Source organism: Xylaria bambusicola (assembly GCF_022495145.1).
Source record: "Xylaria bambusicola strain CBS 139988 unplaced genomic scaffold F5B22scaffold_36, whole genome shotgun sequence".
NCBI classification, from domain to species: Eukaryota; Fungi; Ascomycota; class Sordariomycetes; order Xylariales; family Xylariaceae; genus Xylaria; species Xylaria bambusicola.
Window position 1 is genome coordinate 17,392 of NW_025953589.1, and position 260,754 is coordinate 278,145.

Consider the following 260,754-nt stretch of genomic DNA (forward strand, 5'->3'; position numbering starts at 1 on the left):
CTTGTTGACATTAGACATTTATCGATAACCGCCCGAAGTAGGGACGACAGCCTGATAACCTGACCACTCGGCTACGGAACGCCTGTTGAGCGAAGGGGTGTATGTCTCCTGTGCCAGCTTCCTGATTAAACGAAATACCCTGTTCTACGCATAAATCTAATATGTATCGCTATTAGGTTGTAAATAAGCGACGTGCTAATCTCAATGGTTGTCAGGTACACAGATTTATCAGTAGGTAACCCACCTGGTCAGACGGCCATACCTCCCATGTATGGTATGAGGTCGCTTTCACTCAAAGTCACAAGTCACGAACACATACGACAAACTCTACCTCCAAGACTGCCACCTCGGCTCTGTGCGACAAGAGGATGTCGGCGTAACGATAGCTGGTGACACCTGCGCCAGCCACGTGCTTTTCAATTGAGACATAAGTCCTCACCAAGGCCCCTCAGGAATTAGTATTTTTGATGTCTCTCTATCTCGATGATTTCGGCATCCGGTTAGCTGAAGGATTGTATCGCCTCAGTGCGACGCTCCTGTTCCTTTATGCGGTCATCTGCCTGAAACATGCGGCGTGAACGGGAATGTGAGAAGGAAAGGGCGCAGACTCCGGTACTCAAAGAACCTTGACAACAGAAACCCCGTGCCGCCCAATTCGCGATTAAGGTAACGTTTCATTTGTCACGAGGGAGACCAAGCCAGCATGACACTCGCTACGCGCGGCCGGCGGCGCAGCTGACTTGCCTATGTACGAGCGTGTACTACGCATGTCTACGCCAACTGCTAACTATGAGTTTCGGCCGAGGTTAGGCATCGAAGAACGAGTCACTAAAGTCTTCGTTCGACAAACCATCTGGCGAGGATGTTCTACAAGGAGTGTTCCATTTCTATCAGACACTATCTGTGAGATACTCTAGGCTCAAGGAGACTGTCCCATGGACTCTTGTTTCCCCTCGAGTGTGGAAGTCCGATACTAGCTCGGTGATTCTTTGCGCGTTCTTAACAATGTAAAGCAGTATCTGCTTCACATTGTACTTTCTGTGATATTAGAGTATCTACAGTAGTACGTAAGAAGGTATGGTGTTGTGCAGGTGGTGATGTTCTAAACAATACCGTTTAGCAAACAGTGACAGCTAGACAACTTACAACAGAAGCCCTTTGCTACATAGTTCCTATCAAAAAAACTTCTATTGCAATCCTTTGGCGCCTAGCATGTTGTTATAGTAGGAATTTTTTTTTAAGTTGTAGCACATTTCTGTAAGGTAGTCAACGTGTAAGGTTAGGCAGTTGATGTCATCTCCGAGTGCTATCTTCGGATGTCATCCTAGGATAACGTCCCCAGATACTGTCCGGAGGACAATGTATGATATAGTATGTATACAGCCCTAGGACAGTATTCCAAGATAGCGTCTCCAGACAGTGTCTCTAGACAGCCTCCCGATTTTCGCTATATGCTATGCCCTAATCTCAGCCCCCAAAAGAGTATCTGCATTAATGAATACTGTTCACGAGGCGCAATAGATGTCAATAAATGCTTATACATACTTAGTTAAACAATTAGCCTTCATTTTCATAATATATATAGGGTTATAGAAGCAATGTAGCTATAGGGTATGTTGTTATATTAATCAGTGGGGTAAAGGTTAAAGGAATGGTGTATTAATAATGCAATGGGTATTATATATCTTTAATCATCAAGCCTCTATATCCTTTAAGGTCATCTATTTAACATTATATATAGTTATCAGTTTCACCACCCTGTTACCTCTGTACCTGATGCTTCCTTATATTAAATTTACATCATTGAATAATGGCATTCCTTCAAGCACGCCATCGTACCCCGACCACCAGACCAATGAAGGCGATTATACGATAGATGGTTCCTATGAGAAGCAGCACTAATATGTTTGTCCAGAGCTCGTGAAGGCGGAATCCCGCGATCCTCGCGGCTAGGTCGACATTATAGAGGTATCTGAAGGGCTCAATCATCTGCCCAAAGTAAACCTCGGCAAGCCAGGTGCCGGGTGACGCGCGCCAGAGCCATTCTAAATGCCATTCCTTGACCTTAGAGAGGGGGGGCGCTGCACCAGAGAGGATACCGACGACTAAACTAATCATGGTCGCAAAGAGCGGCGCATCCTCTCTTTTCACGATCACTGCGATAATGTGATGTTAGTCATCTTTGCCATTGAACCTACGCGTTGAAAGGAAGAGGACGGGTTATCAGACTTACTGGACATGACACTCGCTAACCCATATATGCAGTAGAAGTACACGAAGTTCGTAATGAAAGCGTTACCCCACGGCATGATCGGCACAGAGAGCACAAGAATAAGGGTCGTAAAGTGTAGGCACGCGAATGCCATTCGGGGAAAGACAGACAAGTTCTTAGCGAGGAAATAGGCGACTCGCGAGTGGCCGGCCTCGGCCTCCCGACGGTACAGGAGCATCTCCTCCGAGAAGACCTTGACGCCGGGGGCGCCCGAGACGAGACCGATCGCGATGACGGTGAGCAGTGCGAGTTCTGGGACAGACTGGATATCTGTCGCCACAGATAGAATCTCGAACGGCGCGTTATAGATGCCCTTGAAGAGAATGCCTTGCTTGCTATTCTCCGCGAGACCGAGCAGAATCCCCGAAAGTGACGCGAGACCCATTTCGAACCAGAAGGTTGACTTCGCGCGCCACTGCTGGAGCATAGCCCGCTGCAAGCACAGCCAGCCCTGCTTCCACCGCGGCGCACCTCGCGATTTCAGCATGGATCGCTGTATTGTCTGTGTCTGTTTGATGGAAGCACGGTCTGACTGCAGAGACTCGTGGCGGCTCTTAATGGCAGCGTTTTGGCGAGAATTGGCCCAGTTGCTTATCAAGGCTTCTTTGGAGATGTCGCCCGCCTTTTTGTACGGTCGACCGTTGCCGGTGATGATGTCTGTTATGACGTCTGCCGTGTTGGCGTGCTCAGGGAATCGAAACCCGACGTTCTCGAAAAATTGCTGTACGCCATCCTCTCTACCTTCGTAGATGATCTGGCCGTTACCCAAGAGTATCAATTCGTCGAGCATCTCGAATATTTCCACTCTCGGCTGGTGAACTAGATCATATAGGTTAGTTACCATCATTCTCGGTAAGCTACTATGTGCGAGGTTCCAGGGGTCGTTGAAGGGTTACTAACTAATTACGATGACGGAAATTCCAAGACGCGCAATTGCTTTCAACGTGCGCATAATTGATGACGCCGATGTGGCGTCCAGACCACTCGTGGGCTCGTCGAGGAAGATGGCCATAGGTGCAGCAGCCAGTTCCATACCAATGCTTACACGCTTCCGCTGTCCACCGCTGATTACAGGTTTTCCGACGCTTCCGACGCGGGAATTGCGCACATGGGACAGCTCGAGACAGTCTATGACAGAGTCGACGTGAGCCTTGATGTCGACGCTGGACCACGTCCGCGGCAGGCGGATCCTCGCGGAGTGCAGGATGTTCTCGTAAACCGTAAGCTCAGGAAGGACAATGTCGTCCTGCGGCACGTAGCCGATCAGCTTCTTATACCGCTTGATCTTCCCTGGGATGTTGTTCACGGTGACTAATCCGCCTGTGTTGGTCGTCTTGCCCATCAAAACATTGACGAAGGTGGATTTGCCCGCGCCGGAGCCGCCCATGACGGCCGTGAGCGAGCCTCGTTCTATAGACCCTGTCACGTTCTGCAGAATAGGCTTGGGCGAGCCTTTGGGATGGAAGCCCAAGTTGTTGTAGGTAAAAGAAAGGCCGAACTGCGAGGCGTCCGTTGCCTTGCGCATCGAATCAACGAACGCTCGGAGCTCAGGCGTGAGGCCCGAGTCATACACCTCCATGTCTGAGGTCACAGGTATCGGAATATCGAGCGCAGCTTGAAATCCAGCCCAAGTATCTGCTCTGGGCGGCATATACGTGGCTTGCATCGGTAACATCTCGTGATCCTGATCCGTTTCGTCACGAAGTTCCTTATACCCAGTCATGGATGCTGAGAAAGCACCAAGGCCCCTCGGTTTAGTGATTGTATGCCCTTCCCTACTTCTTCGGAATCGTTTGTTGACAGCATACCAGACCAACGCCACGGCAATGAACACGTCTAGAGCCAATAGAAGAATTAGCGGTATGAAGAACACTTGGTAAGTGGACCTCTCGGGACAGTAACTTCCTACGGCGCAGGGAGTTGGCGTCGGGGCGCCGGGTTGGCAATACGTTCCAGCTGGACAAGGGAGCGTCTTGCGTCCGCCGAACTCTTCTGGACAATAATAGCCTTCCTGGCAGATAACAGGTTCGAACGGACCCATAGGAAAATTCTTGCCTTGGAATTGGCATTGTTCACCAGAGAGCCTGACACTTTGGCATTGGGTAAAGGGTATGCAGTACTGTGGAAGCGAGTTGACTGTGTTGTTTGTGCCTGTACGACGATATTAGCGTTGCTAGCAAGAGCCAATTCTAGGGTATACAAACACAGGAAGCCGGAAGGACAACCATTAGAGTCCCAGTTTGTCACATTCTGAATCTCAACAGGTATTGTACCTCGCCAGCAAGAGGCGGCAGAAGTGGGAGTATCGCCAGCTTCCTTCTCAGCAAGCGCTCTATAGAAGGACGTGCTAAAGGTTGTTTGGTTGATGGCCGTACATGTCCTATCGTAGGGTGTCAACCCATCTAGATCGGCGTCGACGAAGGCCTTCTTTTTCGTATCCCATGTTAAGGCTTTACTCGTATCCGGGCCATTAGATGCATCGTAGATCGGGAGGTTAACTTTGCTACCGCCGTGCAAGCTCTCGAACCATTTGCCCGTGGTCACCTCGTAAACGCCCTGTGTTTGGTTCCCGATACATTGCCATGCCGCATCGTTACTATCCGCCCTTTTCCTATCGTCCTCTTCCTCCCCCTCGGCTTGCTCGACCTGGCGCAAAGAGCAGAGACAAGCTGAGCTGTCAAGGAAACTCGGTCCATAACTTGACTCTCGCGGCAAGTATGGGTTTTGCGGCGCGCTTTTCAGCAGCGTACGATATAGGGCCAGATCGCCATCCATCACTGCGTAGACTGAGGGATACTTATCAAACAGAAACTGGCCCAGTCACTTCCAGCGTCTCCTCTTCCGCGTCGCTGTAAGGACCGCTGACAAAGTTATATACTAGGACAAAACCATGAATGAACGTCACTAACACGTCGTGGTACCACCCACAGCCACGCGTGGGTGCTACTGCTATCTACATCCATGGCGCACAATCTCCGGGTTAATGAGGGAACGATGAGCCACGCGCAGGACTTTGTTCGCCGTATTCGCCGTGAAATCCTGTCCACCAGGTAAGCCCTAGGCCTTTCTCATACGCTAATCAGAGAATCGTACCAATTCGTCTCGTCTCACTGCCCTCATCTAACGCAAAGCATCAGACGGTAGGATCCAGGAGGTGGGGCAGGGACAAAGTAGCTTTGGACGGATTAGAAAAACCAAGGGCCAGCAAGCGTAGAGACACCTATATTTAACAACTCCCCACCGCGCCGTTGTAAGGGCGGTGCAGACCGTCGGTACTACGAAGTAAGCACTGCGGTGAGAAAATGAGTTCGGCCAGGGAGCCACCGAAATAGTCCTAGTTTCATGCAGCCCTATGACGAGACAATGAAAGCAACGGTTGAAAATAGTATATTTCATCCTCTATATACCCGTCTGTGCTAGATACGCCGTATATTGCCTGTAATCATGATTTCATATATGGCAAGGGAAGAAAGCCATTGTTGCCTCGTTGCCCAAGTACGATTCCAGATACCTAGTCCGACCATATAACAGCACTACAGTAGCTAGTTACACGCTAGATCTCTTCCATCAATCAGAGGCCCGCCTCGATGGCGATCGTCAGCTCAAAACCCACCCGACTACACACCGGCTTTGCATCGGCGAACGTCCGGCAGTCTGGCGACAACGCCGGGGTGGCTGATCACTTGTCTCAGCCTTTTTTTCTCCCTCCAGGGGCATCATCGCCGACGTGGAGGATGGCTGGATCTGCACCATGTTTCATGAGAAGCTTCGCGGATTCGAGGTGTGCCCCATAAGCACATATGTTGAACATGTAGACAAACTGATATCAGCAGAAAACAATCCTATGTCAGCCCGAGAATGCGAACAGGCTAAACAGCATTACAGGAAGAAGAAAAACAGACGCCGGGGCTACACCCATGGCCTCATTACCTAATCATCTAGTTCTAGCTTAACCTATTCAGAGATCACCAGCATCTGGTGCCCGCCTTTTGCGATCGATCCAAAAGGTAGCTTGGTTATATACAACATTTAAGGGACTGGCTAGCACATACGACCATAGGATCTGGAGAACGCGGGGTCCCGTCCGCTCCCCCATAGCTAAGCCAGATACCGCCGGATTAGTAGTTGGGTCGGTGACGACCAGCGAATCCCCGGTGTTGTATGTTTTTGCATTTTGTCCAATTTCCCTTTTTATTTATTTATTATTTTATTTTTATTTTTTCCCTTTTCCTACCTGTCCTCTGCCAGGAAACATTGATTGATCTCACATTCTCTAACTAACCAATCTTCAACCCTGCCACCAATAAAGGGATAGCAGTGATGATGCATGACAAACGAAGAACATTACAAAGACTAATGATATGGCCTGATCGTGACCCTGTGTCTTGCGGTTGTCATCAGATTGGATGAGATCCCAAAGTTCTTAAACTACCTAGGTATACCGTGACAGTTATCCGTTCGGGGTTGAAAACAGCTGCCGCCAGAAGTCTTGAGACCATGAAGCTCGCCTAATTAGTCCGCCGACTCCTTGAGCAAAGTACGCAGTGATTTGATCCCGTCAGCCCACCGGTTTGAGATTAAAGTTTGGTAATCGTAGCCTAATCAATGTTACAATGGGTTTTCACATGATAGAAAACCTCCGCTCGGTTCCCCTCATCAGTTTTCCACTGTGCTGCAGCTTGGGCAAATTGTCGGCCCAAGAGATAATTAGCAGCATCCAGATCCCCGTGAATGAAAGCAATACCAGCACTACTATAACTATAACCCCCCGGGATATTGAATCAGAAGGACCCTACGGGAAATTTATTAGAACAGAGACTGATTGAGATACGATACGCCTGTTAGCTAATAATCTGGTAAGCTTGGGACGATTCATCCCTGACTGTTCACTGCTCTCCAAATGAAGAGTTGGATTGTCTCAATTGGCTGTATATCATCCAAGGCCGTCTTACTTGAGCAGAGTAGATGACAATTAGTCTCGCAGAACAGTAGAGCTCGAAGCGAATACGCATGTGTGAGCCTCATCTAGGAACCCTGGATAGGTATATACACACACGGGTCTGTCTTTTGATTCTATGTTGAACTAACACCCCTAACCTAACTCTCTTGAAGGGACAAAGGTATGCTACCAATATCTTTGCCCTCTTTGCTAACACGGTACATCACTGCAATACTGCTAGTGTATATCAATTAGCACAGATAGAAACACAAGCAGGGTTGAATCTCCTCCTAGGACCCTGTCGTTACACTCGCTGTGGACGACTGTGAAAGAACATTGCATACTATGTAGGTCTGTCTTCGGAATGAGAGCAAGCGATCGCCGCTTTGCTGATCTCCTACTTACTTAGTAAGGTGGGAGAGTGGTCATATGATCTCTGCTGATCAAGCGGTTTGGCAGGGTTGAAATGCGGCCTTTGTGAACGCGTAGGTAGCATTCATAAGATTCGTCTTGGCAGTTCGGTTTAGGTACGCACCTACCGTAGCCTCACATCTTACCGAAGCCACACCCATTGGTGTCCACAAGGGGCTCCCTATAATCTCTGCTGCAACAAAATATGAATGAACTCACCATTGTCTGCCAGCAGTCATCTAGTGCATTTACTTCCCCTAAAACGGATAGATCTAATAAGTAGGATACACACCAACGTCGAGACTCTGACACAAGATGTACATCATGATTGAACTGAGATTTTACATTTTGTATTTACACAACTATCGCACAGCCTTGCGTGTTAGGTTTGAATGTACAATATTTATACACCAAGCTTTCGCTACCTAGGCATGGTTGCCAGCTTCTTCTGGATCAGTCTAAGTGTGGACTTAGGAACCCTCAGCCGTTGACCAAGCACAAGAGTTCCTGTCAATAAAGCAAGGGCGCCGGCCTGGTGTGCTGCAGCCAGCGGGATAGGTACCATGTAGATGAGGGTACTGATTCCTAGCGCAACCTGGATACAGACTAGATGGACCACACCGGTGACCCCTTTACGAGCATCTTTCGGCAAAACGGTGGCAACCCGCCCTCTCCTGGCGTAGGCAAATAGAGCGAGGATCGAGCAAAATGTGGTTGTAGCGAGGATACGATGGTCAAGCTGCACCAAACTCGGGTTTTCTAACACGTTTCGCCACCACAAGTCAGAACCGTCTTCTTTGCGTGAGTAGAACTTGTCCCATAATTCCGAGGCTGGCGGTGCCAATCCAAGTCCCATCTTGGGAAATTCATTGTAAATCAAACCAGCATCGAGGCCAGCAACCAGAGCGCCAGAAAGCACGGTTGTGAAAACGAGAGCTGTAAGGGCAGCCACCGATCTTCGAAAGGGAACCATAGCGGGGTGCTTTAAGGCTTCAACCAGCTTCATAGAATTAGCGGGATTAGCGAGGAGCCGGCGTGTCCTGAGTATGCTGAGTCCAGCAAGCAACATCCACGAATAACACACAAAAGCTGTGGCGAGATGGGCAGTAAGTCGATACTGGCTCACTCTTGGGTGTGAGCCGGGCGCGAACAAGTCATCCTTAAGACCTGATTTTACCATCCACCAACCAATGAAACCCTGGAAACCGATGAGACCAGAGATTCCGACAAGATTCCAAGCCATCGGAACGGAAACACGACGCCGCGCGATGAAGTAGGCCGTAGGAAGGACGAATGAGAGACCTATAAGCCTTCCCCAGAGACGGTGGGTCCACTCCATGAAATAGATCTTCTTGAACTCGGCCAGATCCATATGAGAGTTTAGCATCTTGAATTCGGGCGATGCTCGGTATTTTTCGAATTCCGACTCCCAGTCTTGTTGAGTCAGGGGGGGGAGAGAGCCAGTGACGGGCTTCCATTCTGTTATACTGAGACTGTTTAAGGGGAGGGGGGGAAACGGAGTTAGCAGAATTCACGAATTCTTGCAAAAAAAGGCTCTATTTCATCTCGTTTCAGGTGTGGGAATAGCATGCGTACCCCGATTCGGTCAGACGGGTCAGGCCGCCAAAGACCACAATACCAAAGACGCTGGCAGCGCTACCGAGGAGCCAGTAGGCGACCGACTTGGAGCTCGTTGCCTCCGGGAATGCGCGCCTCGATAGCTGCTGGGCGGCAGCGTGTGTTGGGGTGCCCATGGCGGCATTAGATTGGACAGCGGCGCTTGTGCTAAAGAAAGTGGCCGAGAGCGGTGGCCTCTTCATTGGCATGGGCGTCGTTGAGGTGGTGGAAGCATGGCGGCGGAATGGTCGCAAAGACTGGAGGATACGCGATGGGGCTTTTGGGGACTGTTGACGGAGACATTGGCGGCAGATGAACTGCACCCTCGACAGCCCGGGTGGCGCTAAGCGCATACCGGGTACTAGCAGAGGCATTGCGGCATGAGTTAATGGAGCATGGAGAGGCTCGCCGAGGGTCGTGAGAAAGGGAGATCGAGGGGCCGGAAAAGAAGCCGTTGCATGTTCTGAAATCGTACGAGCTTGGGAGGATGAGGTATGTACCGCGAGGTGCATGTGGGTAGTGGTTACCAGGGCAGGCTTAATTACTCAGGTACCTACCAGATACCTACCTACAATGTACCTACTTCGTAGGTGGGCCAATTACCTAAGCATGACCAATCAACTTCAAAACTGCAAAGTATTAACGATCAGATTAGATTTGATTAGATTAAGTAGATTAGATAGAACTCCTAGCCACGTGTTTGAGCCACATGGTCGAGGCTGAACCTCATCACAAGCCCATCACTGGTCACTGATCATAGATAGGGGCGTGGGAGCTGTTCATATTGATAATAATAATACTCATCGTCGTCGTCGTCGTCATCATCATCATCATCATCATCATCACTGCCGTAACCTCATTCATGCTGTCGTCCTTTTCCTGTTCATAGCACCCTGCATCTTGCTCTATTGTGCCCGAAACTTCCTTGGGAGCTTCGCCAACACCAATCCATCCCACCCGCTCCTACAACCGCTGCACTGTTGTCCAGCCTATTGCAAACTTCTTCTCCTTGGACTTCTCCGAGACTCATTGAGGTCTCCGCCAGAATAGTAGTCTATCTTTCAGGCTTCGGCTTTCAGTGTCTACTTTATAGAGCTTTTTGTGCTCTTCGTAGGGATCGTGGTCGCACTCATAGTCAACATGTACAAACGCTCGCTCGACATCGCTCAAGCCTTTTGTCCCTCTTAGTCACCCACTATCCACGGGGGAGACCAAGCAATGCAACAGCAAAGAAAAACCACGCACCTTCGAACTTCCTTTGGAGTGATTGGCTAACGTCATGCGAGATCCTGAGCGGCGTATCCGTGTGCATGATGATATCAACCTCCACATAGTACCGCTGGCCAGCGTGGTACGCTCGGCACTACATTTCCATTAGCTCATCTTCTGACAGATATTCACAAGAGGGTATGTGGTATACTCCAGGGTTGACTTACTGTGTCGACCTTGAGTATCCGGGAGTCATGTGTCATAGCAAGGTAGATAAGTTTGGAGACGAAATCTGCTGGTGCCGATCTCCCTACGAGAAGCCATACCTGCTCAAAGGCATTGGAGACCCATGAGAAGAGTATAATCAAGGCAATAATGATAGCGCCCGTGGGATCTGCAAACCAAGCGTCACGGTTCTTTCCGACGATGGATAAAGTCAAACCGAAGCTATTGACGAGGATGTCGTTCCGGTGATCAATCTAATGCAAGCTAAGTCTACGCAACACTTTACCACACGATGAACATCCACTCACGAAGAAGACATGGACAGATGGATACCTGCGGTAGAAGAAGCAGTATACCATCAGGGTGCTTTTGGCAAAGACTACACATCGACATTAGCGCCCTCGTCGAGGTCTTCCCCTCATAGGTGCACGCACTCGCCACGCCCACAAATACCAATGGTATGATCTGGAGCTGCTCTGACCCCCTACCCCCCGCTGCTAGTGTTCTTATGGACTCGATCTATACCGTCGGCTGGTTAGAGTTGCCGACTATCAGGGGCGGGCCGTTCCTCGAGGTTTAGGTGCAACTTACAAGAAGCTCAACCGCTACGGTAGTCAGCAGCGAGCAGAAGAGAATGATGCCGATCGTTTCGATTCTTGTGCGGCCCTGTCACGTTCTTGAGTAATGGCCCCCGACGAACAGGCTATTGCAGATGGACACCCACCACTGGGTACTTGTATACATTGGGCTGGGCAGCTACACGGGATGTTATCCATATGATAAAGGACGACACGAGGTCCACCTAAGTGCATATTAGAGATTTTCTCTCAGTGCGGGGGGTGTGTGATCACGGACAAAGGCATCGGCAGCAGTGGCAAAGAGCTTATTTCAGTCAAAATTAGTGAGAACGACGGAGAGGGGGCCGCCGAACTAGTGGGTCACTTTACAGATAGGGAGCCGGTTGATGCAGCAGCATAGACCTGGATGATGAAGAGCCCGAAGTTAACTAGGAAGGAGGCGTTGACGGCCAATTTTATCCTAGGGCCCATACGGGCATCCTCCTCGACCTGAAGACGTTCTTCATCCTCGGCGCCGAGAAACTGGTCGATGAGTTTGTTTTGTTGCACATAAAACTTTTGGAGTTTCCCCCCGTCGCTGTTGGGGTAGTCGCTTTTTAACTGGCTTTTCGTAACGTTGCTGCGTCGATGACGGCCAAGATCCAAGGGATCTGAAGGATCTGCGTCGGCACCAGTGGTGGACAAGGCTGGAGAACCGCAGACGCATGCCGTCTCTCCGGGCTGATGCGATGCCGCTGCAGCTTTGCCGACTTGAGACGCTGTCGCTTGACTGGTGCAGTCTTTACATATACTAGCATCAGCTGATTTGACCATACATCATGATACGAAGGGTGCAGACACTACTGGGATGATATGCACCTTGCAGCGCATCCTGCAAACTGTTGGAGGGGCATTCCAAAATCGGATGCAGAACCGGAGTTACTATACGCACCTATATCCTGGCATGGATTGTGCATTGAGGCCATGGCTAAGACACAATTACTGTATACCTGCACTGATTGAATTGATAAAGAATAAAAACAGTGCATGGACACATGAAGGTGAGAGCGAAGCCAAGTACACAATGCTACTCATAATATACCCGTCGGTGCTTGCGATGACATCAATTCGACCGCCTCATGGTCATGACGTATACTATGCCACGAAAACCAGTCAGCTTACGGCATTGCCTTGGAATGGCTATAGCACTATATTTCACGGAGTGTGAGTGGTGACTGAGGGCAGCAACCATTCAGAGAGAGCATGGGCTTCCCTACTCTCCCTACCCTGCGTACACGTACAGGATGCGGGCACAGGCGGATGTAACGGTACACCAGCCGTAGCTCCCGCCTTTTTGTCCTAAGTATGCAGCGTTTGCATGTACGTCGTGGCACACCGCAAATGCACGCGATGACTATACAACATGGTGGCACAACATGGCAGCAGGAGTTACGGCGAGGGGAGCCCAGCTCGAGAGAACTGTACACTACAGTCTCAGTCTCAGTCCGCCAGCTATGAAGAAGATTGTCTTTGTTGTGTTGTTCCTTTGCTCCATTTGACGTGGCTGTGAGGCGAGATCAGCAGTGTTTCTCCAACACTAGGTATCGCATTGTGCGGATGCAAGCGGATGCTGTTTACAAATCCCTTGTCGCTCGTTTTAAGCCTAGCATTCTTTGGTCTCGGAGCCTCTGACTGGCCCAAAAATGGGCGGGTTATCTGATTACCGAGAGGTCCACGGGTCGCGCTGTATCATACAGTACGCTGTGTATGTAATGCACTCACTCACATTACCCCGGCCAGAGCCCGGCCCCGTAACAGCCGGAGGTCCAAGCACAGGCGCTCACATACTAGCTAAGGCAAGGTATGGTCTTCTGCCAAGCCTTACATGCGGCACGATGCGGCTCGGCATCCAGACTTTGCTCACTACCGGTCACGTTTGACTAAAAGGAGCCTCTAGTTCTACCTCGACATAGCAGGTGTTTGGTAGGTCTGGGGTCGCCGAGGCTGGGTATCTGTGCCACGCCGTATAGGCCGCGAACAACGACATATATGAATTCTGACACTACTTGTGTGTGCATTGGGAGATCCTCATGACTTCGCTATATGCGCTTCGCAAACAAACCTCCCTTTGTGTGACATGCTCTTCACTTGGCATGTCAATCTGTGCACAGTAGACAAATTCTCTCCCGGTATGATATGTCTCCTAGTATTCTTGGCTCGGGGCACACATGTTGGATATGTCACGATCAGCCTCATATCCATGCTACGGTGTGAATTCGAAAGCCCTCTTGAGCGGCCGACCTACATGGCCAAGTACTACACCCTTGTAACATGGCTAAACTCTGATTGACTGGCGCGACTGCGGACGAACTTGTGTCTCAGCGTCCAAGAGCTGCGAGATAACATTGCATGACCTGTGAGGCTGGCATCTTCGCAATTACCTCCTCTTTCGACGTCGACTCCACCAAGATACAGTCGATAGTGTCTCAGCGCTTACTTTCTGCGTCTCGGTCGTTATCCCCAAGGAGGTCAAGCGGAGATCACTTAATACTGTTCTATATTTGCAAATGGCGGGGATGTTGTCAACCCTGACGATCAACAGATGGTTACGGGGTGGTATTGATCTATGTATTAAAACAGGTGGTCTGCTACTCTTACCGAGCCTTGAGACGACAAGCACATAACATCAAGGAGATCGTTCCACTAGATAGCCCTTCTCCGATCCACAAGTCGCAGGACGACAAGAGTTGTTCTTCATCGCCGGTTCTCGATTCGCAAGACACTCTCCAATCTACCCATATCTGCTTTTCATCTCAGAACCCGGCAGGAAAATAACCGGAAAGTCCCATCTTTTGCAACATGTCAGGCAACATGGAAAAGCCCGTCTGTGGTAGTGGTAGCTCCGTTGGAGAATACGATGTTGGATTACATACAGCTGGTCTTTGTTAGTATTTGGACCAAAAGACGCTATCATGATATCGTTGCTTAGTTGCTAACACATCATGTACAGTTCTGGTATTAGCCGCCTCGGCTTTCGGTACGAGGATAGCCGTCAACCTACCAATACACAACTCGCTAACATACTGACCTCTATTCAGGAGCTGGTTTCCCGGTAGCGGCTAAGAAAATCAAGTGGCTCAAAGTGCCCACGAAGGTATTTTTCGCCTGTAAACATTTCGGTACTGGAGTACTCATAGCAACGGCATTTGTCCATGTAAGTCATTCGCGTTTACACGCCGTACTCCATTGCTCATATGCTAATTAACTATACAGCTTCTTCCTACGGCATGGCTCAGCCTATCCAATCCATGCCTCCCGGATTTTTTCGTTGTCCAATATCCGCCCTTGCCTGGAATTATCAGTGAGTTACTCCTCACTATTCACCTGGCAGGGGATAATTGCTGACTTGACCAAAATAGTGATGGCATCGCTGTTCAGCTTGTTTGTTATCGAGATGTGGATGAACAACAAGATGGGCGGCCATTCCCATGGTGGGGCCAGAGGCTTTGAAGAGACCCATGATCATGCTAGTACTGCTAGTATCACTGACCCATCTCCCTTACCGTCAAGGCCGACTCGATCCTCCACCCTGAGCAGTTTCGAAGTAGATGTTTCCAGTCCCGTGAAGGAAGGGGAACTAGCGAGTGAATCTAAAGAAGAGATTGTGGTAAGAGAAACGCAGGTACAGGATGTTGAAAGCCAGGTGGATCCTCTGGTTTACAGGAGGATGAACAGTAAGTTATTCTATAATCTCGCGGGAATTCTCATGTATTGATCATGGCTTGTGTAGTGAACATCACATTGCTTGAGGGAGGAATCTTGTTCCACTCGGTCTTCGTGGGAATTACTGTCTCTATTACGATTGATGGCTTCGTGGTGCTACTCATTGCCATTATATTCCACCAAGTGTTCGAAGGCCTCGGACTAGGCTCACGAATCGCAGCTGTGCCATACCCCAAAGGAAGCAGTGAGTATACGCACAAAATAAGCCCAATGGAAAATAAGACAACAGTTCGCTTACCATTTTCTTCGTTTTGCAGTCCGACCATGGCTTTTAGTATTCGCATTTGGCACCACAGCACCAATCGGCCAAGCCATTGGTTTGGCTACGCGCGGCGCCTACGACCCCAACAGCGCTTTTGGGCTCATCATCGTTGGCATCTTTAATGCAATGTAGGTCCGGCCCTCAAAATATAGAGCCGGATATTGTCGCTCACAAATCACAGCTCATCCGGTTTATTGATCTACGCTGCCCTGGTGGATCTACTTGCCGAGGATTTCCTATCTGAAGAATCCAACCACACCCTGACAACGAAAGAGAAGAAAATCGCTTTCATGTGGGTGATATTTGGCGGTACGGCTAGCTCCTTCCCTCTCGCTCTGGACGCTCAAACTAACATTCAATAGCCATCGGCATGTCCATTATTGGCGCTTTCGCTTAGATGCTATATCAAGATATATATCGAAGTTTTGAAGCAGGACGCTGGTGGGTAACGGCCTCCAAGTACATAACATGAGTTTGCTATTTATCAAACTATTATCGAGGGCTATCACGAAGACAACGCATGACGATAAAGATCAACAAAAGTAATGCTACCTAGTCTTGGGGGTGTAAGATAGATTCTTAGACCTAGCTACAACAAGATGGGTGGCTGCTGCATACTCGGAGTTATTGGTTGGGTTTAGACACTCGGATACTACAAAACAGTCATTACCGCTCGCGCGCGCACAAAATAAAAATATTCAAACAACCACCAAGTGACGAACTGGCTCTTTCCCCCAGCCCTCTCCTCAACCCTCTCTAGCCAAGCAGCTTACTGTTGAAAGATTTGTTACTTGTCAACGAAATAAGCGCATCTGCATCCAAGAAATGGGCGAGACGAACCAACGAATGGGATGCCATAATTGTCTATAATCCCATGCAACCTCGTATAGCGCGAAAAACCGCAAGAGGAAAACCACCTTGCCCAACCTTGCCCATTGTGTCCTATCCCGCACAGCAGTCTTTACCCCAGTACTGCCCTAGGTAGACCCAGGACCCTTGTTCCACTTTTTTTCGGTTGGAGTTGCGATCATCGGAAACAAGGGTGGTTACTAATGATCTCTTAGAATCCCTTATGTAGTCTAGCATTTTCGAACGCGGAAGCGGCGCGGAAGCCTTGGCGTTGTCGCGGGGTTCCATTTACCGTGAGGATCAAACTGACATGGGAATGTTTAGCCCAATTTTCGTTTTCCTTGGCCCTCCTCCTCCTCCCCCGGCCGGCACTTACGTGTAACTAGTATTCTGTTGCTGCTTGTTTGAGACGCTTGGTATTTTGTTTTTGTTATGTAAATTCATGGTAAATATAGCTCATGGTTTCCGGATAAATCGGATCACCGGGATATGCGAATTGTTGTTGTTATGGCTTGGCTGAGACGTCTCGTGCGTCGCTTGGGGGGGGAAAGCTGAGGCTGTGAAGTTGATTCAGAAGGTAATTAACTTACGCGTCTATGTTTCAAGGCATTTTCCGTGTTCACATCGACCTTATGGGAGTGCTTATAGCTGGCTTCATGTCTATATATTCGCCTCACTCCCGCGTCGTGAAAAGATTCTCGGGAATACTAGTCATTTAGTCTTTTGGACTCCGATTACATCTTGCCCATCTACTCCAGGACCCTGATACTCCATACTATAGCCCTCCGAGCGTCTAACATGTTGGTCATAATCGGTATCGTAGTAGTACTGTGTGATACATGTTGTTGGGCAAGGTTTGTCGAGGTCTATAACCAGGACTGATAATCTGCCATGGCTGAGTCGGTATATGTGGTCTTCTCAAAATACTTCCGACCAAGAGGGTTGACCTTGACCCTGTGAGAATTGCGACTATGGAGTACTATGGTGAGACTTGTTGCTGCACGAAGGTCTATGAAGCCTTCGTGGCTAGGCTAAGGCTATATACATCAAGTCTCTTTGTCTGTAGTAACCGTAGGATCGTGACAGATCCTATATATGGAACTGGCCGGCTTTTGCCAACCTCAGAACTCTGCCATTACGTCACAATCAAGGGAGGGCTGAATAGCCTTACTTTATGTTACACGCGCGTAGAGCTGAAGATGCAGCTCGCCTAATATGGCTATGGGCATAATACAGGTTAATCATGATCTTCGAGAGATATGCAGGCAGTATTGAAAATGAGATTATACAGACTTCGCTTCTTGTAACAGATCAGTGAGACCTAGGCGGTCAGGACTAGTAGTTCAATTGTATATACTGTAGAATCAAAGTCAGCCACGAAGACCAAGGAATTGATTGGCCGATGACTTTCGCAGCCCTAGTGGTTCATTATATGGTACATAACATCAATATCAAGCCCATATCTGCACCTTTGTCATATTTTCGAACACGAAGGGATGTCTCATGTCTATTGACAACACGACCAGACTTTGCAAGCAGCAGAAGTATAGGATGTCCAGCCCGGCTAGTACGTGTATTAAGATATTTGTAGTCATGCCGAAAATACGCTGAAGAAATATATTATGAGAACCCGTTGCCCCGCTTCCGCTGAGGCACACCGAAAAGGTCTAAGGGCATCGTGGAAATATATAGTGTGTGTCACCGATAGTGCCGGATGATAGACATTGATGTGGGCGTCTATATTGCCTTGATCCTCACAGTACAGAGCAGCTGCTGGTCCTCGGTAGAACGGGCGCAGCTACATAATTATTATCTTGAAGTGTATTAATTCAGCCCAACTCGTGTGAATTCTTTTTTCTACCTCCCACTAAACTCCGTGTATTTCAGAATGCGAAATCACTGTCGATAAAGCACACACCTAATTTGTATGTATATATAATTCCAGTAAAGGCTGCGGTCAATGGATAATTGAAGCTATATATCTAATAAGTTGTTATGGCGGTTAAGGTTGGTCTATCTAGATCCCTCGCTAACTTTGGCGGCTGGACTTCACTTTATATCCGACTGGAATGTATTCCTAACCTCCGACATCCGTCAATGTCTCATACAAGCGAGAGCTGAATAGCCTCACTTCTTCACACGGTGTTGTGCCTTGTTTCTCTTGGGCATACATCCAGACTCTGCAAGAAACACAAGTACAACGTATACACCGTAGTCTGTATGTGTGACAACCACCCACCAAACAAGTAGCACAATGGCCACGTGGACTGTCAAGCAGGGCTAGAACATCATTAAGGACGGACGGGTGATCTCTCTCTCTGTCTCGCTCTCTCTCTCTACAATATGCGGGGAGATTTGTACTCGTGCAATTCTACATATCATAAGAACACAGAAGACACGAGACGATGATGTTTGAAACGAGTTTTTGAGAGTTCCAAAGCTCTCGAGATTCATTAATCGATACCGAAGATATGAAGCCATACGCCGACAATGCCGCATCATAAATATCCAATAACGCCGTTAATGTAAACCGCCAATTATTTCAAACATCTCAATCGCTGGGGATCATGGAGGAGGAGACCGACGCATCCAAATCTAACCTCTTGTAAGAAGTCATGCACTCATATAACCAATGCCTCTACAACTTGGCCACCGAGTGTATCACGCCTTCACAACCGAGCTGGTTACTTCATTGATGCTTCTCAAGATATTCAAGATGTTTTTTTTAGAACACCTTACCCTTGTAGTCCTTGGGGGCCAGGATGACGTTGTACTCGAGCTCCAGCTCAGCCTTGTTGTCACCCTGGAGGGGTTTAAAGTCGACAATCAGGTCGTCTTTGACGGCAAAAACGGTGTCAGTCTCCAGCCAAGGGTCATCCTTAGGGTACAGCTGTGTTGTGCAGCCCTTGTAGTCGGCATGAGTGACCTGGCACGCGAGCGTCATTAGTCTCGGGAGTTTTGCTGTCAAAGCAAGTGAATAACAACTTACCATGATATGAATGTGGGCGGGACGCATAGGGTGGCGATCCATCATCTGTAGAAGTTGCCACGAGGGTCCATCCTGGGGTAGCGAGTACGCCGTAGGGTGGTAACAGTAGAACCAGTATTTGCCGTTCTCGTCGGCGCGGAATTTGCCGCGAAGGTTGTTGGGGGATTGGTTCTCGGGGTCCTGGAAGTCGTACTTGCCATTGGACGAGGCCTGCCAGATGTCAAAAACAGCGTTGGGGATGGGCTTGCCGGTGACCAGGTCGCTGATAACGCCATGCATGAGACACACGCGACCAGTGGGGTTCGGGTTCTGGATGATAGAACCTCCGTTCTCACGGAACGGGGCATTGGGTGACCAGAAGGGTCCGAGAATGGCGGACGATGTGGGGTCGGTGCCTGTGTCGGATACAATCTTGTGGGCGATTTCATCCACGACCCTGAGATATGTTTAGCTTGAATCGACCCATTTCCTTGCTGTTGTTCACCACGTGCTCGTGGGAAAAAATAAAAAATAAATAAATGAATAAAATAGATGGCTGTCAAGTAAATACTACAACGTACGATTCAAGACCAAGGATGTCGCATATACGGTGGGTTTCATTTCGAGTCTTATTCGATTCGGCGTAGATACGGCCTAGCTCGTTGACGAACTTGACGCCGGCCATCCACTCGTCAATGGTCAGTTCGACCTCACGAGAGAAGTCGTGGATGTGGCGTATGAGCGCGCCCAGGACTTGTCGATTGCGAGGTGTGGTGTTTGGGCCCATAGTGTCGAGGCAGTGCTGTGTAAAGGTGGGATCGAACCTTGAGGACTGAGGCGGCACTGCGGCGTTGGATACGCCGGTGTTTTGTGGGAGAGACATGTTGAGATACTTCTAGGACAGTCTGCTCGGTGGGAAGAATGTAGGAGCGCAGGTAGGATGGCAGGGCAGGGCAGGGCAGGGCAGGGCAGGAAGATGATGAGTTGAGGGAAGTGAGCAGAGAAGCAGAAGCAGAAGCAGAAACACGGCGGACAAGCAACTTCTTTATGTATCGGTTTGCTTCATTCTGGCAGGCAGTCATCCGCAACATAATCGGCCATGATGGTGAACCCCGCCAATGATCCATGCCCGCCGGTGGTGGATCGGCTGGATGTCGCGGAGTGCGGTCGGTTCATTGCGGGTCAAATATCACCCTTAGCAGGAAACTCTGTTCCATGGGGTCCGCGTGAGACGTCAAAGCATCCCAAGCATCCCGCCGCTCAGTGGTGGTGCCTGTTTCGGGTTGATGAGACCTGCACCGACGAGTATGACCCCAGTCTAGGTGATTCACCGCCATCGTGGCAATCAATTGTCACACAACCAAGTCAAGACGTGGCTGCAAGTCTCGTACTTGGTGCTGGAGCCAGCTCAACTGCACTCCTTCAATGATGCTGAGCCTGCTTACCTCACCTCACCCGGATACTCTACAGGCTGGCATCACCCGTCCAGATACCCCGACGTTCTAAACCGTCCCCCGGAAAGTCGACATGAAAAGCGTTTACCCGGCAAGACAGCCGGGAGAATGAGTCGACATACCAGAACCGCCTGTCGCCATCTGGACAGCGTTCCACTCTCTCCCATAGTCGCCATAGTCTGCCGTCCCCCCCTGGATATTGACCCGCAGCGCGCACTCTAGGCGTGATCATCTACCGCCACTGGTGCCGATCTGAGTTTGTGGCAGCATTGTGCTTGCGCAGACTTGTGGCTCTCCAAAGACTTCTTTTCCGTAGGGCAGAACCCCAGCCAGACCCAGCACAGGGCTCTACTTATGTGGGTGCTGATCATGACGGCGCTAGGGTAGTTGGGACGGCTCCAAATCTCCCCCGCAACCAATGGCAGACGCCGTAATTCGTCCAACGCCTCGTCGTTCGTCAGTCTAGTGCGGGGACGTTTTGAGAACAGTACGTCTCGATGCCGTTGGAGAAGCCGTCTTGCTTTTATTTCCCCGAACCGTTTGAACCGGTGGTGCTGAGCCTGGCTGCGAGCACATGAATCCACGCGCTGGGTGGTTCGCTGGCTGGTTCGTCTCTTCTGGGGTGCTGTGATTGTTGCCAGCAGTCGCACAGAGTGTCAAGCCACTCATCAATCAGTCAATCAATCCATTATCGAAAGCCGCTTGCATTATCTTGTGCTTCCGTCGTACGAGACCACGCGGCCTGATTGAATGCATGCTGCGAGTATCTTCTCCACTTAGAAAGGTCTCACACAGCCTCTATACGCAGTCCAAGATGCCGCTTCATCACTTGATGATAGGAACATGGACGCCGCCAGGCGCTATCTTCACCGTGGCCTTCGACGACGAGAAATTGACGTTGGAGCTGGTCAAGCGAACTGAAATTCCTAATGACGAGCCCATCTCATGGATGACCTTCGATGTGAGTTCTAGGGCGCGTCCCTCACCATGCCCATCCCATTGCTTACCCCATCGCCGCCTCACAGCACGCCAAGAAGAACATCTATGGAGCGGCCATGAAGAAATGGTCTAGCTTCGCCGTCAAGAGCCCGACGGAAATCATACATGAGGCCTCGCACCCGATGAACCACGACCGTAAGCCGACATGATGTCGTTCAGTAGTCCCAACACCTTCGCATGTGCAGCGATTCTCTAACGTGGAAACGGCTGGGTCAAAGCCCAAGCGAGCCTAGCTACGACTAATACACGCGCCATCTTCCTCCTCGCGGCGAAACAGCCCCCTTATGCCGTCTACTGCAACCCCTTCTACTCCCACGCCGGTCATGGGAGCGTCTTCTCGATCTCATCGTCAGGTAAACTCGCCGACAACATTCAGAACTTCCCTTACCAGCCGAATACGGGAATTCACGGCATGGTGTTTGATCCGACGGAAACGTACCTGTACTCGGCGGACCTCAAGGCGAACAAGCTCTGGGTTCACAAGAAGGCGGGTTCAGGTTCGGTGGAGCTCGTGGGCAGCGTGGATGCACCAGATGCCAAGGACCATCCACGATGGGTGGCGATGCATCCTTCAGGTCAATACCTGTACGCGCTCATGGAGGCGGGCAACAGGCTCTGCGAATACGTGATCGATCCGGCGACGCACATGCCTGTATATACGCATCACTCGTACCCGCTGATCCCGCCCGGCATCCCCAACTCGAACACGATGTACCGTAGCGATGTCTGTACTCTGACCAAGTCGGGGCGGTACCTGTTCGCGACGAGCCGGGCCAACAGCTTCGACCTGCAAGGGTATATTGCGGCGTTCCGGCTGCGAGACTGCGGGTCGATCGAGAAGCAGATATGTCTCAACCCAACGCCGACGAGCGGCGGCCACAGCAATGCGGTGGCACCGTGCGACTGGAGCGAGGAGTGGCTCGCCATCACGGACGACCAGGAAGGGTGGGTCGAGATATACCGATGGAAGGACGAATTCCTCGGGCGTGTCGCGCGGTGTCGCATCCCAGAGCCTGGCTTTGGCATGAACGCTATCTGGTACGACTAGAGAAAACGCTCGGCGCGGCGGGCCAAGAGATTGGCACTCAGACAGAGGCAGATAGGTGACAGATAGGTAATAGAAGTCGGGATTCTGATTCGACCTGGGCGCTGCTGGTTCGCATCTCGGCCGACCAAGCCGATCTCGGGCCCGCTTGTGGTCATATGACCGGTGTAGAAAAACTGCGCATCGTGAAGATGGGAGACGGAGGCAGATGGAATTGGCAATGCAACGGTACCTATGCATGCATCCTCGGTGCTATCCTGTCTACCACATGATGTTAGCTGGTAGGTTTATCAGATAGATGCCCGAGAGAGAGAGAGAGAGAGAGAGAGAGAGGCCTTGTCTGGCTACGGAGTAACATACGAGTAGAGTACATACCTACCTACCTAATTGATCAAATCAATCAATGAATGCATTGATCAATGATCTGTAGCGAGGTCCAGGTGAGTCGAGAGGTGAGAGGCGAGCTCGGTTCTGCTCGATAATGCATGGCCGACACCGTATACGGAGAGACATGCGCTTCCGAGATGTGCTTGTTGGAGGTCTAGACTACCTACCTATGTCTGAGGCAGGTATCTGGTCTCTAATCTGGTCTCTACAGATCTCTCTCCTGCTGAAAGTCCTATTCTGGGGGGCTTGCAGACCTACTTTGCACAAAATGGCGGATGCAGGCTTGGCGACGTCATTTCATATGTCCAACCACTGTGAACCCTGGCAACGTCGTTGCTTTTATCTGCAGACTGCAGAGCTTCTCATGCACCTCACTGGAAGCTACCCTGCCTGCAGATGCCTATATGATGCTACCTAGCCTACCCGGGCCAAGTATGTACTACCTAGGTATGTAATTGTCCAACCTTGGAAGGGTTGCAATGTGTTCTGGTCATCAATGTTAGCTCAGTAGGTACCTCTCTCCTTTTCTATCAAGGATAGTTACTTTATTCGCCTTTATTATTATCGCCTGGTCATCTACTGTGTAGTGGTTTACTTCGTAGGTACCTATAGGTATATAGGTATATAGGTAGGTGGTGAGCTACAGTACATAGGTACATAGGTACATGCATACATCCAATCAAAGCCTCCCAGCCCCACTCACTTCATCTCCACTCCTCTACTCCATCTTCCGTCATTTATTATTTCACGAGTCGACCATTCGACCATCAACTCGAGAGTCGAAATTCGAGAGGCAAGACGCCATCGTCCGAGTCCTGATCCCGCGATTGTTCGGCCAACCCGTCCGCGCTCGACCGGCTTCCCACCTTGCCCAGCTTCATCACTTTGTGTCAGCGAGATACGCTTGGAGCATCGTACTCACTGCCTAGCGTTACTAACAATAACTGAATCCGTGGCGCAGGGTTTTTACTCCGTGCTAGGTTAGCTGCGTACCTTTCTTTGCCTTTCCAACTACCGCATACCCAACGCTATTGTCGCAGCCCTTCCCACCGAGGTTGGCCTAGCTGCTTGCCGCTCGATACCGATGCATCATCGCCCGAATGGCCACCTTCTCCATGCCCGCACAGCTGTCCTAGGCTTGGCCAGGGCTCTGTTCGCAGGCCTTGCCGGCCTCGCCGTCGCCGCCCCGACTCGCCACGAATCCCTCGTGCCCCGCGACCACCATGACAACCTCCCCGAGGCCGAGGGTAGCGCCCTATGGGTGCTCTACGTCGTATCCATGGTCCTCGTCCTCCTCGGCGGCGCCTTTGCCGGCCTAACAATCGCGCTCATGGGCCAGGATGAGATCTACCTGCGCGTCATCTCTCTCGATCAAGAAGAACCTCAACACAAGAATGCAAGCCGCGTACATCACTTGCTGAAGCGTGGCAAACATTGGGTGCTCGTCACACTGCTCTTGTCCAACGTCATCGTGAATGAGACTCTTCCTGTCGTCTTAGATCGATGCTTTGGTGGTGGCATTGCTGCCGTTGTCGGGAGTACTGTGTTAATTGGTACGCATATTTCTTTCTTGTCTCTTTCTTTTCTTCTAATTGTGCTGTCTTGGTCATACTGATTATGTTTCGCGCCCACCCAGTCATCTTCGGCGAGATTATCCCACAATCCCTCTGTGTTCGCTATGGCCTCCAGATTGGTGGTTACATGTCGAAACCCGTCTTGCTCCTAATGTACATCATGGCTCCCGTGGCATGGCCAACTGCAAAGCTTCTCGACTGGCTTCTTGGCGAGGACCATGGTACTATATACAAGAAAAGTGGTCTCAAGACGCTCGTCACTTTGCACAAAACTCTTGGTGAGGTGGACGAAAGGTTGAACCAGGATGAGGTCACAATCATAAGTGCGGTCTTGGATTTAAAACGAAAGCCTGTGGAGGAGGTCATGACACCCATGAACGACGTGTTTGTTATGTCTGAGGACACCGTACTAGACGAGGAGACGATTGACCAGATCCTTGATGCCGGGTATTCTCGCATCCCCATCCACCAGAGTGGCAACCCCACCAATTTTGTCGGCATGCTTCTAGTAAAAATTCTGATAACTTACGATCCTGAGGATGGCAAGCGTGTAAAGGACTTTGCTCTTGCCACCCTACCCGAGACGCGCCCTGAGACTAGCTGTCTCGACATCATTAATTTCTTCCAGGAAGGAAAATCCCACATGGTGCTGATATCAGAGTATCCCGGTGATGATCATGGTGCGCTCGGAGTCGTGACCCTAGAAGATGTTATAGAAGAACTCATTGGAGAGTAAGTCATTGCGAAATCCATGATTGTATTCCAGTTGCTAATGTAGCCCCCGACAGAGAGATCATTGACGAATCCGATGTCTACGTTGATGTGCATAAAGCAATTCGCCGAGCCCATCCAGGACCTCATGCTCGAGCTCACCGGAAAGACTTGCTAGCCAAGGACATGCTTATTGATTTAGCTGAGGAAGGGGTGACAAAAGGGGCTGAAGACCAAGTTAGCCATTCAAAGCGTACCTCTTCTGTCAATGGAAGGTCTGAGGCTTCAGTCTTATCACAGAGTCCGATGAAGACGACTTTACTTCTAAGGAAATCTTCTGCCGATCAGAATGGTAAAACGATGCATACAACGGTTCCTTTCAAAACAAACCTCGAGGATATGAGGGATCACTTCAAAAATCTTGGCCCATCGAACCCTGCATCGAACCCAAAAAGTACTCGAGTGTCCGCGGTTAAGATCAAACCAGGACCAACCACGAACTCGACGGCCCAGCCGACGTCCGGTTCGGTAGACGTTATCCAGGAGGACCCGCACAGCAGCAATGTAGACGAGCGCACAAGCTTACTACGACCTCAAATAACCGTCAAGGATGGCGTCCAAGCTTTACACCATAGTCACTATGGGCCGGGATCTCCTGGCTCTGTGAGAGGGGAGTTACAAAAGCCTTCTATCATCACGACAGGTGGTAGTCAGACACCCGGCAAAGAGAATAATACTTCGAAACAATCGACGTCGAGCGAAGGCACTGCATCACCCACTGATGGTGAAACAGGACTGATCGTCCGCCGAAGGGGGCATGTCCGAAGTGGCAGTATTACAGAAAACATCGTGGAAGCTGGCGGCGTACGGAAAGTTGTTCTCGAGGCGAACAACTCTTCAGAATCCGAAGAAGACGTGAGTCCAGGAACTTCATCTGATGGTGATAAATCTTCCACAAACAACAAGAAAAAGCGTGATAGGCGTAAGGCCAGGAGGGGTCGTTCGTAAATGCTTGTAAACCGGGACGACTTATTCGTTGAACCACCGTAATATGGGTATGTCAAGCGGGGTTCCCAACTTAGGATAGAGCTTGTCATGATTTCCCTATTGTACCACAGCAATGTATTAGTAAGGGCTATAATCAAGCAATGAAAGAAAAAACATGTTCTTTTGGCCCTATATTTCTCCTCGAGCCATATCTACTAGCCGTTCAGCATCTCATTTAGGAAAAGATGTTCGAAGCACGTACATGGTATAACAAGGGCAGGTGACTAGGCTTGGAATTGAAGCTATTCGGACTGCAATGATCAACTGGGGCTGCAAGAGTCCTTGACTAACCAATTCCTTCTTGGCCTTAGTGGCTTGACTCGATTCTATATACAACTGGTCTGCCAGCCCTTATCGCCTAGGCTTCATTGGCTTGTTTCATAAAGCGAAGTCTGTACAACTTCATTTTCAATATTGTCCCATGTCTTTGAAGATCATGAACAGCCTGCGATGGCCTTTGGTACGGCCGAAGCGCTAGGCGTACTGGATGTTCAGCTTTTACGCGTGTAACACATGGTGACTGCTGACGAAACCTCTCATGAGATGATGCCTATCTTTGTTTGGAATAAAACAACTTCTTTGATCCACAATGCTGTTCATCGTACTAGTCCTCTGTCATGGAACAGAACGAGCGCTCGGACAACACTTGGTTCTATTGATATGACACTCTCCCGGAATATAAAAGCCTGGAATCTATATGTCCTTGGGCTGATCCCAAGGCACCAGACAGCCGTCGTTTGACGCAACAAAGCTCAACAACAAACCCTTTAGCATATCTTTAGCGCCCTCCTTACAATCGAACCACTTGAAAGAAAGTATTTGTTTTCATTATCCTCAATCTACCGACAGAATGCCTACTTACGGCCCGTCTGCACAAAGCACTGAAGTGGAGTACATCCCTGATCTACTACTGCCAAAAAATGAGAGCATTGAATACCTAAGGTATATCGTCTACCTCCTTGAACGCAAGACAACAATAACACGCAGAATTTTAGAGAATCATACAACGACGGATGATCAAGGTGATGTAGAGATGATTGACGTCGACGGGAACTCTGACCCAACCACGCCGGCTTTAAAGCGAATCATCTTTAAACCGGAGGCGATTCGATTCGTCTTCGAGTCGGACTCGCCTTCTTCGTCAGAGACTCCTTCACTTCCCTCATCTTCTACCCCTAGAGCCTGACGTGGATGAAAGGCAGAGGAGAGAGAGAAAGAAAGAAAGAAAGAAGATAGAAAACGGCATACAGTCAGTATGAACATAACTTCCATGGGCGCACGTTTTTTTGTTTAGCTGTTTTTAACAAGAAGTTACGGGCCTTTTAGAAATGTGAGGATCTAGAATATGAAACAAAAACTAATAAAATTGAAGACCTTAAATTCAGGGGAGGAAGGGAGACAAGTGAACATGGTGTATAATGGAAATGCTCGAGCATGGAATCTACAGCGAGGAGTAGCAGTTCTCTACAACGATTCTAGTGTATCAAAATAGCATTTATATCTTCACCCTGCAGACATATCTCTTAAGGTATTTAATGTTACCAAGGCGGATAGCAGAGGTGCTGGTGTCTAAGGTGAATACAATTCCCTTAGTTTTGGCTGTGAGTATAGTGCCGAACGTGGCAGGATGAACTTATATTCTAGAAAGACTCGTCGGTTCTCCATGGGACTATATCAATACGGATCTTGGTGTATCTGGTGCAGTACCATAATATGGGTAACTAAAATTATGTACGACGGATAGAACCTCACCGTTCGAAAAAGACACAACCTCCCCCATTTTACAACTTTTCTCATACGATTGAAGTGTCTGCAAGTAATGAGCGCGATCTCGGTTGCAACGTACATAATCAGTGGCGACGAAAAGTTATAAAAATAGGTAATTTATGCATTGCAATGGGTGAATAGGATTATGAATAGGATTGCCTATGTTATCATAGACATTGTTAGAGAAAGTTTATTGTCTCATTTACTTAAGACAGAGAGAGAGCGAGTGAATCATGGTGTATTAGACTCTAGTGGCGCTATTGCAAATGCCAAGTATACGGCTAGCCCAGGGTTTAAACAATCAAATCCATTGTCCCTCGGAGCTCATATTCTCGTCGTTGTATACTGCTAGTATAGTAGTTACTTAAGATGAACAACTAGGATAGAAATTGGGTAAAGACACAGCAAAAGAAAAGCAAATTAGTCATTTGGCACTTTACAATGACCATTCAAGCAATCAATAGCTCTGTTTTCATCTCTAGTTCCTATGCATTCTCCTCACATACTAGAGGCATATCAATATAGAAACGACCTATAGCCGACTACCTATCACAGCCAAGAAGAGCTTGTCAACTGTTTGAAACGCCAAATCTTGGCTTTTCGCCCCATGCCGCGCAATGAAGCAATCCAAGCCGTTTCAGGTACCCTCGAGTGGCTGTAGATCTCCCTCGCCCTGACGACCGCAAAACTCGGATCTGGCGAGCAGCTCGTCATGTTAAGCTTTATGGCTATTCTAGGCGTCTGCCGCGGCCCGCTGCCGTGCTGTCTCGGCACCGACAACCAAAGCTGTGCGAAACGCTTGGCTCGCAGATGTAAACAGTACATTACACGTAACGTGCTATCCCGGGTGTAAAAAGGCTACCTAGACGCCGTTTCCCTAGTAATTAATCAGCTCTTCTTAAGCGCCAAGCTTCGAGAAGAGAAAACAGCCGATGAATGAAAAATGTACAGACGCACAGGCTTCATGATCCACGAAACACCCAGCGGCTTCATAGTGAGACAGATTTCATGTGGTTACCTTTCTAATGAACATTGAATGCTTAGCCAAGTGAATATAGATCCAGACAATTAACCATCTTTCCCAACCAAATTATTCCACCGCTATTCTATACCATCAGACTAATTTCGCCTATCAATTACTACACGGGGAACGCAAAGGCGTCAGTTTGTGCCAATGTCCGTCGGGCCCCCCTTTTCGGAGAGCGTATTACGGTCTTGGCTTTCGCTGACGGGATCACGTCACGATGCCTGGCAGTACTTGGCAGTCATGGTTTCCAATTTGATTTTATCTACTTATAACATCATGTCAGATAATTTAACCTTCATTTATACGGCCATGAAACGACCATTGCAGCTGCACCTTGCCCTGTAATCCGTCTATACGGTTGTTGCTCGCCGTATATGCTAGGGCTTGCATTGGATTGTCCTGCGTCTCATCGTCGTCGTCGGCAGCTACATGTTAACGTTGCGTCTCTGCCTGGATAAGCAGCATGGGCACTCTTGGCTTGCATGAGGGACTCGGGGGGCTCTCCATGTGTCCTGTGTAATGTATACTTTATACAGCAGAAAGAGATACTTCAACGTGGCAAAATGTAGGTGTTTCCTTAATGTTTGTATGCGTCTATGTACGGACGTACGTTCCTCTCAGCCAAAAGCTGCCTGAGCTCTCCGGTGGCAGACGCCGCCCACTATACCTACGGACTCCGGCCGTCGTAATTGCGGCAGGCAAGTAGACAGGAGGTTGCTCATTTCTGCAACCAGCCGCATTTCGGGGGTTTACATCGGGGCCTCGGAACATCGGAGGCTGGTGTGGTAGCGAGTAAGCCACTCGGAGATCTTCGAGGTCGGTTGACGATAATTCCGAAGCTAACAACTAACCTCAAGGGCATCGGGAGTCGCGGGGAGTTGGTGATGGCTACTGCGGACGAGGCCTGCGTCGACATCTGTTGTTGGACGTGGTATGTAATTGTTATATGTAGGCCTCGTTAACGAGGCGGTGCGGCCAGTGTACATCGCTGCTCTGCTCTGCTCGCTCGCTCGCTGTGCCCGGCGGGGCCCGTGTCGGGATATGACCCTTTCCACCACATCATCCCGTTACAGGCATACACAGCTCGCCGGCTAGGTACCCTTATCACGATGGGCCGACGCACGAACATAACGAGCCGTGTGTGAGCGTTGTTATCCTTCCTGCTGCATGGTTGTCCAGTAGGAAGTGGCACGTCGGCGACTAGTGGGAGATGAGATGAGCGAAGGAGCCGCCACCCTTTCACATCAGATGTATGGGTGAGTGGGTAAGAAATGCCTGGCTTTTGTGCCACCATCTACTCGCCCCCGCATGAACGAGCTGAACAGAGATGCATACGCTATCCATGTCTATCAAATCGATCCACGATCGTCAGTTCAAGGGCGGCGTATCGCAACACAAGCCTTTTCGCGACCGTCTTACCTGCATCTGTCTCCTCTCGCATATCAGTCAAGCAGGCCAGTCACGACAAGGCCTGGGCTACCCCGCAGATGACTGCGCTGCTTATCAAGGGAAGCGATGTTGTTCCCTTCGCCTTGTAAGGGCTTAGCGAGTCCAGACGTTTGGGATATGACAGTGTTTGTGCATGAAACTGGAATGACCCGATCCTCGTCTCGGGGCCGGGGGGTTCGCAAAACATCGCGACTCGAGCTCTAAGTCTCTTGTCGTGTCAATACATCCTGGCCCCGGCCCCCCTCTTTCCCCGGTTGGTCATCCGAGGAGCGAGCTCACTCGCCTTACTGCATGAGACTTTCACTTAGGAAGACATCTGAATTTGATCTTTGGTCTGTAGGATTCTAGGCTCCTTGACTGACACCGCCATTATCAGATAAAGCCGCAGCACCGCTTATACAGCCAACAACCCAACCGGCTATGAGCGTGTCAATCGCTAACGAAGTGAGTCTACATACTAGTAGGCAGTTGTCTCACATACAGTAGACCTCGGGGAATGGTTAGATTGAGAAGGGTCGCGTCCGGCATCTATCCCCCGGAGTCTTGGAAAAAGCTTGATTCCGCGTTAATCTCGTATACTGGCACTTGGATGTGGGGATGTAGGGTTGGCATGCAGGGAATGAGTGAGGCACAGAAATGGAAGTCATCCCCGGGTTTGTTGCGCCGTTATGCCGGGAGGAGTACGCTTGTACACGGTCTCTTATTGAAGGCAGATATCTGATGTGAGATTGAAATCAAAGATTTCGGGATCGCTTGTCTCGTGCTGACCTTTGTTTGTTACGACCTTGTACCAGATACTTCATGAACACGCAAGCAAACAGGAGAGAGGTGCTGAGACAAGGCCCCCACGTTCTTCCAAGATGACCGCAATTTTTTACCAATTTCTTCAGTGGCAGAGAGTGTTGACAATCGAACGGACTCGTACCAGACGGCGATGGTTTTCTGATTAAACCAGGTATGAGGTCTAGGCATGCCGGCTTCGGCTACACATAACAACCACAGCATTGCAATAAATCGTACGATGAACGTTATGTTATAACTGTTTTGAATGACAAATCGTTATCTCTAGCTAAACATATCCCCGGACAATCTCAGGGCATCATCAGAATTCTCTATACTCGGTTGAAAGGATACGACGATGGTCATGTGTCAGCAATGATATGTAACCTCTACTGATTCCCGAATTGTCCATGAAGTACAAAACGACCTCTCAAATTCGGGCGCCCAGCAACGGGTCAATGATTTCATCTCTGCCAGGAGCGAAAACGCTTGGATCAATAGATTATGACACCAAACGCCGATATACGCAAAAAGCGTATTTGCTGGCATGTTTCTAATAATCGAGAGTAATCAGTCTCTACAATACGAGGACTGACCAAAGAAATTTGCCTTCCGAGTAATGCGACGGGAAACAACCCTGTCCATATTGTGAACACATATACCAACCAGATTTGACCGCGAAAAACCGTTCATCTAACTGGCAATGTCAAGTTTAGGCGTGAGTTGAATAACTCGTGGAACTGGTTGTGTGGAACCCTGGCGACGGACTAGTCTGCTAAGGCACTGCAGATAACATGCAGAAATTGGGGAAGCCCATGAGGAATAATGGCATCACAATTCCAGTGCAATGGAATGAATAGCCAATTATCTGACAGCCGGTACTCGCGACACGACTCAAGTTATTGTGCAGCCGGCCGACGTATGATATGGCTGCCAGGCCAATTGCGAGAGCTGAGCTTCCTAGTTCTTCTGTGTACCTCACGTATGTGCCTATCAAGGCACATGTCTTTTTCATAATACCGCATTGGGTGAGTCAAGTTTCCAAAAAGGGTGAAGATGAGATTGAACCCAGAAGCTGCCCAACATATGACACAAACAGATTGGGCCAGTGTATCTCCGGCTTACCTCCAGAAAAAACCGAAACTGGGGGACAGTGCATAGCATGTGATTACCTTACCTAAATATATAGGAACTGTGATCATCATTCGCTGATGGATGACAAGAGTGCAAGCCTCTAGAAGTAGGGTGTGATACACAAAAACCCGGGGATCCGGCACCTCGTCTGGCAATTCGAAGTCCCCAGACCTAACTTGCCTGAAGCGCGTGTGATTGGGCTCGGACATGGTACATCTGCACTGAACATGCATGAGTGGCCAATACTGCTACCGTATTCGCACGGGAACAACACAATGTTGAGGTTTGCTTTCCCCGTCTAACTTTGCGTCAAGATCAACCGGGGTCAGAATGTTTGGTGATCTGGCTGACCATGGAGAGATAAGATCATCTCGCTAAGTAAGAAAGGAAAGTATAAGCGTTAGTAGAAACAACCCAACTTTACCAAGTGAAATCTTGAAAGAGGACATGTGCGCGTGTAGACGATGATAGTGAGGCAAGGGTTAAAACGAGGAACAGGACGTTCTGCCCCGACATACATGACATGGCGTCAACGATGCATGTGGGTATATGATAATCCCTACTAGCTCCCCTGCCGAGAAAAGCCAAGGGAAGGAGTACGAAGGTATATGGGAGTAGGGTTGAATAATAAGAAACTCAACCAGGCATCGCATACAATGTTCACTACTACCGACGGTGGCTGGTGATGCGCTAAGCGCGGACGTACCAGCTGAGAGCTGCTGACTATTGTTGTGCCACTGGGAAGCAAGTTTTCTGATTAAGCAACCCCCCCACGTCGAAGATTGTGCTTGATAGTCTGCAGCAAGAGGATCTGCAGTTTTTGGTAGGGTGACTGCGAGAACGGTGACTTTGCAGGATGCCGGGGGGAGACAACCACGACTGCTCGCTTGGGGTTATGGAGGGCACGACCTAACAGCACCAGAATTTTGACCCGAGTATAGAGACGTGGGCATGGTCACCTCACAGCGAGCATGGGCTGTCCAGAGTGAAATACTCGTATCAGGTTTAGAGGATCAAAACTGCGTAGCTCGAAAAAGCACAAGAGTTGTGCAGTTGAGCCGGTTCTCCGAGACGGAACAGTGGACAAATACAACTGGCAAGTGCGAAGGGATAGCGAGATAATGAGACGAAAAGAATTTTAGCAGCGAGGTGTCAAAGTATCAAGCGGCGAAAGTGGACAATGGACGGGCGGCGCGCCTTGCTGCGGCCACACGAATTCTTTCCCAGATCATTCCCCTCTTTGCACTGCCACGGTTGCAGCAGAGATCCAGTCTGACGGGAATGACGTTACAGAGCATTGAGCTAGCACGGCGCCAGCGGTGCAGGTACAAGGCTGACACTGAAGAGCTAGGCGCAAGTGCAGTACTTGTGTAGGCGGATGAAGTCTACAAGGCACGGGAAAAGTTGGAGAAGCTGTGAAGTAGACGTAGCTGTCGGGAAAAGTCGGATGCGTCAAGGACCAACCCGCCGAGACTGCAGTCGCAACTGCCATCGCAGCCCGAAAACCCGATTGTCTGATTGACGGGCTGTCGATGAAAGGATGGATGGGTGAATAAATGAAGTATTGAATGGATGGATGGATGGATGGATGGATGTGTGGATGGGTTGGGTTACTCGTCGAGTCATGCATCCAGCCAAATAAACCAACAGACTGAAATAGAGCGGAGGACAAGTCCACCTATGATGAAGGCAATTAGTAAGTGCAAGGTAGGCGACCTAGTCGCGAGTGGAAGGCATTTCAGATGCTGTGTGGTAGATCCCTACAAAGTAGATAGAGAGATTCGATAGCGAAACCCGGGGACACGGGGTTGACGCGATCAGCGAATGCCGTGTTCTTGCATCTCTCCCTCTTGCCCGGGTACCAACACTAGCGGCGGTGGTGGTGAAGGAAGAGAGAGAGAGAGAGAGAAAGAAGAATATTTGTTAGATTGAGAAGAAAAGTAGGTAGATAATAAGATGAATCCAATTACCTGGATGAAGAAATTTTCTGTATGTGCTTTTTGTTGATCAACGAGCGGTCAGGAGAGGAGAAAAAAAAAAAAAAAAGGGTTTCTGATGGGTACCTACAAACAGTGCTAACCTAAGTATCTAAGGTAGTTACATACCTATAGGTAGCTTGGCCCACTATCCATCTAGGTACTATGTAGGTACCTACCGACCTCCACCAAACACGCAGTGTGGCTTGGGCGTCTTCAGTAGGTGAGGCCCCAGGTGAGGCGGACAGAGGTAGGGAGGTCCCTTGGTACATTTGGAAATGTACTCGATTTGGGACTTGGGAAACATGTGCATCTACCAGGTTCCCCTACATAGATATTACTTGTATGCCGGATTTGCCAAACACGAATCGAAACATATTGCTATACGTAAATAGACCCCTAGGTTCCAACAGGGTTTGTGATATGTTCATATTTGCAGACCACTGGGAGACTGGGAGACACCTTACACCAACTGCACCGGTGACCTCTTCTTCGGCCCGGCTCATCTCGTGCTCGGTGTATCTAATTGCTGGGAACACGTCTGGAAACATGGCCTTCTGGAACAAGTCTACGATCCATGGAGAAAGTAGGTTGCATCTGTCATATATACATCAGCCAACCTGCTTTGCGTACTTCCCTACGTGTGTAGGCACCTACACGATAGTCAGGTATTTCCTTCCGCCGCGTTTGGCTAAGCTCGTTCGTTCGGCATAGCACTTGATCCAGTCGGTTGGAACTGGCCTCCACCACATCAACATGTGATAGACAGACAGGGTGTGCGCGCGGGGAAGGGCCGACAACGAGCGAGTGAGCGAGAAGAACTCGAAGTGAGAGAGGGCCGGTGAAATCGACCCAATTTGGATACCGTAACACGGAACGGAGCGAGAATACTATGATGCAATTCTCCGTACAGCTATCGTTAAGAGAACCCTGCGAGACGTCTCTAATTGTAAGCATCATTTGCTCGCTACGTAGTGTGTGTCCGCCCATGTATACGAAGACAGCACCAGTAAGATGACATGACCATTTAGCATATATTACGTAGGTAAGAGGGCAGAGTGAAGTTCACTACTACCATGCAGTTGCTACCCAACAAGCAGGGTACATGTCAGTATGTAAATGCGGCAAGAAACATCATGAACCTGATACCTATCATGACACGAGGATAATTCCGGTTGCCGAATTGGCACAGGAAGCGCATCGACGCCACGGGGCCCTACCCAATCACCAGAGCCTTCTCCAACTCCCAGGTTGCGAATGGCCGACTATTTGGCCGTGCTACTTCAACAGAGGCGACGAGGCGACGACGAGAAACCTGATCATTCTTACCCGTCGATCAGCCACCACAACGTAACGCTTACCGCCAGGAGGTGAGGTGAGACCCGGGCACTTGGAAAATGAGGGCGGCTATTCGCCGAGCTGTAGAGATATGTCAATACAGTATAAGGCTATATAACTCGGGCCTCGCCCCCTTAAGTAGTTGCCGATCTCAGGCTCATATGGGTTGCCCGTTTTCAAATTTGCAATGGGTTGCTAGTGTAGACTTCTTTTCACCCTCGACTGCCCCGACATACAACTCGACAAGTCCCGGCTTAGCTGCCAAGGCCGGTGGCATACATGCTGTGCCAAGAGAAGGATCGATTGCTGTTTGCACGTTTCACAACACTGGCGGTGACGAAGAGAGTCATGAAGCCTACTCACACAGAGCGCTTGGCACTCGGCCTTGCTCATTCCAAGTTGGACGAAAACGCGTCTTACGCTGCCCGTATGACGGCTTAAGGTAGTCTCTACTTTCCATTTCGAGGCACCGAAGGACGCCGGTACACTGCTGGACAATGAGCACGGAGCACACAAGCCTCGGCATTCGAGACACGATTGTGAGGCCAAGGAAGCGCTTATCGTCACCTCTGTCCCACAGGATCATCTGGATTGCCAAGGACTGGTTGTGACTTGGTTGTCCAGAGGGTCAGTCGAGCCGAGATTGGTGGTTCACCGAGGTCGTATACACATGAGGTGACTGTATTGCCAACAGCTTCCCATTCAATTGTCAGGGTGCGGTGGGCGGCCGCATATCATGGTCGAGGGATTGAATTGGAGTATAGAGTTATCAAGTGCTTCGGCCACGCCCCGGAGAGTTTCCCCGCCCTGAATATGGGATACAGGTGACAAGAATCCTTGTATCTTGTCGATATCTGAGAGTATATCTATCTCATCTCATGCGGGCCTCGCCCATTCAGATCGTCCTGGCTTAGCGGTTAGCGCAAATCAGTCCAAGTAAAACGAATTTGCTTACGGCCTCATGATATTATCTGTAAAGACAATGCCCCCCCCCCCCCCTTCGAGAAGTAGGGTATTTCGAATACACCAACCTGGGCATTCGATGCAAGCAGTAAGACGGATTGTAAGTCCCGAAGGCTTGGCTGCACAAGCAAATAGGCCAAGACGTTGGCAGATCAGTTGAAGACGCACTCAGTGGCTCGGCGCGAATATTGGCTGGTCAAGATCATCATAGCCCTGGTGCTTGAAGCGCCGCACGACGTCGGTGGACGTAACGGAACGGCCTGCCCCTGCCGCATTGCATTCATGAAGATGAATGAATCTCCAAGTGTTGTTTGGGCGCATGACTGGGGCTACTGTAGACCTGGGGAACTTTATGATCTGATGCTTTTCTTGAACGATTTTTCAACATGTCCTGTAAGGACTGGCTAACTCAGCTTGTAGGAGGAAGTATTTATGCCTGCTGAATGTATGAATGAATGAATGTAGAGTAGGCGATCTTTGATCATCTAATCATGCATACGTCTACCAATCTTACTTCCAAATCATACATATCACTTCTCCAGTACCGGCTAGATTTTCGAGCATCGGTGGCCTACACAGAGTAGCAACGTACACATCTATTTGACACGGAATGAAACTTGTGTCAGATCATGTAACCTCTGAGCTTCCGCTTTTTGGCCACCAATGCCGCTTCTCTTGACTAGTTTCACTAAAACCATAAAAGTGAGGCTATGCACGAACGGATAAAGGGCCGGAGACGAATGTACATAGACACAGAAACGAGAGAAATAAGCGTTGGCGATCATACAGGATAAGCCCAAGAAGATTCCCAATGTCGGTTGGTGATCATGATACTACGTACTCCCTACCTAGGTACATACAGCACCCCAACTCTTACGAAGTACACCTTCAACTGCCTTGCCACGATGGGTGCGATTCCCACCCACGCTTTGTACATACATAGTTGGGCATTTCCATGCTCTAATGAGCTGTAGTAATGGGTTGCACTGGGTTGGTCACAACTGACCACAGAGAAGCCTGTCGCCCAGGGATCTCAGCGTGGGATGGTCAGCCGAGCCTACGACGCAGGTATGGCGGCACGATGCGTGAAGATGGAGGTAAATGGAGGATGAACTTCAGCCAGTTTAGTATGGGTACACAAGCACATAACTTGCTACATACGTATGTAAGTAGTATGTATTGCCTCTTGGCCATGGCGCATTCGGTATATTTATTTGTAGCATAGGCGCCTTGGCCCTTTATTTAGCACGGCTCGTACCGAAAAACCAGCGGTTGCTGACTGCCTTGTCGGGCAATTCTTCGTAGTGTTGAATAGCGCGCATGGCCAAGGATGCTCTAGCGGACGTGGAATTTGAAAATATACCTACCGAGCCTACCTAGCGACCTTGGTACCCATACCAAAGGCATGTCAGTAATGGATGTAAGTAGTACAGCGGCGCTGTACTTGATGTACATCATCCACGCGCGCGTCGCCTTCCCTCTTTCAGCATCGCCCGGTATGATGACGAGCATTGTTCCTCTCACCCCCGCCAGAGCCACCAGGACCAGGACGATGGAGAGCCACAAGGTGGGAGAGATGAGGAGGGGAAGTTGACTGGGCAGTGACTGGACAGTGACTGGACAGTGACTGGGCCACCGCGTACCGACGGCGAGGTCTGGTTCTTGGTTCGAGCACTGGTTCAAGCACAGAAATAGATAGCCTACGCGAGGTTGAATGTTTGCGCGTGCAGATCGTGAGTATAGGTAGTACTTGCCATGCCGTCTGTACCACTGATGTACAAGGGACATCGCGTTCATGAGTTGGTTCATCGGTTGGTTTGTGCTCCATGGGATGGGCCTGCGAATCCGTGACCCGTCCACCCCGTCCACCCCTACCATCCCTACCATCTCTCAAATCTGTGATCCATCTATCCGCGGAGAACATAATCAGGTCGCCTCATTGTTACAGGAACTTTGCAAAAAATAAGTCTGTTAATACCAGGCCGGGCCGGGGCCCTTGCTTGCTTGGTGATAGGCAACGTGGTAGGTATAGACCGTTAAGGACACGATGCCGCCAATAGGCCCGTGCTGCCAGCATAGCGGAGGTATTGGGAACTTTGAGGTTGCTGCTATGCTCGCCATGATCGACGAGCCAAGAAGTACCAAGAACTTCCACCCTCCGGCGAGGACCATCGCGACGACAAAGTTACAGCAAGCGGCAGCAAGCGGCGACAACGGCGGCGGCGACAGCCCAAATCGAAGAAGCTGCACAACCCCCGGCCACAAGTTCCCAGCAAGTCGTCCCACCCATCACACCCCATCCCACTCACTCATATCGCTCGTTTCTCCGGTTTGACGGCAATCGCATGGCAGACTGAGCGGGTGAGAAGAATGAGAGAAGGTGTCTTTGGTTTGACCGAGCTATTAAACACCTCGAGTCTCCCCGTAGAGGAGCAGATGGGAAATACATGCATGCCATGAATGACTGCTTCGCAGGATTCACCACGCCTTCATCACAAATCTTAATCTTCCGCATTGCACTAGCTTTGCACCCTTACTTACAAACAAGCGCCCCGTCTCTATACGCTACTACTGACTTGACCGAACTTATACACACGCTTCTCATGGTGTAAGTCGTCGCCCTCTCCTCCTCCTCCTCCTCCTCCTCCTCCCAACTGTTCATCCCAGCATTATCACCACCCACCCTCACCGCGTAAGGAGACCAATTCCCATGGCCTTCTTCGTCCTTACCTTCTTCTCCTTTTCATTCTTATTCTCCCCGGAGCTCTCTCTAACCCTCCCGTTACCCTCCTGTTATTGATTCAACCCGGACCTCTGTATTCCCTGCACTTTCCGCAGCTGTTTTCTGATACACTACATGTGTCGGACATCAAGTGACCGTCGGCTCCATATTACCTACTGCGCTGGATCCAATCTGGAGTCTTGGCTAGATGTAGGTACTTACCTGTTTGTTCGCTGTCGAGGGACCTCTGGATGCCTGCCAATTACTTAAATCCAACTGGCGTTCCTGGTGTCCGTCTAACGACCTCCACTATGGCACTGACGCCACACTGTCTGTCAGATGTGTAGGTGGTGTATCTCAGATGCCTGTGGTATCACGGCCTAGGCATCGCACTACCTGCCTCTAGGTACCGGTAGGATGATGTCAGTGCCCATGCTTCATTCAGCCCATGCTTCTGCCCATGTTTCTGCCCATGTCTCTGCTAATGTCAATGCCGAGATGCCAATGTCGGTGTCCATATCAAATGCTGGTATTATTAGCACCGCCGCCAATTCCCAAAGCGCCAATGCTCAATTCCCAAGTCGCAAGTGCCAATTCCCGAGTCTCCATATTGCGCATTTCCATTCCGTGCCCACCGTCAAAGTCTCCTTTCCGTCTTTTCGTGCTTGTGCGGTGTATGAGTAGCGTGCACTAGATCTCCCTTCCCGATGGATGTGCTATACTTGTCTCTTCATCGTGTGTGGATGCGCGGTACCCATACAGTATACCTAGTATGGTGCCGCTTAGAGGCTCGGCCATTCTTACTAAAAGAGACTCGCGGGCAGCACAAAGGGCATTTTTTCTGAAACTCAGAATAGATAGCTCTCCCCGGCCTGAGAACGGCAGCAACCCAAGCCGCAACCCAAGCTGCAACCACCATCGCAAGCAAAACGAAACACAGCGCCGAGTCAAACGACATAGCACAGCAATAGCAAACGTAGTATTACCGACCGGCTTCTAGGAGCAGTTAGCAAAGTGGTGGAATTAACCGTCTGCCTACATACTTCCATACGGCCCCTCTAACAAGGTAATCCACCAGGAGGCTACCTAGTAGGTAGTATCTACCTTGGGTACTGTGTAACTTGGTGCTGACTGACTGGCTGACTGGCCTGGTTGAGTGATAGATTGACGTAAACCATCTAAGCATACCCTGGATCTAACCCTGGATCTACCCTGGACTCGTCGTGGACAACGGTTGCAATCAGTACCGACGCCCAGGACCGGGCCCTCCAGGTGCATACACGTACCTGGTATTGCTTACTTGTTCAGCTACCGCATCTGCTCACCTGCCTCACCTCCCTGCTTCGTTCATTGGTGTAGGTAGTGTACTTACACGACACTGCGGTCCTAGAGTAGTGTAGTGTACGCTACGTCGATACCTATACGATCCCCATACCTTGCCTTGCCTTGCCTCGCCTTGCCTCGCCATATCCACCTGTTTAGCTACAGTACATGGCTACCTTTCGTAGCCGACCTACCTAATCCTCCCAGCTCCCAAGAACAGCATTCGGTCCGCCTCTGGCTGTTAGGCCATCCCGTAGATGGGCCCGTCACGTTACCTGTTCTGGGAAACTCAGGGGGAAAAAGACCCAAAGGCCCCAAGCCGGAGAGTTACAGGAGCACCACAGAAAAGAAGGTGAAGAGAGGAGAAGAGAGAAGTTAGCTTACACAAACAAGCAAGCAAGCAAGCAAGCAATCGAGTGAGCAAAGCAAGCGAAACCGAGTCAACATCAATAAGAAGAGCTCGATCGCGACAATCGAACTCGATCAGGTCGGACAGCTGGTACCTAAAGTCAAAGCAGCCAGCCAGCCAGTGTGCGCGCGCGGACGGCCGGACGGACGGACTAGACTACATACCTACCTACATTTACCTACCACGTACCCTACAACTGCACACCACTTTCTGCTAACCGGAGCCCACTGTCGACTTACTACATACTGCCAAATAAAGCTCGTCTTCCACTGCTTCGGTACACAGTCCAGTCAGAGCTCGTCAATCTCAGCCGGCGGTCCTGATTATTCCTGCAGGCGCCGCTTGGCCGCACTTGTCCCTCCCGCGCCTAGCCTTTTTTTTTTCTTCTTCTTCATATTACCTATCTTGCAGTAGTAGGCCTCGCCTAGCCTTGGGGGATCTTGGTTGATGGGGAGCCTCTTTACTCTTGTCCACACTACATTAAACACTACATTACACACTGCACTATTCCGGTCTTTGTCTCTCCGGACAAGAGCGACAGGCAGGACTGCGAGGTACCAGTAAGAAACCAAGCCAAGCCAGGGACAAGGGACAAGGGAACAGGAACTACTACATCCATACTACGTCCATACTACCACGCCCATACTACCACGTCCATACTACATACATACCTACCGAACAAAACCACCACGCTGTCGCCCCGGTAGGCAGAGTACCTATACACTGCACATGACCCCCCGTCCGGCCTTGTTGTTGTTGTTGTCCATCTGCCATCTCGACCGTCACTCAAGTACATCAATGGGAGTGTAAGTCAATACACGCCTTGTGTAGCGTAGTGTACCTACATACCCCTTGTTGTACACGACGTTACCTGCTACATACAGACCGTACAGACCGTACAGACCATACAACCATACAGCTATACAGCTATACAACCAGACCAGACGCAAACATACCAACGTACATACTTATATACCTACATACCTTGGTATTACATATCTACACACTCACTCACTCTCTCACACTTATTTACTTACTTACTTTTACTTACTTACATCGTACATTGTACATTGTACGAGTATCTCGATACCCTGGTACGGGACTAGTCGAGGGTCTCCCCCATCCCATCTCATCTCCTTCCCCCCAAACTCGATCCCCGTCCCCGTCTATCCGCCCCCATCCCCGTCATCCTACGATATTATAGCTACACATACTACTAATGTGGTAGTCGCTATACTTTGTTCACCCTCCGCCCACGCTAACTGCTAACTAACACCCTTACCACCGCCGAAACTAACCCAAGTGCGTACTCCGTCACACGCTCCTACTTACCTAGGTACTTACACCACTCGACCACCTCCTCCAGTCTGTCCAGTACATAGTACCTAGGCCTACCTAGGTACCTCTTGCATCCCGCCCGCCCACTGCGCTGTCTGGGCAGCGTTCCCGGCCGAGAGAGCTGCTATAAGACGGAGGACCCCTATGATTCTCTGACGGATCGTAGTAATTGCCTAGCATCGCGAGCCAGGCTATGAGAGAACTGCTCCAGCTGCAGCGGCGCATAGCTCGGCTGGTCTCCATCGCTCGGTTCCCACCACCACCACCAACCATCGCTCACTTACACCACTTACACCACTTGCACCACTTACTTCCTGCGGCCGCCGTGTCCCCTTTTTACCCACCCTCGTCCTAATAGCTATTAGTCTTGTTGGTCCCAGAGCAACCCAGCTTGAGGCTAAGGTAACAACGGGGAAATCATCTGGTTTTCTAGAGCCGTTTTCCCCGTTCTACAGCCGTTTCGACTGCGTTACTCGGCCCTTTGTTCCCTGTTCCCTCGCTCGTCTCGTCTCGCTCTTGTCTCGCGCGCGTGCGCCTGACTGCAGCAGCGATACGGCGTCCCCATCCGCCTCGACTCTCTTAGCGCAACCCAACACATCACATCTCAGCTATCCTCGGGCTATTGGCCATCCCACACTAACTCTTATACCGGACTTATACACTACCAAGTCTATCATTGTATACATTACACTACACATTACGAACCGCTTGTCATTGACCACCGAGCTTAACTACTTACTCTCTTCTGCCCTCTCCCTAAAATCCTAGCGTCACCACCGTCATTTTATTTCTATCTTTATTTTTCTGCTCTGTTCTCCCACTACGACGCTTGTTGCTCTGCGCATCGGACTCGACACGGCCTGGTCGGACCTCACATTGTGTATGCTTTTGGCAACAGCAGGTGTTACGGATATCTTTGCAAGCGGGTTTAAGCAGCGGGAGTATTAGGGAAAGAGGAAAAGGAAAAGAGCAAAAGAGACACCATGTTAATCAACGGGGAGAAATGGGCCTGCGAAGCCTGTGTTCGGGGACACAGGGTGAGCAATTGTCAACACGCAGGTGAGCGATTATCGCCTTCTTGTCCTTTATTTCTTTTCTTGTATATCTCCCAACAACTCCCTCCTTCTCGCCTCGTCGTATTCCGAGGTTGCAGACCACCACTCAACGTCCGGAAACATTCTGTTGCTGGCTGTTGTCGAAAATGGCCGTTATCAGCAGCGCATCCTGGGGCTAGCTAGCTACCCAAGTAGCTTTCGCGGTTCAGCGCCAATGCAAAATCTTATTTTCTTCGTAACGGAGCATAAATTGGCTCGAGACACTGTTACGTCAACTTACACGCCCGCCGCAACACGACTGCACCCCCATCCCCATCTCCGACCCAATTCTTCAAATCTTGTCCTTCTTCACCAAAAATTCAATGCGAGGTTACGAATGAAGTGCAATGGGCTAACGCAAACGCCAAATTGGCACGCCTTACCTAGATCGACCATTACAACATATCAACAAAAAGGGTCGGCCGGTATCACAATGCCACCACTGTCGCGCCATGCGCAAGTCGCGGTCTTCGCATGTCAAATGCGACTGTGGCGAGAAGACGCACAAATGTGCGCATCTGCAGCCCACCATAGAAGGCCACAAGGGTGAGCGCATTCGTCCTACCCTCATTCCCACCTCTCCCGTGTCCCCGTCCACCTCTAACCGGCCTAGAAACCTGCTGTTGTAATCATGGCGGGCGCTGTACATGCTGCGCAAAGAAAGAGTCCTCGCTCGATCCCGTTCCCGAGTCCGAGTCCGAGACAGAGCCGTTGGCCATCAAGCCTAAGACAACCAGTAGCAGCCGTCGCCGTCGAACCAATACATCTAAATCTGAGCCTCTGCTCAGCTTCGACGAGAATGGCCACCATAAACCTACACACAAACATTCGAGGCCTTCACATGGCTCCGGACCCTATACGTTAAATCGTGGCGTCACTATACATGGCACAGGAACTAGTTCTGGCACGAGATCTGTGGACAATCTTGTCCACTATGGGAAGGCGGGTGGTCGCTCGCGAACCGCCACAACCTCTTCGTCCGATTTAGAGGCTCGCATGATTAAATCCGAGCAAGCCTCCCCTCTGATGGGGAGTACCTCGTCTTTTCAACAGCTAAATGGTCAGTTGCCGCCTCTAGATCTATCTAACATCCGCTACCCGGAATACACACCTGCGTTCGACATGTTTGGTAGCAGCGGTCTCTCGGATCACGAAGCACCAATTTTTAGCGCAGGGTTGAGCGCTGTCTCTGTTGATTGGGCACAATATGATGGCCTCGAGGTCAATGGCACCGACAGTCTCGCCTCATCGAGCTTTGACCCCATGCAGGCGTATGCGGGATTCGATTTAGCCAGCTCCGTGGAGCCTACATTGACGTCAAATTCCGGCGACGTTTCCGAGGCCGAGGACTTCGCATCCGCATTCAACGATGGTCCATTGGACGGCTTTCGCAGCGGCGCGTCGGGTAGCTATCTTAGTATGCCCGACAATCTGGTGACGAGCAATGACCTCAGCAACCTTGACTTTGACCAATTTAAGGGAACCGCAGTCGCAAGCAAATTCATGTCTCTCCCTACGCCCCTCGACGACACGGGCTACATCGAGGACGACGCCTATTGGGGTATGAGTAATTTCAACGACGGCATCTCACATTCGCCCGACCCTATCACCACCGCACTGTGGGACAGTAATATGTAAACACGGCTGGTCGTGTATATCTCACTCACCCACATGCTTCATCAAGCATCGTGGAATATCATGACGTATTAAGCTTATGATACACGAGGTCTCTCGGGGAGTACGGTCTTTATGCGACATCGCGGCAATGATCATCTGGGAAGCTTTACGTAGCTCCTATGCTTCTTATACCCCATTGCTAAATCCAGTCACCAAATTTCTGGTCCTTTTTTTTTCTCCTTTTTTTTTTCAACCCGTTTCTGTCACGATCATGTTCTTGTCACGAATCCCTGGCGCTGGACGGCGAAAAAAAGAAATCAGACAAAATCGTTAAGAAAATGGGTACGAGCGATAAGCGCTGTTCCCCTCTTCTGCAGCGCGGGGTCATTCTATTTGCTTCAGATATTTTTTTGTTCTTACACTACAAAGCGGCGCTGGTTTGGCTGGTCTTGGGGACTTTTCATACCTGGGGTCAGGGGTTCCTTTCGCATGATGAGCTGTACTTGCCTCATTCTTGTTTACACCATCGATTATGTTGTTCCTGGTTCTTTTCTCATTTTCTTCACCACTGCACATAGTTGAGCATTTACGAGAGCCGTCATGGGCATTTAGACTACTATACGCGACACATGCGACAAACAACTTTAGCAGTAGGAGTTGCTTTTTGGGCAGGAATTGCAGCATTACAAGATTTAGAAGGTAGACATGAAACGGCTCCGGAAGGGCGTTGGTTGCTATATAGAACAGCAGAGCATGGCAGAAGCGGGAGAAATATCTTATCTAGCAGAATACAATTGTGTTCATAACGTGCGACTTCTCTCGTCCTTGTTATTCAGGTAGGTAGGTGACCACAGCAGAAGCAGAAGCAGAGGTCGAGTTGCAGCTTGATCGATGCCTGCCGGCAGGCTAAAAGAGCGTTCGCCTCCGCCAAGATGAGCGCAACTCTTTCTACCAATCAACACATCGACGACAAACACTGGCGAAGCCGATACCAAGGCTTTCGAGTCTACTCTGACAGACACGGTAGCTCTCCCTTCTCTACGTGCGTCGGGGTTTGTTCGGAGACTATCATGATCACCTAACCTACTGAGTCTCCGGGCCACTTATTATTACGTTGTTGCTTGGCTAGTTTGGGGAGGAGGGGGGGCACCTCCATCCTTTTTTTTTTTTTTTTTTTTTTTTTTTTTTTTTCCCATTCAAAAGAAGGGGAAAATGAACCCGCCCCTCCTTTTCGCCTCACTAGCTCGAAAACTTGGATTTGGCCTTTTTTCTCTTGTTACTCTGGTTATGTTTTTCTCTCTCTTGCCCTTCTGGCTGTCGGTGTGTTTCCCCTTCTGGATTCCCACTCTTTTCGCGCTTACCCGCGCGCCGACACCGGGACTAAAATTTCTTTCGCTCTCACCTCGCCCTGGTTTATTTTAACGGGGACCGTACAAATCAATCAATCAATCAATCGATCAATCGTGACTCGGCGGCGCCATTGAAAGGTTAAGTCGATGCCATTTGCCGCGGTTTCCGAGTAGATTGAACTTTGGCGCGTGCCCCTAGTGAGAGAGAGAGAGAGAGAGAGAGAGAGAGAAAGCAAAGTAGCAGTCGAGGCAGTTGTCTTCTTTCTCGCTTTAGGGAAAATCATAGATAGCCTTTTGTTACACCAGCTAGGAGCAAGCATGAATTTCATCTTTTCTTTTTATTTATAACTAGGTAACTACCTGCTTTTCCCTTCTTTCGTACCTCGGCACACCAACACTCCCACTTCGGCCAACGTCTTGTAATTCCCGTTTGACAATAATGATTGAGATGTCCACAAGAACAAGGACAATTAAACCAAGGGCATCTATCCTCTATTGCGCGCGCGCGCGCGCCCACGCATACATACATCCGGTGTGCTCAATCTCATGACGTACCCTAATTCTACAACGATACTTAGTGCGCCGCATGGACTATGCGACGGCACCACCAACGGGGGGCTGGCACCCTTTTCGCTCAGCTGCACCATTCGTAGCTCTTCGCCCAATTAAGTAATCAAGGCGGACGATTGGTCCTCTTCCACCGTTCTGCACCGTCTCAACTTATGGTGGTGTCTGGTGGTGTAAGGAAAAGACGCCTGCTAAGTACTATAGCACGATCCCAGGGATACACCCATGCGCTAGGCTGAGCTAGCTCTTTCAGCCCACTAGGTTTCTTACCGAATTCGTGGGGTGGGATGGGACACTTAGCCGGGGTCTAACTTTTACACCACGTCGAACTTCGTTGTTCGCGTCGGCCGATGTGTGGTGGTGGTTGTGGGGGGAGGGACAAATGACGGGGTGGATGAGAGAAGCCTGCCGCAGGTGACTGACTCGTAGGCCAAGCTGTTTTCTTAGCTAAACATCTAACAATACTTAATTGTAATGATAATGATAATGACAATAACGATAATCATGAGATGGATACAGCTAAAGCAACCTTGGATGAAGCATTATCCTAGTTTATGGGGATGCTCTACGTAGTAGATGGAGAGAGAGAGGGCGGGGGACAGAAGAGATGCACACCTAGGTACATAATGTAGTTTAGATTGATTCTTCTCGGCGCATCACGTCTTTTCAAGTTATCTGCACTAGCTGCCCGTCTGTCCGTTTTACCCTCCCCCTTTCCACCGACTCACTCACTCACTCGCTCTACTTACATGTAGTTTATAGTAATGGGTAAGTATGTATGTATGTACCGTTATGTAAATCAGCCTGAGACCGTCAGCAACTCCTCACATTGGCAACAGTCTCAAGCTCACATGTATACTCACATTAACCCTCTGCCGTCCGTGTAGGATACAACAAATTAGGCGTTTTAATTTACATGTATATAGGACCCGTCTACTTGTTCTGCGCTGTTTGGACTTGCCAAGTTCTGGGCTTGTTTGGCTGTAGAGTGCCGCTTGTCTAGGCAAAGGCTTGGAATTGGAGGAAATAGTGTAGACTGTAAACTTCTTTCTCCATCTGTTGTCTGTCTTGCATGTAACATTTACCCGCCCAAGGAATTTCTGGGGGGGATTCGTTGCGCGCGGCAGGCAAGCTTGCATTACATACTTAATGTATGTATGTAAGTCGGTACTGTTTTCTATATGTACGTCAAAGCTGTCTAGCCTACCCGTCCATCAATGAATATATTACATCACTGGAGGGGTTATTCAAGACTTACTTAGGATGAATAAGTCTTAGCGCTGCTAGACCTACCCTTCTTAGTTCTTGGAAAGCGGCTTTCGTTCAAGTATGCGCATGTAGGTAGGGTATTCTTGTACAACGAACCAATGTCGTTGACTTTCTTGCATGATTTTGTGCAGGTGAAACAGGACAACGGTTGAGGATATTCAACGTACTTCAAGCATAATAATATAATTGTTAATTGCCGAGAAGGCTCTCGCAAGCAATACATTCATTCCAATGGAGGACTTTCCAACCCCTTGTGCTACCATACATCCCATGCTCTTTGTCTCACTTCCTCCGTAACGTTCCCTTTTTGCCAATGTATGCCATGATCTTGCGCTCGTTTTTTCAACAACTCTATTATCGTCTTGTTAAGTAATCGATTGATTATTCACAAAACGGCCGGGTCGGAGAATTAGTTCTCGCTTAGGTCTCGCTCAGAGGTGCGCTGATCTCACTTGCACTCTAGCAATGCTAGTGGTATCATTCATGGCTCCTGTCAGTTTCCCCTTCGAGTCTTCTTGCCCAGGCCACATTGTAGTCCCTCATAGCATTCGCTTAGATTATTCACGTCGCTTGTATCAAGGTCTTCGTTGAATAGTCTAATCTCAATATCTCGAGATATTAAGGTGCTTAGGGTATGTTCATATGCGAAAACAGCATAGATCACTGTAACCTATGAATTTCTTAAACATATGAAAGAATTAGGAGAGAAGCTTTATATGTGGTGTTGGGGGTATCCTATATCTGTTACGAAATCTTGCCGGCTCAACATTACCTACGTCATACACGGGCAACGGGAAGAGGTGAATTGACTTTCTTAGTCATGAGCAACCGACCTTGCCATTTCGGGTGACACTCTTGCTGCTACCCGTATTCAGACCTGGAATTGGGGGACGGAATAGAAAGAAACGGGGCCGCCGGCAACTTTTTTCTGTGATTGAGAACATATCAACACACGAGTAGTTGGTGGAGTATGGCTGATTTACATACTGGTCTCGCCAGCCCGTAACCAAGAAGCTGTGATAGGTAACTAACTTAGCTCAATATAACTTGGACAGTCAAGAATTGTCACATGGACTTGTGGTATAAGCAATTCGTCCCGATAGAAAAAACACGTCTAGAGCTTACATCAAAATTGAATACTAGAGATGTAAGACAATATCGAGGCATATAGGTAGGTAGACTGGGTCGTCTCTACCTAGCCGTCCAGTAAACTACACAACACAACACAACACAACACAGCATCTGTGCTTTGCGCTGCACATATGCAGAGACACACGCTCCATCCAGACTTCTATTCGGCGACTTCCCTTTAAGTAACTAAGTCTTTTTCACAACACACAAGTCCACGAAGGTGCCCGACGACATCGCAATCGCAAACTCCAAGAACATTCGCCAGCGCAGATAAAACTATGGTTGATGACGATTGATGACGGCGGACCCCGCCGCCGCCCCCTTCCCCCCCAATTGGAACATAGAGGATGGTGACAAAAGGCACAGCCGTGTGGTTTGCTGACCGTGAGTGATCCATTTCAACAGGCCATATTCGCCGGTGTTCGCCGGGGCCTCTAAGTAGAGGTGCAGTCGCTACCGAATTAAGAAAAACCATTCACCACAGAGCCTAAGTAGTTAGCTAGTTATTCGGGGGACACGATGACCGGATAGGTCAAATGGTTCTTTCGGAGTGCGCATCGTCCATCCTCCAAGAAATAGTCCACCTGCGTTCTCGGACCTTTTTTTTTTTTTTTTTTTTTTTTTTTTTTTTTTTTTTTTTTTTTTTTTTTTTCCTTGGGTCCATACTCTATCATGTTGCGGAGAGGGGCCGTGGGGTTTGGTGGTTGGTGGTGATAGTGGCGAACCGAAGGGCATAGCAAAGCCCGGTTCTCAACGCCCGGGAAACACGGCGATTGACTGATTGATTGATTGAGTTGATTGTTCGTGCGTTCATACCCGCCTGCGTCATCTGACCAGCCTGCAATGTAAACCATCACGAAAGGTGTAGGCAGTATTTGGCTGTCTCGTGGACACATGCCTCGCAGATTTTACACACATACATATGGCACGCCCTGTTGACTCTGAAATAGGTAACTAGAAGCGCGCTGTGGGCTGGCTGTCTCGGCCCGTTCGCCTTGCTTGCAAGCAAGCATTGTTGCGACGGAGCCAGCCCGGCGACCCCGTGTTTGACACATTGTTGACGCGAGTAGACGTTGGCCAAGATGAAACCGCGCCTTTCGCGACGGGGACGGGACTATGCGCATACATGTATATGCACGCGGTTGAAGAGACTGGGTACAACTAGCAGTTATGTAGCTATTCAGCGGTTATCAGCTCCTGGGCATAGACGTCTGTCCGCACGTCAAACCGGCTTGGTTCTTGTAACGAAGCTCTGGCGCGCTCAACAAACATATGCATGTCGGGAAGGGAATCTTGGATCTTGCAGACAGACACGCGATCTGAATACAACCCTTAGGTGCCTATTAATATCGAGTCTATCCCTCCGCCTGGCTTTGGATTGCTTCCTTCCTGTGGCGCGCTGTCGTATTCTTGACATACATTTACTACGAAAAGATATCACAGTCTCTGGTTAATGGCCAGCTCGCCAGGCCGTCTTCGCCCTCTTGCCTCTTTTGGGTACCAGGAACCTTGTGATTGGACGCCAGACAATTCCCACAACACTTGGCACTCAATGCGACGACTGAGATTGGAATGAAATAAACCCCCGAAAACCCGAGTAACGTAGGTGTCCGGCTCAACCCGTCTCATAACCCGTGTTTTTTTTCTCTCGTTTCTCGGTTCTTTTTTTGTTACTCACCCGTATTGTTTCGGATATTGAGATTTAGACAATGTCGCAACGAGGCCCAGCCGCCGTTGGTCGCTCACTCATCGTCGTCATCGTCGTCATCGTCGTCATCGTCGTCATCGTCGTCATCGTCGTCATCATCATTCATCCACTCGCCCTTCCCCCGTTCCACACAGCACAGTCGGATAGGCCGGGAGGAACTGCCATGACGCACATTCACGTAAAACTCATACACAGACTCGTGCTCGTGCTCAAGAGCGCACGCCGACTAATCGCTGTATTCCACGTACCATGGGAAGTCTCAACATGACCAGGCCAACCTAGGCACAGCTCACTTAAATCAAAACACTTACATACGTAACTGCGTAATAGTCATTCGAGTATAGGTACGCAATAATTAGGTTAGATCCCCCTTTCGTTTCCGGGCCGAACCGAATTCCCTCGATAAATAGACGGAATATCCGGCTCTGTTCTCCACCTAGCCGTAAGCCGCTAACAGCTGCGATATGAATAGACCCTTCCCCCCGTCCGTGCGTTCCCGAGCAGGAGGCCACGGAGAGTCTGAATTACACTTTTTTTTTTTTTTTTTTTTTTTTTTTTTTTTTTTTTTTTTTTTTTTTTTTTTTAAATTTGCAGATACTAGTAAACTCGAGCTGAAGGCGAGGCTACAGCCGACGCCTGTGTTCGCACCACAGCGGCAGGTTCACATATCGTCATTCCTAACAAAAAAAAAAAAATCCTACTCTCAAGTTCACGGCAAATGACAAAAACGATCTCGTTCGTCTCTTATCCTACCCAGGCAGCGCGACAGCAGATCTAAGAGTAGTGTAGGTAGGTACATCGAGGGCCTGATAGAAATATTTACAGTAGATAGCTTCATGTCATATGTAGAGTAGACGTTATCTTTGATTATCTTATACAATACAATTCTTCTGTGAGCTTTTTATCATCATTAGGGGAGAAAGCCCCAGTCATGTCGCCGACAGTTCCAACCATCGATATGAAATCGTCACACACCATCCACACACAACCCTCTACCGCAATACCCGTTTCAAAAACCTCATCATCGTCATTCCCGTTAATTCATGTGAGAACATATATCCATGACAATACAGTACCCGCTGAAGAGACTCCTTCACACCTTCCAGTCAACTAATATCTATTCTACAAAATATATATACATGAGATCTCGACTCGCGGAGAATTACGCAGGCGCGTCATGGGCTCTGCGGAGAAACAGGTGTCTTCCTTCTCTTAAGTCGGTTAGGCAGGTCAATCCAGCCCATTGGTGCCATTACTGGAGTGCGAGATACCAGCGAGCACATTAAGATAACCGGTTTGAAGGATGGGTCGCGGGTCGAATCCGAGGTCTGCATAGGTCGTGCTTGTCCTGACCGCTCTTGGTTCAGCAGGGTTTCCAGTCTTTGCCGCTCCTATCCCCGACGCCGTGGCCATCTCTGCCAAATGCTGCAGGGTCTGGTCGGCGGTAGACTGTGCTGTGGAAGGCCGGAGCCGTTCCGTGATGCGATCTCGTATGATACTGTCCCAAGTGGATGGTGCTAGTTGGTGCTCTAAGAGATCTTTGAGAATGGGCATCACTTCCTCCTTTGTCTTCTCTAACCTCGCCAACTCTAAAAGTGATAGAGTCGTCAGGGAGAAGAAATGGTGGTTTAGTGGGCTAAGAAGCGCCGTGTTGGTTAGTAAGACACCCGCAGATCCCTTACAAGCCCATATCACATCATCGGACAACGCATTTGACTGAAATAGGTAGCAGAGAAGCCGGCCGTGCCAGTACACGAGGTGGAGTAGGGGGTGCGTTTCTGGGGTTATATTAGCTGGGAGATCTTCCCGGAAAAGTTCAATGGAGAGGTTGAAGAAGCCATTCAGTATCGGTACAGCTCTTGAGTCATGTGGAAACGTTTGGGGAGGTGCGAGAGAAACTGGGGAGAAGTATCCAAATATTTTAGATAATCCTGGATAAAGACATTAGTATGAGCATGTGAGATCTCACGTGGCAGGAAACACAGTACTCACGTGCAAGATGATATACACTCTCGCCGAGCACTGAGACCAGCCCGGGGAGTGTCACTACACTGTCGTTTGGTATGAATAACGGACTTGCAGTTGACAGTGCATTCCATCTATCCATGATGACGAGGGTCCACCACGCGCGAATGGCGATACTTTCGTCAGAGTCACCATCTCGCGGCTCATGGGAACCAGGATTCACACTGGCCACATGAAGCCGCATAGAGTATGCTAACCCTACGGCTCGCCCTAAGATAGATGCCTTCGAGGGACCACCATGTTCACCCTTTAGAGACGGTGTACCATAGTTATCAGTGGCAATGGCCATCAATATCAGTGTTTGAAGATGCACAAGGTTTGAGATCGAGCTCCGAGGTGACGCGTCGGATTCCCACTGAGCAACAACCCGTGTGGTCGAGCCAATGTCGCCCGTGGTGTATAACCCTGGTGCTGAGACACAAGACTGCATTGTACCATAGAAGGCTTCTATGAAGGCGTCTTGGAGAAGCGATGGGCATTGGGATAGCTGTGCTTCGACGCGCTCTTTGCTGCTCGCAAGAAATGGAAAACATGGGTGTACGACGTTAAGATAAACTCCAAAAGCATCGTTAAGTAGCTCCTTTGAAGGAGCCGAGGAGTTGAGATCCATGGGGACATCGTCGAGTGAGGCAGTTGTTCGAGACGGTGTATCCATGTCCGGTTTGGACAGCGGCCGTGGCGGTAATCCGTTAGTCGAGTACGATGCTGTCTTGGGGCCGTTCGAAGGCGTTTGATATGGCTGAATTGGCCGCGGATCCGAGCTCCAATGTCCTTGCCGTGATGGATTAGGCGTACCAAAGTCGGCACCCGATATGCTGGAATATGGTCTTTTCCGGCTGCTTTCCTCGTGTTCTGTGGAAGGCGAGAAGATATCTGACGACCCGCGCCTGCCGCCTCCTAACAGCTCCGATAGCGAATCGAGGTTCCCTTCACTTGCCAACTTCCCCTCTATATTGTGTATTCGATCGGCCAACTCCTTGATATAGCCTTTACTTGGGCCACGTTTCTGGGGAATCCTGCTGAAGAGACACCGAATTGAGGATCTCCGGCAATTAGAACACGGTTCTTCACCTGTTTCAGACGCAGCATCGCATTTTACCTTTTTGCGACGGCATTCGTCACAAGCACGAGATACTTTTGATCGCTTTCTAGGTGGGATGTTGTCCTGCCCAGTATGATGGGAATGGACAGAGTACTGTTGGCTGAGATGATCCAGAGCCCCATGCGGTTGGAGCAGTGGACGTTGCTGCAAGGGCTGTGACTGCTGTGAGAGCTGAGGTTGAGAGTGGGACTGTGGCACGTGTTGATCATGAACATATTGTTGGTGCATTGGTTGAGCCTGATGTGGCTGCTGCTGATCTGTCATATAATGCGCCTGCTGTTGCAGTGACTGCTGCTCGTCGGCTAAGAATGAGGATTGTGATGATTGTTCTTGAGACCGTGGTCGCGAGTCTTCGGTATGATCAACGGGAGACTCGTTGGCTGCTGTGGGCTCTTCAACATGCGACAGGTCTTGATCGGCATGATTATTGAGATCATGCGCCAGCTGGTCCTCGTGCTGCTCGTGCTCTTGTTCTCGGGATTGCTCGGAGTGATCATGCTTTGGCAGTTCTTGCAGTTCTGGTTCGAGGTGCGGCGGATGGTGCTCGTGTTGCGGAATCCCATTGTGCAAAGCCGTCTCACTAGTCGCATTCGTTGGTTGGTTGGGATCATCGAGAATAGCGGTGATACCGTGGGCAAGCTCTTGACTGAGATCCTGACTCAACTGCGCGGCTATTCGTAGCTCCTCAGCACTGGTGATGGCATGGCTCTCCATCTCAGGGTGGGGTGGTTCAGACTCTTCCGCTTGCACTTGCCCATGTTGATGTTCATGCTCATGTTCGAATGACGGCGCTGTTTGCTCGGTTTGCTGTTGTTCGTGGCCGGCGGGGTCGTTGGGGTAGATCGAGGTGGACTCTGGCGCGTCAGCTATAGGCGACGGGTACTGCTGTAATACACTATCATCATGAGCATCTCTGTCTGCCTTTATCTCATGTTCTATAGAGTCAATGCCAGGCATGACGGGCGGCTCTATGCCTGGCTGACCGAGCCGGGCGCGCGTCAAGCTATGCGAGCTCTGGTGAAGATGGAGATGAAGATGCAGCTGGAGCAGACGGTCAAAGTGGGTATGTAGGAGCTAGTTTCGCAACGTCGGCGCAAGCTAGGTAGTAAGGACGCGACGATGTAGAAAGAGACGACAAGGCCGAGCGAGTTCACATGGAATCAATCACAATTGAAGTCTCGAGAGTGCGCAGCAGACCAGCGAGGTCGCCAGGTATAATCCCTAGTCGGATACGAATTAGATAACTACGAATACACGACATAAAGATGCAGACAGTGCCCAAATGTGCCCAAGTCGTCACCTGCGATATACAAGAGCGACACAGCTATCGACAGCTGGAAGCTCGTGGCACCCAACCAACACCATAGCAACGGCGGGCACGTCGAGACGCGTTGATAGGTATCATCGGCAAGAAAGAATTGTAGAAGGGAGAAGATGAAAAGGCAGTGTTGCGACTAGGCATGACGAACCTCGAAGCGATGATCCCCCCACAACCGCCAAAAAGTCGAAAGGAAAGTTCCCAGCTCGCAGATACATGTAGGAAAAAGGAGGGCTTTGGTGGGCTTGGATTTCGGGGCGGCACGGAGGCGGAGGAGGAAGAACTCGAACGACCGAGGCGGTTGACTCTGGCCTCCGGCGAATTACTTTTTCCTTTGTTACGTGGAATTGGCAATTGGGGCCGACCGGGCAGTGCAAGATGGGGGAGGAAGAGGAAAAAGAATTTTGCGTGTGTGGCAGGAAGACGCACTGCAGCCCGGAGGCACAAAATGTGCTAAAAAGGCGATGGTTAACTCGAAGTACCTAGCTAACCGACGGGGGGGGCCGAGGTACATGCAGAGCCCTATATCACTCTTATCCCCGCCTGCATACAGTTAGCCGGCAAGGGACTTGTCACTGGAGTGCATTGCAGATACCTACCAGCCCTACCTAGGTACTATAGGATATCAGAATCTCGAGGTTGTTGTGTCTGAGAACGTTCAGCTGTTCTCTTTTATGTAGCTAGGATTTATGAAATACGCCTCTGACGTTCGTAGGTGGGAAAAGATTACACGATTGGAAAGACTCGAGAGAGGAGCCTAATCATCCAAATTGCCTCTGATAGCACGTTAGGCATGCTGCCACAACAGCTTTACATGAATACAGTGGCTTTTCTTAACTCTCTCTCTCTCTCTGTCTGTCTATCTGTCTCTCCCCCTATATGTATGTGTGTGCGTGTGTTGTACGTGTTTGTATCCCTCTGTCTCTGTCGTGTTAACGCCGTTCGATAGAGGAACAGGCAAGCTGTACTTCCAGCCGTCTAAGAGAGGAACGGCTCGTTGCTACTTTAATTTACGACTACCACCTCTATATTGTCTTCCTTCGCCATGCATGGATTGGCACATGGCAATTATATTGGCCTCCTACCGAGCCGTGTTAACCGGCCATTCTTGAATGTCCGAATGCGACGTCCCGAACGTCACTATCCATGCCCGTATCAACAATTGGGGATTTCACACCTGGTCCCCTCACCTAGGTTAGGAGCTTCCAAGCCTGCCGGGTGTTGGTACATTACTGGCCGTAAATAGCTACGTAGCACCAATGATATTTTCTCAGCGGCCGTGAAGCCGACGCCGCATGGCTTGTTGTCCGAGCTGAGTATCACCCCTCGGCCGACTACGATGACCCGTGAAATAGCTGGTCCCTTTCCAGAGTCCAGTTATCGATTCATATACGATCAAGCATCTTATCATTCCGCCAAGGCTTCGTTCTCCTCCATTCTCTTCGACCAGAACCCCTTGCCGTAACTGACCAATATCTCGGCTCCTTTCGCGATGCCACCGGCACCGGCACCGGCCTTCGCCTTCGTAGGAGCATTCTTTCCCGATGGCAGCACAAACACTGCCACTGCAGCCGCTAGCATCAATGACGTTGTCCCGTACAAAAGGCGGCGTAGCATCTGTCTTTTCACTCACTGCATTGCTGACCACTTCGCGCATCCCAGCATAGTTTGAATTCAGCGTTGGGGCGTTCGCGGACGCCACGGTAATCATTTACAAAACGGGCCTCGTTCCCAGCCTTCTCGGCATCGACAGCAACATTGATCTCCCTGTTCAACCATAGATCATAATCTGACTTTTCATGGCCGAGGTTATGAGGCGGGAGTGACGAGTGGACGATGCCATAGTAAGGGACGATCAGCGTGCCCGGTTCGAGGTGGCGCGCTGCGAACAGTCCGGCTTGGCCGTGTGCCGGATGCGAGGGGTCACCAATGGGGATTATCCTCACCAAGGAGCAAGGTCCTCTAGGGAAGTTGGCCGGTATTGACGCCGTGAGGTCTGGTGAACATATCCGAAGCGCCTCGAGCTGTGTCTTGGTGACATGGGGCGCGAAGGAAGGATGGGTGAGGTAAGGGACGGTTGGCGGCCAATTCTTCGGAATTGCGTCTTTGCCCATCTGAATAGGCTGCCCCTTGGGCAACAATGTCTTTATAGATAACCGGCAATAGCTGCTCTCCTTCGCAATGATATGGTGCCCAGGTATTCTCACATATGCTATAAATTGCTTGTGTCTATGACTATGAGGCACTCATCTGAGTGTCCTATCGTAGTGTAGAGTAAGAGTACACGTACCGGTATGTAGGTACATGCTTACTGAGGGGTTGGTGGCCCTAGGGATGTGCTGAGATCACGGGTGCTAAGCTAGATAAAGTAATAAGGTTAAGGTACTTTACAGAATCAGACAGGGACCAACTGCCGTGCTTTTAAACTCAGTCCGTTCAATTTTGTATTGTCGGTTAGAATTGGATCTCAAAGATCATTGACATACCGCTGATAGCACCTGTGATCGAAGCTGCCGAGACATATATAGTAGAGTATATCACAATCGTCTCTGCTTTGGTGACAATACAAGAGCCTAAGGCCTGTAAAGCTATCCGATTGATGATTGATATGCTCGGGTTGATTATACTATGTATGTATGTACCTACTCAAGGTCCTCGCACGATTGGCATATCCACAAGTCTGTAACCTACTACGTAGACGCGACGAGGGTTAGCGATGCCAATAACGGACGGCCCTGCCAGTGGTGAGCTGCAACTCTCTACTCTACCATGGATTAGATAAATGTGATGTGACGTGATTGATGTAAGGTCAAGCATTTTCGGTGCAGATGCACACCCCCACCACCTTACCGACTGCTTTCCTAGAGAGGTAAAGTGAATTGTTCGCTTCCCCAACTCGCTGGCCCTAAAGCCGATGATCCCCGGTTTTCGGCGGCCTTGTCTAATTCTACTTACTTCGTATGCCCGGCCGCCGATGACGAAGTCGGTATTTCCGCTGGATGCGGCTGACCGCCAACCAAGATTATTCAATCTTATGGTTTTCATGTTGACGTCTTCGGAGTCACTTTAATTGTCCGTACAGAAGCATCATGATGGATGCGGCTCACAACAACGCGCCTCCTGGGCCTGACCCGGCGGCGAGCTGGAGGGCCGATGGTTCAGTGGATCATCTTCAACCTGCCGAGTCCGAGCTTCAGATTGATCCGGCCCTTGAGCGACGTGTTGTGGTATGAATCTCAAAGTTTGACAACTTGGCCCGCACGCTACGCTTCCCTCTCTTTCATCCCCTTCTCTCATATATGGTGTGTCCATACACGCTGTCCGGTAATTCAAATATGTCGTGTGCTATCATTCACCTCTAGATGCTCGGGATGCCTTGCCTTGTGTGGCTGCTAACTGTCCTGTCGAGTAGAGAAAAATAGACCTTCGTCTGATTCCACTTGTTACAGCTTTATGTACGTAGGTATATTGCCACAGATGAGATGGAGTGAGCGACTAAGAGTCGGCAGACCTAGTCGCGTTCCTGGATAGGTCCAACATTGGAAATGCTCAACTGGCTGGGATGGTAAGCACATCGCCTCGTATCAAGGCAACTGTTTTGAAATCTAAGCTGTCGGTCTAATTAACAACTTTACTGCCAGGGCAAAGACTTGGGTCTTAACGACTACCAATATCAAGTGAGTTAGACTTCTGAGGGCGTTGAAAATCCGAGGCTAGGCTTAACAAATTATGCAGTGGCTTTTGACGATATTTTACATTCCCTATAGTCAGTGTTATCACTTGCGTGTCTAACCTCCGCCAACTCATCTTTTCTGACACTCCTTCTACGACAGTCGTTTTTGAGTGGGCCGCATTGATGTGGAAATTAGTCCCGCCGTTCGTTCACACCCTTGATACTAAGCCAACTTGAATAGGCTGCTGATTGTCAGGGTAAAGGCATTGGTGGGCATTCATCTGTGTCCTTGTTTGGTGAGTTATCCTCTCGCTCTTAGAGACGTCACCGAGACATCACCGAGACATCAAAGCTCACTCCTGTCTCAAGGGGAATAGCATCCACGCTACAAGCCACTGCGTACAACTGGTCTGGTTTATTGGCAAGCCGCTTCTTCCTTGCCACTGCAGAGGCAGCCTTCGCACCTGGTATTCCGTACTTGCTCTCATTCTTCTACAAGAGGAACGAGCTGGGACTGCGATGCGGTCTCTATGTTTCCGCGGCACCTTTAGCCACAACTTTTGCTGGGGCCCTCGCATATGGGATTACCTCCGGGCATGCTGCTATCGCCAACTGGAGGTTGCTCTTTATTGTCGAAGGTGTTCCTTCCGTTCTGCTCGCATTCGTAGCGTTCAGATATATGCCCGACTCGGCCGACACAGCTCGCTTTCTGACTAAAGAAGAGAAACAGATTGCTAAAACCCGGGCACTGCAGCAGACAGGAAGTGAAGGCAGCGCGCGCATTGGACACATCGACTGGAAAGACACGTTTCACTCCCTAAAGAATATCAAGACGTGGATACCACCATTGATGTACTTTAGCTGCAACGGTAAGCTGGACGCTAGCCTGACTGTGATCCATTGGTTATTGTGTGCTTACTTTGAGACATTTTTTCTCTCTCTTAGTTTCCTACAGCAGTTTACCTGTTTTTCTCCCAGTTATTCTGGAGGGCATGGGTTTCACAGCTATCAACGCGCAAGGTCTTAGCGCGCCCCCTGTAAGTAGTGATCCGAGCCATGTTAGCCGTGCTTCACCCATCTGTGATTGTAAGGGGGTATTTCAACGGATTTGGAAGCTCTGTAGATGGCCTACAAACAGGCAATCACTGACCAGAGTCTGTAGTATGTGCTGGCCTTTATTGTCTGTGTAACGACAACTTGGATAGCAGACAGGACTCAGCAGCGCGGACTGATGCTTGTCGTGCTTTCTTTAGTTGGAGGAGTCGGGTACATCATTCTTGCCACGTGTGAGAGCACGGGAGTGCGTTATTTTGCAGTGTTCCTAGCGGCTGCGGGTGTGTTCCCATGTATCGCCAATATTCTCCCATGGACGATCAACAACCAAGGCAGCGATTCCAAGCGGGGTGCCGCTGTTGCGCTGCTAAACATCATAGGTCAAACAGGGCCACTCCTAGGCACGCGACGTAAGTGGCATTCAGTGTCGTGCTTTTTCTTTTCCTTGCCTTCACCAATGGATATGTCCTTGAATCTCGGGAAAATCATGTCTCAAGGTGCCTCCCGTACTCTGAGACTTTCTGAGACTTTTCTGCGCCATACCCGCTATGGCGATTGCTGATCCTTGAAACTACATCAGTTTTCCCCAAGCGCGAGCAGCCATACTATGTCAAGGGTATGAGTATTTGCGCCGCCTTCATGGGTACGTATCAAAACCTGCTGTGCTGGTTGCGAGACCTGGTGTTGGTAGAGAGATCGATTGTCTTGCAGAGCTAACGGTTGCTATAGTATGTGAACCTTTAAAATACAGAAACACGATTACCAGAATCTGTGTGAATCTGGAAGTATGCAATAAAGAACCGGACTAACACAACCTGATATGGCAGTTCTTCAATGCCCTACTCGCCCTCACGCTTCGGTTTTATCTAGCATGGGAAAATAGGACATTCGAGCGTAGAGACGCGGAAAGTAGGCAAAACGGAAGCATGTGCAAACCTGGCTCGACGGAGTTCGAAAATGAGGGCTTTGGATTCAGGAACGTATTATGATTGAGGGTTTCGAGACAGAGATAGAGTAGGGCAAGAAGCCATATAGCAATGTGGGCAATGAGGCCATATATCTTTATAGTCAGGTCATGATGCAGTTCTGAAGTTGGAACTCGTAGTCTGACTCGATGACGCCTCTGACGCCTCTGACGCCTCGAACCCTTCAATTAAACTACTGAAACTAGCGGTAGTACTATCTATCGGGTACCTGTAAGGCTCAAGTAGCATTTCTCGTGTGTCTACATAGTATGATGCCCATGGAAGAACAGCGAGTCAAGAGACTACGGTAGCTCTTCGATGGCGAGTCGTCGCTGTCCGACTTGGACATCGGAAAATAATGCGTTGTGGGATGGGGATGGCTATTCACCGTCTCGGTACCTAGGAGGTAATGATGGGGTTACCTAGCGGTGTGGCGCATACTTATCATACAACAAACACTACCTAGGTACTAACCACGAAGAGGATAGAGGCGACGACCAAACTAGGTACTACTACGACTTGCCCATGGAGGATTACGCTACGTGAAGCATCGAATTTCAGAATTTGTAAGCTAAAACCACATATCGTTTGGGCCATGATCGGCATCCAAGTTCACTTGAGCAGGGAACTAGGCAATCTAGATGTGGCTGGCTTGGAGGCTTGCTCCGTTTCGACCCCCCAGGCTATGCCTGTCTATCTATCTGTACTTCGTACGGAGAACTGTGTATGCGATTCTCGTGCGCGAGGGGAGCAGGCCACCAAACGAACGACCCAGAAACAAGAAGCGCAGTAGATACTCAGTGGACATGCGGGTAGAGATGCGCATATGGCGAGTGAGTATGGATACCGTAGATAGACTTACTCGAGAGGCACGACGTCGAGTGCTCAGGTAGGTAGGTCTGGTAGGTACCACCAGGTAGGTATGTACAGTACTGTCCCGGCACCGAGAAATAGCGCCCTTCCCATCCTCATCCTCACCATCCCATACATCCACCAGATTTCCACCAGACATCCACATACTGGTACATACACAGGCACTGCACAGGCCAGACAGGCGAACAAGGGTGTCGACAAGGGTGTTGCACCGTCTGCACATCACGTTGCCACTTAGGTGGACGGACTGCTAGTCTACTGGTACTATACCTCGACCAGGCTTGACCACTTGTCGTCCATCGCTGAGCTTCTGGTCCGCTTACCCATGCTCCATGCTTCTGCCCATGCATGCATGCATGCGAAATGTCCTCAATGGTCACTCACTCACTCCGCTCTCTGTCGGTCGAATGTTAGCTATGTTTAACATAAGCTACCGGTATGTATGTTTAATACTATGGTAGATACTTAGTACTCTTTTGAATAGTGCGACCGTGTCTTGTCTTGTCTTGTCTGATCTGGCCCGGTCTGGGAATTGATGGGTATCGTCAGATCAGTCGTCTTTTGCTGGTTCTCGCGACAGTTGGACTGCAACTACTACACACACACCACACACCCCGCGTCCGTAGTTGGACTTTCCCCCCCTTGTTCCAGTGCCTAATCCGTGGATCAGTACTTTCAGCACACCCACCGGGCCAGGCGCACACACGCACAATTCCCTACCCTCGCCCTGCACCTCCGGGCTATTATACATCATCCCCCCGCTCCTATTACACGCCACACATTGATTGCTTCAAGCACACGGCTTTTAGGTCGTCATCGGCTGAGAATCTAGCCTACCATCCGATCGAGGCAGAGTTGGGAGCCATCTTGGAATCCTCTCTGGAGATCGTGCCGTGGTACAGCATATTGACGGACATATTTGACCGACGGCATTGCGGGGCTTGTTCTGTTCTCACCCTCGGAGACACACTTGACCTGTCATAACCGGTGATGGAATCTGGTCATGACGGGGCAGGCAGGCCGCCACAGCCAGTAGAATCAGGACCATCATCACAGCCGGAATCGCTAACGCCTCAGCAATCCCAACAACTAGCCGAAGACCCTGCCGCCGCCGTCGACACTGCCGATTATGCCATCGATACTCCCTCTCAGGCGCCCGCTCCCACTACCTCGGACTCTGCCTCTGCCTCTGCTTCTACTACCTCTGCTACACTTCATCATGAACCGCCCATAGCTGATGCCACAGCATCTGCCCACGAAGAAGTGGACCACCGACAACAGGATAGTGGCTTGAGCAGCAGTAGCAAAAACAATAGCAATCACAAGAACAACAACAAGGCTGATCCTTCCGACCGTGTCTTCCCTATCCGATCTGCCATTCGTGTTGACGAGTCCCAGCCAACGCCATGGATGCACTCACGGGAGCACGGTGGTGGCGACTATTTCCCGCGGTCCGACTCAACGTGGGACGGCCGACGTCGCCCGAGTACCCCTCGCATTGTGAGCGATGCATCAAACCCACCACGTCGGGCAGCCACCCTTTCCCCATCCTCGCCAAGGGACAGGGTCCCTCTAGGTGGTTCGCGACGAAGTCGAAAGAATACCAATACCTCCTCCTCCTCCTACGCTGGTCCGCCACTCGCTCCGGCGACACTGCCCCTGTTCAATGATGGTGATAGTATTCCCGACGATAAGTCGGTGAGGACGAGCCTAGGCGGAACTAGGTCTGGCACAGACGGGGGAGGTAGCCAACTTGGCGATTCGCGCAGCAGCACCCCCAGCGAACTAAACGAAGGCCTGATGACGACTCGCTTCCGACATGTCATGACTGACGACGGTCATGCTATGATAACTGGCTGCGATGGTACTCTCCAGCGTTGTGAGGATGAACCCATTCATACCCCGGGCGCTGTGCAAGGCTTTGGCCTTCTTGTCGCGTTGCGAGAAGAAGCAGATGGTCGATTCCCTGTCCGCATAGTGAGCGAAAATTCAAAAAAGATCATCGGTTATTCGCCTGGGGATCTGTTCAAGCTCGGAAGCTTCACCGATATCTTGTCAGATGAACAGACGGATAATCTTCTTGACCATATAGATTTCATACGGGATGAAGAGTCTGACCCTGTCAGTAGTGGCCCTGACGTATTCAGCATTTCCCTGCGACCGCCCACGTCGAGGACCATCAAGCTGTGGTGCGCCATGCACGTCAACCCAAACCATCCGGACCTTATTATCTGCGAATTCGAGCTAGAAGATGACAAGCAGCACCCTGTTCGGCCGCGCGAGGAATCTATTCCCGAAGAGCCTGAAGATACACTCTATCAAAGTCCGACACCCGAGGAGTTTTCCCAGAGTACTGAGATCAGTAGCAAGCCGCTCCGCGTTCTAAGGAGCGCGCGTCAGAGGCGCGGTGAAGCCGGCGCTATGCAGGTTTTCGACATCATGTCTCAAGTGCAGGAGCAATTCGCAACGGCGCCGAACTTGGAGAGGTTTTTGAAGATTCTCGTTGGTATTGTGAAAGAACTGGCTGGATTTCATCGAGTTATGGTGTATCAGTTTGATGCTGCTTTCAACGGCAAGGTCGTTACTGAGCTAGTTGATCCAGCCAAGACGCGTGACTTATACCATGGCCTACATTTTCCTGCGTCAGATATTCCTAGGCAGGCTCGTGACTTATACAAGCTCAATAAGGTGAGATTACTTTATGATCGAGACTTGGAGTCGGCAAGATTGGTTTGTCGTACCGTGGAGGATCTGGAACAGCCACTCGATCTGAGTCATGCATACCTACGAGCTATGTCCCCCATCCACTTGAAGTATCTTACCAATATGGCTGTTCGTTCATCCATGTCCATCTCGATCGACGCTTTTGGTGAGCTATGGGGGCTTATTGCTTGCCATAGCTATGGCCCCACGGGAATGAGAGTGTCGTTCCCCATTCGCAAGATGTGTCGAATGGTGGGTGATACGGCATCACGAAATATCGAGCGGCTTTCCTACGCTTCTCGTCTTCATGCCAGAAAGCTCATAAACACGATGCCAACTGATAAAAATCCTTCAGGCTACATCATTGCCTCATCAGAAGACCTGTTGAAGTTGTTTGATGCAGATTTCGGCATGTTATCGATAGGGGAAGAAACCAAGGTACTCGGCAAAATTGCGCAATCCCAGGAAGCACTAGCCATGCTCGAATACTTGCGGTTTAGAAGCTTCAATTCTGTTTTGACTACGCAAGATATCACACAAGATTTTCCCGATCTTCGATACACGCCAGGTTTCTCAGTTGTCGCTGGTCTGCTCTATGTGCCGCTTAGTTCAGGCGGCCAGGATTTTATTGTGTTCTTCCGTCTTGGTCAGATTAGAGAGGTCAAATGGGCAGGAAATCCCTATGAGAAAACGGTTAAAGCTGGTACTGCCGGCTTCCTCGAGCCTCGATCAAGTTTCAAAGCATGGCGCGAAACAGTCATTGGAAAATGTAGGGAGTGGACAGAAGACCAGATAGAGACCGCTGCTGTTCTTTGCCTGGTTTACGGTAAGTCGGCCACTTCATACCCCCAACTGGTGTATTGGACAGTTAGTATGGGCCGAAGACTAATATTACTCAGGAAAATTCATCGAGGTCTGGCGGCAAAAGGAGGCTGCGCTCCAAAGTAGTCGTCTCACCCGTCTCTTGTTGGCTAACTCGGCACACGAAGTCCGCACACCTTTGAACGCTATCATCAATTACCTCGAAATAGCTTTGGAGGGGTCGCTCGACCAAGAAACACGCGAAAATTTAGCTAAATCTCATTCGGCTTCTAGATCGCTTATATATGTCATTAACGATCTTCTCGATCTCACGAAAACAGAGGAGGGCCAAGAATTAGTGAAGGATGAGATTATGGATCTGCCTGCGTGTATCTCTGAAGCCACGGAGCCATTCAAAGTCGACGCTAAACGTAAAGACATCTCTTACGAAGTTATTCAACATCCAGGGCTCCCAAAATTCGTTCATGGAGATTACCGTCGAGTACGACAGGCTGTGGCCAACGTGACGGCAAATGCCGTGCAAAACACAACTTCAGGCTCTGTCAAAGTCGAGTGTTTCGTAGTCGAGGTACTCGAGTCTCGTGTCCGAGTTGAGATTGCTGTACACGATACCGGTTGTGGCATGAGCAATGAGCAACTCGATAACATTTTCCAGGACTTGGAGCAAGTCAGCAGCGCGGACCTCAGCGAGTCGGGAGCGATCGACGCACCATTGGATCAGACTCGTGAAAGTCGGATGTTGGGCCTCGGCCTCGCCGTTGTCGCGCGTGTGGTACGCAACATGGATGGCCAGTTGCGCTTAAAATCCGAAGAGGGCAAGGGTTCTAGGTTTGTTATACAGGTGCCGTTTGAGTTACCAAGTAGCGATGCACTTGAAACGCTCAGTGAGAGTGACCCCGCTGCTAAAATAAGTTCGGACTCGGCGACCACCCCTTCAGTTACCAAGAGCCTACCTCCTACGCAAACTGGAGAGGTCATGCTTATCGACGGGGGAAGCTTGCATGCAGCCCATTCTCCCGATCAGTCCATCTCCAAAGCCCGAAGTTTCGACGAGACGAACAGCGTACACAGCTTGAGAAGCGCACATAGCCTGAAAAGCGCAGGGAGTGTCGGTACTCGCAGCAACAAGAGCGATGCGGATCGTCTAATCGACGCAATCCAGACTCCACTCTCTATGGGTGAGGTTACCGACGATGCAGGCGATATCCAGCGAAAAAACTCTAAAGGACGACGAGACTTTTCGAGCTCCAGCACTATATCAATTTCGAACTCCAATTCACAGGGACCTGTAACCCAAACAGGCAATGATGGAGATTCTGTGCACCAAAGTTCATTGACTGAAGGTCCCGTGGAGGTTGCTGAAGCACGACCTGGCGTGTTCCCCGTCTTAGGCAGTAAAACTCCGGTAAAACCCGTGAGGATACCCGACGATTACTTCGATCAACCCACACGACCTCAAACAAGCCAAAATTCGCGGGTCTTGTTCGAAATATCCGAAGATCCTGTACAAAGAACAGACACAACCAAAACTGAGACAACTCCAAACAGCAAGCCCGACAAATTTCGAGTGCTCATAGCCGAAGACGATCCGGTCAATATGAAGATCCTTACAAAGCGACTAGAAAAGGCTGGGCACACGGTCTATCCCGCCGTTAACGGCGAGGACTGCGCCACGGTGTTCAAGGAGAGGCCATCGGAATTCGACATTGTTCTCATGGATATGCAGGTACGTGGAGAGCGTACATGTAATTTTGATCGACTCGAAGAGATTATTTTCCTGGTAAAGGACATGTTTCGAGAGGAGCTAATTATTTGTTCCAGATGCCTATCGTCGATGGTCTCACGAGCACAAAGTTAATCAGAGCGTTCGAGCAGTCGAATGACTGTCGCGGATTGTCCGCATTAGGCCGCCTTCACGGACATATTCCAATCTTTGCCGTGTCGGCATCGCTCGTGGAAAGGGACAGGGCCATATACACGACAGCTGGATTTGATGGCTGGATTCTTAAGCCCATCGATTTCAAACGTCTTAACGTGCTTCTTGAGGGTGTCACCAGTGACGAAGTGCGAGAGGGCTGCCTTTATCAGCCTGGCGAGTGGGAACGTGGTGGCTGGTTTGTCCGCCGAGCCACCGACATGTCGGAGACATGATATTCGAGTACGGAACTAGAGACAACACTGAACACCCTGTCTCGAACAGATTATGTACAAGTGGAACAGCTATGTGAGGAAGGTTTACCTCACAAGTAGCTTAGCATCAAGTGGCATGCTGTGCTATCGCCAAGCGTCTTGTCTAGTTGCCCGTATACCACGAAGCTATGGATGAGACGGACTCATCATCTTGCAATTTTGGGTCATCTGTACGCCTTGGTAGGAACACACCTAAAACAGAATCTCTTCAAGAGGGAGCACAGATATATACCAACAAACACGTCGGTGACGTTCGAGAGAAACCAGCCCGATATCTTTCAGACGACAGAGGGAAAAGAAGGCGGGAAAACAAAGCCAGCGAAGACTTGTGTGTTTTGATTTAAAGCCTCGCAAACGCATGCACTTATACATTTGGGTATTTGATCATTGGTACTGAGGAGTTTTGCGGAATGGGGTCTGGACGGGTTGGGGTTTAAAACGGAATATACGCATACAGGCATACGCAGTCATACGAACGGGCGCATTAGATACACGCATTTACGCACACGCATATTATACTGGAACGGTCTATTGTTCTTTTCGACAGGCGAACACGACATTATTTGACTTTTTACTCTTGTTTTACTGCTCTGTCTATGGTTCTGAGCCAAGGGGAGGGACGTTTTAAGGTTGAACTGGTTAGATATCTAGACTACCTGCGTTTACCCAACCTCATGATAAACGAAGGCACTTTGGGGACGCTATATATATATGGATAGATGTGTATATGTCTAGTAGCTGTTGAGAGAAATAATCCGATGGATACATTGGCAACTAATGTTATCCAATGGCTACTTTGAAGATACCTATTTAATACTTGTCGGGTGATTATGAGTTGTAGAAGATAAGTACGGGAACGGAAGTAATATGTAGTCAATGTACGATGAAGTTGCTCTGAGATTTAGATAATAGATAAATTCTAACTTCGCGCAGGCAAATCTATCTAGCTATCTATCTCATCACACACACACACAAGTGTGACAACTGATTGATGCCCAAATGTTGAGTACTAGTAAGTAATATGATTCTTGATTCTATTTACATGACTTCGTGACAAAGATATATATAATATCTTCGAACGTTCAACTCGTTCGTTATGGTGTTACATTTCCATTTCCATTTCCATTTCTCCACCCCGAACCGCGGCTTCGTGATCCTATCCTTTTCCGCGTAATATTCTAGCCCTTTTCAAATGCAAAACGCGTGAATTCATTAATTAATAAAGCCCCCAACGCCGTTAGTTAGTTGAGTATTTCCGTTTCCCCCGACCCGCGCTAGTAGATTGTAGTAATAGATTGATGAATAGATAGATAAATAGTGGTGGTGGTTGTGTGTGTGCATCGAAATATTCAGGGTATCGTGCTCGTGTTCATGCGTGTACACTTATTGCAGGAACAACAAAATGCAAAAAGGGTTGAAGTTACCCCTTGTGTCTTTCAATATTAGACGTCGGGCTTGATGTGAAAGCCCGACACATGTGATAACTCTTATCGGGCGACGAGAAGGTAGCGATAAGTGCAGGAAAGAGCCTCGCCATAGATAGACCCAGGCGTTGCGCAGGGCCGCGCGGGCAGACGAGAGAGAGAAAGAGGGAGAGGAGCCCTCGCTAGGGGCCGTCGGATGACTCCGTGCTACTCTCCGACGTCAAGGAGCCCTGGTGACGAGCTACGTGGACCAGCCTGTAGATGCCGAAGGCAATGGCGGCTAGGACAATGAATAGGATGATGATGATGATGGCGATGACATCGTTTTCTTTGACCATGGTGGGCTAGCTAGGCTGATTGATTGATTGATGGTTGGTGGTTTTTCGCCCGGAAAAAGAAGAAGTCGTGGTGAATGAAGGGAGAGAGGGGCACGGGAGATAGAGGGGACTGTTCCTCTGGTTTCGTTGTAGGGTCCGTTGAATGAAGGTGCGAGGATGAAGTAGATGAATATCAAAACTGCACAGCAAATTATCGGTCAGCGTTTGAGAAATAGATGATATGAGAGGCACAGCGCAGGTATTCGAATGTGACTTACTCGACACTAAACAGACAGACAGACGATCTCAGGTAAGATCAGAGTCAGTCAGCGAGCTCGATTCCGTTGGTGAGGAATGCGACAGATGCAAATAACCAATTCTGAAATATCAGATAGATATTCTCAACAGATCAATCACAGCCCAAGATATGGATGGCTGAGATGTATGGATAGATGGGTGGATGGATAGAATAGGTAAGTGAGTGAGGAGGTAAATGTAAGACAGAGTCGAGTGTACCCGACACCTTTTAACTGGCTGGTTGCCCTGCCATCTCACCTGCAGCATGTACTGTAAATAGCGAGGCTGGTGCGGGGTGAAAGAGGGAGGGAAAATGGCAAGGCTGGCGAAACAGAAGTCTTGTTCTACAGTGGGACCCTACCAGGGATCTGGGTGTCCCTACGGGTACCTGCAGTAGAAGTACCATGTATGTACCTGGTTGGAATATCAGCGCTATATTTAGTGGTAGTGTAATGGAGAAGCTACTTGTCAAGTACTTACATCTTTACCAGGAGATGTACTCATCTGCCTTGTCCAGCACAAACAGGGTGGGTACCTGGGTAGCTTACATAGTAGGTAACCTACCAGCCACCCAAGTTGCGCCAGCCACCGAATTGAGCCACTAATCTCTCTCCATCGTGAGCAGCTACGTTTGGCTAGGTAGTTAGCTGCTGTATGAAACGAGGATGAGCCCATAGTGGCTACTACGGCAGAAATCCTTTTTTCAACGAGTCACAAATGCTGTGGCATATACTCCGTACATACTGTAGTACATTGGCTATGTCGTCAGCGAACCCAGCCCGCCAGCCATGTTCTGCAGTGGCACAAGCTTGGCTACCTAGACGCCCCCTCAAAGATAAGGGGCAATAAGTTGGCATGATAGCGTCAGGGTCCAGAGTACCACTTGGAGAAGTGGAAAAAAAAAAAAAAAGACTATATTACCCTCTTTTTTTTTTTTTGGCTCTCCAAAGTAAAGCGTATCACATATCGCGGCGCGTCCTCTGCGCCTTCCATGATGAAGGGTGTCATGACACCACCGGTATCAATCAATCAATCACTACCCACATATCAAGAATAAACCGTACCAACTCACGCGTTAGAAACACCTCCCATGGCCCCCCCTAGACGTTATTCCGCATTGGCCTAGAAGACCCAAATGGTGTTACCCAACACAACAAAGCCCGTTGCCGTAGCATCAGCTCTGAATCTTTCTCTCGGCTTCCGATTATTCGTCCTTAGCAGTATCGCTACCCGTGGCAACAATCTTGACGTGTCTTTCGTAGAATTGTAGCATCTGCACAAGGCACAAGTTAGCTTGTACACCAGTTGGTCAATTGGCGAGAAGGAACAAGGACCATGGGGAATGAATTAGATGACAAGATTGTGTAAGCTGAGTCTGTGAGGAACAAGAGGTGCTTGAGCAACGCATGGCCCATCACCTACCTTCTGAGGGCACCGAGCATAGATAACCTTGGTGTCGTGCTGTGTCTTCTGTCCTGTCTTCCAGGTGAGGTATACAATGAGCTTGCCTGTATTCTCGTCATGGCAAGCGTCGATGGACTCCACGGCGTCTTCCCACGAGCCCTGCGGCGGCTTCCAGGCACGTGCACTAGCTGGCGGGGATGCTGACGCTGGATGACTCTCGTTACGACGTCGCTTTGAGCCGTTAACAGGAGTGCCCGACGAAGGTCGGCCACGCTTCTTGGTCTTCAGCGCCGTCTGTGCCTCGTCTAGGATGGTATCGCGGCCGCCGACGCTCGCTAGATACTCGTCGAGAACATCTGCTGCATTTTGTCTACGTTGGTCCAGTCAGACGCCAAAATCACATAGTTGAAATTGAAGCGCCAGTTGGAGCTGGTAAAGAGCCGGAACGCACACACCTCAGATTGTCCTCTTCTTCCCAAGTCTGATCCGACTTCTTATCGTAACCTTCCCATTTGACCTTGTATTTTAGGCTTCCCTGGATGGCAGGTTAGCGTAAAGAGCCGCAGAGCCGGGGGGCGCGTCAAGGTAGCGTACATCAGCTTCTATCATGTGGGCGACAATCTTCTCCACGATATACCTGTAATCCAACACAATTAATACAAGGACATGACAGCGAAACAAGGAAAAGTGAGTATGGGGTGGCGCACTCATCTTCTTCTAAGTCTTCGTCACCCTCGCCCCCTTCGTCTTGGGCTTCTTTTGCATCGTCATCTCCGACGACGTCAAGCATCTCGTTATCAACGTCGTCATCTTCATCTTCATCTTCATCTTGCAGAGCAGCCTGAGCGTCGGCTGCACTGGCGCGTTTGGTAGAAACGGGAGCATTAAAGTCGGCGGCATCTGATGCCTCGTCGTCACTTATAGCTAGAAGTCGAGGACGTCAGTGTGTGCATGGGCCCAATCAACATGTCATGAAGAGCGAAGGCGGTGCGCGCCGGCCACATGAGAGAGCCAGGCGGTCGACGCGGTGAGTATAGGAGGACGCGAATCGGGAGGGGTTGATGCAGGCAGGGCAGGGCGTACCAGGCGGCATTGCTGCAGTTTTGATATGGAAGTGAACAAGGCTATGTGCGGATGTCGCGTATCAGAAGCTGGATCGCGCAAGTCGTCGAGAGCGGGTTAGGTTGACTAATGATGGGGCGCAACCGCTGTAATTGTAGATCAATGGTAGGTTGGGAGAGATGATAAAGCTGGTTCAATGCCCTGATTCTGCCCTGCGAACGCAATGCGCTGCGTCCAGTCGGAGATGTCGAAGTAGATGGACTGTGACGCGCCGGAGAGAAAGAAAGGTGGGCGCAGTCTCCCCAGCTATAGAACTCCCCAAGTCACGACAATCAACATCAACCTGAGGTAGGTACTAGGTACCTAAGTACCTACCGTACTCCTTTGCGAAGCTCGGCTTGAACAGCTGCGTCAGCTGCAGCCAGCTGGTATTACAGCTCGCGCGGTACTTGAAGCTCACTAGCTCTGGTTGGCTAATCATCCCCTTACTTAGCGTACCTACCCTACCTACTACCTAACCTACTACTAGTATGTATGTACCTAGGTAGCTACATGGATAGGTAGCTACATATGTATCTACTTAGGTAGTTACTTAGTATGGGCGATCTAGCCATGTATCTTTTCGTGGATACATATGTATGTAGGTAGACAAGCATGAACTGCATGTGAGGCTTGAGTTTGTTGAACTATGTAGGTAATGTCAACTTTTATAGAACGAAGTAAGTAATTAGATGAGTTCAGTAGGAGGGAAAGAAGAAGAAGAAGAAGAAACAAAAGTCCTACTGTATTCCATGATCTCCGAGGTAGGTACAATCCTTACTCTGATTACACGTGTAAGTACATGGGTGTGTGAGGGAACAGCCAGCGGGCCAAGCATTTTACTGTACCTATCCAGTATCTGGCGCCTACCTAGGCTCGCGGCTTTATCCACTCGGATTTTCAGCCGGCTCATCCCAGCTGCACTAAGCAGTTCATCCACACGACCTCGAGAGTACTGCTACCTCCAGCTCGCACGCCCAACCGCACATAAACGGGCCGCAACGGGTATGAGTACACTGCTCAAGATCCCGTGGATACAACATGGACAAGGTTGATTTCCGTTGGCGCCATGTACGACGTATGTAGTGTACCTCTCGTCACTAATACCCCTGACTGCTCAGATTTTCTGAACAACAGGCGACAGCGGAGAGGCAAGAGGAAAGGGAGAAGAGAAGAAAGGGAAGCAGATGATTAAGAAGCCAGGGAAAAGAATTGAAGAGAGTGCGCGAGGAAAAGCCGGGAGGGATTACACCACGGCAATTCCTCCTCCTCCTCCTCCTTCTCCTCACTCTAATTCAAGAAAGGCAAGAAACAACATGCCAACTTTTGCCTCCAGCAAGACACTCCTACCACAAGTCGCTTCTTCTACTTCCCCTTCATCCTTCTCATCTTCTTCTTCTTCCTTGCCCTCTTCTTCCAACTACTAGGTACTGGAGAAGAAGACGAAGAAGAAGAAGAAGTAAAAGGAGAAGTAACCTGGTCTGACTTCGCCTAACCTACAACAACAGTCTATGTAGACGTGCCTTTTGGATGAGTCTCAAGCAGGGTGAGCTCCTTTGGGGCGCATTGTCGACACTGCCAACATCTTACACATTCGCGCCATCGCCGTCCTGAATCTCAACGCGCAACATCGACCTGGTCAACTTGCCCATCTTCATCTCGGCCCTCGTTCTGTGTCTCCCTCTTGCCTCTTAGTCGGTCTCTATCGCCCACCGGGAAGAACGACAAGATTGCTAAAGCCAGGCTAGACACCGCTTCTTCCGCCATCATCTTCCTACGGCTAACTTGCGATTTTCGCTCAACACCCACGGCAAAGACGGCTATCGACGACAATTCCGGTTTGGTGTCAGCTTGTCCCCAACATGCCTGAATCTTCCAACGCCACTTCTGCTGGTCCCACGACAGCGACCCCTTCCGCTCCCGCCGACTCTCCAGCCACCCAAAAGACAAGCGCCGTCAAGGACAAGAACTGCCCTTACTGTGGACAGGCTTTCACCTCCTCATCTCTCGGGCGACATCTCGATCTTTATATAAAGGAGAAAAACCCAAAGCCACCCGACGGTATTCACGATGTGGATGCTATCCGTAAGCTACGAGAGTCCATCACTCGGCGCCAACCAAGGGGCTCGCACGCCCGTCGCGATCGTGACCGTGACGTCGACGCCTCCAATCCTGGCACCCCAGGATCGTCCTCCAGAAAGAGTCCAGCCCCGGTTCCGGCCTCATCTGCAGCCCCCGATACCGTCATACGACCGCCAGCCATCCCAAAGGAAGGACAATTCGTCGTAGATACACAGAGCAATCGCTTCCCATTTCAGGCATCATGGGAGGCAACTGGCGTGATGAACGATATACCTCCAACAACCGGCAATTATGGGAGCGGAATCGGTAGTAGCTGGGACCCAACCCGAGCCACGGCAAGTCCGGGTAGGGACATGTCAGCGCGCCCGCAGCGAGTGCCGAGTCGGGCAGCGCAAAAGATACAACTCGACACGAAACAGCGACTAGCCGACGCCGTGGACACCGCTCGGGCTGCCGAACTCGCATTAAGAGAATTGCTTAGTTCTATGAGAGCTGCCAAGTATGTTCACCCATCTCATCCCCAGTTTGTTGCATAGACTTTGCGATTGACCGTCCATACACTGCTAGGCAGAATGTCGACATGAACTCTTTACCCTTTGACTTCGAACCCCTAGCCCTCGACTTTCCTGCACTCACCCTACAGTGTCTCCAGGCACCGCCGACTCTGTTTTCCTCCACACCCCACCCGACCTCGACTTCATGGTCGATCCAGCCACCCGGCCAGAAACAATACGAAGCACTGCACATGTATTTTCAGGACGAGTTCCACAAATGGCGTGTCAATTGCGCTACGGCTACGACGCTTGCCGCCGATGATCTGACCTACCCGCCCTCGGACACCAAGTTCCCTCATGACATGCGTGAAAGCATCAAGAAAGCGGAGAAGGCTGCTGCGCTGCTGGAAAAACAGGTCTATGAACACTTGCAGTCGACATATAATGTATGGGAACAGCTGTCACCGCAACGTCGAAGCGAGCTTTGGGGCTTGGAGCTAGCCAGGAGTGTCGGCAGACGGCAGAAAGAACTTGAGAAGCTCAAGGAAGCACAGTACGCCATTAAGCAGGAGAACGCGAATCTCAAGCAGCAGATTGAACATCTCAACCGCCTTCAGCAGCCCAGGGAGTTCAGAATTGTACCACCCGCAACGATACCCATAGAAGAGACCTACATGAACTACCTGCTTGGATTGGGGGCTAGCGGCGTGCATGGTACCGGGATCACCGTAGAGGAGCGGCATGTGGATCTTACAACAATGGTCTCCCGTGCCATCGACAGATGGAAGTCTGTCATCCTATCTACCAGGGGCAGTGCAGGATTGGGCGGACAGAAATCACTTGATCAGGTTACGCCAAGCACAACGCCAACAAATGCGACACCCATCTCCTTGCCGCCGCCCCAGCAGCGCGTGTCAGGGACGCACTCACAACAGGTTCCACCGAAATCTCTTGCTTTGCCGCCAGCTTTGTCCACGGGGTCTTCAACAACTACCACTGCGCCATCTGCCGCAGATGAAGACAATAGTGATGCCGATGCTGACGCTGACGCTGACGCCGACGCCGATGCCGATGCAGAAATGGATGACGGGGACGGCTTCACCCCTATGCCGCCAACCCTTACGAAGGCACCGGCACAGCAGATACAACCCCCGCTCGAGGTGCCACGGGCCAGAGGCCATAATAACCCACGAGGCGCCGGTCGCATAGATACGCGGTTCACAATGAACGGAAATAGTAGTACTATGAACAGAGGTCTCAGCGTTCGGCACCAGATGCCCAACATCACCACCACCAATACGGCCTCACCGATGACTGCTGGTCAGCGGCAGCCTCAACAACAAGGGCGCGTAAATAACGACGAGTATATAAACAGCGCAAATCAAGGGGTCGTCTGTGGCGAGCCCATGTATAGTGAGTTGTTTTCACTTGATTTCTCTTTCTTTCACTTCTTTGGTTCTCTTCTTTCCCGACGCAACTTCTTATTCGTCCCGTCCGTCCCACAGCCCCCCTTTTTCAATTATGTTTTTTCACGGATTAGTTACCTCTTTCAACTAACAAAGTTACAACCTATCCAGTGGATTAATAGATAAAAGATAATTAGAGCGGTTCATTGGTAGCGGCGGTTTTTGTTGCTGTGTGTGGGCGTTCAAAAAAAGGTATAGAAATCTGGCTTGGTTGCGGGGTGAAAGTGGCCTGCTTGCCTCCTTGGAGATATGGTATATAAATAAAATGACGTGAGGTCTATATTCCCCTCCCTCTCTCCCTACGACGATCTAGTGCGTGGATAGTTCCGTAGATCTTGTGTGGTGTGATATGTGTGTAAGAAGAGTGCGTGTAAGTGTGTGTATGTGTATGTTGTTGGGTTAAATATGCCAACCGTCGTCATGTAGTCGCGGCGAGGTCTGTGTAAACGTTTTATAATTTCGATCTGTATCGTCGTATCTACTTAGACTACTACAATTGTAAGCCGGTACATGATTGGTGAAAACTTGAGCACAGTTTGATTTGAGTTGAATTTTTTTTTTTTTTAAAAAATTTTTTTGGGGAGGTTCAGATACTCTCTCTGACTTATGTTCCTGGGATACGAAGCGGGATGAGAGTACTGCTAATTAGGTGATTAGGCGAATACTTGGTTGTTATATGTGTGTTCTTTCGGGTATGGTTACGGCTATGGTTCAATTGTCGAGTAGGTCTTTTCTGGATTGATTCGATTTGCTTCTTGTCCGGCATGGTTGAATTATACATGCTTGTCTGCTCTATATTCTCAAGTCGATGTGTAATATATGACGCTATAGTTATGATGGTAGACGAGATGTTTTCATTTTCTATCGCTTCCCTTTTTCCTTTTTTACATATATATCGTGGAGGTGATGACGGTGTTTCTATTCTGCTTGTACTAGCTCGTTTGTTCCAACGATAATAGCTGTTCATATAATTTTTATGTCTTGCCTTTCGGGTCCCCATTTTGTCTCCCACGTTCGTTTACATTCGTTATAGTATTAGTCCCTTTCCATCTTAGAACAATGCAGGTAATGGGAGGATTAATTATGTAACGGGCATGATTGCGAATGGATTAAAAAATCTGCTTGAACTCTGGGCCGGATGGGTGGGATTTGATATCCTCTTAGATACCTAGAAGACGACGTGGCGTGACTTAGTTACGCTGGAAGTCCGTTTGTGTGTGCCACTCCTGTTTCGACATATAGTTTACAATGGGATGACTACGGTTGCTTGGCCTCATTAAGAGACTATAAGTGAAGGTCAGTGTTTTTATGTTATGAGTATTGGCCCGGCACTGAAATGTCTCGATATTGAAGCCCTTCAGGCTTCCCACCTTCGTGGTCTATTCGTACGTTACTTTTGATTAAACCCTATTTATGTTGTGTGAGAAGACGACTAAGAAGGCATCTACTCTTTGAGTTCCTTTCTCATAGGATGTCTTCTGAGAACCAGACCTTCTTTTGCGAGATTCGGGATGCCCGGGAAAGGGGCTGGATCCTTTTGGTTCAACTGAGGTGATCTATGCCTTACTATCATTTTCTTCATTGTTGCATCCAATGACTTATCAATCGTTAGAGACACTATGAGAAGCAGGTTCTGTACTGGTTCCCTGTAGGCGCGGACTCTTAACCTTGCAAATGGCGTTAAGATAACTTGGTTGCATGTAAATGCCTAACCTCCGAACACACGAACAAGTCATGACAAGCTTCCTTCACTTCTCGATGGCCCCGTACGACATATTCGACGAGCAATTGTGCATGAGCGCGAGGTTCCCCGGGTAGCCTCTTCCACGCTTCGCAGGAGTTAGCCAATTACAAAGGAGAGTTTACCTGTTGGGTTGTCGCCGGTGCTGCTGCATGCATGATTAAATTGGACTAGGGAGAATAATGTGCTGGCAATAGAACGGGAAAGAAAGTACCTAATCAAAAACAGAGTTCAATACCTACATTAAGCTTTTGAGCGTTGCCCCTGAGGCACAGCAACCGTCCATACATATGTACGCACGATAGAACACATCCTTGCGAATGTTACTTAAACGCTGCCTTCATCACTCACCCGGTTCTATTCTACCCCTATCTCATCTCGTCCTATACCAGGAGGAGGACTACATTCGCATATCTACGACTATTTCGTACGTTACCCCAAAGTGTAAGAATTCGCATAATACACCCAGAAAAAGAAAAGGGGGGCTGTGCTTAGACCTTACTTACGTCCGTAATCTACTCACCTCCCTATAAGGATAGAAGTAATAAGCTTTACCTGCATCTATTGCGTACCAATCACAAGCTCATATCATACCGCGTTGGCGACACACACACACACACACACTCTCTCTCTCTCTCTCTCTCTCTCTCACACAACACATACTTAGATAGCATATGTGTCCTTGCAGCGTACAGATATATAAGTGTATATACTACTATCTCTGCGTGTTTGGCATTTATATGTAAAGATATGTGGCGCAGCACGGCAGCGTCTGCTTTGTCTGGCTTACCTTACATTACTCCTAACTTCCAACCTTTTTTTTTTTTTTTTTCCTACATTAGTACTCAACAGGGTAATCCTCTCAGCAAACAGCTGAATATCGGACTAGCTTATGGTGAGACAGATAGATTGTGAGGCAATGTAAGCCTCTCTCTCTCTGTCCCCGTGTCGCCCGAGAAAGGAAGTTTGTGCGTACGTCCTACAGCATACCTTGATTTACATGCTTCTAAATGCGGCACTCCCCGAGGCGCGGAGATGGTGTGGCGTAGGATGGCATGGTGTGGTTTGTTGGCTGCCGTACGAACGAGGGAATTGAGCAAGTAGTAACGTAACGTAGCTAGGCTGAAAAAATCCAAGTACTGTAAGACACGACGACGCATTAGCCGCAGATCTGAGTCACTGATTTTGCTCAGCTGACTTCATGCATGAACAACAGTCACTGGCACATAAGAGTCAACACCTAATACTATTCTCAATAAACTGGAGGGGTAGTTGTTATTCTTAAGGAGAGTTTAGGATAGGATGAAAAATGAGTGTCAATTGAGCCGTCATGCTGGCAAAGAAACGGTTTGTAGCAAAATAATGTGCTATATAGTATATACCTGCGTAATATGTCTGCTCTCTCTAATTGTCAAAAGCCATATATATATATAAAGCAACGTAACGCTAGCCCCCAATTCCTTTAATACGCTTGTACATGCTCGGCAAAAACAAAGTCTTGTCAGTAATGAACACCAAATAATTTTCCCACGTCGGCTTTTTACATGTAATCGTCAAGTAATAACATCCCATTTGTCTCTTCTTGCATGGCACCAAATAACATCTCCCAATCATCAAGGCATCAAGCCCCCCCATCAGCCACTTTCGGGTTGTGAAAAACCATTGAACCGTGATTATTATGAATAACTATAGGTTTGGGGTATAAAGATAGAAGCTAATCCAATGGTTTTCTCGTGCCTTTCTGTTGATTTTTGTACAATTGAAAATGCGCTCGATATATCATGGATCGCGTAGAATGAAAAAAGTCTGGCTCGATAATTCGTAACCCATAACATGGTAGCGGGATTAGATGAAGAGGACAATCTACAGAGCCAGAGCGGCCAAGACACCAGCACCGACCAAAGCACCGCTGAAGCCAGGCTTGAAAGCAGCACCAGTGGCAGCAGGCGAGCTGGAGGTCGTGGCAGCCTCGCTGGTCTGGGAGGCGGCACCGCTCTCAGTGGGAGTGGCATCGGAGGTGGGGGTGGCGTTGTGACCGGCGGCAGAGGAGCTGGCGCTCTCTGAGGCAGTAGTGGTAGCAACAGTGGCAAGGGTAGTCTTGGTCTTGGTGGCAGACGAGGTAGTCTCCTCGTCGTCAGCAGAGGTAGTGGCAGTCTTGGTAGGCTTGGCGGTGGTGCTGGTGCTGGTGGGCTCATCGTCGCTCTCGCCGTCGGAGCCGTCCTCAGTCTCAACCTTGATTGATTGCCAAGATCCATCAGAGCCATCCTTCCATACGTACTGCTTGGCATTGGCGACACCACCAGCGTAATCCTGGATGGTGACCTTCTTGTAGTAGGCAGTCAAAGGACCATTGGAGAAGTCAGCTAGACCACCAGCCCACTGGACAGTGCCCTCAGGAGCGGTAGAGCTACCAGCAACCCAGGTACCAAGCTTGAGCTGAGCAGGAGTCTGAGGGAATCGGCTGCCGCCCTTGGCATCGGCGTACTTGAGCTCACGGACGAGGTTGCCATCAATGATCCAGTGGACGTAATCCTTGGTCCACTCGATGGTGTAAACGTGAGTTTCGGACTGGGGGTTAGAAACAGGAGAGTATCCACCACGGTCGAAGGTCGAATCGTCACCCTTGCCGAAGTAGTTGGTCTGGACCTGCTTTGTGTCGCTTCCAATCCACTCCCAGTCGATCTCGTCACGGTCATCGGACTGGAGAACGATGCTGGTGACAATACCCTGGCCGGGGGCGGCGACAGCCTCAACATCGACCTTGCCGAAGAAGATGTACTTGGTGCTGGTGATGGTGGGAGCCTCGGTCTCCTTCTTCATGGAGAAAGCGGCACCTTTGCCGTCGTAGGTGATGGTAGTGCCATCAGCAGCCTTGAAGAAGTCGTTCTTGCCCTTGGTGAAGTCGACAGTGACGGTGTTCTCCTTACCGACGGCCGGGTCAGGAGGGCACGCTGCAACATATTGTTAGCTTCTTTCTCCCCTGGCCATGAGACTAGCTCCTCCTTTTCTGTTTCTTTTTTCTTCCAATTGTACTTACACTTCTCCCTGGGATCACAGGCAGTGTAGGTCTGGGCAGCAACCAGCTGGGTGGCAGCAAGCACCACGGCGGTGGATGAGAGAATCTTGGCGAACATTGTGTGTTGATGTGTTCGTTGGAGGATTTGCGTGTAGGGAGAAATTATTAAAAGACGATGTACTGTAAAGAGGCGGGTGTTCTTCTGGTTATAAGCGAGGGATAACAGAAGACGAAAGGTGGCGGTGTTTGTTTCTGCTACGTTGAGCGAGTGATGTAGCAGGTGGAAACGAATGGGAATATGGGATGAGGTGGAAAGGATGAGAGACGAGACACACACGAAAGGAGAAGGAGGGCAGGATCCCTTGACATTTATTGTTACCGGTTCAGACCTGTCCACACACTGTCCGGGGGGGGCGGGCCTACATAGTACTTACTTTACATAGTAAGGTAAGATGATATAAGATGGGTAAGATGGGCAACATGGGCAACATGGGCAGCATGGGGCCAGGTCGCGGACGAGGTACACTAACTAGGTACCTACCGACAGTACCTGCCTGGTTGAGTGGATAATGTTGCAAGGAGACAGACATCGTGTCCATCCAACAGATCCAACAGACCCCGTCGACGATCAAAGAAAAAGGGACCCATCTGAATGGGACCATAGGTAATTTCACGGCCGCCCCTTGCCCGGCCGCCTAGCCTTATACCTTACCTTACCCTGTCTCTGCCTGTCCGTCAGCCACGCTACCGAGCCTACCTAACTAGGCATGGACAGAGCGAGGTACCTCATGCAGCAGACACACTAACAACGAACAGCAGTCGATAGTGTGTTGGGTACATTCATTCAGGTGGGCTGTGCAATGCAAGTGAAGGAGAAAAGGCCTCAGACACAACACGAGACGGGAACAAATAGCAGAGGAGACAAATAAAAGGAATAAAAATAAAAATAAAAATAAAAAGACCGCAAGGCCTCGACACCCCAAGCAGCCAGTAGGTATGACGTCTTTTCACGCCAACAAGTAATAAGACATTATGACACAGTTCATGGTATGCAGTGTATCTGTCCGGTCTATTGTTCGTTCTCAGCTTGTTGCCCAGGTTTCCCGCCCAGAGTTTTCCGCCCAGGTTTCGGTTCAGGTGCCGAGCCCAGGTTATTCCAAACCCCAATTTCCAAAGCATTAGACGTTACCTATCCCGGGCTAGTCGTAGTTATAACACGCCTGGAAGAGGGTAATAATGCTTTACAGTACACACAAACTTCCGCTTTGCTCGTGTTCACCAGTCTTCCTTTCTCTCTCATGCTACCAGGTACCTACTATGTACTTAATAAAGACACTAGGTAGGTTAGCGCGATAGTGCCGGTATATACAGCGGGTGGTAGTGTGGCTACTGCTGACATTCTCGTGTTTTCTAGATCCATCCTCCTTCTGGGACTGGACGAGTTGGTCAGTTGAATTCTTCCCTCAGAATAGTCACTGAGACAGGTAGTACGGTACACAGACACACAGACACACGCACACACACACGACTCACACAGCGACCGTTACCCCTGGCGATAGCTCACTCTGCGTCTCCTCTGAGCCTGACAATGTACAATGTAGGACTAGTGTCGCTGTAATCGGCCCCGGGCCCAAGCCGTGGTTGGTCTAGTCAGACTTAGTCGGCCTTATCGAGGACAGACGAGGAGTCAGGTCTGGTCAGGCTCGCCAGGATTGCGGCGCTGGTGATCAAACGCCGCCGCCACCAAGCCAATCAGCTGTCTCGGCCGACGTCTCTGAGACCTCGTAGCGCCCCATGGCACCCCATAGGCACCCCATAAGCACCCATAACAACCTCATAACAACCTTTCGTGATGATCCCTGCCAAGACCCTCCTCGACCCTCTTCGCTCTTCTCTCTTTCTCTTTCTCTCTCTCCTTTTGCCCACGTCGTGCCTGCCCCTCCCAGCTGACCTTTTTTTCTCGGCTCGTTCCAGACAGGCCAAGGTCGCTCTCGCTCTGTTTGGTTGGTTGTTAGTGCGCGCAACTTCCAAACAGCCTACATGTACAACAACGTTACTTGCGTTGCAAATCATCACGAGGCAAGGGCTATCGCCATCTCCCGGTGGCCAGATCTTGCAACAACGCCGGGGGACCTCGGCCGACTTGCAACTTGCACATTTTCACTACTGTACTTACACTACATGGTTCGTATTACCGTGTCTTGTGACGAGGTCGATCAACAAATACCGGTTATCACAGGATTTTATTTGTGTGTATTGTTACTTACTGTAAGCTCTTTCTTCACTTGCTCCCGTACCTACCTAGATAGGGAGTTGTCAACGAGCCTACCGTAATCCCACAAAATCCAACACTTCGCGTAACATCCCAGGCGGCGCAATTGAGCCCGACCGTGCAAACCCGGCGGGCGGTTTTGATTTTAGACCCTGGACCCTGGGTTCCTCGCTTCTTGGCGACTCTTATTGGACAAAAAAGATACCAGTTTGGGATAAAATTTTAATGCAGAGCGCTAAGTAAAGTCAAGCACACTTTATATGGATTACCTACTTATTCAATTCATACACAATAGGGACTGTCGCATATTGTACCTACCTAGGTTACTATGTTAGATCTAAGGTAGTGCCGAGTTGGCAGTGTGGTATTTGTAGCACCATGAACGGCACCAACCAGTCGGCCATGGTGAAGCGAACAACGCCATCAACCATGTGGTGTAGTGGTAAGTACCTAGGTAAGGTGGTGTAAATCGGTACCAACGATGGCCAGTGGCGTCCTGTCAAAGCAACCTACCGACCGAGCACAGCATCTACTAGGTAAGTAGGTAAGTAAATGACATACATACATACATGTACTTTACATGCAACGCCTCAACTCTCTCTCAACTACATCGCTTGGCAAGTCTGAACGTTGGAGCGTTGTACCTACTGTACTGTGAGTGCGTGTAAGTATGTTTGAGGGGATCTCGGGATGAAACAAACACCTCCGACGTAGCACCATCCTCCCAAGAATCCTTGGGCTGTTTCGCATATGCCTTCTCTACATCAACCACTTGCCCGATTGAATATGGTATCGGGGCTTTTTTGCATGAACAGTCATGAAAGAAGAAAAGAAAAAAAATAGTAGATTTGAGGATCTTGCATTCCCTTCCAGTGCCGATGCGAGACATCCTATCCCATCCCATCCCCATCCGTCGGCACCCAACGTCCCGGTTTGTTTACCTACCTAGGTAGGTAGGCGAGCTATGTACATTGTGTTGGCAAGTCTTTTGTCAAAGAATCTGACATTTGATTATTTGTTCATATGATGCGCTGAGGAATACTACGTGCATACTTACTTACTTACTTAGTAGTTGCCACCACCACGAGGTTTTGTCTCGACTCGGGCTGGTCCGGCGTGCCCGTTCGTGCCCGTGTCATGCCTGTGCTATTTTTGGGCTCTCGTGTTGCCTACCGAGCCTACCCAACCTACCCACTTACTCATTCACCTTGGACTCTGCACATACTACGTAACTTCACTACGATACCATCCATCATGTTCTAAGAGCAGTTGCTAACTAATGCTTACACTATCTGTTATCCGCCGTCATGATGATGGATTCTCTTTTTTTTCTTCACGAATTTTCAGCACCAAACGAATGGTAGTCAGTATGTACTGTCTAAAATACAATTGTAAACATAGAACTTACAAGGGATACACCAATACGCTGGATATGTATCGGCACCGTGTTCAGACGTCACCTGCATCGTCACCTGCATCTACATAGTATAATAGGTATTCAGACATCCAGCCCTATCTCCTCCATCTGTTCCTCGGTACTACACATATAAGTACGGAGAGAAAAAGCCCGGGGTAAACATATACCGTGAGATGTACCGTGCGAAATGTTCTCTGCACAGTATTCTCTGCCACCCTCCCATTCCGCTAGGTACTGTGACACTGTACCTGACGATCATCTACTACCACCCGGGCACTTGGACACTTGACTCATGGCGACCAACATTCTTCACTAAAATGAGCAAACAGGCCGGTCGCAATTCTTCGAGACTCGAAGACATAAAATAGTCAGTTCGACTGCATTGCCGGTCAAATTATTGCTTCACTTCGGCCATCGTCATCGGAGGCCACAAACTCCCGAAATCGTTACGGACTAACTTATTACAATTTCAACAACCGCCAATGCGACGCTGGTATTTGTATACAGCTCGCAGCTGACGCCTCTCTCCTGCTGTTCCATCTAACCAATGCGCCCTTGGTCTTTGAGATATCAGGGCTTGCTGTGCCTCGTTTTCTTCCTCAATTAAATCCATCCAAGTTTCAAATGGACGAAGAGGAGGTGGGATGAGAAGACAGGCATCGAGAGAAAAGCTTGCTTGATGGGCACAAGTTACACACCTATGAATACCCGCGAGGATACATCGCCAATAACAAGCTTTGGAAGGGACCTGTGTTCTCAGTCAGCATACTGACGCCGAAAAGGTTCGTTGACACCCCCCTTTGTCGAATTTATCATATAGTACCTACTTAAGTATCTCGACCGCTCTGGACGCAGCCACGGCGTAATGCAGTGTCGCCCGGCCAATATTATTCGTTGGGTGGCTGGCCCAGCTCTGTGGATGCGATGTCATGCATGTTGGTAACCGGTGGTAGGCGAGGCATGCTGTGAAACACGGCTGAACGCCTAAGCTTAACCTATTTCTCTCTGAGTATTAGGCAGTATCAAAAAAGCATCACGGCTCTAGTCAGTCATCTTCCCGTACTATTTATCAACGAAGATGTCTGAACGGCTTCCTCAAGCTCATGGCTATTCAATCTCGGTTCGTGTGTGGTAGGAGACCTCGGTTGAAGCTGCTGCCGAGCAGTAGATATACACCTCCTCCCGGGTCTTAAAAGGTTAGCTTAGCACCTCTCGTTCTCTATCGATGTTAGTTATAACTTAATCAAGCCATAGTTATTTATACCCATGACTATAACAAGGGCGTAATCAAATTATAGTCAGCATATAACTAATACTAAGTATAATTAAAGCCTAGGTAAGACATGAGCAATATCGATAGAATAATGAGAGGTGCTATGCCAACATTGAAGACACTGGAGGAGGTATATATTGCACGCTTTGCTATAAACACTACAGACTATGATTCATACAAAGAATAGCAGGGGCAGTTGTTTCGGAAATCAAAAGCTCCTCAGAGAATTTCTCGCAAGGTTGCCGCCAATGTCGTTGTGAAGGACGCAATGAGCATGAGAGAGCAGGTTGCGAAAACCCCACCAACGTTGTTGTTGTCCCTTATCGTCACTAATGATATGATGGCAAGTATATTAAAGGGGATGCGCACTGCAACGCCCCAGAGTCAGTTATTCCCTTAAAAAAAAAAAAGGGTTGGAAAAGCTTGAAGAGGTCTCTTTTCCCCCGGAACTTCAAGGCCTTGGAAATCACTAGCTTGGAGATTTACTTACTGATGCTGTATACGGTGGCGCGAACATCATCATCTATCAAGGTTGCCTTCAGATAACCGACACAGGGCACAAACATGCCAATGCAACCCTGAAGAAGGCAGAATAGCCAGAAAGCACCAGTCTCTGTTTTCGCACTTGAGAGCTTCAGAAAGCAGAAACTAGCAACTGAGAGGGCCGCAACTAAGATTTGAGCTTCTGTCGTGACTCGCTTGTTCATGAGGATGTTGAAGACCAGAGCCGCTCCCAAGGACACAACCATGAAACTCGAATAGACGGTGCTGTAAGGAACCTCGGTTGCTAAAGAATGTAGAGAGCTTAGAGCGGGACCCCAGTAGAGGGCAAACAGGTTCATAGAGCTATCGAACATGGTTGACGCAAATGCGAGGGCCAATACAGACGGCGTCCTTATAATCGACCAAAGAGACGGACGAGTTGCGGCTGGTGTGGATGCAAGCGAAGATGAAGCCCCGAAATTCTCGCCCTAGGATATGATGTGGTCAGCTGTCGAAGTTCTAAACAAGCGAGGCGAGAGTGATAGAAAACGCCTACCCAATGGGACCAGATCGTCTGGAAACACACCCAGAGAAGCGCTACGCTCACGAGGAAAGGAGTCTTCTTAGTACCAGTGGCCCACACAAGAGACTCGCCCAGCAACCCTGTCAGTATAGCTACCAGGCTATTCACGATAGCCGTGGACGCATAGGTCCTCGACAAGTCGCATGCCTCCTTAGCCAGATCCTTCTTGTGGAAGTTGGTGACCATCCAGCTATCGAAGACAGAGAAGAGGATACTCGAGCTTATGCCGCCGAAGATCCGGCCGAGGAACAGCAGCGGAGTGACGGGGACGATGGTCAGAAAGCAGGATAGCGTGTATAATACGCAGTAGACCATGCAATACAGCTTCCGGCCGTGCTTGTCGGACAGAGCGCCGACGAAATAGGCGCTGACGGTCGTCGCGATGAGGTCGGTCAGGTATAAGCTCATAACGACACCTGGCTGCAGGCTATACTCGTCCCTGTACAGGGCGACTACGTACGGCCCCTGAAATTAGGCACATTTGTGAGTACGGTTTCTCGATGCCACCAACTCCTTGGTACGGTAGGTATGTGGATGTCTGCTTACCTGCAACCAGTCCGCCGCCACGGCGAGAGCATAGGCCTTGTACCACCAAGTCTCGGGATGTTCGTCTTCATCCGCTATGCCTTGTTGTTCTAGTTCCTGTCTTCGAGTGGGTTGGGCAAAGAGCAGCCCGAGGCATAACACCACGAGGCCGCCAAAGCAGATCGGGTAGTAATAGTTATCCATGATGAGAAAAAGAGCTGGCAGTATAGAACGGTTCCGTCTAGTTTGCTGGGTGTTCAAACATCTGCTCTAAATTTATACACATGGACAAGTTCATGAGGCTGAGTGAGTGCATGGTACATTGAGGGACTGGATTGAAGCGATTTATATCTTCCAAACAGACGTAGTAATATTGAACTCGACGTTCCTTGGAAGACGACTTTAGCCTCAAAAAAATTCCCGTGACAATTTCCCTGGAAGTTGACACTTGTTCGTTTGTAATTACCCGGCTCGGATGTGCCCTTGAGTGCCCGCCATCCTCGATCTCCGATGTTGAACTTGCCACTGATCGTCACCGGCATTGACCATATATACCTCAAAACAGGAGCTGCAATTGTGACTCTAAAAGGTAGGCGACTGACAAGAATTCAATAAGTGACTGATCGACTAGAAGAGCAATTGACTTTCGGCTGGGTGTCCAAGCTGTATGCCTAGTGTGTTCTCAGGTAAACGAAAGTTGGCTGTTTATCAAGGGGGTAGCAGTGTTATATATCCGTTTAGAGGCCAATTTCTAACACAATACCTATAATCACTTAAGAAGGAACTGAAGTCAAGTAGTGCACGCGGCATCTTCAGCAGGTTGCAACCCGGGTTCATCTCGAACTGAGTGTTCCACCAGTGCTGCCCTCACCGCCTATACACGTGTATATTCGTATTATCTTGGAAGTATCAAATAGGTCTCAGGGAGTCGAAAAGATGACCTTAGGCATGCGAGGTTAGAACAAATCAGGATGTTGCTATGTTAGTGCGGGTAGATGAGGTTTGATCATCATGCATGCGTTATACTAGAGGACAAAGAATGGCAGGACTATATGCCAGCACTCTTTACGTAGGCCTCAGGTATACATACATACATACATACAAAGAAACCTAATACCTATCGATGAGACAAAGCGCGATGGGCCTGGCCGTCTGCCTTTCTGACCTGTCACTATCTAGGCGTCTCCGATGCTCGGTGTTGGCATGACCAACTGCGAGGCATTCCGTGAATTAGGTAGCACAAGCTACACGCAAGCCCCGTTGCAGTTGATATTTTGATCAAACATAGTGACACTCATCAGCGGTATCCGGCCCTTCGTCGAGAATACCTAGACACATCGATAAGTACATATGTGATTGTGATGGAAATACATACTTTGTAATAGATAGGTGTCGACGTAAGGAGCAGGCTCAACAGGGTGATTTCTGCAAGCAGTCTAGACTTCAAAGGACCCAGACTACCAAGACTCGGTCCTAACTTAGTCGTCCACCTTAAGGTAGATTGGGCATGTATCTACATTGTTTACGTTATCGGTTATTAAACTCTCTCCAGACAGATGGATACCCGGCGGGATACCTGAGTTTATCGAGATACTACCAGCAGACTACCAGGTAGGTGGACAAATCCAACTCGTCACCATGCCCATGTGTTGTACCCACTCCATCAACCATTAGGTAGTGACTTTTGCTATCGTCATTAGACTTTTTCCCACTACCATCTCCCATTCAATGTTATCTCTCTCCCAGACACGCAGTCCGATCTTCGTGTTTCTTTTACCTATTATCCATAGACCGCTCCCCTCTCAGTGAATCGACGGCCTAACCCACAGTCGACCACGACGTGCGCCTCTGTCAAAGACAGCCGAGACAGTCAGCGTGTGTGCGCGCGCGGTCCAAGCCCCCCAGCTCCAGACCGGGGCAGCTCCGGTTCGCCGATTCGCCGACGTGCCGGTTACGCTTCCTGCTTCCTGCTTCCTCCATCAATCACAACCAATTGCCTCTCCAATCTGCGCCCACCGCTTCTTGCCGCTTGTGTATTTGTCCAGAAGCGAGCCGAGGGCGCAACACATCAATTTGCACATGCCAAAAAGGAAAGAGTGGGAAGAGAGAAAACAAAAAAAACAAGGGAGAGAGAAGGAAGCAACGTGACAGCAGTGAGCTGTGAATGTAAGGGAAGCAACTAGGCTGAAAAGCCACGCTATAATCGACTCGATCTCATCCCCTGCGCCCAGCTCCGGAAATTACTGTACGAAGTTATAGGTATAGGTATATCTATCTACGCAGGGTCGGCGGCGTGTTGTCAGCCAGCCATACGGACACGCCACCACTCGTCCAAGGCCGTACCGTATCGCACCGTGAGAGAAGCGAGAGAGCAACGAGTGTGTGACAGTGCGACCGCTGGCTTCCTTTGGAGGGTGTCTACCTATACATGCAGCTTGTTGGTACCAGTATCTAGATCTAGGGCTCTGAAAGGTAGGTAGCAGCACAACAGCGTTTGTTCGCAAGTAGGCTGGGGTGTGGGTAGTTCAGCAGGTATGGTTGGGGAGGGAAACGGTGATATAGAGAGGGATAGGGATAGGGATAGGGACGGGGATAGACTTGGGGATGGACTTGGGGATGGAGATGGGGATATGAGGCGGGAGAGCGAGAGGGACGGCAGTGATACGCTGGCCGGCGCTGCCCAATCGAGCCGCCCGCCCTATAACCGCTCCAACACATCCAACACTGGCAATGGCAGCGACACTCAGGTGTCTCAGTCGCAGAATCACCACCACCACCACCACCAACAACAACAACAGTATCACCAGGCTCAGCCATCCCAGTCTACTCAGGCTACTCATCGCTCTAAACACCAGAAACGTGTCGTCGGAGGTGGTGCCGGTCGCTTCCACGCCCGCGTTCCGTCGTCCAAAGGCCTGCAGAAGAGCCACAACCAGTCCACCACCAAGCTCAAAAGTCGCGCATCGTCCCCCGAACCCGACCGCCCGGCTCAGTTTGCGAATGCTCACCGTCGCACCACATCCGACCTGAAGCTCACCGCCGTCTCTAACACCAACCATACCTCCAATTCCAGCTCCAACTCCCACTCCCAATCGCCTGCACAAGCGCCTCTGAGGAAGAACACTTCCCACTCCAACCTACCCTCCAAGCCCAGCCGTCCGCGTCCCGACATTGGCAAGCGATCCAAGTCCGCCGCTGTCATCAAACGCTCCTCCTCTCACAAGGACGTTCAGAAACTCAAGAGTCAAAAGAACCAGGTGCATTTCGACCTAGGTAACGACGACGACGACGGAACCGGTAATGAGGACGAGTGGGTCGACGCGAGCGCATCTGCATCCCCGTACCTCTCTAGGCGCGGCTCCGTCGTGAGCGGTGGACAATCGCCCGCCAAACCACCCTCACCGATCGACAACGACTCCCGACCGCATAGCGCCCCGAACGCCGACGATCGTTCATCGGATCACGACGACGACGATTCCCCTTCGCGCCAGACTGCGCGCCACAACAGTTATATCACATCCCGGCTCTTGCAGCGCACCCCATTACACGGTGCGCCTCCCCAGATGTCTGCCCAGACTGTCTCTGTACCTCCGCCTTCTGGTTCACCCACCTCTCAGGCGAGCCGGGGTCCGTCAAGCCTCTATGGTACCCCAAAGACGAGTACTCTCGGCGCGAGTGGCCCAGAAGAATTGATATCCCGCTTTGTTAACGGATCGGGGCCTAGCTCAGGAGGGCGTGGGGATCCAGACTCATACTTCGTGCCTACACACGCGCCGCTGCGTCGGGATGATGGTGGCATACGGCGGCCGCAATCGCTTGGAAATCTGAATCAACCTTCCCACGATTCGACTAGTGAAGACGATGAGAGGGCTCTGGCGCCTCGCTCGAAGAATTCCATTCACAAGGCACCGCCCGCTAGTCAATCGCGCACTCAACAGAAGCTTAACCTTCAACGTGCCAGCTCCACCATAGAACCTGCGCAAGCAGGACCGGGTGTTGGCGGCGTAGGCCCGAGCCTATTAGTCGGCAGCAGTGACTACGAACACCGTGACCCTCGTATCAGCAGGCTTGTAGAGCGTACGGGGATGGAATACTTGGTAGTCAGACGGTATCAGAACCCCATCGCGCGATCTATAGCGCGACTGTCACATCTCCCCGGGGCTAGCAACAATCGTCGCATCCCCAAACAGAACGGGACGAACGGGGCCAACACCCACGGCAAGAACTCACTAGAGAACGATGGAGCGGGACGGCTCGGGCTAAGCCAGAGCATGACACATCTCACACGGTCTCGACCGACGACCCCACGACGATCGACTTCGATACGAACAACGGGGACGAGGTCAAGCTTCGAGGCCCACGAGGAGCGGCCACACGACCGCATGAGCGGCTCGAGCTATGCAGATGGAAACGACGATAATAACCTTGCCACACTTCTACGTAATCTCTGGGACAAGAGCAATGATTTGGGCGCAAGTCAGGACTAGAATTAGTACATGAGACCATTTTTTTTCTTCTTCGTCTCTCGAGTAGAGCAGTTGCAGGCCTAGAATGATGGTATACAGGGGCATCAGCGTTTTTTTATCTCTGTGGTGTTATCCGGCTTTGTCCGCGGCGCATGTTGAGACCCTTGGGCTGGGGCTCACGCGATTTTCTACTTCAAACTGCACATAGCATATACGAACTAATTAATGAGAATTGATCATCATTATCAGCACAGCTGTATTTGTGCTTAGACATGCTGAATCTTTCCTCCTCCTATCTTTCTGTCATGAGGATGGGTTTGGAACATGCATTTTTCTTCTTCTCGTGGTGATAATGACATATGTTCGTAGTACCTACCTAGGTGAGGAGGCAATGGTCTGATGAATATGCTGATCAAGTAGGTAGGGTACGGATACAGATCTTCGTCCTTACTAGCGTTTTGCTTGCTCGCTTGCTGTTCCCTTTTCTTGCTTGCTTGCTTTACTGTGTGAGAAGGGACAGGGCAACGATTGGTTGTATTGATGAGTGGTAGATTAGATTGGTAGTAATATCTGCGAGCTGCTTGTCCCCGGCACATACAGCTGTGAACAAACCCGGTGATAATTCTGATTTACTAGGTAAAACTTAAAATCAATATCGCAACTGAGATAGAAGGGAAATAGAGGCACGCGATTTGTTAACCCATCCCAACCTCATATCTACCTGTATGGAGTAGAGATGTTGCAAGTAGTCTGTGAAGATGATCTTGTTTTGCTCAGCTTTTAGGCTAAGGCGTTATCGACTTGCTTTCTTGTTTACTTGTTTTTCTATGAGAGGGGGAGAAAAGCCAAGCTCGATACATAGTTCTCATTACCACTGAGTGAGTGAGTGATAAAGCGAGTGATAGGCTGCCAATAGTTTAGCTACTTGCTTAGATGTTTGATGAATATGCGGTTGCAGATATAGAGTACAGAAAAAGAAAAAAGAAAGCTTGAAATCTGTCTTGTCACTTCCCTCTCGAGCCCTTCTTTATAAATTGCGGCTTGGGCTAGCCTTATCGCGTGGCAGGAAGAGAGCCAATCGTTCACGCCTTCTTTTTCTTAGCTTGGACAGGAGATTTCAGGTTGATTGCTCCTCCGTCCTCTTTTCTTTCTCCTTTCTCGAAATCATGTCGTATCTGACAGGATAACTTTACCCATAGCTCATGTCGTACATATATAAGCCGAGCGCTCGATCTTACGTGAATAGGCTACCTACCTACCTAAAGCAAGGGATGATACGAAACAGGATTTTTCGGTGGCCGTGTCACGCAAGCCAGAGAATGATAATGGCTCATCATTCGTATGTCGCTGTTTGCTACCTGTTTGGACAATGGTGAGATAGATTTCTTGGTGATGCGTGCTATGTCTGTCTGTCCACTACTAACTATTCAAGCGTCCAATAGCGTGTAGTATGGTCCAGGTCAGCTTGGCGTGGTACATTACACTGCGGATAATTCGCTTTTTCACTCGTAGCAAGAAGGGACATCTATCTCTCTTGCGCGTATCAATGCCAGCCAGTCGACATCTCTCGATGCGTCTCAGTCCAAAACATTGGCATGTGAATAGCTCGACGACACAAGCACGTGGCTAATCCTGGGGTGGGAGGTAAACTCGATTACGCCTCATTCGCCCTAGCATCGAGAGCGTTTACATTTACCCCGAAAGGAAAAGGGAGAAAAGAAGAAAAAGTGCTCGAAGTAACGTTATACAGAACGCAACGTTGATCGTCTGTAAGGATGCTGACTATCACAAGGACAAAATTGGGCATTGACATCTCCCATGCATGCTACTAGAAAGCCTTGGTTTCCCGGTTTCCTGGTTACTGCCGGGATACAGCATGAAGTTGCGTAGCGGAGGATTACTCGGCGGTCTCACAAGTCTGTGTGGGAAGGACGTCACGGTGCTTAAGTAGGTGGCTCGGCGCTGTTACCGACTTGGATTAGACTTGGACTGGATTGGACATGGGTGAACCAGTTTGATCTACCTATCCCCCCAACAGAAGCTCAGATGAACATATGCATAGTTGGCAGCGAAGAGTGCGGCCGAACTCCATATTTATCGGCAGTGAAGGGCTGAAACGAAAGTGCCGTGACATTTATGAGCCAAGTCAAAATTGAGTACTTACACTAGTATGCCGAGTTACCAAATCCATATCGAGAAAGACTTGGGATACTAGTGCTATGTAAGTGAATAGCTCCGGCATTGACCGACAAGCTTATAGCAACTGAGTTATGTATGGTGTGATAGATTGGCATTCCTCACCCATGGATATGGAATCTTATAAAGGGGTTGTTTGGGTGTTTCAAACCCCCAGATTCTAGTTGCACAGTATCATCCAACAAACGTACGGCTCATCCAGACGATTGGTTTCCACCAGAATTAGCCAGTAGTAGCATGCCTCTCGTGACGCCGAGCCAACGGCCGACAAACGCTCTGCTCTCAATAATAATTGGAGGGACAAGGTTAGCAAGGGAGAGAGCACAATAGCACGTTTCGAATAACACTTCCACTAGAAACACACACCCCGGTTTTTCGAGTAGACAAGCGTCATGCCACCACCACCACCCCTTTGGTGAGTGGTAAGCATTACCTGCTATTTTGAGTAGGGATCGAAAGATGCCGAAATAGGAAGGAATCTGGAAACGGACCTTAATGAACTAAACCCAAGGGATTATAGTTATGCGGCGTAATTATATGAACATCATAGCGGTGGCACGGAGCTGCTATATAATGATCGGGCGCTCGTGATATGTTCACCTGGCTGTTGTTCGATATACTCAAGAAACACATGTGATGAGAGTTATATAGATAGACCTTCCTTTCCTTTTGTTTGTATCCTCACGTTTTCTCTTCTCAGTTCAGATCTCGCCTTCGCTGTACATTATCTTGGATGCTAGTCATTTGAAACTGCAAACCATGCCTTCATTTCGAACACTTCTTTCCACCGCCACGGCGCTGTCGCTAGCAGCCACTACACAGGGCCGGCCCCTAGAAGCAGCAGCAGCAGCAGCAGACTGCAACTGCTACAAGGCATCGGCGGACTCGAACGCCTACTTTGCGAACCGCAAGTTCTTCGACTTCCGGAACATCGCGAACCCCGTGACGACGGCGCCGATCAACGGTCGGGTGGCGGATGCCGCAGCCGCTAACACACACGAGTACTTCTCGAGCGCGGAGTGGACGGACACCTTCTCGCTACAGAAGTGGGAGACAACCGGCGAGGGCGTGTACCGTGTTAACTCGTACAACAACGTGTTGATCGCGCCGTCAGACGGCCAGGACGAGGGCGTCTCGTCGTACTTGACGATGCGCACACAGCGACAGGCTGATTACCAGTCCACGGCCGAGGTCGAGACTATTAGCTCCGACTATCAGTTTCTGACGGTGCGGATGCTGGCCCGGACGCGCGGATCGCCGGGTGCCGTGACGGCGCTGTTCACTTACAAGGGTGAACCGGTAGAGTAAGTAGACATCCCTTCTTTTCCTTCACTCTTTTTCGAAAGAAGCGGTTTTTTTTTTTTTGGCTTGCGAACCAATTACGCTCATTCTCCTTTTACCGAGGTGACTCACTAACGACTTTCCGCACAAAACAGGGAGGGTGACATCGAGATCCGCACGACAACGGCGACCAACGTTGTGCAATACACCAACCAGCCCGGTTCAAGCGAGGGCGCGACCACCATTGTCGAACTGCCGACGCCCTGGACGGAGTGGCAGGAGCACCGGTATGACTGGACCCCCGGCTCGAGCGACTGGTACGTCGACGGCCAAAAGGTCGCGTCCATCCAGCTGCAGGCTCCGACGTCCCCCCTCAGCGTCCTCATGAACGTTTGGAGCGACGGAGGCGTGTGGAGTGGCGTCATGGATGTTGGTGGTGCTGCCGAGATGCAGGTTCAGTGGCTCGACCTCACTTACAACAGCACCTCGCAGCCCGGTACCTCTTGCGCGAATGTGTGCGTCATCGACGATCTGATCTAATCTGGTGTGATCTGACTTCTTGCATGTCAATATTTCTCTATTAGGAGCCTGGTGGCGGGTTGATTCTCTACGGCCGGTAAAATGTATATATATATTCTATTCGATGTTTCATGTACCTATATACGTCAATCTATATTAGCAAATCTGGTTATCTTCATGTGTGATGCACGTAACTATTACTGGCGTCGATGCTCCGGACTGGGCGGGCGGAAAGCTCTTTCATACATATGTTGTGGCGCATCTTCTAAAAACTTGTCAGCATCCTTGTATAGAGCGAATGATTTCATCATCGTGATAGTCTTATGGTAGTCTTACCATATATAATCGTCTTCCTCGAGCAAGTCAACGGACGCAGGCTTGGCTATTGAACTCTGGTGGGTTCAGCCTAGTATTCGTTCAAAGTTGGAAGAGCAGGGGAAAAGGCTGTCGTATCCGTTCAACTGCACTTAAATCAGTCAGCTAGAGAGCCGATTGGAAGGCGAACTGTGCTGTCCAGATGGTCTTGCAACTTACAGGACTGTAAGTGAGCCACGATGATTTCTAAAGCTATTTGATCACGGATTAATTATCCACAGTGACGTTTCTATTAGAACTAATGAGAACTTACATCGTCTTCATTACCTCCTTGTTGGAGCGTCTGACTCAACCGTGATGGACTCCGTAGGACTTCTTCAAAATCCGTAGGCACTCATTAAAGCTGGCGAATGTTGTTAACACTATACCGAAGATCCGAACCAGTCCGTACAGACGTTCGTGTTTATCTTCAGTTTAATTCTATAGATACTGTTCTCAAGCTCACATCAAAGTCAAGCTTCCTGGGAGCTTCACTACATGCGCGAGGGAGTAGCCAAAGGGTGGGAAGATCGGGGCCCTTGAAGCAGGTAGCATGCTTTTGTCGACCTTTCCGCCATAACACACAGCAAAAGAGCAGATTAGCGGCATTCTCGTTCTCTTTTGAATCATCCTCACTGACCAACCATCTTCCCGACTACCCATTTTCTCAAGTAAATGGCAACCAGTACGCAGCAAGTCTCGCAGTTGAGTTTGACAACTTGAAATCGTTACTCTGAAAAGCTATCTGCGTTTCATTATTATTTCAATATGGCGCCGGCGGCTTTAGTATTAGCCCTATTTTTACCTACTACCCGGCGATCAAGGAGAATATAGCTCCAACCTTTCGTATAATGGATCTATTCAAACATATTATATATGTAATTGATAAGATAGAAGGGCGTCGCGATCCTTTAGCTCTCGATTGTGCAAATGGCACCGAACAATATACCAAAATCATTGAGTACGGTTTCGACGAAGTGATATCATTATATCGTTCTGGGAAAGCTTCCCCGAGAGATATCGACTTCGAGGGCGTTCGCTGATATATGCTGCTGTTGAGTCTCTTGTAAACTAATCATTGCTACCTATCAGAGAGAAAATAACTAACTAAAAAAACGAGAATCTTAATAATAATTTTCAGATGAAATTAGAAAATATAGAACTGGCCTTTCTTCCTAGTATCAAAAAGCTCATTGCAAGCGGCGTGTTAGTTGCGGTCCATAATGAGGATGGCATGTAAGTCAACCTTTTGATAATACATAACTGTTATAATGACGATCCCGACTCCGGAAGGACCCCGGCTAGGAAAACTCTTCATTTCCGACATTCTGGGTTTTCCTCTGAGCTTGCCTCGTTAGTTTTATCTGCAGGACCAGATACCCCTCACGGTGTACCGCATCAGGAGGAAATCTGAATTATTATCGCAAAGATTTGAGCATAGCAGAAGGTCAGTGTGTCTCTGAACACATATTAGCTCAACTAATATTGAGCGAAGCGGCCAATTGTGGCCCGTTAAGTCTAGCAGTGATAGCCGGCGACGAACACGCCGTATCAAATCTTGTAAACCGATATCCCGCAACATGCAGAGAAGTGAACCTCTTTGGCCAAACTCTGATACATCGCGCAGTGTTGCACCTGACTTGTCTGCGTTTGATAGTTGAGGAAAGTGAGCAGTCGATCTTAGACCATAGGGACATAGGTGACATACGGGCGCTAGATTATGCAGTAAAGTTAGAGTACGAGGCATCTGTCGTCGTCTTGATAGAGCATCAATGCTTTACTGACTTGTGTTGGCTTGGCTACACGTCGAAATGTTGCATGGGAGCACTCGTTAGCGGGTTAAGGAATCGCCGTGATCGGTTGAAGGCATTAGCAGTAAGGCATCTGTCAGAACTTGAAATCACGCGCATGTACCTTGAAAGGGATAACACTTTGGACTAAAACACAAGAATAGTACAGAAAATACTTTACGACAGGGGTATTATGTTGGCTGATGGGCTTGATGGGCTTGGACCTAGAAATTTTGTATTCTTTTTGGAAGGTTTGGCTTACGTGGTTAGTAGCCCGTGTATAAGTTGTGTAACTACAACTAAGTCAGCAGGCATAACGTAATCAAGCACATTTTATATTGTTGGAGTATTAAATGCCGTTGAGCGGCTAAGAGATGTCAGATAGGCTATTACTTATACTTGGCGGGCGAATAAGGAGAATCATGAGATAAATTTCATCCAAATACTTCATGCCTTGTGGCAGTTTTATCCTGTCGTAAATGTTTGTACGTATGGTATTGACAAGCAAGCCGCTTATTGTCAGATGTCAATAGATTACCGATTACCCGTTTCCCTGGTAAGCCGGCTCGGAAGCCTGCTCTATGAGATCTCCGGTGGCGGAGTCGTTTATATGTCGTTCTATAGTTTCGATGAAGCCTCCTTTGACACTATAAGTAAGTCCACATCGACCAGACAATACTCTACCCTTCATAAACTAACTTAGGTTCATAACGCAGTGTCCCAACCGCCTCAACTGAAACAATATATTATTCCTGCCAAAGCTACTTCGCATCTTAGCATTTCACAATGTTCATTTCTAAACTCGCCCCTATCTATATGACAGGTCTCATTGCTAGCGTGCTTGCTAGTCCCCTTGAGACACTGGCTGTTCACACAGAAGGGCAGGCCCTGGCGAAGCGGGCTGAAGGTATTCACTTAGTGAATTGCAGAACCTACTCCCTGGTCGTGGTATGATACCATTTCCTAGAAGCCCATCAACTTATCTCGAAACTGAACTAGCGTACAGTATTGTTCCAACGACAGTAACTGCAACTTCTTTCCATCCGATGCCAATAAGTGTGTCCCTACCAAGGGAATCCTGACCTGGGAGATCCCCAACGGGCTGTGTGCTTTCAACACTGGAGAGTCTTTCCATTGGAATATCAGGTCCAACGCTCAATCCCAGGAGAACTATTCTGTTGTCGGGTATGAGATCAAGAAATCCATCTTCCTCGGTAATGGCTAATATGAACTAGGTCTGGCAATAATAATGAGCGTGGCTTCGTAATTCGAAAGGACGACAAGCACGTCATGTTCACTGACCCCAACAATGGAGAGCAATGCTCTAGCATCTATTACGCTGTCTAAACCAGAAGAGGGGTTACATGCCGCACTCCAACATGGCTTGGGGTATGAACAGTCATGTTACAAGTTTACGAAACGTTGAAACGGTGGTTGTGGGATATCCAGGGACTATCCCAACGTGTAAATAGGCCTCACCGACCTTCAGGAATTGGGACATCAACGAATTTTCCAACCTTGGACAACCTACAGTCTTTAGCAAGACCTTCAGCGTATTCACCATAGTCATTCATTCACTACGCACATTTAAAACATGCTCTTTCCACATTTTGGTACGTGAGTTCGGCAGCACTGTGGGCGCTGGCGTGTGGGGCCGGACTTTCCCATAAAGACCTTATGAGGTCAGCCAAAGGCTGCCTCCAAGGTCACGCTTCAGATCGTAACAATGCTTCCCATCTTCGCCTCATAAAGATACTCAGTGACTTGTTCTGTGATTGCTGCTATTAATATCGGGTTGTGTGTCAAAAAGAAAGTGGGTGAGTTCTTACGTTGACGCTTTGAAGGTATGTGGACGTGTAGTGCGTGTGATCTACGAGGGGATCGAAAGTGTTTAGTCTACGCGGATGGAATCAGAACGCACTATAATAATGGAACAAGACATGTTCCGTTTTGGCAAATGGAAGTCTCATGCGGATCAGTTATACGCAATGTCAATTCCTATGACTGGATACAAGTACACGAATTCCCTGGCTTTCTGTCCATCTCTCACTCCAGTTTTGATCCATACCAATTCTCTCTCTGCTCATCCGTCTCTCGCCAATTTTTAGTCAATCTCACCCTCGATCTCACTAGATAGCACTGGTGTTGAACTAGTACTATCTCTTCCCCCCCAAACTCCATCTTTCTTCCGTGGAAGAGTAACAGTGATCCTTCCTTTTTCTGTCCGTTTCAACTCCTCTTAGTCAGAAACAGACTATGCATGTATGTGTCTGATCGCCAGACTACTCGCCGTGGACCCTTCTTCCAAGAGCTAATATTTCCACGGGTCGCACGCATACCACGATTCACCCTGGCAACCGTCATAGGGATAATTCTCGGGATTTTCTTCATCAATCTCCAACTCATCATCAATGGATTCTTCACCCTCTGCAGCTGGAGGAGGCGGCGCGATTCGCTTCAAGATGCAACCAGACCTATCCACCACCCAGTTAGGAAGCTTGTCGCGGATTCTTTCTGCGACTTTGTCCATTCCAGGAGCAATGACGCGTTCGAGCTTGCTGAAGCGACGAGACGAGATGAGCTCTTCGAACTTAGCCCCGTAGCGCTCGTAGGTATTGTAATAGACGCCCAGCTTCGGTTCCTCGATGTCGATTGTGAGCGACTCGAGGGATCGGGGCAGCTTGTTGAGAAAAGTCCAGTCGCCGAAACCATTATAGACCGCGTCGTAGTCTGGGGCTTCTCCTACCTTGTTGAACACGGAACCCTCGTACTCGTACCAATCGCCGTACGGCTGGTCATGAAACCCGATGAGCAGCTCGAGACTGATTTCCAGGGTCTTGAGACTTTTCATTGGGGCCAAGGAATAGAACCACGAGCTGAAAGGTCGCAGATCTTCATTTGTTATGTCTAGGTTCTCGATCTTTTGTCCGTAATGGACCAGTCCGTACCCGATACCACCGAAGTTGGTATCTTCAAAGGCGTATGGGCGTTGGTAAGTGATGCTGCGAAGGCGCGGGAAGGTTGAGACGATCTGCTCAATAGAATGACCGTCGATATCCATGTCGTACATTCTGATCTCGTGCGCATTTGCCATGCTGGTGTCGCTCGGGATCGTACTGGTGTCTCCCCAGGAGCAACTCTCCAACACAATCTTCTCAACCGTCGGGTGGATGAGCAAGAAGCCAAATTTGGAGAGGGACAATCCCTCAAAAGCAAGACATTTTGCGTATAGAAATTCGGTGTAAGGGGTACAATTACTGTCACTTCCAATATTGATCCAGACATCATCCTGACTTTTATTCTGAGTAGAAGTCGCTTGATCCATTTTGATTAATGGTTGAAGACTGTACGGTACAACAAACGGCTTCAAGTAGAACGAGATGTAGGGGATGACGGCGTGAGGAATAACAGGTGTAAGAAGGGCTCTTAGGTAGGTGTATTGTGTATGTGGACAGTGAGGGTAGTATGAATGGACTTCAGGGAGTGCGTAAAAGTGGTACTTGGACCTGCTAGTATGGACTGTCAGTTTACGTATTCTCGGTCAAAAGGCCTAACTTGTAAATGTACCCTTGTCGTAGAGCATGTATTGCGTCTCGAGGTCGATGACTGTTCGCCAGTATCTAGATTTTCGTGTGGCAAGACACAAGAACAACCTTGTCCTTAGTCGGGAATAGAGGAGGGTTGAACACGGATGAAGGTGAAGAAGATCTGGATTGAGATAGTGTATGAATATGATGAACCTGTGCCTTTCGAAGGCCTGTCTGGCAGATGAATGCAGTGGAGAGTATGGGTGCCAGTAAGGGCCTGGTGGTCAAGTTGGGATGTGGAAGAGAGAAGTTGAAGAAGGTGAGGAAAGGAAGGAATCCAAGACATAAATACTAGGGACAAACACCTCACAGTCGGCGACAACCCCTCCGCAGGGTTCCGCCTCCTTCTCTCTTTCCATTCTATTCTCCAAGAAAGGTAAGTTTGTACCTATGTACGCATGTACGCATGTACTCTTTGACGGGGATGTTTATTGTAACCGCGGCGATGTGAGTAAGTAAACGCGACGACCACCCTATACATGCCCAGACTTTCGTGAAGTTAACAGCTGAGTAGTAGGTCTGCACGGTGGGAAGAAGTACAGTTGTATATTGGATTATTGCTACGTAGAATATAGAACGAAGAGATCAAGAACAGATATGTTCAAAATCAGTTGATCAAGGTGGTGTATAAAGAATGGGCTGTTGAGGCATAATTGCTGAGAATTCTGACGTTGAAGTCATTCAGAGTAGTGCTGCAGGTGTGTGAAGTACCCCTTTCATATTTTGACTATTGTGTAACTATTCAATTCCTATAAGGACAAATTGATCTTTCTTTCAAAGACTGCATTGCATATTGCAGGCTTTGACAGCAAGGCATACCTTTAGCATTTGGATGGGATGTTTACACTTCTGAGGTTCGATATGTCACGTGGCTGATCTTATGACAGGCGCACTGCGAGCTAGGTAGAGCATTTGACTGTATGTATTGGCGTGTAAAATAAGAGCAATAGCTTGTTGCCTCTAGCATTGCACAATTGGTCAACAAAAAATGCCTGGTCCCAGCCATAGCATGCTGTTGCTGCTGCTATTGATTCTGGTAGTGTAGGTCATTGAAAAATTCAAAGACCTGTGGGTAAGTATTTCATAATGTTTTTCATGACCTGTACAACCCCCTGTCTTCCACCAAGTATACCAATATGGTGTAGTATATGTAAGCCCAGTCTCTGGCATTGCTGGTGGTATTGATGGTCCCAAGTATAGTATCAATGGCATGAAATCATTAAAGGGCTTGTTCTAGGCTGAAGTTTCCTAGATAAGATCGAGATTTTAATATGCCTATTTCGGGAAGTAAGATGTTCCCCAAGAGGCTATAGCAACCTCATCGATGCAGCAGCGCATAATCCGAAGTGCCAGTTGATCATGATATCGTCGTGGTAATGCCATCCCCTCATGTCTCTATCCTCTCAAGCAGAGCAAAGAACAGCGGTCCCCATTTTCCGCCGCAAGGATGATCCGGAAGTACAAGCCAACCAGACTTCGTCAGTTCAGCCCAGCCCTCGAGTCCACTGGCGCCGAGCTCACTGCTGCGCACAGTAAAATCCCACTTCGTACCAAACTTCTTGCGCTCCTTCTGGACTAACTCCATAGCTTTCTCGACGACGGCGTCGTTCTCATCGCAGCTAAGAGAACAGGTGGCATAGAGCACGCGTCCGCCAACGCGCACGGCTTTAAGCGCAGTCATGAGCAGGGCGACTTGGGTCTTGGCCATCTTCTTCGACTGGCCGGAGCGCCACGACGTCATCTCGTCAGCTGCCCTGCCGCCTTGTTTAGCCTTTGCGTGAGCGTGGATCACGTGTCTCTCGCTTGAGCACGGCGCGTCCAGCAGGACTTTGTCGTAGCCACCTGGGCCGAGCGGTAGCGTCTGCACCGAGGACGGCTCGGCGCCGTCGAGCTTGAGAACCTTCACCTCGCCTGTTTTGAAGAAGACCTCTGGTAGATACTCCTGGAGGTTGGAAGCCAGCCGCTTGTTCCGTCCGGTATTCACTTCATTGCTGTGAAGACAGCCTCCCCCTAGAGATGGCGATGCGCTGTTGTAATCATCGCCGCGGAGAAATTGCGACAGCGCGACGCTCTTTCCACCTGGTGCTGCACAGAGATCGAGGACTTTATCACCTGGCTTGGGACCTAGTATGCTGACTGCGAGGAGCGACGCGGCATCCAGGTTCCAGTGAGTCAGGAGGTCGCTAGATGCGTTAGGTTGTGGCTGAGGGAATGTTGTCTCTGCCTCAGAGACATCCCATTGATATGATAATAGGGGTTTCGATCCAGGGAGATCTGAAACTACAGGGAAGGCAATGGTTTGCAGTTTCGCCAGCTGTTCCTGAGAGAAAACTGTGTCTAAGTCGGCTACTGTGAAGCGGTTAGCAAGAGCGGCGTACCGCGTGGGCGCCGTGAGTGCTGGATACAGCGATTGCTGCCACCTCTCCTCGCCGAACCGCGCTGCATATGTGCGATTGAAAGAGTCTTCTGCTGCTTGGGCTAGCTTTTTCTGTGCCTTGGTCAAAGCTGGCATGTTTAGATGTCGATCCAACCTCAGACAGAGGTGCTGTAGTTGGGGAACCTTAGAATACAACCAAACTGTCCCTGTACCAATTCATTCCATCAGTATTGCAATAGAAGAATCCGATATGAGGCCTCAATTTCTCTCTCATGAGAATGAATTAATCGGTCAATGGGTACAATGATAATGGTTTATGGTTTGAGAAAATCCACGATATGGCAGTTCGAGTGGTTAGTCGTGAATCTTGCCAACCGCTGCCAGCTGTCTCACAAAACCAGTGATGAAGGGATGTACGGTGTAGTGTACCTACCTACCTACTTCGATGGCCTACAAATTTCTGTAGCATCAATCAGGGAAGCGTTTCTTTCTAACACAGATTTCGGCATCTATAGAGAATATGGCTCTGCTATAAAGTGTTAAGGGTGTCTGCTTCGAATGGTGCATTGACAAGTAACGCTAACGCAAGACAAACCCGCCAAATCAAGGATGTTCTCGACTCTTTGGATATGCATCGTCGGAGTTGGATCGGAGTTTCACGTCACTACGCTATGTCTACGGGAATGAGGTATTTTGTTCAAAAGTAGCTGGATATCTTCATTTCAATATAAATACCACCAAATCATCCCGGAAATCCGTACCCAAATCCGTTAGAGCCAGGTGGCTCAGTATGAATCCACCATTGATCAGCCGTGTTTTCGATCGGGGGCCATAACATATCCAAATCACCCGAGTTGTCAACAGAAAACGCCATGTTCATCGAACCAGAGAATAAATCTTGAGAAAATGGGATATTGTTCGTCGACGGCATAACATCAGTCGTGGTTGAGTAACGATCGGTGGCGGGTTCTTGTGCGCTTTGCGCCGCCGGCTCGGTTGGAAGTGTCGCGGTTGAATTGCTTCCGCGTAGGATCTCAGCAAGAAAATCGATTTTGATTGCTAAATCACGCATCACTGTAGCTGCACCTAGAGAGGTGCCAAAGCTGCGCCCAAAATCTTCAAACACCACTATAGATAAATCAATTGACTCGCGAACTGTCGGCGCAATTTCGCTCGTTGGGCATGCAAATAGGTACCCAGCAAGCGTGAGAGCAGCGTTCCACTGCCACTGGAAGGCTTCGTGCCAGCCAACAAGAAGATCGGTGTTTGTCACGACATGATGGAAGATACGAGTTAGTGCGATGCTGTGCTCCGCTGCAGAGGCAGCGTGAGATAGGCACATTTTCCCCAGTGACGAGGATTCCGTGGCCGTGGAAGGGAAGCAGATGAACGGTCTGTAAAGGTTCAATTTCAAGACATGATAAAGTGATTCAAGAAGTAGGCGCTGCCGTTGTAACCAGGGGGGTACAAACTGCTCCATGACAATAGGCGACCGGTCAGTAGAGAGATACCGGCCGTCACCTTCGCGCTTTGTCTTGAGTGAATTGGGCACCGACTTGCCCCAATCATCGAGAGGTTTCATCACAGTAGTGAGATACTCGGCGTATCGCTCTAGTGCAGGTGGGTCATCGTAAATAACTTGCCCCATGTTGCCACTATAGAAATCCGAGTATTTTTCATAGAAGGCAGTGTGAACTTTGCGCGCAGCTAGTAGGAGCTCGACATTATAGAAAGTGTATGTGAGCCACGTGTTATTTTCATCGAGGAGTGCAAAGTCCGAGCCTGCGAGACTTGCCACCCGGTGATCATGAGCTGGCAGATCACACGACGTTGAATCTGCATTCGTGTAGAATGGACGTCCAAACTTCATGGAAGCCTTGCTCTCGAAAGTATACAAAGTCCACCAAACCCGCCTGTGTAACTCCTGAGTAGAGATTGGTAAGTCATTAGGTGGCTTGTTATGCAATCCCAGCATCTGAGCTGACCGGACCGCGAGCGAAAGGGCTATGTGGGACATGTTCTGGAAGGCAGCGCAGCAGGTGTAAACTGCGGAAAGGATATGGCATTGTACCGTCATCAGTGTTGGCGCCTCCTGTTCATTATACAAAAGGCGTTGACACCGACGATAGTATATCCTTCCAGCTATACTAGGATCGTCACTGCCTACTTCCGTTGCTGATAGTACTCTCGGACTATTCCGTTCGGCCACGGCCATTCCAACTTGCATGCTCACCGCAATAACAATGTCAACAAGAGCTGAAGGTTTGCGCGGCTGTCCTGGTTTTGTTGCAAGAGATCGGTAATGCCTCTTGAACTCGGCCTCGTCCAGGATGACCAAGGTGGGATGATACGATTGCCAGAACAGATTCAAGAAATATTCTTCCTGAGTGGGCGTCAGATAGGCTGTATTGGAGATAGTTTGGTTTACATCTTTGGCATCTGGTTTATCGTCATCCTCGGTCGGGTTACAGTCGGGAGTCGCGAAAGTCTTTGCGACTGTCTTCAGTTGAATCAGGTCATCTGGATGTAGTTGCTTGAAGATGGCGGACAGATAGGCGTTCATGCGGGAGACGAAGTAGAAAAGAGACGATGGCCCGTACCACGTCTTTTGTGGCGACTGGCCAGTGCTAGTCATAACACCGCCCCAAACTGTTTGGTTCCTGCCGACGACATTGTGTGATAGGCCTGTACTATCTGGTGTCGGGGCTGAGTCGGAACCAGGAGGCGTCAGGGCAAATGGCTGCGGCCGGGCGGGCGTGGAGACGAGCGAAGATTCACTATGTTGTCTCTCTAGCTCTTTCTCTAGCTCCTTCACCTTTTGCTTCAGTCTGTCGATTTCCCTACATTGGCATCAGAGGATTTTGTCCCTTCTCGCATTCGTCATTGTGTCACCCACCGGTAAGCCTGAGGCAGGGTGCGCCTTTCCCCGGGGCTCTTATTGATACAGTTTTCTCCTCTGCTCACGCAGTTTCTACATACGGAGGGTCAGTCTGGCGAGCGAAGCTGGAGACGGGCGGGCTACAGAGGGCGTATGATCTACTCACTTGCACGGCACATTATTGTCACATTTGATGCGATGCATGCGGCATCTGAAGTCGGTCAGACAAGAGGGTCAGATATCAGGGCTTCAGGCGACAGATAAGCTTACGAATCGCAGGCTCGAGCGACTTGCTGTCGCTTGGGCCGCAGGGGGGCCTCGAACGATGGCAGGCTGGACGACTCTACCTTTTCAGCACGGTCGCCGTTCAGGCGGGCCTTGGGCGGGCGTGCATCGGGGGCCCTCAAGGCAGGGTACATTGTCTGCTTCATCATGCGACTCTCGAGCTCGCCTTCTCGAGGCGCCTTAGATTGATGGATGTTCTTAGCTAGGTATACCTACACAGCTTACCAATGGCTGATACAACAAAAGTGATCAAGGGTAGAGAGGTAGACCTGAATGATCGAAGGGACGGGGGGGATGGCGACGATGTAAGGCGACGATGTGAGAAGGATGTAGATGAATGATGTGAATGATGAAACCTCAAACAGCCGCCTTCCTCCCTTGGGTGGCTGCTTTTCATTTGAGAAGCTCAAGATGCTCCAACTCCTTAGTAGCATAAACTCTACCTATAGACACAGCGCCTGGAGATGGATGCATCGCTGTGTTGGCTTGTTGGCTATGTACCTACTAAGTACTGTACTTACTATACCTACTACAGACCATACATATGTAGGTACCTATGTAGGTTCTCGAAGGTACTGAATATACCCACCTTAGTAAGCCCCACATACAGGCCTAATTAAACCCCGCGGCACTGCCCTGTTCAGTTACATAGTTCCAATAAGTACTACTTAAGTAGGAACTCAATTTACCTACATATCAATCGTAAGCCACAAATCACACCAATAAAGGTTCCCAGTTTAAAATTCCTTTATGTATCCGGGACTTCAATAGCACTACCTAGGTAGTACTACGGAGGTATACATAAATGGATAGTTGTTAACTAAATAATTCTCGAGACCCAAGTTATTTATATATATCTACAATACTTACTTATGCCTCGAGACTGAGGTCCTTGCCCATGCTTGAAGGTCTGATATCTAAGCTTTTGAGAGGACTTTCCTCATTAAAAATCTGCGGCACAGTAACTCCATCAGAGATTACTATAATGAACAAAGCCATTGGTGTAATGCTATAATCCGTATCGACGACGGGGTTGGGTTTGTGGCTTTCCCTTGGCTAGGAAGCCGTCGAGCAGCAATTGCCTCTGATTAATAAAAGCCTGCCGGTGGGTTACGCGTGATGTTTGATATAGGGAAGAGCTCCATGGCTGTTACGCAAAGTCTGTAATAGCATGGTTGATTGGTGATCTCAATCCCTATTCCCCCCCCCCCCCCCCAGTGCACGTGGCAGACCTTTGTTCCTTTGGCAAACAATGCCATACCGTAGACCAGACGATTATAGCATGTAACACGTCACTTTAACGATACTGATAGGCAGCCTCTGCGCCGCCTTGAAACGCGGTGTAAGGCGAGGGATGGACGTGAGCAAGCAACATAAAGCGATATATATATATATATATCTTCGCTGCCAGTTATCAGACTATCTTCATGCCTTTCTTTAGCAGCATATCATTGTTTGCTTGTCTTATTTGCTCGCCTATCTACTACAAATCCTGTTATCCCCATCACCCTTCGCCTCATATAATTAGGCTATCAGTAACGGCAACAGAATACACACTCCTCTGCCTTTTCGCAGCACAGCCCCGCAAATTTGCGAAGAGGTGAACTACATTCGCACGTGCAGGTGTTCGCGCACGGTCGTAGAGAAGGAAAAAATCCTCGAGAAGTGTGACCGACCTTTGGCTGGATTGCGGTGCACCAAACCAAAGAGGAAATCGTACCACAGAGATCAAATGATTGAGTGTCCAAAATGTATTCATCGAATACTTCCGATGTAAGTACTATTTCAGCTTCATGACGTTTAATACCCCAGGAAGAAAGGATTGGACCCGAACTTTCAAGTTTACATGTAAGTAGTTGATGTTGTATGTGGAGCTTAACAATATTGTGGGGAGGCTACTGTCAGAAGGGCTGTACGAGATTGTGGCACAAGGTCTAAAAGGTCAAGAGTCCGAAGGCATTCGGACTTCTCTGAGTATATATAATGTGTCTCTTTGTTCCTCCGTCCTGAGACCCCTGACAGCTACGCTTATTGTCGACGGGCAGTCGTCTGGGATCGTTCTCGTGCCTAATCCATGTCTATTGGGGGGGGATAAGAGGAGTACCTAGACTGACTCTTTAATTAGTATTATCATACAGGAGGATAAACGTGCGTAGCTTTGTATGTGTGGACTTGTATAGGCGGCCTCGGCGGCCTCCATGGGCAGTTTGCTACGGTATTTGGTTATGCTCGAACCACCGAAGACTGCGATTTAATTATGCAAGTACCTACCTACCTGGACTTCATTGCAGTGGGGCAAGATGTTAGCGCGGCGCAAAAACGAACCTGATATGGAATAGGCACTCTACCGAACACAGGCTATGTATAGCGGAGTGATGATTTTAAGATCACTTCGGGTAGCTAGTATACTTACAGTAGATTCGGGTAACTAGTATGACAGAACGGAAAGATGCCGTGCCATACCCACGCGGGGGGATGCTCACAGTCCGTGGAAGTTCCACGGTGGAACTGAACCTGCCTGCCTACTAATACAATACTTAGGCTAGATGTGTGATACTGGTCTTCGTCAGATTAAATCATCTTTAATGCGTCCCGGCATATGTGACCGCGTCATACAATAAAGACTAGCTACTCTTGCAGGTAAGATGTAGCGGTATGCCCTCTATCAGTTACTTACTTAGTATTCTGCCCTACACTACAAAGTATCAGTCCCAAGACAAAGTGATGCAATGCTCACCACCTGCAATGGGGCTGAACAAGGGGCAAAGGCTTGGCTTCGGGCGCTAGCATGCTTACCCAAGTCCCGATCCTTTGAAATTACACGTACTTGTGAGCGAGAGAGATACCTAGGTACTGCCTAGGTACTTGACATGCCTACAGGAGATAGAAAAGAGCCGCCAAGGAATGGAGAAGAATGGCCAGTCCTGGCCAGTCGTAAGATCCTCCTGGCCTTACAGGCTGACGTAAGAACGAGTACAGAATCGTTACAGAATCGGTACTAATTGCTACTAAAGCGTTCATGGGCCAATAATCTAATGCCTGCTACCTCCTAAAGGACAAGCCGAGCAGCCACATCGTGGTTCCCTACTCAGCCTCTGTGTCGGTTGTACTAGCGATGATTCAAGCCAGAAAGGGGCGTTGCTGACATGGGTACAAAAGCCGATAAGCTCTCAATTCGCTGGCTTACTTAAAGTAGCACTGAACGTCCGACCTTTCGATATAGGACGTTTTCTAAAGACCACGCCAATTGATTTTTCAATGGCAACAACGATGCAACAGAGAAGATCGCACAAGAAGTCGCGACGTGGATGTTTGAATTGCAAAAAGTGGCACACCAAGGTACGCCTTTTCGTCCTTCGGTCCGGCCCGCTGGAGTCTACCGACATGAGCAGTGGTAGAAAAACCAGCGCAGGGCCCTTTTCAAGCGCGAGATTCTGAGCAACAGGCTAAGGGCTTCTTACGGCAGTGTGATGAATCAGGTCCGCCTTGTAACAATTGCCTTCTGCGGAAAGCAAACTGCGAATATGCCTGGCAGAAAGGTCTGGTGCAGGCCAGAAAGTCTCCGTCCAGCCAAACTTCGGACGACGGCAGTCTGAGCGAGCCGTGCGGCCTTGTCATGAAGGAAAGCCGGAGGATGCTGGAACTCGAATTGATGCATTTTTGGTCAACCGAGACCTACAAAGGCCTCTGCAGTGTGCCCGAGGACCACCATTACATGCAATTCGTCGTGCCACAAGAAGCTCTGCGCTATGATTTCCTGCTGAATGGCATATTCGTGGCGGCTGCCCTCCAAAGGTCTACGATGGTACAGGAGCCAGAAGCGAGAGGTTATTACAATATTGCGATGGAGCTCTGTAAGTTCCAACCAGTTCAATTGACGCCAAGGCCTCATGCCTGTGCGTACATTGAATTTTCCTGTATTCTGAAAAATTTGGTTCAATTATGAACTGACCTTCATAACAAGACGACAGAGCGAGCAAGTCGTTTCGAATACATCTAGACAGAATGGACCCAACGACACATCATGTGCTTTACATATACTCTAGTATGACGGCCTTCATCAATATCGCATTTTCTCAATGCAATTATATGGAGGGTAACGAGCTCAATACTTTATCCACGGTGGCCGTGGCTTTCGACCTTCTAAACGGCAGCGGTGAGTATATATGAAACTGCGTATCACGGCGGAATTCTCCGTCTATACGTGTGGCAGCACCACCACTAACGTGTCATCCAAGTCAATATTGCAAAGACGGATTTTCAAGGGCTCCTCGATAGTCCTGTTCCCTTGCGTGCATATCTGAACTACGGCCTCGCGTCAGCCGTTGCCTTGCACCCAGACACGCGGACGGCGCTCGCTCGTCTTGATAATCTGAATGAACAGTACCATAGTTCCCGCCATCATCGACTTACGCCCCTGGCGAGCGACGAGATGAGCGTCGCGACCACCCCAGCCAGCGATACGCTCTCAACGGCTTCCACGACTTCCGCAACATCCAATACGCCGTGGAAGGTTGCCGTTGCGTTACTCCAGCACTGTTTCGCGGAAGAGCAGCGGGCCATTTTACGCGGTTTTTGCTTCGTGTTCCCGGGCGGCGCGGGCCCGGACTTCACGGCGGCCGTCAAGGTCTCTGACCCCATGGCTCTGCTCATCCTCATGCACTGGGCTGTACTGATCGAGCGCGCTGGCAACGATTTCTGGTGGGCCAGAGGCTTGGGGAAGCGGCTGACCATCGGCACCTGGAAAGCGATGCAGCTGTGCCCGCCCAGATCTCCCTCTCCAGCTCTCTTGACTCCCCAGTGGGGGGAGAGCATCTCTTGGGTTTGCGGGCAATTGGGGTTACCGGAGTTTGTGCATACATAGATTTGGACATTGGAGGTACGGATTGGTCCTTCAATTAGGAGTCGTGCAGCTTGGCGTTCAGGTTGACATTGATTCCATGAGATACACATACATATACCCGAGTCACTGTAGACTCACTACTACAGAATGGCTCTGGATAGAGCGTCTAGATCGTTCTTGGGTTATAATCGGAAAATTCGAATCAGTTCGTTTGTCGTAATCTTAAGATACTATCGCATGTTCGGGTTCCTGGCCAAACACTTTCCCCCTGCTCTATGAACGGCTGGACATACCTAGCTTGTATATTCTTATCATGAGGCACAGCTTAGATTAGATCTTGGTTTCGTCCCCGGTCAGAGTTATTTTTAAATCTTACGGGGGTCTTGTAATGAACGCAATGCAATAGCTTACCCTATATGGAAAAAGGAAGTTTGGTATATCATCATCAAAGCCCTGTCCTTCTAGGACTATGTGGAACAAGCCGATGAGCTTTGAGTGGGCAAATTTTTGTAGAAGATATGATGAGTGGTGCGAGAATAAGCTGGGAAATAAGTCCTCATGGTGAAATACCTATCGGGGTCAATTACTCCACCACCCCTCGTAACATCAATCCCATCCACCTCCATATTCAATTTTGCCCATCAATTAATAATAGGAATATATCTCAAAAGTCTTCATTAAGTCTTCGTAGGCAGGTACGTTAATTTTCAGGTAGGTTCAAAACGAAGTTTGTGATTGGTACGTAAGTGGATCTACCCAGGCATCGCGTCTTCTACGTCACCTGAAGCTACGTCTCTCTCTCCATGACGCTTATATGATTGCCAACATTGATCTAAGAAAATATGTCGTCAATTATGAAAATGGAAATAAATGAATGCGTTTTCTCCATGACCAGAGTTGAAATGATCATCTCTGGCAATTGCGATTGACAAATTCAACATGGCATTTGTGCGATCTTTTCAGCCCTTACTCACCACTGCGCGACGAGCGCCTCAAAGGTGGTCGGCACAGCGCGGTATCGGGAGACGACTCTTGAATACGGACACCGCGCCCGTTCTCTATTCTGCTCACGCTAGAGTCAAAGGAGCTCGCACCGGGTATGATACGTCTTAATTGTCCCCGCTTTGAGCCGTCGGCATATATAAGCTAATTGAGTCCTGTAATATCTAGTCACGTCGAAGGAGATGATCTGCGGATAGGCCTTACCATGGCAAAGGCGCTCGGCGGCAAAGGCGACAAGGGCAAGACGAACCCGGAGGAGCTTTTCGCGGCCGGGTACGGCGCCTGTTTCCAGTCAGCCATGAACGCTGCCGCAGCGTCGATGAAGGCTAAGATGCCGACTGACCCCGAGGACAGCATTGTAGACACCACGGTGCATCTCGTCGGCGACATGAAGGAGCTTGATATGGGAATTCGTGTCGATATGAAGGTCGGTATCCGAGGCCTGGAGAAGGACCAGATTGAGAAGATTGTCGAGAAAGCGAAGGAGATTTGCCCCTATAGTCGGGCTACACGGGGTAATGTCACTACCAATGTGGAAGTTGTACAGATGTAATTTGAATGATGGTAGACTCTACCTATATAATCAAGCGCTTAGTTGGTTGATAAGGTATGGCATATCCAAGAATTTCCATTGCATGGGCCATTGCCGAAAACCATGTCATGTCCATGCGCTGCCGAAGGTGGTGTGCGGAATATTGATTGGGACATTGCATCACTCTGTTACCGACTCGGACGACCTTCTATATAGCGCACGAATTTGAAGGTTTATGCAACATGTTTCAACTGGGAAACGATCATTGCTTCACGTAGTGTATAAATCGTCACATGGATTATCGGCCGGGTATGAAGATGAGAATGATCGTTATTTTATAAGTCCAAAGAGTGAGCTGGTATGACATGGGCAGAAGCAAGTACGCCTGTTGTCCACCGACCCTAAGAATTACATACGAACGTCCAATGCAAGCACTTCGCGCGACCCTTGAAACTGTCACTCGCAATACTCCAGCGTAGCTCGGATGGGGGAGGAACAAGAGAGGAAGAACTCATGTTAGCATGACCAAGCGACCAAACTCCAATCCCAAATTAACAACAAACACATTAAATCAAGGCACCAGACAGCAACCCGAAGACCAAAAAACTGCAGATAGTAAACAACAGCAAAAACCCGTGTCTTGCCCCTCACCCTTGCGGACCAGTTATCAGAAGCCATGATTACGGTGTGGGCAGTATCGAGGGACACATCTTTCGCATTCATAATGTTTATCAGCCGAGTACCTCGTTTCCTTCCTTTTTTGGCACTTTCGCCGAGGTATGCTCTGGTATCTCTCGCATGGCTCGAGGACTTTCTCGGTCCTCAGCTTCCTGCAGCCGTCCCTGCACGTGACGCAAATTTTGATTTCCAAGCACATGCTTCTTCTCGAAACAGCCGAGAGAGGGAGGGCGGTGATTTTGTGTCTTGGTTGATAGACGTTGTTACTAGGATGAATCAAGGTTGATGATAGGTTGGAAAGAATCTGTGCTTAATGGTGTGATTGATGAGGCGCTTTTTGCAACGCGTTGGCAGCGAGAGGCAGTAAATACTACTGAGGTGGTTTAGATAAGATTGGTTAAGCTGTCAAGTTTGCTTTAGGATAGAAGCTCGACCGTGATCTGAGCTATCGCCTGCATATTAATAATTACGGGTATATCATCAAGTTACGTACGATAGTTCATAATAAGCTCGGGTACGACTAAATAAGTCGGACGGGCCTATCAACGATCCTGCCAGTATTTGGCCAGATGGTGTTACCGTGAAACGCAAACACATTGCGAAAGCCTGCTCATTGGCAGTTGATGTCGACCAACAAGAATTTGCCAATCATGATATCCCTTTGCTCGCACATTTCTCTGGGAAATTTTCAAGGAGTCCCCTGAGTGGCGTACACGTCAGTGAGAGAGCGAATCAAGCACGGTTTGATGAATGGAAGTGTTGCGCTGGAGTGATCGGGGATTTGGAAAAGGAGTGGACTGATTGAACTTCCACATTCAAAATCCCAAATAGGTATGTGAAACTAACTGATCACACACGTATATAAACATCTTGTTAAAAGGTCGATAAAGGAATGACAAGTCCAACCCCACTGTGAATCAAGATCTAGTTAAGGCTTGACACTTCGAGTGTGAGTTGTATCTGTGGCAGTTCAAGGTCCTCTAATAGCATATGTAATTTGCCCCGTGTCCCTTAAGTACGACTGTGACTGTGTCCATTGCGGTCGATGTGGCTGACCACAAGCGCAATTTCGCCTGCCATTCCGTGAAAGAGCCGATGCGATCTCTGTGCTGCCTATGATCATTACAGAATCGACGGCATTGTCAAGTAATATCATGTACAAATTATGTCGATTAGTAGATGGTCATAATATGTGTCGATTTGATACGTACTGACCTGTTGCCTCTCCTTATCACTAAATATAATGCTGAGGTTGGGCTTCAGATAGAATGAAAAGAGAGCAGGAAGTGTATCGAACAAGCCATTGAACTTTGTGATGATATGCGTCTTCTCACCTGGCATCCCTTCAGCCGTTTCCTCCTCCTATTTGTTCCACTTGGGGCATCTTGAACGCAGTGTTGAGAATTATGTATATAATCAAATATGTCTATTAGCAATGAACATTTTCGGAAATTGTTTAGTCAGCTACCGTCGGATTAAGACTCGACGCCGATTGGACAGCCGCTGACAATGTGTTTGCTATGAGCCATGGAAATCGGGCCTGTAAATAATCAGCTGGTGATTTTTTAACAGGTATGGAAAAGGTATTAGTAAAGACAGACAAATCCCAGTCAATAGATGGTGCCCTTCCTGCGTATCTGGCCGCTCTTGTGTTGCGGACGATCTCATTATCTGCTATTATCTACAATGGCACAAACTTGGTTACTAGGTATCATGTTGCACACTGCGTTGTTACTAATGTCCCAAGGCACTAGCCCTGAAGGAGACCTTTCCCCCTTCTAACCATACACCGCCAGATAGAATATCGAGATTCGCATCATTACACACCGCTCTGGTCCTTCAGGGAGACACAACCTAGAGAGAGAAAACACCCGAAAGAGATGTAACCTCGAACAACCGCCGTTTACTCATATGGGTGATTGCCTTAAGTCATGTCATCAGTTATATATATATATGTATGTGAGATGCTAGAAGAAGACAATAAATACCGGGACTTGTACTTATATAATATTGGTTTCACAGTCTATTCAGCAAATGTTATCATGCTGTTCCAAAACAAAGAAGTTAGCATGAAGCCTAGTCCGGGATCCCTCATTGTATCTTGTCCCTAAGCCTACATCGTGCTAGGACACACTTAAGTATAGTACGGAGCACCTACCAAGTTGTACTCCGTTAGTCAAGGAACGGCAGCCATCTCGCGACTGATCTAGGCCGTCCGCGGGGAGATCAGATTTCAGATACGTATAGTGATTTGGGTTCCGGATCTGTCCGAGCTCGACGTCTCACATTGCTAGTGTGCTATGCAGATATGCTTGGCATTGCGCCAGTCACGAATTGTTGCTGCCTCAAAATCTGTTTAAATTACTTAACAATAGAATAACAAGTTTGCTTCCAGGACATTATGACTCCACAGTAGGGGTTTTTATGAAATATGGTCATGTGCGTTAACCACTTTTCCCCCCTTGTGACTTCTTCACCGCAAAGCTCAGCTGCATACGAGTTGCGGAACAGGACGAAATTAAAGAAAAAAATCCTTGACTGTCACGATGGCATCAGCGGCGGCGGCTGGTACTGAAAAGAGGAACTTAGCGTACTTAGACGATTACGTACAGGGGTCTAGCCAAAGCCCCAGGCGCTAATGAGGTGCAATCCCTAATAACCGGGTCGGCCACTAAACCTTAGTCTTGCACCACAAGAACACCGAGAACATGACAGCGGGTTGTTCCCCAGAAAGTCGGGCAAAGTCGGAAGAGGTCAAGGACCAGGCTTGCCAGGTAGAATCTGGACAGTAACCTGGAGTGGCGAGAGTGGGAAGAAGCGCTATGCGACCAGCCGCATCGGCCAGATACGGAATCCATCGTGGGGCCAGACGGGGCTTAGTGCGTGCGGTACAACGGATCTCGAGGATCGACACTCCGCAAAAGATAAGAGGCTCTTAGGGCATCGTCAGTGTGCAAAACGAGACGCCCTGACGGTGCAGCGTGCCGCTATGCGCCGCGACGAGGCACAGCATACTGCACTGGGCCGTTGCTCCGGCTCGTCTGTGGTTGGGCCGTAGGCGAAAGTCGGGTTGCCGCCAAACGCATGAGGAGACAGCTCGCGTGATACGGAGGCTTGTGCTACTGCTATTTTTGGGTCTACAAGACTCAACGTACATGTAACACGTTCACAACACATTGACACTTCCTCCACTTACAGGCTGGCCAGACTGGTTGTCCATTTTCGAACTTCAGACTTTTGTCAGTAGTGATGAGCCGGGAGGTCGTCCATGATCTTTGGGCTGAAGCATTCTTCGACTCTTTGGAAGCAAGACCGCCATGGACACTCACTCCATCACAGTATGATCAACTGGAATCTCGTCAGACGGGGTCACAACGCCGGAGTGTATGTCTAGTATTGACATCATGGGACAATGAATAACAGCAGAATTTATCCGGGCAGGTTAGCGTGGTATATCCTGTGCTATGCTAATCGATGCATATCCAGCTCGGTCAAGCCGTTGCGCCGTTGAGATATGACAGATACAACACGGGGATCTTCCGATTATTTCCTGTTCTTGCGTGCTCGACGACATGTAGGGACTGCCTAGGCCTTCACCTTCTTGCCAACGCATATGTAAATTGCTGCCCCTTGAAGCCAGATATGCGAACACAAGCCTTGACGAGTCCTTCGCAGTCTGCCTCGAGTGCCAATGATAGACAGTAGATATCATCATAGTGCTTCGTGGGGAGAGATCCAACGTATCTAATTGGCTTCCCATCAGCCGAGTTTAATAGTATGCTAACCCTTGGCAGTTTAGCTCAAGCACTAAAATGACCCAAGTGACATAATTCCAAGCAATCAACAGCATGTGAAGAGCGCTTATTTCTTGTCTTGACTGCAAATAAGGGCTGTTCAAGTGTCATCTTACTAATGCCATCCAGTCCCGCGAGCAGTAGACGAAGAGTTTACACATCTTCCCGTATTTATCTGAAGGTAGATAGACTCGATAGACACCAACTTGCAAAGGTTTGCCTCAAGAATGATGCGTTAGCGCCAGTAGATAAACCTACTATCATCGTAGTGTGGTGTGGGGGAGGCGAACCTGGAATACCTAACCCCCCTCGACCCCCTCAACCCCGCTGTATCCCCAAGAAGGATGGCATGGTATTGTCAAGTGCCGTCTACCAGTAAGGAATTTGAAACAACCATCAGCAAAAGTCGAGGAAAGGAAACCTCAGGATCTGGGCAATTTGATGTTTACCGCGGCTATATGTTTGTGTACATGTGTACATATGTACATATGAAGCATGGAGGTTGATGCCATGGACATACTTATTAATATACCTACTGTAGGTACCTTTTCTCACATGCGTGCCTGAGATGCCTCGGGCCGCTGGATTAATATAGGGAATACATAATATAGACAAGATAATATGGTGGAGGAGTCACCGTATGGTACAGTATGCTCTTTGGGAAGTCACTCTACGTGTTGGACCTCCCAGACTCCCTAGGCAATTGCGTGTTCAAAACAAGAGACAGGCGAGGCAGGAAGGACCTTGCATGGTCGCGACGTCTGCTTGATGCAGAGATCGCCATGCAACGAAAACAATCCGCATTCGACCTCGTCATAGCACTGGCCAGCGTCGTCTCTCTGCCACGTTTTTGCGCCTCTCGCAGCTGCTGGAAGAATGGGAAGAATGAATATAATTGGAGAAGTTGGGGTCATGGAAAAACACGGGTCTTCACGGGATGGCAGCTTCTGGGCAGACGAGGGGCGCCCCAGTCCTGCCCCAGCCCCAGCAAGCCGCCATCGATGCCACCCCCCCTGCCTGGCTTATACCCGAACCAGGTTGATGCTGCCCGCCAGACGTGACCAATCTGGGAGTCTGGGCAGTCTGGAGGCTTTCTGTGCTTGGGCTTCGTGATCCGGCCATTACGATTTTGTCCGATCTGGCCAGACAGCCAAACCCTTCCGAGCCGAACCTCACAGCCAGAGCTTGCACCTCACGCGCGCGACCACAGCCGCCCCTCCAACGACGACACACACCCACCGCCGCCGCTCGTGCACTAGGCTGCCTTGGCTGTCAACTCGCGCTAGTCATTGCCCTATTCTCTGCCATCTGCTACACTACCCAACACTAGTCGGCACTAGGCTGACGAACAAAGAGACACGACAAAGAGCCCATTGTTCCGGCCTGTACTGCCATGGTCTCCAGTTCCCGAGACTGCAGGGGTTTCCAGGAGGTCTGCTCCGATTTGAATTCGTGATCGGGCATATCGATGTCAAAGAAAGTCTTAGGCCAGTGGAATGTCTCGAAATGTCGTCACGGGCTCCACAGGCGCTCGAAATCCTCTTCTCGTTCCTATATATCCTCGGGTTCGTGCTAGACTTAGGCCGGGTTGCTACCTGAACTACGCCCACTCCGCCGACATCTCGTCGTTTGCTCCATATTATCCAACACGATATTCCCCGTTTCTATCCGTCTTGAGTTCAGCCGCCAACCGACGACCCCAGACTTATTGCCAGACTACTGCTATCTCGCGAAGTTTAAGAACCATGCCTGACCCCGTCCAAAGAACCGCTTCTCCCTACCATGATCCTGCAGTGAAAGGACCTAAATCGCAACAACTCACCTCTGGTCTTTCACGTTCCCTTCGACAAGACACAAGTAAGTCTCAGCTGCATTGCTGTCCATTGTACCTCCCTCCCTTAATTTTGGCTGTTCTTCTTCGACACTTCGACAGAATCACTAACACCATGGCTACAGTGATTAGTAACAAGGTTAACAAGACTGCTCTCCACCCTAGTGGTGTCGAGTAAGTAAACCTCCAGCTATCGAATCTTATCACCGAGAGTCCCCAATTGACAATTGAATTCTTCAAGGCCATCTCGTGAGAGAGAACACACAGAATTAGGTATGTGATCGACTTACGAGGCTTTTCGTTTTGTTATAAGTTAAAGTATACTAATTCATGTTACAGAAGAGGAACTGCACGAGAAGGCCCACATCGACTATGACAGAGTCGCTATTGTAAGTCCCCAGATGGGTCCTTCAGCGCAAAACAGAGCTTAGCTGACAATCTTCGACAGATCCCCAACCCTTCTGTCGCTGCCTTGTACGAAGATGCTCTCGTATACGAGATGGGTTCAGCTGTTGCATCGAGCGGCGCCTTGACAGCCTATTCCGGAGCGAAGACAGGCCGATCACCATCGGACAAGAGAATTGTCAAAGAGCCGTCATCAGAAAACAACATTTGGTGGGGACCTGTAAACAAGCCCATGGCTCCAGAGGTAAGAAGTGGCAACATTTATTTTCAAAGCACCATCATCTCATCACCGAAGTCTTGATACCGTTCCTCATTCCTCACGTGTCTTACCCGAGCCGCTTGGCGGACTTTCACCTCGGCTATTACCTATGACAATTGTCGTGATGAGCCACAATTTACGTCACAGCAAATTCTTTCATGCCACGAGTCGTACAATTCGGTACCATTCCAAGGTGTTTGGGGGGAAATGTCGGGTAACCGCCGGTCGTCCAGACCGTTCCATTCTACCGAATCGTGGGGAAGACCCCTGTCTGTGGCGTCATCCAAGCAGCATTCTTCATGTCTGGCGGAAAACTGCGGCCAGACGCCGCCAAGCATCATCATACCCACCTCTAGCTTGTGACCGATCGCCTCTGCATCCCCCACATCCTCTTGGCTCGCGCTCTGCACAAACGCATGTCATGATTTGCCAATGACCCGCCTGTTTGCATGTCTGTGCCTGCGTCACACAACAGAAAGTCCGTGGCTGAAACAGTTCAAGTTAACATGATGTTTGTATACAGGTCTGGAAAATCAATCGTGAACGCGCTGTCGACTACCTGAATACAAGATCGAGAATCTACGTCGTCGATGGCTATGCCGGTTGGGACGAGAAGTACAGGATTCGCGTCCGTGTCGTCTGCGCTCGCGCCTACCATGCTCTTTTCATGAGAAACATGCTTATCCGCCCTCCTCGTGAGGAGCTCGAGCACTTCCACCCGGACTACACAATCTACAACGCCGGTACATTCCCCGCCAACCGCTACACTGAAGGCATGACCTCGGGTACCTCTGTCGCCATTAACTTTGCCGAGAAAGAGATGGTCATCCTGGGTACGGAGTACGCTGGTGAAATGAAGAAGGGTGTCTTCACCGTCTTGTTCTACGAGATGCCTGTGTTACATAATGTCCTCACGCTACACTCCTCCGCCAACGAGGGTAAGAATGGTGATGTTACGCTCTTCTTTGGTCTGTCCGGCACCGGCAAGACTACCCTCTCGGCTGATCCCAACCGTGCTCTGATTGGTGATGACGAGCACTGCTGGAGCGACCGAGGTGTTTTCAACATCGAAGGTGGCTGTTACGCCAAGTGCATTGGTCTCTCGGCTGAAAAGGAGCCTGATATCTTCAACGCCATCCGCTTCGGTTCCGTTTTGGAAAATGTTGTTTTCGACCAGGAAACGCGAGAGGTCGATTACGATGATGCCACTCTTACCGAGAACACCCGGTGTGCATACCCCATCGAGTACATCAGCAACGCCAAGATCCCTTGTCTTTCCGAGAACCACCCTAGCAACATCATTCTTCTGACTTGCGATGCTCGCGGTGTCCTACCTCCCATCTCCAAGCTCGACAGCGCGCAGACCATGTTCCACTTCATCTCTGGCTACACCTCCAAGATGGCTGGTACCGAGGACGGTATTACCGAGCCCCAGGCCACCTTCTCGTCTTGCTTCGCCCAGCCTTTCCTGGCCCTTCACCCCATGCGCTACGCAAAGATGCTGGCAGACAAGATCGAGCACCACAAGGCCAACGCTTGGCTGCTGAACACTGGCTGGGTGGGTGCTGGCTACGTGCATGGCGGCAAGCGATGCCCATTAAAATACACTCGTGCCATCCTTGACGCCATCCACTCGGGTGAGCTCGCCAAGGCCGAGTACGAAACCTACGAGGTGTTCAACCTGCAGGTTCCCAAGTCGTGCCCCAAGGTACCGGACGAACTCTTGAACCCCAAGACAGCCTGGACGGCGGGCGCAGACAGCTTCGATCAGGAAGTAAAGAAGCTGGGTAGCCTCTTCAACGAGAACTTCAAGAAGTACGAGTCCGAGGCGACAGACGACGTCAAGGCGGCGGCACCAGTTGTTTAGATCACGTCATGCATGCATGCATCCTTCCATCCTCTAAAAGAGCATAGGCGCTAATCGGTGGCATTACTATCATGATACACACACGCATATACCTATTTTCTCAGTAGGTTTTCCGCCTTCGACGGTTCTTTTTTTTTTTTTTTAATCTTTACCATGTATTGGCGGTGCCAAGGGAAAATGGCACGAGAGGGCGGGCCGAAGCGAAACACTCTATATGCCTTGTTGGAATGAACACACAGTTACAGTGTGGTTCACGCTTGGGGAACTTAGTTCCCGATACGAAAGAATAGCTTAGCTTGTTAGACATATATCGTTTTTCACGACGAAAATAATATCAATTCAATCAAACACTTTGACCCTTTATTGTTGTGATAGATGATTTGATGTATACAATATCAGAGTGTTCACGTTAGACAATGTGTAGGATAGTATTAAAACTGATTTAAACTGAAGACTGATGTTTCATATATGTACTTAGGTAGTTATATAACCTAGTATTAAAAAGCTTCAAGTTAACTTTTGAACTCAAAAATTAGCACATCCTATGCTGCTATTACATGGATCGAAAGATGTTGGTAAGCCCTTAAAAACTTAAGATGTATAAGATATGGAGAGGTGATGGTACCATTTAGACGTATGAGACTATGGAGTAAAAGAAATACTTGAATCAAAATAGAGATGACTCTAAACCAAGTAAATCGGATCAAGGATTGGGCAAATCACTTGTAATGAAGATGCTGATGTATCCTTAAGAGGTGTCCATTAATGATAGACTCTCGACTGGATATAATAAGTAGGGTAGGTAGGTATATGTACTTAGAGGTGGGGGGAGGTACCTACCTAATGGTACCTCTCAATCGAGGGGCACAGTCTCCCCGGCCGTTAACCTAGGTATCTGCTAGGTATATTTACAGAGTACAATGGGCTGTAATCGATAACTATGGATTGCTTGGCAACGCCGGTCCTACGCGCGACCCCATTAGCAACACCATCACTATCTCGAGTCCCCGCCATCACGAGTCTCATGTCCAGCCTCACGTTCGTCTTCGGCCCTGAATCAATTGCATCTCTGCTGTGCACGCGAACTGCGCGCAAACGACGCGGCGAAAGCCCGGTCCCTTCGAGCCTGCCGTTCCGCTACCAATGATGACCAACAGGCAACATGGATGGGGATTGGGACGAGGTATGTGTGTATTGTATTTTGTGCCTGTTGCTACTACTACTACTTGGCCCATTCTACCTTGCGCCTTGCGGCACTCTTCTGGTCCGAACATGTCTCGTCGCTTTCAATTTATACTTCCACAAGTAATCCGTCGCTAGTTGGTAATCGCTAACTGTATATCCTTTGCCCCGTTTCTCTAGGTCGCCCGCATACCGTTTCCGCCGCCGGGGATTCGCGCCTTGCCGACACCCGTAACGTGTCTAGCATTTGATATTACCCAGGAATTGTTATGGACGGGAAATGAATATGTACGAAATATCTGAAGCTTTATTCGGCTGCCCGGCGCACCGATAGCTCTTGAGTGCCCTTCAACAGCTGACCAGCATTCGCCTCATTAGGGTAGAGTTACTTCTTTCTACGGTGCTAAGCTTCAGCAATACACGTCCTTCAAAGCCCATAGCTCGCAAGATGGCGGCGTCCTCCAGATCCTATTCAATGACAAGGGTGTCATTGCTCTCGGCGCACGCAGCGTGCATATGCGAAACAGACGGGGGATACCAATATGGTCTATTAGGTGGGCACATATACCCTTGATAAATACACCTACCAAGCGCTGTGAAGCTTACAGGCTCACGAGCTTAGACACGATGATATGAAAGAATCCCGGTGCATGAGTTTCACTTCTAAGGGGACGAGCGAAATTCTAGTCGCCGGTGAACAGGACAAGATGCTGGTAATCGATACTGTTAAGGGGGAGGTGACGAAGCAAGTAAGGTTGTCCTAAATCTAGTCGATGAGGCTCTGAACATATGATGAACGTTGGTGTTCATTGGTTTCAGAAAACTGATACTTTCATCTCTCTAGATATCGACGGAACACAGATATAAAATCATGCGCAGGAGTAGTCGCAATATCTGTGCTGCAACACCTGGCGGCTCGATACACATAATCGACTCCATCAATTTCCAGGTTCTCAAGATCTGGAACGCTCATACTGCTGCTATCAACGACATGGATGCCCAGCACGATTTCATTGTCACGTGCGGCTACTCTCTTAGACAACAGGGCAACTATATGCCTGATCCCTTCGTCAACGTCTTCGATCTGAAAAACATGGTCTCCATGTCTCCCATCCCTTTTCCAGCCGGTGCTGCTTATGCGCGCATGCATCCCCGCATGTCTACCACGAGCATCGTCATGTCCCAGATTGGCCAGATGCATGTTGTTGACCTGATGAATCCCAACACTAGTAATGTACGTCAAGCTAACAGCCTGTCATATTTTTCCATGATCGAAATTGCACCATCGGGCGAAGCTGTGGCGCTAGCTGATGGCGATTGCTCTATACACCTTTGGGGATCTCCTAGTAAGATTCATTTTACCGAGTTTGGTCGGCCCGTGGAAATGGCTGATACACCATCTGCCGTACCGAGGATAGAATTTGACGCGTATGACAAGTATGATTAAACCTTATTCATCCGTCATCGCATCATGTACTGATATCGGGTGAAGGCCGTTAAGCTCTGTCGGTATGCCGTACTATAGAGAAGCACTCCTATCGGCATGGCCGGGCAACATGGTTACTGAAGTTGGGCTTCCACCTGTGAAGATTGATCCGCAGGTTCTAGCCACTCTTCAGGAGAGGGAATGGGGATATTATGGAAAGAACACCCGTCCACTTCGGCGCAACCAGGTGGAGGACGTACGCAGTAGCGAGAGCCCCCAGAAGACGTTGAAGCATCCAAAGTTCCTGAGTGAAAGGGCCCGTGAGCTCGCTAAGTCACCCGCTGGCACACCTGCCCCTGAAGAAGTGATCCCGGACATCCCGCTCATCGTGCATGATAGTAAGCTCGAGAGCCATAAAATCGAAGTACCTGAACTGTACCAGCATGTGGAAATCAAGTACAGCAAATTTGGTATTGATGATTTCGACTTTGGGTTAGTCCTTGTTTTAAATTTCAATTCTGTCCCGCTAATTTTGATAAGGTACTTTAATAAGTCACAGTATTCTGGACTTCAGAATCATATCGTTAATGCCTACGCAAACCCGTTGCTACAAATCATGCATTACACTCCATTAATACGGAATATTGCGCTCCAGCATGCGGCAACGGCATGTGTCGATTCGAAGTGTCTACTTTGCGAGCTGGGCTTTCTTTTTGACATGCTCGATAAAGCTGAAGGAGAAGCCTGCCAGGCATCCAATTTTACCAAGACCTTGAGTTATCATCCGGAGTGTAAGTACTGCATTGCACGCGGCCATGTAACGCCTACCATTAACGGCCTCATTAGCTCGAAACCTAGGGTTGCTGGAAGAAGAACCGCACGGCACCCACCGCACCTTCGTATTACAGCAGTTGGCTAGGTTCTTGCTGCAGCAAATGTCAAATAATTTCAGCACCATGGTCGAAAAGAACCACCAGAGTTTCGGTGCTGATCCGCAGTCGCCCAGCGCATTCGAAGAGGTACTTTCTCGAACATTCTTAGAAAGCCAGCGCGTCTCCGCTAATTGGACCCAGCTATTCCGGACTTCCGCAGTTAATACCATAAGATGTATAAATTGCAGAAATGAGACTACGAAACCAGATAACACCATGGTCAATGAGCTGATATATCCACAAAATGTGGGTAAAGCTGGTTCTTTCTCCGCGTCCAGCGAGAGGGTAGCTAACACGAAGAAGAAACCTGGCCAGAGAAACACACGTGTTAGGGGCACGGCATTCTCACAGGTCTTGAAATTGAGCGTGGAAAGAGAAACAACAAACAAGGGCTGGTGTAACATCTGCCACCGTTATCAAACATTGGCGACAAGAAAGATCATCCATGAGATACCTAGTGTGCTGATGCTCACTGCTGCTATTCATACAGCTGAACATCGCCATCTCTGGGCCACGCCCGGCTGGCTGCCGGAGGAGATTGGCATCATTGTTGACAATGGAAACTTTTTTTGTTATGAGGGGGAGGACTTGAAGTTACACCTACAACGCGGCATTCATAACATTACAGTTTACTCTCTCACAGGTCTCGCCGTGAACATCGATGGTGGGAAACAGCAACAATCTCACCTTGTGGCTATGGCGAATGGTAAGTATTATCCTATGCTCTTCACGATGGATGCTGACCCAGAATCAAGTCGCACATTCGGCACCAACGGCGCCAAATAAGAGTCAGTGGTACCTTTTCAACGACTTTCATGTTAAACCTATTCCGACCAAGGAAGCACTGGCTTTCAATACGTCGTGGAAGACACCCTCTGTTATCATATATCAGGTGAAGGCAGCCAACAACCAACTTGACTCTAGTTGGAAACAGAATCTCGATGCTAGGCTTTTATATATCGATCTGTTGTAAGTTACAGCGTTTGGTTGCCTCGTGGCGAAGTGCTAGACCCCGCTTACCAAATTTTCTAGAGGTGATCGGGGGGATAAAACATATCGGACACTCAGCCGTGAGGACGAACCCGCTAGGCCTGATACAATTGTTGCCATAGACACCGAATTTGTCAAGATTGCGCAGCCAGAAGTGGAGGTACACTCAGATGGCAACTCCAAAATCATCCGGCCAACAGTTCACGCTCTCGCGAGAACATCAATCATTCGTGGGAATGGCATGGATGAAGGCGTGCCATTCATAGATGACTACATCGAAATTAATGAAAAGGTAGTAGATTATCTAACATCATACTCCGGTATCACACCTGAAGACCTAGACAAGGACATTGCCGCGGAGCGGGGGCATAACTTGGTGCCACTAAAATTTGCATACAAGAAGATCTGGATCCTTCTCAATCTCGGCTGCAAGTTCCTCGGGCACGGCCTCAAGCAGGACTTCCGCGTCATCAACATCCACGTGCCCAAGGCCCAAGTCATCGACACGAGCGACCTCTTCTACATCAAGGAGCGGCTACGCAAGCTTAGTTTGCAGTTCCTCGCGTACACGATCCTGAAAGAAGACATCCAACTACACACGCACGATTCAATCGAGGATGCGCGCACAGCACTCCGTCTATACCGCAAGTACCAAGAATACGCCGAGGCTGGCATTCTTGAGACCATGCTTCAGGAGATATACGCGAAAGGGTTGGCGTCAAATTTCAAACCGCCTACGAAGACGGGCACGGGCACGGGTGCTAGCATTCCTATTCGTACTGATACGCCGCCCGTCAATGATGGTGCCCGCGGTGCGACTCCTGGCGCTTCGACTAGTGGCGGGAGTGGAACTGGGACGGCGCCTTCGACGCCGTCTAAGAAATCGGGGATTGGAATTACGCCTATTTCTACGCCGCTTAGGGAGTCTAGTTCAGGGTGATTGATGTTGGTTCCTTTCTGATAGTCTGGTAGCTAGCTACTTAACTAGTCTTCATTCTCCTCTCCTTCTCTTTCCTGTAGGGGGGTAGGGACTGGTTAAGCAAGGGCAAGAAAAGGAAAGGAAAGGGCAGGAATGAAAAGAACAGTGTAGAAGCGAGCTAGAGTAGCGAGGTAGAAAATAGATAAGATAGATGGCATTCGTTCTATCGAGATGAACGAGATGGTAATCAGGTGGTTGGGGGTTGTGGTAATAGATTGGAGTAAACAAATGAAAAAGAAAAGATACAAGAAGAAACAAATAAATAAAATTATAGAATTCAATATCAGATTAACGAATTAAGTAATAAAAAAATAGGATAAATATTAAATATTGTGACGAACGTGTCACTGACTGTACGACCTGACTGTACGCGACCTGGTATTAAGCTATACGTTCAGCTTAGCATCCTGTATCCTTTTGACCTGATGACCATGGCGCAGTTGGTTGGCTTACAGCTGCGTACGTTACAGCTATTACAACATTGCTGAGATACTAATAGATCAAAAGCTAACACAGTTCTCTGGTTTCATAATGTTCATATTCTCCTTTTGAAAAGTATGCTAAAATCTATACCTAATCTTTCCATATGGCAGTTTAGTCAGTCAGTCAGTCAATCCATTCAATAGCGAACTCCATCCTGGCTTTCACTATCTAGAAAGAGCGATAAGATATGATTTTTTCGCCTGCCCGGCCCCGATTCTATGGCGCACCATCGCGCAGCTTCCCAACCTTGATGAGCCCCCTTTAGGAGCCAGCCAGCCCATTCATTGTTTTCCCGGGTGCCTAATATGAGCACAGATAGACAGATGCCTTAATTCTCTAGCTCATTTAGACAGATAGGCAAGACACAAGGCTGAAATTCAGCTGAGACTTGTAAAGATGCATTTATCCGGGCATTGCTGAGCTGTAAAAGCAGTGTCCGTCCACGGGACTGACTGTTGGCACTTTAAGTTCTTTAAGAATTTTCCTCAGTGATGAGTTTTGTGATCTTTCCAATGGCGATGGTTTGTCCCTACAGACCGGATTAGTATGCGTGATTGCAAGTGGTAGGGATGGAATGGTCTTACCTGGTCACGGAGGGTGAAGCGACCAAGTTGTGGTGCGTCCTCGAAGGTCTCAACGCACACTGAACCAGCACCACCAGTAACTTCCATCCGAGCAATAATGCTGTCGCCCCTCTTTGCGTGGGATGGGGGAAGCTTGCTCTTCCTGTTGGTTCCCTTTTGTAGCTTGTGAAGCAAAGCCGCAAACGTCACCTCCTCAATGGCAGCGTGCACGTGGAGTACACAGTTGAAGCCTGCGGTGAGGATAGACTTCAATTCTAGAATTCTGATTTGTGCCTCAAAGGCCTTGACGTTATGAACTAGCCGCTTGGGGCTGCATAGAACGAAACCACTACACAGTATATAGGTTAGTAAATGTCATGTAATTAGCATGGGCTGCAAGAAGAGAGGAGAGGAAAATGTGAATAAAGGTAACCCGAGCTGGCCATCTCAAACTTTTAGCGCTTTGCTCAGATGCTAAATACGTACGGTGAGATATCGTCTTCTTCAATGCCTCGAAGGCGCATTCGAACCTGATCACCGCACTGGCCGATCTGGATTTCATCTTCCGTCTCGCCGTATAGAGCAGCAATCTCAACCTTCTCTTTGTTGGGCATCATTATTAAACTCATACCCTTTCGGCAAACGCCAGCCTAGCCAGGTTGAAGAGTCAGTGACCATCGTTGAAAAGAAAAGGATTGCCTATGAGCAACCGAAATGAGTGCAGCTTGTTAGGGTTATAGTATCTCTACAAGCAGCTCTTGAGCAACCAATCTTGAACAACAAAGAATCACATACCTCGATCTTGCCTTCGACCATGGTTCCTAGATCACGATACTTTCCTGCGACTGCCATCATGAAACTGGAACGCATTGAGTCAGTACTCTCCAATATTGGATACAGATTGGATATGAATCGGGAGGCCCAGACTCAGCGACGATGAGACATATAGAAAGGGAAAACGATGAATGTAAAGAATCTTTCGTTTGTTACTTACGGAGCATTGACTTTGCGTTCTAGGGATTGCATGCCATCTAGGTATTCTAGTAGTGAGGGTCCATCATAGAAGGAGCAGACGCCAGGAGGAATTCTGTCCTTGATGTTGATTAACTGCTGGGCAGCAATGGGCATGAAGAATACATCGCCCTTGTTGTAACCAACCTGTTCATCACTATAATCAGTACCGCTACAAGAACCGGAAGCTCGAGTATCGCATAAAGGAAAAATATAAACGAAAATTTAGACAAATTCGATGAGCGATAATTGGAGAATACGTACACCTTTCAAGAATTGCGATAGTTTGGCAGTGCATTCCTTGTATCGATCGTGTGACCATTCAACTGTTGTGTCATCCATCTCTATTTCACAGTATTAGATATATTCACTGTGTACTTCAATTTCAACTTTAAAAGACTTACTGTTGATGACGACCACAAGTTTATTAACTCCTTGAGTCTATATTTGCAAGTCAGTAATTACTCTTTCAGATGAGACGGAAGCTCCGCATGGCTTCGCAGTCCCATAATTGTACCTCGAGGCCTATCGCCTTATGGGACTTTTGCCTCTTCAAGCAAATAGAACAAGGAATGACGTTAGGAATAAACATACCTTAGCAAGCATAGCATGCTCTCTGGTCTGTCCGCCCTTCTCGAAACCAGTTTCGTATTCACCCTTACGGGCACTGATGACTAGAACACCAACGTCGGCTTGAGCAGCACCGCCAATCATCGAAGGTACATATGTCTTGTGACCGGGGGCATCGAGGATACTGTATCGGCGCTTTTCGGTCTCAAAGAAGCCTCGTCCAACTTCGACGGTTTTACCCTTTGCTCTTTCCTCCTTGGTAAGATCCAAGGCCCATGACAACCACCAGGACTCTCGGCCTAGTTCCTTTGCTTCTCTCTTGTATTTATCCACTATAGTGGCCACAAGTCAGTATTGCGTTTTTTGACGATAAGATTAAATATATGCAAGACATGTATAAAGTAAGAAGAAGTTGTCCTAGGTCGCTGTGAACAGGGTTTTCCATTATACTCACTTGTTCTCTCATCTACCATGCCAGTCGCGTAAAGAATACTTCCACCTAGAGTTGATTTTCCAGCATCAACGTGGCCTAAGAAGATGACGTTTACATGTTCTTTACCATAGATTTCCTTTAGCGTTTCTTCGTCGACGTCGGCGGTCTGTTCGTTCATAACGGCATCGGCGTCACGACTAGCACCCTTAGCGCCCCTAGATGGGCTTGATCGGCCGGATGACGGTGTAGGCGAGGTCTTCCCGCTAGCAGTCTTGGACGTTTTGGTAGATTCGCCTGTTTTCTCAATGGCTTTCGTAGCCGTTGCTTTTGCGCCGGCGTCGGCGGCAGTGTTCTTCTCAGCAGCACCGTCCTCAGTTGCCGCCTTTGGCTCTGCCTTGGGTTCCTTGGGCTCGTCCTTTGGTGCTGCTGGCATGCCGATTGAGAGTACTTTGGCGGCCTTGGGTTTGGCCGCATCCCCCCCTATGCTCAAAACCTTGGTGCCTCCCTCCTTGGTAACTACGGGCTTGTTCAGGTCTGAGGAGGCCGTGGCGGCTTGGTCGGGACGCTTAGCAATAGTAGGAGGGGCTTGTTGAGTGGGCTGTTGAGGCTGTTGAGGCTGCTGTTGGTAATTGGGTTGACCTTATCAAAAGTTAGCCGAGATAGTCCGGACTGGCAGCAATACTGCAACTGGAAGGGGAAGAGGGGTCGCGCCTCACCGTAGCCCTGGTTATAGCCGGCTTGTTGACCGTAGATATTGCCGTAGCCCTGGCCATATTGCTGGTTGTATCCGCCGGGCTGGCCGTATTGAGGGTAGTAGTTCTGGCCGCCGTAGTAAGCCTGTTGGGGCTGCTGATATTGGCTGTAACCATAGGCTTGCTGGCCCGGCTGGAAAGAGTGCGCAGTGGGCTGGAAGGAGGCGGCGCCGGGTCGGAATGATTGCGCGGCGGCGGGGTTATTGTTGAGGTTCATCTGCTGTGTCTGGCGCGACAGGTTGTCATCCTGAGCGGCGGGGTCATCTTCCCAGGAGTTGAGATCCGACATGTTGGCGGTTTGTTGGCTTGTCGAGCCCTGAGAGGAAGTCGATTAATTAACGAGGAATTCGGTAGATAGGAGGAGGAGGAGGCAAGAGAAAGGAGAACAGAAAAGTGATCTGTTGTCGAGGCAATATTCGGAAACTTGAATATCCCGTCTGTGCTGAGTGTAGTTGGGAGGACAGGAGGAGGGGGGATGTTAGAGTAGACAAAAGCAAAAGAGCCAAAAACAGAACACAAATATGCCTACCCGAAGCTATCGAACTATGACAGGGTATCGAAAGGTCGCGTGCGGGAAACTTCAGCGACTACTTAGGTATTAGGCGCACAAAACGAGCTGACGGATACAGACTCAAGTCTTGAGAAAGTTGCTGCGGCTCGAAACTTGATTGAAGGTGGGTGTTTCGCGGTGTGGCTCTTTGGTGGGGCACTTGTAGCGGGGTAGGTACAGGTAGGATATAGGCCATATAAGTATATTTATTTTATCGGGACCCGACCCTTCCAAGTTAGGTAATTACAATTGAAAATTCCCAGTTGGGTATTTATTTATGTCCTCTCTTCGCCTCACGCCACGGATGCAGAAGGATACGTAGGTATCTACATAATTTATTGATGAGACCTCGTAAGTTCTGTTCAAGGTACGGTACTACCTAGTACATGTCTCAAATATCAAACAAATATCGGCTCTGGAGGCTCCTGGAGTTGCAAATGCTGAAGGCTAGGCAGGTGCCTTGTAGGTGCTCTAATGCACTGCTAGAGGTGCCCAAGGTGCCTGTCTTAGGTAAGTTAGGTGCCCAGTGTGGGAATACTGGCGAGACCCAATTCAATGCACATGTAGGTAACGTCCAAGCTCTTTTGTTATTTAAATGCCATACCTAAGTTTAAAGGTCATAGCCATTCATCTTATTCAGGATACCCCAGCAAATCAATCCTCCCTCTTCTACAGTTCACCTTCATTCGTTCATTCATTCATGAACCGGCTCGGGCAGCCTTGATTTCGATGCATCTACAACATTCACGCCTTCAAAGCTTCTTGTCCGGGGCAGAAGCGACTGGCCCATCGCCGCTACTGCTATGGACGCATTTCTCGCCAAACTGTCCTATCATGCTACCAGTTACGCCGTTAGATCATGTATCGCCTTGACCTCGACATATGTCATCAAGCAAGGTGCCCAGCTACTCAAGGTAAGCCCGTCCCCCACGTCGTCCAACGTGTGGCTATAATCACAGTGACTCACGTTCTGCTAGACTATAGATTATGACCCTCTACGAGCCGAGCTCAGCCAGCTGCAGAGGCGTCTGACTCGAAAGATAGAGGTGAGTCATATTCATCTCGTCCATATGGGGCCTTATGAGCTGGGTATTGACGTAAGCTCCAAAGTTGGTGTCTCCAATCTTGGAATCCATCGAGCTCCGCTACACGAGAGGAGATTCCGCCCTCGAGACTGTAGTGCGGACTGCACGAGGACTACGTGAGGACATTGACGCCCTGGGTGAACGGTTGAAACATGCCACATCCACGCACTCGTCGCCACTGAACGGAGCTAGAGATTCCAAGGCAGCAGTCGCTCGCCGCGAGGCCGAACTTGCCGGAATTATAGGCGACATCAAAGACTTGACCACCAGCATCGATGATGCGATCCCTCTAATCAATCTATGGGTTTCTGCTATCGGTGGTATCCAGGCACCAGAGTCATCTTTCTCGCCTTCGCGCTTACTGCAAGCGAGTATGCTGGTAAACGTCGGTGATACCCAGTTCATACTGGATCCAAGTCAACCCATGCAGATAGGTCCGGACTTCATCTTGTCTTTGTACATGCTGTTTCGAGGCCATGCCTCGGCCGGTGGAGCACAAGAGCCGTATGGCGTCGAAGAAGGACAGAGGAAACCGATGTGGCAGGAGGTTATGCACAAAGCGCGAGTGCGATTGCTCCGGATATCACTAGATGAGCTATCGAACAGAACTTCTGGGAGCGGTCCTCGCGTGCATTATGCATATCAACTCCAAGTTGTAGAAGACCTAGATGATGGACGGTTACATACATTCGAAAACAGGGATTCTCAACCAGCCGCATATGATGGCTTGTCTTCAGCCGGAATCCGCGAGCTCATCCCTATTCATCAGATCTCGAAAATGTTCTACGCCGATGTCGGTAAGATTCTTAACATCAACAGTGACGATGGTGCTTCAAATCGCCCTGTACTCCTAATCAAGAGAGACACTGAAGCCATACCGGTGGTCCACGGGCCGGGCAATCCCACGCTTACAATTAAGGGTGCAGAAGACAGTGTGATACCTAACCCTCTATCGTTAGAGGGGGATTCGCAGGAATGTATAGACTCTCAGCTTCGGCAAGAAATGGGACTACCGAATGAGAGATCCTCGTCTCAGTCTTCTCAAACTCACTCGAAATCCCAGAATTGGAGTATCCCGCAGGATCTAGATCCGGAGTGGATAGCCCTAGAAGTGTTTGACGTCGACGATAACGAAAACACGTTAGAATCAGACTCGGACTCAGATTCGGATACAATGAGCAACGGCAAGGACTCGATATCAAATGATGATGATGATGGGGCATGTCGCCCAAGACACACAACACGTCCATCCATCGATCTGAATCTCATCACGCAACTCAACCGCATGAACATCGCCTCGCGCCCCTCATCAAGCGATTCCCAGCAACTAAGCATCACAAAGCCTCATTCCCGCCCAGCTTCTTCCCCCCACAAAACCACCACCAACAACAACAACCTCGCAGACCGCACTTCTACCACAAATCTAATCGAGCGCTCCCCCTTCGGCGCAATCAAAACCTCCCTCTCCCTCCTCGAGATGCTCCTCCGCCTAACGTCCCTGCAGGAATTCGAGCAGACGACGCACCTCGCCATACCAGACCACGTGCTCAAGTTCTACCTCGACGAATCCGTCTCGAGCAGCGGTCTGCACGGCAAGGAACGTCTGGCTGCTAGCGCGGAGGCCCAGAGAAAGGTTGGTTTTGATCCGTACGCTGATCCGTCGGTGTGAAAGGGAGGAGGAGTTTCTACCGAGACAGTCAGTCAGCACTCGAGGATGCGAAAGCTTTCTTTCTCTGTTGCTCTTTTTTCTCAGTTCTCTTCTCTCCTGGTTTTGGCGCGGCGCTTGGTTGGGAGTTTAATTACAGACAGGGATAGAGATATACTTGCTTGCATGCATATGTAGAATGGTAAAATGATAGATTGATAGAACGAATCATGGTGAATAAATGAATGGCCTGAGCTGTAGAGTATACTTGGTGCCGCCATATGATACGCTACATACTAGCGAATCTTCCCGTGTCGATATGTACACATAGTTGCGTCTATTCTATACTGTATGTTCTTCATATGAATTGGATTTACACACTCACATAACGGTGTGTGGGGGTAAAAATGTAAGTGCATATACTTGGAAGCCTTGTAAGTAAATATCAGGTATCACTATCAAACGTATGTTATGTCATGTTATGCGGGTTACTCAAAAGCAACAGCGTAATCCACATCCCGCGAAGGCAAGACCGTCGTCCTTAAACACCGTATCTAAGCATTTTGCCGCCTCCTCGTTGATATCTTTCTTCTTCCCACGTTTCGATGCCCACGCCGTGTTATTGTAAGCCTAGGCATTGCAATAGAAGAGCTTATAGCGTCTCCTTGTCGCCGTCTCGAGGCAACTCATGAATCTCTTCCCTTCTGATTTGATCACTCGGTCATTTTGACATAATTACTTGGGAAAACACCGTGTCTTGAACCGATCATGCCCGTCCTATACATCGTTAGCGAGTCCAGCCTGGGTCCATCGCGCTATGAAATTAGGTACGGCGGGAGTACTTACCACCAGTCGTTATCACTCTCCGTCTTCTTCAACACCGTGATGATTTCGCCCTTCTTGAAGCCAAGATCGCCTGGCTGGTCTGCCTCGAACGTGAACAGCGCGACTGCCTCGTTCTTCTTCAGAAGCGCCTGCTTACTCGCGAAGTTGGGTTTCGGGGCTGCGGGTCGAGTTGGAGCCGAGGATTCGGCTGCTGGTCTATCGCGGTACACGTAATTATCATCTGCGCCTCTTGACCCCATGGTGTTGGAACGGTTGATCCCGCCGCTTGCCGGTCTGTCGTAGACATCATCTTGCCATGTGTTCGATCGCTGAGGTGCATTCATCTGGCCTTCGCCGTAGCTGCTGCCGCGCTGGCCATTCCAGACTACGTCGTCATGCCGATCGTCGTACACGGGTACGTCATTGTACATGGTGTCTCCCACTGAACCTTGCCGCGTGCCGTTGAAGATTCTTGAGTTTAGCACATTCAATAGGGGTGCGGCCTGGGGAGGAGGTCGGACGGCACCGCTCAGTAACTGCTGGGCGGTCAGACGTTGACCGTATAGCTTCTCGTTCGCATCTCTCCGCTCTACAATGGCGGATCCTTCTAGCGATACACCGGCGAATAGTCCCTTGGTCCTGCTGTAGCTGAAAATTCCGGCGATACTCTTTAAAGATGCAGCACCGGCGGCCTCGGCATTTCGACCGACGGGACCAGCTGCTATGGAAACATTTCCACCGAGGGTGATGGAACCTTGTTGTGAGAAGGTCTTGACGGCACTGGCATCATTGAGAATGAAGACGAAATCTGTTAATTCGAAACCAATCTGGCCACCGAAACCACCTCCGGCAGTGACAATGGCAGAAGGAGCAGACCAGCTACCATCGGGGAGACGAGCGACTACGAGGCCGGAACCGAAGCGCGCGGAGCCGAGGAATCCGGCCTTGAGAACTGTAAGAATCGCAAGACCCTAGCGACAAAAGCGCGGTCAGCCGGTTTACTTGTGAAGACAGAAACGAGACCGCAAACAGCCTCGTACCATTAGGTCTTCTCCATCTCTTGGCGAACGGACTTACCTTGGCATTGGAAAGAATGTGAGGGGGAATGATCTTGTCGGGACTGAAGGCTTGCCGCGGGTCGATGAAGGAAGTCAAGATCTTGCCGCACTTCTTGCACTCCGCTGTTCGTATGTCGCAGCATCAGCATCAGTTCGCGGGGTGTTGCGCAAAGCCACGGCAGAGCGCGATGAGTGGCCAGGAACGGATAGAACGGAAGCACTTACAGGCCATAGAGCTCGGGAGAGGGTTGTTGATACCCATGATGGCGGTTGATCTTGGCCGGCCGCTCGTTCGATACCAGACAAGAAGCTTCTTGGAAAGGGTTGCGCAAGAGAAGCGATTAGATTATGAGAAGACGTTGCAGGTGATTGAGGCCGCTGAATACAAGTTGACAAGCTGACAAGCTAGCGCGCGCCGTTGTACTTGCACGTACACCGATTTCCCAAGCTGTTAGACCGGCCGTTTAGCCCGAGGTGGGTATCTCGAGATGTGAGGTGTACTTCGTAGGTCGTAGCGTGCGTACCTAGTGGGAAAGCAAATTGCGGGGACAAATGAAGTACTACTTATGTGATCGAGGGAGGCAGCCAACGGCGATTTGGAATTGGCTGGTTTTAATCCCTATTCTCGTATCCTAGTTGTACATGTAAGTATCAAGGCAATAAATAATACAATGTATTCGTCCAATGTTATATGAGGATGTTAAGACAGGGGAAGTGCTGTTGCGCCGCAGTGGTGGTTTTACGTAGACAACTTGGAGAGGTGAGAGCAATGCAAAGACGTCCAACTGCTCGCGAATTATTATATAATAAGCGTAAACCTAAAGTTGAGTACAGTTGAATATTTAAATGCCTGGAGACACATGCAGACAACATGAAGACAGCATGAAGACATGGTGTAGCCGGGCGGCAAAAGGTCGTCGTCAGCAGTGGGAGCTCTGCCACTACCTACCTACCTACCTATACCTGTAGGTACCTATCAAAGCCTGGAGGTACTTGACTGACAGCGTCTGAGACTCGCCTGCCCCACCATTAAACGTGGGGTTGAAAGTCCTAGGTAGGTACCTATGGCCAAATGCACACACAGTACTGTGTGGCGCAGTGTATTCAGGGTCCTCCTCCACGAGCCACATACCCTGCATCATCTATTGGACTGCACTGTAGGACTGGGGCTAAAGGGCCCGGGGCAGAAAGGCAGCTGATTGTCTCGACTCCTTTTCGGGATGCAACCAGCCTTCATCAATCAATTAGACAGTCAACCAACCAACCAACCACCTGTACACCATCATCATACACGAGGCTCTTCAACAGAAACAGGCGACAGACTACCATCGCAAATCTACAAGAAAATTTCGACACTCCATTATCACTGCTAATACAAATAGTCATCGGCGCTTAGATCTCTAACTAGCTCAACTTGCGATCGGCAAAATACCTGATCTTAACTTGGCTGGGCCCGACTGTTCGGAAATCCCTTGATCGCAACCTACTATCCTCGAACAAAAGCCAAGGCGAACAACCCCCACGAGCCGGAATCGAATCAACACTCTTTTCATTCCATTGCCAAAATGTCAGAAGCATACGAGCGTGAGCGCCAAAACAACGCGCGGCTCGAGGAGCTCTCGGCGAAAGTATCCTCGCTGCGCGGCGTCACGGTGGATATATACGACAACGCGCGGGCGCAAGACGTCATCGACAGCACCGTATGTCTTCTTCTTTTCCCCTCTCTTTTCCTCCTTCCTATCATCACCATCATCATCATTATCAAAAAGTATATAAATAAATCATCCAACTTACAACTAACCCTTCTCCTTATCTAGAACGACACATTCTCCTCCATGTCCACACAGCTCAAGGGCTCCGCGAGCCGACTAGGCCGCATGGCCGCCGCGGGCAACAAGGTCGCCGTGCTGAAGCTCTCGGGGATCGTGATCGCCGCGTTCCTGGTGTTGTATTATCTCGTGAAATGGATATTTTAATCTCGTGCCTTTGTCCCACACACAAGAAACAACTATCACACACACGAAGCTGAAGAGCGAATATTCACTTATTAACGCGGATGACGACGGCAATCACGCTTGATGAGTCTCACTTATTTTGATTGAAAACTCTTGTATTATCACCTCACGACGAAGCGCGGGGCTCGCGGTGATGGATATAGCGGGCGTCGAGAAATATGAATAGATGTCTGTACGGTTCGAGAAAAGTAGATGGGGTGTTGGATATTCGCTGCAGGAGATACCGGTGTCGCGCGCGCACGGGAATGTCCTTCGCTTACACGCTGAACAAGAGGATCCAAGCCGGGATCCGCATAGCCCGCCAGCGCCACCAGAGTTGGACTTTCGCAGTCGAAACTTCCATATCATAGCGCGACGGAGTCAGTCAAGTCATGGGGTCACGTCAATCTGCTCCATGAAAGGGGTCTGTTTTATGAATAGCTTTTTCGGAGCAAAGCAAAGCAATATAGCATAGCAACGGCGTTTAATCTTATTATCATATTTAAGTCGTAAATAATTGAATTTCTATATGGCGCTATGATGCTACTTAATCCACCATCTCAAGTCCCGCCCGCACGCCTGCCTCTGTCTCTTGTTCATTTACACATTTTTTAATCTCGTGAGAATTGGTATATACTGAGATATAACATGCATGCATGCATGCAAGCACGTCCGTCTACAAAAAGGCATCATCGTCGGGTTTTCTCGCCAACCTGAATGATGACAAGGGTTCTTGGATTTCCAATAGCAAAAAACCCCCTAGTGTCGTGTTGTAAGCAAAGACTTTTCCTTCTTCCTTTTGTGACATATTAGAGGTGGGCTATATGACTATGAACATCGTCATTGTGTTCGTTCTTGAACAGACCCTCCCAGTGAATTACTGCCAAACGTTGGAGAAGAGGTCGTCGTTTCCAAAGCCACCAGCGGGCTTTCCGGCCGTGCTGTTGGTGTTACCTCCGGTGCTGCTCGTCCAGCCACCGAACTCCTCGTCGGCTGCGACCGTGGGTGCAGGCGCAAATCCGCCTGAAGCGCCGGGCACTATACTCTGGTTGGCGAACGAGCCACTGGTACTGCTGCCCCATGCGCCAAAGTCATCGTTAGTGCTAGGCACCGCGGGTCTCGCGATCGCCGGGCTCTTCAAGCCCGCTGAAGGGGTCGGTTCGGGATTGCCCCACGCATTGCCCCACACATCTGCATCGGATGTGGTAATTGAAGCTGAAGGAGTTGCGGTGGCGGCAGCCGCTGGCTTAGGTTGGGCTGCTGAGAGATTGAAAACGGAGCTCGAGGTCGAGGTAGGAGCTGGGGCTGGCTTGGGCGCTGTCTGTGGAGTGACAGCTGGTTGAGAAGGGCTCGACCAATCAAAAAGATCTCCTAGACCAGAAGATGATGACTGAGCAGGTTTGGTAGATGTGCCAGCAGAGCCGAAGCCGCCGAAGCTGTCTGTCGAGACCATAGATGGCTTACTTTGTTGTTGCACTGCGGGCTGGGCAGGCTTGGTGTCAAAGAAACTACCGCCACCAAGGCTAGAAAAAGCGGAATTGGTAGGCGGTGGGGGGGATCGGTTACTCGACATACTTGTCAAACCAGCAAAAGCGTCCCTCTGTGGGCTCTTCTGCGACGCCGCATTTCCAAAGCTCAAGCTAGCAAAGGCGTCATTGAGTCCTCCGCTGGTGGAAGCTTGCTGCTGATGTCCAACAGGGGGGCTTTGCATGGAACCAAACCCTCCACCGAATGACCCAGTGGAAGAATGTCCTTTTTGCTGAGCCGGTGGTTGTGGTCGCGGCGCCGAAGCATAGAGGGATAGAATGGATTGCTTGAGGTCCGGCCGGGATTGGCCTCCCTTGCTACTTGTCCCTGTTGTGCTCGCAGGCCTAGGGGGAGCAGTAGGTGCCTCGCCCAGAAAATCGAGGCCGAAGAGAGAGTCTTTGGGATTCGCAGCCTTCGCTGGAGCCGGCGAGGCCTTGGGTGGCACTCGTTGGTGAGGGGGCGGAACGGCTGTGCTAGCTCTCGGCGGAATGTCGTTGTCACCAATAAGATCCCCCTGAGATTGCGCTTGAGGGCTCGTAATTTGAGCAGCGGGCTGGCTTCGTAACGAGACTTTCCGTTCGATTGTTTGCTTTTCTTTGACAAGGCTTAAAGGGACCTCGTCGTCGTTTTCGACATCAAGGTCGGCGGGGTTAGGCATAGGGCCATCCATGGCCCACCGCTTGAGCTCATACTTGGTTCTTATGAAATTCTCGATCTTCGCTTCAGAGGGCACATGGCCAGCCGCCAACTTGGATTCCCAGTATTTGTTGGCGCGCGCGTTGCCCCAGCTTAGAATGCTCTGTAACTGTTCATCTGTCCACGAATCCAGATCGACCGACTTCACACGTGAAATGTGGGTGCCCATGCCGCGATGGATGCCGGAGCAACGAATGCAGATGAATATGCCGAGGTTCCAGCTGGCCCATCGAGGGTCTAGGACAAAGGTGCGGGTTAGCGAAGTCCGGGGTCAGGCGCGGACGGCGGCAAGCAGGCGGGCAACTCACGCTTGTTGCGCTTGCAGTCGGCGCATACTTTGTTGGGCTCTAATTTCAAAAGACTCTTGATGGTTTGCTGGTTCTGAGCAGCCCTTTCGGCAGCAGGGTTAGGGGGTCGCCGAGACATGGTCCTTTATCAGCGAAGGGTTCGAGGCGCAGGGTCGAGAGGAGAAAAGGGGATTTGTAGAAGCCAGATGACGATGGGCAGGTTATCATGTATGGGCACCTAGGAGGCGGTAGGTAGCGGTATGAACAGTGGGGTTCTACGATCCGTGGCCAATGCCATTAGGCATTACTATGGACAAGGTTGGTAGGTTCCAGCAACGGTAGAGAGATGATGTCTTTTGGAAGGCTGACCAGATAAGGTGGATATAGCCATTTTGGCGCCAGTCAATCAACGGTGCCTCCACTGTTGATTGGATAGGTACCGGTACATCGGCTCAGTCAAGGAAGAAGTACCTAGGTAACTCTCCAGGGGCGGCAGCCTTGCACCAACCAGTCAACCACTTACATTTCAATCGTGACGGTACTGTTCATGAAGCCACCCCAATGACTACATGTATGATGGTAGATTCGATACCTACGTCCATTGCCAGTGGCATTGTCAGCAAAGTAGCATAAGTTGTTGCTTGCCACTAGGCGTTAGCAGGTGCCTGCCTACCTATGTACATGTAGGTATGTACATGTAGGTGTGTACCTAGGTACTTAGGATAGGTACATTCTTCTGCAGAGGGCCACTCATACCTGCCTATAACCTTAGGTTACCTGGTACTTACCTATTATCTAGGGGAATCTGTAGATATCTACGTGAATCAAAATCCAATTATGAAGGGTTTTCCCTCCTACCTCAATAAGGTAGCCTTATAGGATGTGCGTTGCATTGTCCCCAAAAAAAAATTTAAAAAAATTAAAAATAAAATCTTGCAATTTCGACGTACTATCATAGAGGCATGTGCGCACGTCCATGTGGGGTTCGCGAGCCCCTTACATAGAGGGTTAGGTATGTACGGGTAAGTAAGGTAGGTGAGATGAAGGTGAGGTTGTTTCTCCAAATCGTCGAATTCTCGTCCCTCTTGCTGACTCATTGCTACACGCCACTGCCCGCATGCATGCATTGCTCAAGTTCATCTGAATAGGAGACGAGTCTCATCTTCGGCATCTATTTGCTGTCACGCAATATGATTCGTCTCTCATCATCTCCCCGAGAGCTGGCCATAGCCGATTCTCTCGTACGAGTCGGCCCCTGGTTGCGAAGAACCGGGCACAAAGGCTGGGGACGAGAGCCGGGATAGATACAGCTAACCCCGTCTTGGGCCGTCATTGCACAACCAGTCCTTGAGCCGAGAGGCTTCTCATTTCTCTCTGCAAGTTCCACAGCATTCACCTCTCGTCAGATCCCGCAGGAATACGCAACGATGATGCCGGGTGACGGATTACGAGGCCTCTCGAGTTTGCCTGCGTACCGTGCCACCCGCTGGCCACCCACAACGTGACGGCAACTTCTCTCGTCTGACAATACAGAATATTCCAAACAAATGGTCATCGGCGAGCATCGCCCGGCACGTCTCTTTCGGGACATCACGTGCGGAGAGACGAAACGTAACAGGCAAGGGAAGACGAGCCTGCTCAACATGACACCGCCCACCCTGTATGCCACGACGATGCCTTCACCTAAGTGGCCAATGGTCCTGCGTTCGGCCCGTCAACCTGCAGCAGTCCGTCCAAGATACCCTGTTTAGTATTAGTACGTCGGTCGTAAACGGACGATCCTTCTGTCGTCCCGCTTCCGGTCACGCTGACCTCTTAGATCTCGCTTGGTATGCAAGATGAGATCCCGAGACCAACCCTCTCACGAAGCACATCCTTTGCATCATTGCCTGCCGGGTTCACTGCACTCATCGGAGTTTTTATGACGCTGTGTTCATGCAAGGGCTCCCTAGAAGCCTTGGGCCTCTACGTTTTTCAGCCAAAGAAAGAATGAAGCGGCGGCTGGACGCAATATCCCAGATGATTGAGCGAGTAGTATCATCATGCTGGTTGCTTAGTTGACACCTAATGTAAAACAAGCCACTCTTTACTCATCGGACGAGCTCTTCTAATGTAGGTCATTAGCCTACTTTCGACACACCCATATATGATGATGTTGGCTAGCCACCTTGATGTAGCCCAACGCCCGCTATCGCAGTAGAAGCACCCACATCTTGTCCACTCGTGGACGGTGTTCCCTGCATGATGTCGGGCAGCACGCTTCTCTTCTGTTGTGGGCTGGCATACCGTGTCAGGTGTACCCAGCATTGCCTGGTCACAAAAAATGGTGGCTGCTGGGACACAGATAACCTATACCCGGGACTCACAATTACTTTGTCTTATGCGCACAATCTCTTCATACACTTGATCAATGTGGGAGAAACAACTAGATGGAGGAGCTGCCAAAACAACATACAACTACATACCAGACGGTCCATGTTGATTTTGCATGCTCTAGAGTGGTTATCGAAGCACGTGTTCTAGCATATATCGGCAGCTATCTTATTGTTCACACTGTTCACATACCCACCCGTGAACGGACCCCATCATTTTGTGTTGCGTGATACGGCTAACCCTTGGATGACTATCTGACTACATGCGGGCCGACCCAGAGCCACGGTATCAACGCATTCCGACAAGTCACCGCACAAACTATACCTATTTTACTCCTCGGCTTAACCAATGAGATGGGGCATCGATTAATTTGATTGCACATGTAAGGATGTTGCAATGCTGCAGCTAGACTACACTACCTCCACCAGCAAGAACAATGAACCAGCGTCCGCTGATCCGAACTTCGTTTCTTGTTCGTGAGCAGCACTAGAAGCCATGACTCGTGTGCCTTAATCATATCAATAGCAGTCATAGCCAGCAATCCTGCTATCCCTCTCTATTAGATTTAGTCCACTAATCTGTACAGTGCTCTAAGTTTAAGCATTGATTGCGATCAGGGTGTCGATAGTATTTGGTGCCCACCACAGACGATTCGTACGGCCAGACTTCCGCTGCCATACACTCCTCGCGGAAGGAGAGGAGAAATCAGCCGTTTTTGGATATCAAGATCACCTTATCTAATTTCCCGTGTGCGTGTCCGAAGACGCAGATTGTTGTGTGCGGGAATCTGTATGCAAACGGCCCGGTCACATTAGAAGTTTCGTCAATGCATACCACCTTCAACATGGGTGTGAATCTGTCTAGTCAGCCGACTTTATCGTTACCCAGTATTGCCTCTTTCTCGACGACCCACATGCCTACCTAGGAACATCGATGCGTTCTACCGCAACCAAGTCGGTAGCCGGTCGCTACTAAGGAATGGCCAGTAAGGAGACATTGAGCGAGTCACTATCGCCTTCGTATATGCTAAGGCTTTGGTGGTATATTGGTTCTACAGTTTGATCCCAGACCAGCAGTCTAGGACTCGGCACACTCAACAATTGCGGAGTTTAGTGCGCGTGTAACATGAACGCATCAGCCAATATACGTCGCCGTATTGATCGTTCTCTAGGCCGGAATCACGCTGGTGGTGATAGTGTTCACCTTGGAGGATCGAAGCCATTGCAATCAGTTATTGCCTGGTTTGTCTTCAGCCCAGATTTGGGCCCCAAGGTCAAGCTTCGACTACCTATATCAAAACGCCACAACTTTCTGCTCCCATTGGACAACTTGGACAAGCCCTGGGTTTTGTTAAACCTTTAGGCCTAGACCCTGCAAATTGAGAACCAGATATGCTAGGACAAGCTTTGCCTGGTATAGCCTGGTTTTGAAAATCATCTGCGGTAGCCAAGGGCCTTGCTCGTAGACTAATGCAATACCCCTATCCCTGTTCAACTATACTACCTGGTAGAGAAAAAGCAATCTTTTGGATTACGAAAACAACTCAAAAGGCTCGGCATTTTTCACGACATGTAAACTAAAGCATGGCATCCGGTATTCGGTAAAGAAAAACGAAGAGGGGGTAAACGAGCCTCACACGGCGCGACTAACGCATGGTTCTTCCTTGCCCTTAACACCCTCGTACACGAAATTGAACGCGCCTTACAGCACCAAGTAATGTAGGAGCTATGTAGGACAGTGTAATAATGACTCGGGGAATTTTTCTTTTGTTCCGATTTCACTACTTGTACCGGTCATCGTGTCACGCTCTGGCGGCGCAGCCAATTCCGTCCCATTGGGTCGTAACGGCTTTCGAACAATGACAGCGCGTTCTCGCCTGAGTTCCCAAGTCACGTACCACAAGCTCATCCATTCATGTCGAGTGCATGGTTGGGTACGGACCAGGCTCCTCGTTACGGAAGCTCTCCGGTACGACAGCTGTACAGCACGCTAATCAGCGGGATGCCGTGTTTTGATATGACAGACACCTCGTCCGAAGCTATCAGGAAAGTGTTTTGGCAACTTTCCACGCCACCCAACCACCACATTCACCCGATATGCACCCCCCTGGTGAGTGTTACGGAGCCCAACGAGAGACATGCAGTTTGACAGCAGCACGCACTCATGCGTGTTTGGCAGAAGGTGAGACATACCTACAGCAGCAGCAACCAACGGCATCATCAACAAGGCGGCACGCGCCTCGTCTATTCGCATACCATTAGGATAACCATTCTGGGGGGACGGGTTCTACATGACGACTTTTCGTTCACAATCTCCCCCATTCTTTTTCTGCATTGTCCCAAATCATCGACATGGATGCGCAAATGTACCCACCCCGACTAACTGCGTTCGTTGTCTCTCTTCTTGCTTCTGCACCCCAATTGTTCGGCACGAGTGGGCCAGCATACGTCTAGCAACTCTTGCATGCCGCCCTTTACCACAATGGAGGGAGGCCTTGATGTCACATACTACAAATGAAGTATTGGTCTAACTATCTGGTTTCGCGCTTCCACTTCTGGCCATGCTAAGGAAAAACCATGGGGCCCACCGCTCCAGAGTAGCCAAGTGCATAGGGAGCAAAATTGAGAAGCACATAGGTAGTCTCAGCCTGTCGAGAAAAAGCAAATACCGGGATGGGATCGACTTTACTTACTACACCTACTGGAGACGACTAACGCAGGTGACTATCTCGCTGTAGTTCACCTCATCTCTAATATGCCTACCATGATAGAAAAACCTAGGCAGTCGCTTCTCCTTTCTGATCTGCTTAATTGTTTCCCCCTTCCCATATGTGTTGCTTTGCCCAGCTTGACCTTGCATCACTCTATGCTTTTTCACACCCCTTTGACCACTCCCTCCTATCACCAACAGCCGTATACACCCATCCATGATGCATGATGCCGTCGAATCTGCCGAATAATTTCCTTCCCATATCCGTGCTGCATCACCGTTGTGCAAACAGTCTTTTAGGGCGCCTCTAGCTAATCCTTAGCTGCCACATCACTATCGTTCTCTATCCCTCGCATCTTCTCCGTCCGGTATCACTCAGGTACCGTCGGAACACCAAAGAGGTACTTGTTACTATCTGACGGAAGAGACATAGGACGTGGGCCAGCTGCGGAAGGGATAAGGCGAGACAAATTGACACCTTATATAAACGCTTGGCCCCGACACCTCAGTTCAAATTTTACGCACAGTTGCCTTCAGTCAACAGCTCAAAACTAGTTAAAAGTTCTTTACCGATTCATTCAGGGCCACTCAACCATCCTTACCTGCTTTATCTCTGAGCACTTAATCCATTAGTCTACTCATCTCATTCCAAGCTAAGCTAGGAAGTTTGAAATCGGCCACGAGCCAGATTTAGTTGAGAATTTAGCCTTGCCATATCTCCCGACACCTCAATAGGTGAATTTGAACGCTATGCCGTCCGGTTCTCGCCGCTCTCAGCAGCCAACTTCTACATGGCAAGACAGGCTGGAAGGTTAGGCGCAATCCGTCATCTACTACCCATGAGAGCAAAATAGCTGACCACATTGTCTAGAGGTGTGCCGAGACTATCAGATCCAACCACCTGATTATCAGCTTGTGTCTGATCGACGAGGCAAGTCTCCCCCAGCTTTTATATTGGCCAATGTCTCCCGCAAACACCCGTCCTTTGCAAGTATTAACGCGTGCCCTGTCTTTCTGTAGGCGGTCGTACTGCTTGGTCTAGTGTTGTCGTTGTGTACGGCAAGCGCATCGAGGCGCGTTATTGGTACGACGGGAATAACCTCAACAATGCTAGGGAAGATGCCGCAGAAGCGGCGCTTCACTGGCTATCCAACAGTTCGGGACTCGGCAACGGATGGTGAGCAAGGGAAACGACCAATTGATTCAGCATTCGGCCCTATATGTCTCTGGGAACAACGGCAGCTTCACATTTCCGAGAATCGTAACTTCGGCTTTGTTTGTCTGGTCGTGATGGGATAGGGGTCCATCTTTTCATGATCATATACCTCCTCTGATTCAAGCTTTACTTCCCTTTTGTTTGACCTCACTGTCCCGTATGATATCAATCGGAGTTTCGGAAAGGATCTAGCAGCCCCACGGCCAACGAGGAAAAGGGTAGAGAAGCGGCATTCCGTTACGACCTTATCATACAACCGGCGCACGATACTCTTTGGTCTTTTACTGTACAATCAAATGTCTTACCTGCATATCTTGCTTACGGAGAATCGAGTCGAACCTACTGGCGTATTGCGGGCGCTTATAGGAGCAACGTGCTGGGTATTTTCTTATCTGTTTCTTTTCCTAGACTCAAACCCCCCAAGTTTCATGAGGAGGAAATCGTTATCTACGACGGGATTCAATTGGGTTCGTCATTGAGGGTGTTCAACAAAGTACGTCAAAGGTGTTGGTGATTCGAAAACATTTCTGGGTCTGATTGGGCATTTGTAAGGAGTTCAAAGAAAAACCGAGCTTTCCCCTATCTTTCATCTGAGCTGTGTCTCTTCCAGACTCATCTGTCTGCTATCCTCAGCGAGTATAGGTACGAATGAATATACTATTTCTCTTATATTCGGCTAGTCATCAAACGCAGTTTACTCTTGCTGCATGACTGGGATGAGGGCCCGAGGAGGGGGTGAGTGAGCAGGGCAAGATGAGGGAACATATCGTGGAGAATGATGATTATCGCCAGCCACTTTTCGACTAGCTGGACAACACGAAGTCTAAGAAACGATAGTGGGACAGCAAGGGCGGGGCAAAAGCAATATAACTCATCGAGGGCTACGAGAGGACCAGGACAGAACGAGAAAAGTAAACACTTGTTATTTGAAAGTTGTTTGCGATGTCGGATTGCTGAGTGATGGTGCATTACTTGCTTTTTCTCAGGCAAGTACTGTGTATGAGATGCCTAGCTTCGCACTAGACAAGAGACTGACGGCCTTGGTGAGCTCGTCCACACACCATGGGCACTTAAGGTGTGTCACCAACGCATATACATCCATCTGCACACAATTGCACGCACCCATATGCGTATAGACATGGCCACGCACACCGATCTTCATTCACCCAGAACACGAACAGGCAGGCACTCACCGTATCGACTTACCAATAGTAAGCCGTGGGGAAATCCCCGGTTGCCATCGGGAGCATATACCCTAACCTAGGGTACATGCATACCTTTGTGTGGTGGCAAGTATTATTATCAACCACATATTGGCTGTGTGGTAGTGATGCTGGGATTCGATAGGGGTTATCGATATCATGACGGCGAGATGCGATTGGGGCTGAAGTGCAGAACAAATTGACACCGTCGCAGCGCTACTCGATCAAGCTGAGCCCATTGGCCCACCACAGCATCGCGCCCATGGTCGCAATAGGTTTGATGGGTAAGGCTAGGAATTTCGGAATGCCTAAGACTGTGGGGGAGAAGATCTGAGCCTAGTCCCAGGCCGGCTGGACTCCGTCTATCTGGGTGGGGGGGAACAGTCAATTAGTTCGGCTTGGGTAGACGGGCTAGTATAAGATAATGTTAATCTAGACGCACGACGTGATTGTTTCTGGACGCGCACAGCCTTAGAGTATAGTGCCTACATACAGTACCTAGTAGGTGGTGAGTGCCCATGATGCCGAGGGGCGCGAGGAGTTGAGAGCTTTGTCGCCGAGTGATTTGATTTCCCCCCTCAAACGCCTAAAGTTGTTCTTCCCATCGAGGATCGCAGTCCTGTCCTGTGACCAGTACCTGCCTGCAACAGTATAGCAATGGCAAGAGAGGTTCAATGGAAGGGTGACATGGCATAACAGTACCGTACCGTAGCATGATGCGACAATAATACTCTACTCACGTATGCAAGGAATAAGGACTGGTGGCGTTGTTACATCTCGGTGACACGAGGCAGGGACTTGGATTCCAGAGCGTGGTGTGTAGGCGCACGTGCGACACAGGATGGCGCAGGGCTTGCATGGCGCTGATGAGGACAGGAAGAAGAACAAGAACACGAACAAGAACAGGGAAGAAGAAGCAGCAGATCGATATAGTAAAATTAATTTAATACCTCAACGAAAACTATCAGCGAGCTATTTACAGACAAGCAAACAAGGCGGCCAACGAAATCAATAGTACGATGGAATCAAGTCCGGCGCAAGCAATAACATGAGTATGGCAAAGCTACGTATGAAGATATATTTTTCACTATACTCAGTATACATAGTACGCCCTGAGAATGAGTACTTGGGTCAGGCAACAATCCAAGGTATCCATCTGTACAAACCCCGAACACAGTTAGGTAGGTATGGACGTAGAACATTTCGGGGGAAGTATGCAGCGCATCACAGGACTTGTAGGCATCATGCGTCTGTCTACCATAGTAAATCTAGGTTGGTTGGTTGGATGGATGGATGATTGCCATTGTAGGAACAGATAAATGAGGCCGAAAGAGGCCTATTCCATCCAGAAACGGCATCTCGAACGAGCCCAACCCGCAACGACCCCCCCCCCCAGATAAGCCACCCCCATTTTATGTCCCGGGGGAAACAGATATCTGGTCCCTGACATGGCCCCCAAGTGGTGTGATTAGGCGAGTGGAACCGAGAATACGACCTCGGTGTTTGTATGAGGTTGTTGGGATGAACAGTTTCTGAATTGGTACATAGTGGGTATACTATTTGCTACTGAAAGAGCCCACCGAATAAACCCACCGAATAATAAAACAAAATATTAGAAAACCTCATGTGGGTGGGTATAAATAGTGCCGTGATGCGGGCGGTCGATGTAACGCCCTGCTACAAGTACCGCATTCGTTACACTAAGATATCACATGACCCCCCATGAGATGGCATAGTTTGGTAGACAGAACAGTGCATGCATGCATGCATACCTATAATATAGTAAGTCATTAAGTAAGTAGAGTACGGTAGGCCATGATAAGAAGAAGGAAGGACAAGTAAGTCAATGGCAGAAAACGAGGTATGTGAAGTGGGAAACAATTCGCACAAAAGTTGGCGCATGATCGGTCGGCTTGGTACCGCAGCTGCCGGATCTTCCGAGATGTGTCAGCTCCCCCCTTTCGGACCCAAACCATGGGACCAAACAGTTGATGGAATTGAATAAGAAGAGAAGCCCGCCGGCCGGTGATTGTATCTGGCAGGTTTAAGCTCTTTGGGGGATGCCGAGATCAAGAGAAGTCGCCGTTCTGATTTTTCCTTGGTGGTGGTGGTGGTGGTGGTTAAACGCGAATGGCTTATGGTGTGTATGTGTATGTATGTATGTAGGTATGTATGTAGGTAGGTATGTATGTACTCCGTACACCTACCTACCTACATCCATGTATGTGTGTGCCTCTGGGTCGGGTATCGTGATGAGATTTGCGATGTAATAGAAATGAGAAAAAGCAATACCTACATCGCAAACCAAGCTCGAAATCTAAAAGTCAGCATTGCGCGTGCAAGTTGCCGGGCAAGGGCAAGGATGGTGAGGGGGATGCGGGATGTGGGATGTGGGATGAAGGATGACAAGGTACAGCGTGGCTAGTGCACCATTGGTTGGCTGACATAATCCGAGTCCCTGACATTCTCGATTAGGTACCTAGCGACTAGCTTATCGATTGTGTCTCAGCTGGATCATGGCAAGCATGGCATCTAAGTTCAACGATAAGAGGCTCTACATACCTAGTCCAGCTACCTAGGGAGTGTACCAAGGTACTTCGTAGGTACCTACCTACTTAAGTACCTACTCTAACGTAGGCATGAGCCACATATCCCTTCACCAGCCACACATCTATAGATTCCATGTGCTATCAAGCCACGAGCAAGATCCTGCTATCGGAACAACTGACGGCCAACCCAACGCCAACGGGGCATTTCTAAATTTTATTGAAGATACCGATCGTGTCGTTGAGTGAATCGCGAACCGCGACCCCACGACAACGACGACCATCACAGCAGCCGATCAATTGGGGCGATCTATCACCTGGGGGATTGGTATTGGTGGGAGGACGGGCGCTCTCTCTCTCTTCGCCAAATGAGAATATGGCTTCAAAATTAAACCCCTGGAGGTCGTTACGCAGTTTGGCCGTCCGGACGCGACCATCACAGCCCTATCACCATGCTCAGTCCACTATAAGAGCCGCCCTACCTACGGGGAGGAGAGGTCTCACTAACGATACATCGATACGCTCACCACCGGATGGTGCCGATCTCCCACCGCCGTCGTCGGCCAAAGAATCCCTGCCCTACATCGAGCCATTCGCCGATAATTTCCTAAACGCCGAGGCTCTCGCCGCCCTTGAGAAGGCTGCCTCTGGCGAAGATGCCTTATCCCTTTCTGTAGAGGGCCTCAAATACGGCATGCCCACGCCGCCGGCCAAGCATGAGCAACTCCAGGACCGCCACCATCCCGTCATTCACCAGGTCACGCGGATGCTAATGCGGGATGGCAAGCTGAGTGCGGCGCAACAGGTGCGCATACATTTCCTATGCCCCAACTCTACGATCTGACTTTCACGTTTCTCATGCATTTCGTCCTTCGGTGTGGAGCTAGCCAAGACTGTGCCTCGAAGTGGTCCAACGGACGAGCATGAATCCCAAGATGCAACGACAGAGTATAGAAGCAACTAAGTAAAAGAATGCTAGCTGACCCGGCATTCGAACAGCATCTCTCCTTCATCCTCAACTACCTCCGCACCAGCCCGCCACCCAAGGTCTCGCCCTTACGGCCTCTTCTCCCGGGCTCACCACCGCCCCACCAACTCCCACTTAACCCTCTCCTCTACCTCACCCTCGCCATCGACTCCGTGGCCCCGGTAGTCCGGATCCGCTCTTTAAAAGGTATAGCGAGCGGTGGCCAAAACCTCGATATCCCCGTGCCCATCGACTCCCGCGCCCGCCGCCGGATGGCGATCCAGTGGGTCCTCGACATCGTCACCAAGAAGCGCTCGACGGGCTCCGGGCGCAAGCAATTCGCGGCCCGCTTCGGAGCGGAGATCGTCGCCGTCATCGAGGGCCGCTCGGCGGCCTGGGACCGCAGGCAGATCATACATAAGGCGGCCACCGCGTCCCGCGCCAACCTGGTGCATCCTGCTCTGCTCTCTGGGAAGAGGAAGCCGAGAAGCAAATTATAAACGTATGGGTCTGCAATGAAACTTGGGGTTGTGGTGAAGGTTGATATGATGGCAACATCGACACTTGGTACGAGAACGACCTGTGGCCACGTCGAAGATGTGCGAAATGCACTGCGCGAAGTGCCGTCGGTCTTGCATTTGTATGATAGGATAGGATCATGTAGGACATGATGGATAGCTTACCTGTCTACCGAATACCTACCTACCTAACTTACTGTATAAAGATGTACATTTTGCTCTATATCTACCTTACTTGACCTCCTTCGGGAATCTTGTCGTGTTCAGCGTTAGCTGTTACTGGTCTTTTACTTCCATGCTGCTGTGAGGTTGAAGGACAGACGAATGTATGAACTCAAGTATGTACATTTTTTATGTAGTCTATATGTTTATATGTGAATGAGGGATCTATTCTTTTCAAGGGGAAGCTCATAGGAGCGCATATCTTTGCTAAAGTGCCGCTGCTGTTCCTCCCGGCCCTCTTTGTCCAAGCCGTAGTACATGCGCCATACTGTGCCGTACTGGACCAGTTGTATATCCCCTATTCATTTACTCCGTAATTTTTTTCCCATTTGAGATACAGTCATAGGAGTTCTAGTATAGTCGTCGTTATTATCTGAAATCGGCCTTCAGATAGACACCATGGCAGGCCATGATGTCGCGATGCGGGAGGGGCAAATTCGGTCATACGATTTCGAGGGTTTCCTCAATATGTGTAGATAGGTATGTATAATAGGGGCGGGTATCGCGACTATGCAACGGAATGTGATTATAAGTACACCCGACCCCGCAAAACGCCCACGTGTTCTCCGTTTTTTGCCACGAAGAGCACTGCTTTTCTACAGGTTGGATTAGGTAGAAGGGGATCCATACAGGACCATGGAAGCGTTGGGTGCGGTGATGCGCGGTTCGTTCGGCGCGGTCGCACTGCAGACGACGGCGTTCGCAAACTTCGCTGCGCCATTTGCTGTAGCTTATCTATGGTTGGCGCCGTAGATTTCGTTTCTATGGGCCCGGGGATATTTCTCCTGTTGTGCGAGGGAGACTATTTTGACGACGGTGATGGGTTTGGTCTGTTTGTCTTGTCTATCGTGTCTTGGTATTGACAAATGGCGAAGGCGGGTAATGTGTAGATGGACAGTAGGTAGGGACAAGTTAGATTGGATAGAGGGAAGAATTGAATTACTTTCTATTATCTATGTAGCTCTCTACGTGAAAATGCCGAATCAATCTACGAGTTTCCTCTACTTCAGCAGGATTTAAGCTTCATAATTGTCGAACGGTGATAACATGAATATTCTGGGGAGGGAGTAGCTTATTTGGTGTTGTGAAAGGGGGCCTTGGCCCCGCAGGTTCAGCATCGTCTAGTACAAGATAATAGGAATTCGTATGGTCGTCACTCACTAACTAGGGTCACAAGGCCGGGACTCATGAAGATTGGTATGATGGGATGTGAAACGACTAGTCTTAACCTCAGGAGTAGTCGGATGTGTAATAGAAGAACAGAATGTGCACACATATATTCAGAGCCTATAAAGTTTATCTGCAGAGAAGAGGTTACCCTGTGCCAAATTAGAGACGCCAACTATCCGATCAGTTGCATTAGGGGTATCCTACATTTACAAGGTTGAGACGACATTATCCGAGCCCTTAGCGATGTACTATTCAAGTCATGAGAGCAGGTGCAAGACACATCACCCCAAGAACCACACTACGGAGTGCGTATCCGGATCTTCATGGAACCATTGATGCCTCTTCTGATCCCATTTCCAGTAGGCATCAGTGCGGCTCTCCGTCTCTTTTCCGATCTCCCCGTAAGTCTGTTTATAATATTCCTCGAAGAGGTATCGGGAATCTTCGGGAGCGGCGAAAAGGTTGGCGTGGTATTCGGTGTCGGGGTGCTTTTGCGATGCTGCCGCCGCCTGCTCGCCGTCTTCGGGTACCCCTGGGGTGTCATCGCTTCCGAGATCTTGTTGTGTTCGTTCGCTTGAGGGTGCTCCAGGGGTGAGGTAGGCGGTATCGACGATATTGGCATCTAGGACGCAATCTAGGAGTTGTTCATTGGTATTGACATCTGACAGTGAGGTTGAGGCAGCTGTGTGGTATTGCTCACGTGAGCTGTATGACGCCGGCTCTGACGTGGATGAGGGCGAGGCGTCAGTTTGTATGTTTGTGTCCTCGGTATTTGTTTGAGGCCATACTTGTCCAGATTCTTCGACGCGATTTTGGTGTTGTTTAGTTATGCTACATCGGGAACGATTGAAAACGGCGGTGTTGGAGTTACACGGGGACCAATTCCTTCGGCCGTAATACCCTGAAGACCGGAGGGCTCTAGACGCTTGATGCTCTATACCGTCCCTGGATTTTCTTTTAGATATTCTTTGGCTGTCTGCACTATGTGCCCTGTATTTGGCATCTCGATTTTGAAGTTGAAGATGCCGTTGAGAACGAGAAAGTTGTTTGCCTGGAAAGCTCTGGCTTTGGGGTCGTTTGGAGTGAACATACTCGCCTAATTGTTAAGAGCGTTAGTCAACGAAATGTTAGCCGAGATGCCAAGTACCTGATGGAGTTAACATGCTCGCAGCAAAACTTGGGATAGGCGGACATATGTGGGCAGCCGGCGGTAGGTAGCCAATATATAGTTGTGATGTTAGGAGAACTCATTAGAGGGTCTTAATAGTTTCTTGAAGTTGTTGTTATAATGTTCGTTGTGTGCCGGCATTGTGAAGTCCGCTGAGGAGCCACGCTTTTAAACAGAAATTCAACAGCAAATGCAGGGTTAGTCTATCTAATTCAGGCTACATTTGGAAGAAGTGCTAGAATAACGTTGCATTCTACTTGGGCAATGATTCTCGTGATGGGCGTTGCCGCCCTGGATAGGAGAGATTGTTCAATTTAGGACTTCTATCTCAGTAACTCAACAGATATCAACCATTCTAAAGAAAAAATTTCTCCTGGCCTTGAACAGTCACGAGAGTAAGTTGTTATCTTGACCGAAAAAGCTGACAAATTTGGGGGCTGGCCAGCTCGCGGCAGGCTGAGGCCCATTACAGTGGCCAGACAAGTCCACCCAAGCCCCCTATGCAACCATGTTCATGCAAGTGCCTTGGTTCGGTCGATTACTAGTAAAAGTTCTTATTTAGTTAGGGAATTCACTTCCTCCGTCTGACTTCTGATGCAATGTCAATCCTGTTCATCAAAGTGAGGCGTTCGGTGGAGAAACGGTTGCGTCTAGTGTGGGCTCCTCGTGTGAGTTTTCGGTGTCTTTCAAGCAGGCTGAGTCTGACTTAGGGCTCTTGCATACATGATTAGGGCATTAGACACCGGTTAAAGAAGGGTAGAAAAGTGCGGTCTATAAATATTCAAGGGTTATCTTATGAAATTGGGAATTCGGTAGGCGAATTGAAAGTGAAGAAACTTCCATACATTAGTCCCCCTCCCCGACGGTCGTTTTGCTCAACGAGGTCGGGAAAGGCGGATCACTAGAGAACATCGCGGCTACAACATACCAGCTTCTGGCATTGAAATTTCCCATCCGAGTGTCGACCAACATGTAACTTCCTCTGTAGTGGCAATCATTTAGCTGTGGGGAAGGCTGTGTCTCCTAGAAGTCCATTACTTGGCCACTTAGCCCGGATGTCTGTTGATAGCCAAATATTAATTCCGGAGAGGTCTACATATCAGGTCTTCTGAAGGCCCCTGGTGCTTGACTATCCTTTCTCCGTTCTATTTGTTCATTCAAGAGGCTCATCATCTGGCGGTGCAAGACAGCTTTCGAGCGCAGGCACCCTACTTGCCCTTCTCTTCCCTTACCCCTTTCGTATGTCTGCCTATATCCTGGCCGTTCTTCTTTGCCTAGAGAGTCCGCCCGGTCAGAATACCAATTTCTGGATTTTGCCTAACTATCTACCTGGCTGCTTCAAGAGGCCTCCCCAATAATCTGCCATTCCATTCGAGCCAGCCTCCCTATTTGCTCTTGACCCCTGGGCTTAGCCATTACCAATGCCTCTTTGAACACACTTGATTTTCCCATCGTTTATTTTTCTGGAATTGAGGCTTAATACCAACATGCTGATAACTTCCCCTGAGAGAGGTCACTTTTCATCAACCTTGATCTTAACTCTTAACGTCATTAAAGCGATATCATCACCAGATCAGGTCACGTAGGCAGTCGACATGGAGCTCCCACCTGATTGTGCCCGTAGTTTACGGAATCGAAGGCAAGTAGATCTATCTGGTAATCAATCTCAAGGCTGTAAGTCACTTAGTGAAGAATCAAGGATGGCCCATGAGTAAATCTAACATCTAGCAGCAGGCTTGACGAATGGTACATCGTCTAGACATACTACAGCACATCGAGCCTTTCCAAGAACCTTTCCAAGAAGAAACAGAACAGACTCCGGGCAAGGAGGAGGGCAGTCTACCACGCCTGGTCTATTGCCACCTGGCTTCCAATCTGCTAGTCGGCCCTCAGTTGCACGATCGGAACAGAATCTCGACTATTTCCCTCCACCCAACCTTGAACTTTCTCAAGCTATATCCCCTACCGTCCTGAACGGCGGCCAGCCTGTAATGACTGGAGTGGGGAACACATCAAGTGTCCCGAGTCACTCGGGTGGATTCTACGACCAACAGCAACCCGCCTTACCTGGGCCATCATCGCAACACCCCGGCGGCGGACAATTCAATCCTTTGGGACCTAACGCTACTATGCCGGAAAGGAGAGCCAGCACTCAGAACCAACCCCAACTCGATGCCTTATCCCTCGAAGCCTGTTATTCACAAGATTTGGGGAGACCAATACAAACAAGACACAGTGCTCTACCCGAGTCCTTTATCTATAGGGATGTCATTGAACGGTCTAGTAGCCTAGTGCGTATTCACCCATACCCTAGCTATTGGCCTACTATGACGGGACTTTGCTCTAGAGAGGGATATTACGTCGAGTTGAGAATCCAGACCCACGGAGGGAATGACATCACATCACGGCTGACGGTCATCGATCGCGGAAGTGGGCCTGGGTACGGAGATGCAAGGAATATCGATGTGGTTTGGGGGCAGGATAACCAAGGTCAGCTTGATGCTCAGCTGCGCAGAGGCAGTATGCCCTTCCCAGGGTGGGAAATGACCAGTATGTTTAGTAATTTAACAAAACTTCAACGAAACATACTAATCTACTGACCACGAACTAGGACCGCAAAATTCCGCATATCTCTATCCAGGGACACCAGCATCTGGTCTAAGCGATCAGAATAACCAAGGCCATAACTCTAGAGGGTGGCCGCCGGGTATGAACCAGCCGCAGCAACTTTACGCAGGCAACGGGTCCGGTATGCCGTGTATGCTACGCCAGAAAGACACAAGATGTGCAAGATTAACTGACTGTATGCAGCGTTCTCGACAACCCAGAGTCAAAGTAGTTCGGGCTTTGTAGCCTCCTCGACAACAAGTCCCGACTTCAGTTCGGGGTATTATCGCAGCGTATGTTTATCCACGATCCTATGATATATCTAGACTGCTAAGACTTTGCAGGAATAAGACTTCTGTGCTTCTGGGCAGCAGACTATGGATGCTGCTGCTCAGTAAGCTATGCTTGCCATGGCGATAGGAGGACAGAGCAAGATTGGATCTCAGCGTGATAGCTGACAATATATGTTTAAGTTTAGCCTTGTGGTTAGACACATCTTGAGAGATCAAGTAAGCCACACGACTTACTTACAATTATTTACGTTACGACTTATCGATATGAACTTGGATGGATACCAGAGGTTTGACGCTTACGATATTTTGATTCAGATTTGATTGATGCGACTGGGTTATGCTCGTGTTTTTTATGCTATTTTTATGTCAGCTGTTGGATCGCAACAGACTCTATCATACCCACCAATCTTCTCAATGGTGGCGTACTATAGTTAGTAACGATGTCATGACATTGGTGGGTAGGAGGGTATTGATTCTCAATCTGGGTTCAACACTGAATTATGTTGTTTTATCTAGCTAGGATTGTACCATCCCCTACGAAATGAACGAAACTTAAGAATCTTAATACAAGTCCCCTCTGGTGAAGTATAAATGCGTGAATCTAATCTACAGCGGCCTTTCCCGGGGTTAAGTTGCCCGAGCTCAAGAAAAACTAGATTCCCATTCGCAACACGAACAGATACTGTATACCAGTATTTTTACCTGTCCAGATTCGACTTTCGTTCAACCCGTTAGAACATAGCTAGGGATTACCTGGTGAGCAGTTATCTTTTAAGGAGGATTTTCTGAAGCACAATTGATCGATTTGAGTGACATGGTCATCACAATGATAACGCGCCAGCACTCTCGGCTCACAACTTTTCAACGATCTTTTCGGATAGAATTGCCGGTCGATGTATGCACACGCGCACGATATTCATCGTGATGATTCTAAAGCAGCGCTTTTTCAATGTCGCATACCTGACTAGTTAGCACCATGGTGGGGATAGTGAATAGAGTGCTGACAGGGACAGGACGCGAAGTGGGCTCCTGAACAAGGTTGGAGTATGCGTACTATGTATGCACAAGAAATCCTTTAATTCGTATATTAGGTAGGTCTTCGTGGAACATTGATTATGGATTTGTTGAGTCGTCCTGATAGTAAGAATATCAACAGCAAACAAATATGTATCTCGACATCTCAAGATACCCATATTACATGTAATATATATATAATGTATTGGAAGTGCTGAGAACACTGGATTATCTCTTTCCATCTCAGCCTGGATAACTCAAATTTAGTTCGAAGAGGGGTTGCCATGTACAGCATGCTTATATAGCAAATAGGTAAGCCTACTGATATTGTATCAGTCATCTCTGTCTGGCTAGTAGACAAGTAGAGCTGAGACTACTGCTCTCGCATTTTATGATACTTGGACTTTAGCTCTCAAATTTCGAATACCTAGTGCTCTATTTTGTGTACATCTTAGTGTGTGATTCTGTCACGACGATGTGAAGATGGACATGGGGAAACAGGATGAGGGGTAATTAGACCAATGCCCCTTCGGCTAACCCTGCCAATTTAGGGTAGAAAAAGAGCCCACAGTATCAAGATTTACGGAGCAGATATCCCGACAGAGTCCCGACAGAGGCATCTAAGTTTTTAATATCGTCGAGTCTGTTCACACGTAACTAATCGCTGCAATGGAACTAACCCTGAGCCAACCCATCCAACCCCTCTTGACTATCCTCTCCACAAAACACACAATTATGAAAATTGCACGATCTCTTCCTTGACTCAAGCTTATTGTTTAGATAACCATTAATTCGTCATGAGTGTATGACCTAGACGGTTAAGAAGGTGATGGAAGACATGGTTCACCCAGAGTAAACATACGGGTACGGAGTAATGGTGCCTCCTTACCTAGAATAGTCTGACTGGACAAGCGACTAATCTAGCATAGACTCAACAGATCGGTGCCATGAAGTCAGATTAGAAAGACAAAAGATAAAATAACAGGACTATGTAAAAAGTCGGTAAGTTTAGAAAGAGCTCCCCGCTGCTGAATACCTAGGTATATGTATGGCATCTTGTACAGTTCTTCACCTGGTTTCTGCCTGCCTCTGCCGAAGTGTAGATATGGTACGCTAGTGTTTAGTGTACCAGCGGGTATCTAGAAGGGGCTGGAGGAAGATTAGTCTGTGGCGTTTGAATCTATATGCGTACGTCATTTGATTATTTGCGATCGAGTTGTCGTATTTTGTCTGTTGAGATTGGTTGGATGGCATCCCTCAAAGAAACAAGAAGCGGGTGAAACACCAGCCTCTTGCCTCTTGTGCCGATAAGACCCCGATCGGTAGCTTCGTGAGCGGCACGGCACGGCACGGCGATGCTGGTGTCAGCCAGAGTTGGCCCACGATGGACTCTGCATGCGGGAAGCCGACAACAGTGCTGAGGTCCATGCAGAAAGCACCCGCGCAGTACCCGCGACGTGCATTGCGGAAACAGAATCCGAGGGGGCGTGATTGGGGGTTTCAATCGCCGGCCACACAGCCATCCCTTGTCTTCTGCCCTTGGTCCTTGGTCTGCCCAGAGTCTGCCAGTCAAGCTGAGCACTGAATACTGTATGAGCGCTCCTCTTCTATTGGCCACACTTGTCAGATGATGGTCTCAAATATAGCCATGATGAAGCCACTGCATGTCGCACGTGTGTGTGTGCGTGTACAACATAGGGAAAAGAAACGCAAGCATGTGAAAATGAGCGACACAGCAACACTCAGCGGAACAGTAGCCATCGTTTCTATCCTTGCCATGAAGGTCGACAGCCACTTCGGCTATCTAGCTGACCATCGCCACCAGCGTAGGTAGTCTATCGAGTCTCTCCAAATCGCTTCTATGACGATCCTACGAGTAGACGTCCCCGCTTGCTTGCTTGCTCTCTTTCTTCTTCCTTCACTCGGGTCTCTTTCAGCAGCACCCGCACTTCTGCAGTACAGGGTACCACCAAGTACCCAGCATATAAAATAGGCACAAGGTATAACGCCCAAGTGGGACCTGCATTTGCCAATGCTACCAAGTGCGTTGTTCAGCGACATCGGATTCTCGTCGGATTCTCATCGGGTTCTCCGCCCTAGGGTCATTTCCTAGCTATTGAGTGGCCAGTGCCGGGTGCTCGTGAACCATTGGAATCGCCAACCGCCACCAGACTCCACCAAACTAGCCCTCCAAGTCTGCTCTAAGTCTGGCCTACCTGGTCTTCACCTGCATAACTCTTCATGCAAGGGCGGTTTCTAGATCCGACTTCTGACCTGGCGAATATACACAGCAGGAGTGAAAAGGCCATAAAGGGATAGCAACGACGGCGACTACGCGTCTGTGCCAAACCACTGACCTCGTGGTGTCTCCTGAGTCCCGACTTGTCTATGCTCTCTTGTCTATGGTGTCGAGATATACGCTCCTGACTGCGGAAGTCTGCACGAGTCGGCCGATTGCTGTCACAGGATCGAGACGGCTTGATCTTCCGTTTGCCGTCTACCCGTCGATAGTCTGTGTCTCCAAGCTGCGGGGGGTCTATTAAAAGAGTTTGAACAGTTGAGCTATTGTGGATATTGGCGGGGTCACGATACTAGCATTCTGCTTCTTAGTCAAGCGACATTCAACAAATGTCTTGACCGCCTCTTTCCTCTTCTCCCGAAATTCCGCAAATAAAATCAACCCTGGTATGCTCAAGACTACAATCTGAAATACCCCGGTTAATTAGTTCATCTTTCGGATTCGAAGGGCTGGACATAACACAGCAAACACTTACCTTACCTTATTTCGCACAGTATTCATCACTGCAGTACACAGTCTTACTTTCAGCATCGTTCATGTCTTCTTGATGAAAGACTAATGCCATCACAGCCTGGTGTCGATTCACAGTATATCCACTGATCTCTACTGCGATACTCTTACTTAAGCGGCCAGCTACCAATCAATAGTTTTCAACTTAGTCGTCCTCCACTTGGCAGACTGATATCCCTCAACCGCGCAGCATAGCGTATGCACGAGCGGTTAGATCTAGGGCCTGCTTTACCCACTTAGACCACTTGGCTATCACTTGAGGATAGCTACATCCTCATTTCGTGACACACACACACAGACCGCAAGTTCTTCACTGTTTGTAATTAACCCATCAATTCTCATTTCTCATGGCCTTAGCCCCTATCGTCCTCTCTCGACGACTTCAATTCAAAAAGAAACGAGGCCACCATTGCTCGCACCAATCTGTCATATCTTTCGTCCGGTTTCAATACATGCCATAGTCTAGTGGCCCAGATTTGGGGGAATCCAAGGCTATCACTTCTATGCGTCGAGGAAGTGGCACAACTGTCCAGCATGTCCCGTCTTCCTGCATCTCATACAAATCTCTATCGGTCCCAGTCTCCCGTGAGCGTCGCCAAGTCCGATACGACGTACCATAGCTTCTACGATATTGAGTTATTCGAACCTGGTTCACCTGTAGCAACAACCCGAAAAGTATCCAAGCAGGATGATGCATCTTCACCCAAGTCCATAACCCGACATGATTCGGGTTACGAATCCATGTACTCAGGATCTTCCCACGGGCTCAGCTCTAACGTCTTGCATCGCAACACTTCGCAGAGTCGTCATCAAAAACGGCCTAGCCTCCAACGCGCAGCCAAGTCAACACCTGTATCCTATCCTAGGCGACTTAGTGAGCACTCCGTCTGTATGACAACAGCACAGCAGCAGCAGCAGCACCAGTCAAATTCATACTATTACTTCCCTTCGCCTGAAGACATCACCAGTCAGGATGAGACGGCCGAGGAAATACACCCGCCTCCACCGCAGACGACGCATTATTGGATGAGCGACCACACGCGCCGTCTCGAATACGCCGCTATCGACGCAGCTAGTCGTGGTATAAAGGGATGGGTGATGAAGCACGTGGTCCCGGATTGCTTTGTGCCCAAGGAGAACCGGCGGCTCACCTTCGACGATGACACGGGGAGCGTGAGGCGATACCGGCTGGAACTCGAACTCGACGATGATGACGACGACAGCATCAAGAAAGGCAAGCGCGGAAAGAAACTAGGCTGGTTATTTGGGCGATGAGACGAAAGAAGCATGAAACGAATCAACGAACGATGGATGGTTACATGAGACGATGATGCCGGCTAGCATTAGCATTTACCCTTCCCCTTTCACTTTTTTCTCTAGGTTTTCCCTTTACTCTTCTACGCATTCGCATATCCCCGGCGCTATATACCCAAAGACATATGTTTATTATTATTATTTTTCTTGGACATGATCATTTTGGGATAAGAATGTTTTTACACTACAACATTTTGGCGGTGATGAAAGTTGATTTAATTACTAGGAATTAATTCATCTTGGAAATATCATATGTTGTAATCAAAGCAACTCATGTTAGAAGCTTTCTGATATTTCAAGTTTAGCTAGAAATGTTATACATACACTTTTATGCTGATGCGTACAAACAAGTCTTGAAGCTCGAAGTTTTCCGCCCTGCCTTAACTTGCTTTCTTCACCTTGTTAATACTTGATGAGACAGTCCATCATCAACACGCTGAAGTCTTGTACGCGAAAAGTGCAGATCGTAGCACTGAGAAGTAGGCAGACGGGCAATCATGGCACAAATAGGTTTCGAATTCAGCAAGCTTGTTTGTGTATTTCCAAGGTGACCGACTAGTAAGTGAGCATGTTAACACGGTGTTTCTCATTGTATGACCTCAGAACAACGCGATCGGCGTGCGGTACATCGAATATCTGCGACTGAGCTCTCATTCTTGCGACGCACAAGCATAAAGGAAAAGAAAATGAGAAGGATTCGCGCTGTACGAACACATCGGCGATCCAGAAAGGACAATGTGACGCTGACCTACCTGTATATTTTCATAACAGACGGAAGGAGAATGACACAGACCGGTAATTGCTGTAACCACGCGCCGGAGAATTGAAGATCGCGTCGGAAACGATGTAAACAATGCTGTACTCCGTCCTGGAATAGGTAGGTAGTAAACGGAAGCGGGAGCTGGGTATATAATCTGGTGACAGTCCACCAGGCAGGTAGCCGTGCTTGCTCGTGTAGTTTGTCTGCTTATATATAAGTCCAATTACCTAGGTACTTACTTATATGTACTAGTTTGGTCACATTTGTTATAAACCTTTTGCTTCCTACTCTAGTTGCTGACGATCTAAAAAGAATCCTTATGAATCTTGCTAGGAGTGATTTATGAGTTAAAAGCCCGTCAGCTTAGCGGTATCTGAATGAAGGGGTGGATGAGTATTCAGCGTTCCAGGCCGATCGTATTCGTTCTATATGTACTAGGTAGTCTGTCGGGTGATGGGTATACGGCGGGAAAGTTTGTGTTCCTTGTGCCGACGGCGAGACCCGAAATGGGGTACTACGTTTCTGTATTAGGTGCTCAGTTGATGCTGTGTGACCTTCGCATGGTGCGAGAAGCTGTGTTTCCCTGATGTGATCTCGTTTCTGCGTCGATTCGGGCACGAAGTCCCGTTTCCTCGGTTGGGATGTCGAAGTTGATGCAGATGTTGGGTGATTTGGCGTCTCATAGACGCACACTAATCACTTTATCAACAGCGTAATTCATAACCTGACATTGATATTCTGTATGACGATCTCAAGTATCTGACTGATCTTAGAATTGCTGGTAGGTTATCGAAATGTTTGGATGATGGTAAGAAATCATCACCTGTCATCAAGATTTGTATTAAGCTATCCAGATAAAGACGAAATAGCAACAATCTATCAGTACAGTTCTCAGAGCCTACGCCGTAACGGCTATTCATTTACTTCATTTATTATCATTGGACTATCCAAGTATCTATCTAGATAGGATGGATCTTTCTGTTTATCTTGTAGTATAAATCTGAGTTCCGTGATGCCTGGTGCCTCGCAGTATCATTCATTACCTACAACTGCCCCTAATATATCAATCCGGGACAATTCGACTCAGCGCTACTATTAGGTAATTGGGTATCCCAAAACAAGCCTTGTTTCCTTAGGTTCTGTTTTTTTCATACCATCTTTATAGTTAATTTATTAATCAATTACTCCATTATTCCGACTTCAATCGCGCGGTCCCTCATCATCTTCAGCAGCGACAGCTCTTGCTCGGTGAGGTCGGCCTTGGACTCGGCGTCCGACGTCAGGCAGCACATGTTGTCCGTCGTGAGCTTCCAGAAGTCTTCGCTGCTATCGTCATCGTTATCGACTGCGACGATATGCTTAGACCGAGGAGGCTCCTTCAGGTACGACTCCATGGGCGCGAACTGCCGTCTAGACCGGTCTGCGTACTTATTTACTAGGATCCAGCCATTGAACCATAGGGGCTTGCCGTCGAGGTCCAGGTGTAGTAGTTGGGGGCTGCATATCGTGTATGTGTCTGGAGTGGAGAGACCTCGAGTTTCGAGATGTTTCGGTTCCTTCTCATCCTCATCGGGGTCAGTGTCCGGACTCTCCTTTGGTGGCGATGGCACGTCGGTTTCAGTTTCCATATCAGTGTCAATCTTGGTGGCGGTCTCTTTTTTGCCCGTGTCAGTGTGTGCTTTGGTCGCATTCGGAGTCTCGATTACTCCTATCGACCCTACTGCGCCCTTGTGAAAGGCGAATAATGGGTCACCTGCGAGTAAGAAACCAATCCAGAATGTCTCCTTGTCGCCTGTACCGGGGTTAGTTCATGATGGGTGTGTTTCTAAGGCCGAGTTTGCGCAGCTTCTGCTTTACATACCATGCATCATCTCATAAACACCCATTTTGCCGGGGCTTGGATCTCTGTCGCTTCCATTAAAGCGACAGATAAGCAACAGCGATACAAAATGTTTCCATTTGTCAATCTGTAAATAAGCAGGTCAGCTCGGTTGCATGAACGAGTTCCGATCCCTGTGGGAACTGAAGAGCATGTCTGAATTTACTTACGACGACAACACCGCTCTCTTGATAGTGTCCCGACGTGCCCACCCACCAGCTAGATTCCTTCGCAAGCTTATGAATCGGTCTCGGGAGGACCTGCAGCAACCACTTTCTCTTCGACTCAGGCATAATGGTTCGGTCGCGGAAGAATAGAGCCCCTGTCTGTTTATAGTCATAGTCATCGAACAACTCGGCTGGGTTCCGGAGAAAGAACGAATCCGCATCGATGAATATGACCTCACGGAAGCTCGACATTAGCATTGCAAATGGCTTGATAGCCCAGCCTGCCAGTTCCCATCCGTCATCGTCCACCATCTGTGATATGTCACGAGTTGTGACCCCTGGTAGAGCCTAGAGAGGAATCGTCAGTATACGATCGAGGCTACATACATGAAAAGAGTAGACCAACCTCGAGCTCGAAACGGTGGTCTTCGTCTAGATCGGAATCGCCGAGATACATAATCTCAATGGGAAGATCACAGCCCAGCTTCCGAAACGTATATATCGTCGTTAGAAGGTAGTTGGCCTGGCCATCGCCCGCAGTGAGCACGATACCCCTTCCTGCATTTTTGAATTGAGCGTGTAGCGACATATGGTCGGCAAAATACGGGCTTGTAAAGGGGAACAGAACACGCGAAAGTTTGGCAAGGAAGCCCCGATACGCCTCGTACTTGTGGATCGTGTCGGTGATGGATAAGCCGAGGCTCGAGTCCTCGCCTTCCTGCTTACTGCGCAGATACTGGATCACGTCGTCCCGAATGGAGGTCTCGCCCGTTTCCGCGTCCTCAACCAGATGTAGCTTTTCCCATGCGCTCAGGTATTTAGCGTATACTCGTGTTCGCAAACCTAACTCTCGCATTCGCCCTGCGCCGCCTTCATTAATGGGCCTAAGATACTCGCGCTCATTTATCTCGTCAGGCTGCAAAGCGAAAATAGCCTCTAGGTCATCTTTGAGGGTTGGTCTCTCGGGCCGAAGGCCCAAATGTGGCTCTTCTTTTGTCTTAGGTTTATAGCTATGAAGGGGTGCTTTCTTGCTTTCTGTCTTGCTTTCTTTCGGTTCCTCTTCAAACTCCTCGACCTGTATGATCGGCTTTTCAGGAGTAGGTGTGGTATCGCTAGGCGAGCCTAGCTGTGACTGCGAATTGCTCTGTTTGTACATATCTTCCGTTGAGATCGGATATTTCTTTGGTAATATTGGAACATTGCGTGGCACGCCTTTGCCTACTTCGAGATCTGCTAAGACATCTTGTTGCAAGAAGAAGTAAATGACGAAGATCAGCAGGACTGTGCCGAAAATGAAGGCGTGCCTTTGGCGATTGCTGAATCGACGCCTACGACCTTTCATGGCAGGTGAGAGCAATCCCGACGGTATCCGGCCCTCCTTTGGACCGTGCGTTAGCTGTGAGAACATGTTTGCCGTCATTGTATGTGCTGTTCACATTCTCATCGAGTTGCAATTTGTTGATTCTAGAGCGCTTGGATTTGTAGTGCGGCTCGATCGTTCTTATAACATATAACACCCAACAAGCTTTCCTAGTCAACTTCAAGGTTGTAGTAAATTTAATTGTGCGGCCATTTCTGGCCAACCAGCGACGGTCTGGACGAGAAAGAGTTTGAGACCATCACGGTGAGTTCGCATCGAGAGTTCAGTAAGAAGGTCTAATAGACGGAGCGGCGCAGAGCAGCTAGAGCTTACTTTAAAGGTGTACGCATATTTAGGTACTCGTGACCATGCGACAACCATGCGACCGCCGGCTGGCCCTCTCTTTTGGTGTCCTCTAATGGATGGAGCTCTCTTTCTGGGGTCTGCAGAAACCTGGCACCACACGCTAAAAGCAGGTAATGTCGCGGCGGATGCTCGAGAACCGGCCCCCCGCAAGGTCCAGCTCAGCTCCTGAGCAACTGTGAGAGTCAAGACACATCGCGGCTCGCCTGTCAGCTTGGCGTGCCTACGCGACATTCTCTGGAGTGAGCCACATTGGTGGAATTCACGGTTGAGGCATCGCTAGTTCGAGAGCTAGAGCTTACCTACCTCGCCTACATAGGAGGAACAAGCCGCTACCGAGAGAAAGGCTGGGCCGCTCCATTGCCGAATCGAGCTAAGAATGCAACACCAGCCCAACACGAATACCTAGGCACAAGGAAAAAGTCTGCATACCGCAGCGCAAGTAAGTAATGCACATGTAAGGTAAGGGGTGAGGAGTAGCGGCTGCGTAAGTGGGCGCCTTGTTTAACTTTAATAGTTCACGCACATCACTTACAGTAAAATACACAGGCGCAGCAAATATCTCGGCACTGATCGTTTCCACATGACCATGGCTATTCTTTGCTCAGTTTCCCTACTCAGCAATGTGGTGGTGTAGGTAGCCTATTAGGTTAGTATGGGCAGGGGTGGTTTCAACAAGGGGATGGTCTAGAGCTCTCTGTTCGTGTTAGATCAACCAGGTACCAGTGATTTTTCATTAATTAATATTATACACATACAATAACCTTAATCGAAAAGCATTGGTCATTAAGACGCATTCGGAATCCCTTCCAGCGTATTAATGGATCGTATCATCCTTTACTTCGGCCTTATCAGCGACTCTTTATGTTACCACATTGTTGGAAATGAAGGTACCAGAACCTGATTTCCTACGTCTCACAACATGTTTTGCTTTCCTGGCAGCGAGAGCTAATCATCATCTGCTGCAAGTTACCGACCCACTAACATCACCTTCTCGAGTCCTATGCGCAGTTCACCACCCAACCAACATTCTTGTCCTCAACGCAAACTTCGGGTGGTGCTACCGATTCCGCCTTTCTCTGAGCCTTCTTGCCCTTCATTTTTTTCTCCCTCTTAGACATCTTGCCATATTCGGGCCACTCTAAGACCTCCACAGGCTCCTCCATGGGCTTCTCAATGGAACATTCCAAGTCCTCCTCGATAGGTTCTTTAACAGACTCCCTTTCAGACTCATTAAAACCAGTACCTTCTTGAAATTGCAGTATGCTAGCAGACCATTCGTCATCTCGGTCTTGAGGAATTGGATCTAGGCATGTTAGTGCTACAATTTGTATATGTATCGAACAATGGCTTCGCTAACCAAAAAGCCGCAGGCCTGCGAATCGCCTACAGGTTTCGGAGCCCTTGTTGAGGCTTTCAATCTGGTTTGCCAGCCTGGTTCTCTTGTCTCGGATTTCCGCCGATTCGCCCGCAATAGTGGAGACGCGTTCATCAGACATTTCTAACACTTCGATGGGAGAGAATATCTCGGAGAGTGCAGCCAAGAGCTTTCGCTCAATGACTTCAATAGCAACATCGTCGATGATCCGCTTGAGAGCAACCTTGGAAACTGTTAGCAGCTGGCTGTATAATATGGAGTACTACTCACATTGTAATATGCTTCCATGCAATCAACGGCTTCCGATGCTGCTCGCTGCTCGGCATCGGGCTCCCTACGCTGGGATAGTTGTTCAATGAGAGTATCGATACTGGACTTGTTGATATACATATTGTTATGTGAGTTGGGGTCCCCAAGTACACTGTGAACGATATTTTTGTAGTATTCACCTCGGCGTTGGTCATTAATTCGATAGGTTGCCTCCAAGTATTGCTCATTGTATGTCACTGGATGGCAAGCAACTTGCGAATCAATGAGCTCCGTCGCCTTCGAGGCAACATCTCTCTTGAGGCTGTCTAATGCTGGTACAACCACATTTTGCAACAAATTCATGGCGATCGGACCGTCAGCAAAGGAGTTAATCGCAAGCTCCAGACACCTCTTCGCGGCGGCCCAGCAGCTGTTCACGTGATCGACCACGATCTCCTTCCAGGGTCGGGATTGCTTAAGGAAAAGATCGGCGACTACGAACGAATTGAACTGACCAGGAAGTTCGCGGCCTCGGGTTCTTCGCATCAGTTCTTTGACATGTATGATGAACTGATCTCTGGTGGTCGCTCCAGGTTGCTTAAGTTGATCCTGCGTTGAACTAATACGTTGCGCGTGACCATGCTTTAGCATCTGGGTAGTGAAATCTCTGTTGAGTTGCTGGATGACGGCGCGCAATCGCTGCTCAAACCCACGCACCGTGTTAGCGTCTACAAAAAAGGGATCCGTGTAAGTACCGTTCTTGGCATCGTTGATAAGATGTTGGAATTTCATGCCGATACGGGCGAGGAACAGTCTTTGCTCGTGAACCGTAGCTCTTGGCTCGCCAAGTTCGTGCAGGAGATAGGTACACTCTTCCAGCTTTTCGTCGATCTCCATGATCAGACTGGGTAACTCGGTGGCGACTTGCCGAAGGAGTACATCGCTCAGTTTGGTTCTGAGCTCCTTAACACCCAGCTGTGATGGTGGGAGTGTACTCCATACACCCTCGGAAAAGAATAAGGCTTCTTCTTCGTTGCGGTGATGGAGGAGCGATGATTTCCCATCCTTCTCCGAATCGAGGTTCTTTAGTACGTGCCATCCGAGACTGAATTCCACCTCTTTATTCTCAGCGAGAGACACGTACAGTGCTTCGCTGCCCGAGCCACTAACTAGTGTGTCTGGTTTGGTGATTACGCCCATTGTCCGTTTGCCTCCGACGTCGATTGATCGTGCGAGTTTGAGAACGATCTGATTGGCAAAATCGTTCTTTGCCGAAACCACTGCGAGTATGATACTCCGTGGCTGCTTCATGTAAGTTTGGACAACGTCTCTGACAAGCTCGACGTCTGAAGCACTTTGCTGCTTCGTCTCAGAATGGATCAGTCCTGGCAAATCAACAATGGTGAGGTGAGGATGGTGTGGGCCACTGATCTCGATGCGAAGAAGATCCTTCGAAAAGCCCTTCCCCTGCATCGAAATGCCCATAGCCATCTGGGCGCTTTCGATCAACTCCGGGACGCCTTCGAACCCATCAAGCTTTTCATGAAATGCGGAGACAACTTCGTCTCTTGAGCCGCTAATTGGTTTATGGGGGATGATGGAGACCACGACGTCAGTGGTTGATGATCGTCGAAGGATGAGCTCCGTAGGAAAGCGAGTGCACAAGTTACTCTTAACGGGGAACGGGACTCCGGAGATAGCTTCGAGAACGGAACTTTTACCGGATGACTGATCTCCGCATACGATGATCTGGGGGAGAGAAATATAATGGTCAATGCCCTGAAGTCTCAGCTGATCTACCGCGTCAAGGAGTTCGAGCTGGTCCTCAGAACACAGTCCGTTGAGGGCCTCGGTGTTGAATGAGACCACCATATCGTGAGATGCTCAATGAGAAGTGTAAGGCGTTTCTTGATATCAGAGAACTGAGAAGGCTAACAGGGCAAGGAGATGTACTGATATCAGATTGAACATCAAGATGAGAAAGTCAAATGGCCTGTCTTGGGGCACTGGGTTTTTTTTAAAGGGGAATACATGAGCTGTGCCTTGTAGGCATAGTACCAGATCTCTGCTGGAAGCATCTAGAAAGCCAGACAAAAAAAAATGCATGCATGGCTGAATGACGGTGCCTAAGGACAATCTCTGGACGCAATGTAGTGTAACATGAAGATTGATTAAAACACCAGTGAGGGCCGCTACCACATACACTGAGATTATATTCACAACGCGCCGTTGGCGTGTAATTAACGGAGACTTTACCTGATTAAGGGCAATTTTCCACTATTTTCAGCCCTCGTACCAAATAAAAGACAGTTTCCCCAGTGGAATTTCAGGAAAATTGTGCTTAATCAGGTAAAGTCTACGTTACACGCCAACGGCGCGTTGTGAATATAATCTCAGTGTACGTAGTAGTCTGTTTGTCTCACATGCAAAACGACCTTGTTGATGCGGTAAGTTGTGATTGGACTAGTCCTGTGCCTATCACTTACTTTCATGTGCTGTGCCGTACCCGATAGGAAACTTGCAGTTATATTTGATGCACTGTACCTAACGCTTTCTACGACCCTTGCGCTACCAGGGTCTCTTTTTCTGTCACTAGGTAGTAGATACTATGAGTGTTCTGCCAGCTCCATTCTCGATAGTGTTCATGTCTCGGAAGCTCAGGACATTTTATTCTAGGTTCTCTGAGTTTGTTTACAGCAAGTGACCTATGAGTAAACAAATCCAGTGAAGAAGAGGCACCCTTGATTTAACACTTAGGACATTCGTGCCACAGGAAACCGTCACCTCCTTGTATCCTATCTTGGATCGGCTTTGTATAGCTTCGATACCGCGGCCGTAATTCCTGTCAGATATCTCAGACTCAGCTCATTTATTCATACGCACTTGTTGACTTTGCTTAGGCAACCCGCCGCTGTCTCATTACTTCCTGCGTTTGTGTCTGCTCCGAATCTCGGATGGAAGCAGGCCATAGGCTAGTAACTGAGTAATGTGGCAAGATCTGATCTACGAGCAAACGGAACTACGTAGGTTTCCACGCTTCCCGGCTACACGCAACAGGAGAATTCACGGAGCCCGACTCTTGGATAGTCAGTGACAACAAGTCAGATGTAGCACTTATGAGTCATGCATCTTGCCTACTGCACCCGCTGAAGATACTGAATTGCAGGTATCGGTAATCAATCAGACCATCTTAAGCAAGGCTATTCAGGCTTGCTGACATGAGACTTACCGAAAAGCCTAGGAGCTTACGAGCTGTTATCGTACCAAAGTATCAAGAAGCCCGAGTATATCCTAGTTATAACGACTCAAGATAAGTTACGCAATACGTTCTTAAGCAAAGAGCTATACACAGGTTATGCAGGTGAGTTAGAATGCTAGTCAGTCAGTGCGCTCTAGACAATCAATCACTGCTGAGTGCTTCGCCTAGTTTGAGGATGCCTGATACTGCTCATCTTCATCTCATCCAAGTTTCCTCCCATTCAAGAAATCAACTTAGCTATATGCACCAAGTCGGGCTTCATCGGGCGAGAACATACGAACCTCATGTCTATGTTACTAGGTTAGTACTAAATAGAGAAAATTCTGTAATGATAGTAATGATCCCATCTGGGCACCCACGTAGGTGAGAGCCATAACCCCGCGGATCGTAGCAAGAATAACCGTCTTAATATCTGCTCATCGGTGACACTTGCATTGATTCTATGAGGAAGGAATAGTACAAGGACATTAGAAATGTAAACCTCTTCGCCACAATCCGGAATCCGTATTGAACCCTCAGTTTCTATTCATCAGTGTATAGAATTATTGAGCATTAGGAGTACTTAACGTATCTCCATAGATGTCAGATTCGCTGATAACTCGCTCCTCGTCATCGTATCGCACCTTGTTAGTGCATGCTGAGCTGACTAAATGAGCCCGAGAACAGACCGAGCGATGCGCGACCAGGTTATATAAAAGCTACGACCTCGACGACAACACAACGAAAATGAATAGCAAGCACAATTTCATGTCCAAAGCATCTTACAATATCTTCAAATCTGAATAATATTTAGTAATCGCCGATTTATCACTATGGTTTCCGCTTCAGCAACTATCGAGATCGCCAGATCTCCAGCACATGTCAGACGAGTTGTAAGTGCAAGCCAGAGCAGCCAATCAGCGGTATACCCTAAGCTGCTAAACTAACACATTACCGTACATAGTTCCTTGACTTCGCGCGGTTCCACGAATGGTGCCAAGGCCCCGTCAAGGCCGTCCAGACACTCGCGCCGGGAGGCCGGACAGACGCCGGCGACAAGGTCAAGGTGTCGTTTGGCGGCGGGATATCCGCTACGGCTGAGATCTCCGTAAGCGCATATTACCCACTCATAGACATAGAGTTTCTCTCCGTTGAGGGCGCATGCTAATCAGCGGTTGATTATTAGGAAAACTCACCTACCCAGTTCAAGTGGCGAACGAGTCTACCAGGTCTCTTAAAGGCAGAGCACACGTTCCGATTCGAAGACAGCAAGATCACGCCGGGATGGACGACTTTTATCAACTCAGAGACGTTCACGGGGTTCTTGTCGTTGTTGGGCGGATCACATGATGGCTCGTCACCCGGTTTTGAGAAGTTTAATCAGAGTCTCAAGCAAAGAGCAGAGAGTATCGAAGAGTCATAAGATGGCTTTGCTCCCAGTTGTTAAGTTTATCTGTATCATGAAACATTGATTGGGGTACTCAGGGCGTTTTGGATTTGTTAGTATTCGGTTATACATGGCAACAGTAGTTGGAGTATTGTAAGGGATGATTTGAGTTATACTACAGAGAAGAGAAATGCATCGGCTGAAGCAGCTGTGACTACTCATCATTCTGCGTGTTTCATGTTTGTTGACGACATCGGAAGGTACTCTGATTATTTTTCATCGCACCCAAGGCTATGAATTCTGACGACGGGTGGTTTAGTATAGACTTGTCGTGCCAATTAAGGGGTCCGCTTCAAAGCAGTCAGTCCTCTTCGGCTCATCTTCTCCCACGCTCGCTTTTTGTACGGCAGTGAATGTGGCTACTCGTGTTATGAGATTGAAGTAGACTGTAATCTACCAGCGGCCAGCCTGCGTTGCCGTGCTACAATCGCCTCCCTTGATGAGTCGCTAAGTCGGGCTGTAATATGACCAGGACCGTAACCTAATATGTGAACTAGGCAGCTTTGAACTTGGTCATATTCAGCCAATTATTCCTTGGGATATAAGAGCATTTCATTCACTGGTCTTTAGGGATGAATGCTCGGCCTAACACCCATTACCGCTTTTCAATCGAGAGCATCCCTTCGCTGACGTTTCGACTGTTAGCTTTGCGCCTCACTGTTGGCTCTACTTGTATCTGTTCCAATCCTCTGGATTGTCTAAGCGCCAAGGAGAGCGTTCTTCCATACAAATTAAATGTGAGGACGAAGCTAGCAAAAGGACGTTATCGTTGATTAGATATCGTCATCTGACGCAAGGGGCAGGATCCTCTTCCGAAGTAGCTAATAATATCCAACAGATCACGGTGTGCAAAAAAAGGTGTACAAAGCAAGGCACAATGGGATTGTTTGCTACAAAGGATTGCTATCTATAGGTTATTGTGAAGCGAGGGATATCCTAGGGGGACTTGTACATGTTCTAGTGTACCGCTGTACTCTCCGCGTGACAAAGAAGCAGCGCGTATATGTAGTTCATAGTTAGCTGCTAAAGTGAAAGACTCGTGCGCATGTAATAGCTCAATGTTATCTCTAAAAATCCCTTGTTGTATCTCAATAGTCATCTCTCGCGTTTCTACGAATTCTATTTCCCAGCACAACAATCGCGATAATCCTCGAAGTTTTGGCCCAAAGACATCTAAGCTTAAGATTAATCGTTGATATCATCATGCCACAAAAACTTTCAGCCGGAGAAATAGTTAAGAAGGCATTTGAGAGGTATGTATAGCCAACCCAGCGGACACAAGATCCCACATGATTAGCCAATTACTAACTCTTGTCATTGCTTCGCCAGGTCTTCAGCCCATGAGAGCCTCATTGAGAAACTAGGAGTGGATGTGATATTAGTCATACTCGAGCATGCTGATTTTTCGTCCCCTGTTAATCTGGCACTTACTGGGCCGGTACTATATACGCTAGTACTCAAAAACGAGGCCAGGATAGCAAAGATAGCAGTGGGAACACTAGCTAATACCATCGGCGACCGTCTCATGCCATTTGCAATAGCCCTGCATGAGCTGAGAGCGCTTGGAGAACAATCGCCTCGATCTTACAGAGAGGACTACTATAAACCCTCTGATCCTGAGGCGGTGCAGCCTGTCGTCCAGATCTTAGACCGGCACATAGGGCCCGGTAAGCGCGCCAATGGTCGCCTTTACCAGGGCATCGACACGTTCGGCGTGGTTGCTGAATACCGGAGGTTCGACAACATCGTAAAAAAATGGACAAACCTTCTAGCCCCAAAAATCTTAGAAAACATAATGGAACGTTGTCCAAGGAGGCCTGAAGGGGATGCACAGCTGACGAACACGGAAACCCTGCGGATTCACAAGGCTCTCTACATTTACGAGTTGGCGCGGACTGCTTTCCCCTGGATGACTCCGGAAAGGGGCGGCCATGGTGAAGCTTGGGGGAGACTCTGCGCTCGGGTTTCCCCCTGGGAAATGGAACAGACGCGGAACCTTCAACCGCTCCTCCTAGGTCAACTAACACCTGCTAGTAAGTCGGGAATGAATCGACCCCTCGAGCTACGAGACTGATGCCTTGAATTACTTAGTCAAAAAACAGCTGCGCATTGCTGCGTACCAGAATCATGTAGAGAACAAAGTTAGCTACTTTTATTCATTTCTTCTAGCCCGCGATTTGGAAACCCTGCTCAGCATGCATAGCCAGAGCAAAAGTGGCGAGGTTGAAGCCCAAGTTTGGAAACACCGTCTTCGAATGCCGGCGCTCATGCGAGTTATGAACCCTCGTATTTTCCCCTTTACTGCGGTCGACGAAGCCGACACGTTCTTCGAGGACAATGAACAAGACTGCACTAATCTCGACGCCACGAATATCTTCCTCAGATATCCCGAGGAAGATATCGGGCCGAAAGCATGGTGGTATTACCAGTTCCTCTCTGTACACCTCAACCTTGGAGAAGGACGATGGCAGCGCGAGGTGTTCTATAGGTGTCGAGTATGTATGCCTTTCGTCGGCTATGCGTTCTGCGACTATGCGACCCTTTGTGAGGCTATGTATCCCGCTCCAAGCTTGCAACAACCTGATTCCTTGGTGGCTCAGATTCGAGGAACTTCTCGCAGCCGAACAGAGGTTCAGGAGAAAGCTAGGGGGTGGGCCGGAGATTCTCTTGCCTATTGTCGGTGTAGTGAACACCACTAGAGAGTGGGCGGATGAGGCCTTTATGAACAATGAGCGAGGTAAGACATGTCGTGGGAACGATAGGTCCGTTGAGGGTGGTTTGGCGAAGAACCGCTACTGCGTTGCCCTCTCGCGCGCCAACTTTGTGGAGAGGTGATCACAGCGACCAAATAGAAGAACTCTCTACACCTGGACACAATTCCAATCTGTTGAATGTGGAATGAAGAAAGTTCACACCATCTCAAATCAAATCCAGTTGTTTCAAAGCGAATTATATAACCTTAATAGCCAGAGTATGCTAACTACGCAAAATGAATATTGCTCGAAGTTTTTTAGGTACTCTATCTTAAGACATATGATTGAACAATAAAAAGACAATAACTTTAGAGCACCTACCTCACGATCCTGCTAGATAGGTGGAATAAAACACAGTCGTTCTTAGCATATGATAGATATTCTCACCTCACAAGACAAGACACCACAAGATCGCGTAACCGGAGGGTATCCGTTTCATCATTTCATCATAACTATTAACGTAACCACACACCCCTATTCCCTAACAAACAAACCCGCCATCCCCATCCCGGTGCCAACGCACATACTCACAACACCCACCTGCCCCCCCGTGCGTCCAAGCCCATGCAAAAGCGTACTCGTCATCCTCGCACCAGTCGCACCAAGGGGATGCCCAAGTGCAATCGCGCCCCCATCAGGATTAACCTTGCCCTTAACCCAATCCTCTTCAAGGCCTAATTCCCTCAGGCAATAAATCGCCTGACTCGCAAACGCCTCGTTGATCTCCCACCTATCGACCTCGCTCTTCTCCAACCCGAGAGATTTCAACAGCGCGGGGATCGCGATCGCGGGCCCGACGCCCATCTCGTCGGGGTCGCAGCCCACCGTCTTCGCGCCCACGAATTTCCCCAGTATACTACCTCCCAGTCCGAGCGCGGTGGCCGTGCTGCGACGCATCAGGAGCGTCGCGGCCGCGCCGTCCGACACCTGGGACGAGTTCCCCGCCGTGCTCGTCCCGTCTTTTGCGAACGCTGGCTTCAGCTTGGCTAGCGCTTCCAGCGTCACGTTGGCCCGGATCCCGTCGTCGGAGCTCACTACGATGGGATTCTGCTCCCCCGTCTTTGCGCCCGATGCGTCGACTGGTTCGAAGCGCGTGTGCACTGGCACGATCTCCGCGTCGAAGGCCCCTGATTCCCGGGCCCGCGCGGCGCGCAAATGCGATTCCAGGGCGAAGGCGTCTTGGTCGGCGCGCGACACGCCCTTCCTTTTCGCGACGTTCTCGCTCGTTTCCCCCATCGGCATGATGCAATCCCGTGCGTGTCTGTTCTCGCTATGCCGGAGCGCGGGCCATAGATCCGTCGGTATCGCGCGACTCCCATAGTTCCGCGTCATGTGCTCTGTGCCGGCCCCGATGCCCACGGAGATCATCCCCGTGGCGATTTGCGCAGATACACCCGCGATGGACTGTAGCGAACTGCTGCAGGCGCGGTTCACGGTGTAGAAGGATGTGGAGGTGGGGTAGCCGACGTGGTTCATCGCCATGCGGCCTGCTTTACTCCCGCCTAATTCGGAGAGGACGACGCCGACGGCGACGTCTTCGATCTCGGAGGGATTGAGATTCGGGTTTGCATCCAACGTGGCTTTGAGGACGACCGAGAGCAGCTCTTCGGGAAAGGCGTCTCTGAGTTGGCCTTTGTAGGCCCGGCAGATCGGGGTGCGGAGCGAGGAGAGGATCACGGTGTCTGTGGGCGCTTTGGATAGGACGGCCTTGAGGCCCTTGGGAATGCTCGCCATGATCGCTTATTCGTTCTTCTTGGTTTCCGGTTCGGGTGGGAGTGTATCATCAGAGAAGTAACAGGTAGCTAACGACAGTCGATTGTCTCCTCGCGGATCAGACGTAGAACGTCGTTATATCGACTTGAGGAGAGGAGGGGAGTAAACGAAGCCCCTGGAAAGGAATTGTACCGAAGGAGAGAAATGACATAACCGAAAGAAAACAGCGAAACAACTCAAAACGGCTGGATCTGTGGATAGCCTGGCCAGGCCAGGCCAAGGTACCTACCTACAGTAGCTGGGGAAGAGGGAAATCCGGGGAGCTCCAAAAAATGCCGGTGCTCTTTTCCGACGTCGAGTGGAGGGGGGATAAATGCATTGCCAGTGGAGCCGAGCCGGCTTCCCGAGCCGGCTGAGCCCGGTCGAATTAATCGCCGTAGTCGGTTCGGAGAGGGGATGTGAATTCTTAACGACATCTCTCATAAAAGGTATAAAAAATAGCTATTACTATGTGGCAACGAGCTCGAAGTGCTTTTTATTAGATAGCTGGTGCTCAAACTCGGGAACCGAGGTGTATGTGAAGCCATGGTCTGTCTTTCTGATATCAAGGTGCCGATATTCCTTTGCGCAAGTCTGTCCAGCTAATTGCCGAGGACAAAAAAGGGCACCCTACAGTTCACAGGGAGGGCATGGATATCTCCACAACTACCAGTATTTGATCTATACACCTGATAATCTCGCTGGCAAGCCATCACTATAAGACGAAAAGGTCAAGACACCATGAACAGTAGCCAGTAACGGCAATGCTATTAAGTCTATGCTAGAAGCTATGCATTCAAGACCCCCCAAAACGCTTTCATGGCTTCAACTTTGAAGACAATTTACACCTTTGCTAAAAGAGCTAGCTCTGGGTTCTCTAGCAGTGTGCTGTCGGCAGTACCTGACGGCCAATACCTTATTATGGGTATAATACACAGACAGACTGGTCCCCGTTCATTCACATGATTTCATTCTAAAGTCCTTACCTAAACCTCCGCTTTGACCCTTGAACCCAATTGTCGTAAAATCTTCAAATCGTTTCATTTCGTTCCACTAGACTTTGATGTCTCGATCCCAAAAGAAAAAAAAGACACCCGTATGCTCATCATCAGCCTCTTCGGCGATGGTGTTGAATCCCCAATCCAATCGCACCATCGGCACCATACCGGAGTTTCTTCGCTGGGCTCGTGACTGCTTCTACCCGTACCTCATCAGGATTGGACCCGCCGCTAAATTTGCGTTTTTCTGTGTTCATTCCAGCCTTGTGCACGGGCGCGTAAAGTTTCGTTTGGAGTTTTTGCGTCTTCTCCGCTGGGACAGGTGTTGCATCACGGGATCCAACTGAGCTTGCAACTTCGAAACTTTCGCGGGGATCTCGTCGTAACATTTCTGATGCTGCTCGAGTAGCTTGGCTCTCGACGACTTCTTCTTCCTCGTCCTCATGTCTCTGGGAGTGATGTGAACCGTGTGACATGTATGACTGGGCGGCAGCCGCAACGGACTCCAATGTCATCGTGCGGGCATTTGCCTCGTCTTCGTCCTCGGCTGATATAGTGCTCTCTCGACTCTTGCGGCGTCTCCTGGGCGTTGGGGTTTGAGGGGCAACACGGCTACCGAATTTCTGCGCGGGCTCAGTTCGTGGAACAAGATCGATAGAAGGGAGGAGGCCAGGATTACCACGAGCACGTGCGTATGGGGTGGCGGGCAGTGATGATAGGGAGTGCGCCGCGCGATGTTGTCTGAATTGGCCGCGCGGTGGGGGCCGGCTGGCTGAGATTGGCGTTGTAGGGGCACTATTGTCCTGTTTTAGAGCCTGTAAAAGGGCGGCGAAGCCGGCGGCATCAGTCTCATTTTCGTGGCGACCGCCTCTGGTTGAAGATCGTGGTGTCTGACGAGGCGTTGTCCGGTGTTGCTGAGGGGAGGTTGAGGGAGTCTTGGGGGTCAAAGCACCGTGGAATGCACCGCCAGGGCTGCAAAGCATGTGAAAATGTTGCCTATTCTCGCGTATTCTGTTGAGAAGCATTTCACGGTCATCATTCAACACGTAAATTTCTTCGGCTTGTTGCTGGACAAGCCTTGACGCGGACTTGAAGCGGCGGAGAAGGTCACTGTGTTCCTTTGTGAGGGCATCGTGGGCCGCTTGGAGCTCACGGTACTTAGCCTGGATCGGGTCTACACGTATTTCGAGTTCTCGTCGAGCCTGGCGGGCATGCTCAGCACTGCGGAGGGCCTCTACTTCGCGACGGATCATCTCGTGCTCCACATTGGCGCGGTTAGTATCTTCAGCAGCTTGCATGCTCAAGAGCTCATATTGCAGCTTGTGATGAGCAGTCTCAGACTTAAGTTTCGCGTTAAGGGTGAGAGAAGACTGTAGCATAGATCGAAGCTCGTCAATGGTGGCATTATCAATCTGATCAGCAGTAGGAGGGAGAAATTCGGCGATGTTCGACCGATCTCGATTTGGAACGTAGAGCGTTGTCGCAGGTGGTGAGATTATAGTGCTCGTTTGTTGTGAGTCAGAACAAGGTCGCGGTATACCGGCAACGATATTGTTTTGAGGGATCTGAGAAGATGGCGGCGGTGTTAAAGAGGATCGAATGACCTGTGGCGGCGACAGACGGTCGTCGTTCATCTCGGTCTGGAAGGAAGCGGAGGGATCAACAGGTGACGGCGGATCTTCCGTAGAAGGCATGGATTGCTGTGATAAAGTTGAGGAAAGGTGATTGAGAGCGGGTGGTTGGGCTATGGGTGAAGCTACCATTGTTGCCATTGTTGCCTCGGGCGGTGTCGAGGGCACAAGATCTTGATCAGACCCAGAGACGCCATTGGATTGCGAGGAGGCCATTTTTGCGACAGCAGTTCGCTTTGCGCGGAGTACGTGACGGTGTATTGCCGCAGACGATGGCTATACTCGTGTCTGCTCGTGTTTGCAGAGCGCGGGCAAGGCGAGCTAGGACGGACACGTTGGGACGAGAGACGTACGTGAGTCCTAGGTAGGTAGTCGGTGAACTGCCCGATTGATCGCCAGTGCCAGCACAAGCACCCCAGCTTGCGTCAAGAGGTCCAAGCGGGTGCTGCGTCCGCGAGGGGAGCGAGGGGAGCGAGGGGCAGCTCTTAAGCGCGTCGGTCAATAGGACTGCGCCGTCAATTGTCTGACACGACGAGATGGCTTTGCATGGGCGTAATCAGGTTTCAATGGATCTGTCGAGCTGGCTGATGATGATAATGATGATGATGAGAGGTTGCGTGTCCAGCGCTGCGGCGGCGGGATGAGGATTGGTAGGTACCTAAGATAGTGTACACATAGGGTACCTACAGCAGTGATGATAGCGGGTGGAGTGCAGTACCTAGTAGTGCAGTAGTAGTGCAGTAGTAGTAGTAGCCTGTAGCAGTGGAGAATATTGCAATACAAGCCTGAGCTGGCACGCTGTTGCTGTGCGAACCCACCTATCACCGGCCCTGGTTAGCGGTTGAATGGGAAAGGCTGGTCACCTGCTGCCGACCTGGCCAGGGCTACAAGAATACCTAGTGGCTGGTAAAAGAGGCCAGTAAAAGAGACGAACTCCTGCACCTAATCTACCCTCTACTATTTCCAACGTTGTCTTAGGAGCGAGCGTACAGACCTCCTGGCTTGCTTGCTTGCTCGCTTGCTTGCTTATATATCCATGGATGGCTAAGGTATTCAGTTTGATTATCTTTCATTTCCATGTCAATGCACCGACTATATACAACCATCTTGCCTCAGATATGCAAGCATCTGTTTCCTATCTACCTCGCTCTAAACCTATCTCGTATTCAACCAGGTATCCCGACAACGACCTAACCTGATGAGAGAGACAACGAGCATTCCCGCTTGACAAGCTCCATAGGTGCAAGACACGGCATTCAGCTCTCTCGCACGCGGGGGATCGGAATGGGCGAAGCAAAACGAAGAGCCGACGCCTCCTACTAACGAAATACCGAAACACTTGCTGTTATTTACGCCCAGTTTCGCCGCGCCACGCCATGTCGTGAATTCATAGGTTCTCGGTCCAAGGAGGGTCGTGGACCCGGATTGGAGTACTCAGGTTATGAGCACGTTTACGAGGTTTCCACGTCCAATCGAAGAGGAACAGCTGTAGCTCGGACCCATTGGACTTGCCTTGGTGTCGCGTCGACCAGCTTGTTTTGTCAAAGTCGGCCTGTGCTTTTTTTTTTCTCTCTCTCTTTTCCTTTTTCTTTCTTCCTGGGGAATCAGAAATCATGCATGTAGCATGTATTATATGTAAGTAAGTAAGTTAATATATGTGTACACTTAACTTCGCATGCATGTTACCTCTATGGTAGGCCGAAACTTGGTCTCACGACACGTGGTTCGGAACATTGATCCTTGGATGCAATCGGATGCGAAAGAGAATCAACGCCCGTGTTTCTAACTATTGGCGTTGGTTTCCATGCAGCCATTTATTTTCATGTATCACTGCCTAGGTAGATAGATAGATCTCATATCATATTTTCATCATAGACACACACACACACACACACACGTCCTGATAAGCAACAATTAGAAGGTAGGTCTTATTATTGTTTTGATTCATGTAGATCCAGTTCCAGCCAGTCCTTTCCGATAAATGCACCCAGGAGTCCACGGCGTGAGCCCACATGACATAACAAAACATGAAACCAGCCTACGATCCCAGTACATCGAATCGAATCAAACCATATAACGCTATCGAACGCCATGAATTATACATACAGGATTCGATGTCCGCATGTGCTCGCTGATGCTGTGCGTATCAAATATCGGTACCCTCCAATAACGAGAAGGCAAGATTAATCCATCATTCTTTTTCATAACCATGCTATTCCATGTTCACATAACACACTCCCCCTCCCAAGGAAGCCATTTGCATGCGTCGTCTCCGTATAGAGCCACGGTAAGTGAAGGCCCCCCATTAACTTAGATCTGGAAAGCACCAAAGGCCATAGCCGAGAACAACAAGGCGCCAATAGTCAGACCCGTCTTCGAGATGCTCATTTCAGGCGCCAGCCGCGGTGCAGCACTGTCCGTATCAGACGGCTTGGGCCCATCGTTGTTATCGCTATCGTCTCCGTCACTATCATTACCATCATCATCGTGATCATCGCCCCCAGACACGACAGAGGCACTCGCAGTGGCGGGGATCTCCGGGTCCGTGTTCGTGGCGGTCGCGTTGTTCGGTGCGTTGCAGAAGACGGCATTGTACGCGACCTTCTCGCCGAACAGGCAGTCCTGCAGCTCCTTGATGGTCTGGTCCGCCGCGACGCAGTAGAGCCCGCAGTTGTCGTAGTACGAGATGACGTCGGCCGACTTGCAGCATGCCTCCATGGCGTCCTGGTGTGCGCTGTTGGATGCTACGGCGCACCCGGGCTCGGAGATGGGGATGTCGTACAGGTTGACGCCGCAGGTCGATGATGGTGTGGCGGAGGGCGTGGAGCCGGAGCTCGTGCCTGATACTGCGATCGTGGCCGCCATGTTGGAGGGTGTCTTGACCTTTTGTTGTTGTTGTTGTTATGGGCGGATTAATTTGAGAGAGAGAGTAGCTTGTGAAATTGTAGATGAAGTAGGTATCCACTGCCTAGTTCGCCGGTGTAGCTAGGATATAGAAAACGAGCGGTTGTGTGTATGTATGGAGTGAGTGAGGTAAATGGTTGACATAATTCTTGAAAAGTTTCGGAAATCAGAACTGGGGGCGTCTGATTTATTATTTATTTTACTACCAAAGCCTTGCAAACTTAGGACATCAATCGCCTTGCTTTTTGCATGGCACAAGAGAGATGACTTGGCCGATCCCATAAAATTAGCAACTGGGCACCGGCAATACGAGCTGTTCGCTGGAGCCAAACAAGCCAGTCCAACCAGTTGAGCCAGCGGACACGACCAGGCCAGCTGGACCAGGATCGGGGCTGAGCAAGTCGCCTGTCGATCCCATCGGCTGTCTAAGCCGGCCGGTGTGGCCATGGGCCTATCAGCGTCCATCTTGCGACAGGATTTGGCTCGATATGGTAACACCCATCTCCATGTGAAAGTCCGCTGGAATACAGACTGTGCTTGCTACTCTTCGACAATCACTCCAACTGTTTGGCATAACATGACACAGGCGGCTATCGTCAAACAACCTTTAATACAAACAAGAGAAGAGAAGAGGAAGTAGGAGGAGAAGAAGAAGAATAGTGATAATAATCATAATTGTCGCTAGATACCTCTTGCACCCTCAGGTATCGCAAGTAAGTACTTATCACTCGCGCCACATCATAATGGCTCTACTATATAGTATATTCGTACTGTTCAAGTCTACAACTTATTGGTACTTTGGTACCGTTTCCCACGAGTCCAAATTTATTCCGAATGCCGGTCCTGTCAAGTCTTCCATGTGCGCCCGCTTTTGCTATAAATCAATTTTTAGGAATTTCACAGGCCCTCGCTCTAATTTTCCATGCCTTGTAGACAGGTCGTTGTTTGGAGCGTTGTGCCAGAAAATCAGTAACAAAGTCAGAATTACGGTTGAATGCCTTTTCCCAAAACTCCATGGCATGGTATTATGCAGAGATATCGTAGACTCTAATCAAGCTCATTAGACGAGTCATCTTCAGTGATTCCCGTCTGAGCACGCCACTCGGCCATCTCGGCTACTGGCACTCGGCCCCTAAGCCATCGAAGCGTCGCTTCGGTCCCGCGCTCGAGAACATTCCATCGGGGAACTCGGAATCGATTACCCGTTACCTCAAGCCTCTCGAGCCCAAGCAAGCCGATTCGAGGGTTGAGGTGCGTGATCTCATTGTTGCTAGCGTCGACAATTTTCATTCCCTGAATGGTGTCCGGGTCAAGCTCCTCAAGTCGGTTATTTGCTATTAGCAGCACCGTGAGGCTTGGAAAGACGTCTCGCAGAGAAGGGATTTGAACGATGCGGTTGAGTGACACATCGAGCTTTTCTAGATTGGGCGCACACAAAAATGTCATCAAAGGCGCTAGACTGGTGCAAAAGTTGGACTGAAGGTTCAGCTCTCGCAGCGCTGTGAGGTCAAGCTGTTCTGTCAACCAACTTTCCCCGGTAAGCTGGTTACGAGACAAGGATAGCGATGTCATAGTATCACTGAAGAATGACAATGAATTTGGGAATTGGGTGAACGTGTTCTGGCTGAGTCGGACATCCCGCACTGACTGGACAGCGGCGATTTTCGAACAAACGACAGGGTGCAGAGAAGACGATTCCGTGTTGGACCGATCGAGGACCCCGCCTGATTTTATAGGCCACGTTTGGCTAGATAATGTGTGAGACCGAGAGCGGGCCGGGGAGTGAGGAGCAGACGTTGGTGGTGTTGCGAAATCATCGGAATCTGAATGCCCATCCTCCATATTCCCATAACCACCAGATGCTGTAGATGCTGTAATCTGAATATGTGAGACATTCGCTCCGATCGAGTCGATTCCGTTAGCGAAGTTCTCTACGCCCCCTGCTTCTTCACCAGGCAATGGCGCTAATCTCGTGAGTAAGGCATCCTTCAATTCTTCTGTTGTGAGAGAAGTGAATTTCTTATCCCGTAATGGGTTACCTGTGATACTCAACATCACAAGGCTGTCCATTCGGGCAATCTCTGGAGGTACGATACGGATATCGTTACTGGAGAAGCCGGCGTGCCGAAGGGAATTTCGGCTGGTAAACCCTTCAGGGAAAGCGGAAATACTATTGTCATCAGCGTTGATCGTCAGGATGCTATCCCAGCTGCTCATATCTGGCAGACTCTTCAATCGGTTGACGCAGACTGTTAACTGATGAAGGGATGGAAGCTGAAGTGATTGATCCGTATCTGGAGAAACAAGATACGATAACTGATTGTTAGAACAGTCTAGTGTCTGGAGTTGTGGAAGACTTTTCACCCCATGCTCGATCAATGTTCCAGTCAGTTTATTCTTTCGCACGCGCAGCTCACTAAGCGGGAGAGCAGAAAGACTTTGAAAGGGCACTGATTCGAGAGCGTTCTCATCTATATTCAAAATACGGAGCCTCTTCATTTTGTTGATGCTACGGGGTAGCGCAGATATGTTGTTCCCGTGGAAATCAAGAATCTCCAGGTTTTCAAGGACAAAAGCGTCATCAATCGGACCGTATAAAAGGTTGTTGCCTAACTTAAGATCGCGCAAACCACCGCATTGGGCAATAATCTCGAGGCAATTGTTCGTAAGCTTGTTCGACGCCTTATGTGAAGTTAGTCTTGTGATCAGTTTAAAGATGTCAGGGACTGGCCAACTTACCAAATTTAACGACGTCAGTTGCTGAAGACGCCTCAGACCCAGTGGTAAGGAGATTAGCGTGTTGTTATGAAGGTCTGCAGACTCAAGACCCCAGAAAATTCGTCCCCTATCGTCCACTTCATCTAAGTCGAAATTGTTGGGGTCAACATCAGGGAAAATCGAGTCATCTATCGTCTCTAACTCATTGTCCGCAGCAACAAGTCGAGTAAGATCTACGCTCTCAGCCCAACTACCGTCAGCATGGCCAATTGATTCGAGATCATACATCTTCAGCACTTCGTCTGGAATCGCTTTCAATCCCATAGCAGCAATGTTCAGCCTTCCCGTTACTCTTGCTGTGTTAATTTGCGATTGCATGGCTTTTCGGTTGCAGTCCTCAAATTTCCTTTGACCAAATGGATCTTCGGGCAGCCCGAAATCGAAAGTATCATCCGTTGGTATAACCGGCGATTTCAAGGCTTGAGAGATTGCTGCGCCCGAAGCTTGACGTTTTGCGGCTCGGTTTGCGGCCCTTGCTTTTGCAATCTGATCACGTAACGCAGCGGAGGATTTGCGCGTCGAGGATGGTGGCTCCTCAAGAGAGTGTACTGTGGGTGCAGTGGAAGTGGTTGATGGACTTGATAGATTACCGCCTTCGCCAGACGTCCTTGGTGACTTTATCGAGGCAAGAGACCCTTGCCGCATAGCAGCGGACGAAAGATCGGAGGCAGATTGCTCCTTCTTAAGAGATGGTATAGATGGTTTGTTGAACAAGCCATTGACAGAGCCCCGGGTCTTCAACGGTCGAGCAGTCAGAGTCTTAGACCCAAACTTAGATACGGACATGCCCTGCCTTTCCGGGACTGGGGTACTAGGGCCAATTGAGGCAGATAGAGAGGCCTTGGAGGACACATTGTTGAGAGAGGGACGGTGCGCAAGTCTCGATGTGTTCTTCGTAGCCGGTGTAGCCGACGAGCCGAAGGCAGAAAGACGCCTCGACGGTGTACCCTGCACCGTGGCCAAAGGTGGCTTGTAAGTGTTCGTCGAGGCCCTGAAGTTGCCATATCCCTTTTCTAAAGAGCTCGAGCTCGAGCCTGGCCGGCTCAGTGGGCCACTGGGACGCCCGTTCGACCCGTCGGACTGATAGCTCGAGCTGGGTCGTGAACCAAGCCGCGATCCCGGCCGTGATGTTACACTTCCTTTTGATTGTGGTCTCCTAGATCCAGGCACGTCGAAGAAATTACTACCCCGCCGTTTTATTGCAGGAGAAGAAGGCAAATTCGAAAGAGTTTCAATCGTTCGCTCGGAAAGCGACGGCCGCGGTCTCCTAGGCTCGGCCAAAAACGCATCAAAGGTGAGGTCATCACCTGTTGGTTTAGTCAAAGGAGGTAGCTCCGGAATGTCATCTATAATCCCATCTCCTGAAGAGTGCTCCTCGACCAAGGTGGCTGACGATTGCGTGCCATGGCTAAACTGACTAGACGGCCGACGTCTAGGAGCCAAAGGCTTCTTGAAGGAATTGTCGGTGGAGACGGGTTGCGACTTCACATTCCTGTTAATTGAATCCTTCGCCGTACCTCGGGGGTTTGCAGACGAGACCCCGGGCCTATATGACCTCGGCAAGGTGGTCGGTGAACTGATTTGCTCCCGCGAGGTTGCCGGACGCAAGCGAGGGTTCCGCAGGGTGGTAGCGGCGGATGGCTGTGGCAGAGAAGCTCGGTGGGTTTCAGAGGACGAAGGGGCGGAAGACTTCTGCTGGGATCGTGTGGTGGCGGAGGGCGTCGGGATGCTGGAGCGAGGCAAGGGAAGACGAGACGAAGGTTTCGGAATGCCGCTTGATGCTCGGCCGGTGGTTGTGGCGGCGCTCGGACGCTTCTCCTCCATGCTGAAAGGCACGCGTCGCGGCTGGATGTGAAGGATATACTCAGCCACCAATGTCAATTCGACATACCGGTAGTCCAATTCTCAATGTGCGAAGGACCGTCGGCGTCAACATCAAGACCAACCGAACAGTACTCGCAGGGGCATAGCGGCGAAAGAAGCTGATATATCGATGTATGCCTATGGGATTCTGTCTACAACAGAATTCGACATGCCCCTGGTAGACAGTTCTGTGACCATAATATTGCCCTACGCTAGAACGACTGCTGCCGGGTAACCAACAGTGTTCGGTGGCAGGAGGGGTGAAGGACGTACCCAAGTACTTACTGGCACCTGCTATAAGCTTAAGCTTAGCAGGTTAGGCAAGAACCTGTTAGCGCGCCAAGGCGGATACTACCGGTACTTTAACCCGCTATAAGTAAGTAAGTAAGTAGGTAGGTAGTAAGTACACAATACCTAGATACCAACTTGAGATGCCTAACCGAGAGGAACATTATATTTCCCATACAAATACTTACCAATCGGTCCTCATTGGAAATGACTACCTATTCCAACGAAATATATCCTTTTGAACAAGTAAGTAGGTACTCAGATGTTATCATTCGAGGTACCTATTTCTGTCGGGCATTTCCCGTTCTTGTCGTCCGTTTCTGAAAAAGGGGTGTGTGTATGTTGGGCCATCTACCGGTAAGGATAGGTAGGCTGCATATTATCGAAATGAGTGCCGCTGTTGAGGAAATTAGCTGTCACAACTGCAAAGACATACAATACACAGATGGATTCATAAATTTCATTAATAAATCAGACCATCAAACGTAAGACGAATTATTCTCTTCCAGAGGAGAGACTACAAGGACCATTTTGGTGCGCGGTAGAAAGAGAGAGCGTCCCCGAGCATGTTCCGTTTCTGTACATCCCCGACCCCTCCTTCGATTAAAACCTATGACTCCCAACACCAACACAGACAAGTTGATAGAGAAAACAGCGACAAATGTGATGTGCAGTAGAGGATAAGCTGATTACACTCTTAATCTCGTAGTCTTGAAATAATCATTAAATTCAAAGTGTGGCAGCATATCAAGCGCAAGACAGCCCCTATACAAAGGAATGCATATGACATCCCGTTTCCGGATAGAGTGCTGCTAATTGACATGAGAAGAAGAGGAGGCAGGATGAAAAGAAAAAAGTGTCAAACGAAGACTTAATTGAATCAAGATGTAGAATGGAATTAGTATCATAATAATAAAGCCCCCTTCTCGAGATCATCTTTACCTCGTACTGCCCATGCGATCCCATTTCCAGTCCAAGCAAGCAACGCCTGAACAGATCCCTCAGTCATCGATTACCCAAACCACTTTCCCACCGCGCAGCAAATGCTCTTCTTCTTCTTCCTCGCCGCATACCTCCTCTGGACGCTCGTTCTCGCATTCTTCATCCTCTGCAACTTCGGCCTTCTCCTCAAGACCGTCCGGTGGACGCTCACGCTCTACCTTCTAGGTAGCGCGATCCTCGCAGCCGAGGTCCTCCGCGAAGGCCTCTTCGTCAACGGCGAAAACAAACTACACTGGGACATCCGGGTCGCGTGGACTGCGTGGATCGTGTTCGTCGTCGGCTCCGTGATCGACTGGCGTTTCCTTCTGCCTGCCTCGGCCCTTCCACTGTGGTTCCTGAGTTATCCCGAGGCGCGCACGTTGCTGAATTACGGCCTTGTCAGGCTTGGGTGGATTGAGATTGTCCACAGCCCGCTTACGTGGGCCGTTGGCCAGGCGAGGATAATGGGGCTTGGGGACCGGACGCACGTTGTTGCGGTGAAAGGGCTCGGGAAAAGTGTCTCGTCTGTCCTGATGCCTGCGCTTCGCGCTGTGAGCTCGACGATTGAATGGGCGTTGTGGACGACGGAACAAGAGCTGGCGAAACTACGGCCAACGCATGCGTGGAGCTGGATTCCGGGCGCAAGGCGTTAGTAGGTGCAGGCATAGAACTAGATTATGTATTAGATATGATGACACTTTATGAAGAATATCGTCCGCGCAGTGACACTTGGTCCTTCTAGTCCAGGCGACTGTGCTTTTATAGCCTGCTTGAAGTGTTGAACTCTCAGATACATAAATGCAGATAAGAAAATATAAGGGCAAAATCTATGCGCAGCGATTCGCACTCTGTACTGTCTAGTTGCGCCATAGGCGCGTCGCGAGACTACCGAAAGGCTGGTTACTATAAATGTGCCAAGTCACCTCATAAGCCTTACTCTCAAGGCCTCGAGGGTATAGATTATTATACTGAGCGTTTGATATCGCTACGAGATTATCAGTTTAGAATATCCTGGTGAATCACGAGCCTGGGTGAGGGTCGTCTCACGCTATCATGAGAACTCATCTGCAAAGCGCATTGGCAGATATCGTGGCTCTGATTAGTACTAGGTGCAAGGCAATGTATTGGAGCATTTCAGGAAGAGCTTTATGGAACGTAGTTCATCGTATTAGATTCAATGGCCTATGCCTGCTAACTAGGAGTGGAAGTCGGTAAAACTGCGCATCATGTATATGAAATCATCGCCAAGTTTGTCTTGAGTCCACAGCCTTCCATGAGCCTTAAAATCCATCGTGAAACGGAGAACTACTTTTCAGGTCATGAAATCTTGACTGAGCTACTCTTCCCATCATGGTGTATTCGGAATTCCCATGCTTCCCCCTTTGACGCCCCCACCCCATATCAAGTTAAGTTCGTGCAAATGCAAATAAAACCATCGCATGGAATAGACGAAAGAATGACTAGTCTTCGTCTGTGCTCTCCTCGCTGGATGAGTCAGAGTTCGTAGAATCATCACTAGCCTCCAGCTTCGACCGAGCATGCTGGTACTCATCCGGGATGCAGCCAGCCTGCTTGTCATTCACATATTCATCCAAGTCTAGATTTCCCCATTGTGCATCCCACATATCAAGCTCGGAATTCACAGCCATCCGCAACCCGATTTTCTCCTCAGCAACATCTTCTGATTTGATAGCCATATCTGTAGACTCAAGAGTTTTATCGATGAACATGATAAGATAGCTCCGCAAGGATCTCACAGTATCGTCTGATATAGATTGTAGCTCTTCGGGTAGTGACCCGAAATTTGCGCAGAGTTGCTCGTCGAGATAGTCATATATTTTTTCTAAAGTATTCCTGCTGTTCTTTTTTGCGAAGTTAAGCACAAGCTGTTGACGAGCTGCATGAGACCCGGTACCTAGTAGTAGTCGATTAGAATGTCTGTATCCTACATTATACGAAGCATTTACCTCTGATGTTTACCGCCCCCTTAAATGTCTCTGCCCATTCTTCTTGAGCTTTGAAGGCAACTAGAGGATAAGCTTGGCCTGCACCCTTGGAGAGTCGCTTAAGAGCTTGGCGGATCCGGGTTTTAGCTGCCTTCTTAAAAGCCTCCAGGTTAGGTTCCTCGTTCTTTATCTGAGGGAGCAGTCTTGGCTCCGCCTTGTTAACCCTTGCGTTGAGATCTTGGATGAACCTGTCCCAGATCTTGTCTATCGCTAGCTCAGCATCGCCAGCCATTGAAGGTATATCAATGTGGAGAGCTTGGGTCCAGTCCTTGACGACGATGCTGAACAAAACATGCGACCTTGCCCAGCTGTTAGTGAGATTTTGATATATACTTCTCATTATTCAGTTACACTTACAGATCACCCATCCAGAAGTATTCCGTGTAAGTGTTATTTGATACGCTCATGAATTTCCCACCCTTCCTGGTGAGGATCGCTTGGTATGTGTTATGATGCATCTTAGCTGATGCCCCGTTACCTGATTTCTTGTATGACCAGCCTTTCACAGCGTCAATGCACTTTCCTGGACCTTCGTGGAGAATTAATTCTCTGTTGACGTTATCAAGAGGATATTGGTCTTCAACGGCCTCAGTCAATGTCGGCCAGTATACTTCCAGATCCTACACGATGTTAGCATCTATCGCTACTTTCTCAGGACCCGATAGATTCTATGATACCTCCTCCAAACTCTCGATAGCATCTGCGAGAATGTGTGTTTCGAACCAATCTCTAGTGAGCGGAGTATCTTTCAGCCTGCGCTTGTCTTGGACCCATAGTTTGATAGTGTTATATTGTACTTGTAACCTATTGAGGAGACCATTAACGTGCTCCTCTCTTTTTTGGATGGTCGCATCCCGAATCCACTTAGCTAGGCCAGGAATTCCCGTATATAACTCGTCCGGAAATCCAGGTTCACTTGAGAACGGACATTTGCACTTCCAGAATGCTGCTGAACTTGTGGGGCAAACGGCAACTTGTGCATCGTAGGTCTTCTGCATATCAGGAGTCTCACCAAGAAGCCGAGCGTGTCTTTTCCGGAAGTCTTGTTGAATACGTTGGTTTAGGTATTGATTCCTGGCTCGAATGCAGATAAAAATAATCTCGCCCTCTAACTCTTCTAGTCGGCGTCTGGAATCATTGATGTCTTTCAAGACCTTTTTAAATCGTTTCCTTGTAGCGTTGTAAGCCGCTTGAGCTTTAATCCTCTCAGCGGCCTTTCCTTTCGGATGAAGTTCTTGATGACCTGTTAATACTTAAACCCAATACCATGATGCTTCTATAAATTGGTTGATCTTACGAGAAAGCTTGCGTTGTTCTTTTCTTTTCACTTTCGACAGTTTCTTTTTCGCTTGTGCTCCTACTCCCAGTAAAGACCTATGGTCTTCTTCCTCGCCAAGCAGCTCCTGGAGATATTCGTTTGCCTTAGCATCGGGCTTCCTCAGTGCAGCTTTGCGATCAATATGATCAATCTGGGATAAACACACGCAGAATGCCTGTTTATGAAGTCTCCCATCCAATATCAAGGCCATTTCCTGGTGTTTGGACATCAGGTTCACAGCAGTAGAGTTATCTGCAGCCCGGGTAGCCTGTGACACAATGATGGTGGCTGTCAACTGATCAAACGCCTTTTCTGCAACTATCGCCCGGCTTCGTACAGCATCACCTAAACCTGGCAAATCTACTAGGATGACACCATTTAGCAAGATGTCAGACTTGACAAATAACTCTACCTGCTCGATGAGCGGCCACGCTGCGAAACTGGTACCAGTTGCTCCATGGTCCTCTGCCGTAGAATCCATGTAAGGTTTTACCATTTGCGAGATTCCATCTGCTGTTCTATGGTTAAACTCTTTCGTTGTCCCCAGTAGCTTCAAAGCTTCGGTGTTAGAATTGAGGACCCCATCGAGATCTAACTCTTGTATCTCGTCATCTTCCAGGTCGAAAACAATACTGATCATTTCACGAGTAGGTTGCATCGCCATTTCGAGGTTGCAGAGAGCCTCCTCACCATCAGCAGAGTCATCATTCAGTTCTTCGAGTTCGTCTTTTAGCTTGAGGTTGTCGAAGAATTGCTTGAGCTCAGCCTTTAGTGCTTCTTTGCTGCGGAAGGTGATGTGACAGCGAAATGCATATTTAGGTCGATTATCATAATTGAAGCTAACTTTGCATTGGACAGCTGTGGCGGCCTCCTCGTTGTTTGTCGGTAATAATTCCTGGAACCCTAGGAGCGCATTCAAAACTGACGTCTTCCCACTCCCAGTCGCACCAGCCACACCTACGGGAACTCTGAAATCCCGGTGATCTCTAGCTATCTCTCCTATCGTGATATGAGTTAGATAATGCATATACTCGTATATTTAGCGGTAGTGTTACTTACGGCACTGATTTATCCACTCATTCCGGTCTTCTAATGCCCAAATGATTTCCATAGATGGCTCACAGTGCTCTGCGATATTGGAGAATCTGTTGCTGACCTCGTCGATCAGATTCTCGCAGTGCGACAGTCCAATTTCTAGAGAGCGTTCTTTGATTAACAGGCGCTCATGCACATCGGCTTCTGCGCATTTGGTCCAAGCAAAATCCATATTAGCGGTCAGGATTATGGCAGATTAACGATCAGGTGTAATCTTGAAGCCCCTGGCAAATGTGCGTCTTTGTCTCCCAGGACCTTGTTGGTAATTGATCAACAATAGTTATATGATGAGACAAATTTCTCCTAGGATTGATATCATCTGCCCAAATTGGTGTTAGAATGTTCTTATGGGCGGAGACCAACAAAGGGTATGTAAGAAGTGGTCAACTTGAACCTGCGAACTCCGCAAGGGGGGGTCGGGTGTTGAAGCGGTCTAGCAGCAAGGGCTAATAGCATATGCGTTTCTTCTGCCTTAATGGGTAGATGCTGAGCATGCCGTCGAAAGCTATTGTAGAAATTTCATATAAACTACGAACGCAAAACTTCAAGAATGATGCTAAGTATGTATGCGAGCATATGAAGGTAGGTAGGAAGTGCTAAGGAAGAGATGCAGATGCCAAGATAGTTGCACGCAATAACTATGAGTTCACTCGAGAGAAAATAATGCCGCTACTAATTCGATAAACACGCGCGTCGGCAAGCAGGTGGCATTCGCAAGAAGAGGCGGTTTTGTCGTAAATACTTACTTAATCAGAGAACGGAGATGTCACGAAGATGTGCTGGACTTCCACTTGGTCACAGACAAATGCTTAATACTTATTTCGTAGTCAGGCAAACGGGTACTGGGTAGTTCGATATCAGGTTCAACTCTGAGTGATATACATGAATTGCGGACCGTGATGAATACCTCGTCTTCGACATGCAGAAGAGGTTGATGATAGTTGCGCACTTGATTGCTTGATGAGATATGCAAAGGAAACAGCTTAGAACAGGTGAATATAAATTCTTCATGAGAATTCTGTTCGCGACAACAGACCCACGGTAACGTGAATCTGGCGTGCGTAGCAAAATGGAGCCGAGCAAGGTAAGTACCTGCCTGAGGCGAGTTCATAGTAGGCAGGTACATACACACATACCTGGGCTCGGTAACTAGGTACCTGCCTCAAAAAAAAAGGACTGCCGACACCATGTTGCGAATCTAACGCATCCACGCCTAAGACAGGTATCAAATATGGAAGCTATGTTATCTTATATCTATATTTGATGTTTATGTCTATGCTCTACAAGTAAATATCTAGCCCCAGACTCTTGGGGAGAACAGAGTTGTGTGTATACAGGTCTGTACTCATGTTGTTGGAATACATATCCACGCGCCCACTATAATAAAGGAAAAACAGCAACAGAAACACAATGATACCAAGGATGCAAGAATAGAAAGAGAGATACACATCAAACGTGGCACTGTCACGGTCGGTCTCCGTGCTCCGCCTTCGCTGGTGGTAAGCCTGCAGATTGTGGTCGAGTCCTTGCTCAAGACAATAGTCGCAATATACTGTCCTCGTGCACGGGGTATAAATCACCGATACACCGCTGCCGTAGCTAGTTTCTTCCATTGTGATAATAAGATCGTCGTCTGATGCGGCCTGTCCGACCACAGGATGAGAGTATGGCGGAATGATAATGTGCAGTTTGGGCTTCACTTTGGTAGTTGAATAGCCCATATTCTCGGAGCCGGCGAGAAGAGAGGTTTGTTCTAGGGGAATGGAAATATGTTTCGACATGATTAAGATAACCGGGAAAATAACAAAGTAGATGATTGCCTGTGGCGACTCCTGGCCGAGTTGGGGATCAAGAGAGCCTGGGGAAATTGAATACCGCATGCTGTAAGCTGAAGAGCGGAAATCATTGAGCAATTATGTCCTCTCTGGGCGCTTTGCTACATTCTTCATAATAATACCTTTGTTGACGGCTGAGTGAAGTAGACAAGGAGTAGAGACACAGGCTTTGTGTGCCAACAACAAATTACATGACGACATCCTATTGTTTTCTCTACTGACAAAACCATTTCATTGAAACTTATCCAATTCTTAGAAAGAACAATCAACGAGTGAATTTGGCCTATTACATGCCCAAAGCAAGAAGAAGCTCAAGAAGCATGACTACCGAAGACGTAGAGAATCTATATCTGGTTGCCTACGGTTTCGAAAAGGTACGCTACCTCTGGGCGCCATATACACTCAAGTGTGTATCAAGTATATAATGAATAAAACATTAGGTAGGGACATAGAATGCTATGAGAACCACCATTTACAATATGGCACCTTATAACAAATATTCATAGACAGTTGAGAGCAGAGACTGTTAAACGTGTAACCTCTGTGCCGGTTGAAGAATGTAGTTCGCCTTGCACTTCGGCCGTACGAAGGACCATTGCAGGCTGTTCATGACCTTCCAAGACTTGCAGGCAATATTGGGCAATATTGGAAAGTGAGGTTATACAGACTTCGCTTCTTGAAACAGACCCTAGAGACCCAGGCGGTCTGGGCTGGCAGATCATTTGTATATAGAGTCATCTCAAGCCACCAACAGCCGAGAAGGAGTTGGTTGGTAAAGGACTAATGCAGCCCTAGTTGATCATTGTAATCAGAATCCTCAGTTCCAAGCCCAGTTCAATCTGCCCTTGTTATAGAGACAGCGGGCAGAAAGGCAGATCCAGGGGGTTTTTCTATTCAACAACGCACATTCTCATGACACATTACATTGCAATTGGGTATATCAAATAAACATTCTCTACCAAAAAAACAACAACAAAAAGGCTGCTTATATCTTAAGAAAAGACAACAGACAGCAATCCAACACTCCATCTAACTAGGCGCCATCCTCGACGACCAATACCTCCTCATCAACCTCCACGCATCCTTATCATCCATCTCCTGCTTCTTCGGGTTCTCCTTAACCCCATCCCACACGCCACTCCGACACTTCTCATCCAGCTCGGCGATAAACTGCCTCACGCTCGTCGGATTCACCGGCCTACTACCGCGAAGATTACGATCTAGAAACCGCCACGCCAGCTCGACTAATTTCTGCTCATCGTGCGGGTGATCTTTAAATCCACACAGATCGCGCAAGTAGAACACCCAATCTGAGAAGGATCGATGAGATACTAGATCCTGCACCGTGTAGAAACATGTTTCTTCCGCGGCGAGATAGTTGGCGTGGAATTCTCTTCTGATCCATTCTTTCACGGCCGTATCGCTTAATATTCTTATGCCAGAACCCTGTTCCCCAGCCTTGCGCGCGTCCCGCGCGATGCGTCGCCAATGCTTGTCGACGAGGTACAGCCTGTGATACAGCTCGTTCGACAAGTCCTTGATCGCTTCGATCTCGGTCTTGTAATCGCTTTCGCGCGCGCTGAAGTCGTACTGCATGTCTGACACGGTCGCGTCGAGCGTTTGCCGTATCCCTTCTTTTGTGGTCTTGCCTGCGCGGGCCTCGAGCTTGAGCACGAATTGCGACATGTGCGTTAGACTCCTCCGTGCGGTGGAGAGCGCGTACTGAATCTCTCGCTCGCGGAAGGCTTCTTCGGTCAACTTGCCTGTCTTGGGATCGATTTCGCTGGACGAGATACCCCCTGCACAAACTTGGCTTGAGGGCTGCTTGGCCCTTTTTACTGATGTGTTGGCTGGCGTTGTCTTGGGGATTTCGATTTCCTCTCGAGCCTCGATGCTCTCCGTGCTCTCTGCCTGCTCAGGGGGATTATCATGGGTAAGTGGAGGCTCCTTGGTGTTCTGAGGCTGTTGTCCTTTGGTATCAATTTCCAATTGTCGAAAATGCCCACCCAATGGCTCGTCGACACTATCATAATCAGACATTTCGGGCCAGACGCAAATATCGTCATCCTCTCCCTCATCGTCAGAGATATAAAGGGCGTGATAAGGCCTGCTATTGTAGACTAAGTCGTCGCTGTAGTTGTTTCCCGCCATATTTCGAATTCTTATGTAGATCAAAATGTTAATATCCTTTTAGATTAAATATCTTGTTATTGGCGTGTTTTCGATAAACGTCATCGAGTCTTATATAGTCGGCGATATCCCTTTTGCTATTTTCTGTCTTTGTCTGGCTGAAGACTAGCTATACGGTATCTTGGGAAAAGAGTGGGGTTTGACAAGACTCTTGTTATAATGAACAAAGACTGGCCGCGTTAGCTCGATATTGACAAGACAATTCGATCTCTTTGTTGGATTCCAGCATTGATCTACATGTTCAATCTCTTGAACGGTATTATTATCGTATCTGTATTCGCCATATCTTGTATTTTTTTTTTGAAGTAGTACTTGACTGCTGATCACGATGATTAACCTGGACTGTGAACGCGTTTAGCTTTCTGGTATACGGGTTCTTACCGGCGCTGTCACGAAATAGAAGTACACCCTCATGCTGCGATAGTACTTAGGAGGTCGTTGTCAAATCGGGAACTTGGCCGTCTGTATTACTATATATGTACTACGACAAGTACTATTCTTATATAAAGGTATCCTCTTTATCATGTTCCCAGAACCTACACGGTAGGCTGGTTCACAGGCTCCTGCTTAAGCACCTGCTCCTGCCCATGACTACTGCTTGGGGCAGAGTCTTCCGGAACCTTGCTTCCATCCCACTTGGCCGAGTGGATAGGGTTCACGTGCAGCAAATACATTGTGTCAATCTCTTCTAAGCTGCGGTCCTTGGTTTCAATCAAGAAGAAGAACACAACGAATACGAGAACCAAACAGCAGCCTGCGAAGACTAAACCGTACCAGTAGTGAATCTTATCAGTGATGAATCGTGTACTAGGAGAAATGGTTAGCAACGAGTTGTGATGATCATTGAGTGAATACATACAAGAATGAGATGAGGAAATTCCAAAGCCAGTTAGACGCGGTGGCAAGGGCCATGCATGGGGCACGATATCGAGTAGGGTAAAGCTCGGCCACGGCGATCCAGACAATAGGGCCCCAGGTGGTAGCGAAAGCCGCGATGGCGAGGGCAGAGAAGACGATAAGAGCTGATCCGGCTTGAGGAGTATTCTGTGGGTTCACCGGGTCTAGCGCAAATTGACCAACAAAAGTGTAGATGCTATACATTGTCAGTCTTATCAAGTGATGTCTAGTTGGAAATCGGTACTCACATGAAGCAGACGAAGGTCCAGGCAGCACCGGCCATTAATGCCTTTCTTCGGCCCACTTTGTGAACGACGTAAAGGCCAGCGAAGGTACAAGCCACATTGACTGAACCCAAAATGATCTGAGTGACGTAACTATCTTTGAGACCAGTGGCCTGGAAGATAGTAGTACCATAGTAGAAGAAGAAGTTCGCGCCTTGGAGCTGCTGACCAGCCTGAAGCACGATTCCCAGGACAGTACGGTAGAACATGCGAGGGCCAGTGAAAATTTCGATCCAGCTAGCTTTTCCTTGAGCAAGCTCTTCCTCCAGCTTGACACGAATCTGGTTGATCTGGTTATTAACGATGGGGTCATTCTCGTCGATACCGCCCATGCTAGCAATGGTACGTCTAGCTTCTTCTGTGCGGCCCCTTGTGTAGGCGAAACGTGGGCTTTCGGGAAGGAAAAGAATTCCAACACCAAGGATAAGAGACCAAGCAAAACCGAGACCATTGGGGATACGCCATGAAGCGCTGTCGGGCTTGTGCGCGGTGCCCCAGTCTACAACGTAACTAGTCCAGATACCAAGAGTAATGAATAGCTGGTAGGTCGAAACCAGAATACCTCGGATGATGGCTGGGCTGCTTTCGGACTGATACATGGGGACGACGACGGACAAGGAGCCGATAGAGAAGCCGGTGACAAGTCGCCCGATAGCGAACTGGTACCAGGCTTCCTGGGACGAGATTTCAATGACTATGCCAACGCTGGCCCATAGAGCAGAGATCGAAATAGCCAATCGCCGGCCTACCGTATCGGCCAACTTGCCAGCAATCAGAGCACCCACTAGACACCCAGCGGGCAACAGACCAGTGATGGTGCCCTGTCTTACTGCACTGAAATTACCGTTGGCATCACCGAATCGGCGCGCGTAATCGTCCATGTTGAAGTATCCTGAGATTTGACCGCTGCAAAGAAACTGTCAGCACTTGATAGGGGAAGATAGTCGTTCAAAGTAAAGGGGCATCGACTACACACCTCACATAGCCGAACATGAATCCTCCAATACTGGCCACCAGGCCCATGAAGCAGGCGATGAATGTGACTCTCTCCTTTGACGCTGGCGCTCTCGAGGTGTTGCCGACCGTCTCGGCCTGCTCGGCCTGGGGTTTGACGAGCCAACGCATTGTGATGAAGTGTATGTAGTCAAGCGATAATGTCAATGTACACAAAACAAAGGGCCCGTATTCCTCGCTGGAGTGCGGGCTGGCTCTTTTTGAGGTTGAGACGAACCCGTATCCCCGGAAGCCACGACCTTAAGAACCTTAAGGGAAAAACCGGAAATAGGGTCGATAGGTTGTGGCGGAATGGGAAGGCCCTGGCAACTCAAATTTGATACGTCATGTGTTCAAACTGGCAAGAATTTTATGCACCTGAGGTCTCCTTTCATGTAAGCAACGAGTCGCGAGGTCCATGGGTGGTACCACTGTCTCCTGCAAATGAACCTGGTTGCGGTGCCGGAGCTCGCGTCCAGAACGCCTGCACAACGCGACTTGCTATCGCTAAGTGTGCTACTTTGAGGACAAATTCTCTTCCAGGAAATAGTGGTTTCGACTAGTGACCCAAGGCGAGAAGAGCGCCATCGAGGTCGGGCCGTTCAAGTAACTAGGTCGGTGGATCTGGCTATACGAAACGTGTTCGGCGGATGCACTGTCCAAATCTAGCAGTCCTAAGCAGAGCAGAGCACAGCGCTACAGTCGATTAGTGATACACTGTCCTAAGATGAATAGTGGTCTCGGGTGATGGTCTCGAACAAGAAGATCCTGTCGTCATTTCGACAGTGAAGGTGCATTCATACGACTAGGCGTAGTAAGGGATGCCAGCTAAGAACCGACCCTCTAAGAGCCGCATGATAGTACCGGGTCAAGGTTGTAGCAAGTGGATCGGGACGGCGGTAAGCGCCGTACGCTACGGGAACGATGACTCGTGATGGAAGTTGTTCCATCTGGTTGCTTGTGTACTTAAGGGACTCGGCGTCGGCCATTTGAATCGACCATGAATCGGGCAGACTCTGGCGAAGAAGCCCTGGAGTGATTCGTTCGTGCAGCTTCGTCTCATGACTCTCCACTCACGAAGAATCCCGAGTGGGAGACTCACTTGTGGGAGATCTGAGGTCGGACGTGCCGGTCGTATGTTGAGTCGATAAGCGTGCAGAATCCGCCCCACGCCAGGCCCGCCATTGCACCGATTCAAGTGAGTGCCGATCCAGTGACTACGTCCCGAGTCGGTCCTGTTATGGAGCAACGAGGGCTTTTCAAATTAGTTTTATCGACAAAATATAAAATTTTATCATATCTTTGATGGGGACTTTCATAAATTCTTCGCATCCTGATCCCTGTATGGTTCTCTCCCTTTATGTGAGTCTCGAATCAGTCAATGAGCGGAATGACGTATGCCACGAGTTGCCATGGCACCCTATGCGGATAGCATATAGAATATGCAGGGCCGAAAACCACGCATTGTTCATAAAACAGATTTCTTGTTCTTATGGTCGGTGGTTAGGCGCTCAGTCGTGAATAGCAGTGAACCAGCCATACCAAGGTGTCGAGCAAACGCGTGTTGGACAGACCTTCAGATTACCACGTGGCGCCATCCGCAGTCCAAGAAGATGTTGCTGCTCAGAGGGTACACGGGTTCCCAGCTAGATCTCAGCATCAAATCCAGCTCCACACACACTCGAATCACCAGAAGGTAAAGTCTAGGTGAGGCACATGAATGTCTACTTTTGGCACTTTAGAAGGAGGGTAATGTTGGGAGTGCATCGAGACTCACCACCTGTATACAGCCTCGATGGAAAATCCGCGCCGACGAATGGCCTCGGGTCTATTTCTCCGCACGCGGCATCTACCCCTCCAAGTCATAGAGGACCAAGTAGGTAGGTACTGAGGGGAACCGGGGTATTTGGGGCATCATCAATAATGATCCACGATATTTATTTGTTCCTGAGTGTACAATTCAACTGCTTGTGAATACGGATTGAGTTGATGCTGACAATGACCTCCAACGGACTTGAACTTGGCGCGAAGAGAACAGACGGCATCACCGAGGAGCTTTGTAATTTTATTGTCCAGTCGAAGTATGAGCATCTAGACGAGAAACTGGTAGACCAACTGAAGGATTACCTCACAGACAATATTGGCATATCCGCGGGCGCTGCTGCCATCTGCGATTCTACGGAGCCGTTTCTGCGGGCTGTTGTAGCGCTTGGTGGGAAATCGGGACAATCGACTGTGTTCACCAGAGGAAATGCCTTCTCACTGCAATATGCCGGGCTTCTGAATGCCGCATTCGCGCATTCTTTCGACTTTGACGATACACATGCGTCGTCCATTCTACATCCTGGCGCGACCGCTATCCCGGCTGCTCTAGCTCAGGCTGAGGCGTTGAACAGTGACGGTAAAACTCTTTTGTTGGGTATCGCTGTCGGCTACGAGATCACATGTCGCATAGGTCGGGCATACAACTATGGTGGATATACACGAGGTTTCCACAACACAACTACAGCCGGCATATTTGGGGCCGTGGCGGCCATATCGAAGATTAAGGGCCTGTCTTTAGATCAGGTGAAGAACGCATTCGGTCTAGCGGAATCCAAGGCGGCAGGCTCCATGCAATTTCTTGATAATGGATCGTGGAATAAACGGTTGCACCCTGGGTTTGCAGTCCACGACGCGTTCGTAGCGGTGGCCTTGGCAGAAGCCGGTGTTGTTGGGGCCACGAGGCCGATTGAAGGTAAATATGGCGCCTTGCACTCGTACTCGGCCACTTCGACAACAGTCGGCTTAACTGATAACTTGGGTTCCGAGTGGATCTTCGGCGAGACCGCCATTAAACCATTCCCTGCTTGCCGGATGACGCACTCGGCGATCGAGGCCGTGAGCCATTTTGCGAGGGAGGCTGCGGGCAAGACGGTCGAGCATATCACAGTTGCACTTTCGCCCGGCTGTTACCAGATCGTCGGACCCCCTGACGCGAACAGGATTCATCCCAGAACCGTTGTGGATGGCCAGTTCTCCATGTACTATCAGGTAGCAATTGCATGGCTTCATGGAATGGACATCGGATGGGCAATGTACGACAAGAGCCAGATGGAAAGCCCCGAAGTAGCAGCGCTTTGCGACAGGATCGAAGTCGTTATGCAGGATGATGTTGCTGATCTCGCGGTGCGGTTGACATTCAAATGGGCAGATGGCACGACGACCGAAGCAAGCCAGATGTTCCCGCTTGGGGAGCAGGAACATCCATTCGCAAAAGAGCGCGTTCAAGGCAAGTTTCTGAGAATGGTTGCCTCGGCCTATGACGGGAGCACAGCCCAGGCTATTCTCGCGACGATTGAAGAGATCGACCGTCGAAGCACTGGGGATCTCATGAAGTTGTTGTAGGATTGCGCCACCTACAAATTGCAGTGGTCCGCTGGAAGGTTAGCGCCCTAGGTGACCCCTGAAGTGCGCTAATGCCACAGGGGCTTAGCACAGGTTCAGAGGTATCATTTAGTGTCAAGAATCTCTGGGTTATTTGTTTGCTCTGCATCACCTCCCCTCATGTTTAAGTTCATTAGTAGGCTCAGATCAAGGTCCTTCGTTTCCAACATGTGCCAGACCACAGGCTATATTACCATTCTCTCTTTCTCACTAGGTAGCCTTGCCTTGGTCTGAAACGACATTATACACAAGTACTGAAGTTGCAGTATAAACATGAAGCTCAAGAAATTGTCCGTTTCTAAATTTGGAGATTAGTTGCGTCATGTTCGTCGAGATACGTCATCGTGAGCTTCAGCTCGACATAAACCCAATGGCAGACACAAGCCGCATCTTCACTTATAACGCAGATATCAAACCTCCTGGTTGTCGTATCTAATTCATAATCATAAATTGACCTTGAGTTTGTTAGTCACAAGTTGAATCAGCTCGATTCCGATTCCTGTTTGTTGTTACACCGACCGTAGAATCATCCAGTGAGGTCAGCACGACGAAGTGAAGAGTCGGGTTGCAAATATGGCAGAGGTAGCAGCAGGATTGGCGGCAGCTGAGCAGATTATATCTACTGGCGTGCAAGCTGGCGTCTCGGGATATGCTGTCGCCAAACCAACGATGCCTCTCAAGGCTACCTTCTCCCAGATAGCATCCACAACTCAAGACGATTCGAGGTATGCATTGATGATTCAAGATCCGTGCCTTTTCAATGTTGAATGTTCAAAGAATCCCTATATCTAATTGTATCAACAGAGCTTCCCTGGCCCGGTTTGATCACACTGTCACCATCATCAACAAGAAGGCGTACATCTTCGGAGGCCAGACGAGCAACGGCCGACTTGCCACGAATGACATTCACTGCGTAGCTCTACCGGTTAAAGATGCACCCACACCCGAGTATCAAGCACTTCCTGCCATTCAGTCGGGTGAAGAAGCTGTTGCGCCGAAACCCCGAACACAGCATGCCGCTTGTCCTTTCGGTAAATACGTTGCCATATATGGTGGGTGTGATGACAAAGGCGCACTCGTGGACGAGGGCCATAAGATACGGCTTTTCGACACAGAAATGTCAACATGGGAGATTTTGGAACCGAACAGTCATCCAGAGAGAGTACCTACACCCCGACGCAAAGGAACTCTCCTATCTCACGACGGAAATCTCATTCTATACGGAGGTCTAGATTCTAGCGGCGTAGAGTTGGCGGACGTCTGGCATTTCAACGGTTTTACGAAAATATGGAACCAACTACCTCATGCCCCTATCGCAACGAGAAGTGCAGCGATTGCCGAGCACACTTTATACCTTGTCGCTACATCGGAGCCCCTGAGCAGCGAGGTGCATCGCCTCGACATCGATATATACGCGCAAGAGCCGCCGAGCTGGGATACTATCTCGATCCCTACGAATCTACTTATGCCGGGGCCAAAACCTCGCGCGAACGGCGCCCTGGTACCAGTCATCACGGGCTACGGCCGAAATTACCTTCTATACTTCTTCGGCGAGGTGCTAGGAAATGGTAGTGATGCTGACTTATATCAGCGAAGTGATTTATGGACGTTCCAACTACCATCCAGCGATGTCAATGTAAAGGCGACGACGAACTTGACAGATGCTATCAAACCTGCCAAGATCAAGGATCAGATCAGATCGAAACTCGGAACCGATACTGGAGAGGTTAGCTGGGCTGAAGTCGAAGTCCAAGCGCCTGGTGATCTTAAATCGCACGAGGGCAAAGTCCATCCTGGCCCGCGTGGCTCATTTGGGTATGACGTAACGCCTGACAAGAGTGGCGTTGTGATATGGGGTGGTCGGAGCGGGGATGGCCAGCCAATCGGCGATGGGTGGATGATACAGTTGGCATAGGGACAATATGGGCGCGTACTTACGTATTCGTGGCTGGAATCAATGAGCGAGGTTATCTTTCATCCTCGCTGTATCTAATATACGTGTAACAATAAATCTAGAAAAATGTGTGCAAACTCTACCCATCAGTGTTGTGACCGTGGCTCTGTTTTGTTGAACAAGTTGATCGGGCGGCCGAACGATCGACTTTCAACCTTACACGTACTTCTAGATGAATTACAATAGAAAAGCAAAGCTGCTCAAATACAATCCTCAGTCGTATATGTATGTGGAGAGCATGATAGCGCATAGAGCAATTTAAGTCTTTGTTGCCGCTCTCTTATCAAACACTCTCTAGATAGTATCACTCCCAGCCTAAGGGACGCCCACAACTCCTTTTCCCGCGCAGTCCCGCGATGGATATACCCAAGCCCTGTGAAGTTGATTCATACTCCGTATAAGATGCCCCTGTATATACCCTGAACCCTTTCCTTTTGGTGTGTTGAAAATACCGGCGCTTAACCCATGTCTATTTTCTCTTTCCCCCCCGCGAGTCAAGATATTTCAAGGCTCGCCCCAGACCTCATCTGCAATCTGTCTTACTAACGCAAGCTTCTTCTTCTCGTCGTCCAGCGAGAGAGGATACCCCGACTCGTGCGTAGAGAACCCGCATTGCGGCGAGACGCAGATGCTCTTGAGCGCCTCCTCCTTGGTCTCGCCGCGGCCTTCGGCGACGTACTCGGCTGCCTTGTACAGGCGCTGCTTCATCGCCTCCTTGTCCTCGAGCTCGCGCAACTTCGTGCTGATGGCGCCGACGACGACGCTCTTGCCCTTGGGCAGGAACCGCAGCGGCTCGAAGCCTCCGGCGCGCTCCGTGTCGTACTCGAGGTAGAAGGTGTCCAGATTCAGGTTTTGGAAGAGCTTCTTGGCGATGATGTCGTACGCGCCCTCGGCAAAGTGTCGTCCGCCGATGAAGTTGCCTCGGCATAGGTGAATGCCGAAGTGCATGTCCGCCGGCGCCTTGCTTACGCAGTCGTTGTACAGCTTGATGTACGCGTCGAGCAGATCCTCCACCGTGCCTGAGTTCCGAGAATCCTCCTCCCAGCCCTGTCGGAATTTCGCCGAGCAGAAGTACGCCATGCCTGGGTCGTCGAACTGTACGTTGCGCAGACCGGCTTTGTAGAGCATGTCTAGCTCTGCTTGGTACACCTTGGCCACGTCAGCGAAATACTCGGCGTCGTTGGCGTATGCTTCCGGGGTATACGCCCGGCCTTCAGCGTATCTCATGTGGAACCAGGCGGGCGTAATCATGGTGAGCTTGATATTGCCCCATTCGCTCTCGGGGAGGGCCGCTTGCACAAGCTTGAGCTCGTGGAGGTTTGAAACGGACTTGCTCGGGTCATGTGAAAGCTTGCTGCCCGCGATAACGGAATCGCCAGGCATGACGTGGCGATCTTTCTCAATGAGTGAGACGACGTCCGGGTGATAGAGCCGGAACATGCCGGCCGCGGCGTCCTGCAGCTGAATCGTACCTTCGAACTCATCCCACATCAGACCCCAGAAACGAGTACGGTTGAACTCACCCGACGTTATGGCCGGGATGCCTGCATCCTGCTGTAGCTTCACCACGTCTGCAACCGCTTTCTTCTCTACTGCCGGCAGACCGGCCTCCTCCGCTGAGATTCCCTTTTCGCGGATGGCGGCGCGGGCCTCAAGGAGCTCCTGTGGGCGTAGGAGAGAGCCCATTTGCTCAGCTCGGAAAGGTGGTGCCATTTCTTCAAGCTTCTGCTGTGATTATGAGCCGATGCTGTTCTTTCTGGTTAAGATCTAGTTTTTCTCCCCTGCGGTCCGTACCGTCAACTCACGTGTACTGAATGTAGAGATGTATGTCGTGGTATGAGTCGTTACAGCTCGATACGATTGGCGACGATTAATACCTTCTCACCGGATACAACGGGACAGGAGAAATAGAAGCTAAATATTTTACAAACAGACTACAAACAAAACTCTCGACAGCGATCCGAGTGCGGGGAAAACAGACTCTGGCGGAGCAATACTCCAATTTGATAGGGGCCCTGTCGTACGTCCCAGGCAATCCTTTAACGAGTCGGACAGGGGTTCACCAGACTCTTCGTGGGAACGAAGCTGCGGCTGAGAGAGCCCTAAAGGTCTTAACATTGCGGGTATAGGAGCCATCTCGGTTCCTCGAAAGCCCGTAGAGTGAAGACGGTTTTGTGGGATCCCAGGCTCAGGCGAGGCTAAGCGCGTAGAGGAGACGACTTAGCGCTTGTTAGTTATCACGTAGCTCAGGGATCTCGGGGGATCATGACACGAAAGGGAGCTGAATGCTTACTACCGCTTAGTATAGGTGATGGTGGAGGAAGGTTCACACGCCGTCGTGTTTCTCAACGAATCCCTGGGATATGCCTCTAGGCACGTACGATCGTGACAACAAATTGCCTGCCTGCCCGAAGAACCGGCAAGATGCCTTGGACAACTGCCGACCAGGACAACACGTGTGGATCGACAGATTTGACTAAATTCTGCTTAGCGAGAGCACTAGTGCAGCGCCGCTTAGCGATGTTCGCACTAATAATGCATGTCAGATGCTTGGTGATGATATCTCTTCATCGCAAACTCACTAGAGGTGTAAGCCAGATGAAGTGTGTATATGTAGGCGTTCAGCTCATCTCTACTGTACAACGACTCGAAGCATATTCTTAGCTCAGTAAGCAACATCACCACCTACACTTAGCCTGACTGCAGGCTCCATATCAAGGGTAAAGACTGCATCGTCGGAGTGGCAAAGGCATTGCTCCTGGATGACTAGGTGCATATAGCTAAGCAAAAAACATTGTCATACTACAAGCAAGATGGAGAATAATTGTGACTAAGACAGTACAGTGACCGGCAGAATATATCAACAGAGATAAAGACCAAGCTTTCGAGCGCGAGCAAAATCGTATATTGTCATGAGCTAAAACGCCACCCATGGTATAACATCCCTAACTAACTTCAATCAAACATTATATTACACTATCCTCGTCCTATAGAGTGGCATTATATGACTAGTACACCGAAACTTCCTCCACTAAAGTCTCACAAAGCTACAACAGCACCCATCACAGCGAGCACAGCAGCGATGCTGCTGCCAACCTTAGCAACACCTGCTGTCGCGACCGGTGGTGTTCCGGCAGGTGTGGTGGGGTAGCCAGCGGGTGTGGTGGCGCTGGGCTGGTAAGTAGCAAAAGTCGCGGGAACAGTGTTGTTACCGCCGCTGGGATAGCCGGGGCCAGCCGGTCCAGTAGGCACAGATGGATATGAGGTTGGAACTGGGCATCCAGCACCACCACAGCCACCGGCAGGGTGACTTACAGAGGGAACCACAACCGGAGTGCTGACAGAAGGACTGCCGGCAGGGTAGCTTGATGAAGCAGGACCAGCTGGGTAGCTGGAAGAGACTGCACCGGTAGAGTAGCTAGCAGAAGGTCCTCCAGCAGGATAGGAGACAGACACACTACCAGCGGGGAGAGAGGGAGTTGGGTAACCGGCGGGAACACTGCCAGTAGGGAAGCCGCCTGCCGGAGAGGAAGGAGACGAGCCAGCCTGGACACTGGTGCCAGGGTATCCGGCAGCGGGTGTAGAAGGAGACGAAGAGCCGACGGGAGTGCTAACAGGGGGAGTAGGAACGTCTGACGGGTAAGGGACAGTTGAAAACTCTGGGGGAGGGACAAAGGTCGTCGTGCTGTCACAAGGAACCATGGTGGTGACGTGCTTGGTGATAGTCTCAATGTTGTGACCACCAGTAGAGGTAGGAACAGGAGAAGCGGTGATCGATCCTGTGGCGGTAGCGGCAGGGCAGACAGTAGTGTAGGATGTGGTGTGAATCAAAGTCACACTGGTCTGATATCCGGCAGGGCAGTTAGGTACATTGACAGCGCATGCTGTGACAGTGAAAGTAGAAGTCTCGGTGATGGTTGAAGTCACATATCCATCGTTGCCACTAGGAGCAGGTGTGGTAACCGCTCCAGTGGATGAGGGAGCAGGGAAACCAGATGTTGAGACGCCACTGGAGTAAGCCGAGCTGCTAGAGGCGACACCAGTAGATGATCCAACGCCCGTGGAAGAGTCAGCACCGCTAGAGCCAGGGCCACTGGAAGAAGGCTCGCTGCCGGGGCCACTTGAGGAAGGAACACCAGTAGAGCCGGGGAAGCCGGATGTAGGAGTAGCAGAGCTGCCGGGGCCAGATGAAGTCGGCTCAGAAGCAGGACCAGTTGATGAAGAAGCGCCGCTGGATGATCCTGGCCCACTGGGAGTGGACACACCACCGGAGGAGGCTGGGCCGCTAGAGGTAGGCTCCCCACTGGGTCCAGTTGAGACGGGAGTGCTGGTGATAAGGCTTGTGGGGAAAGCTGGGAAGCTTGAAGTAGGGATGCCGCCGGAGTAGCTCGGGCCGGGAAGACCAGAGTACGGGGGAGGTGAGGCGGTGTAAGTTGGGATACAGATGGTGTTGGTAGGAATGCTGAGAACGGCGGTGGCAACTGTGGGCGCAAGGTGAATTGAAAGCAGATTCTCAACGGCAACACCAAGCTCGACTGCGGCACCAACGTTCAGACCGTAGACCTAATTTGAAAATTGTTAGATAAGCAAAATCAAATGAGGTGTTGCAAGTACTTACTTCTTTGGCCAGGGGGCACTCAGGAGCGGCGCAGAACAGACCAACATACTCCAAAAGGTTGGCGTAGACGGCAACCTCCAAACCAGCTCCAATAGCAGGGATATTAAGACCAGGGAGCAGCTTGTCGAGAGGAAGGATTTCATCGACGTCGAGGGCGGCAGAAACGCCAAGTTCGACGCGGAGACGAAGATCAGCAAGCAACTCAGTACAGCCGATCCGAACCTTGATAGGAAGCACCTTGACAACAACACCAGAGAAATCGACATCAAGAATCTCGCCGCTTAGGATATCGGTGCCTAGGGACGCCTCAGGTAGGCTGAGGTACACACCAGCAGACAGATCCAACTCAGTCTCAACGCTAAGGATGAGGTCAAGGTAAACCAGGGCTTCAACCTTTAAACCAGGCAGAGGCAACGAAACTTTAGCAGGGGCGACAAGATTAACAGCGATGGTGGCAGCAGCACCAATGTGAATGTCAAGGTCCAAAAGAACCTCAACGTCCTTGAGAGAGAGGCTCAAGGCAGGAACAACCTTCTCCAGAGAGATGGAAGCGTCGATAGCACCATGGACGTGGCAGTCCTCGCAAACCACCGCTACCTTGGCATCGGCCGCGACCTCGGCGATAGGGTTGACAACGATATCGGCAAGGAGACCAGCCACCAGCACCTTACCACTGAGGTCGGCATTGAGGTCGACATTGGCATGAACAGGGTGAGCTAGATCGAGGCCCTTACCAAGAGGAGGGCCTTGGCCAACAGGGAGACCGAGGAGGCCGCCGTGAGGAGTCGCCGTGGCGAGAGAGGCTACCATGGCCGCAGCCACGGAGCCGTGTGTAGAGAAGCGCATAGCTGAGAGGGTGTCAAAACTCAAAACGACTTAAAGAGTGGACTGGAACGGTGATGAGATCACTGAATCCAAAATAAACGAATGGAATAATGCTGAAGAGCACTAAAAAGAGTGACTAGCGAGGTGAGTTGCGCTGATGAGGTGAGGAAAAGATCGTTTCATTCTAGCGGAACTGGCAGTCTATTTGAATGCCATCGCTATCCCGCCTCTGTCCCGTACATGGTATCCATGGCTCCAATGCCAAGTGGTCAAGGAGTCGAAGTGAAATTAGCGGTATGTCCATCTTGCCTTCTCACGACCAGGACTCTCATGTAGATGTCCTCCCTGTTACCTGGTTCATCGAATAACGGACCGCCACTGGGATACCGGTCGATCCAATAGATTGTTAACCCACGAACACCCTGCAAGTACAATGCTTTGTGTACAGTTACATGATACCTATGCGCCTCAGCGGCGTATACACCGGCAACAAGGCTTAAGGGGTTGCCCTCGGCACTGCTTCTGGCTTTATTGGGCCGAAGCCAACGTGCGGAGCCGTAGCAAGGATACTCAGTCTATCGCTTCTTGCTCCCGGTTCACTTTCATGCCATACCTAGCACAGCAACCTTACCATACAAATTACCAACATATCGATATTCATTTCTCCTCATCCCCTGATCTACGCTGGAAATTTCGAGGTTTTCTGCCATGTATACACCGCTTACATGGCACGAATCGGGAAGTAGATCGCGCAGACACCGCACAGACATTAGCCATCTTCATTAAAGTCGGCTATGGAGCAGTCCAGGACTGAACAATCTCAGGGGAGACCTTCACATTATTACCTTAAACAGCCTGGTATTTTGTTAAGCATGTAAAGTGGGTACTTGCATATGGTATAAAAGAGGTCTACCGTTGAGCACCAGATTAAGCTCAAAGTTATCTTGCACTACGAGTTTGAATTTTTCTAGCTAAATGAATGTGATGTATTGGTCGTACCGTTGGCTGCGGGGCGTAAGGGGAGGATGAACTGTTGTCAATTTGCCCATTGATGCTGAATGTACAGTACCTACAGGTCACGATGACATGGCTGGTGTCTAGACCGAGTCCATAGAATTGACAGAAAGCAGCTCCTTGGGTACCGCGCCATAGAATCCGTGGCGGTCTTGGTACTTCTTAAGCTTGGCGATGAGGATAAAGCTTCAATGACGTTCGTTCCTGTTCCCTTGATGAGACCTCCATGTTGCAGTGGCCAGGTTCAAGGGTCCCGGGACATACACCGGCAGGCTCCCGGCAAACCAATTTGGTCAAGTTTCTACCAGGGTCTTTCTGGGACCTCAAGCCACGTTAGTGACTATTTAAGATGAAGATCATCGCTCAGGCATATGGGACCCTGTTTTTGCCCATCGGGAGCTAAAAAGAAAACGGCGAGAACATCCGAAGCCTCTCTATAGTGTAGTATAGACATCGGACGCAAGCTTCCAACGCGTATGGCGGCATTGGCAGTTCACATTTCAAGAGCTAGTCACAACGTCTTAAGACATAGAATCTTCAACGCTAATGTTGCTCTTGGCACCTATAGTACTAGAAACAGTTGACTGAAGTATGCTTAAAATACTTAGCTTATATGACTAGCTAGAATAGCACGTGCTCTAGAGACATCTGGGGATGATGCATCACTATTACAAGACAGATACAGGAATAGAGACGACTTAACGGCACTAATACAATCCAAGTTGAATCTTCTGACCGTTACATGACATACAAACTTGGTTAGGCAGTCATTGATCATCGATCGGGCTTACGGCCAAAACGACCCCAGTAACGGTAACACCCGCTACAGTTGACGCGGATTTTGCCATACCTACCTACAGCAGAGCAGAAGCAGAGCCTACAGCATCATGGAATCATCTTTTCTCGGCTATGCATGTCACAATTGCTAACTCCAACCCAAGCGTGTATGCTGTGCTTAAAACGCGAATGCAATGGCGGACACAGGGCCAGAGAAACATATTAATAAAGGCGCCATATTTACCAATCGGAAGTTATAGTCAATGTAGTAACAGGTCACATATATACCTAGTAGATGGTTGTCAGTCCTATCACATCTAGAAAACATAACTAGGTATTAGATACTTAAGCTTCCCTGCGGCGCAAACCAAATGAAGAAAAACTTTTTTGATGCTAAAGTGGAAGTTCCATCCGGGAACCCCAATCGGATTTCTACCTAGACAAAATGGTTCAATTACCACAAAGCTATGACCGGCCTCCTTTACACTACCTACAGTACACAGTATCGCCCCCATCAAAGGTGTGAACGTATCGCCTGCCTACGTGGGGGACAACATGTAGGTACGTTGTGCAAATTTGCAAAAGCATCAAAAAAAGTTCCCATCCTGAGTTTTCTGCCTTTGTGTTGTTCATGTCTTGGCTTTACTTATATCCCCTGCGAGGAAAAGGGCACGAATGAGGTTCAAGTCCACTATTCGTGAATACATAGTAGCAAGCGAGTGGTCTGACCAAAACGACAGTCTAGACATCGAATCTCGCTGAAACTTACATGGGTACCCCAAACTACAACCTTGGGCTTACTTAATTTTCCTATCCTAGTTGTGCCCAGCCGATACTGCACCAAGGTCGCAGCACATCCAGCCACGCACGGGTAATATTAATGTAATATGGAGTTGCATTAGATCCCGCATTGGAGGGCAGATCCGAGAACGGTCAATAGATTGAGCTGGTATAAGTAAGACAGAGCCGCAGAACGTCTTTGCATAAGCATGTTTGTTCATTATGCGGCGCGTCTGCCGTACAACTGGATTACAAACATGAAACAACGCTGAAATGCCACCTGCGCGTATTCGGCAATGTAGGCACATGGACTTTTGGTCGGAATTTTTTTACTCCTTACTTACATGTAATTCCTTCCGAGCCTTCCGTGTGTCCCTTGAGGTTAACAAAGAGTGAGGCAGCGATTACTGTGTGTCAAATCATACAGGGTTGACATGGCGCTTATTCCATGTCACTTTCTGCTTAACAATTTCGCCTTCGGCTCTTTTGATGTCATGTGCTTTCGCAAAAGAAAATAGTCAAGATTGACAAAGATAAAAGCCTTGCGCCTAGATTGATTTCCTATCTCGTGGCGTCAAACCTCTTTCCGCCTCCTTCCGCCAGCCTAGAATCTTCCCCTTGAAGTGAAAAGCGACGATAGGTGGTGTAGGAGTAAACGATAAGCACATTGTATCGGCTACCTACATCCTTGGTGTCTATGTTTTTCGCCAGATACGTCGAAGTGCCTAGAGTACGGGTGGCCAAAAAGAAACCCGTGATCCGCCTCACTTGCCGCCACTGCGGCTGTAATCAATCGTCGTCGACTGTGAGGTCCATGTAGCTGTCTTGAGGCAACTCGACAGCTGGCCGAAGCCGTCGCCGCTGATTCATGTCGATACACGGAACAAGGATATAGTCCCCGTCGCTTGCGTCAAGATCCATGTCTTCCTGGCTGGCGCCTGTGCTACGAGACGAACTCGAGAGCTGCTGGGAACCCATGTACTTGCAGTCTTCATCGTCACTACCGGTAGTTCCCTCATCCACAAAATCGTCTTCGAGATCAAGAAGCTCGACATCGGGGTCATCCAGGTCTACCGGCTCGTTTTCAATGGCGTAGACTCGGTCCTTCTTTTCGAGCCACTTGCGCAAGTGTGTATAGAGCACCTTGACAGCCATTGGCGGGAACGCGTTCCCGACCTGCTTCTTCCTGTCCGGGTTCTTGAAGGGGTAGTCGACAGGGAAAGTCTGCAGCGTGGCATATTCTCTTAGTGTAAAATCTCGCCGGCCGTTCGGGTGATAGTTGCCAACCCCGCCGTTAGTAGTTATACAACGCGTAAGAGTTACGTCGGGATCCCATCGTTCGAGATATTTACGCACCATCGCGTGTGGCTGGTGCATATCGTCGTATTGGGAGGCGTTGCGAGGTATTCTTGCTAGCATCTTCTTGACAGTAACATGTGGTTTCCTTCCTCGCTTCTTGACGTCGGGTGCGGCGTGTGTGGCCTTAGGGAAAGTAGGGAGTTCCTCTCCTGGGCAAGAACCTATGATAAGTAGCCGTCGTCGAGTACTATAACGTTCGGGTTTAGCAAGTACTACTTTTAATATATTGGACAATGAGACTTTGGTATAGCGAAATACCTTTGGTGCATGGCTTGTCCGTAGAACTAAGCTACAACCCCCTGTGAAAGAAGAAAGGAACGGATAAACGTTGGAAAATTACTCACGCTGGGCAACCCCAATTAACTAGGTCCACGATTTTCCATCTAACTGAATAGTTGTTCGCCGTAAAGCCGTGAATGAGGGCATTAAAGTACCATTCAAATCTTGGGTGTAGGAGGCCAAATGTCTGTTCAAGCGTAAATAGGCGAGGTTTTAGTCTTTTGATGAGTTCATGACATGAGAACAAAGCCGCGACATTTGCCTCGTCATTAACACCCTCCACTGTATGTGCCGGAGACCAGTATTGACAAGGGGGAGATAGGTGCAACACGTCCACTCGAATATCTTTGGCAATTTTGACAATGAAGTCGTATATGTCAATCATATGTAGATCTGCTTCCGGGAAAGCTCCCTCATACGTGAGACACGCACCCGCGTGGTGGTCGCAAGCGACTTTGACTCGGAAACCAGCTTTTTGAGCGCCTAAGGATGCACCTCCTGCTCCGCAAAAGATGTCTCCAAATGTGTATCGCTGCCCTGGTTTCTTTGCAATCATCACTTGCTCGGAGTCTTCCTTGCCGTCTACTTTCACAACTGGGCTTTTGAATGGACTATCCTCGTTCTGAGAATCATATTCACCCCCACGTACTTTACCTCCTCGCCAGGCGTTAAATCGGCCGCTCTCAGATACTATAAATCTTTTTCTACTCGCCTCTTTTGCGGTGACATGCTCAATAGAGAACTCAAAAGGCGCAGCATTCTTGCGAGTCTTGTTCATATGGGCGATGCGAGTTGCAGAGTCCCTGTATATGAAAGTGCATTTCCACCTGCACATCAACACACCTTTCTGTTCAAGCTTAGCAATGCTACTATACACCCCAATCACAGTCCGAAATTGAGGGAAATCAGCGTTTGTGAAGTGACAATTGCGAGTCCTGATAACATCGGCAATAGGTACGTCCATAGCACCTTGAATCTCTTCCGGGCGTTTATCGTCGTTGTCGACATGGCGGATCATCGCAACTTCATTCCGAAATCGAGGGACAAGACCACGCAGGTACCTCATACGTGTGAGAGGAATACCACGAAGTTTAATACCGTCAGGTGTGTCGATTATGTGCTTGATGTATAGAAACGAGGCCTTGTATAGTTGATCGCCTTGAAGAGTTTTGATCTGAACAGTCAACCCTGGCTGAAGCTTGGAGTTACCGAAGATGTAATGGTCTAGCAAGACTTCTGATGGTATGGGAGGGTTACGTGCATTGTGAGACTCGCATCGTTGATGGGTGGCAGGAACTTCAGTTGTTAGATCGATGATACCTTCGATGTCCGCGACCGTTTCTGGATCGTCCTGCTGTTCACCACCATCACTGCCAAAGTTACATCGGATAAGGCCTTTTCTAAAACGTATTGCTTGATCTTTCAGACGTTTCTCAATCGCAGCTGCTTGTGGTTCTTGGGGGGTTTCTTCTGCATCTACATCCCACTCCATCCTGAGACGGGCCGCAGGATCTTCATCACTCCCCATGGCGACTACTATGACATGCGTTAGTTTGACTTTCTCTAGCTCGTAGTTACCCAGGTAGATTCACCTTGATAGGACAACGATATCCGAACGATGGTTTGTGTATCACGATCCACAGCACCTAAAGCGTCAAGGTTGATAAAACCAAACCACAGCGTAAAAGCGTAAAAAAGAAAATTTACATCAAAGGCTGTGAGGCTTATATTCTTGCTATCTTGTGTACTGGCGGCTATGGACGAAGTTGCAGAACTGGTAGCGAAGACCGAAGTGGAGGAGAACACCAAGGGCGTGGGCTACACCAAAGCAGATTGCAGAAGATGGCGCAGAGTTAGGAATAAAGATGGCAGAAAGAGAAATATGGAAGGTGCAAATGATACTACTGCTTTGTACCTGCAAATTTTGTAGTATTTTCGTAGTTCGATGCCAAAAGTGAAAACGAGGTGGTTGTTGGATTGAGCAACTGTCACCGCCATTCATGCTGGTTGTCGTGGGACTCAAATAAGTTCCCTAGGCAACTATCATAGAACAAACAAAATGGAGCAGATAAAAAGAATCTGAGTGATGTGGGTGTAATGTACATATCCTAGCATCGAAGAATCATATGAACACGATTATTGTATTACATTAATTAGCATCGGTCATTCTGGTCCGAATCTCGCTCTTAGTTTATTTCTTCCGGAAATAGATATTCTTGACTCTAGAAATTGTCTTCAGCTAGAAGGATGTCTCAACTGGGCCATATCTTCGAGCATGTTTCTTCATTTCTCTCCAAAAACGAGAAAATTGTGATAGCAGCTAAATGTTAGGGGTCTAAAGACGAAGGAACAAGGAGATACCATGAATGTAGTCAAAGGGATTCTGAAAGCCTTCTAGAATTTATGCCACAATGAGAATCCCACTGTATGCTTTGTACTGTTTTCCTGACAATTACGTCTTACAAGGTAGGGCTCGGCTAATTGTATCAGAGAACTACAGCTCAAAAGTCTCTTATAACGTACTTAAAATTTACTATATCTGACTAGAATGGCGCATCGATATGGCCTGCGGGTTTACACTTAGACAGTTCATGGTAGATAGTCAATTCAAGCAGGGTGCAATTCCACATTCCTGAAATCCATGCGTATGCCCGTCTTACAGCCGTAGGCAGCAATTTCGTCCTGACAACCGGAATCAAAGATTATATGACTGAAACTATTTTCATCAGACCTAGTCAATTGAGGACTCCAACAATATTAGTGGCCACGTAATACAGGCTGCAGTCAACCAAGCTTGTGCGGCTAACATCAGCTTCCACTGCGGCGCAATGCTGACTGACGTAGGTGAGCTATACCTTGTGGGCATTCACAGCCACAGATAGGACACACTGACACCAACCACCTCAAATCTCAACATTATAAAAATGAATTGGCATCTAATGCTAGATTTTGCTGGCAGCCTTTGCCTCGCCTAAGGACCCCCGAGTTACTGACTTTACTACATCGGACTAATTTTATCATATCTTTCTTGCTCCTAGTAGATTCTTCCTCGCCTACTCCTAGTCAACGCCAAACATGGGCGTTGTCACTTACCGAGATGCCACGGCCATCGTACAGCTCATATTCTTTGTGCCTTACCTAGTTTGCGGCCTGTTCCTATGCCACAGACAAGGATGGCGTCGAAGAGGGGGTTGGCTGATCATCGTGCTCTTTAGTGTGCTGCGCATTATTGGAGCAGCTTTCCAGTTGGCCACGATTTCGCAACCCACGCGCTCTATATATGCCGGGGCCTTGGTCACAGAGAGTATCGGGATTGCACCCCTGATAGGAATCAGCATTGGGATGTTGGGAAGACTGTGAGTCCACGCGCACAACACATGCAGGCTGTATCGGGTTCTAATGAGTCGAATAGAAATGGGCACTTGCAGAAGCCCATCCACAGAATCTTCTTCATCCTGCTCTTCATTGCGAGTTTGACCGGCATTGGCATTGCCTCTGGCAGCGCTTCTGTTCCAGTACCCCCAGACTCACCATCACCATTCGTGGCCAACTATCTCACCAAAACAGCTGTCGTCATCTTCACAGCCGAGTACCTTGCGACTGGGCTGATGTTCCTTATTATATTTGTGCAGAGAATTGAAATTCCTTCGCCGGAGGGGCGCTTGTTGACATGCGTGGCGGTGTGCTCACCATTTATCATCGCTCGTTTGATTTACGGCTTGCTGGCTGCTTTTTCATATGACTTGAAGTTCAATATTCTCATCGGAGACACCACAATTTACTTCATTTTATCGGTACTCACGGAGATCATTGCGGTTGGGATTAGCGTTGTTGTTGGGCTCAGCCTCCCACAGATACCAATACCAGATGTGAGGGTATAATGGGACTTGGGCAGCCTTCTTGAGCATCACCCTGGAAGGATTGAAGCACTGTAGAATAGTTTAAGGAGTTAATTAGATGATTGTGTACTTACAAGTCAGATATGAAGTGAATGCTTAGATAGATGCCTAAAACACCAACTTACCTAAGCTTCTTCTATGAGATGAGCCACCAACAGCGAATGTGCTGTGGCTGGTGAATTGGTCTAACCTCAATGGGTTAGGTCAATTGTAGCCCAGCAAACTGTGCACCAGAACGAGGACGCCGACGATTTCCGCCGGAGATCATGCGAATAACCTCATCCTCTGTAACAAATCACCTCGACCTCAGCCCAATACGTGCCAAGAGCCGCAGTGGGACTAAAGGGAATACTCAACGTCAAATGCCACGTCAAAAAAGTCCCGCTGCATCCCCTGGCGCGGGGAACAAGGATCCGAGTCCCACGGTATCGAAAAAGCGGGCAACAAGGCCAGGTTCCGGTGACGAGACCGCCGGCAAAGACTCGACCCAAAAACGGCGTCGCAGAGCTTTTTCATGTCTGTCCTGCCAAAGGTTGAAATGCAGATGCGAATATGACCTGGGGGCTCAGGGTTGTCACCGCTGCCAAACTTTACGGTGTGTTTTCATTGATCATTTCCAGATCCGCGGCTAAAGACTGACGACTATCTGTTAGAATTACATGCTCCTTACGAGGGGAAACTGATGCGCCACAGAATCCCTCAAAGCCCAACGATGTCTCTCGTCTAGGTGTTGAAGAGAGGTATGTCCCCGATTTGCTTTGAATGGGGGTGATTCCTGGTCCTGGTCAACACTAACACATAATTGATGCTAGGCTACAGCGCCACGAAGATGCTTTGGAAGAAATAAAAGCCATGATAAAGGCTCTGAAACCTGAGCGACAGTCCTCTGGGCGTTCTGCTAAAGTTGACGCGGAATCGAACGACCACGAAGAGGAAGCTGCAAGTGTGGGCCAACATACACCAGACGCAGAATATCTCTTGAACCCGATAGATAGGGGCTCGAAATCAGCGCCAGTTGTAGTGCTCAGAGAGATCAGCCAACAGGTCACCCTGGGCTACCGTAGGATGCTGGGGCAGGGAATCCCTGATCTCCTGCAGCTACAGTTGCTCGACGAACAGACCGCAAGCGAGCTGATAGAGCTGTAAGGCAGAACTCGCCCTGGTGCATTGCGTGACTAACCGTAATGTCGCCACACAGCTTCATCAAACATCAAGGTCACACGCTGCTTGTACGCAGCGTTGCGGATCTCAGGCACTTCGGTGACACGCGACGAGTCTCTGCTTTTTTGCATGGTGTCTGTTGTCTGATAGGTGTCGTCTACCGTGACGATATCTGCGGGACAGCGTTGCACCGCCAACTGTATGAACAAATTCGCATCACGCTAGGCGAAGCCGTGCTTTCTAGTCCCCTAGACTTGGATGACCTCAATGCCATGTTCATCATGAGTAACAACGCCAACTCTCCCAGTGGCGTAAGTGCTGTTGCCTCTGATACTCATCGCCGTTGTGATCCGATGCTGACTGTATATAGCAAGGCACCGAGTATATTGACAGTTGGTTGCTAACTGGGTATTGCGCAAAGCAAGCCATGTTGAGCATTTGTTTCACGCAAATTGTTGACCGACTCAAGAAAGGAACCTCCGGGGGCGAGGACTATCGGGCGATACAACTTTGGTCTACAATCTGCCTCCATCATCTTCAGTACGTTGTCATTTCAATAACCTGTATTATTGCTCGATAGCTAAGCTGTCTCAGCTGGGCTGCCACGACTGGTCGACCGTCAATCATTCCGAAGGGATATCTCAACCAATGCTACGTCTGTAAGTATGTTGAAGAATTATGCTGTTCTCAATCACCCGACACTGTCCTATTATTTCTGCGAATATCTTATCTCTTCCTCATCTTGATAGGAATTGTATTGTTGAAGCTACGACCTCTCAAGGCCTCCACGACGACCATAGCCAGGCATTTAAAAGAGATCAAAGCTTACTATTGCAGTGCATAGCTTCTACCGTGCGACAATACAGGATGGAATGCTTGTGGCCGAGATAATGTTATATTCTACCCTCCACCGGAAACTGCTTCAAGAGTCATACCCCAGTGATGGACGCGAATGCGAAGAGTTCCGTACTTGGAAGCAAAAATGGAATCACTTGCTAGGTAAGGCCCCAACACATTCCCATGAAGTAGTATGGTTTAATTGGAATCTAATAGTTGGGCATAAAGCACTACCGACCTCTGCAATGCTTCGGGTGGGTTACCACGCAGCTTGCCTGATATTGGCGGTCCGAGCGCTCGAAAAGACAGGAGATGCACTCGCCTCTACCTCACTTCTCACCACGGATAGCCTGGTAACAGGTAACGGTTCTGGCGTATCCAAAACGAATGATCTGACACCAACGTCCGAAGACCGCCACGATTCACCCGAAGCGACTAGAGGTGAAACCTCACAATCATCAGATACCAAGACAGATAACGCTGCGGACGTCCTCCGTATCAACGCATGTAAGTATGCGAAACTCGTCGTAGAAACCTTCCTCGAGATGCCTACTTTCCTGAGGGACAAGGCTCCGACAGCGACATGTCTGTGCCTTGGCTATTGCGCCCTCGTACTTTCGCACTACGATCCGTCGCTGTCGCAGATTCCCGATACAGTGGTCTTGCGCCTAGTTACGAGCCTCGACCACTGGGTCCAGACATCCCCAGGCAAGGCGTGGTCATATAAGTACGGAGCACTGGCGATACGGAAGGTCGAAGCGAGGATCAACTCCTCTCGTACGCCACCAAACTCACACGCTCCGTCGAATATAAGTGACCGTGGTGACCACGAGCGCTCAAACGAGCGTGGGGCCCAGGCAGCTCCGTTCCGGCACTCTTCTGAAGGCCATGTCCATGCGTATCCCGCGGATGATATACCCTCATCGATGGGGCATACTGTTGACCCGAATAATGAGTTACCACTATTCAATCTTAGTGAGGATGATTTTCCGAGTATGGAGGGGTTCTTCGGGGGCGGGTTCTTGGATTTGATGCGATAGAGATTTTCGATAAACTAGATATGAGGCTCATTGCAATGAGGTAGTAGATCATCAGTGATATATATCCCCATATATCCTTATATATATATATAAGCCTAAAAGGTTAAACACTTCCTTGGGTAGTTTCACGCATGACGGTCCAGCATATGAGGGTGGGATTATACGTGTTCTTGCTCTATAAACAAAACATATACATACGATTCTAGCAACTGCATAACAATATCTCACACAAGTCACTATTACAGTCAAAAATTCACTTCAGGTCTAGAACACCATCAAATAAAGCCCACTGTAGATCCAAATAGAAACTATTCACAGGAACCTCGTCGTAACTTAGCCCGGTAAGCTGCCCTCGAGCTTGCCCTCCTTTTAAGCTCGTGTTCTTCCATCTCTCGAAAGCAAGCGCGATCGTATCCCACAGTCACGTCGATACTTTCTGTCTCCCGAAGCCTGGTCGACAGATGTATATGGGGCGATGTGATCGCGATACTGAAGTCGAATAATCGGCCGCCTAGAAGGTTACGTCTACATATATCCATGTTGAATATCCCCAGCTCGTTCATTTTCTCGATGTTGGACTTGATAACTGATAACTTCCGTCTGCCATACGGCGATTTAGAGGGGATGTAGTCTTTGATGATCGCGCGCAGCGGGCTTCCTTTGTCTGAGGGCTCGCGATTCCAGTCCTTGATGGCGAACTTGTTCCCGAAGCGTGCCTCGATGAGATGTTCTATTGCGGCTGGGAGGAATGCGTAGCCGTGACAACGCACTGCGAGGAGATCATCCTGCTTCTTTTCTACTAGGAGCCCGAAGGCCCGGCATTCGGCGTAGAAGGGATCCATTTGGTAGCGTACGACGCGGTTGGTTAGGAGTTCTTCTGCGCCGTACGGGAATGGTCGTAGGTCGACGATGCTGAAGAAATTGAACTGGAATGGCATTAGACTGGGAGGTTTGGGGTTTGTTTTTGCTACACACGATCTTGATGACGTATTTTCTTCCATTGATCCTGACTAGAAAGACCCGGGCGTGAGGGACGTCGCCTTCTTCAAGTTTCCTCTCATCTGGTCCTAGCATTTTTATGAACTCGATGTTGTCGATGTTCCCTCGGAAGGGGCCTAGCTTAGGCCCCTTCATTTCTTGTGGGATCATATCTTCCATTGCGATTCGATTATCATAGTTATCTGATGTGTTGTCGCTTAGACCCTACTGTTGATGTCTCGGTGAGAAGGGTTTTGTTTATCCCTTAAGAGCATAGAAGAGTGTAAGGGGGTTTATGAGGTGATTGCGTAGCATAAATATCAAATACAGCTTCTCTCCCTACGCGCTCTTACACACCCTGATGATGTTTGTTTAATCTGTCTCGTATCTATGGACTAGCGCTGTGAGAGCACCGATGTTGACAGTGATGGTAGCAACGGTATAAAGGACATAACACCAGATTGGAGAAGAAGTGAAGCATACTTCAAAACCATGGGCAATTGCCCATAGAGTTTTACGACTAGATGGTAGATATACCTATACTTCCTTTAACTCAAAGTCGCGATTGAAACGGAATGAATCATCAACCTATCTTATGCTCATGAGCTGCGGTGCAACGTTGAACCTACGAGATGCGAGGGCAGCGATTGTCGAATGGGCTCAGAAATACATATTTCGATGACACTAAGCTTTACACAGATTGAAAGGAGAAAACTAGAAGTTGCTTAAGAGAACATTTTCTTCACTCTGGTGGTAGTTTTACATGTATGTTCATGTAGAATAGTTGTCTTAAAAACAATCCATTAGGAAGCGCAGTGACTTAACTCTTCAAAGCATTACTTAATCAAGTGAACCTGTATAGAAAGATAGATAGACTATGGGCATATTTAGGATTAATCGCAACACACATCTGAAGATGCTGTCTTTGGGAGAAGGGTTATATCATTGGCCATGAAGATCAGGTAGATAGCGACATTTGCGTGACAACTCCAATAAGCTACATAAAGTGCATGCAGTATACACACCTCCTTTAGCCGCAACCACATGCGGACCGTTTAGGGGTTCGGGGTCATTACCAAGGACCTCCTTGTTTTCGCACGGGGCACGTTTTTTGCTGCCGTTCCCAACGGCGAGGCGAGCACTGATAACCACAATGGGATGATCTAAAAGCACGTTCGCGCCAATGGAGAAGCCTTTCCATATGCACTGGGACGAAAATAGGAGGACACGGGCGCGTTCAACCTACAGTGGGTTCGCCGAACCCCTCTTGATGCGCCGCACTTCGCCGTCGCGGACCAGCTGCAAGGCGATATTGAAATTTTTAAAAAAAAATTTCAATGACTTCCTCGACTTGGACTGTGATGGCATCGTGTTACCAGTGAGGCTAGGTCTGCTATAAGATCCTGAGATATAAGGGTCGTTCAGATTCCGAGTCTTAAAGGGTTTTCAACTTTGAAAGGGATTAATGAGAATTGTCAATGGTCAACGGCTTTGGCACCTCTTCAAGCTATGTCTAATGCCATATATTTTAGATCTTCAAAGAGTTGGGGGTCCATGTGTTCTTGGCGCAGGGACAGGCCGCTTGAAACGCCCCCAAACCGCGCAGTAGCTCGTCTGCTGCAGACTGCAGCACGAAGCTTGAAACATGCAGCCATCACTTACTGCTCGACAAACCGCCACGACATCTCGTTGGCAAACTGGCGACAATCAGCGGCGAGCTCTCCACATGCCCTGCTGTTCACTGCGCATACGGATCAGGCGATGGCGTCAAAGCTTGGACCCCTCTGGCAATTGTCACATCCCATCTTCATCCAACCGGAAGCCGGCAAGGGACAGACGAAGGGTGTTATATCAAGTCTGAAGTCCTTCGCCGCGTGTGCCGCGCGCAAGAACGATACGATACCTCGTCGGACCTTCGGTGGACGAACAAACCCACCGCATCAGCACTCATGGGGTATAGCTCGGGGTAGCATGAATTATCAAGCTAAGAACTCCGCCGCAACCTACAGTAGCTTGTGATATATTTAGTACCCGGCGACTCCCTATCTACCTCGGCCGTCTCTCTGAAAGAGCGTTATGCTAACGAACGAACCACTGTATTACCTATCATGGCTGTAAGGAGGGTGGGTTGCGGCGATTGGAGACAGGCTGCAACCACACAGACTGCTACCCCGCCCGCCCTTAATAATCATGGGTTCTATAATCGGGGCTGCAACCTTTTTTGTTTCCGTTGCGCTCTACGGCTTAGAGGTGACGTGCTGAACACATCTCGGCCGTGGTCTAAGAGAATTATGAAATGCAGGGACTGATTGCTTCCGTGTGTGCTTAACGCCGAAGGTTAAATGCGCTTTTTGTTATATAAGAGCCCTCGTTATCCTTCCTCTACCCCAATTCTCCGAAATCTACCTCGACATCACTTCGTATCTTACGCCAGCTTCTACCCAGGCTTTGATGATACACCACATATTGTTTGAGGAGGTATAGACCGATAAGACGGTAGCACTATAAGCAAAAATGGCCGACCCCACGGGCCTCATCGCCAAGAGCGGTATCGAGCTGCTCACATTCGGTATGTCCACGCTTTCGTCCATTTCTCCCCTTGGCGCTATCTCGTGGCGAGGTTTGAAATGATGGGTCAGTGAACTAGAAAGGGCGCCACGTATTAACGGAATCATAGGAACGCCCAATGGCTACAAGATCAGCATTCTCCTGGAAGAGCTGAAAGGCGCCTACGGAAAGGACTACACCTATCAGTCGATCAATATCGCGCACAACATACAGAAAGAGCCTTGGTACACAGCCATATGCGCCAACGGTCGGATCCCTGCCATCGTCGACCACGACCGCGGCGGCTTCGCCGTGTACGAGGGCCTCGCCATCCTGGGCTATCTTACACGCCGGTACGACCCGCTGAATAAGTTCAGCTTCCCTGTCGACAGCAACGAGTACGACGAGGCCGAGACCTGGATGGCTTGGCAGCACGGTGGATTGGGACCGATGCGTATGTTTACTTACTTATTATCCTTTGAGTTCACTTTTCCAGGAGAAGAAATGTCTCGGGAGTTTACATATGACTCCTAAAATTTGCTTCTTGTTTTTTATTTTCAAGAGTCAAGTTACTGACTCCAGCGAAACCGTAGAAGGTCAGGCGGGCCACTTCGTGCGCTACGCGAAGGAGAAGATCCCCTACGGCATCCAGCGGTACGTCGGCGAGACGGAGCGCCTATACGGCATTCTGAACAAGCGCCTAGAAGGCCGCGACTACGTCGTCGGGAACAAGTTCAGCATCGCCGACATCAATCTCCTCGGGTGGGTCAATGTCGCGCGGCTCGCGGGGATTATCCTGGAAGAGCAGTTCCCGAACATTGGGAGGTGGCTCGATCGGTGCCTTGAACGGCCGGCGGTGAGAAGGGGCTTCGCGATCCCGTATGTCTCGCCGTTGACGAATGCTAGTGTCAAGGAGATTGTGGAGACGAATCCGGCTATGAAGAGGCAGGTCGAGGAGACGGATAAATTGATTATGAATGCGAAGACGCAGTATGGGTATAAGTATGCCTCGCCTTAGATTGTTGGGAGGGGCGATTGCTTGTATTGTCATGTGTATGTAATTAGATATCGGGGTGGTATATTTGAGATTTCGATACAGTTATGCTACGGCTTGCTAATCGCTTGTCGTTGCCACGAAGTAAGTACTCGTGTGATTCAATTCAACACATCTTGGTTATCAGATTTGGTCTTTGTAATGGCTGTGGTGTCATTGGATAGAATACATTAGACTGGGCGACGCGACAAGAAACTGAGATAGTGGGGGTGGGGTTGAAACCGGCCGGTTGTGTGCTCTTCCCAGCTGGTCGGGCGTGAAGCTGAAACTAGCAGACGCCATCTGTTGTGTTGCGAAAATCATCCTGCAAGTGGGAGAAGGAGGGTGTCCAGCATATATACATACAATGTTGAATTTCACAGTGATCTAGATCTTGTTCGGTCGTATATCCACCCCTTGATACAACTTAGTAGAGTTAAAGCATAGAGTCAATGCCCGGCAATTAAAAGTAGTAGAAGGTTATCTGTAAACGATATGTCTCCGAAGGTCTGGCGGACTTGTTTTGTCTGGCGAAGTGGTCTGTATGTTTCCGAGACCACTATGCGTGTATCGTAACACAATAGCGCTGAATGTTTCCGAAGCTAGAAACGACATGGCTGCCTGATGCCAAGCAAGCCTATCTGTTCATGATTCTCAATAGTTAAATGCACTTGCCATTCATCCGTCCATCCAAGCAACAATCCCGCATCTATCTTCAAGGATTGAAGTCCAACTTAACATATTCGCTTTTCAAACCCCCATATCATTAACAATGACCGACCAAGAAGCACCCCTCAAGACGTATCGCGCCAATTGCCACTGCGCTGCGTACGTATACGAAGTAACACTACCCGAGATCTCTACGGCCTCGCAGTGCAACTGCAGCGTGTGCTACAAAAAGGGGGCGTTGTGGGTTTTTCCCAAGCCCGAGGATGTCAAGTTCGTCAAGGGGGACCCGGCGACGCTGACGAACTACACTTTTGGCAAGAAAGTGTTCGTTCACAAGGTCCGTCGCATTCGAATTCTAGGGTTACACAATCGGTGATGACGGTGGTTGGCCGTAACCACGCGCGACGTCGTGATTATAGGGGCTGATAATATGCTGTGTCATATAGTTCTGCTCAACATGTGGCAACTCGATCATGTTTATCGGCAATCCGGACCCCTCGGAACCAGGCGAGCATGCGGAGGTTGAAATGGGTATCAATGTGCGCTTGCGCTGTCTTCTATGTATGCAGCACGCCTGAAACAGTGATTGCTAATAGTGGCAACAGATAAGACTGTTCCAGCATGGACAGATAGATATCTGGAAACTTCTTCTCAAGAAGTAAGTGTTCACGTGCCCGCCATTAGTTGTATTCGAAGGATGCTTACGGAGACCTCTGTCGCCTTTAGATTCGATGGCGCTTCGCTGCTACAGCCTCCTTACGAACCGCCTGTGTACTCTGGACCCGAGCCTGTCGTGATGTTCGACGGTAGTAAGTTGTATACGGGGAGTTGCCACTGTGGTGCGGTTACGCTCGCCTTGAAGAACAAGGCCCCCTTGAACCATTCTTCGGAGAAGATTATCGAATGTAACTGCAGTAGCTGTGTCAGAGTACGCTTTTCAATCCTCCTATACATGCTATATAGACGGTTCTTCTTTTTTCTTTCTTTTTCTTTTCTATAGTTACCAATAGCTAACCAGGTCACAGGCAGGTTACGTATGGGTATATCCCAGCAAGCCACAGGTGATCATTGAAGGTAGAGAGAACCTGGGAATGTACTTTTTCGGCAAGAAGCACTCGGGAAAGACATTCTGCAAGATCTGCGGCGTTCCCGTTCATAACGAGCTTGTTGAGCCCTCCACAGAAGAGCTCGCCGCGATGACGGATGAGGAGAAGATAAAAAGATTGGGCGGGATTTCCCTCTCGCCTATTAATCTCCGCGTCATTCACGACCTTAATGTGAATGATTTAAGCGTGTATCAATTTGATGGATATTCGATCTTCCAACCGCCGTATGTGGAGCCATGAGTACGCGGTTATTCTCGACGGCCTAGTATCCTGTTTCCAATAATTTCGAGCGGAATTCTTGAATGCTTCACAAGCATATTCGTTAGGTAGTAAAGATAGCACATCTGACGGATATTTATAGTTAACGGAATCGAACCGGCATTTCTAGGCAACGTTTCTGAAGTTAAGTTAAAAGCGTTATTTTATTATTAATTCCGTAACAAAATGCGTGGAAAATTCTAACTATATAGGCGTTTCGGCTAATTTTTGGAGCATAATGCCCCTGTTAAAAGTGCCTTTATAAATGCACTTTTGCCGGGGCGTAGTACGCCCTCGTCAGGGGTATACTATACTATTAACCAAAAACGCTGCGCCATTAGCAAAAGCGTTGCACTATTAGCAAAAGTATTATACCACTAATAAAAGCATTACATTATTCCATTATATACCCCCTAATTAAACAATATTACTATATAATTAATTATTTAACTTTAATGCTTTATATAATTAATAAATTATAATATATTTAATACTTCTTTTATATATTTAAATCTATTCCTACCTTTTTAACTTTAAAAGCATTTTTATTTAATTTCCTTTTAATATATATTTAACCCTTTATTAATTAAAATAAATAAAATAACTTAAATACTTTATACTTTATTTTTTATTAATATATTTACTTTAATTAATATTTTTTAAATTTATAATATTAAATTATATAATTATTCTTATATATTATTTATAATACTTTACTTTTAATATTTATTATAATAGTATTTAAAGTTAATATATAAAGTTTATACTATTAATTATTTAATATTTATTAAAATAACCTTTATTACTTATATTTATTAAATATAATATTTAAAGTTAATATATTAATAAATACTTTATTAAAAAGCATTATTATTATATAAAGTTTTATTATTTATTTATTTAATATTATTATAATAATTATATATTTAAAAGTATAATATATAAAAGATATATATCCCTTTTAATATTTTAAAATAAAGCTTTTTCCTTTTTTTTTTTTTATTTTTTTATAATTTTTAATATATTATATAATATATATAATACCCTTTATTTTATAATATATTTATTAACTTTTTATTTTTTATTAATAATTAAAACCTTATTTAATAAATTATTTTTTTTATATAATATTATTTTCTTTAAAATATATATTTTTTAAAAGTATATTTATTATAGTTTAATATTATTTATATTATTAACGCTATATATTTTTAAAGTTTAAGGAATTATATTAATATATATATATAAAAATATTATTATAAGCTTTTTTCTATTCCTACTTTATTAACCTTTCCTTTTTAAAGGAAAATAATAATTTTAATATATAAATATATTTTTATAACTTATTTTTAATTAATTCCTATAAAATATAATATACTTTTATTTAAAATTTATAAAAAATATAATATAAATATTAATATAGGAAAAATTTAATATAAATTTTAACCTTTCCTTTTTATATTTATTTAATTTTAGCTTCGCTTCCCCTTTTTCTTTTATACCTATATTACTTTTATACCCAGCTCCCCCCCCTTACCTACCTACCCCCGTTACCCTTATTATTACTATTATTAATAATAAAAATAAAAATAAAAATAAAAATAATAATAATAATAATAAAAAAAAAAAAAAAAAAAAGGAAAAAAATACTTTAACTACTATATATATTACCTATACCTTTATTTACTTTTATTATATTTCCTTCCCTGCTATACCCTTACCTACCTTTTCTATTACTTCCAGCTTTAATACCCGGTTATTAATAATATTAAAACCTACCCTAATCTCCTATAATTAATATATTTAATTTTCCTTTATAAAAAAATTAAACATTTATAAATAAATAATTAAAAAGGGTTTTTAATACTTTCGGTATTAAAAGAATTATAAATTATATATACCTATATAAATATTTTAAATATTTCTTTTTTATTATAAAATACTTTTAATACTTTTAAATTAATAATATAAAAGGAGTTAAAATAAAATTATTAAACTTTTATAATTATAAAGTTTATAATATATATTTAATTAGGATAATTAAATTAATTAATTTTATAGCCCTTATTATATTATTATTACTATTATTACTATTATTACTATTATTATTACCCTTTTAACCCTTATAATTAATAAAGATATAAATTTAATTTCCTTTTTATAATTCTTTTAATATACTTTAATTATTTAATAAATATTTAAACTATTTAAAAAGTTTATATAACCTTTTATAAGGCATTTTCCTTAAAAAATACCTTTATAAAGGCTATTAAATCTTATTACGTTATCCGCTCTTTAAAGTAATAAAAAAAAAAGAAAATAAAAAAAAACATTATACCTTTCCTTATTAATTGGGTAATATTTATCCTTAATACCGCTATACCTGGTTATTTCCTATCCTTTAAAAATAAAAATAAAGAAAATAAAAAAAAAGAAGAAAAAAATAAGCTTATTATATTTAACTTCTTCCTTTAAAAAAAATACTTTCCTTTTCCTCCTTTTCCTTTTATTATTATATTATTATTCCTATAAAGTACGGTCCATTATTTATTATTTTAATTTAGTTTAAATTTTTAAATAAAAATTAAAAGGGGCTTTATATTTAAAATTAACTATATATTTATTTTTTTATTTGCTTTTTATAACTATAGCACTTTTATTTTTTAAATTAATAAATACTTTAAAATATTTAAACTATACTTTTAATATATTTTTAATAAATTTATTAATAAGCATTTATACCGTTAATAAATATATAATTTTAAAAAATCCCTTAATATACTTTTATTTTATTTATATATTTTAAATATTTATATAATGGAGTTAAATATTAATATATTTATTTTCCCCTATTATAAAATATATAATTTATTAATTATTTAAAAAAATTATTTATACTTCTTTAAAGTTATATATAATATCCTTAAAAAATTATTTAAATACTATTATTTCCTTTTTTATAAATAATAAAGTATTTATTTTAACTTTAATTATTAATATAATAATTATACTTTATTATATTATTTTTTATATAATTATACCTTTAAATAGTAAAATAATATATTTATATAAAAAGCGTTTAGTTTTTTAATTATTTATAAAGGAAGCATTTTTCGCTATAATAAACATTTATATATTTATATTTTAATTATTATATATAATATATAAAAACTTTATAATATATATATATTTAATAATTTAATTTATTACCTTTAAATAATTTAACCTAGGATTAATTAAAAACTTTAATAATTGTACTATTATATAAGTTATATTTAGTTTTAATATAATAGCGTTATATAAAATTATTTTAATACGCTTTTAAAATGCTTTAATTTTATACTTTATAACCTATTTTAAAAACTTTTTTAATTCTTTATATAATAAAAGAATTATTAATACTTAACTTTAATTATTAAATTTATAATACTTTATTACTTTTTTAATATATTAATTATAAAGTAGTATTATAATTTTTCATTTTTTATCTTTAACTATTTTTATATTAAAGAATTATAAAGCATTTCTTTATTCTTTAAACTTATAAATACTTTTAATTTAATTAATAATTTTTTATATTTAAAATTAATAATCCTTTTTATATAAAATTAAAAAGTTATTAATATAGAAAATAATAAATATATAGTAATTTAAAGTATAAAATAAATATAGCTTTTTTAAAAAAGTAATTATATTATTAATTTAAAATATTTTTATAAACTTTTTATATTATAGCAATAGTAAATTTTATAACCTATATAAAGTATATATTAATAAACTAATTTTATTTCTATTTATAAATCCCTTAAGGAGATTTATTATAATTATGCTTTATTTTTTTTAAATAGTATTTAAAAATGCTTTTATTATATTATATTATTTAATTTTTAAGTTTAAATACGCTATTAATATTATTATTAATTTAAACATTTTTATAATTAAAGTTATAATATAAGTTAATTATAAAATATCTTCCGTTTAAAGGTTTCCTTTTATAATTATTTATAATTTATATATTTTTAAATAGTCCTTTTTATTAAACTTATAAATAAATACTTATTTTAATAATAGTAAGGTATCCTTAAATTACTTTTTAGGTATAACTTTTAAAGCGCTTATATTTTTTAACTTTTAAAATTCCTTTTTAGTATTTTTTTTAAACTTTTTTCCTAAGGTATATATTTTAAAATCTTTTTAACTTTTAAATAGCAGATTTTTTAAATTACTATAATATATATACCTTTAATAAGATTTTAACTATACTTTTTTATTATAAATAACTATAGCTATAAATATAGTATAAAGGGTTTTATATTCTTTATCCCTTTAATATAATACCTTTATTATATTTAATAAAAATATTTATAGGAATACTTTTTAATATTTATTATATAGGATATATATTTTATTATTAAAAAATATTATAATTAAAAAAATAATAGTATTAATATTTCTTTTTAAATACTTTTAATCTTTATTTTAAAGCTTTAAGGCTATATTTTTAACTTTTTAACTTAACTTTATTATTAAAAGGAATACCCTTTATTTATATCTTCGTTTTTTAATTAATAATTAAAGCTTTACTTTAAATATAAAAAGTATATTTATTAATAGTAATTTATTATTTTATATATTTAATATAATAGCTCTTTAAAGTATATTATTTTTTATTTAATTTATATTATTAAAGTTACCCTTTATTATAAAATAATGCCTATTTAACTTAGGCGTTTTTTAAAAAATTATAAATTTATATTATAAACCTTTAAGGGATCCTTTCTTTTAATTTTTAAGTATACCTACCTTTAACTTTTGCTCCTTTAAAAAGGTAATAAAAGGCTTAATAGAATTATATAATATTTTTTCCCTATTATTAATAAAAGCGTTTATATTTAATTTAAATATTATATCCTTTATTTTTAATTAAATATCTTTAATATTATTAAAGTTTTTAACCTTTTTTATAATTTATAAAGGTTTTATATACGTTTTAATAACTTTTATTATTAAATACTTTTATTTTTTATTATAATAAAGTTTTTTATTAAATTTTATATTTTTAATAATAATAACCTTCTTTAATTAAAGTATTTATATTTAATATACTTTAATTAATTTATATTTTATTAAATATTTAATATATATTTAAGGTTTAACTTTATAATTATATTTATATTTATTTATATTATAATCCTTTTTTAATAGGTATACTTTATATTTATATATATAAATGCTATTTTAATTAAGCTTTAAATTGTTTATTAATTCCTTTATTTTTTTAAATATATATTATTAAAAATATTAAGCAAATTAATATTTTAATACTTTATAAAGTATATATAAATTATATACCTTTAAAGGGTTTATATTATATAGTTAGGCTATTATTTAAGCTGCTTTAAGCTATAACTTTTTTTAGGAATATTGCTTTAAATAATATTTTTAGCACTTTTTTAATTATTTCTTTTTTTATTTTTTTAGTTCCTTTAAAACCTTCCTTTTAATAAAGTAAAAAGAGTTTAACGTTAATTCCTTTATTTTCTATTTAAATTTTATAGCATATTTTGCTTTTTATTATAATTGTTGCTTTTTTATTATTACTTTAAAACTTATAAATAAAAAGTTAAAAATAGTATATTATTTAATACTTAAACTTATATAATTTATTAAAAACTTTATTTAATAATTTATTTATAAATAGGTATATTTAAATATAATTATTAAATTTATCTTTAAGTATAAATAATTAATTTATACCGTTATAACCTTTTAAATAGTTAAATAAGTTTTAATTAATTTTTTAAAATAGTTTTATAAAGTACCTTTTTAATATCTTCTTTAAAAGTATTTAATAAATATATATTATTATATAATTTTTATACTTAAATCTAGGTATATTTAATATTTTTATATTCTATATCCTATATATAAATGTTTAAAGTATATATAATTTTAAATATCTTAATTTAAAATGTTATAATATTTTTATATCCTTTTATAATTTTAAAGGATTATTTAATAGCTTTTATAAATACTTTTATTTTTTAGCTTTATTAATATTTATAATTAATCTTATTATATTTGTTAAAATTTTTATAAAGAAATTTATTATTAATATTATAAAGGATTTATTTAAATAAATAAAAATAGGTTTATATTTAAGGAATATTAGGTTATATTATTTAATTAGCTTTATTATAAAGATATTATTTTTAATTTTTTTAAAGTATAATATATAATTTAAACTATAATATTAAATTTTATTATTTTATAAATATATTTTAAAAATAATATTAATATAAAAGCCTTTAATAAATATTACTTTAATAAATATTAAATTTATAAAATATAATTTATATTTATTATTAAATATATTTTTAATAATCCTTTTCCTTATATTAAAAATTAAAAATTATATTATTTTTAATTAAAATAAATATACTTAATTTTAATAATTCTTTTTAATTTATTAAATATAATACGTTATAATTATTAATAAATATATTATTTAATAATATATATAATATTTAATTAAAGATTAAATATACTTTTAAATTAAATTTATTTAAAAAGTAAAATAAGTTAATAATTATTTTTATAAAATAATTTTTATTAATAATTTAATATAAAAGTATAAAATATAATTTATAAAATATTATATTCCTATTATTATAGCTTAAAGAAATAGAATATATTAATATATAGATTATTATTATTATTTATTTAAAGCTATATTATATAAAGATGCTTTAATATTTTAAAAGCTTTTTAAAACTATATTACTTTTATTTATATTAGTAATAAATGCTTTTTTAATTTTATTAATATTAAATAAATATACCTTAATGCTTTAAATACTTTTTAATAGTAAACTATTAAAATTATATAAAATTAAAGTACTATTTATAATAAAAGTATAATTCCTTTTCCTTTAGGTTAAATTTTATTAAGTATACCTTTAATAATAAAAACGTTAAATTAATTATAATATATATAATTTATTTATTAAGGAATTTCTTTTTCCTATTTAATTTTTAATTAAATAAAGTTCCTTTATAAGTAATCTTTTATTTATTAATAGAAATAATTTTATATAAATTATTTTAATAAATATATTTATAATATATTTTAATATCTTTAATAATTTATTTATTTAATAATTTTATTAAGCGTAGGTTACTTTTTTTAATAATTATAAATTATAATCTTTTATACTTTTATAATTTTTATAAATATATTTCCTTAAAGTTTAATATATATAAGTATAAATATCCCTTTTTTTTTATACGCTTTTAAGGATTTTTAAAAGGTATTATTATTTAAATTATTATTTAAAGAGGTTATATTAAACATTATAAAGATTATTATACCCTTATACTTTTATATATTATTTTTATTAATAAAGCTCTTAAATATTTTATTAAAATTATTTAATATTATAATTAATCTTTTTAATATTTTATCTTTAGTAACTTTTATTAATTATATATTTATTTATAAAAGTATTATATATTATAAAAGTACTTTTAAAAAGTTCTTTATTATTAAAATTCCTTTAATATTTAAAATATCTTTTATTTTAATATATTAATATATTAAATTTTATTTTTAATATTATTTTACTATATTAATACTTTTAACGTTTACCCTTTTAAATATAATATAATAATCCTATTAAACTATTATTAAAATATTAAACTTTAATAAAATAATAATATTTTAAAATGCTTTAATAAAGTTTTAAATTTATAATTTATTATTATTAATAATTATTATATAAGCAATTTTAAAGCAATTTTTATTAATTATATAATTAATTTAATTAAAAAATATATTATATTTAATTATAAAAGTATTTTATTAAACTATTTTTAATAATTATATTATTATAATATTATTATATTATTTTTTAAACTTTTTATTATTAATATTTTTATTTAAAATTAATATTAATTTATTAAAATTATTATACTTTAACTTTTATTTAATTATAGCTTTAATATAGGTTACTTTCCTTTAAATTATAATATTTTCCTTTATAAATTTTTTTATTAAAGTTAAAAGTATTTAAAGGTTTAAAAAAATATTAACCTTTTTAAATATTTATAAAAGATTTAAATTTATTATCTTTTAAATATTATATACTTTTATATATATTTAAAAATAGGTAAATTAATTAGCTTAATCTTTAATTAAATATAATATAGCATTATTTAAAATAATAAACTTTATTAAATTTAATTTAAATATTATATATTTATAAAGTATATTTATAAATATTAAATAATTAAAGGGTAAAAGAAAGAAATATATTTTATATAATTAATAATAAAAGAATATTAATTTTAATTAGAAACCTAATTTATAAATAAATTAAGCTTATAACTTTAATAGATATTTATAATTAATAGAATCGAATTAGCATTTTTAAGTAACGTTTTTAAAGTTAAATTAAAAGCGTTGTTTTATTATTAATCCCGTAATAAAGTACGTAGAAAATTCTAACTATATAGGCGTTCCGGCTAATCCTCGGAGCATAGCGCCCCTACCAGAAGCGCCCTTATAGGTACGCTTCTGCCGGGGCGCAGTGCGCCCTCGTCAGGGGCGCACTGCGCCACTGGCCAGGAGCGCTGCGCCACTAGCGAAAGCGCTATGCCGCTGGTGAAAGCGCCGCGCCGCTCCGTCACAGCACGTAACTCATATATGCATCTATTAGAAGATGGGAGCCAGCAAAAGCGTTGTTTTGGAGTCCTAGCTAGCATGGGATCGTATATAGATTCAATGTAAATCTCTCTCTCCTCTGTTGCATTTATTTGGTCTAAAGTAGTTGCTGGACGTCTCCAAAGATAAACTGTACATCTTACAGTCTAAAGAAAGGGAACCGTTTCTAATCCACGCTATTCACCGCGCTCCTCCATGTAAATGAACTCGTCTTTTTCATTCTTTGTCATGAATCCAAACAGGACCTTCAGCCGTGCTTCAGATTCTGGCGCCCAGATAACCTCAATTTCAAGATCAATACATTGCTCTTTTGCCACGGGGCGGTACTGCTTGACTCGCGATGGGCCTGTCACTGCATATACCGGTACGTGCAATCCGCTTGGAATTCTTAAACCGGTAATTAGAGCTCGGGTGAAGGGGCCTGGGAACACTGAAAGGGTTGCTCCATTCCACCATTGCGTCTTGGGCTACTCGAACTCCCAAGATGTTAAAGGGCCGCCAATAGACTGCTCTGCATCCCCTATACGGATAATGAATGGGGAAGCTGAGGGAGTCCCTACGTGGGTCGAAAAACCCGAGCTGAGAGACGTCTTTCTTGGGCCACAATGGCGGATCACGCTTTGGGTATATTGAGTAATTGACACATATGATTCGGTATCTGTCCATCGCGTATTGCCTCATGTCCTGGCAGGCGCTTGCAATTCGAGGATACTTGAATTGTTTCAGTCGCATGGTAAAGCCAGGGTCAGCGTCAACACTAAATATCAAGCTTCTAATCGGGGCATGACGGGTTGCCCAACAAAAGTAGAATTCCTGCTTGTACGACCTTCCGGGCTGGCGAAGTCATATATTATGAACCTCAGTTCAAGCGGCAGACCCCCATCGCTCCTACCGAAACCGGTTTTCTTCTTGTTTCTCGATTCTTCGAGACGTCGTACCATTTCCGAGTGTATGCCTGGATATTGCAGCCAGAAGGTATCAATGCCTTTATCTCACGGTCGGCATTCTTAAACAGAGAAAAGTATTAGTCCGGTTGGCATTCGATGATCTGTGGGATTTGCCGGTGGAAAGGTAGACATACTGGCAGAATCATACTAACCCTAAAGCCGCTTCTAAATAGAAGAAGGCTGTCAAATATATAGGGCTTGCATGCGAGGCTCGTCAGGTCAACGTTATCACCAAACCCAGTCTTTTCTCATTGATTATGGCTTTTCAGTAGAAACTTGCAAGTGAATAAGTTTTATAGACGTCTACCACAAATCTTGTACCTGATCTTAGTAATGCATGTAGGAACGTATAAAAAGCTCTAACCTATATACGCCTTATAACTTAGATTTTCTCTGTTTACAATATCTGGGGGCAGGTCAAGGGCAGAGAGGCCATGCTACAAGATTGGCAATGACTGTGGCTACTAGCGAAATTTTGTGGATTTTCACAGCATAGGATGTTTAAGATCAGATATCTTGTTCTTCAAACTTGATGATCGCTGTTAGCAGATAGAATAAATATCCAGCAAATGATTAAAGTTCTTCTCTACATAACGATGCATAGATCGGTCGCGTGTCGAGAGACAATTATCATCTCATTGCTTTATACCTAGGGTAATTTGGGGTTTGCAAAGCGCGGACAAGACTTTCTTTGAGCTATTGTGATTCTTCAACTTAGCTTAGGGACATTCATATACATGTACTTTGATATATATCTGTACATGGGAAATAGAAATTGACACTCGGTGGTTGCAGAACTTAGCAAAGCTTGATAGAAATAGTAGAATATGGTAATCTATCCATATACATCGTCTGTGTCGTCTAAGTGGCATCACAGCAAGTTTGACACAAGCAGATGCTTGCCACGGGACTGACCTAGTCAGCGTTCTTAATATACTTCCGCGCCCTCTGATGGTAGACTGAAATGGTTCGGTAGCAGTTTACGAGCTCGACGAGGTCGCCAGCTAGGCCAGGGCGGACAAGGGCACAAGGGCATGCAAGGGTGTCATCGCTTGTTGCTTGCTAAGGACTTGCCTATTCAGGCGATTCCTGTGCGTTGTGTGCACACGATTGGACGGGAGTGGCGGGGTAAGGGAATGCCCATCATCCATCAGTAAGTACAGTACTGATCCATCATCACGACCCTGGTCGCCTCCACCTCTTTCTTCAACGTCTCCATTCATCCATCCCCCATCCCTCATCCCTCCATCAGGAATAGGAATACGCCCGGAGACCGCCTGCTAACCACGGGCTTGGAGATACCTTTACTGTACATGTATGTTTGGTTGCATCATGTGTTTGCCCGGCGCCCGCAGAAGCATCGGCGAGGGCCGCTGCAGCTTGTTATTCTGAAACATGCATGTCTGCCTCGTTTTTTCCCCCTCCCGCCATCCACATCCCTATCAGCAACATCTGCAGAACCCAGTAATATCTCCTAAATAGCATACATACATTGCTACTAGGTAGGTACTTTACTTATGCACGGAAGAGGTAGGGAGCTCGGTAGGGAGATCTAGTCGCCGCGCACAACCTCAGGCAACCTACGGCCTCCGCCTGAGAAGTGAGGCCTTCAGGTAGGTAGCGCTGTTGAGAGACTTGCTAAGTGCTGCTAAGGACTGCTAAGGCCGCTGTTACCCCACTATCGCCCACTGTCACTGCCCACTGCGGTAACGCGCTAAACCGTTGCTGCAGCTCTGACTCGAAACTTTTTTTTTTTTTTTTTCTTTCTTAAAATCAGGGTTCAACCTTTCTTTTCGGCCGACTCACTTAAACAAACCCCCGTTGTAAATTTGCCTTCTTCATCTATCTGTGTCTGCTATTTCGTCTTATTTATTGGGTCGCGTAGCAAGCCATTTCCTCTCTTTCTTCTTTTCCTACAGACTTGCAACACATCACACACATAGAATCGTCAAGATGGTGGAGAAAGTCTACGTCACTTACAACGATGTGAGTTCAATCAAGCCCATGTGCCCCGCGATACGATCCCCCTCCTCACTACCTACCTCACCTGCATATTTCCTGCCTACAACAACACAGCTACAACACAGCTACAACACAGCTACAACACAGCTATCACACAGCCATCACACAACTATCACACAACCGACAGCTTCCGAGCCCAAAGCGCCTTTGCAATGCAGGCGCTGTTGAACGCACATATGCATGACCGGCGGCATTATGGAGTCATGTCATGGCACAAGCAGCTCGTCTGTCGGGTTTCTTGCGATACCTCACGCACCCATGCCCATCCCTGTAGCATAGCTGTTGTTGAACCATCTGAAAACAAAATAAAACACACCGACCGTGTTGCTGACCTCGTCATGTGCGACCCCTACAGGTCCACAAGCTCTGCCAGGAGGCGGCACCACAGATGCTCAAAACCCTACAGCCGCAGCTCATGATCGCCATCGGTGGTGGCGGTTACGTTCCCGCCCGTATCCTACGGTCTTTCCTGAAGCAGCCTGGAACCCCCAACATCCCCATCCAGGCCATCGGTCTGTCGCTGTACGAGGAGCTGCCCGTCACCCACGCCGACACCACGGCTGGCACGGTCGACCAGATCGGCACCAAAGTCACACGCACGCAATGGCTCGACTTCACCAGTCTCGGCGGCATGGAGAACCTCGTCGGCAAGCGCATCCTCATCGTTGATGAGGTCGACGACACCCGCACGACCCTCGAATACGCTGTCAAGGAGCTGCAGAAGGACGTCGAGGAGGTCTCCAAGAAGCTTGGTCGCGAGGGTGAGAAGACAGAGTTCAGCATCTTTGTGTTACATGTGAGTGCGCATAGTTTTGGAATCACTATATCAGGGCCGAGGGTTGGTGGCTAGTGGCGATGGTGCTGCAACAACATACTGACTGACCCGGTACAACAGAACAAGGACAAGACAAAGAAGGGTGTCTTGCCCGCCGACGCCATAGATGACTCCAGATATATCGCCGCCCGAACCGTCGGCGACGTCTGGATCTGCTATCCATGGGAAGCTATGGATATCGACGAGCACGACAGACTCGCGGCTGAACAGAAGAACAAGACAGCTACAGCGTAATGAAAATTTGGTATAATGATAAGAAGAAAAGAAGACGGAAAAAAAAAATCTTTGCATACATAGGGATGTGAATGTCTGGGTAATGGGATGGTAACGGTGTTTGGCTTGGGGCTTAGTCGAGAAATTACAGATAGGGGCAAGACACGGCGAAAAACATTAGAGTGTAATGTTTGATTGATTGATTGATAGACGGCCACGATTCCCCTCGGAATTTTTTTTTTACCTCTAGGCACGAATGAACGTACCAAGACTCTGAGAAATAAAACAAACAAGAATAAACGAGAAAGGAATCAAGTAATGAACGGGGTGATGAAGAAGAGAATGAAAAATATCATCAAGAATCAAAGAGTGATGTATACCGTATCTATAGCTAGCTGCGTACGCACAGAGCCTCTATGCGTGGATCTATTCGAGGATGAATGGGGGTATCGTATCGTTGGATTCCATAATGCAAGTGATAAACACAGGTGTATAAACAAATAAATCAATCAATAAATAAAAAACTGTTCGCATCTGAATGCTCTTGTCTTTGTTCTAAGCGCCAAACGTGCCCTCTTCTTCATGTTTTTTCTTGAGTCGCCTTTCCTGCTTCATGAACTCGCGGATCCCGACGGGGACATTACTGTACAGTTCGTCGTCCCAGAGATCCTTAGCTATCTTGGGAGGACCTTTGTTATCTGCTTTCTTGGCTATTATCTCCTCCTTCTCCTGCCCAGAGGGCTGTCGCCAATGCGACTCGCTGCCGCCGCCGTCGTCGTCCATGCTCATAGCTATTGACGGTGGTGGCCTCGTCGTCTTTTTCGCATCTCCAACTGTCTTTGATTTCGTTTTCTGTGATTGTTGCGCTTGTAATGCGGCCTCGGCCCGCGTCGACGCCGCCGCCCACTCCTCGAGTTCCTCCCCGTACCGGTCCCAGACGCAGTTCACGCACCCGCTCATGCAGCAGTTGTCGGGCTCCTCGGGCCGCGGCGGCACCAGGACGCCTGCTACCAGGGTGCTACGATCGCGGATGGCCTGTAAGCGGTCAGCGCGCTCCGCCGGACCAGCGAGACGGGAGCCAAAGATGATGCGCGCTTTCTCCTGCGCCGTGGCGGGCTCCGCCGAGGGTTGCGGCGGGACTCCCGTCGTGGCGTTTGTGATGGAAGGAGGAGAAGTTGTGGAAGTTGAAGTTGAAGTAGAAGTGGTGGTGGTGGTGGATGTTGCAGTACCTGTTGATGATGATGAAGAAGATCCCCCGCTGTTGTCATTCGCCTTCGATTTCGGCTCGGCGGCGGCCTTCTTCGCGCGCGGAGACTTGGGCGATGAGGCGGGCGGTGCCTCGGGCTTCGCCTTGGGGATGGGCTGCGGGTCCGTGAGCATGGACTCGTAGTACGGGCCTATCGGCATTGCCTGCGTCGACGATTCGCCCGGCGTGCCGCCTGGGAGCGGGTTCCCCCCTTTGGAAGCGAATGCTCGGGGGTAGTGGGTGCGCGACAGTGCGGATTGGAGCCGCGCCACGCGCATTAATGGTTTCATGTTCGGCGGCATTGTAGAAGATATTGTTCTGCGATGGATAAAAAGATAGTGTCTGTAAAGGTTGGATAGCTTAATGAGTGAGGTAGGTAAATCTTAAAGATAGGCTTGTAATTATGCGAATGAGGTTGTAAATGGCCGGTCGCGAGATCCGGTAAATTGGCTCCTACAAAAAATGCGGCGGGCATTTGAGACCCGCAACGTCATTCGGCCAATCTCGGCAAGACCTGCAAGTTTCCGGCAATATATCTCACGTGACCCCGTATCTGCCCGTTACTTCGGTTTCATGTTGTTGTGCTGTGTTTTGTTTGTGACCTGGATTAGGTAATTCCAATTTGGATACAAGGGTACTTCTAGGGTGGGGTCTTCTAGCTCGCGTATCGACATCTCCAAACAGGCCGGCGAGCGGGACGCGTCTAGTGCATGTGATTATCTTGAGAAGTGCAAAGTCAACAACACTGCGAACAACACAACACGAGCTACTAATAAATCAGCTTTGGTTTAACAGTCCATATATCGACACAGTCTGCCTTATGTACGAAGCCGAATGCGTTCACCAAACTACTATAGTCAATCCACTGCCGGCAATCGCGCCTCCGACTGAGGAGCTCCCCCCAAGCCAAGGTGAAGCTGGTGTACGACAAGCTTTCATACAATAAGCTCTAGGCGTCTTCGGAATGCGCAATTGAAGACCAAGCGAAGCGAATACAATTTCAGCCCAATGGAAGCATCAGCGCCTAAACGGCGCAAAACGTCTCCCACTACGAGCGTGCCTGTAAACGAGTCCAATGAGCCTTCTTCTTCCGACAGCGCTACACGGCGGTCCTTGCGATTGAGTCGACCATCTTTCGCGTCGCCAACCAAAGCAAGCCTTGCGCGGTCCAACCCCGAAATTCTCCAGAGACGTAGGTCAAGCCAGCCTAACGAAGAGCTGGAAGCCCCAGCAGCCTCAGCACCAGGTAGCCCGACGAGCGACGATGGTAGTGTCACCGATCAAGTCACAGCCCAATTAGAGCATGAGTCGGAAACAGGGCGATTGCAACACGATGAAGGGGTTGAAAATGAAAGCGCCACCGTGGAACGACAGCCGCAGAGCCCTGTCAGGACGACAGCTGGGAGTTTGTTTATGAGACCGAGGAGAACGCCTAACAAGCCTTCTCCGAGAGCCTTACCGCCTCCTTCAGCAGAGGAAGAAGAGCTCATCGACCCGTTTAAGGGAAGAAGGCTGCGGCGATCACCACCACCGGGTGTGCTCCCCGAGGTCCTGCCTGAAGAGCCCCAACTACCGCCCACACCCACTCAGAAGGGCCTGTCGGACCCTTCGTCCATCATCACTTCGCCGCCAGGAATACACAATTCACCGTCTAAGCGTCCTAGGAGGAGCAAGGTACTAGCAGCGAAGATGATGAGCTCACCCCTAAAACAGCCCCCTCTGCGCCCACCGGAATTCACCACGGATGTTGCGGAGGAATCTGTCTTGTCGCGGCTCACGAAAGAAGGGCTGAGAAGCGAGCCGAGACGCAAACGTGGAAAACGCAAGTCGCACCCTGGACGACAGGTCGAAGAGGCGGATCCGCTCGCAGATAAGAAGGCGTTGCGCGACTCTCTTTTGGCTGAGATCGCGCAATTGGAAGATGATTTGAAAGTCGTTTCTGCCGAAAACGAGAGATTGTATACCGCGCAGGGATCACGCCGGCATGAAATAGATCTTCTTCCGGGTGTAGAAGAGCGGGATCGCTTACTGGATGTATTAAGTCGTCATGCGCTGCCGCCGGAAAAAGAGGAACCGCCTGATCCGATGCAGGACTGGCTTGAGGCCGCGATGAATCCGATCGCGTTTCTCCCGTTCGGTGGCGGTGGGTCGGTCTTGCCTCCCCCCTTGATAACCCCCGATAGCACAAATGACACGGGGGACAAGGAAGCCCCGCTGCCTGTCTCCCATCATCCTGTCCCTATGACGGCAGACGAAGAACTACCTTATCTCCAGGTCTTCACGCCGCTGACGTTCACTTCGACCACGACTACTGTCCAGCCCGAGGGCAGAGATGATCAGCAGCAACCGCTGCAGCAATATCACGCTATATCCGTAGCGTCCTCGCCGCCCGGTTTATTCCTCGCCTCGATCGATATGATCGTGGACACGAAGACGCTGTCTGTATCGGGGCTCTCTGTGCCGCGTCTCGATCCCTCTGCTGTCGCCGAGCTGGGACCTTTCATCCATAACATTACTCATCCCCGCGCGGGCATCAATAGTGCTTTAACCAGGAATATTGGCGTAGTATCGTGGGCCATGGGCGAATGGGTCCGTATAGCGACGCGGCGCGCACGGTTCTGGTGCGATGTCGAACGACAGCTCGGGAGTTCCGAGGCACGCATGCGCTGCGCGAAGATGATGAGAGAAGGTGTTAGGAAGAAAGCTCGTGGTCGTCCTCGGAAAGACGTAGATGAAGACGATGATGAAGGGAGTGGGAGTGGAGATGAAGGGGATGGTGGTGGGAGGGATAAAGATGGGCCGTCGAAGGCGGAGGTCATAGCGCGCATGGGAAGGACGTGTTTTGATCTGCGTTTGTCGAGTGATGATGATGATGATGGTTATGGGGAGGAAGGGAGTCTCGCGGCGCGGATCGAGTGGAGGGTTGAGTTCGACTGGACGGGCGAGGCGAGGAGTAAGATTGGGCTTGCGATGCGTGCGCCGGCGAAGTGTGAGTGTTTTTTTGCTTTATATCCCACCTGTTCCTCTCTTCCCTTCCCCATGCTTCCACCATCTATCTATTCTATTCATATATTCCCCCCTTGTCAACATCCTTACTGCATCACGCTTCTTTACTATGCACTGTACACATCTATCCCAACTGCTCCACCCCTTTCCATTTTTTTTCCATCTCACAGAGGCACTTTACTGATGGAATTCTTCATAGGGCGCGCGAGCGATACAAAGCACAGCTTGGCTGGTCTGTCAGATATGTTCGCCAAATTACTCCGCGACGGACGGGATCCGCTCGAGGCGCTGAAGATTGTCGTCGCCCTTGTCGTCGGCGATGGAGGCTTGTAAGGGGTTGGATAGGAGTATTCAAGGTGTACGGAGATGGTGTGCTTTGTTCGGTAGGCATTGTTATGTGTATACCCATGGCTTGCTTGTTTAGGGTGTTCAGTGTGGGATATGAGATGAGTGTATGAACATGAGCATGAATATTGCATTGCGTATTGGGGTGGAGGTTAGTTTGGTTTGGTCGAAGCGAGAATAAAATAGGACTGTATGTCCGTGGTTAGAACTGGCGATTACGTGTATACACATACATACTTATTGATGCCGTGTGAAAAGTCATTGCTTTATTCCGGGGAGCTTATATTAAAGACGAAGAGTAAGTAGCAAACTGCTTGGTGTTTATGCTTGCGAGACATGAGGTTCATAGATGATGCACTGAAGTATTATATACCTCCTGGTGCCATTTGACCCGTGTGCGTACACACGCACGTAGGTATATGGCTAATCACATCGCCTGGTTTCGCGTGGGCTTCGATTCTTAGTCGACCGAATGCCAGTATACGGCTAGACTAATACACTAAAATCTTCATCCCGTTTCTTCTGTCTTGAAGTCTCCCCGCACGAAGGCAAGGAGGTTGGGTAGGCAGAGCAAGGCTTCTGAATAGCACTAGTGAAAATGCAAGTTCCCTAGCCATACTGCACATCGCAAATCCATAGGGACAACGAGAATAAAATGAGTAATTAATCGAGTGTTTTTTATTATCATTCTTTTCCTTTCCATTCGCGACGGGATTCGCTATTAATTGATTTGACTGCGCAGAACAGAACAGAACAGAACAGAACAGGATAGAGCATAGCTGCGATGTAATCCATTTGTTCTGCTGTAGGCAGGCACTTTTTCCATTTCCGACCAGCGTTGCTCTCATCTGGTTGATGCTTCTCCTCGGTATTAGATGATCTAATCCACGTCGACCCCGAGACGCCGCAGATCCTTCTTCGCCATCTCGATCTCCGCTACCAATTCCTTGTGCGCCTCGGGCACGTCGTGGAAGGTCATCACGTTCCAGCCTAGTCGGAAGAGGAGGTACGCGCCGAAGGAGACGAGGGCCCAGAAGGGGAGCTGTGGGATTCATTGGTTAGCTGGGAACCGCATTATTGTCATCTTCCGACTTCGTTTACTCCGTGGCATAGGAGCTGTGTTGGGCTGTGCTGGAAAAGAAGAGCTGGTCGAGACGATGGGGTGGAAAGAGAGGATAGGGAGGTCCATGGTGGAATTTGAACGTACCACGGGGACGATCTCGGTCTGGACTAGCTCAGGCAGAGGTACGAGCTGGAGGTAGAGGGCGAGGTAGAGCTACATGGCCATTACTAGTTAGTTGCGGCCTTTGTCTAGGTATGTAGGACATCCAGAGGAGCATACCGAGGTGATGAGGAGACCGATTGAGATGGTTTGCTGTGCGCGCGTCATGTTGGCGACTCGGGTGTTTGACTATGGATCTTCTTGTATGGGTTCGGTCTAGGTATCGGCGAATAAAGAGATGGAATTCTCCTTTTTTATCTTGTGAAGTGTTGATGGTGGATGTATTGTATTGTATCGTATTGCGTTGTGTAAAAGGAGTGACGTGGAAGTAAAAGTTGGGTGATTTCAGCTGCAGTGAAAGTTCACGTCGAGAGACACTCTCGAGGTCGTGATTCGTTTCGTTTCGTGTCGTCTGCTTAATGCTGCACGATTAGGTGGGTTGCATCCGGCAGGGGAACATCTTAGCGGCGCCTGAACAGGGACTAGCTCAGGGACCTACACTGAGCCATTAGTGGGCTTGGATACTTCAGGTGTACCTGATCAGCGGCACTGGCAGCTGTTACGGCAGGGGTATCATAAGTATCTACAGGTATCATGCTTTGTGCGGTACAAGCCACCTCTTTCAACGTTGCTCTTGTTGAACAGCTTCAATTTCAAGAGAGTTTTTTATGACATCTTTAACACCATTTGAGGTCAATTCTTACATATACAAGGCAATTGGTCACCTATGACTAATGAAGAGTTCACACAATATCATAATCCATCATTTTATATCTGAGTGCGGTTGTAGACTGCTGTGTGTGGCATTTTCTTACATTTGCTTCTCCAGCGACTCACACACATTTGCTCGGCTGGGTATCATTGCATTTTGTCTATAACTAAGCAGTCTGAAGATCACCTAACAATAAAACTAATCTCTCTTGCAACCTCGTGGTTTCAATGACTAGCTTTGCAACATGTTGATGGACTGTGAAAGTTGGATGCTTTTGAGAAAAAGAAAACGGATTGTTAGCAAAGGTCCTTGTAATCAAATGAACGTCTACTGAAGGTTCTGAGTCCTGAACGGAAGGTGTTCCTTATAACCTAGTCTAGCTACAGATACTCTCTCATGGGTGCCGAACAAACTTGGATCCCAAAGGACGAGATCGTCTACAGGCCAAGGACCGCTGAGACGGAAACGTTAGAAATGCTGATCTGAATATCTCAAATGGCTGTAGTCGGAAGGACAAGATAGGAGAAGGGGCAACTGTATTGCTCACCCGATGTATGCGACACAGTTAGTCGTCACCTGACTCATGCCGTATTACTCCGGGTTGGCTGCCATGTTAAGTCCCAACATTATCACCGTAAGGGGCCGTGCATAGTGAGTAGGAACGGAGGTGAACTCATGATAGGCTTGGCGACCCGTCAAGGTCCGTTTACCAGCATGGCAGAATACTAGTTATTCCAAGTGCGGTATCCCGAAGATGTATAAGAATGTCTTGCATAAAATGACGAGCATCAATTGGCGACCGACAGTAAAGTTATGACACCGCGAATTTATTCCCACGATATCTATATCCAGTTCTCTATGTCGGGTCAGCATTCCGCCGAGGCAGGTAGTCACTATCGTTGAGTATAGGGACGATAGGCTGGGATATGAAGAAAGGCTCCAAAACTCAATTGACGACACATGAGTTCAATAGTTCCACCAGTATATATGTGCGGTGATTGCAATATGTTATTCAGATCATGACCTCCGATCATCTTTGCTTACGCATGACTAGATGTGAGTTTGGACAACAATTACAGATATCTAGGTCCCCGGACGTAGAACGGTAAGGGGAGTATCAATGACTTAGCCGTTGTTTTGGCATACTTTTAATTCATATCAACATTCTTGGGCCTATGAGACTGGTGACAGATTTTAGTGAAAATGTCTTGCGCTGTATGCCTACGTACTCCCACGATGGCAGACCTGTACACTTAAGGCAGTCAATGCCTCGACGGCATTGATTGTTCTTCCATCCGGATCATGGATCCAGGATATGGTAAGCATGCCAGGATCCGATATGGATGGGAAGACTTACATTTTGGGAACCGGGGAGACGAAGAGAAGAAGATGTTGCTGTCCACACATGAGACTGGGAAATGTTCTGTGCTTTTAGACCACGTCCTGCCACAACGGCGGCCGCAAGTACCAACACAGTCAATGCCTGGTGACATTGCATTATTCTTTCCTCCATGCAATGTCCATGATAGGGTAGTGCTAGATACAAGGACACGTTTTTGGAGGCCGCTGAATGAACACGAAGAGGAGAGAAGAAGAGAAGAGAAGCGGAAGAGGGGTAGGAGTAGATATAGGAGGGAGAGGGAGAGGAGACAAGCCGGTTGAGGTCGAGCAAAACGTCATTTCATCCTTCTTTGGGCTATCACGCCTGTCGATGGCGTATGTTCTTGCTGCCTCTTGCCGGGTTTACAGGCCTTTTACTTCCAAAGAGCAGGTAAGAGAAGGCAGGAGCAACAGAAACATACTCTCTCTCTCTCTCTCTCTGCGACGTCGTGGAGAGACACTTCTGAGTTTGGGGAAGTGACTGCCTGCTCTTCGGGGGGAGGGATCAAGGGATCAAGGGATCACGAGTATCAGAAGCTTGGAATGCGCAACTTCTACTAGGTACATATCCAAGGTCATGTCTACATGGGAAAGCAATATTTGGGTCTCTGAGGAAGCCGTTTTATTGAACACCTGCCCAGAGAGAAGCCCTACAATCAAGAAGTTGCGCTACAGAGCCATCCGTGATATCTCAAGCACGATGATTTTGAGGAAACTTCATTGAATAGACTTGACTGTTTATATTACTGATCACTTCATAGTAACACTTCAATATTGTCTTTTGATGTCTACATGTGTATACGCACCTATGAAGCGAAGATGGTAACATATAGAATGGGGCCGAAGACATGGACATCGAGAAAGGATGGATATCTATGCCATTGCTCGCTCTCCTGACGGCCTCGCATTAGAAACGAAACTTTGTTAACCATGTAGCTGATTTGATTCTATTTCGCCCACTCTCAAATATACTATTTCATTCGAGTGGTGGCTTCCTATATGATAATTATGACAATATGGACCTCGTTTTGACTCCCGGATATACATGATTTTATCTATTCCTAGGTGACAAAAGGCACTGACAAAAGTTGAATGTGAGATTACCTACCTTATTTTAGAGATTTACATCAGTTCTTACCACCTAGACATTTTACTGTCTGATATATAACCTTGTAATCCGTACCGTGGCACCTTGCATTGACAGGCAAGTACCTAAGTACCTATTCTATTCTCGGGGATCCTTTACTAAGATGTAGGTAGAATGGACATCTGGCTCCACCGTTCCCAGCCAATTGGAACCGAACATCAAACATCCAATACCGCTTATTAGCATCAACCAAGAAACAGCTATCCGATACAGTTCAGTGTGGACAAGCTCTAAAAAAATTAGCTGCGATAACTTCAAAAGTCGTATGTTAAATACAACCGATAAATTCCGCTTTACAACGACGGATCGAATTCAATTGAATCACCGACGACGCCGCCGATTCTACTATCTGTCCAACCGGCACCCCGAGAAACAAACATAACTTGGAAGGGAGAGACGTGGTTTCGAAGGGAGGGAAATCATGGCTGCCGGCAATAGAAGCAGTCCGCGCACCGTCGCCGACGCCACACGCTTCACATCCAACACTCCCCACGCCCACACCAAATCAAACAACACCCCTCCTGCTTCTGCCTCGGGCGCCAGCGGCCGGTCCTCAAACAACAGTCCCAATGCATCGTCGTCGATAGGGAGGAGACCGGGAGCCGGAGCCGGAGCCGGAGGAGCTGCGGCAATGCAAGAGACCATGGAAGAGCGTGTGCGCCGGTTGCGCGCCGCCCATCTCGCCGCGAAGCAACATAGTGTGTCCCGGATGGACCAGCTCATCGGGAACTCGAGGCGGATATTCGATGCCGCGCACAAGTTTACCGTTATGGGGTTAATTGGGTTTAGCGGTATGTCTGATTCTGCGTATCCATGCTTGGCTTGCTTGCTGTTTTCTTCGCTGGTATGAGGTCTATATGGGAAAGAGATCAAACGAAGGGATGATTGAACTACAGCTCATGCATGCCAACCTGGCGATAGCAAGCGGGCATCTATACTTTGGGGTCCATTACTACCATTTCCCGACCCCAAGTGAAACTAACTAACCCGCTTCTTCCAGGCATCGCCCTCCTCGTCACAGCCTACGCAACAGTCGATATGATGATGCTAAACCGCAAGCGACGCACCGAGTTCTTCGCGCTGCAGAAGCAGCTCAAGGAAGACAGTCTCGAGGCCGCGCGGCTAGCCTACATGACGGGCACCGCGACAGAAGAGCAAATCGCCCTCGTCGAAGACGCCACCGCGAAAGCCAACGAGGCCGGCATCTCGCTGCCTTCTATCCTTTCAGCTCCACAGAGTGCTGCGCCTGCTGGTGGGCGAGATGCTACTCCTTCCGCTACGTATACCAACTCTGAAGAGAATGCGAGCGGGGAGGAGAAGAAAGGAGGAATCGCGGGATGGTTGTTCGGCGGCCTCAAGAAAGAAGATGTCAGGGATGATGAAACGCTTAGCACGAGTGATGACCGCTGGAGAACGACGGCGGCGGCGGCGGGAGATGTGGGTAGTGCTCTCCGGGATAAAGCGAAGGCTGCGTTTGAGTCCGAGAGGGATACGCAGCGGAGGGGCGGCCCGTTAGATCAGATTGGTCTTGATACGACTGCTGCGACGAGCAGTAGCGGAGAAGGAAAGAAGAAGGGTTGGCTTTGGTAGGCGGGTGACTGACTGACCGACTGACTGGTTGGGTGGTTAGTCAATTGGTTAGTTGGTTCATGTGATGGTATTTATGTGTAGGAGTACGTATGTATTGCCATAACTAACTAACTCACCTTCCTAACGAAAAGAAATAGGGGAAAGGGGACTGCATTGTCGAAAAAGAAACGATACGAGAAGAAAGGGAATGTCTTGTAAATGACTAGAACCTATCTACCTATTTCAACACCATGTTGAATCATTCTATGAGGGAGTTAAATGAGTACGTGGCATAGGCTCATCTCTCTCTTTTTCTCTGCTGCATAAGGGCATAAAGGTCCAAGGAAAAGAAGATGAAAAGGGGGATAAAAGAGAACCATCACCATCTTTCTGTACTATAACTGTTCATCTCTCGAGGTTAGATAAGCAAACTACTTACCTGGATATACCTAAGTAGTCAGACAGACGACAGACATCGTCATCGTATATACACACATACATACTTATGCATTTCTCATCAGATTGTTTAGTTCAGCGGGTTACATTGCATTTACTAAAAGGTGCTCATATCCTCCTCACCTAACCTGCTTAATCATCTCACTCACTTGATATCTACCCCGTTTTACTCCCTCATCTTGAATTTGAAACCGCTCATCTACCTCGAACATCATATAATTTTATGTCTCCGGTACTTCACTTGAATGGCTTCGTGAGGAACTTCTGTCGATTGCGCTAGATTAGTATTTATATTTTTATATCGTCTTATATCACACTGGAAATACGGCGATGAAGCAATGCGAGAAGAGAACAATGACAATATATACATATAACCAGATATATATATATAGGTATAAACATACACATCAACGCATGTAAATAATAACACACAGGCATACCATAGTTATAATATAAAAGTGCATAATATGCTATGCTAACCACAAATCAAGAGCAATACTCAGAAACAAACGCCTTCAAGCATAAAGTAGCTGTGATTGATAATGTATTATTCTTTTTACACCATAACATCGGTATTATAATCCGAGCAGTATTATATCAGTATCAGTGTCGGTGTTTGCCTGTTGCATTGCATCAATTTTTGCAAAACAGGTGTAACCAAAATAAAACAAAACAAAATTCATCAAGCCCCCAAACAAAAGCAATCGCTCCTGGTACTTTGAACTGAGCTACTTCAGTTCTTTTACATCGTCGTCGTCGACAGCCTCGATTAACAAAAACGCCATAATCCATCTAAAACGCCTAGCAGGAAAACAAATAGCCTTTCCCATCCCTCCTTCCCTGACCCTTCGCCCCATGTGTTTGTTTGATTCCCTAGTTGTCAGATGTGATGATGCCCCCTTCCGCGCTTTGATGCTGTATGCTGTCTTGTACGTGTTGTGACTCCGCCCTTTCGAAAACGAGCGAAATTTTTAAGAAATTCTTGGAAATGCTCAATTTAAAGGAATGACAATGTGCCAATAGGGTATAGTGAGAGATAGAAAGAAGGAATGAACGAATTAGCCCATGGGATGGGCAATTATAATGAGAGTATTGGGTTCGTATCTAAAACCATTGAAAAAGAGTGGGAAACAGAAGAGAAAGCGGAGTATTAAGGGAGTATATCGTGAAGAGAGTGATTATCAAGGATCTGACTTCGACAGACAGGTCAGGGATCCTAGCGAACATGAAGAGTGAAGGAAATGTCACGCTGCTAGGGCAGCAATGCGTGTGACAACATCGAGGATACTCGAGTCCAGCTCCCGGGCTTTAATACCTAAACCCCAAAATGCCTCTTCCAAAGCGAGGACAGCCGATACACACACTTCCATGTCGCAGGTATGTCTATCTCTACAGGAATGTTGTGGGCGCGGTTGGTGAGTCTGATGTTTCAGTGATTTGCTAACACTGGACGCGGGTGCCAAGACATCATCCTATGACTCCATTACATGGATATCTGGCTCACTGCCTGCAAAGCGGGAAACACAGGCTCTAGATCCAGTCTCTGTGCTGGGCAATTCGTGGCACCTAGTATTCTGTCCAGTGGCGTCGCATTTATCCTACGAAATGATGATGTGGTTGAAATGTCCCGGGATCTTCATACGACATTTCTCGCAATCGGCTCGGTATCCTATACTGAAGCTTTTCTTCATGCCTGGTTGAAGAGTCCAATTGTTGAGGGTGTGCTTGCTACGACTATGGCCATACTTTCCGCGCGGTGACGGCGTGGCCGGGGCCGACGAGGGCGAGCCACCATCGGTATCCAACATGGCGGCGTCGGCGTCGGCAACGGGCTGAGGCGACATTCGGATGTTGGGGTGAAGTGGTATCGTATGTGGACTGGTCGAGTGTGCCATGTGGGGTAGGTGCGGGCGCTGGAGTTGAGCCATAGCCGGTGAGCAGTTGTCCAGCACCATACCAGGACTCGTTGGCGTATCCTCACCGCCATTTTCGCTAATAGGCGATGGCAAGCGGCGGTTCTGGACCATAGACCACTCGATGGTTCCATCAAGCGACCGGGGCACAGTAGGATCGTGCTGGGTATATGATTGAGCCGACGGAATGACGTTGCTATTATGTAACATGGTAGCGTTATCGCCCTCGTTTGAGGATGGCGCAGCACCCCAGCCATTGCCTCGAACCTGAGCTGCAAATGTACAGTGTATCGGCGTGGGCATTCGTCCGGCAACATTCGGCGCCATCGCATCGGGTTGACTTTGAAGCATATCGGACGGTCCAACATTATCCACGGCCATATCGGCGTCCTGGTCAACGTCCATAGAAGGCGATGCCATCGATTGATAAGCCTGCGCATCTTCTGGATCGGAATCCGAGTTTGAGGGCGTCATGGTTGCATTCGGCAAGAAGTTTAAAGGGCCAGACCGAGGTTTTTGCGTAGGCGATGCTCGTAGCGGCAGAGACTGCAGCCGTTTCTGGTAGAATGTCAATCATCTGAATTTACGAGTGTTTCGGTTCGGTGATGTTCCACTGGTACCTGTAGAACAAGAGTCCTGGTGAACCGTATCACGACATATCCAGATGCACACACTTACATTGCGATGTTCAGTGAAGCCGAGCGGACCGTTTGCGACGCCATCAAGCTCCCCTTCCTCGTCATCCCGCCCCCGCTTCCGCATCGATTCTGGCCACGGATGATCCGACATGTTGGTGGTGACAGCGACAGCGGCGACAATAGCAGCGTTGACAATGCACACACACCCGCACGCGTTCACGGCTCTCAGGGCAATGATCTAGGTCCAAGACTCGGCTGGTAGGACAAACAACTACGGCCTCGTTCGGAGAAATATTAATAATAAAGGAAGAATTATAGTAAAAAGGCAGTGGCAGTGAGCTGCAACGGAGACAGCTCGTATGCACGGTTGACAATGACAATTGAATTAAGCTTTGGGTTTGGCGTGGACCAATGGGTCGGTCCAGATGGCTCGCGGGGAAGCCGAGGGAAGGGCGAGCGAAAAAAGATGAGATGAGGAAGACCTCGAGCGGGGGATTCAGGTTCGTCGTGGCTGGGGTCCAGCAGCCAAAAGCGCCTTCGGTCTCCAACTTCGATTACCAGGCAACGTTTAGATAAACCAACACAATACAGATAGACACTAAAAGCGCGCGGCTCGTCGCATCAACAGGGCCAATATGGAAATGGAGAAGAAACAATAGCTAGAAGACAGAATGGAAGATTTATCGCGTTAATGAAAAGAGAAAAGTCCGAGGCTGGGGGTGGTTGATCTCGCGGGTGCCTGTGGAATGAAGGCTGGACGCTGCTGTTCACGATGACGGCTTTAAAAACCAAGTCACCTAAGAACACACTCTCGGTAGGGTGCGGGATATTAGGTAACGGCGTCCAACGAAGCAGGGCGAGAGGGTAGTGGACTCTATGAAGAACGAATATAAAGACAAAAGAAATCGAAGCTATGTATGGGTGCCCAGGAGCAATAAAAATTGTTGGTGGTTGAGGTGAGGGCAAAGCCAGCAAAGGCAACCTGGGAGGGATCAAATACCTACCTACTGCCCAGGTGTAGATAGGAGTGCGCACGAAAGGTTGGTTAGTGGGTAGTTAGTGGGTAGCAAGGCCTAGCGATACACTAAATAGGCTATTACCTCCCTCTGGAGGTCGGGCTTTACAGGGCAGCTAGGTACCTACCTCCCAACTTGGAGCTACACGGGGTGCTTAACTGCGTGTAGTAAGTCGGCGGTTGGCGGAGAAGATTCGTAATCATTATCATAATTAGTCCCAAACAGTCTCTCGACGGTGGACACAGTAGAAGTGGATGGGAAGATCAGATGGCAGCACCCCAGTCGTTCACTGTGGAGATGTCGACTGGTCCATCCAGATTCGACTCGAACATGGTCATGGGCGTGCTTCCGTTGTCGGTGCATCCGAGACAGGCAAGCCGCCATTTATTTATTATCGACAGTTGAGGCCAATGCTGAATTTACCTGATACCAACGTCGTGTTGTCTCACAAGAATACCAGAAATATAACTCGCTTATCTCAATAAGTAGCGAAGAGAATATACAGCTCTGAGGCATTCGGAAACCGAGGGCGTGGATGGACCTACGTCACTGGAGACACCAGCCCGGCTGGTAAAATACAGTGTATATACAGTATTAACACTGCCATCGATGGATCTGTCATTTTCTCGATTCTTTAGGCAATCAACGACTTTTCTGCTTCGCTCAGGGCCGCGTCTGATACCTACCTAGATCCTTGAGATTGGTAACGGATGATCATTCAATATACGCCAAGCCACGTAAAGAAAACTCTCATGTTCTAGGCATATTCTAGGCTTTGAGCATTATATGACGTGTCATGGCGTCTCACGCAGATCCTCGGCATCTCGAGGCCCATCGTGAATAAAATGCCACACTTCTGCATCCCACCAGAATAGGAAGCCTTCAACATACGAGAATTGGATAGCTGAGTCACCGACGGTTTCGCGGCCGGTGATTACCTGACCAGTTGTTGGGCGTGTCGGGACAAGCTGCTCTGACATGGACAGAGCTCGTCTTTCTCGTGCTGGGTTTCAGATGTGCTTCAAGAAGGGGGTCTCCTTCGATTGCAACCCTTGTCCCGCCCAAGCGTTGATGATATCATCCGGCCATGCCCCGACTTCACCTTTCTCTTACTTAGTACCTAGCCTAGCGGGCTCTTGTTATCTTGCTATAGGTATATCTATTGGATGAGGTTGTCTGGTCATGTTTCGTTTTGTCGCTATCCTTCCTCTGGGTTGGGGGACTATACTAGGTATTTCGGGAGTCAGTCAGTCAGCTGCGCATGTCTATTGGACGACCTTTGGTAACTGATTAGGTTAAGTGACTAACTGCTTGTGCCTCGTCCATAGGCATCGAGGCTCTGTTAAACGCGCGTCATCGTGACTAATCGCCTCGTCGCCATTCATATTGTCTGTGCCCTTCTGCCAATCGCGCTCAGCCCTAGTGATCCCAGCGCTATTCCTGGAGCGCGGCGTCGTGATCTTGTCCAGTGTTATACTGCAGGTGTAGATACCGAGGTGTGTGATAGAATGGGTGTTGTTGATTCAGCTCGTAAAAACACCCCGTCGGTTGAAATAGTCAGATACTCAAGTAACAAAGGCCTAAACTATTTTTAAAATAACCAATTGGCTGCTTATCATTACCAATCCGACTTATCCGCATCATATTCTGATTGCAGTCATCAAAATCTAATCATCTGAAACTCCGTACATCTGACAGTTCTTGTCGCAGCGGCAACAGACACCTTTGAGTTTGAGGGATCCGTAGACAAGTTCCAAGGCCACGATAGAGAACCCAAGACCAATTTGCTCAACTGATTTACAGCATATATCGCACCGATCCGGATAGGTTCTAGGGGAACGCTTGGTGAGGCCGAATTTCAGCAGATCGATAGCAACTAACGGCATTTCATCTATGAAAGCAGCAAGAATGCCCTCGGTAAGCCGATACTGCGCAGAATGCAGGGCCGTCAAGGCAGTAGGCTGAAACGCCCTGCGTGACGGCGAATCGTCGTGTAGATTTACCTCCTTAACGATGGCTAGAAACTCCTCGGTTTCGCGGTTATCTTGTTTGTCTTGTTCCTCTTGGTGTTGACGAGGTCTTTGGAAATGAACTAACATAGAGAATACCATGCGCGTAAAGGCCTTCTCTGACGATTCGCCTAGCTCAGGTATCAAGAAATAGTCGGCCAAATCTAACACGTCCACTATAGGATGTTCCAAAGTCAGAAACTATGCACGATAATTGGATGCTAGAAACGTGGAGAAGCCTGTTACTTACTGCAGTGGCCCGTGAATGTTTGAGACTTTCGGAACTTTTGCCAATTGGCGCCTGCCAGTATAGTAGTCAGCGATCAACGGGACCGGTCAATCTGTAGAGGACGGCTCGAAATACCATCACTATATATGCATTCAATGACGATGCCAACCTGCTCTTCATTCCACCCTTCGATGTTGATGACTCTGGTTTTACCTTCCTACACAGAGTTAGTCATATCAAACACGTACAATCGACGACCGGCAAGGGCCATTCATACTTTGAAACAGCACAGCAAGGCTCTCTTGAACCATTGGCTTCCCCGCGCTAGAACAGCCCCGTGAAGATTCCATTCTTTGCTTCCGCATCGCACAACGACATCAGATAGGGCCGCGAGCTCGGACAGCCTGTTCGATTAGCATTGTAATCTCGCGTCTTGGGGGGTTGAGGGTTCGCGTACTCCGCCTCAAGAGTTAGGTTCTCATGTTTCGCCTTCTTTTCTGGCTTCTCCAGATCGTCTAAGCTCGTTGGCTCAGAACCTCTTTTAGGCGGCATATTGTGGGTGGGTTGGTGATATGTACTTAAGCAGGCCCTCACAAGGAATGTTGATTGTCTGGGAAAGCAGAAATCGATATCAAATTGGAAGATGTAAAGGACGTGCGAGGAAGTTTGCTACCAAGAGAAATCCTATTGAGGTAGGTAGAGTGTGATGGAAGGCACGCCATGCCGTATATATAGTACCTACCTGTACTGTAGCCCTGCTGGGAACTCTTAGAGGGGGTAAAAGGATGGAAGAAAGAAGTAGTAGAGTGGCTTGAATCAAATCAACTCCTGGTGTCCTTAGATAGGTACATACAAATACAGCTGAATATTCATATTCTCCATTAGTTGGGAGCCAATGGTCCTGCTGCCTAAGTTCTGGTTAAGGTAGCTGTCCAAGATTCTTTCATCGCACGCGTTTGTTATTGTTGTTACACACGCTGAACGCACGGGCACCGTTTATGTCTGTTATCTGCATAGGTATTTCGCTTGTACACCCAACCAAAATGAGATATGAATCTTCAGCCCTGGCTTATATGAGACATATTGATGAAGACCTTGGGCCAGCTACAGCACTTGTTCACACTGCCAATGGTTCTGTCCCAGATCCTGTCACCAGCTCTTGCTCTAGTTGCAAATATATGGGCAAGCTAGCAGCCCGACGAGGTTATTCAT

General features: G+C 48.1%; 71 protein-coding genes across 71 annotated transcripts; 33 read left to right on the forward strand and 38 right to left on the reverse strand.

Annotated features, from left to right (window-relative positions):
- Window positions 1–1,635: 1,635 nt before the first annotated feature.
- Window positions 1,636–5,219, reverse strand: F5B22DRAFT_308113 (uncharacterized protein). Its single transcript, XM_047970601.1, has 4 exons — window positions 4,477–5,219; window positions 3,173–4,423; window positions 2,234–3,091; window positions 1,636–2,156 (listed from the first exon to the last, which is right to left on the reverse strand). The coding sequence occupies exons 1-4, from the start codon at window positions 5,045–5,047 to the stop codon at window positions 1,822–1,824; spliced, it is 3,015 nt and encodes a 1,004-aa protein (XP_047828627.1). The 5' UTR covers window positions 5,048–5,219; the 3' UTR covers window positions 1,636–1,821.
- Window positions 5,220–8,043: 2,824 nt separating this feature from the next.
- On the reverse strand, window positions 8,044–9,613 carry F5B22DRAFT_648681 (cytochrome c oxidase assembly protein COX15; the record flags this gene model as incomplete). The annotated part of the gene is made up of 2 exons (XM_047979053.1): window positions 8,044–9,115; window positions 9,219–9,613. The coding sequence occupies 2 exons, from the start codon at window positions 9,611–9,613 to the stop codon at window positions 8,044–8,046; spliced, it is 1,467 nt and encodes a 488-aa protein (XP_047828628.1).
- A 311-nt stretch (window positions 9,614–9,924) lies between these two features.
- On the reverse strand, window positions 9,925–12,216 carry F5B22DRAFT_657842 (cation efflux family-domain-containing protein; the record flags this gene model as incomplete). Its single annotated transcript, XM_047980079.1, has 9 exons — window positions 9,925–10,411; window positions 10,485–10,602; window positions 10,676–10,927; window positions 10,982–11,052; window positions 11,108–11,192; window positions 11,265–11,339; window positions 11,398–11,475; window positions 11,621–11,937; window positions 12,165–12,216. The coding sequence occupies 9 exons, from the start codon at window positions 12,214–12,216 to the stop codon at window positions 10,266–10,268; spliced, it is 1,194 nt and encodes a 397-aa protein (XP_047828629.1). The 3' UTR covers window positions 9,925–10,265.
- Window positions 12,217–13,835: 1,619 nt separating this feature from the next.
- On the forward strand, window positions 13,836–15,945 carry F5B22DRAFT_308156 (Fe transport protein 3). The gene is made up of 9 exons (XM_047970602.1): window positions 13,836–14,174; window positions 14,241–14,267; window positions 14,329–14,444; window positions 14,504–14,591; window positions 14,650–14,964; window positions 15,021–15,197; window positions 15,271–15,403; window positions 15,457–15,584; window positions 15,638–15,945. Exons 1-9 carry the CDS (start codon window positions 14,090–14,092, stop codon window positions 15,670–15,672), a joined length of 1,104 nt encoding a protein of 367 aa, XP_047828630.1. The 5' UTR covers window positions 13,836–14,089; the 3' UTR covers window positions 15,673–15,945.
- Window positions 15,946–18,849: 2,904 nt separating this feature from the next.
- On the reverse strand, window positions 18,850–19,975 carry F5B22DRAFT_648684 (chlorocatechol 1,2-dioxygenase; the record flags this gene model as incomplete). The annotated part of the gene is made up of 3 exons (XM_047979054.1): window positions 18,850–19,050; window positions 19,114–19,549; window positions 19,674–19,975. 3 exons carry the CDS (start codon window positions 19,973–19,975, stop codon window positions 18,850–18,852), a joined length of 939 nt encoding a protein of 312 aa, XP_047828631.1.
- A 1,385-nt stretch (window positions 19,976–21,360) lies between these two features.
- On the forward strand, window positions 21,361–22,593 carry F5B22DRAFT_637823 (3-carboxy-cis,cis-mucoante lactonizing enzyme; the record flags this gene model as incomplete). Its single annotated transcript, XM_047977495.1, has 3 exons — window positions 21,361–21,507; window positions 21,572–21,680; window positions 21,764–22,593. The coding sequence occupies 3 exons, from the start codon at window positions 21,361–21,363 to the stop codon at window positions 22,591–22,593; spliced, it is 1,086 nt and encodes a 361-aa protein (XP_047828632.1).
- A 1,077-nt stretch (window positions 22,594–23,670) lies between these two features.
- On the forward strand, window positions 23,671–26,597 carry F5B22DRAFT_615430 (uncharacterized protein). Its single transcript, XM_047975532.1, has 3 exons — window positions 23,671–24,530; window positions 24,614–25,283; window positions 25,340–26,597. Exons 1-3 carry the CDS (start codon window positions 24,062–24,064, stop codon window positions 26,268–26,270), a joined length of 2,070 nt encoding a protein of 689 aa, XP_047828633.1. The 5' UTR covers window positions 23,671–24,061; the 3' UTR covers window positions 26,271–26,597.
- A 686-nt stretch (window positions 26,598–27,283) lies between these two features.
- On the reverse strand, window positions 27,284–27,656 carry F5B22DRAFT_615432 (uncharacterized protein). Its single transcript, XM_047975533.1, has one exon. The coding sequence runs from the start codon at window positions 27,579–27,581 to the stop codon at window positions 27,327–27,329; it is 255 nt and encodes an 84-aa protein (XP_047828634.1). The 5' UTR covers window positions 27,582–27,656; the 3' UTR covers window positions 27,284–27,326.
- A 10,008-nt stretch (window positions 27,657–37,664) lies between these two features.
- On the reverse strand, window positions 37,665–38,839 carry F5B22DRAFT_308441 (uncharacterized protein). The gene is made up of 2 exons (XM_047970607.1): window positions 38,111–38,839; window positions 37,665–37,856 (listed from the first exon to the last, which is right to left on the reverse strand). Exons 1-2 carry the CDS (start codon window positions 38,628–38,630, stop codon window positions 37,801–37,803), a joined length of 576 nt encoding a protein of 191 aa, XP_047828635.1. The 5' UTR covers window positions 38,631–38,839; the 3' UTR covers window positions 37,665–37,800.
- A 4,324-nt stretch (window positions 38,840–43,163) lies between these two features.
- F5B22DRAFT_308382 (uncharacterized protein) lies at window positions 43,164–45,449 on the forward strand. The gene is made up of 3 exons (XM_047970605.1): window positions 43,164–43,594; window positions 44,017–44,175; window positions 44,243–45,449. Exons 1-3 carry the CDS (start codon window positions 43,519–43,521, stop codon window positions 45,265–45,267), a joined length of 1,260 nt encoding a protein of 419 aa, XP_047828636.1. The 5' UTR covers window positions 43,164–43,518; the 3' UTR covers window positions 45,268–45,449.
- A 6,993-nt stretch (window positions 45,450–52,442) lies between these two features.
- Window positions 52,443–55,490, reverse strand: F5B22DRAFT_308881 (uncharacterized protein). The gene is made up of 2 exons (XM_047970608.1): window positions 53,263–55,490; window positions 52,443–53,201 (listed from the first exon to the last, which is right to left on the reverse strand). The coding sequence occupies exons 1-2, from the start codon at window positions 55,352–55,354 to the stop codon at window positions 52,501–52,503; spliced, it is 2,793 nt and encodes a 930-aa protein (XP_047828637.1). The 5' UTR covers window positions 55,355–55,490; the 3' UTR covers window positions 52,443–52,500.
- Window positions 55,491–57,041: 1,551 nt separating this feature from the next.
- On the reverse strand, window positions 57,042–58,086 carry F5B22DRAFT_308891 (uncharacterized protein). The gene is made up of 2 exons (XM_047970609.1): window positions 57,349–58,086; window positions 57,042–57,280 (listed from the first exon to the last, which is right to left on the reverse strand). The coding sequence occupies exons 1-2, from the start codon at window positions 57,827–57,829 to the stop codon at window positions 57,123–57,125; spliced, it is 639 nt and encodes a 212-aa protein (XP_047828638.1). The 5' UTR covers window positions 57,830–58,086; the 3' UTR covers window positions 57,042–57,122.
- A 418-nt stretch (window positions 58,087–58,504) lies between these two features.
- On the forward strand, window positions 58,505–62,162 carry F5B22DRAFT_615502 (major facilitator superfamily domain-containing protein). Its single transcript, XM_047975534.1, has 12 exons — window positions 58,505–58,942; window positions 59,128–59,170; window positions 59,225–59,280; window positions 59,357–59,392; window positions 59,451–59,481; window positions 59,549–59,591; window positions 59,652–59,684; window positions 59,758–60,257; window positions 60,334–60,425; window positions 60,551–60,851; window positions 61,022–61,082; window positions 61,268–62,162. Exons 1-12 carry the CDS (start codon window positions 58,805–58,807, stop codon window positions 61,428–61,430), a joined length of 1,497 nt encoding a protein of 498 aa, XP_047828639.1. The 5' UTR covers window positions 58,505–58,804; the 3' UTR covers window positions 61,431–62,162.
- A 724-nt stretch (window positions 62,163–62,886) lies between these two features.
- On the forward strand, window positions 62,887–68,039 carry F5B22DRAFT_309057 (hsp90-like protein). The gene is made up of 3 exons (XM_047970611.1): window positions 62,887–65,808; window positions 65,882–67,530; window positions 67,626–68,039. Exons 1-3 carry the CDS (start codon window positions 63,270–63,272, stop codon window positions 67,953–67,955), a joined length of 4,518 nt encoding a protein of 1,505 aa, XP_047828640.1. The 5' UTR covers window positions 62,887–63,269; the 3' UTR covers window positions 67,956–68,039.
- A 3,147-nt stretch (window positions 68,040–71,186) lies between these two features.
- F5B22DRAFT_309047 (heterochromatin protein one) lies at window positions 71,187–72,641 on the reverse strand. Its single transcript, XM_047970610.1, has 6 exons — window positions 72,520–72,641; window positions 72,144–72,360; window positions 72,031–72,073; window positions 71,892–71,971; window positions 71,455–71,806; window positions 71,187–71,305 (listed from the first exon to the last, which is right to left on the reverse strand). Exons 1-6 carry the CDS (start codon window positions 72,527–72,529, stop codon window positions 71,237–71,239), a joined length of 771 nt encoding a protein of 256 aa, XP_047828641.1. The 5' UTR covers window positions 72,530–72,641; the 3' UTR covers window positions 71,187–71,236.
- A 1,430-nt stretch (window positions 72,642–74,071) lies between these two features.
- Window positions 74,072–76,941, forward strand: F5B22DRAFT_309474 (uncharacterized protein). Its single transcript, XM_047970612.1, has 4 exons — window positions 74,072–74,231; window positions 74,286–75,118; window positions 75,187–76,526; window positions 76,691–76,941. The coding sequence occupies exons 2-4, from the start codon at window positions 74,400–74,402 to the stop codon at window positions 76,696–76,698; spliced, it is 2,067 nt and encodes a 688-aa protein (XP_047828642.1). The 5' UTR covers window positions 74,072–74,231; window positions 74,286–74,399; the 3' UTR covers window positions 76,699–76,941.
- Window positions 76,942–80,183: 3,242 nt separating this feature from the next.
- On the reverse strand, window positions 80,184–81,454 carry F5B22DRAFT_637830 (concanavalin A-like lectin/glucanase domain-containing protein; the record flags this gene model as incomplete). Its single annotated transcript, XM_047977496.1, has 2 exons — window positions 80,184–81,271; window positions 81,358–81,454. The coding sequence occupies 2 exons, from the start codon at window positions 81,452–81,454 to the stop codon at window positions 80,184–80,186; spliced, it is 1,185 nt and encodes a 394-aa protein (XP_047828643.1).
- An 893-nt stretch (window positions 81,455–82,347) lies between these two features.
- Window positions 82,348–83,900, forward strand: F5B22DRAFT_615536 (uncharacterized protein). The gene has a single exon (XM_047975535.1). It carries the CDS (start codon window positions 83,189–83,191, stop codon window positions 83,606–83,608), a length of 420 nt encoding a protein of 139 aa, XP_047828644.1. The 5' UTR covers window positions 82,348–83,188; the 3' UTR covers window positions 83,609–83,900.
- A 2,617-nt stretch (window positions 83,901–86,517) lies between these two features.
- Window positions 86,518–88,093, reverse strand: F5B22DRAFT_637831 (uncharacterized protein; the record flags this gene model as incomplete). The annotated part of the gene is made up of 4 exons (XM_047977497.1): window positions 86,518–86,666; window positions 86,789–87,269; window positions 87,338–87,829; window positions 87,911–88,093. The coding sequence occupies 4 exons, from the start codon at window positions 88,091–88,093 to the stop codon at window positions 86,518–86,520; spliced, it is 1,305 nt and encodes a 434-aa protein (XP_047828645.1).
- A 1,434-nt stretch (window positions 88,094–89,527) lies between these two features.
- On the forward strand, window positions 89,528–92,376 carry F5B22DRAFT_637832 (uncharacterized protein; the record flags this gene model as incomplete). Its single annotated transcript, XM_047977498.1, has 2 exons — window positions 89,528–89,535; window positions 90,534–92,376. The coding sequence occupies 2 exons, from the start codon at window positions 89,528–89,530 to the stop codon at window positions 92,374–92,376; spliced, it is 1,851 nt and encodes a 616-aa protein (XP_047828646.1).
- Window positions 92,377–94,673: 2,297 nt separating this feature from the next.
- On the forward strand, window positions 94,674–96,529 carry F5B22DRAFT_310911 (concanavalin A-like lectin/glucanase domain-containing protein). The gene is made up of 2 exons (XM_047970614.1): window positions 94,674–95,855; window positions 95,988–96,529. The coding sequence occupies exons 1-2, from the start codon at window positions 95,311–95,313 to the stop codon at window positions 96,370–96,372; spliced, it is 930 nt and encodes a 309-aa protein (XP_047828647.1). The 5' UTR covers window positions 94,674–95,310; the 3' UTR covers window positions 96,373–96,529.
- A 2,752-nt stretch (window positions 96,530–99,281) lies between these two features.
- F5B22DRAFT_648702 (uncharacterized protein) lies at window positions 99,282–99,842 on the forward strand (the record flags this gene model as incomplete). The annotated part of the gene is made up of 3 exons (XM_047979055.1): window positions 99,282–99,443; window positions 99,502–99,680; window positions 99,731–99,842. 3 exons carry the CDS (start codon window positions 99,282–99,284, stop codon window positions 99,840–99,842), a joined length of 453 nt encoding a protein of 150 aa, XP_047828648.1.
- A 964-nt stretch (window positions 99,843–100,806) lies between these two features.
- F5B22DRAFT_648703 (uncharacterized protein) lies at window positions 100,807–101,820 on the reverse strand (the record flags this gene model as incomplete). The annotated part of the gene is made up of 1 exon (XM_047979056.1): window positions 100,807–101,820. One exon carries the CDS (start codon window positions 101,818–101,820, stop codon window positions 100,807–100,809), a length of 1,014 nt encoding a protein of 337 aa, XP_047828649.1.
- Window positions 101,821–103,381: 1,561 nt separating this feature from the next.
- Window positions 103,382–105,011, reverse strand: F5B22DRAFT_310945 (S-adenosyl-L-methionine-dependent methyltransferase). Its single transcript, XM_047970617.1, has 2 exons — window positions 104,893–105,011; window positions 103,382–104,665 (listed from the first exon to the last, which is right to left on the reverse strand). The coding sequence occupies exon 2, from the start codon at window positions 104,592–104,594 to the stop codon at window positions 103,470–103,472; it is 1,125 nt and encodes a 374-aa protein (XP_047828650.1). The 5' UTR covers window positions 104,595–104,665; window positions 104,893–105,011; the 3' UTR covers window positions 103,382–103,469.
- Window positions 105,012–107,863, reverse strand: F5B22DRAFT_310944 (fungal-specific transcription factor domain-containing protein). Its single transcript, XM_047970616.1, has 4 exons — window positions 107,608–107,863; window positions 107,504–107,548; window positions 107,356–107,430; window positions 105,012–107,299 (listed from the first exon to the last, which is right to left on the reverse strand). The coding sequence occupies exons 1-4, from the start codon at window positions 107,769–107,771 to the stop codon at window positions 105,202–105,204; spliced, it is 2,382 nt and encodes a 793-aa protein (XP_047828651.1). The 5' UTR covers window positions 107,772–107,863; the 3' UTR covers window positions 105,012–105,201.
- Window positions 107,864–110,415: 2,552 nt separating this feature from the next.
- On the forward strand, window positions 110,416–112,735 carry F5B22DRAFT_311026 (uncharacterized protein). The gene is made up of 4 exons (XM_047970619.1): window positions 110,416–110,961; window positions 111,089–111,476; window positions 111,587–111,778; window positions 111,861–112,735. Exons 1-4 carry the CDS (start codon window positions 110,881–110,883, stop codon window positions 112,484–112,486), a joined length of 1,287 nt encoding a protein of 428 aa, XP_047828652.1. The 5' UTR covers window positions 110,416–110,880; the 3' UTR covers window positions 112,487–112,735.
- A 552-nt stretch (window positions 112,736–113,287) lies between these two features.
- Window positions 113,288–114,031, forward strand: F5B22DRAFT_311017 (OsmC/Ohr family). The gene is made up of 2 exons (XM_047970618.1): window positions 113,288–113,562; window positions 113,636–114,031. The coding sequence occupies exons 1-2, from the start codon at window positions 113,405–113,407 to the stop codon at window positions 114,018–114,020; spliced, it is 543 nt and encodes a 180-aa protein (XP_047828653.1). The 5' UTR covers window positions 113,288–113,404; the 3' UTR covers window positions 114,021–114,031.
- Window positions 114,032–118,813: 4,782 nt separating this feature from the next.
- Window positions 118,814–119,394, reverse strand: F5B22DRAFT_615609 (uncharacterized protein). Its single transcript, XM_047975536.1, has one exon. The coding sequence runs from the start codon at window positions 119,383–119,385 to the stop codon at window positions 119,167–119,169; it is 219 nt and encodes a 72-aa protein (XP_047828654.1). The 5' UTR covers window positions 119,386–119,394; the 3' UTR covers window positions 118,814–119,166.
- F5B22DRAFT_615610 (phosphoenolpyruvate carboxykinase) lies at window positions 119,375–123,181 on the forward strand. Its single transcript, XM_047975537.1, has 6 exons — window positions 119,375–120,328; window positions 120,428–120,476; window positions 120,544–120,575; window positions 120,642–120,691; window positions 120,751–120,951; window positions 121,490–123,181. Exons 1-6 carry the CDS (start codon window positions 119,968–119,970, stop codon window positions 122,831–122,833), a joined length of 2,037 nt encoding a protein of 678 aa, XP_047828655.1. The 5' UTR covers window positions 119,375–119,967; the 3' UTR covers window positions 122,834–123,181.
- Window positions 123,182–123,813: 632 nt separating this feature from the next.
- Window positions 123,814–128,653, forward strand: F5B22DRAFT_615621 (PAB-dependent poly(A)-specific ribonuclease subunit PAN2). The gene is made up of 11 exons (XM_047975538.1): window positions 123,814–124,016; window positions 124,196–124,303; window positions 124,394–124,569; window positions 124,638–124,764; window positions 124,860–125,452; window positions 125,508–125,933; window positions 125,982–126,232; window positions 126,288–126,460; window positions 126,515–127,079; window positions 127,129–127,342; window positions 127,406–128,653. Exons 1-11 carry the CDS (start codon window positions 123,996–123,998, stop codon window positions 128,301–128,303), a joined length of 3,552 nt encoding a protein of 1,183 aa, XP_047828656.1. The 5' UTR covers window positions 123,814–123,995; the 3' UTR covers window positions 128,304–128,653.
- A 206-nt stretch (window positions 128,654–128,859) lies between these two features.
- Window positions 128,860–132,845, reverse strand: F5B22DRAFT_615625 (P-loop containing nucleoside triphosphate hydrolase protein). Its single transcript, XM_047975539.1, has 11 exons — window positions 132,684–132,845; window positions 132,119–132,470; window positions 131,424–132,041; window positions 130,994–131,301; window positions 130,804–130,840; window positions 130,664–130,743; window positions 130,383–130,546; window positions 130,184–130,247; window positions 129,875–130,038; window positions 129,410–129,737; window positions 128,860–129,354 (listed from the first exon to the last, which is right to left on the reverse strand). Exons 2-11 carry the CDS (start codon window positions 132,441–132,443, stop codon window positions 129,298–129,300), a joined length of 2,145 nt encoding a protein of 714 aa, XP_047828657.1. The 5' UTR covers window positions 132,444–132,470; window positions 132,684–132,845; the 3' UTR covers window positions 128,860–129,297.
- Window positions 132,846–133,347: 502 nt separating this feature from the next.
- Window positions 133,348–135,867, forward strand: F5B22DRAFT_311602 (RanGTP-binding protein-domain-containing protein). The gene is made up of 3 exons (XM_047970621.1): window positions 133,348–133,618; window positions 133,682–133,750; window positions 133,815–135,867. Exons 1-3 carry the CDS (start codon window positions 133,508–133,510, stop codon window positions 135,456–135,458), a joined length of 1,824 nt encoding a protein of 607 aa, XP_047828658.1. The 5' UTR covers window positions 133,348–133,507; the 3' UTR covers window positions 135,459–135,867.
- On the reverse strand, window positions 135,692–138,211 carry F5B22DRAFT_615636 (uncharacterized protein). The gene is made up of 4 exons (XM_047975540.1): window positions 137,543–138,211; window positions 137,337–137,440; window positions 136,281–137,230; window positions 135,692–136,211 (listed from the first exon to the last, which is right to left on the reverse strand). The coding sequence occupies exons 1-4, from the start codon at window positions 137,577–137,579 to the stop codon at window positions 136,148–136,150; spliced, it is 1,155 nt and encodes a 384-aa protein (XP_047828659.1). The 5' UTR covers window positions 137,580–138,211; the 3' UTR covers window positions 135,692–136,147.
- Window positions 138,212–138,798: 587 nt separating this feature from the next.
- On the forward strand, window positions 138,799–139,396 carry F5B22DRAFT_311429 (uncharacterized protein). The gene is made up of 2 exons (XM_047970620.1): window positions 138,799–139,017; window positions 139,135–139,396. The coding sequence occupies exons 1-2, from the start codon at window positions 138,883–138,885 to the stop codon at window positions 139,291–139,293; spliced, it is 294 nt and encodes a 97-aa protein (XP_047828660.1). The 5' UTR covers window positions 138,799–138,882; the 3' UTR covers window positions 139,294–139,396.
- Window positions 139,397–139,798: 402 nt separating this feature from the next.
- On the reverse strand, window positions 139,799–142,413 carry F5B22DRAFT_615641 (uncharacterized protein). The gene is made up of 2 exons (XM_047975541.1): window positions 141,843–142,413; window positions 139,799–141,771 (listed from the first exon to the last, which is right to left on the reverse strand). Exons 1-2 carry the CDS (start codon window positions 141,958–141,960, stop codon window positions 140,189–140,191), a joined length of 1,701 nt encoding a protein of 566 aa, XP_047828661.1. The 5' UTR covers window positions 141,961–142,413; the 3' UTR covers window positions 139,799–140,188.
- A 5,240-nt stretch (window positions 142,414–147,653) lies between these two features.
- F5B22DRAFT_648716 (uncharacterized protein) lies at window positions 147,654–148,084 on the forward strand (the record flags this gene model as incomplete). Its single annotated transcript, XM_047979057.1, has 2 exons — window positions 147,654–147,714; window positions 147,924–148,084. The coding sequence occupies 2 exons, from the start codon at window positions 147,654–147,656 to the stop codon at window positions 148,082–148,084; spliced, it is 222 nt and encodes a 73-aa protein (XP_047828662.1).
- Window positions 148,085–151,713: 3,629 nt separating this feature from the next.
- F5B22DRAFT_615655 (ribosomal protein S7 domain-containing protein) lies at window positions 151,714–153,697 on the forward strand. Its single transcript, XM_047975542.1, has 3 exons — window positions 151,714–151,731; window positions 151,797–152,672; window positions 152,867–153,697. The coding sequence occupies exons 2-3, from the start codon at window positions 152,244–152,246 to the stop codon at window positions 153,332–153,334; spliced, it is 897 nt and encodes a 298-aa protein (XP_047828663.1). The 5' UTR covers window positions 151,714–151,731; window positions 151,797–152,243; the 3' UTR covers window positions 153,335–153,697.
- A 799-nt stretch (window positions 153,698–154,496) lies between these two features.
- On the reverse strand, window positions 154,497–156,298 carry F5B22DRAFT_615657 (uncharacterized protein). Its single transcript, XM_047975543.1, has 3 exons — window positions 155,892–156,298; window positions 154,949–155,840; window positions 154,497–154,893 (listed from the first exon to the last, which is right to left on the reverse strand). The coding sequence occupies exons 1-2, from the start codon at window positions 155,905–155,907 to the stop codon at window positions 155,026–155,028; spliced, it is 831 nt and encodes a 276-aa protein (XP_047828664.1). The 5' UTR covers window positions 155,908–156,298; the 3' UTR covers window positions 154,497–154,893; window positions 154,949–155,025.
- Window positions 156,299–157,507: 1,209 nt separating this feature from the next.
- On the forward strand, window positions 157,508–158,917 carry F5B22DRAFT_648719 (uncharacterized protein; the record flags this gene model as incomplete). The annotated part of the gene is made up of 5 exons (XM_047979058.1): window positions 157,508–157,586; window positions 157,644–158,462; window positions 158,524–158,661; window positions 158,724–158,812; window positions 158,891–158,917. 5 exons carry the CDS (start codon window positions 157,508–157,510, stop codon window positions 158,915–158,917), a joined length of 1,152 nt encoding a protein of 383 aa, XP_047828665.1.
- Window positions 158,918–163,169: 4,252 nt separating this feature from the next.
- F5B22DRAFT_648720 (uncharacterized protein) lies at window positions 163,170–163,910 on the forward strand (the record flags this gene model as incomplete). The annotated part of the gene is made up of 1 exon (XM_047979059.1): window positions 163,170–163,910. One exon carries the CDS (start codon window positions 163,170–163,172, stop codon window positions 163,908–163,910), a length of 741 nt encoding a protein of 246 aa, XP_047828666.1.
- Window positions 163,911–165,783: 1,873 nt separating this feature from the next.
- F5B22DRAFT_312411 (glycosyltransferase family 71 protein) lies at window positions 165,784–168,334 on the reverse strand. The gene is made up of 4 exons (XM_047970624.1): window positions 167,162–168,334; window positions 166,759–167,103; window positions 166,571–166,676; window positions 165,784–166,501 (listed from the first exon to the last, which is right to left on the reverse strand). The coding sequence occupies exons 1-4, from the start codon at window positions 168,173–168,175 to the stop codon at window positions 165,891–165,893; spliced, it is 2,076 nt and encodes a 691-aa protein (XP_047828667.1). The 5' UTR covers window positions 168,176–168,334; the 3' UTR covers window positions 165,784–165,890.
- Window positions 168,335–168,783: 449 nt separating this feature from the next.
- F5B22DRAFT_615692 (P-loop containing nucleoside triphosphate hydrolase protein) lies at window positions 168,784–172,375 on the reverse strand. Its single transcript, XM_047975544.1, has 3 exons — window positions 170,127–172,375; window positions 169,839–170,079; window positions 168,784–169,784 (listed from the first exon to the last, which is right to left on the reverse strand). Exons 1-3 carry the CDS (start codon window positions 171,975–171,977, stop codon window positions 169,480–169,482), a joined length of 2,397 nt encoding a protein of 798 aa, XP_047828668.1. The 5' UTR covers window positions 171,978–172,375; the 3' UTR covers window positions 168,784–169,479.
- A 1,678-nt stretch (window positions 172,376–174,053) lies between these two features.
- F5B22DRAFT_615696 (uncharacterized protein) lies at window positions 174,054–175,362 on the forward strand. Its single transcript, XM_047975545.1, has 3 exons — window positions 174,054–174,236; window positions 174,308–174,451; window positions 174,530–175,362. The coding sequence occupies exons 1-3, from the start codon at window positions 174,177–174,179 to the stop codon at window positions 174,764–174,766; spliced, it is 441 nt and encodes a 146-aa protein (XP_047828669.1). The 5' UTR covers window positions 174,054–174,176; the 3' UTR covers window positions 174,767–175,362.
- Window positions 175,363–175,837: 475 nt separating this feature from the next.
- Window positions 175,838–177,753, forward strand: F5B22DRAFT_312594 (uncharacterized protein). The gene is made up of 3 exons (XM_047970625.1): window positions 175,838–176,043; window positions 176,120–176,823; window positions 176,882–177,753. Exons 1-3 carry the CDS (start codon window positions 175,994–175,996, stop codon window positions 177,487–177,489), a joined length of 1,362 nt encoding a protein of 453 aa, XP_047828670.1. The 5' UTR covers window positions 175,838–175,993; the 3' UTR covers window positions 177,490–177,753.
- On the reverse strand, window positions 177,754–179,453 carry F5B22DRAFT_312595 (Thiolase, N-terminal domain-containing protein). Its single transcript, XM_047970626.1, has one exon. The coding sequence runs from the start codon at window positions 179,275–179,277 to the stop codon at window positions 178,018–178,020; it is 1,260 nt and encodes a 419-aa protein (XP_047828671.1). The 5' UTR covers window positions 179,278–179,453; the 3' UTR covers window positions 177,754–178,017.
- Window positions 179,454–180,031: 578 nt separating this feature from the next.
- On the reverse strand, window positions 180,032–182,863 carry F5B22DRAFT_615700 (uncharacterized protein). Its single transcript, XM_047975546.1, has one exon. It carries the CDS (start codon window positions 182,138–182,140, stop codon window positions 180,404–180,406), a length of 1,737 nt encoding a protein of 578 aa, XP_047828672.1. The 5' UTR covers window positions 182,141–182,863; the 3' UTR covers window positions 180,032–180,403.
- Window positions 182,864–183,794: 931 nt separating this feature from the next.
- On the reverse strand, window positions 183,795–185,369 carry F5B22DRAFT_615702 (uncharacterized protein). Its single transcript, XM_047975547.1, has one exon. It carries the CDS (start codon window positions 184,787–184,789, stop codon window positions 184,235–184,237), a length of 555 nt encoding a protein of 184 aa, XP_047828673.1. The 5' UTR covers window positions 184,790–185,369; the 3' UTR covers window positions 183,795–184,234.
- Window positions 185,370–185,671: 302 nt separating this feature from the next.
- On the reverse strand, window positions 185,672–189,740 carry F5B22DRAFT_312605 (uncharacterized protein). Its single transcript, XM_047970627.1, has 2 exons — window positions 187,568–189,740; window positions 185,672–187,510 (listed from the first exon to the last, which is right to left on the reverse strand). Exons 1-2 carry the CDS (start codon window positions 189,428–189,430, stop codon window positions 185,876–185,878), a joined length of 3,498 nt encoding a protein of 1,165 aa, XP_047828674.1. The 5' UTR covers window positions 189,431–189,740; the 3' UTR covers window positions 185,672–185,875.
- Window positions 189,741–190,249: 509 nt separating this feature from the next.
- Window positions 190,250–191,487, forward strand: F5B22DRAFT_615704 (uncharacterized protein). Its single transcript, XM_047975548.1, has one exon. The coding sequence runs from the start codon at window positions 190,801–190,803 to the stop codon at window positions 191,389–191,391; it is 591 nt and encodes a 196-aa protein (XP_047828675.1). The 5' UTR covers window positions 190,250–190,800; the 3' UTR covers window positions 191,392–191,487.
- A 711-nt stretch (window positions 191,488–192,198) lies between these two features.
- F5B22DRAFT_657903 (uncharacterized protein) lies at window positions 192,199–195,329 on the reverse strand (the record flags this gene model as incomplete). Its single annotated transcript, XM_047980080.1, has 6 exons — window positions 192,199–192,653; window positions 192,706–193,043; window positions 193,102–193,364; window positions 193,422–193,987; window positions 194,042–195,061; window positions 195,122–195,329. The coding sequence occupies 6 exons, from the start codon at window positions 195,327–195,329 to the stop codon at window positions 192,199–192,201; spliced, it is 2,850 nt and encodes a 949-aa protein (XP_047828676.1).
- Window positions 195,330–196,437: 1,108 nt separating this feature from the next.
- F5B22DRAFT_648731 (uncharacterized protein) lies at window positions 196,438–196,938 on the reverse strand (the record flags this gene model as incomplete). The annotated part of the gene is made up of 1 exon (XM_047979060.1): window positions 196,438–196,938. The coding sequence occupies one exon, from the start codon at window positions 196,936–196,938 to the stop codon at window positions 196,438–196,440; it is 501 nt and encodes a 166-aa protein (XP_047828677.1).
- Window positions 196,939–197,859: 921 nt separating this feature from the next.
- On the reverse strand, window positions 197,860–199,143 carry F5B22DRAFT_657904 (uncharacterized protein; the record flags this gene model as incomplete). The annotated part of the gene is made up of 1 exon (XM_047980081.1): window positions 197,860–199,143. One exon carries the CDS (start codon window positions 199,141–199,143, stop codon window positions 198,022–198,024), a length of 1,122 nt encoding a protein of 373 aa, XP_047828678.1. The 3' UTR covers window positions 197,860–198,021.
- Window positions 199,144–199,617: 474 nt separating this feature from the next.
- F5B22DRAFT_313018 (general substrate transporter) lies at window positions 199,618–201,820 on the reverse strand. The gene is made up of 4 exons (XM_047970631.1): window positions 201,340–201,820; window positions 200,328–201,269; window positions 200,042–200,275; window positions 199,618–199,989 (listed from the first exon to the last, which is right to left on the reverse strand). The coding sequence occupies exons 1-4, from the start codon at window positions 201,486–201,488 to the stop codon at window positions 199,719–199,721; spliced, it is 1,596 nt and encodes a 531-aa protein (XP_047828679.1). The 5' UTR covers window positions 201,489–201,820; the 3' UTR covers window positions 199,618–199,718.
- A 1,534-nt stretch (window positions 201,821–203,354) lies between these two features.
- Window positions 203,355–204,743, forward strand: F5B22DRAFT_648734 (2-methylcitrate dehydratase; the record flags this gene model as incomplete). Its single annotated transcript, XM_047979061.1, has 1 exon — window positions 203,355–204,743. The coding sequence occupies one exon, from the start codon at window positions 203,355–203,357 to the stop codon at window positions 204,741–204,743; it is 1,389 nt and encodes a 462-aa protein (XP_047828680.1).
- A 236-nt stretch (window positions 204,744–204,979) lies between these two features.
- Window positions 204,980–206,756, forward strand: F5B22DRAFT_312747 (uncharacterized protein). The gene is made up of 2 exons (XM_047970628.1): window positions 204,980–205,507; window positions 205,587–206,756. The coding sequence occupies exons 1-2, from the start codon at window positions 205,356–205,358 to the stop codon at window positions 206,695–206,697; spliced, it is 1,263 nt and encodes a 420-aa protein (XP_047828681.1). The 5' UTR covers window positions 204,980–205,355; the 3' UTR covers window positions 206,698–206,756.
- Window positions 206,757–207,113: 357 nt separating this feature from the next.
- On the reverse strand, window positions 207,114–209,024 carry F5B22DRAFT_312972 (5-methyltetrahydropteroyltriglutamate-homocysteine methyltransferase). Its single transcript, XM_047970629.1, has one exon. It carries the CDS (start codon window positions 208,447–208,449, stop codon window positions 207,241–207,243), a length of 1,209 nt encoding a protein of 402 aa, XP_047828682.1. The 5' UTR covers window positions 208,450–209,024; the 3' UTR covers window positions 207,114–207,240.
- A 138-nt stretch (window positions 209,025–209,162) lies between these two features.
- F5B22DRAFT_313100 (uncharacterized protein) lies at window positions 209,163–212,406 on the reverse strand. The gene is made up of 3 exons (XM_047970632.1): window positions 211,355–212,406; window positions 209,319–211,299; window positions 209,163–209,265 (listed from the first exon to the last, which is right to left on the reverse strand). Exons 1-2 carry the CDS (start codon window positions 212,198–212,200, stop codon window positions 209,776–209,778), a joined length of 2,370 nt encoding a protein of 789 aa, XP_047828683.1. The 5' UTR covers window positions 212,201–212,406; the 3' UTR covers window positions 209,163–209,265; window positions 209,319–209,775.
- Window positions 212,407–215,539: 3,133 nt separating this feature from the next.
- Window positions 215,540–217,916, reverse strand: F5B22DRAFT_657909 (S-adenosyl-L-methionine-dependent methyltransferase; the record flags this gene model as incomplete). Its single annotated transcript, XM_047980082.1, has 2 exons — window positions 215,540–216,296; window positions 216,454–217,916. The coding sequence occupies 2 exons, from the start codon at window positions 217,914–217,916 to the stop codon at window positions 215,540–215,542; spliced, it is 2,220 nt and encodes a 739-aa protein (XP_047828684.1).
- Window positions 217,917–219,079: 1,163 nt separating this feature from the next.
- Window positions 219,080–220,375, forward strand: F5B22DRAFT_615728 (uncharacterized protein). The gene is made up of 2 exons (XM_047975549.1): window positions 219,080–219,744; window positions 219,801–220,375. Exons 1-2 carry the CDS (start codon window positions 219,464–219,466, stop codon window positions 220,267–220,269), a joined length of 750 nt encoding a protein of 249 aa, XP_047828685.1. The 5' UTR covers window positions 219,080–219,463; the 3' UTR covers window positions 220,270–220,375.
- Window positions 220,376–220,562: 187 nt separating this feature from the next.
- Window positions 220,563–223,553, forward strand: F5B22DRAFT_615734 (uncharacterized protein). Its single transcript, XM_047975550.1, has 8 exons — window positions 220,563–220,882; window positions 220,941–221,027; window positions 221,100–221,429; window positions 221,486–221,759; window positions 221,819–221,988; window positions 222,043–222,107; window positions 222,286–222,447; window positions 222,514–223,553. Exons 1-8 carry the CDS (start codon window positions 220,650–220,652, stop codon window positions 223,323–223,325), a joined length of 2,133 nt encoding a protein of 710 aa, XP_047828686.1. The 5' UTR covers window positions 220,563–220,649; the 3' UTR covers window positions 223,326–223,553.
- Window positions 223,554–223,633: 80 nt separating this feature from the next.
- On the reverse strand, window positions 223,634–224,483 carry F5B22DRAFT_648740 (kinetochore Sim4 complex subunit FTA2-domain-containing protein; the record flags this gene model as incomplete). The annotated part of the gene is made up of 2 exons (XM_047979062.1): window positions 223,634–224,251; window positions 224,301–224,483. 2 exons carry the CDS (start codon window positions 224,481–224,483, stop codon window positions 223,634–223,636), a joined length of 801 nt encoding a protein of 266 aa, XP_047828687.1.
- Window positions 224,484–226,817: 2,334 nt separating this feature from the next.
- Window positions 226,818–227,868, forward strand: F5B22DRAFT_648742 (glutathione S-transferase II; the record flags this gene model as incomplete). Its single annotated transcript, XM_047979063.1, has 3 exons — window positions 226,818–226,872; window positions 226,981–227,304; window positions 227,444–227,868. The coding sequence occupies 3 exons, from the start codon at window positions 226,818–226,820 to the stop codon at window positions 227,866–227,868; spliced, it is 804 nt and encodes a 267-aa protein (XP_047828688.1).
- A 394-nt stretch (window positions 227,869–228,262) lies between these two features.
- F5B22DRAFT_313216 (glutathione-dependent formaldehyde-activating enzyme) lies at window positions 228,263–229,980 on the forward strand. The gene is made up of 5 exons (XM_047970633.1): window positions 228,263–228,889; window positions 228,999–229,091; window positions 229,158–229,210; window positions 229,279–229,480; window positions 229,578–229,980. The coding sequence occupies exons 1-5, from the start codon at window positions 228,656–228,658 to the stop codon at window positions 229,896–229,898; spliced, it is 903 nt and encodes a 300-aa protein (XP_047828689.1). The 5' UTR covers window positions 228,263–228,655; the 3' UTR covers window positions 229,899–229,980.
- Window positions 229,981–238,813: 8,833 nt separating this feature from the next.
- Window positions 238,814–239,369, reverse strand: F5B22DRAFT_648744 (uncharacterized protein; the record flags this gene model as incomplete). Its single annotated transcript, XM_047979064.1, has 2 exons — window positions 238,814–239,024; window positions 239,164–239,369. The coding sequence occupies 2 exons, from the start codon at window positions 239,367–239,369 to the stop codon at window positions 238,814–238,816; spliced, it is 417 nt and encodes a 138-aa protein (XP_047828690.1).
- A 1,778-nt stretch (window positions 239,370–241,147) lies between these two features.
- F5B22DRAFT_313327 (PRTase-like protein) lies at window positions 241,148–242,824 on the forward strand. The gene is made up of 5 exons (XM_047970635.1): window positions 241,148–241,197; window positions 241,248–241,407; window positions 241,470–241,570; window positions 241,962–242,402; window positions 242,502–242,824. Exons 3-5 carry the CDS (start codon window positions 241,538–241,540, stop codon window positions 242,673–242,675), a joined length of 648 nt encoding a protein of 215 aa, XP_047828691.1. The 5' UTR covers window positions 241,148–241,197; window positions 241,248–241,407; window positions 241,470–241,537; the 3' UTR covers window positions 242,676–242,824.
- A 359-nt stretch (window positions 242,825–243,183) lies between these two features.
- On the reverse strand, window positions 243,184–244,484 carry F5B22DRAFT_313303 (oxidoreductase-like protein). Its single transcript, XM_047970634.1, has one exon. It carries the CDS (start codon window positions 244,200–244,202, stop codon window positions 243,210–243,212), a length of 993 nt encoding a protein of 330 aa, XP_047828692.1. The 5' UTR covers window positions 244,203–244,484; the 3' UTR covers window positions 243,184–243,209.
- A 20-nt stretch (window positions 244,485–244,504) lies between these two features.
- On the forward strand, window positions 244,505–247,537 carry F5B22DRAFT_615754 (uncharacterized protein). The gene is made up of 2 exons (XM_047975551.1): window positions 244,505–246,889; window positions 247,106–247,537. The coding sequence occupies exons 1-2, from the start codon at window positions 244,909–244,911 to the stop codon at window positions 247,237–247,239; spliced, it is 2,115 nt and encodes a 704-aa protein (XP_047828693.1). The 5' UTR covers window positions 244,505–244,908; the 3' UTR covers window positions 247,240–247,537.
- Window positions 247,538–247,935: 398 nt separating this feature from the next.
- On the reverse strand, window positions 247,936–248,867 carry F5B22DRAFT_615755 (dolichol-phosphate mannosyltransferase subunit 3). Its single transcript, XM_047975552.1, has 3 exons — window positions 248,594–248,867; window positions 248,459–248,527; window positions 247,936–248,293 (listed from the first exon to the last, which is right to left on the reverse strand). The coding sequence occupies exons 1-3, from the start codon at window positions 248,639–248,641 to the stop codon at window positions 248,132–248,134; spliced, it is 279 nt and encodes a 92-aa protein (XP_047828694.1). The 5' UTR covers window positions 248,642–248,867; the 3' UTR covers window positions 247,936–248,131.
- Window positions 248,868–252,133: 3,266 nt separating this feature from the next.
- F5B22DRAFT_648749 (uncharacterized protein) lies at window positions 252,134–253,302 on the forward strand (the record flags this gene model as incomplete). Its single annotated transcript, XM_047979065.1, has 2 exons — window positions 252,134–252,503; window positions 252,713–253,302. 2 exons carry the CDS (start codon window positions 252,134–252,136, stop codon window positions 253,300–253,302), a joined length of 960 nt encoding a protein of 319 aa, XP_047828695.1.
- Window positions 253,303–255,154: 1,852 nt separating this feature from the next.
- Window positions 255,155–256,942, reverse strand: F5B22DRAFT_313396 (uncharacterized protein). The gene is made up of 2 exons (XM_047970637.1): window positions 256,329–256,942; window positions 255,155–256,208 (listed from the first exon to the last, which is right to left on the reverse strand). The coding sequence occupies exons 1-2, from the start codon at window positions 256,437–256,439 to the stop codon at window positions 255,336–255,338; spliced, it is 984 nt and encodes a 327-aa protein (XP_047828696.1). The 5' UTR covers window positions 256,440–256,942; the 3' UTR covers window positions 255,155–255,335.
- Window positions 256,943–258,722: 1,780 nt separating this feature from the next.
- Window positions 258,723–260,236, reverse strand: F5B22DRAFT_313422 (uncharacterized protein). Its single transcript, XM_047970638.1, has 5 exons — window positions 260,000–260,236; window positions 259,820–259,946; window positions 259,678–259,759; window positions 259,564–259,614; window positions 258,723–259,489 (listed from the first exon to the last, which is right to left on the reverse strand). Exons 1-5 carry the CDS (start codon window positions 260,092–260,094, stop codon window positions 258,972–258,974), a joined length of 873 nt encoding a protein of 290 aa, XP_047828697.1. The 5' UTR covers window positions 260,095–260,236; the 3' UTR covers window positions 258,723–258,971.
- Between the last annotated feature and the right edge of the window lie 518 nt (window positions 260,237–260,754).

What these genes read in the sequence shown, in the direction of transcription:
- F5B22DRAFT_309047 (XM_047970610.1), bottom strand. An exon ending in GAAGACTTAGAAGAAGATGA is followed by an intron (nt 72,074 to 72,143) that starts GTGCGCCACCCC and finishes GTTGGATTACAG; the next exon opens with GTATATCGTGGAGAAGATTG. An exon ending in CCCACATGATAGAAGCTGAT is followed by an intron (nt 71,972 to 72,030) that starts GTACGCTACCTT and finishes CCTGCCATCCAG; the next exon opens with GGAAGCCTAAAATACAAGGT.
- F5B22DRAFT_615754 (XM_047975551.1), top strand. Translation starts at nt 244,909, where the DNA reads ATGGAAGCATCAGCGCCTAAACGGCGCAAAACGTCTCCCACTACGAGC. An exon ending in GATGCGTGCGCCGGCGAAGT is followed by an intron (nt 246,890 to 247,105) that starts GTGAGTGTTTTT and finishes AATTCTTCATAG; the next exon opens with GGCGCGCGAGCGATACAAAG.
- F5B22DRAFT_310944 (XM_047970616.1), bottom strand. Translation starts at nt 107,771, where the DNA reads ATGATGAAGCAGACAATGTACCCTGCCTTGAGGGCCCCCGATGCACGC. An exon ending in GACAATAATGTGCCGTGCAA is followed by an intron (nt 107,431 to 107,503) that starts GTGAGTAGATCA and finishes CTCCGTATGTAG; the next exon opens with AAACTGCGTGAGCAGAGGAG. An exon ending in ACCCTGCCTCAGGCTTACCG is followed by an intron (nt 107,300 to 107,355) that starts GTGGGTGACACA and finishes ATGCCAATGTAG; the next exon opens with GGAAATCGACAGACTGAAGC.
- F5B22DRAFT_310911 (XM_047970614.1), top strand. Translation starts at nt 95,311, where the DNA reads ATGCCTTCATTTCGAACACTTCTTTCCACCGCCACGGCGCTGTCGCTA. An exon ending in TACAAGGGTGAACCGGTAGA is followed by an intron (nt 95,856 to 95,987) that starts GTAAGTAGACAT and finishes CGCACAAAACAG; the next exon opens with GGAGGGTGACATCGAGATCC.
- F5B22DRAFT_308382 (XM_047970605.1), top strand. Translation starts at nt 43,519, where the DNA reads ATGTTAATCAACGGGGAGAAATGGGCCTGCGAAGCCTGTGTTCGGGGA. An exon ending in GAGCAATTGTCAACACGCAG is followed by an intron (nt 43,595 to 44,016) that starts GTGAGCGATTAT and finishes CGCCTTACCTAG; the next exon opens with ATCGACCATTACAACATATC. An exon ending in CACCATAGAAGGCCACAAGG is followed by an intron (nt 44,176 to 44,242) that starts GTGAGCGCATTC and finishes TAACCGGCCTAG; the next exon opens with AAACCTGCTGTTGTAATCAT.
- F5B22DRAFT_615734 (XM_047975550.1), top strand. Translation starts at nt 220,650, where the DNA reads ATGCCACGTCAAAAAAGTCCCGCTGCATCCCCTGGCGCGGGGAACAAG. An exon ending in CACCGCTGCCAAACTTTACG is followed by an intron (nt 220,883 to 220,940) that starts GTGTGTTTTCAT and finishes ACTATCTGTTAG; the next exon opens with AATTACATGCTCCTTACGAG. An exon ending in AAAATGGAATCACTTGCTAG is followed by an intron (nt 222,448 to 222,513) that starts GTAAGGCCCCAA and finishes TTGGGCATAAAG; the next exon opens with CACTACCGACCTCTGCAATG.
- F5B22DRAFT_308891 (XM_047970609.1), bottom strand. Translation starts at nt 57,829, where the DNA reads ATGGGCAAAGACGCAATTCCGAAGAATTGGCCGCCAACCGTCCCTTAC. An exon ending in GCGAAGTGGTCAGCAATGCA is followed by an intron (nt 57,281 to 57,348) that starts GTGAGTGAAAAG and finishes TAGCGGCTGCAG; the next exon opens with TGGCAGTGTTTGTGCTGCCA.
- F5B22DRAFT_312747 (XM_047970628.1), top strand. Translation starts at nt 205,356, where the DNA reads ATGGCAGAGGTAGCAGCAGGATTGGCGGCAGCTGAGCAGATTATATCT. An exon ending in ACAACTCAAGACGATTCGAG is followed by an intron (nt 205,508 to 205,586) that starts GTATGCATTGAT and finishes TTGTATCAACAG; the next exon opens with AGCTTCCCTGGCCCGGTTTG.
- F5B22DRAFT_313303 (XM_047970634.1), bottom strand. Translation starts at nt 244,202, where the DNA reads ATGCCGCCGAACATGAAACCATTAATGCGCGTGGCGCGGCTCCAATCC.
- F5B22DRAFT_312595 (XM_047970626.1), bottom strand. Translation starts at nt 179,277, where the DNA reads ATGGCGAGCATTCCCAAGGGCCTCAAGGCCGTCCTATCCAAAGCGCCC.
- F5B22DRAFT_312411 (XM_047970624.1), bottom strand. Translation starts at nt 168,175, where the DNA reads ATGACGGCAAACATGTTCTCACAGCTAACGCACGGTCCAAAGGAGGGC. An exon ending in ACCACCGTTTCGAGCTCGAG is followed by an intron (nt 167,104 to 167,161) that starts GTTGGTCTACTC and finishes ATTCCTCTCTAG; the next exon opens with GCTCTACCAGGGGTCACAAC. An exon ending in TGTTTATGAGATGATGCATG is followed by an intron (nt 166,502 to 166,570) that starts GTATGTAAAGCA and finishes ACCCCGGTACAG; the next exon opens with GCGACAAGGAGACATTCTGG.
- F5B22DRAFT_615704 (XM_047975548.1), top strand. Translation starts at nt 190,801, where the DNA reads ATGCTCTTCTTCTTCTTCCTCGCCGCATACCTCCTCTGGACGCTCGTT.
- F5B22DRAFT_615641 (XM_047975541.1), bottom strand. Translation starts at nt 141,960, where the DNA reads ATGTCTCGGCGACCCCCTAACCCTGCTGCCGAAAGGGCTGCTCAGAAC. An exon ending in CGACTGCAAGCGCAACAAGC is followed by an intron (nt 141,772 to 141,842) that starts GTGAGTTGCCCG and finishes CCTTTGTCCTAG; the next exon opens with ACCCTCGATGGGCCAGCTGG.
- F5B22DRAFT_310945 (XM_047970617.1), bottom strand. Translation starts at nt 104,594, where the DNA reads ATGCCAGCTTTGACCAAGGCACAGAAAAAGCTAGCCCAAGCAGCAGAA.
- F5B22DRAFT_615432 (XM_047975533.1), bottom strand. Translation starts at nt 27,581, where the DNA reads ATGGAAGTTATGTTCATACTGACTGTATGCCGTTTTCTATCTTCTTTC.
- F5B22DRAFT_313396 (XM_047970637.1), bottom strand. Translation starts at nt 256,439, where the DNA reads ATGTCGGATCATCCGTGGCCAGAATCGATGCGGAAGCGGGGGCGGGAT. An exon ending in GCTTCACTGAACATCGCAAT is followed by an intron (nt 256,209 to 256,328) that starts GTAAGTGTGTGC and finishes ACATTCTACCAG; the next exon opens with AAACGGCTGCAGTCTCTGCC.
- F5B22DRAFT_313018 (XM_047970631.1), bottom strand. Translation starts at nt 201,488, where the DNA reads ATGCGTTGGCTCGTCAAACCCCAGGCCGAGCAGGCCGAGACGGTCGGC. An exon ending in TTCATGTTCGGCTATGTGAG is followed by an intron (nt 201,270 to 201,339) that starts GTGTGTAGTCGA and finishes GTTTCTTTGCAG; the next exon opens with CGGTCAAATCTCAGGATACT. An exon ending in AATTTCCTCATCTCATTCTT is followed by an intron (nt 199,990 to 200,041) that starts GTATGTATTCAC and finishes CATTTCTCCTAG; the next exon opens with TACACGATTCATCACTGATA.
- F5B22DRAFT_615621 (XM_047975538.1), top strand. Translation starts at nt 123,996, where the DNA reads ATGGATGGGGATTGGGACGAG. An exon ending in AGGGGGAGGTGACGAAGCAA is followed by an intron (nt 124,765 to 124,859) that starts GTAAGGTTGTCC and finishes TCATCTCTCTAG; the next exon opens with ATATCGACGGAACACAGATA. An exon ending in ATTGATGATTTCGACTTTGG is followed by an intron (nt 125,934 to 125,981) that starts GTTAGTCCTTGT and finishes AATTTTGATAAG; the next exon opens with GTACTTTAATAAGTCACAGT.
- F5B22DRAFT_311026 (XM_047970619.1), top strand. Translation starts at nt 110,881, where the DNA reads ATGGCAACAACGATGCAACAGAGAAGATCGCACAAGAAGTCGCGACGT. An exon ending in CAATATTGCGATGGAGCTCT is followed by an intron (nt 111,477 to 111,586) that starts GTAAGTTCCAAC and finishes CTTCATAACAAG; the next exon opens with ACGACAGAGCGAGCAAGTCG. An exon ending in CGACCTTCTAAACGGCAGCG is followed by an intron (nt 111,779 to 111,860) that starts GTGAGTATATAT and finishes GTGTCATCCAAG; the next exon opens with TCAATATTGCAAAGACGGAT.
- F5B22DRAFT_615636 (XM_047975540.1), bottom strand. Translation starts at nt 137,579, where the DNA reads ATGGGTATCAACAACCCTCTCCCGAGCTCTATGGCCT. An exon ending in TCTCCCGAGCTCTATGGCCT is followed by an intron (nt 137,441 to 137,542) that starts GTAAGTGCTTCC and finishes ACATACGAACAG; the next exon opens with CGGAGTGCAAGAAGTGCGGC. An exon ending in GAGAGTGATAACGACTGGTG is followed by an intron (nt 136,212 to 136,280) that starts GTAAGTACTCCC and finishes AACGATGTATAG; the next exon opens with GACGGGCATGATCGGTTCAA.
- F5B22DRAFT_615609 (XM_047975536.1), bottom strand. Translation starts at nt 119,385, where the DNA reads ATGACCCCAACTTCTCCAATTATATTCATTCTTCCCATTCTTCCAGCA.
- F5B22DRAFT_615702 (XM_047975547.1), bottom strand. Translation starts at nt 184,789, where the DNA reads ATGGCGGCCACGATCGCAGTATCAGGCACGAGCTCCGGCTCCACGCCC.
- F5B22DRAFT_615728 (XM_047975549.1), top strand. Translation starts at nt 219,464, where the DNA reads ATGGGCGTTGTCACTTACCGAGATGCCACGGCCATCGTACAGCTCATA. An exon ending in ATTGGGATGTTGGGAAGACT is followed by an intron (nt 219,745 to 219,800) that starts GTGAGTCCACGC and finishes TGAGTCGAATAG; the next exon opens with AAATGGGCACTTGCAGAAGC.
- F5B22DRAFT_615625 (XM_047975539.1), bottom strand. Translation starts at nt 132,443, where the DNA reads ATGTCGGATCTCAACTCCTGGGAAGATGACCCCGCCGCTCAGGATGAC. An exon ending in TGGTCGAAGGCAAGATCGAG is followed by an intron (nt 130,039 to 130,183) that starts GTATGTGATTCT and finishes CAACCTGGCTAG; the next exon opens with GCTGGCGTTTGCCGAAAGGG. An exon ending in GCTTCACCCTCCGTGACCAG is followed by an intron (nt 129,355 to 129,409) that starts GTAAGACCATTC and finishes TCCGGTCTGTAG; the next exon opens with GGACAAACCATCGCCATTGG.
- F5B22DRAFT_308156 (XM_047970602.1), top strand. Translation starts at nt 14,090, where the DNA reads ATGTCAGGCAACATGGAAAAGCCCGTCTGTGGTAGTGGTAGCTCCGTT. An exon ending in ATTAGCCGCCTCGGCTTTCG is followed by an intron (nt 14,268 to 14,328) that starts GTACGAGGATAG and finishes ACCTCTATTCAG; the next exon opens with GAGCTGGTTTCCCGGTAGCG. An exon ending in GCCATACCCCAAAGGAAGCA is followed by an intron (nt 15,198 to 15,270) that starts GTGAGTATACGC and finishes TTCGTTTTGCAG; the next exon opens with TCCGACCATGGCTTTTAGTA.
- F5B22DRAFT_615696 (XM_047975545.1), top strand. Translation starts at nt 174,177, where the DNA reads ATGGTTTCCGCTTCAGCAACTATCGAGATCGCCAGATCTCCAGCACAT. An exon ending in CAGCACATGTCAGACGAGTT is followed by an intron (nt 174,237 to 174,307) that starts GTAAGTGCAAGC and finishes TACCGTACATAG; the next exon opens with TTCCTTGACTTCGCGCGGTT. An exon ending in CCGCTACGGCTGAGATCTCC is followed by an intron (nt 174,452 to 174,529) that starts GTAAGCGCATAT and finishes GTTGATTATTAG; the next exon opens with GAAAACTCACCTACCCAGTT.
- F5B22DRAFT_311602 (XM_047970621.1), top strand. Translation starts at nt 133,508, where the DNA reads ATGGACGCATTTCTCGCCAAACTGTCCTATCATGCTACCAGTTACGCC. An exon ending in AAGGTGCCCAGCTACTCAAG is followed by an intron (nt 133,619 to 133,681) that starts GTAAGCCCGTCC and finishes ACGTTCTGCTAG; the next exon opens with ACTATAGATTATGACCCTCT. An exon ending in GTCTGACTCGAAAGATAGAG is followed by an intron (nt 133,751 to 133,814) that starts GTGAGTCATATT and finishes TAAGCTCCAAAG; the next exon opens with TTGGTGTCTCCAATCTTGGA.
- F5B22DRAFT_615610 (XM_047975537.1), top strand. Translation starts at nt 119,968, where the DNA reads ATGTCTCGAAATGTCGTCACGGGCTCCACAGGCGCTCGAAATCCTCTT. An exon ending in ACTATGACAGAGTCGCTATT is followed by an intron (nt 120,692 to 120,750) that starts GTAAGTCCCCAG and finishes AATCTTCGACAG; the next exon opens with ATCCCCAACCCTTCTGTCGC. An exon ending in ACAAGCCCATGGCTCCAGAG is followed by an intron (nt 120,952 to 121,489) that starts GTAAGAAGTGGC and finishes GTTTGTATACAG; the next exon opens with GTCTGGAAAATCAATCGTGA.
- F5B22DRAFT_311017 (XM_047970618.1), top strand. Translation starts at nt 113,405, where the DNA reads ATGGCATTTGTGCGATCTTTTCAGCCCTTACTCACCACTGCGCGACGA. An exon ending in GTCAAAGGAGCTCGCACCGG is followed by an intron (nt 113,563 to 113,635) that starts GTATGATACGTC and finishes TGTAATATCTAG; the next exon opens with TCACGTCGAAGGAGATGATC.
- F5B22DRAFT_308113 (XM_047970601.1), bottom strand. Translation starts at nt 5,047, where the DNA reads ATGGATGGCGATCTGGCCCTATATCGTACGCTGCTGAAAAGCGCGCCG. An exon ending in AATTTCCGTCATCGTAATTA is followed by an intron (nt 3,092 to 3,172) that starts GTTAGTAACCCT and finishes TATATGATCTAG; the next exon opens with TTCACCAGCCGAGAGTGGAA. An exon ending in GTTAGCGAGTGTCATGTCCA is followed by an intron (nt 2,157 to 2,233) that starts GTAAGTCTGATA and finishes ACATTATCGCAG; the next exon opens with TGATCGTGAAAAGAGAGGAT.
- F5B22DRAFT_308441 (XM_047970607.1), bottom strand. Translation starts at nt 38,630, where the DNA reads ATGGTAGGGATGGTAGGGGTGGACGGGGTGGACGGGTCACGGATTCGC. An exon ending in AAGGTCGCTAGGTAGGCTCG is followed by an intron (nt 37,857 to 38,110) that starts GTAGGTATATTT and finishes AACTGGCTGAAG; the next exon opens with TTCATCCTCCATTTACCTCC.
- F5B22DRAFT_312605 (XM_047970627.1), bottom strand. Translation starts at nt 189,430, where the DNA reads ATGGAGGAGAAGCGTCCGAGCGCCGCCACAACCACCGGCCGAGCATCA. An exon ending in AACTGACGTCGTTAAATTTG is followed by an intron (nt 187,511 to 187,567) that starts GTAAGTTGGCCA and finishes ACTTCACATAAG; the next exon opens with GCGTCGAACAAGCTTACGAA.
- F5B22DRAFT_311429 (XM_047970620.1), top strand. Translation starts at nt 138,883, where the DNA reads ATGTCAGAAGCATACGAGCGTGAGCGCCAAAACAACGCGCGGCTCGAG. An exon ending in AAGACGTCATCGACAGCACC is followed by an intron (nt 139,018 to 139,134) that starts GTATGTCTTCTT and finishes CTCCTTATCTAG; the next exon opens with AACGACACATTCTCCTCCAT.
- F5B22DRAFT_615755 (XM_047975552.1), bottom strand. Translation starts at nt 248,641, where the DNA reads ATGACGCGCGCACAGCAAACCATCTCAATCGGTCTCCTCATCACCTCG. An exon ending in TCGGTCTCCTCATCACCTCG is followed by an intron (nt 248,528 to 248,593) that starts GTATGCTCCTCT and finishes ATGGCCATGTAG; the next exon opens with CTCTACCTCGCCCTCTACCT. An exon ending in AGACCGAGATCGTCCCCGTG is followed by an intron (nt 248,294 to 248,458) that starts GTACGTTCAAAT and finishes TGAATCCCACAG; the next exon opens with CTCCCCTTCTGGGCCCTCGT.
- F5B22DRAFT_615430 (XM_047975532.1), top strand. Translation starts at nt 24,062, where the DNA reads ATGCATCATCGCCCGAATGGCCACCTTCTCCATGCCCGCACAGCTGTC. An exon ending in CGGGAGTACTGTGTTAATTG is followed by an intron (nt 24,531 to 24,613) that starts GTACGCATATTT and finishes GCGCCCACCCAG; the next exon opens with TCATCTTCGGCGAGATTATC. An exon ending in ATAGAAGAACTCATTGGAGA is followed by an intron (nt 25,284 to 25,339) that starts GTAAGTCATTGC and finishes AGCCCCCGACAG; the next exon opens with AGAGATCATTGACGAATCCG.
- F5B22DRAFT_312972 (XM_047970629.1), bottom strand. Translation starts at nt 208,449, where the DNA reads ATGGCACCACCTTTCCGAGCTGAGCAAATGGGCTCTCTCCTACGCCCA.
- F5B22DRAFT_312594 (XM_047970625.1), top strand. Translation starts at nt 175,994, where the DNA reads ATGCCACAAAAACTTTCAGCCGGAGAAATAGTTAAGAAGGCATTTGAG. An exon ending in GTTAAGAAGGCATTTGAGAG is followed by an intron (nt 176,044 to 176,119) that starts GTATGTATAGCC and finishes TTGCTTCGCCAG; the next exon opens with GTCTTCAGCCCATGAGAGCC. An exon ending in AGGTCAACTAACACCTGCTA is followed by an intron (nt 176,824 to 176,881) that starts GTAAGTCGGGAA and finishes TGAATTACTTAG; the next exon opens with TCAAAAAACAGCTGCGCATT.
- F5B22DRAFT_313100 (XM_047970632.1), bottom strand. Translation starts at nt 212,200, where the DNA reads ATGCGCTTCTCTACACACGGCTCCGTGGCTGCGGCCATGGTAGCCTCT. An exon ending in AGTGCCCCCTGGCCAAAGAA is followed by an intron (nt 211,300 to 211,354) that starts GTAAGTACTTGC and finishes TTTTCAAATTAG; the next exon opens with GTCTACGGTCTGAACGTTGG.
- F5B22DRAFT_615502 (XM_047975534.1), top strand. Translation starts at nt 58,805, where the DNA reads ATGATGGATGCGGCTCACAACAACGCGCCTCCTGGGCCTGACCCGGCG. An exon ending in GATATTTTACATTCCCTATA is followed by an intron (nt 59,482 to 59,548) that starts GTCAGTGTTATC and finishes CTTCTACGACAG; the next exon opens with TCGTTTTTGAGTGGGCCGCA. An exon ending in ATGTGGAAATTAGTCCCGCC is followed by an intron (nt 59,592 to 59,651) that starts GTTCGTTCACAC and finishes GTCAGGGTAAAG; the next exon opens with GCATTGGTGGGCATTCATCT.
- F5B22DRAFT_615536 (XM_047975535.1), top strand. Translation starts at nt 83,189, where the DNA reads ATGATCCCTGCCAAGACCCTCCTCGACCCTCTTCGCTCTTCTCTCTTT.
- F5B22DRAFT_615700 (XM_047975546.1), bottom strand. Translation starts at nt 182,140, where the DNA reads ATGGCCTCCTCGCAATCCAATGGCGTCTCTGGGTCTGATCAAGATCTT.
- F5B22DRAFT_313422 (XM_047970638.1), bottom strand. Translation starts at nt 260,094, where the DNA reads ATGCCGCCTAAAAGAGGTTCTGAGCCAACGAGCTTAGACGATCTGGAG. An exon ending in AACCTAACTCTTGAGGCGGA is followed by an intron (nt 259,947 to 259,999) that starts GTACGCGAACCC and finishes CTAATCGAACAG; the next exon opens with GCTGTCCGAGCTCGCGGCCC. An exon ending in TGAATGCATATATAGTGATG is followed by an intron (nt 259,615 to 259,677) that starts GTATTTCGAGCC and finishes CTATACTGGCAG; the next exon opens with GCGCCAATTGGCAAAAGTTC.
- F5B22DRAFT_309474 (XM_047970612.1), top strand. Translation starts at nt 74,400, where the DNA reads ATGCCTGAATCTTCCAACGCCACTTCTGCTGGTCCCACGACAGCGACC. An exon ending in AGTTCTATGAGAGCTGCCAA is followed by an intron (nt 75,119 to 75,186) that starts GTATGTTCACCC and finishes ATACACTGCTAG; the next exon opens with GCAGAATGTCGACATGAACT.
- F5B22DRAFT_313327 (XM_047970635.1), top strand. Translation starts at nt 241,538, where the DNA reads ATGGTGGAGAAAGTCTACGTCACTTACAACGAT. An exon ending in TCTACGTCACTTACAACGAT is followed by an intron (nt 241,571 to 241,961) that starts GTGAGTTCAATC and finishes CGACCCCTACAG; the next exon opens with GTCCACAAGCTCTGCCAGGA. An exon ending in TCAGCATCTTTGTGTTACAT is followed by an intron (nt 242,403 to 242,501) that starts GTGAGTGCGCAT and finishes CCGGTACAACAG; the next exon opens with AACAAGGACAAGACAAAGAA.
- F5B22DRAFT_308881 (XM_047970608.1), bottom strand. Translation starts at nt 55,354, where the DNA reads ATGCCTGGCATTGACTCTATAGAACATGAGATAAAGGCAGACAGAGAT. An exon ending in GAGTGTATATCATCTTGCAC is followed by an intron (nt 53,202 to 53,262) that starts GTGAGTACTGTG and finishes GTCTTTATCCAG; the next exon opens with GATTATCTAAAATATTTGGA.
- F5B22DRAFT_615655 (XM_047975542.1), top strand. Translation starts at nt 152,244, where the DNA reads ATGGCTTCAAAATTAAACCCCTGGAGGTCGTTACGCAGTTTGGCCGTC. An exon ending in AGCTGAGTGCGGCGCAACAG is followed by an intron (nt 152,673 to 152,866) that starts GTGCGCATACAT and finishes GCATTCGAACAG; the next exon opens with CATCTCTCCTTCATCCTCAA.
- F5B22DRAFT_313216 (XM_047970633.1), top strand. Translation starts at nt 228,656, where the DNA reads ATGACCGACCAAGAAGCACCCCTCAAGACGTATCGCGCCAATTGCCAC. An exon ending in AGAAAGTGTTCGTTCACAAG is followed by an intron (nt 228,890 to 228,998) that starts GTCCGTCGCATT and finishes TGTGTCATATAG; the next exon opens with TTCTGCTCAACATGTGGCAA. An exon ending in AGGTTGAAATGGGTATCAAT is followed by an intron (nt 229,092 to 229,157) that starts GTGCGCTTGCGC and finishes TAGTGGCAACAG; the next exon opens with ATAAGACTGTTCCAGCATGG.
- F5B22DRAFT_309057 (XM_047970611.1), top strand. Translation starts at nt 63,270, where the DNA reads ATGGAATCTGGTCATGACGGGGCAGGCAGGCCGCCACAGCCAGTAGAA. An exon ending in TGTTCTTTGCCTGGTTTACG is followed by an intron (nt 65,809 to 65,881) that starts GTAAGTCGGCCA and finishes AATATTACTCAG; the next exon opens with GAAAATTCATCGAGGTCTGG. An exon ending in TTGTTCTCATGGATATGCAG is followed by an intron (nt 67,531 to 67,625) that starts GTACGTGGAGAG and finishes TATTTGTTCCAG; the next exon opens with ATGCCTATCGTCGATGGTCT.
- F5B22DRAFT_615692 (XM_047975544.1), bottom strand. Translation starts at nt 171,977, where the DNA reads ATGGTGGTCTCATTCAACACCGAGGCCCTCAACGGACTGTGTTCTGAG. An exon ending in GCATGGAAGCATATTACAAT is followed by an intron (nt 170,080 to 170,126) that starts GTGAGTAGTACT and finishes ACAGTTTCCAAG; the next exon opens with GTTGCTCTCAAGCGGATCAT. An exon ending in CGCAGGCCTGCGGCTTTTTG is followed by an intron (nt 169,785 to 169,838) that starts GTTAGCGAAGCC and finishes TAACATGCCTAG; the next exon opens with ATCCAATTCCTCAAGACCGA.